At 41.5% G+C, this 288,358-nt stretch overlaps 4 protein-coding genes, 1 long non-coding RNA gene and 1 other non-coding gene across 21 annotated transcripts in view; 3 read left to right on the top strand and 3 right to left on the bottom strand.

The window, feature by feature from the left end:
• Positions 1–18,788, bottom strand: part of TPMT (thiopurine S-methyltransferase) — a 24,167-nt gene extending 5,379 nt beyond the window's left edge. The window contains exons 1-6 of one of the 4 annotated variants that reach the window (XM_070778344.1): positions 18,578–18,788; positions 11,290–11,473; positions 10,054–10,146; positions 6,935–7,067; positions 3,170–3,222; positions 2,450–2,524 (exon numbers count right to left, since the gene is read on the bottom strand). In XM_070778344.1, the coding sequence (XP_070634445.1) occupies positions 2,450–2,524; positions 3,170–3,222; positions 6,935–7,067; positions 10,054–10,146; positions 11,290–11,429 (494 nt within the window). In that variant the 5' untranslated portion in view covers positions 11,430–11,473; positions 18,578–18,788. Of the gene's footprint in view, positions 1–2,449; positions 2,525–3,169; positions 3,223–6,934; positions 7,068–10,053; positions 10,147–11,289; positions 11,491–17,593; positions 17,746–18,577 lie in introns of those variants that run through there. The other 3 variants (XM_019985642.2, XM_019985644.2, XM_019985643.2) reach the window with 3 other exon arrangements.
• On the top strand, positions 17,856–61,520 carry KDM1B (lysine demethylase 1B). 7 transcript variants are annotated; one of them, XM_019985636.2, is made up of 22 exons: positions 17,890–17,967; positions 18,368–18,411; positions 22,275–22,374; positions 23,273–23,400; positions 24,417–24,506; positions 25,057–25,168; positions 26,481–26,597; positions 32,542–32,580; positions 35,117–35,321; positions 37,979–38,163; positions 41,406–41,582; positions 41,936–42,010; positions 44,178–44,315; positions 45,210–45,381; positions 48,172–48,299; positions 49,426–49,557; positions 50,150–50,224; positions 52,267–52,383; positions 53,370–53,495; positions 54,431–54,553; positions 56,500–56,652; positions 59,604–61,520. In XM_019985636.2, the coding sequence occupies exons 3-22, from the start codon at positions 22,288–22,290 to the stop codon at positions 59,685–59,687; spliced, it is 2,463 nt and encodes an 820-aa protein (XP_019841195.2). In that variant the 5' UTR covers positions 17,890–17,967; positions 18,368–18,411; positions 22,275–22,287; the 3' UTR covers positions 59,688–61,520. The 7 variants fall into 7 exon arrangements, with proteins under 7 accessions (XP_019841196.2, XP_019841195.2, XP_070634437.1 ...); XM_019985634.2 differs by having other exon boundaries at positions 17,902–18,032; XM_019985637.2 differs by lacking the exon at positions 18,368–18,411 and having other exon boundaries at positions 17,856–17,967.
• Positions 46,563–93,824, bottom strand: DEK (DEK proto-oncogene). 6 transcript variants are annotated; one of them, XM_070778341.1, is made up of 11 exons: positions 93,702–93,824; positions 92,918–93,071; positions 87,878–87,979; positions 87,544–87,653; positions 86,003–86,097; positions 84,993–85,113; positions 78,072–78,260; positions 67,103–67,238; positions 66,620–66,768; positions 63,865–63,933; positions 46,563–52,523 (listed from the first exon to the last, which is right to left on the bottom strand). In XM_070778341.1, the coding sequence occupies exons 2-11, from the start codon at positions 93,060–93,062 to the stop codon at positions 52,485–52,487; spliced, it is 1,155 nt and encodes a 384-aa protein (XP_070634442.1). In that variant the 5' UTR covers positions 93,063–93,071; positions 93,702–93,824; the 3' UTR covers positions 46,563–52,484. The 6 variants fall into 6 exon arrangements, 5 of the variants coding, with proteins under 5 accessions (XP_070634442.1, XP_070634440.1, XP_070634441.1 ...); XM_070778339.1 differs by lacking the exon at positions 93,702–93,824 and adding an exon at positions 93,451–93,630; XM_070778340.1 differs by lacking the exon at positions 93,702–93,824 and adding an exon at positions 93,183–93,321.
• Positions 93,825–111,175: 17,351 nt separating this feature from the next.
• On the top strand, positions 111,176–270,705 carry RNF144B (ring finger protein 144B). Of its 2 annotated transcripts, none has more exons than XM_070778335.1 (8): positions 111,176–111,311; positions 195,037–195,240; positions 222,077–222,181; positions 236,417–236,477; positions 259,244–259,448; positions 261,747–261,891; positions 265,926–266,015; positions 267,171–270,705. In XM_070778335.1, exons 2-8 carry the CDS (start codon positions 195,073–195,075, stop codon positions 267,309–267,311), a joined length of 915 nt encoding a protein of 304 aa, XP_070634436.1. In that variant the 5' UTR covers positions 111,176–111,311; positions 195,037–195,072; the 3' UTR covers positions 267,312–270,705. The 2 variants fall into 2 exon arrangements, with proteins under 2 accessions (XP_070634436.1, XP_019841324.2); XM_019985765.2 differs by lacking the exon at positions 111,176–111,311 and adding an exon at positions 182,416–183,093.
• Positions 155,811–168,702, bottom strand: LOC139179067 (uncharacterized). Its single transcript, XR_011563471.1, has 3 exons — positions 168,532–168,702; positions 166,358–166,494; positions 155,811–156,178 (listed from the first exon to the last, which is right to left on the bottom strand). It is a non-coding gene; the product is annotated as an uncharacterized lncRNA (long non-coding RNA).
• On the top strand, positions 171,302–171,373 carry TRNAA-UGC (transfer RNA alanine (anticodon UGC)). Its single transcript has one exon. It is a non-coding gene; the product is annotated as a tRNA-Ala (tRNA).
• Positions 270,706–288,358: the final 17,653 nt, after the last annotated feature.

Below are 288,358 nucleotides of genomic sequence, written 5' to 3'. Positions count from 1 at the left end.
CCCCAAGCAAACTTCTGAGCAGAAACCTTCGAGTCTTAACTTTCCGATTATCATTTTTAACAAGAAAGAACTCGCTGTCCCCAGGAAGTGATGAGTCAGATGGGTTCGGCAGGGTGTCCTGGGGCTCACCAGCATCCTTCTTCTTGGAATGCAGACTTTCTCAACTTGTTTCCAAAAATTCAGAAAAACAAGAGATCTGATTGATGTCAGACAAAAGGCCTAAGTGTCACAGCAGAAAACACAGCAGTTCTCGCCCAGATGTAATCTCAGCAGGAAGACACCCAGTACTGAGGGCAGGACTGGGATAAAGCACTAAGTACCTTAAATGTAAGATAAAGTCATGGAGCTGTCCAATGGCTCAAAATAAACAGTTATTCCGGAAACAAAGGCCAGTGTTCTCAGGAGTTCTTGGGGCTGTGACCACAGACACACTCACACACACACACAGATGGCTGAAAGGGGAGAAAAGAGAAGAAGGGCACCAGGAATACAGAGTCCAGAGGAGCCTCATGACTCTTTCTTACCATGAATTAAACAGTTCAGGGGCCATTTGGAAGGCCTTCATTTCTAGGACGGAAGAGGCAATAGTAGCTGCTGGGAAACTGTATTTCCCTGGCTTTCAGTCTAATTTGTTCTCAATTATTGACTCAACACATACTTATTAAGCTTTTACTATGCGTTAGGAGAAGGAAATGGCTGCCCACTCCAGTATTCTTGAAGCCTGGAAAATCCCACGGACGAAGGAGCCTGGTAGGCTACAGTCCATGGGATCGCAAAGAGTCGGACACGACTGAGTGACTTCACTTTCACTTACTATGCGTTAACATTTTATATCTATTTGGGGTTGGCCAAAAAGTTTGTTTGGGTTTTTTCCACAAGCAGCTTTCGGAAAAGAACAGAACTGGAAATACAGAAACGACGAGGGCCAATACCAACGTGCACTTGTTCAGTTATTTCTCCAGCATCGTGTGTTTTTAGACACAGTAGGAACTTAATGTGTATTTGTTGAACACTGGAACGAAAGTTTCCGGTAACAGGAGAACTGAAGTGATCGTTGAAGGAGGGCGTACAGGGGAGAGGCAGGAACAGTCCCGCTAAGGATGGTCCTTCAGGGAACGATGACTTTCAAGCATGTGAGGTAGGGAAGGGTCCCAGAGAGGGAAGAAGAGAGGCACAGTGTCAGAAAGAAAAGGGAAAAACACATATTAAGAGGATGTGGCACGGTCTAATTAAAAAAAGATGAGGTGTGGCAACAAGCCTAATTGGTCAAACAATTCACTTTTAAAATCTGAGACTTCATTTCACCGATGTGTAGTCCCAACCCTTTTGGCCACGTGCTACGAGTCTGCCTCCATAAAACTAAATAATTCAATATTTATGTGCTACACCCACATGAGTCTGTGAATGACATCTGGGTTGGAAAGTACACAGGAAGGATCACATTTCACTCAGTAGCCTTCTCATAGTTTAATTTTCTAATTAGACCAGGTACAGACGAATGGCCACTCAAAATACCCAGATCAAAAGCCCTAATACAGTAACGGCTAATATTTAAACTGTCATTTAGGGTCGACACTTTCTGCACGTGTCATTTCTTTCCATTCCCACAACAGCCATATGAGGGGGCCGAGGCATGGGCGTGGCTTTAACTATTTTTATTTGTTTTATTTTATCTTCTGGCTGCGCTACGAAGCATGTGGGATCTGGTTCCTACACCAGGAATCTCCTGTAGTGCAAGTGTGGAATCTTAATCCCTGGACCAGCGGGGACGTCCCTGAATCTCAATTTTGTCATGCACTTGCTTGCCACCCTGTGGACATATAACTTTTAACCTCTCTGACCTTACTTCCTCATCTGTAAAATGGGAATAATGATGGCCTAATACCTCACAGGGCGACTTTGTGGAGGAACTTGTTGATCGACATAAAGCATTTCAACAAAGTCTGGCACATGGCAATAATCCAACAAATATTATTAGCTGGTAGGGTCAGTGGCAACCCACTCCAGTGTTCTTGCCTGGAGAATCCCAGGGACAGGGGAGCCTGGTGGGCTGCCATCTATGGGGTCACACAGAGTCGGACACGACTGAAGTGACTTAGCAGCAGCAGCAGGGTCACTGGAAGTGAGGAGGGTGGTATGAGTAGGAACATTACAGTTTTACAGAGGAGTAAACTGAGGCTTAGAGGAACTGAATGTTCTGACTAGAGTAACATGGCTTAGAAGTGACAGAGCCACAAGTCTTGCGCCTGTGTCCCCACGGCCAAATCCTATACTTTTTAGACCAAGATACTGTTGGATACAGGTCTTCTAATTCCAAATACAACAAGCTATTCCAAACTAGTAAAAGTCTAGGAATCTTCTGGAAACCAGAAAAAGTATGAGATACTGAATTAAGGCTAAAAAGGGGAGAGGGGGGAAACAACATAATTAAAGAAACCAAATCACTAACCGTTTGCGATCACTTGGATTAACAGCGACTAAGGCTCCTCTGTCCCAAATCCTATCAAATTTGCCAATATTTGCTCTACCAGAAAGAAAAAGAGAAAAAAAAATTCTATAAGAAAAACCGAATCTTTAACAAGACAGGGTTCCCCATGGTATGTGCTAGAACCTCACCAGCGGTTAAGGAATTGGGATCTCACAGATGCTTTCCCTCAGAATCTCTAGGGATGTGCTGACACATGTGTACACGTGTGTGTGTGTGTGTGTGTGTGTGTGTGTAGCTGTCCATTTCCGCCTGGTTCTAGGCACTGGTGGCAGCAGCTTGGACTTGGGAGCGCAAAGGAAGCATGAGGGACAGTTTGCAACAACTCTGCTCTCAGCCCCTGGAACAGGTACAGGAACTCTCAGAAGAGATCTCCCCTCTGTCCGTCTAAGACTGAAATGCATTTCCGTTACAGACACAGGTGTGAAGTGGAAGACATTTTCTTCCCCTCCTTTTCCCTACCTTCCTAGGATCAAAATAAGAAGTTACCCAAGGACAAAGATATCACGTGTGCAGACATGTAGGCTCCAGTAAAACCAGCTGCAGAACACAGACTCAAATGAATGTTTTTCATGGATGCTACTGCAAATTGGACGGAAGTGATAAAAAGATTCTCAACCTACCTCATCACTGTCTAGCAAACACTCAGATTTTTAAAAGTGGAGAGGAAGACATCAGTCCTACCTGGGAAGATCAAAAAGGTTGCAGCAATACAATGAAATGTTCCCTGAAGAACTCTGCAATGAAAAAGTAAAAAAAAAAACAAACCATTTTATTAAGAGGTACCTGAATGGTTAGAGGAAAAAAAAAGAGAAAGAGGGGACAAAACAGAGCATAGGTAGTAAAGAATATGTAATTAAAAACATAAAGGACATAATTTCACGGCAAATCATCTTCACACATCATTTGTTAAATGTTTATTTTTTAAATTGTAAAATAAATATGGACCACATTATAAAGAATTTCGGAGAAGGCAATGGCACCCCACTCCAGTACTCTTGCCTGGAAAATCCCATGGATGGAGGAGCCTGGTAGGCTGCAGTCCATGGGGTCGCTCAGAGTCAAACTTGACTGGGCGACTTCACTTTCACTTTTCACTTTCATGCATTGGAGAAGGAAATGGCAACCCACTCCAGTGTTCCTGCCTGGAGAATCCCAGGGACGGGGGAGCCTGGTGGGCTGCTGTCTATGGGGTTGCATAGAGTTGGACACGACTGAAGTGACTTAGCAGCAGCAGCATAAAGAATTTACATAATAAAGAAAAAACCTGCCTGTCACCATCTGAACAGTGATTTTCAATCATTTCGGTGAGTTCCTCTCGATTTTTTCCCTCTCACTTCCTGCACCTTGCAACTTTCACAAATATTTTTTAACTGAAAATAATGGCACTTTAAAAAATTAAAAACCAAAAAAAAAAACCAAAACATTAAAAACCAGTATGGGATTCTTTGGGATCAACTCAAAAAAAAAAAAAAAAAGAAAAGGAAAATCAGAGATTGGTTAACCCTGAAAATCAATTAGCACTTACTCTGGAACTTGTTAAATTTTAGCAAGGTTCCCTTTAGCAGAATCTTGACATTTTAACTCCCTTAAAGACGAGCACACAGATTGCTCAGTTACCAGGCAGACATTTTAAAAGTGCAGTTCTGTTGACTCCCCAGTTTCTCTCTTTCTTTCACTGGCCGATGAGCATTTATTTCCCAAGCGTCTAGTGGACAGGATTAGCCTGGGTTCTAGAGACTGCAGTAAATGTGATATAGGCCCTGACCCGGGTAAGGACAGCCTGGTGGGGGCAGTGAGGCGTGGGAACAGAGAGCCACCACGATACAGGATGGGCTGTGCTGTTCTGGTTGTGTGCCCAGAACTGTGGGAACAGAGCAGACAGAGCGGGGACTTCACTTCACTGCCCTCGCTCGGGGAAAGGAGGAACAAAAGGTGGCCACGGATGAACCGGCTAGACGCATCTGCTGATATCACGGCGGTGGGCGGTGAGGAGCCTGGGCTTAGGAGAGGGGCAGGGTAGGAGAGGTACTAAAGGGTCTGAAAATATTGGATTTTATTCTGAAATGAGGTGCCAACAGAGGCTACGATGAGAGAAGCGCAGGTCTTTGCAGAAACACAGGGAGGTCTCTGGAAACACAGGGGGGAGGGGTCTAGAGGCCAGGAGAACAGCCCATGAATATCAATTCAGGCTGCAGATGGGACTCACTGGGGAGGTTTACTCAGACCTGGTGCCAGGCCCCACCTCTAGAGGTTATGACTTAATTAGCCTGAGCGCTGGGAATCTTAAAAGATCCACAGACAATTTCAAAGGTGCCACTGGGGCTGAGACAGAGAAGGCAATGGCACCCCACTCCAGTATTCTTGCCTGGAAAATCCCATGGTCGGAGAAGCCTGGTAGGCTGCAGTCCATGGGGTCGCTAAGAGTCAGACACGACTGAGCGACTTCACTTTCACTTTTCACTTTCACGCACTGGAGAAGAAAATGGCAACCCACTCCAGTATTCTTGCCTGGAGAATCCCAGGGACGGGGGAGCCTGGTAGGCTGCCGTCTATGGGGTCGCACAGAGTCAGCCATATGGCTTCAGCCACGACTGAAGCGACTTAGCAGCAGCAGCAGCAACTGGGGCTGAGAACCATGGCCCCCAGGAGGACTAGCCTCTGTGGACCGAGGCAACCAGGATTCTTAGATGATCTAAAAACGAACTGGGAGGAAGCTGCAAAATAAAGTACTCTCAAGCTTCCTACTGACCTGAGCGATTAATTTCAATCTTTAGAAGAGAGTACTTTGTGAGAGACTGAATACACAAACTCAGTGGCCAGACTGCACGTACCAACAACTCATGTCTGATAAGAGAACTTGGATCCATAGCCTCTGGAGCAAGCAGCCTGAGAAGTCAAACCGCAACCCTGCAGGGTGGTGGTCAGTTGACCGCCATCCTCCCTGATTTATAACACCACCCCTCCTCCCCGTCTCTTCCAACTCAAACATGCTTCCCAAAGCAATCACTGGGGTGCTGCTCCGAGTTAGCCGATAGCACCTGAAGCCTTCACATCTTTCACCAGGAAGCTTTCCCACCCCACTGCCAGGCTTTGAGCCTCTGCCAAATGCAATTGGCTGACTCCCTCTGAACAAACAGTCTCTACTTGTTCTCATTTGGGTAGATTCTGCTTATTTCCCCATTATTATTCCAAGCTAGTGCAGCAGTTTCACTGGATCATTCTGGTCACAGGCAGAAGACAACTCTCAAATCTATCATTTCCAGCCCAGACACTGCCCCATGCTTTGGAGACAGTTGCCAGTACCCCCTTATCATACCACACATCTTTGCAACTAATCATCTCCAGAACAACGCTCATTTTCTCTGCTCTTCAACTTGTTTCTCCTGTTTCGCCATCCAACCAGTCATCTGAGCTGGAAATGTAACCTCATCACCCTCTGGATTCCCATTCAGTTAATCACCAAGGCCTTCCCAGTGTGACACCCTAAACATGGCTTTAAGCCATCTGTTCCTCTAAGCACCCCATCGCTCTCCCAGTGCAGCCCTTCAAGTTCTTTCCCGGACCACTGCTCACAACCTCCTATCTGGTGTCTCTGCCAGGGGGCTACCGCCCTTCAAACTCACTTCCCTTGAGGCTACAAGGGTGAAAGTGAAAGTGAAGTCGCTCAGTCGAGTCCGACTCTTTGCAACCCCAGGGACTGTAGCCTACCAGGCTCCTCTGTCCATGGGGTTTTCCTGGCAGATACTAGAGTGGGTTGCCATTTCCTTCTCCAGGGGATCTTCCCCACCCAGGGATTGAACCCGGGTCTCCAGCATTGCAGGCAGATGCTTTACCATCTGAGCCACCGTGGCTGGTTGCAAAAGAAAGCCTGGCTGTCACGTTCCCACTTAAAACCCTGTGGTGCAGAATGAGGTACCAGCCTCACAGGGCACCTGAGCTGGCTGACCTGATGCCCTGCCTGTCCCAGCCCTAACTGTCACCACACTTCAGGAAGCTCCCCTTAGGCTGGGTTAGGAAACTTCCCTCTCGGTTTGCTTAATACCCCAAGTCGTTTGACTGAGCTCCCTGTATGACAAATAGTCTCCTATGCTTCTCTTTTCTCCTAAGCTAAGCGGTTCTTTAGGGCAGGGACAGTGTTTTCATCTCTTCCGTGTCTTACGCAGGGTGTGGCACTTGACAGATTCTCAGAAACATTTGTTGATAAATTAAAAAGCCAACAAACCCAAACCAAAAATATGACAAATAAGCTTTGATCTTGGCTTTTCATGTCTATTTGTTCACATCTAGCTATGGTCTATCTTTTTATGTTCCTTATGCTATATAAAGTCCTGGTGAATCTGAAGATTAAGAGGGGTCATCTGATGTGTATAGTGTCTTCACTTACTCATGCTGAGAAAAACCTTTTTTGTGGGGTATGGAAATAATATTTGCCAAAACCAAACACACCTTGAATATTTTGGCTCCAGGAATTTCCATAATTGGTTCTTCTGAGTAAGAAAGATTCTGCTCCGTAAAAAAGTCCCGTATCCCAAGTTCGCTGATTTCCACGCCTACTACACTGTGTCCTCGGTCTGCAAACCTGCATCAAATCATATAATTACAAAGTTTTCTTTCGAGTACAACACTAAATAAAAGCATATATTTTCCTTAATTTTAAGAGATTTGTATGAATTCAGACTCACAGGGTTTCACAGAACATGCAGATCCACAGTAAGCAGATTTATATATTCTCTATATATTCTATATAACATAATCTATATATTCTCAAACTCTATGCTATGTGGAGTTCTGAGAAAAGGGTTTATAGGACCTTGGGGAAATTTTAAAAGCTTGGAAAATTATACCTTAAAATGTTGATTTACTAAAAATGGACCGGATTGGAAGAGTTTTTGATTTAACAGCATCCTATGAATTTGATATGCTTTTCAATCTCTAGAAATCAGCTCTGTCCATTAAAACTTTCAGTGATGAGAGAAGAATCTCTACCTGTGTTGTTCAATCCAGCAGCCACTAACCACATAGCCTAGGGCCCTTGAGACGTGGCTTGTGTGATTGAGTTTAAATAGCCACATGGGGCTGATAAGATATAGTACTGGAGTACACAGGGCTAGAACATTAGCATCCGTTTCTATAACAATGTTAAAATTTCCACTTATCTGCACTAAACCCTATCCAGAAATTTGTTTCATGACCATATGCAAATAGCTAGGATTTTCCTGATTAGCTTTATGGTTACAGAATTCAGTCTTGGGATCTTAGACTTCAGGGAGAACAGCACTCGTGACACAAATACCCAGGTACAGTATTGATTTTTATGCCACATTAAATAAACACATAAGTCATTTATGCTATAATGCAACACATGCCTTCTTAAAAACCACTGCACCATGCAAAATCATGCAATAAAATCATGAAGTTTATGGGGATGGGAGTTGGGATACACATTAAAAAAACTTTACTGTTCCAATGGAATATTATTCAGTCATAAATAATTGAACTCTTGCCATTTATGACAACATGGATGGGCTCTGAGGGTATTACGCTAAGTGAAATGAATCAGTGAAAAACAGCATATAATCTCGCTTACATGTGGAATCTAACAAAAACAAAAACAAGCTTATAGATACAGAGGCCAGACTGGTAGGTGCCAGAGCCTGGGGGTGAGCGATGGGTGAAATGGGTGAAGGAAGTCAAAAAGTACAAATTTTTACATGTGGAAAAAATGAAGCATAGCCTACAGTGGACTCACACAGACTGCATTATACTGTAATCCATTGCCCTAAGAAAACCCAAAATCTAAGAAAATGTCCTAAACACTATGTTAATGTCTTTGAGTTTCAGCTAATAGTTTATCTATTCACACTGGATATCTGTATAGACCTTTAATACACAAATTTATTATATAAGTGAAGAATCCTCTAACATAACAACTTTTATACAATAATAGTCATGTCCAACTCTCTGCAGCCCCATGGACTGTAGCCCATCAGGCTCCTCTGTCCATGGAACATTCCAGGTAACCTGGAGCAGGTTGCCATTTCTTACTCCAGGGTTTCTTCCCCATCCAGGGATTGAACCCTCCTCTTTTATGTCTCTTGCATTGGCAGGCAGATTCTTTACCACTGAGCCACCTAGAAAGCCACCTACAATTACAGTAGCTTAGTTCTGGCATTCTTATTATAAATGACTTTAGACCCTAAAGTCTAAAGGAACCTTCAGCAATCACATTTAATCGGCTGTTTCCTTATACCGTTTTCTAATCTTGCGTCAAAGCTTCTGCTAGAACCAGGTTGTTAACACTTATGACAATAAAACAATCTGTTCATAGAGTTAACGTTTTTCTTGCAGGTAGTTTCCAAAGAAATTCTCTTGTCTGATTCAGTGAGTCAGTTAGGATGTAATGTTCTCAATTTTGTGGCCACCTAGACGGAGGAGCCTGGTAGGCTGTGGTCCATGGGGTTGATAAGAGTCGGACATGACTGAGCGTCTTCACTTTCACTTTCATGCACTGGAGAAGGAAATGGCAACCCACTCCAGTGTTCTTGCCTGGAGAATCCCAGGGACGGGGGAGCCTGGTGGGCTGCCGTCTCTGGGGTTGCGCAGAGTTGGACACGACTGAAGTGACTTAGCAGCAGCAGCAGCAGACTCTTTAAGGTACAGCAGCCACTTGCAAAAGCTCTCAGCTACAAGTTGCGGGAGCGGTGGCAGGCTGCAAAAATGTCACTGTCCCCACTCAAAAATCCACTCCCAATGCATACACATTCTGTGGTTTGGCCACCTATATTTACATAGGGAACAGAGCATTTTTAAGTTACTGTATTTTTCCACTTACTAATCATTTTCATATATTTTATTTTTCTTTCCTGCTTGATGATCAAAGTTCTCAGTGTTCATGCTTATAAATAAATAGTACATCTTGGCACATAGATAGGATCTGTACATCAATCATTACAACAAATTCTGTATAGGAAACAATTGTCAGGGTAACCCATACTGAGGGTGGCTTGTTAGTTAAAGTGAATTCTTTTCACAGAGAATTACTCACAAGAAACACTTTCTTTATCACTGGTTTTATTAGCAATGATTCATGAAAACAAAAACTCCTACGTGCTGGTTGAGGGAGGGGAGGGTTGAGCTGAACTGTGGACTATATACATTCTTGCCAAAAAGCTGTAATTCATTTTTCTGTCCACCTCTATTTAAAATACATAAAATTAACTTAGCCACATTCCTAAAACACCTACAAAAACTAAACCGTGCACAAAGGTGAAGGAGAATTAAGATGGAAAACTGGTTCCATCTTCCCCTCTCCCATCTCAATGGTTCTAAACTAATTCTTTTTCTTAACTCAACAAGGAAAAAGACAAGTTCACCCCTCTGTTTAGGCAGTGTCCTAACTGTTTGAGAATATTGCCTCTATGAACCCATCAATAATAGTCTACTAAATATAGAATCCCTGTACATTTCCTGAGAAAGGAACTTTTAAAACTTATATCCTATTAAATATTCACCCACAGTATTTATCATCAAGACAAGAGAGTATGTTCATGCTTATTTGCTCATACCATTTCATCTCAACTGCTTTTCCACAAAGGGGAAAAAATACCCGCAGTGCTTTCTCGCCTTTAAGAAAGGTATCCAAATACTTCTTTAATAGCCTGGGAAGAAAAAAAAAAATTGTTTTAATTAGCCCAAGGCACAGAGGAAAGGACTACAATCATATAATGCTAAGTACCTTTCATGCATTATCTCACATAATATTTCCCAACAACTTTTACTCAGTAGAGAACCTTGGTTATTAAAATCGCCAGTTTACATATGAAGAAACAGGAAGATTAAGCAGCTTGCTCAGTCATGTAGCTAGTGAGGGGTTAACCTGACCCAAACCTGGGATTTTCCTGGTTAGTAATTAAAATCAAAATTTTATTTTTCGTTAGTTGATATGTTTTAAAAATGTATACCTATGTGATAGAGAAGGAATGGCAACCTACTCCAGGATTCTCACCTGGAGAATCCCATGGACAGAGGAGCCTGGCTACATGGGCTACATAATCCATGGGGTCGGAAGAGTCAGACCACCCACCACCACCTGTGTGTATGTTCTAAGGCCAGCCACACAACAGAGAGAACTCATACAACGGCTCTGGAATGATATCCCAACTAGTACTCAGTGTGCAAATGTAATAATAACAACAATGTTCCCTGGGCAGTCAGGGTGGCTGCCTGGACGAAGGAACATCTGTCATGACCACTTTACTTGGCAATGGGCCATCATTTATTGCTGCTGCTTCAAAGCTGACTTCTACTACCATTACATTGCTCAGCATGTAGCTCACATTAATTTCTCTCAACTTCTCTTCTTCCACCATGTAGACAGTACTTTAACATTTGAACATATGCTATTGGAAAGCAAAGTCATAACACCACTACTCTTCAGTATAAAGAGATAGTAGCATTAACATAGCTTGAGCATCTGGGTATGTATAAACACACGTGACCAATGAATAGGTGTTACAGGGGATTAAAGTAAGACATATTCCAAAAATTGAAGATGCCATCAACTGTAGGTTGCACCAGGATTTATACTCCACGGGAAGAAATATCACTGCCAATTAAACCATGACATGCCACAGATGCATTCTGACTTCAAAGATGCTCAAATGTGAAAAACTAAACCTGTGTATCTTAAAAATCAGTCAAATAATGTGTACCTATATTATTATTTCTATTTCCAAAGTCAGTTTTTGATGGGGCATTTCTGTTATAGACCAACATTTAATATAAACATAAACACTTCTTACTGATGTCCTTGTTCTTGATGAAATCCAGTTTTGTGGTTCACCCACTTTTCTTGCCATTCTTCCAGAGTCAGCACTCGGTCTTTCTGAGCCTCAGTGTTTGGGTACTCTTCACTGTCAAGTAAGGCTCTTGAATCACCCATGGTTTTGTAGATGGCTCTGGCTCACAAACAAATGTCCCCAGTGCCTAAAAATGAAAAATGTCTGTAATGCTGTCATATAAGGGCATTTCAATTCTATGATAAATGAAATAAAACCCTAATACTTCCAGCAGTGTACTTTTAAAAAGTATTTCAATATTCAAGGAAAAGCCACACAAAAGTTACTTTTCAGTGAGTCTGATGTTAACTGCATACCTCATAATCCATATTAGGAAGGATCTTTAAATAAACTGAATTACATCTTAGAGTAAAAGAGTTTAACTTTTTAAAAGAGAGAGGATAAAAAAATAAACAGGCAGTATAACTTTTGTTAGCTGAGAATTTTTTCTAACATCTCATTCTTTTGCATTGGCAGGCGGATTCTTTACCACTGAGCCACTAGGGAAGTCCCTTTAACATCTCGTTCTTTAATTTTGAAAACTTCTTTTAATGTTCACTTACTGTTTTTAACCAATGTTATGTTGTACACAATTCAGAGTTCAACAGAGTTATGGAAGCAGGTCCCCATTTCTAACGAGAGGCAACCATCTTTAATTCTTTTAGCTGAATCTTGACATATAACTCAAAATATGGCTCAAATACCATGCGTATTTTGTATCTTAATTTTTCACTTCTAGGAAGCATCTAGAAAATATCAGCATTTAGCCCTCTTTCAACTTGTCAACACACACAGACACACATACCACCTTCTCATTTTTCCTATTGCATCCGTGCACTTATAGCATATTTGTGATTAAATATTTCAAGTACACATTACAATGACTAGGTGAATACTATTCTCAGCTAAGCCATGTAGAATTCTATGATTACTTTTCCTTTTCTGTACAACTTTTTTATTCTATAGTTAATAACTGTCTGGCTTTTTCATTTATAAAATTTCTATGTATTTATTACTAATTCAGCACTAAGTTCTCCCAATCTCTTATTAGTACACTCCCAGTCTCTTCAGTTATCAGATATCCTATCAACGTCATCTTAGAGAAGAGCCTTCTAACGTGGATGCTCTCTTCTCGTGGTACACAGCCGGCCTTCTGGGGTCCTTCCCGACCATCATCCTGAAGCTTTCTTTTTTATCTTGTGCTGGATCCCCTGTTTCCTTAATTGGCTATCCCCCTCTTTTTTTTTTGTTATCACCCTTATATTGGTAAAGTATAACCTTCAGCAGCTTTCTGAGAAAGGGTGTATGGGAGAAAAGGGTTTCTTCTGCAACTTTACATGTATAAAGTATCTTCATACTATTCCCTACCCACTGGCAACCCACTCCAATATTCTTGCCTAGAAAATCCCATGGACAGAGGGGCGTGGAGGACTATAATCCATGGGGTTGCCAAGAGTCGGACGTGACTGAGCCACTGAGCATTCCCCATCCTTGATGTATAGTTTTGCTGGGTAAGAATTCTCAGGTGGAAAACATTTTCACTCACAATTCTGAAGAAATCATTCCCTTATCATCTAGCTTGCAGAGTTAATGCTTAAATTCAAAGACATTCGGATTCCGATGGTTTTTCTACGTGGCCAATATTTTTCTCTCTCTCAAAGCTTTGCTTTGTCCCTTAGTTTGTGCAATTTCATAATTCTATGCTTTACTCTGGGTCCACTTTCATCTGTTTGGTGTAGTTCTTTTAATCTGGAAGCTCATATTCTTCAATTCTGGAAGAAGTCTTGAATTATTCAGATGATTTTGATCCCCTCCCCTCTTTTTTTCTATTTCTCTTTCTCAGACCCCTTTTATGTGGTTGTAGAACTTCCCAAATGGCTTAAGTGGTAAAGAATCTGCCTACAGTACAGCAAACACAGGTTCAATCCCTGAATTGGGAAGATTCCCTGGAGAAGGAAATAATGACAGTACATTCTAGTATTCTTGCCTGGGAAATTCCATGGACAGAGGAGCCTGGCGGGCTACAATCCATGAGTTCCCAAGAGAGTAAGACACCACTGAGCGACTAAACAACAATAACAATAGAATCTCCTGACCCAATACTGTAAATCGCTCATATTTTTTTTATTTTCTAGCTCTTCACTGTTTTGCCCTATTTTTTGAGAAATCACCTTATTTTTATCTATTTAGTTCTTCTTTCCTGCTTTCAAGTCTTTACTTCTTAAGAGCTCCTTTTTGTTTCTGATGCTCTCTTTTCATTTTATTTTTATGTACAGAATGGTTATAATATTTTCTTTTATTTACCTGCATGGTTTGTTACTGAGTCACTTTTTCTGTTGGTTTTGTCTTCTGTCTTCCAAACTAGTGACTGTCCTTAAATGCCTAGCAATTGTTTAGTCACTCAGTCATGTCTGATTTTGTGACCCTATGGACTGTAGCCTACCAGGCTTCTCTGTCCATTTAATTTTCCAGACAAGAATACTGGAGTGGGTTGCCATTTCCTTCTCCAGGGGATCTTCTTGACCCAGGGATTGAGCTTGCATCTCCAGCTTGGCAGGTGGATTCTTTACCACTGAGCCGCCAGGAAAGCCCCCTTACCTACTCACATTTAAGAGTAAATACCAAAAAGCTGATTATAAGGTTAAGTTTGTGGATGGAGCTTACTGACTCTAAGCTTTAGTGTAGAATGATATGAGCAGATACCATTTGGAAACTTAGATGTCATGATCTTTATTTATTTATTTGGATTCAAGACTTTCCAAAAATGGACCTTCTAATTCCTGTTGAAAGCTTGAGTCCTTGGGACCATGATTCTATACTCACATGCAGCTGCTGCTAAGTCACTTCAGTTGTGTTCGACTCTGTGCGACCCCATAGACGGCAGCCCACCAGGCTCCCCCGTCCCTGGGATTCTCCAGGCAGGAACAGGGGAGTGGGTTGCCATTTCCTTCTCCAACGCATGAAAGTGAAAAGTTCAAGTCAAGTCCCTCAGCCGTGTCCGACTCTTCGCAACCCCATGGACTGCAGCCTACCAGGCTCCTCTGCCCATGAGAAAAGGATAAAAGCAGAAGGAGGTGCCAGCATTCATTCACTTGTGTTGAGTTAATTTCTGTATGGATGGGAGTATGGCACTCCCATCCCCAGCTGTGAACTGTATCTTCCCAGTCCAAAGACTGTACCCTCTCCAGGGAATAAACCTGCAAACGTCTGGTGATGCCGTGAGGAGCAGGAGGTTGAGGAAGGGATCAGGAACTTAGCTTTTCAGGAATCAGAATTTCAAACAATTGCCTTAATTTAGACTAGACCCTTCCATTTCCCAGAGATACCTGGTGCCGATAGCTTGTGAGCACGGGGGAATTCTATACTCCAAGTAGGATTGCTCACTGGCTTCCCCATTGCTGGTTTAGAATTTAGCTTTCTTCAGTCTGCGAAATCCTTCACTACTTGTCCATCTGCTTTCTTGATTTAGAAATTTTATTCTCTTCTGTCCTTCCTTTATGCCTTTAAAAATCCTGTTGTTTTGGTGGAGTTTCAGGAAGGAATAAAAGCAGACGCATGGATTCAGTATCCCACTTCTATCCCACAAGTCTGCATTTTCAAATAATTTTCTCAAACCTTTTTTTTTTTTTGAATGGAAAATGCATACAAAAGTGTTGACCTAAAGAAAAACACACAACCTAAGAGTTATGAATGTCAATTTTATTTGGGGACCTCACTGAGGACAATAGCCTGGGAGAGAACCTTTCAGGGGCACAGCCTTTCAGAGCACAGCTCCGGGAAAATGCTCCAAATATGTATGTTCTGCATACATAAGATGTTTTTTGTTTTTTTTTTTTAACTAGGAAAAATATGTAGCCTAGTGTGCGTATGCATGCTAAGTCACTTCAGTCGTGCCTGACTCTTTTCGACCCTATGGACAGTAACCCGCCAGGCTCCTCTATCCATGGGGATTCTCCAGAATACTGGAGAGGGTTGCCATGCCCTCCTTCAGGGGATCTTCCCCACCGAGATTGAACCTGCGTCTCCTGTGGCTCCTGCATTGCAGGCAGATTCTTTACCGCTGAGTTACTGAGGAAGCCCATAGTCTAGCATACATCTTGGTAAAAGATTACTGCTAATCACAAAGAACAGATACTTTAAGTTGATTTTAGTGATTTCTGTGTACAAAAAGTTGCAGAAATCTGGGACCGCTGTAATTCTCTCTGAAGCATGCTATTTAGGGGCCATTGATCCAAAACACATAATGCCTCACTCTTATTTTCCTTCCTGAAGTTCTGAAACACTTGGGGAATATCACTCTCTGCAGGGGGTTGCAATTTAACCCTTAGTATAACTGGATGATGAGCAATACTCTTTGTTCCTTTTTTTTTTTCCTCTACAAAGAGAACTAAGGAAAAAAGACATGTGACCATAACTGCAAATCTACCTGAAGGTATGTGGAAAATGTCTGTCTTTTCAATATGAAATTTGTTACATAAGGACAATATAACACAATAGTTCTAACATATCCTTTGAATCATTAGTGAAACTAATTTGGTTTGGATTACACTAGCAGGCTAATCTTAGTGGAGTTAATGATTCATCTATGAGAACAGCAAACATCACGGAAAAGAAGTTCTTCAAGAAAAAGTTCCCTTTATGACAAATTGGGCTTCAGTGTGCTTAGGATTTAATGGAGAAGGCACCTCCCTTGGAATTAAGAACACAAATCACTTTCCAGCAAACAGTTGTTAACAAATGGCTTTTGAAAGGCCCTGACATGTCAGGAGGTGATTCTTGAATCTTCTGAGAGGTGGGAGGAGTATCTGACTATATTGTGTACAGAAAAGCGAATTGTAGTTTTCCCATTTCCATTTTCAGCCACAAATTTTGACACCTGAACTTGAGCCTGATTAAAACAGTTCTCTACTTAAAAGGGAAGCATTATTTTATCATGGAACAAGGGCAGCCTATTGGGCTTCCCATCTAGCTCAGTCGGTAAAGAATCGGACTGACATAAGCAATATTCTCTTTGAATGTGCCTGCAATGCAGGAGACCAGGGTTCGATCCCTGGGTCGGGAAGATTCCCCAGAGAAGGAAATGGCAACCCACTTTCCTCTTCTTGCCTGGAGAATCCCATGGACAGAGGAGCCTGGCAGGCTCCAGTCTACGGGGTCGCAGGAGTCACGACTGAACAAAGCACAAGCGCAGCCTGGAATAGTTCAGCTCCAAAACGACTGAGTGGCTAACAGCAACAACCTCTCCTCCCAGCAGGCACCAATGGTAAAGAGCCTGCCTGCCAGTGCAGGAGACATAAGAGACCTGGGTTCAATCCCTGGGTCAGGAGGATCCCCTGGAGAAGGAAATGGTGATCCACTCCAGTATTCTTGCCTGGAGAATCCCATGGACAGAGCAGCCTGATGAGCTACAGTCCATGGGGTTGCAAAGAGTTAGATATGACTGAAGCAACTTAACACAAATACCCCTCTCACACAGACTCGGTATCATGAATATAATTTAGTAATTTCTTAGCTGCTCTCATAGCTTCTCAACATGTACTTAACTTGTCCACGTCCCTTTCTGGAGAAAGAAAAAATTTCCTTCTATAACAAGATAAAACTACAAAATTATAAGAATCAGGACAGGCTAATTTCACAATCATATCTTACCCATACACAGAAATAGCAGATGTGCACAAATCTCCATGGGTGTTCTCCCAAATCTGGTTTCCTCCTCACCTTTTCAATAAAACCACGTTTCTGCTTTAAATTTATTTTAAAATTTTAGCAAATTGAAAATTTAGTAAATTGAAGTTAAATTTTCCTAAATTAACATTAGTAAAATTCAGTAAATTTACTTTAAAATTTTGGCAAATTGTAGAATTTAGAAAACTGAAGTAAATTTAAAATTGAAGATTTTAAACTCAAGTGCACAAATTTTAAGAGTGTGGCTCAGTGATTTCGTTTTACATATGCACACACCTATGCATTTACCATGGAGCAAGACACAGGATGTTTACAACACCCCATTTCTCCCACTTCCCCGCCCCCACGCACCATTCATTATTCTGGCAAGTATTTCTCTTTTCTTAAAATCAACCATACCCGACAGTGATTTGGCGGTCACTTTAATCAGGGACTCAGAAAGGTCATTTATTACCCATTCCCACTAGGCTCCCTGAGTCCATTTCAGGGCGTGGATTGCCGGGCTGTGCGCGCACGGTGGGGTGCCCCGTTCCCGATTCCGATCACACACTCACACTCGCAAACGGCCCGTTGGTCACCGTACCTTCCTCCGCGCCCGGCGGCCCCTACCTCGTGCGCTGTCCGCCCGCCGACCGCTGACTCTGACGCTGCCCAGGGGCCGTAAGGGCTGAAGACTCGCACCCCCGGCTCAGCCCCGCCCCGGGCCCTCCCCTCCCGCGGCGCACAGACCCCGCCCCCCTCCCCAGGCGCCCTGGCTTTGCGCAGCGGCGGAAATGGCCAGGGCGGGGCGAGCCGCGCGGCAGAGGCGAAGGCGGGGACCCGACTCCTCCCCGGTCCTGCCGGCTCCTCCCACCACGGGTCACGTCGTGACAGGGGCGGAAGCGGCGGCGGCGGCGGCGGCGGCGGCCGAGTTGAGGCTGCGGCTCGCGGCGCGGATCCTGCCGTCCTGTGCGCGAGGTGCGCGGCTCCGGAGAGGCGCCCGCAGCCCGGGGCGGCGCGCTCGGTCTCGCCTGCGCTCCGAGGTTGGGGGGCGGGGGGGACGCGCGGCTCCGGGGGCGGGCGTGGGGGCGGCGGCGGATTTCTGGTGACAGCTCTGCACAAAGCAGCCTGGCCGGGGTGCAAGCTCTCCTGCCCCTGAGCCGCGCTCCTCGCCCGGGTGCGAGGTGGACTGGTCCCTTGGGGCTCTACCTCCGTCCCGGGGTTGGAAAGGGGCGAGGGGTGCGGGGGAGGGTCCCAGCCCGAGGAATGGGCGGGAGGGGTGGATTCCTGGCCTGGGGTGTTGGAGCGACCGGCTTCCCGGATTCCTCGCGGTGTTGCTGGTTAATCCACCTCCCCACAATGTTTGCTTTCTGTACAGGGGTGCCGTCTCCCCGCGCCTCCTTGCACGCCTCCAGCGCAAAGGTGAGCCTGGGGAGGCTGCGGCTTCTCCGACTTCGGAGGAGTCGAGAGAGCTTTTCGGAAAGCGAGGCGGCTGCCGCTGGCACAGGGAGCCTTTGGGGGCTCCCTCCTGGGGGCTGACAGAGCCCTGTCACCGGGGAAATGCTGCTGCGAGGAAGGGGGCACCCACCGTCCGGGGGCTGGAACTCTGTCGCTTGCCTCCCAGCTTTGAGAGCGTGGCGGCGAGAAGCCGGTACGGCCTCGCAGGTGCTGTTAGCTGGACTGCAGAGCAGGGACCACGCGTTAAGACGCGATCGGCATTGCCAGGTTGCTGGGGTGATTCCTCCGGGACCCGGGACCCCGAGGGGGCGGCCCGATTTCGGTAGCTGTTAGTCAACAGCCCAGCAGCTGGCAGGTGAAAGAGGAAGGAAGAGACAGGCCCAGCTGTAGCGAAATGGGGGTTCTGTGACCTGGAACCTAGCCAGATGGAGGCCAGGCCTTCCCTCCGGAGAGCGTGCAAGCGTTTGGAGGATCGGTCACTCCACTTGTGCACACACAGCTCAAGGCTTTTACACTTTGATTGGTTGGTGGTTTTTGTTTTTTTTTTTTAAACCGACTTTAGTGGAAGAAAGGTGAGTGGGAGGGAAGGTTTTCTTCAGGACGTATGGGAGAAAATGACCATCAATAATTAATTATCCTCCGTGCAGAGAAAGCCGTCAACAAAGCATTCGGGCAATTGCACTGGATCCATATGTCTGAAAGTTGATTCTTGTGGATGCAGTTTTAAGTGGCCCGAAGGGGAATTTTTGCCCCTGTTGTCTCTGGAGAAGTTTCTAGTAGTTTGTCCAGTTTGGAGAAATTATGTTAATGCCGCTATACATTTTTATTTCAACCTGGAGTTCTTTAATTCATATTTTTATGGATTCTGTGTGGGTTTTTTTTTTTCTTCAGTTTTTTGAATAAGTTACTTCTGAAAAAATCTTGGAACTTACTAAACGAGAAATCTAGACATTGATATATTCACACATATTTAGGTACCCCCCACAACCATTTTTTCCTTTCTTTTGTCATATTAAGAAAAAACCAAAGCTACGAATTTAAAATTAGGAAGAACTATGCTTATAAGGTCATACTGAACCTGAAACAAATTGATTATATTTAAAGTTAGGTGTGTTTATTAATTTGAAGAACCAGGTGGGAAAGCACTTCCAGTATACTAATTTGTTTTACGAACACTTGGTCAGTATTTCTAAGATTATATTTAAAAGCATAAGTAACTGTAGTCCTTCCAATTTAAAATTTTTTCCTCCATTTGAGGCCCCAAGAACCCAGCAACAGTGAAAACAAAGAAATTACAGTGTCAAAAAAGAATGAAGGTACATAACTGTTAATTGTATAATTAAAGGTGAAAATGAACTACTCTGAAAATCTTCAATCATACTTATCCCAGACCACACAGATTTCTTAACGGCTTTCATAGCTAATGTTTTCATTTCCTCTTAACCATTTCTTGGATTACATCATTCTTTTGCAATCAAAAATATGTTTTTCAGTATACAGTTGAGTTAAAATGTTTGATGAAATTTCCAGAAATTATGCTTTCTTTTGAGAGTGCTTGCATTCCCAGGTAACATGGCCAAATGTTGCTTAAACTGCTTTTATTTGCATTTCTAAACTGCACATTAGGCTCAAATATTTTTGCTGCAATACTTAACATATACAGTGTACATGTTTACATATGCTTTATTCGTGGTTCATTTTATGAATAATGTAGGTTATAAGTTTTATGTAAAGAGATTGTAAATTATTTTGAAAATGTGAGCCAAAAGCCCTTCTTAGGGTATAAGAATTAAGGTAGACAGTAGTACTTTTTAAAACCACCTAGTGCTTTATCCCTGAGAAGGCAATGGCACCCACTCCAGTACTCTTGCCTGGAAAATCCAATGGGCAGAGGAGCCTGGTAGGCTGCAGTCCTTGGAGTCGCTAAGAGTCGGACACAACTGAGCGACTTCACTTTCACTTTTCACTTTTCACTTTCACGCATTAGAGAAGGAAATGGCAACCCACTCCAGTGTTCTTGCCTGGAGAATCCCAGGGACGGGGGAGCCTGGTGCTCTGCCGTCTATGGGGTCGCACAGAGTCGGACACGACTGAAGCGACTTAGTAGCAGCAGCAGCAGCAGTGCTTTATCCAGCTACATAATGAGTCCTGTAGGACTAATGGCAATTTTTTAAATGGCTAAGAGCTGTAATGCATTTCAGAATATGTATACAGTATATTTGTTCCTATATTAACATGATTTTGAGAAAGTGAAGACTGAGTCAAAGAAAAACCATCCATAACGTTGGTGTCAAGATTTCTCAAAGTTGATGTAGATGGCAGATTGAAAGTTTTTACATGTGATGTTCATAAATCCATAACTTACAAATGTTAATGTAAATAGTGAAAGTGAAGTCGCTCAGTCGTGTCCAACTCTTTGCGACCCGGTGGACTGTAGCCTACCAGGCTCCTCCGTCCATGGGATTCTCCAGGCAAGAGTACTGGAGTAGGTTGCCATTTCCTTCTCCAGGGGATCTTTGCGATCCAGGGATTGAACCCGGGTCTCCCTCATTGCAGGCAGACACTTTAACCTCTCAGCCACCAGGGAAGCCCAGGTGTAAATAGTAAGATCACAGTTTATAGTGAAGCAATAGGATTACAAGCCCTTCAAAGCTTTTCCCTAAGGTTAAGATCATATATGTGGGATTTGTATCTTAACAACACTTCTCCACTTTCAATTCCTTATCTGTAGTATGTCCTATTTATTTCTCATGCTGTTGTGAGTATGTGTGTGAAGTAAATATGGATCAGGGAAGGAGATGTCTGATAACTGTAGGATCCATATACTAGCGAGTACTTAGTTATGCTAAGCATTTTTCATTTCTTATTTAAGTTAATTGAAAAAAATGGTAGTATGACAAGTCAGTCATTCATGGATTTATGCATCATTTTTTTTGCATAGACTTTTGATTCTTAATGTTTTAACTGTGCTGTGATTAAACTAGTTTGAGAACTCAGTTTGTCCAGTGACTGTCTAATCCAGATTCCTATATTCAGTAGTGACCAGATAGTGTGCCTGAGATTTATTTGTTGGGTTTTACTGAGAAGGAATGAATGCTTTTTCTTTTTAAAGTATGGTGGTGGGTGGTGGTATCGTCGCTAAGTCGTGTCCAGCTCTTGCCACCCCATGGACTGTAGCCTGTCTATAGGGTCCTCTTTCCATGGGACTTTCCAGGCAAGAATACTGGAGTGGGTTGCCATTTCCTTTTCCAGGGGATCTTCCCAACCCAGGAATCAAACCAAGGTCTCATGCATTGCAGGCAGATTCTTTACCAACTGAGCTACGAGGGAAGCCTGTATACTTTTTAAAGTAAAATAGATCAAAATTTGGGAACTAAGACATAGTGAGAAAGAGAGGAACATAAACAAAAATATTTTTACTCATTGAATTTTATAAACAGTAGTGTCTTGTTTATAGATCATTCATTTCTATATATGTAAAATGTATATACTACTAATGGGTAACATTTATTGAGTACTTATACTAGGCCTGGTGCTTTCAATTAATTATTTTACTTAATCCTCACACCATTACTAGGGTACACACTGCTCCTGCTGCTGCGTCGCTTCAGTCGTGTCCGACTCTGTGTGAGAACACTGAGGCTTAGTCTTAGCTTAAATAACTTGAAAGCAGTGGTTTTACATTCAGGCCATCTAACTGTAGGGCATGTACTCTTACCACCAAAACTACTTAATAACTTGACTCCGGAGTGTTGAAAGTATTAGCAGATGCTCTTATTTAATGTTTTCTGGTTTGTTTTCTGTTTTGTTTTGTGTTTTTTTGACAGATTTTCTGATACAATGGCGACCTCACGGGGGAGAACGAAGAAAAAAGCATCTTTTGATCATTCTCCAGATAGCCTTCCTTTGAGGAGTTCCGGTAGGCAGGTATCGCTTATTTGTTCATTCATTGACCCTGTTTTGAGCCAACAGACTTATTGTGATTGGTTCTGAAGAATTAGAGATGAAAAGAGTAGAATTCCAGCCCTCAAGGAACTTGTAGTCTAGTGGAAAAATTCATCTTGGGACTTCCAGTGTGATAAAGTGGTAGAATGTAGGGGAAAAAGCTTATCTGGCAGAGATAAAGGCATTGCTGTGAAACAGCACAGGGTGGTTCAGCTGTGTGGTTGCCTCCAGGATGTGAGCTGGGGCTAGATCATGCTTGGTTTGATGTCATTCATAGGAATTTGGACCTCAGCTTGTAATAGTTAATTGGGTGCTGTTGATAGCTTACTTGCTGCCATCTTTCTTGTAGGGCCATTTTTTTTTTTTTTTTTAAGGAAAATATTGAATGATGTTATTCTTTCTCTAGAATTTGTCTACAGATTTTTATTGTAGTTTTAAAATCTACAATACTGAGAGGATAGAACTTCTCTAAGCAAAGAGAACAATCTTAATTTGAAAGTGGCTTTCATTTTCTATGATACAGCCTAAAAAAATTTCTTTTTAATTTTTTATTGGTTAGACTATCTGGGTTAGATAATCAATATTGAAGTAGAGTTGAAACAGCTTTTTCCTAAAAGAAGCTAGTATGCATTTTCCGTCTCTACTCAGAGACCTGTTTTCGAAGTGCTGGTTCCAGATTTCTAGCAGATTAGTGAATTGTTTGCACAATGCAGTCTCAAGGAAATTGCTGTTACCGTCAGCCCCTACCCCACTGCCAGGATGCTGTTGATCTTCACACTTAGAACTTCTAACCTGGAAGTGATTTCAGGAGTAAACCTCCCACCACCTCCACCCTGGGCCACGCCAGTGTTGATCTTAACCTCAGCTGGTTCTTTCTCAGGCAAAGAAAAAGGCCACGGAGACGACGGATGAGGATGAAGATGGTGGGTCGGAGAAGAAGTACCGGAAATGTGAAAAAGCAGGCTGTACAGCCACATGTCCTGTGTGCTTTGCAAGTACTTCTGAAAGGTCTGTTTAGACGGCGTGTCTTGGCCTCACCTTCCTGCCAATGAGCACATTCATCCTCAAAGATAGTCTTCCTAAAGATACATAGAGATACTGCTATCCTGCAGTAGAGACATTGCTGGTACATTTTGTACACATCATACCCCACTGCTCACTCCCCCGTTAGACTAGCCTGTATCAGCTCTGCACAGTGACCAACCCCCTGTGCTCACATTGCATCCCCCATAGTTGTACCTCTGGAGGTTGGGAATGGGGGGATAGTTTGAGGATGAGATGGGGTAAGAGGTAAGGGGGGAGTAGCGAGAACCTTGAGCTTCCTACAGAGATCAGTGTTTGCTTATTTCTCTGGGCTGCTTTTCTCCCTCTTACAGCACACCTCCGCCTCCAAAGATACACACAGGGCTCATTCAAACTACATAGCTAACTGTACTCTTGCCATTTTTGTTGGGATGATCCGAGCATGACCTTTTACTTCCAGCGGAAAAAAATCTTCAGTTAAGATTCAATGAAACGTGGAAAACAAATTCTTTCTTTTTTTTAAATCACAAAGAAGTGGTGGTGTTAGTGTTCATAGTGGCTTCATAGTTCATTCTTTTGCTACATTATTGGCTGGGTGGCAGGTTTTATTTGCCAGATTGCCCACGGGATGGTCCGATCCCAACTGGCCAGATGTTGCTACTAGAGACCACACTTCCCTCCTCCACACACATGTGGCAAGCCTGCTGCCGTCCCTTCTTTCACGTCCTAAAACCGTATCATCGCTCCATGGAGTCCTGATAAAACTAAGTCCCAGGGCCTTTTGATGAGCAGGCAGCTGGGTACCGCTGATCCCTGTGTCCTCCCCATGCATTGTTCTCTGTCAGTCAACCGTTTCATTTCTTCTCTTGTAATATCCAGTCATTAGGATTCTAAGTGAAGGTAAGGCAAGATGGGCTCATAGGAGGTGTTTGATAAATGTTAACCAAAAAAGTGAGATGTGTTTATTGGTTACCAAAGCTATCTGTTTTTGCTATTTTCAGATGTGCCAAAAATGGCTACACATCCCGATGGTATCACCTCTCCTGTGGGGAGCATTTCTGTAATGAATGCTTCGACCATTACTACAGAAGGTTTGTTCTGATGACTGTTGGAAGTGTTTGGGGTGGAAGGGATGGTGGCTTGGGCAGTGGGCGGTGGTGGGGGTCAGATAGTTAAGTCTGAGCACCCCTCTCCCTGGGTTACTGAATTATTTCACTGTTTCATCCATACCTGAGCTGACTACAGGTGTGCCAGAACTTTGATGCTGTAGTTTGCATGTGTGTATGCTTGCGTGTGCACACTCAGAGCTCAGAAAGTATCTGCCATGAGACAGTTATTCTCTGTAGTTCACAAATTCTGAAAAATTTAGGAGCTGCTTTGCTCTTCTATGCCAGTGCAAAGGGGCAGGAATGAAAAGATTTTGTGGGGGATGCTGACAGCTAGAGGGTGCTGGACAGACCATCCCTTCTTGATAGTTTTAGATACTAAAAATGCAACCTGTTTTATGCGTGCTATGATAACTTACTCCTTCCCCCTTATAATATGGCTAGTTAAGTCCTTCACATAAGATTTCTATCTGCCTCCTGTTTTGAAAACCTGAATAGCTTATTGTTTGATATATTTATTTTTATTGTTTTTCAGCCATAAGGATGGATATGACAAATATACTACATGGAAAAAAATATGGACAAGCAATGGAAAAACTGAGCCTAGTCCCAAAGCTTTCATGGCAGACCAGCAGCTCCCCTACTGGGTAAAAAAGATAAAACTGTATGATTTTGTGAAGCATTTATAGCGCTTCCCTGGTAGCTCCAGGGTAAAGAATCCACCTGCCAAGCAGGAAATGGGAATTTGATCCGTGGGTCAGGAAGATCCCCTGGAGAAGGAGATGACAACCCACTCCAGTCGTTCTTGCCTGGGTGATCTCATGGACAGAGGAGCCTGGCAGGCTACAGTCCACGGGGTAGCAAAGAGTTGGACACAACTGAGCAACTAAACAGCAAACGCATTTATAGCACCAAATGCAAGAGGAATGGATGAAAATTCCAATGGGAAGTTTTCTTTAATTACATTTATTCTTTCTGTAACTATGAAAGCAAATCACTTTTTTTATTTTTGTGGAAAAATCACCTCACTTGACCTGCAGCATAAAGAAGAAACTAAAGACTCATTACCAGCTGGTGATAGCCAGTGCTAAGTCTGGTCCATATCTCACTTCTTTGTTCATGTTTTTCTGTGTTTATTTAAACACAATTTCACACTTAGTATGCAAATCCTAATTAGGTTTAGAATCATACTTTGCATGTAAGTTTTTAGTAGCTTTTAGGTTTTTTTTTTTATTAATTTAACTTTATTTTTTTCTATTTAGCCATTCTTTGAAAACACACTTTAGTGATTGTATATATAATATAAATATACCATCATTCAATAAATTATTTGCTAATTTATTTAATGTTACAGGTAATTTGAGCTTTTCTCTGCATACCTTAAAATTTTTCTTAATTGAAGTGAGATTTACATAACTTTAAATTCACAAAATATTCACAAGGGAAACTCAAGAGGAAAGAACACACACACACACTTATGACTGATTCGCATTGTTGTGCTGCAGAAACCAATACATTGTAAAGCAATTACCCTCCAATTAAAGAATACATTTTAAAAAGTTTTTTTTAATTAACCCTTTTAAAATGTACAACTCAGCATTCAGTACATTCACAGTGTGGTCCAATCACCACCAATATCCAGTTCCAGAACATTTCATCATCCACAAAGGAGACCTGTGCCCACTCAGCCGTTACCTCCCATTCCTCCCTACCTCTACCCCCTGGCAACCGCTGATCTGCTTTCTTCCTTTCTGAATTTACCATTTTGGATGCTTTATATAAAGGAGTCAGGCAGTGTGTGACCTTTTACATTTGGCTTCTTTCACTTAACCTCATGCATTTGATGCTGAATGCTTGTTAATCCAGATCATGTGGAGGAGATGGCAAAGGAAGAGATGGAAGAAATGCCCACTCAAGAGGTGCTAACTCACTGACCTTGACTTCTTACTCTCCATCTAGGTTCAATGTACAAAACCTGAGTGTAGGAAATGGAGGCAGCTTACCAAGGAGATCCAGCTGACTCCCCAGATAGCAAAGACCTACCGATGTGGGATGAAACCAAATACTGCTGTTAAGGTATGCTGTCTTTGGTTTTCTGTTTAAATTAATTGATGGGTTAGTTTTCTGTTTAAATTAATTGATGGGTCAGTCGGTAGTAATGGCGTATATTTTTCCTTTATCGTATAGATCATTGTATCAGGATGGTACTGTCCCATGTATAAAGAGAACCTCCATTACAATAGCTTAACCGATTAAGCCTTTTATTTTTCTCTCATTTATAAACAGTTTAGAAGCAGGCAGTCCAGAGTTGGTATAGTGGCCCAGGGAATTCTTCTAGCTTCCAACTCTCTCACAAGATCATTACTGCACCGTCAGCCATCATTCCAAGGTCAAAGCAGAAAAGATGGGAAAGGCTGGAGTAAGCCAAGTCTCTCCTCCTTTTACTGGGAAACCAGGAGCTTTCCTGGAAGTTCCAACACTAGATTTCTATTTATAGCTCTTTGGCCAGGACGGGATCTCACAGCTACTCTGAACAACAGTGGGGACAAAGGAAGAAGATATTCCATAACTGTTGCATGTTTTATATTTTATAACTGGAGGGAAATCTTTCATAACAGCATGGAAATTAGGATCCTGTTAGGAAAGAGAAAAGGATGAATATGTTTGGGCTCAATAGACAGGAGTTTGAGCAAATGCAGAGATAGTGAAGGACAGAGAAGCCTGGCATGCTGCAGTTGATGGGGTTGCAAAGAGTTGGACGTGACTGAATGACAACAATAATATGTTTGGGCTTTTAGCAGTTTTTCTTAATTGGTATATTGTGCCTCTTTGGAGATTTGACAATTGCTTAGCGTTTAAAAATGTGCTAATTGCTTCAAAGTGTTAAAGCATTCATCTATAGAATGTGTCTTGTTTTATCAGTACATTAAAGAATATTTGGAATTGTAATCTCAGATGCAAGATGCTTTTCCTTTCTGAAAATTTTGACTTAATTCACAGAATTCACCCTCTTAAAGTATATAATTCAGTGGCTTGTAGTATTAATATATTCATAGATATGCAGTTATCACCAGCAAAATATTTTCTTAGTTCAAATTCTTCTTTAAAGATGAATGAGAAAACATTTGAAAAGCTTTATAAAGTTTATGATCAAGTTTTTCAAAGTCTGGGATTTAAATTCCAAATATTATTGAAGTAACTCATAATTATTAATATATTTGAATGATTTTGCAAAGTAAACTGGTGAGAAAAATGGTATGAATATTTAGGAGTTCTGTTTTCTATAGTTTTAAATTTTACATAAGCATTACATGAATATAATCTCAAGTTTAAAAAAGTAAATTGAACATATGTGTGCATATGTAAGTACATGCACACGTGTAATATGTAAATGAAAAATGAAAGTCCCCTTTAAACCATCTCTTTATTCCCACTCTAATAGATAACAACTCTTAATGACTCATGTATCCTACTAGAACTTTCTTTATGCTCTCGTTATGTATTTATGGTAGGCACATTTTTTTTAAAGCCCTGGAAACAAGTATCTAAACTACTTTTTAAAGGTTAAAGAAGTATAGCTCAGAGTGATCATAGCCTCTAAGCATGATATATCTTTTAAATCCCCTCTGCCCAGGAAATCCTCCCTTGAGACCCTCTAGCTCCATTCTGATTGATTACCATCTATTAGCCTCAACTTTTGAAATATTTATTTAAATGGTGTTTATTGACTCAGAGGCCCTTTGGTTTTCAGCTTGGTCTTCTGTCAAGGACAAAGTCTGGAAAGGTTTATTTGTAAAACAACATTAAAAAGAATGGTAGCAAACAACACACACTGTTTGGCGCTCACTGTTTGTTATTTAATATATCTTGAAGATGCTTCTGTCTCAGTGCATAGAGATCTCTTTCCCTGGAAAGACTGTGTAATACATAGTCCACTGAATGGATAGATCATGATGAATTCGGCGTGATCGAAGGGCATTTAGGTGACATCTAAATGTTTATTGTCAGTGACTGCGCTGTAGTGAATAGCTTGGTGCCTGTGCAAGTTTTATTTATGTATTTTTGTTTTTGGCTGGCCTGGGTCTTCCTTGCTGTGCACAGGCTTTCTGTAGTTGCGGCGAGTGGGTGCTACTCTTCATTGCAGTGCGAGGGCCTCGCGCTGCCGTGGCTTCTCTTGTTGCAGACACAGGCTTAGGCTAACGGGCTCCAGCCTGCGGGCTTAGTGGTTGTGGCTCGTGAGCTCTAGAATTCTGACTCAGTAGCCGTGGCGTCCGGGCTTAGCTGCTCTGAGACGTATGGGATCATCCCAGCTCAGGGATGGAACCTGTGTCCCCTGCATTGGCAGGCAGATTCTTATATTCTGTGCCACCAGGGAAGTCCTATCAAGCTGTTTTAATTTGAAATAATTCTTAGACCCACAAGAGGATTTATAATTTGTGTGTAAGGGATAAAGAATGAAGTTGAACACTCACCGTGTCCCCACCCCCAATTTTAGAAACAGAGCGTGACCAATGCCTCTGTAACTCCCTGGGTGCCCCTCAGTGGTTATCTTCCTCTGCCTCTCCTGCAAGAGCAAGCAGTATTTCCAATTTCGTATTTATTATTCCTCTGCTTTTTGTTTTTGAGTTGATACATATGTATGAAACCCTAAATAACATGTGAAGTTTTGCATATTTTATGTCGGTTGGAAGTTGTACCCTGTTGTTTGCGTTCTTCTGCAGCTTTCTTCTTTTCCTTAACACTGAGGTTTTTTGGTTGCCTCCATGTTGATGCCTACAGCTCTGAGTCATTAATTGTCCCTGCTGTGTAATTTTGCATTGTGTGAATCTACCATAGCGTGTCTGTTCTCTTGTTCATAGGCGTGTGAGGGTTGTTTCTAGTGTGGGGCTGTCATGTTCTTTCATGTCTCTCCTAGTGCTGTGCTGGGCTGTGCTCAGTCACTCAGTCTTATCCAACTCTTTGTGACCCCATGGACGGTAGCCCACCAGGCTCCTCTGTCCATGGAATTTTCCATCAAGAATATTGGAGTGGGTTGCCATTTCCTGTTCCAGTTTTCCTAGTGCACACGTGCAGAGTTTCTCTGGAATATATTCCAAGGGCTAGATTTCCCAGACCATATGGTATGCCAGTCTTCAGTTTATTTAGGTAACTTTTTAAATTGAAATATACAAACAGAAAGTGCACAAGTCAAAATGCCATAGCTCAGTGAATTTTCAGAGTCCACATTTAGCCAGGTCCCAGTAAAGAAAGCTGAGTGCCAAAGGATTGATACTTTTGAACTGTGGTGTTGGAGAAGACTCTTGAGAGTTCCTTGGACAGCAAGGAAATCAAACCAGTCAATCTGAGAAGAATCAACCCTGAATATTCATTGCAAGGACTGATGCTTCCAATACTTTGGCCACCTGATGTGAAGAACTGACTCACTGGAAAAGACCCTGATGCTGGGAAAGATTGAAGGCAGGAGGAGAAGGGGATGACAGAGGATGAGATGGTTGGATGGCATCACCAACTCGATGGACATGAGTTTGAGCAAGCTCCAGGAGTTGGTGATGGACAGGGAAGCCTGGCGTGCTGCAGTCCATGGGGTCACAAAGAGTCGGATACAACTGAGCAACTGAACTGAATTGAACAGTTAAGAAATTGACCAGCCTCGAAGAAGCACCCTTGCACCACCTTTCACTCAGAGAGTCCATCCCTTTCCCCTGCCCAGAGTAACTACTTACTTCCTCTTCTCCCCCATCCAAATACTAACCAGGCCGACCCTGCTTAGCTTCTGAGATCAGAGAGGACAGGCGCTTTCAGGGTGGTATGGCTATAGGTCCCTACTTACCCTTCCAACTTACAGCACTGTGGATGTTGCTTCCTTTCGAACTTTATGTAAATGGCATAATACAGTATGCATGCTTTTGGGTGTGGCTTCTTTCAACTCACCGTTATGTTTGGAAGGTGCATCATACTGTAATTAATGTGCGTTGCAGTTTCCTCTCGTTGCTGTGCCATTGTTTGACTGTAGTACAGTTTGTTTCTGCCTTCTACTCTTGATGGACTTCTGGCTTGTGCTTAGCTTTTCTCTCTTACAAACTATGCTTCTTCAGGAATTTTCTAATCCTTTTCTTGGTGCACGTGGACGAGCGTCTCTCTAGAAAATACAGGCATGCCTTGTTCTATTGCACTTCGCTTTTTTGCCCTTTACAGATATGCATTTTTACAAATTGAAGCTTTGTGACAACTCTGCATTGTCAGATGATGGTTAGCATTTTTAGCAATAAAGTATTTTTATTTTATGTATTTATTTATTTTTGGCGGTGCTGAATCCTCATTTTGGCACAAGGACTCTGGGGCACTTGGACTCTGTAGTTTTAGCACACTGGCTTAGTTGCCCCAAGGCATGTGGGATCTTCCCTGACCAGTGATCAAACCCCCGTCCCCTGCACTGGCAGGCGGATTCTTAACCACTGGACCATCATGGCAGTCCCTGAGGTATTTTTTAATTAAAGTATGTGCAGGTTTCTTTTTTTAAGCTATTGCACACTTAATAGACTATCAGTTCAGTTCAGTCGCTCAGTCGTGTCCGACTCTTTGCGACCCCATGAATCGCAGCACGCCAGGCCTCCCTGTCCATCACCAACTCCCGGAGTTCACTCAGACTCACGTCCATCCAGTCAGTGATGCCATCCAGCCATCTCATCCTCTGTCGTCCCCTTCTCCTCCTGCCCCCAATCCCTCCCAGCATCAGAGTCTTTTCCAATGAGTCAACTCTTTGCATGAGGTGGCCAAAGTACTGGAGTTTCAGCTTCAGCATCATTCCCTCCAAAGAAATCCCAGGGCTGATCTCCTTCAGAATGGACTGGTTGGATCTCCTTGCAGTCCAAGGGACTCTCAAGAGTCTTCTCCAACACCACAGTTCAAAAACATCAATTCTTCGGTGCTCAGCCGTCTTCACAGTCCAACTCTCACATCCATACATGACCACAGGAAAAACCATAGCCTTGACTAGACGGACCTTTGTTGGCAAAGTAATGTCTCTGCTTTTGAATATGCTATCTAGGTTGGTCATAACTTTCCTTCCAAGGAGTAAGCGTCTTTTCAGTGTAAACATAACTTTTATATGCACTGGGAAACCAAAAAATTCTTTTGAGTCACTTTTATTGTGACGCTTGCTTTATTGCAATGGTTGGTCTCAAACTGAGCCCACAATGTCTCTGAGATGTCTATATAGCAAGACTAGAACTGTTGGGCATAATGCAGTCATATCTGCAGGGCTTGATTCCAGGACCCTGCAGGTATCAAAATCTGAAGATGCTGAAGTCCTTTGTATAACATGGCATCGTATTGCATATAACCTACACACATCCTCTCATATACTTTAGTTCATCTTTAGGTTACTTTTAATACTTCATATAATGTAAATTCTATATAAATAGTTGCTGGTGCATGGAAAATTCAGATTTTACTTTTTGGAACTTTCTGCAATTTTTTTGAGTATTTTTTAATCCAAGACTGACTGAATTTGTGGATGTGGAACCGATCGCAGTATGTACATCTTCAGTTATACAAGATAATGCCAAATTATCACACATTTAAAGGTTTCATATTTTGTCAGATTCTTCTCCAGAATTATTACACATTGTTGTAGGTTGCCACCGAGGACATTGTTGCAAGAGGAGCTGTCTTCCTTGCACCCTCACTCATGTGGGTGTTTTATCACACTTTCTCTTTTCCAGTCTAATTGATGAAAAGAGATATCTTATTAAAGGTAAACTGACACTTAGGACTGTATTTTAGGGACTTCCCAGGAGGTCCAGTGGTTAAGACTTCACCTTCAGTGCAGGGGGTATACATTCGAGCGCTGGTCAGGGATCTAACGTCCCACATGCCTTGGGGCCAAAAAACCCAGAAGCAATAGGATAACACATTCAATAAAGACTTTAAAAATGGTCCACATCAAGGCTCTTTAAAAAAAAAAAAAGACTGTATTTTATAATTAAACCTGATTAATATTTTTTGTCTTGTTTTGCAGCCTGAGACCTCAGACCATTGTTCCCTCCCAGAGGATCTAGTGAGTATTTCTGCATGTTTCAGATTAGCCAGCGTTACACTTTCAGCGATAAGTACGATAAGTGAAACACAGTAACAGTGTTATGAGTGTCTTTATTTGGTTGCTGATCAAAGGCTTTTTAATCTCCCGTGATAACTATGTGATGAAAATGCTAGCAGGAATGGTGTTGTGAGTGATCCTCACCCAACTTGAAAAAAAAAAACACACTCAAATTTTATCGCTTTATGTTTAAAGGAAATAAAAAGGCAGAAACTGACACTGTGCCTTCCTACAAGGATCAGACTTGTTATACTTGTTTTCCAAGGGGGACTTTATGACCTTCTCGCCACTTGAATCGTTCCAGGAAACGAACAAGAGGCCCATGATTTGATGGTCTTGGCCTAGATTCAGCTGTGAGAGGGTTCTCGTGTTATTCTGACCTCATTGTAACTGCTTTGTCCCGTCTCTGCCCAGATGTGGAAGGGGCAGCAGCTGGCAAAGCCTGGCCACGTGTCGCTTGTCTTAGGAAACTTTGCTCCCTGAGCTGACTGATTTTGCCACATAAGCCAGATCCTATGGCTATTTCAGAAGATGATTTTTTTTTAAATTATGGGTTTCTGAGTTATTCTGCATGACAGTGATTCAGGATTGTTAGTTTGTAGTTTTTCTAGATGTGAAACTCAGGGAATGTGATTGATGTTAAGGCAGAGGGCGAAATGACACGTGGCAGGTCTGTTCTGTTACATAAAGGGCTGCATGAGACACACATATTAAAAAGAATAAATAAATAGCTTACACACACATATACCCGCATTAAAAAAAAAATAGCTGTACCCTCAAGCATTTCTACAGTAAAGCAGTGGCCCAAATAATTTCTGGATTCAGGGTAAACGAGATGACATTATAGAAAGAAAGGAAAAAATGACTTTAAATACAGTTTAAAAAATTACTTTATGAATATCTCCCCTACTATTCAGACCATTGTGCTCTCAAGGAATCTGAACTTTAGGACAGGGGCCATGTTCTTGGGATATAAGAACCTTAAAAAGTTCCGAAGAGTTGTCCCTGGATGTTCATATGCCAGTTACTTATTTTTGTCTTCAGTTGAGAAAGAGTCTGGGGCAGGTTTATGAAATGGAACTTTCCTTCTTTTTGGTCCAGCCCAGGCTGGTCAAGGGTAGCCAAAACTAAAACAAGCCTTGAGGACAAAGATTGCAAACTGAAAAGCCATCAGGGGCCAGGCAAGTAAAATGAACGTGTGAGGGACTTGCCTGGTGGTCCAGTGGTTAAGACTTTGCCTTCCAGTGCAGGAGGTGGGGTTTCGATTCCTGGTCGGGGAGCTGAGATCTCACATGCCTCATGGCAGAAAAAAACAAAAGGTGTATAACAGAAGCAATATTGTAGCAGATTTAATAAGTTAAAAAAAAAGGTCTGCATCAAAAAAAGAAAAAAAACTGGGTGAAGCAGCTGGGAATAATTTATGAGGGATGTTGGGGCTTGTAGTAAGCTGAGAAAATGCTTGCCTGAGATTTGGACTCTGAAGGGCAAATAATGCATTTTTAATTGACAAACCACAGCTTGATGGCAGGTGGCATTTGCTTGGAGACTGGAGAACTAACATCAGAGGGTTCCTGAGCCCAGGATTCTCCTCTATTAGATTCCTAGAATTCCTGGAGCATACATTCAAGATCATGTTTAGCGAAGTCTGCCTAGTATAGGATTTCGGCAGTGTTGCTTAAGAAGCAGGTAAATTTTATTTTTATCACAGCCGTCATCACCAGGCTGCTTTGATCGAACGACTCCATATGTTAACTCAAAATCTTGAATATGATCACATATTTTAAGACCAAAAATAGTTTCTTCAGTCTACATGGAGCATCTGATTTTGCTGATTGTCATGTACTTTTCCCTCTGAAAAAAATTTCTAGTAACCTCTGGCAAAAAGCAGTAATATTTGACTGCTACTTCAGAGAATTTTTTTTTTGCTGAATTTTGCAGTTTCCATTATCTTTGAATCCTAAAAGGGGGAAGGACCAGGTGATAAATGATTCCTGAACAGAAGGAAGTTCCTCGTGTCAGACTTAAACAAACCTAGGCTTCCAGGAGAGTCAGTGGAGGCACCATTAAGACTTATCTGGTGCTGGGACATCCCCGGTGGTCCAGTGGCTGAGGCTCTGTACTCCCAACGCAGGGGGCACGCTTTTGATTCCTGGTCAAGGCACTAGGGTCCCTCATGCCACAGGACGCAGCCAGAAAAAAAAAAAAAAAAAAGACTTAACTGGTGTTGGCGTTTTTTGCTGGGGGAAAGAGAGACCTTTTGCTGAGATCTGAAGGAACTTGGCCTAAGAAACCTTCTCTCCAGGTCTCCTCAGGGGTCTTGGTTTCTGAATCTGCCCGTGTAGGACTCTGGCCTATGCCTGAGGAGTGAAGGCAAAGGAGAAGGGTTGGGGATGAATGGGGATGAGTGACATGGCAAGAACCCTCTGTCCTTGGTGGGCTCTGCAAGTCCATTTCTTGTCCGCCATCGTCCCTCTCTGTCTTGCTCTCCCCCTTGCAGAGAGTGTCAGAAGTGCCCAACCACTGGTGGTACTCCATGCTCATCTTACCTCCTTTGCTGAAAGACAGCGTGGCCGCACCCCTGCTCTCGGCCTACTACCCAGACTGTGTGGGCATGAGTCCGTCCTGCACCAGCACACACCGCGTGACCAGCGACACCAGCCCCGGGAAGCTGGAGCACCCCAAGGCGGTCCCCTCTGTGCTGGGTGAGAGCTGGGCCTGGCCCTCCCTGCCTTCCCTCCCCTACCTTGCCCTGGAAATGTGTGGGTGAGCAGAATGGAAAAGATGGTTTCTTTGTTTGGTTGTTTTAAATGTGTTCACTTAGTACAAAGCACCTCATTATTTCATGAATCTGGTTTTACTGTGGATCACTTGTATTATTTATATACATTTGTTCATTTTTCCCTTAATCATTGGGAAGGCCTGTAACACTTGTCTAGGAATCGTACCTACGGAGTTTAATGAGCATTTCTTCGAAAGTTGGATAGCTGCGTAATTTGATGATCGTGCCTACTCTGACACGCCGGAAGAAAGTTTTGACTCAAGCCACTCTTCTTTTTTCTCTTTGAGTCATTCTGCTTCTAATTATGCCATTGGTAATTGTAGTCAAATGACCCACTCTTGAAAAAACTTCAGGTCAAGGCAAGCAGACTGATGACTGTTTACTTTCAGGGGATTTACAAAATTCTCCATCAGAATTCTCTGTGTACAAGCGAGAATTCTAGATCGCCTCCTGCACACTGCTGCTGCTGCTGCTGCTAAGTCACTTCAGTCGTGTCCGACTCTGTGTGACCCCATAGACGGCAGCCCGCCAGACTCCCCCGTCCCTGGGATTCTCCAGGCAAGAACACTGGAGTGGGTTGCCATTTCCTTCTCCAATGCAGGAAAGGGAAAAGTGAAAGTGAAGTCGCTCAGTCGTGTCCGACCCTCAGCGACCCCATGGACCGCAGCCTTCCAGGCTCCTCCGTCCATGGGATTTTCCGGGCAGGAGTACTGGAGGGGGTGCCATTCCACACTAACAGACTTCATCTTTGGTGCAAGTAGATTTTGACATTGTGGGCTTTTACTTTAACTAGTAGCACTGGACCCTCTAAAAATGTGGATGTGGTCAAAATCACAACTGAAGTGATAAATCCCAGTGTTACCGCAGGTGTAATGAAACAGGCCCTAAGACGCTAATTAGTCGGTATGTACACATATGAAGGGCAGTTTGGCAGTGTGAATCAAAAACCTTATAATAGATCCTCTTTGGATGTAGGAATTTATCCTAAATTATCAAAGATTATCAAAAGTAAGTCCGAAGATGTGTGGCGTTGTTTATAGTAGTAAAATAATTGGATAAAATCAAATGCCCAGAAATAGGGGAGTAGATAATAAATAAGATAGCATTGTATGCCCATGGAAGTCATATTTAATGACATGGGACAGTGTTCTTGAAAAGCAGGTAAGAAAAACAGCCTTTTCAGTGCATTTTTTGGGCTTTTTTTCTTTCTTTCCTAGAAACAGAACGTAGGTTAGACTGAGTTTAACACCACTCAAGGATTATCAGGGGTTAGTCTTCTAATTCGGAGAAGGCAATGGCACCCCATTCCAGCACTCTTGCCTGAAAAATCCCATGGACAGAGGAGCCTGGTGGGCTGCAGTCCATTGGGTCGCAAAGAGTCGGACACGACTGAGCGACTTCCCTTTCACTTTTCACTTTTCACTTTCCTGCACTGGAGAAGGAAATGGCAACCCACTCCAGTGTTCTTGCCTGGAGAATTCCAGGATGGGGGAGCCTGGTGGGCTGCTGTCTATGGTCACAGAGTCGGTGTGATTGAAGCTACTTAGCAGCAGCAGCAGCAGCAGCAGTCTTCTAATTAAAAAAACTCCAGTAATAGTTTCTTTTAAGATATATTTCCATGGGGATTTGGCATTCGGTTGGGTTTGGAATTTCAGGTTTGCAAAATGAAGTTGTTGTTCAGTTGCTAAGTCATGTCCAACTCTTTGCAACCCTGTGGCCTGTAGCACACCAGGCTTCCCTGTCGTTCACTATCTCCTAGACCTTGCTAAATCTCATGTCCATTGAGTCAATAATGCCTTCTGACCATCTTATCCTCTGTTGCCCCCTTCTCCTGCCTTCAATCTTTCCCAGCATCAGGGTCTTTTCCAGTGAGTCGGCTCTTCATATCAGGTGGCCAATGTATTGGCGCTTCAGTTTCAGCATCAGTCCTTCCAATGAATATTCAGGGTTGATTTCCTTTAGGATTGATTGGTTGGATCTCCTTGCAGTCCAAGGGAACTCTCAAGAGTCTTCTCTAACATCACAGATTGCAAGATGAAGACATTCTGGAAATCTGTTGAGAAACAATGTGAATATGTAACACTCAAACATGATTAAGATGGCAGATTTTATAGCACATGTTTTTAACAAAAATTTAAAAAAAAATTTCTGTGCCACAGAAATTGAATTTGTGAAGAAAGAATGGGGAAATATTTTTTAATTTCCCCCTAGCAGGTCTAATTGGACAGAGGAAGTGGAGGCATTTACGTAGGACAGACCAGGAAGCTTGTCTAGGCCCTTCTTTCTGGTTTGGTTTTGTTTCTGCTCTTCAGCTTACCCTGGGTTTCCCTGGTGGCCCAGACAGTAAAGAATCTGCCTGCAATGAGGAGACCCAGGTTCGATCCCTGGGTCGGGAAGATCCCTTGGAGAACGAAATGGCAACCCACTTCAGTATTCATGCCTGGAGAATCCGATGGACCGAGGAACCTGGCGGGCGATAGTCCATGGGGTCGCAAAGAGTCGTACACCACTGAGTGACTAACGCTTACCCAGATTTGGAATTTACAGCCTGGGAGATTTACTCCTTTGCTTCTCCCTCAGTTCCAGGCATGAACCGGTACTTCCAGCCTTTCTACCAACCCAACGAGTGCGGCAAAGCCTTGTGTGTGAGGCCAGATGTGATGGAGCTGGATGAGCTGTACGAGTTCCCGGAGTATTCGAGGGACCCCACCATGTACCTGGCTCTGAGGAATCTCGTCCTCGCCCTGTGGTTCACTAACTGCAAGGTGAGTGGGGGGCAGGTTGGCCAGCAGCACGTGGACACAGACTTCTCTTAGAGGGGTGGCTTGATCTTTAGATCTGTGTGTCTCCACCACACGTTTGGGTGGGGGCTGTCCTGTGCACTGTAGGGAGTTTAGGCAGCATCCCTGGCCTGTACCCACTAGATGCCATAGCAACCACCATCCCCCCCAACCCGGTGTGATAGCCAAAAATGTCTCCAGATATTGCCAAACGGGGCAAAGTCTCACCACCTGAAAACCACTGCGTTAGACCACGTGTCACCAGAATTCTCGACTCTAGTGAGTGAGTGTACAGTGCAAAGTTGGGTCAAGGAGTTCCGATGACAATGCCGGGAGAAAAAAGAATAAAACATTAAAGATTGAATCATAAATCCCCCGGAGGACAGGAATTCTTCCTCAGTTTGTTATGCTCAAGCATCTGAAACCAGTGATTGGTGCTTTCCTGGGACTGAATGAATGTTAGGGGCTTCAAACAGCACTTACCTTGAAAGGGATGAAGGTAAATTGGGGGATGGACCGGGTGGGGGGACTATAATTTTTTTTAAGCAAAGTCTTCCCTGACCCTCATATTTTTCCAATTTATTAATTTCTTCTGCAATTATTTGAGTGACTGCTGAATGTAGAACATTTTGCCAGACTGCCAGTCTTGGTTAAAGAAAGATACTCTGGGTCTGCCCTGGTATTTCATTGAATTAGACCCCAGCCCTAGATGATTTGATTAAGTTACAGCTGTAAATGCAGTTGATATGAATTACACCCAGGTAAGTGGGCTGCGCATTTCCTCTCCAGCAGCCTTAAAGTAGGTATTAAACTAAGTAGCAAACATTTGCTGAACTAAACAAAACTGTGGTCAGAATTTTCCTGTAAATAAGCTGTGAAGGAAGATGCACTTTTCAGAAACAGCCTTGGGTTCATTTTTCTTGACATTCCTTTTTAGTTGACTTTGAAATTGGACTTACACTGTGAAAGACTCTGATTTAAAAAGTCCTCCACTTACCATTGTGGATCTATTTTAATTTGTAATAAGATCATAACATGTATCTATTTAATACTCTAGTGGGAAAACTCAAATATGGTTGCTTTTAAGGAGTCAGAAAAACAAAGAGTCAGACTAAATATTTATTTTTTAAGTCATGAATACAAACACATTTTTTAATCTTCTGCAGCAATCCAAGCCAATGTTGTACATGTTATTTCTTTCGTATTTTGAGCCTGTAGTCATCTTCCTGTGTTTGATCAGGTTCTCTTGGAGCTGGGGGTTGGGGACAAGTAGAAGAAAGGCCAGAGTGGGCACCTCCCTGCTGCGCCCCATGGCCCAAACCTGTTCTGACTTCACGACCCTGCGAGGAGGCCACCTTATTCTTGAATCTTTGAGATGAACCAACCCTTACCAAAGCTTCTGGAGTAAACAAAGTCAGGGTCTTTTTTTTTGTTTTTTTTTTTTTTCCTGAAAAGTTCCTAAGTCCGTTCCTCCTACATCTTATCAGTGATGCTGCTAAGTCACTTCAGTCGTGTCCGACTCTGTGCGACCGCATAGACAGCAGCCCACCAGGCTCCCCTGTCCCTGGGATTCTCCAGGCAAGAACACTGGAGTGGGTTGCCATTTCCTTCTCCAATGTATGAAAGTGAAAAGTGAAAGTGAAGTCACTCAGTCGGGTCTGACTCTTTGCAACCCCACGGATTGCAGCCCACCAGGCTCCTCCGCCCATGGGATTTTCCAGGCAAGAGTACTGGAGTGGGGTGCCATTGCCTTCTCCTATCAGTGATGAGAACACAGCCTTTTCAGATCCCAGGGCCAGCAGCAGCCTGGGTTTCTATAACGGCCTTTGTTGTGTGATTTTTTGAGTCAGGAATATATCTGTGGTGTGCTCTGCACCCACACTCCCCATATCGGTCATTCTCTGCAAGGGGAAACATAGGTGATAAAACAGAGATTGCCATGTGCCTCTTGTTCCTTTCTTTCTTCCTTCACCAGGCAGACCTCCCTTTGGTCTTACTATGACTTAGTGATAAATGGTAGATTCCAGTTACCCTGGGAGGTTTTTTTTTTTTTGGTAGCTCAGATGGTAAAGAATCTGCCTGCAGTTTAGGAGACCAGGGTTCGATCCCTGGGTTGGGAAGATCCCCTGGAGAAGAGAGTGGCAATCCACTCCAGTATTCTTGCCTGGAGAATTCCATGGACAGAGGAGCCTGGTGGGCTACAGTTCATGGGGTCACAAAGAGTCGGACACAACTGAGCACTAACACACCATACAAAACGTGCACGTTGACATTTATCATTTTTACCATTTTAATCATTGTAAAATGTACAATTCAGTGGCATTAAGTACATACACAGTGTTGTATAACCATCAGTTCTGTGCAGTTCCAGAACTTTTTCATTAAGAGGAAACCCCACACCCATTAAACAGTGACTCCCCACTCCTTTCTTCCCCCAGCTTCTGGCAACCCTAGCCTACTTTCTGGGCCTCCCTGGTAGCTCAGCTGGTAAAGAATCTGCCTGTGATGCAGGAGACCCTGGTTCAATTTCTAAGTCAGGAAGTTCCCCTGGAGAAGGGATAAGCTACCCACTCCAGTGTTCTTGGGCTTCCCTGATAGCTCAGATGGTTGAGTGCGTGTGCAATGTGGGAGACCTGGGTTCGATCCCTGGGTTGGGAAGATCCCCTGGAGGAGGGCATGGAAACCTACTCTAGTACTCTTGCCTGGAGAATCCCATGGACACAGGAGCCTGGCAGGCTACAGTCCATGGGGTCGCACAGAGTTGGACATGACTGAGTGACTAAGCACAGCACTGCCTACTTCCTGTCTCTATAAAATCTGCCTATTCTGGGTGCTTCACATAAATGGAATCCTATAACATGTGGCTTTTGTAACCAGCTTCTTTACTCAGCATGACATTTTCAAGGTTCTTCCCTGTTGTAGCGTACGTCAGTACTCTGTCTCTTTTTATGACCAAATCATATTCCGTGTATGGGTAGACCACCTTTTGCTTTATACCGTCACCCACTGATGGACGCTTGGATCGTTCCCACCTTTTGGCACTTCGAATACTGCTGCCGTGCATTGAGCTCTTTCATACATAGGAATAGAATTCATGCATTGAGCTCTTTCATACATAGGAATAGAATTGTTGTGTCATATGGTCATCCTGTGTTTTCCCTTTTTGAGGAACCAAGACTTGTTTTCGGTTAGTTAGTTTAACAATCTGGTTTTATTTCCAAACACAGGAAGCTCTTACTCCTCAGAAATGTATTCCTCACATCATCGTCCGGGGTCTCGTGCGCATTCGATGCGTTCAGGAGGTGGAGAGGATACTTTATTTTATGACAAGGAAAGGTCTCATCAACACAGGAGTTCTCAGCGTTGGCCCTGACCAGCATCTTCTGCCTAAAGATTACCACAATGTAGGTGACCGTAACCCTAGCAGTGCTGCTACCGACGGTCATGATACGTGATCGTACGTTAATAATACAAGTAAAACTCACATTATCGTTGTAAAAGCTTTAGCGAGACTTTTGTAGATTATGCGTTTCTTCAGGGAAAAGAATATAAACCGCTGTTCCCCTCGACGGTAGAAAAGAGGAAGGGGTGGATGGCTTAGGACAAGTACTGATGTGTTCTTTAGGGAAATAACTTTCTACAAACGGGACAGCAAAGAAATGCAGATGAACTAACGTTGCTTGGCAGTTGGCTCCTTCTAGTACATTTTTTTCATTGCTCTAATTGGATTTTTGTTTCTTTTTTTCTTTTCGTAAAGAAATCAGTCATCATTATTGGGGCTGGTCCAGCCGGATTAGCAGCTGCTAGGCAACTGCATAACTTTGGAATTAAGGTAAGACTTGGGGGACATGGAGGCGAAAACAGATGGTTAACTGCTCCTTTGGTCCAAATTTTCTAAGACTTGGAAACTAGTTCCTGATTTTAGCAAAGAATGCTGCATATATTATATGGTCCACGGGGTCGCAAGAATCGGACATGACTTAGCAACTAAACTACCATATTTGGAGTAGCCTTCTACCCCAAGGAAAGATACTCTTTTTTTAATTTTCATATCAAAATGCATTTTATTAATTTTAGAAATCCTTTATTTTGTGTGTGTGTTGGTTTCTGCCATACAATGATGAGTATCAGCCATAATTATGCATATATATTCCCTCCCTCTTGACCTCTGTTCCCCCCCATCCCTAGGTCATCACAACAAACCTAACTGGGCTCCTTGTGTTAAATAGCAGCTTCCCACTAGCTAGCTATATTATTTCTTTTTATCTAGTGTGTTGCCTTATTCTACTTGTTAAAAATTAGCCGAAATAGAGTCGATTACAAAAAAATTGTGCAATTCAGTGTCTAATTTCCATTAGATTCATTCAAGTCTCCCAGATTTCTGGGACTTCCTAGGTCTGACTCATTTCTCCATTTTTTAAAAACTTGTTTTGCAAGGACTTTGGTTTTCCATTAAACCAAACGTGAAAATCAATTTGGTAGAATTGAATTAGTCTTTCGCTGTGCTCTGTGTGGCTAAAAGAATCAACATTTTTCACAGCATCTTCTGTGCTGGCGGAGTTTCAGAAATGAGAAAGTTTTCAGTGGTTATGCCTCAGAGGTTTTCCTTTTGGTGGAATGCAAGATCTACATCTTGGATTCTATATATACTACTGACAAAAACGGGAGAATCTGAGTTGAGTTTATAGGAAGTGTGTTTGCATTTCAAAATATTGTCTAAGAGGTATTAAGCAGTGAGGTATTTTAATTGGCCATATGTATATTTCAGCAATAGATATTAGGACCAAGGTTTCTTGTTTTTTGCTTGGGAAATTCACATTATGTTACAGGGAAAGTTATTCCTGAAAAAAACTGTATGTATACATATATATTTATATATATAACTGAATCACTTTATGGTACACCAGAAGCATTGTAAGTCAACTATATCTCGATTAAAAAAAAAGTTATTTCTAGCCAAAGTCAGGGGGGGATTTTAGCATTCAGCCTTCCTCTTATAAATGAAAAAAGAAACTAGATGGATGGTTCTGGGTTCATCTGAAGTCAGAAAGAAGGTGGAGAGTCACGAGTTGTAGCCTTTCTAGTTGGAGGAAATGAGTTTAGGTCCGAGGAAGAAGAATATTCAAGAGACCTCTATTGTTCTCCCCTTTCTCTGGGGAAACACCCCTCCTGGTTAGGAAATAGATTCCTCTGAGTAACCTCAGAGATGCTTAGCTCGGGGAGCCTCCTGGAGCCATCAGAAGGAGTGCTCCTAGGGCTCCAGAAGCGAAAGGACTGAAGAGGCTTCCCATTTTCAGCTTCTGCAACCAAGGGCAGGGTCACTGTCTGAGGCACAGGGCTATCCACCTGAGAGCAGCTCCCCTGCCTCCAGCATCAGAAGTTTGGAAGAGATAAAGTAGTCTGGCTGTGGGACCAGTCTGTGCTGGCCAAGCCCACGGGGTCGTGCTTAGAATCACATGTGATTTTTTTTCGTCTGTTTTGCAAATACATTCATTTGTGTCATAGATTCCACATATAAGTGATGTCATATGGTATTTGTCTTTCTCTTTCTGACTTACTTCACTTAGTATGATCATCTCTAGGTCCATCCATGCTGGTGCGAATGGCATTATTTTGTTCTTTTTTTGCGGCTGAATAGTATTCCAGTGTGTGTGTGTGTGTGTGTGTGTGTGTACATATACACACACCGCATCTTCTTTTTCCATTCATCTGTCGATGGCCACTTGGGCTGTTTCCACATCTTGGCTATTGTGAATGGTGCTGCTGTGGACATGGGGATGCGTGTATCTTTTTGAATTATAATTTTGTCCAGAGAGACGCCCAGGAATGGAATTGCTGGATCCTTGACACACTGCCCTCTTTCTAAAGTCGTTGTTCTAATAATATGGTAATATATTACCTAGATGCAAAACTCGACTTACTGTGTCACTTTACCTTTGTACTGCATTTGGGATGACTGTTCCATCTTCTTCAGCTTCTCCGATCATCTGTCTTTTTAGGTGACTGTCCTGGAGGCCAAAGACAGAATCGGAGGCCGAGTATGGGATGATAAGTCTTTCACAGGCGTCACGGTGGGACGAGGAGCCCAGATTGTCAACGGCTGTGTTAACAACCCAGTAGCACTCATGTGTGAACAAGTGAGTTTCTTTAAGATTTGTACTGTAGATGAACAAAAGATGGTCTCAGTTTGCTTGTGTGCAGTATTAATATGCCTCTAGATAACATGTAATAAATGCAGAATGATTTGTTGCCCCTCATTCCCTCTGAAAAGTAAATAAGAACAAGTACAATCTTCCTTTCTCTGAAGGTGGAACTGGAAAACTTAATCCCCCCTCCCTCCCCCGCCCCAGTCTGTAATTATATTTGTGTGTTAATTTGCAGGCCACTTAATTAGCTTATTGCTGTAGGGTTGCCAGATTAAGCAAACAAAAATACAGAATGCCAATTTAAATTTGACTTTCAGATAAACACCAATAATTTTTTTGATATAAGTATGTCCCAGTATCACATGGAATGTTTTGCATGCACTATTTGGGACCTATTTATACTTAAAAAAAAAAAAAGTATTCATTGTTTATCTGAGAATTAACTGGGCTTCCTGTCTCTTGTTGGGCAACCCTACCTGATTTCTTTGAAGACCAAGGCTTTTTGTGAACTATTGACTGACGGTCAGTTCAGCCTCAACTTCTATGAGTGTCTGTGCGTTTGTGTGCTCTTTCCCGTGAGATCCCACAGAGGAGAGAGGGTGTCAGAGCAGGGAGGGGCAGTGCGCAGCACTAGCGTCTGAAGCATGGATAAATCTTGGTGGAGGGCATGGCCCGGAAGCAGTTGTTGGCGCCCCCCCCCCATTCTCCAGTGCCATGCTGGTTTTTCACTGCCTTCCTTTGTGGTCATGACCTGATCAACCTGTATTTTTGAGAGATCCTGACTGACCCTTTGCTCCCCGAGAGCTCTGTCTGATTGCAGCTTAGAACCTGTACCTATTTTTTCCAGGGAAAACTTTTCACCTTCTTATTCTTATTATTTTGAAGCTTGGCATCAGCATGCATAAGTTTGGAGAAAGATGTGACTTAATTCAGGAAGGTGGAAGAATAACTGACCCCACTATTGACAAGCGCATGGATTTTCATTTTAATGCTCTCTTGGATGTGGTCTCTGAGTGGAGGAAGGATAAGACTCAGCTCCAAGATGTCCCTTTAGGAGGTATGGGGAGAATGGTGTTCTGATTGTTCCATCTGAGTCTCATTCTAACCTAAGCTTGATCAGCGGTAGCATCATTCATCCACAAGCCTGGGTGGACCCAATGAGAATAGTCCTTTGGAGCATCCCTTTTGGACTGGCCATTCCACAAAGGGGAGCTAAACTGCTTCAGGGACCTTTAGATGTGTGTGTGTGCATGCGTGCACACATACAGCTTACTTCACACAATAGCCAATGTTTAAAAAAAAATCACATAAATGTTTAATTTTCAATTTCCCAGAAGAGCTTGCTTTTAAGAAAGCATGTGATAAGCTCTATGTGAATAACTAGCCACCATATAACGACTTTTCTAGATAAGAGTTTCAATGTGCCAGGATTTCTTTTCCTTTTTCAGACAGGTTAAGATTTTTTTTATATATATATTTTGTTTAAGAATGCAAGACTCTGTATTATAATTTAAGAATTTTAATCCAGAACTTTCAGGCTTTGGTACCAAATGGACCATATTCACCACAACCCCCTAGAAAACCTAACAGTAACAGCTCATTTCCCTGAGGGGGCCAGCTGAGATCTTACTATATTGCTGCTTAAATTGATATTTATTTAACCTATGATTTCATGACCTGAATGTATTCATTTGTAATTCTCGGGAGCATACTGGACTCTTACATTGTGAGCATTTTAACTCAACTGTCAGGGTGTTAACTGGCTTCAGCTTTGTGTTTCTGTGTGAGGGTTCTGGCATACGCTCCATCTCTGTTCCGGGTAAATTTCTCAGCAGGGATTGTCTGTCTCTTCTTTTAATCCTCTTGTCCCACCCCACCCGCCATGACCTCAATACTTCACCTCTGAGACCCACCCACTTTCTAACCGCCCTTAGTAAAAGTGTTGACAGACAAACCATAACAGAACATTTTTAGAAACGTCCTGGGGTTGACTGGGATCATTTAGCCAAATGTGGTAGTGTCCAGACCAAGTGGCAAGTTGTTGAATTTTCTGGAAGACAGCGACTAGGCAGACTCGCAGGATGTTCTCAGAATTTGGTTAGTGTTTGTGTGATAGTTGCTGGGTGGCGTTCTCTTTACGATTCTTTCAGGGTCATCATCTACAGAAATTAACAATGTTATTTTGGCTTTACTTAAAACAAGTTATTACGGAAGGGCCAACAATATTTACTCTATAAGTAGTTGTTTTATCATAGTGATATATTTTTTTGAAAAGCTTTAGTAATAATGCCCCCATCTCTACATGAGGTTACATTAGAGCCTGCCTAGTGGTATCTCAGCTGTCTGAGCTCTCACCTTATTAGACTTAGCTCAAAAGACAAAAGTATAAGTAGTTAGAAGCTAGAGTGAATTTCACAAAGCAGATGGACTAACGCTTTAAAATGTTATTTACGTAGAAATCACATTAAGGCTTCTCTCAGCCTGCTTCTACTTTATGTACTATTTTAGCAATCTTGGTGCTTCCCACACCTTTACAAAACCTAAAGGAAAACAAAAACTGCATGGCGGGAGACAAGGATGGGATTGGTATGAGAAGGTACTGAAACTGGAAAAAACCCAGAGGTCTAGGAACAAGATCGTAGCACAAAGATGCCGTGGACGTCTCCATACAGCAGTCTAGCGTGAGAATGGAACATATTCTGGAGAAGGGAATGGCAACCCACTCCAGTATTCTTGCTGCCACCCCCTGCCAAAAAAAAAAAGTGGTTCAAAGAATGGAACATGTTAATGAGAACTTTCAGTTGTCGAAAAAAAAGTTAACTGGTACGAAGTTCTGTTTCTAGTCAAGCATGTGCAGAATACCTTATAGAAGCTTTGAGTCTGCCGTGTCTCCGCTGGATGGTTGTCATCACTGGGAACATTATAAAGAAGTCATTTTTGCTGAGATATTTGTCAGGCACAAGCCTTTTCCCCCTCCACCTCCCCTCAAAAGGAATCTAAGACAATCATCGGAATGATAACACAAGGATGTGTATATGTAGTTGAAAGTTCTAGTTGAATGGGATAGATAAGTGCTGGGGGTTGATAAGCAAGGGAGCGATTCCTGAGGCTGGTAGTGACCAGGTGATGCTGGTCTATAAAGGATGGATGGGACCGGGGTGCGGGGGGAGGGCATTCCAGAGGAGAAGCATGGTAGTAGCAGATGTTGCAGGGTTGGCATTTACCAGGAAAAGATTGAGTGAGTGGGCAGGTGGGGTTTGCTGTCTTTGGAAAGGCTAAAAATGTGCTCACTCTGTCTGGCTGTGGGTTTTGGAATTTATTACATAGGCAATGGAGAACCGGTAATTAAAGGTGTTGAGCTAGAGAGTTGCCTTTGTGAAAGTCCATGGTGGAATATTTGGAATGTTTGCAAGAGATGATAGCCAGTCATCAGTCTGTGATAGATCTTTTGGTCGAGGTGAGCTGTTATAAGAACTTGACTTTAAGGTGGTGCAGTAGGAGCGGAAAGGGAATGGGAGTTCTCTCTCTGTATTTATATATACGGAGGTTACTTTTCCTTTATCTCAAGCAAAAGAAAAAATTGGTTCTCCACTAAGCAGAAGTGAAACAGGGTTGAAGACATAGGGCCCTCATAGCTTCGTGCCCCATTAAGATATGCTTTTCCCTCCTGAGAGAAACCAACCTTGTCAAGACATTTACCCTTTCCCCCGGGACTACCTGGGAAAGATCTTCCAAAGTTTGGGGCCTTGCGGGTTGAAGGAGGTGGAGTGCAAAGGATAAGGAATTGGACCATAATGTCCAAACTGTTTTTTTTTTTTTTTTCTGCTTTGCTCCATTCCCATTGCAGAAAAGATAGAGGAGATCTACAAAGCTTTTATCAAAGAGTCTGGAATCCAGTTCAGTGAGCTGGAGGAGCAGGTGCTTCAGTTCCATCTCAGCAACCTGGAATATGCCTGTGGCAGCAACCTCCATCAGGTGGGCTTGGAACATGCTTGTTTCTCTGTGTGCATGTTTACATATCGAAATGTTGAGCCCGCGATGGTCTGGATAACGGGGATCAATGGGTCTGCCGCTTAAAAGTCCCAGAACCACAGCTTTAGAGTATACAAATCCCATGGTGGTTTTGAAACAAATTCTTTAAAGCAGGAGAACCTTTAAAGAAGCATTATTTCTGCAAATAATGACTGTGAAGATGCTCACGCTATAAACCTGAACACAGGCAGGCTGTTGTGCTGAGGGGCAGGGGTCACAGGCTTGTGTCTGTCCACTGTCCTCTTCAGGGGGCCCTCAAGGCGTGCCTGTGCAACCGGGAGCTGAAAACACTGCTCTTAAGAAGCCAGAATAGAGCATCTTTGCACTTAGGATCTGTTTGTCTAGCTAAAATAAATTTAAAATTGCCTAGGTCAGGAAGATCCCCTAGAGAAGGAAATGGCTACCCACTCCAGTGTTCTTGTGTGGAGAATTACATAGAGCCTGGCGTTGCAAAGAGTTGGACACAACTGAACAACTAACTTTCACTTTTCCATTCATGTCACCAACTCTGATCATATGACTTGGATATGCTGCACGTTGAATCAGGGTTCTGTTGCTGATCCCCAACTTAATTATCCTCTTTGGTAGGGGTGGGCGAGGGACAACAACTGATGTTTGCATTCAGTGATTCTTTGCAATTGGAATAACACTTTTCCAAAATCATGCTGCATTTCAGCTTCTATGGAATTTCCATGTCGAAGACATCTAGGTGGCATATTTCTATATGGAGTTGACCAGATGTGGGTTTCCTCTCATGGAATTCTCCCTTTCCAGTGTTGTTGATGTATAATACATCTTTTTGTCAGGGAGTGGGACCCATGGCCAAATCATATGTACCTTTTGTTCTAAAATAAGCTTTCCTGTGCATTACTGAGAAATTTCCTTCCCCTGGCAGCAGTATCCACCTGGCTCCGGCTGCTCGTCCATCACCCCCGCTCCCTTCCTGTTTCACCCTCTGTCCTCCTGCCTGGGATGGCTTTCCCCACCCTGGGTTCCTCTTCTCGTGCCTTAGGTGCAGGCCACAGGTTTTCCACCATCTTGTTTTCCAACCTCTCCTGGTGTTTCCCAGGTGTCTGCTCGCTCCTGGGACCACAATGAATTCTTCGCCCAGTTCGCCGGTGACCACACCCTCCTCACTCCCGGATACTCCGTCATCTTAGAAAAACTGGCTGAGGGACTGGACATCCGGCTCAGGTCTCCCGTGAGTGTCCACAGCGGTGGGTGGCTCAGGTTTGGTGGCGTTTGGCGCATGTGGAGTTTGGGATTTGTAGATTACATGGCAGACAGGCGCCTGCTTTGATGTCCAGCCAGTCTCTGCAGGTACTTTTGATACTGTGATCAGTTGCATTATCCTTGTCGGTTAGGTCACTGCTGTTGTTGGAAACAATAGTGACTGAGATGCACTGTTATTAATAATCAAGCGTTCGGGTTGCTCACCACCTCCCTGATCCAGCATGGTTCTTTTCACACTTAAATTTTCCCTTCAGATATACATTTCTATGAAATCATATTGTACATGGTTATAACTATAGAGGCAATTACATATATATGTCTGTATTTCACCTTACACGATGTTATAAAGATTTTTCCATATTCTGACATAATGTTTATAAATTTTAATGACTGAGTGAGAGTTCCCTGAAGGAAGTGATAACTGTTTAGTTCTTCGAATGCCAGGAAGTGGTTCCCCATAGCCTTGGAAATGTAAACTCCCATCATCAAAGAATTGGAGAGGACCCCGGATCGTGTGGTTCCATCCCTCATTGTTTTCCATGATTGCTTTTCTTGAGCAGGTACAGAGTATTGACTATTCTGGAGATGAAGTGCAAGTTACCACTACCAGTGGAGCAGTGTGTACAGCACAGAAGGTAAGCGCTGTGCGAGCACTGCGTGCTGCCAGGGGCCTGGGAGTGAGGGAGACCAGGCTTTTCCACCCAGCAGTTTGCCTCTAGCCATCTCCCTGGAACCTTATTTGACCTCTGCAGAATTCTGTATCTCCTCTAGTTGTGTGTGGATGTACACATCAGATTTAATTCTTTGACCAGCATATAGATTCATGGCAGATGGAATTCTGGGTACTGCTGCATTAGTTCTGAGAGTTGAACAAGGAAAGAAATTCTTTGGCCAAATAAGTTTGTAAAGTATGATATATGAGTCTATGTTTCAGGTTAAATAAGAGCATTTTAAAGGCTCTGAGAAGTCCTGCATTTTAGCAACCTCTTTTCCTTTGTGTAATTCAGTGGTTTCTAAGTGGGTGGTGTCTTTGTTTTTGTACCACAGAACCTTTTTTCAGGTCGAGAACACTCTGTGTTTTTGTCTTGAAACTGGCAGAAGTACTTTTATGTCATTTGAATTTTTTGTAAACAGCTTTAGTAGATGGTCTGTGAAAGGTGCTGTAATGTAATAAATGAAATCACATTGAGATTTCTGTAGTGTTGGAAAACAAAGTATTGGGGGTGGAGGGGGCTTAATAAACCCCATCGATTTATTTAATTATGTCTGAAGTGTTTACCAAAAAGTGTAACTGATGAACTACCACTAGTTCCTAGATTAGCTGTGTTTTATGCTTTTTCAGTTAACTAAAAATATTTCATTTGCATGTCAAATGGGAAAGACATAGTGTATAATTCTAGGGGGGATGGATAATTCTTCATATTGTTCCTGCCATTAACTAGCTAGGTAGTGAGTATTGGTCATATAGACTTTGGACTAGCAGTAGTTCTCAGCCCTGGCTGCACTTCTGAATCACCTATGGTGCTGGTTTAGTCACTAAGTCATGTCTGACTCTTTGCGACCCCATGGACTGTAACCCACAAGGCTCCTCTGTCCATGGGATTTTCCAGGCAAGAATACTGGAATGGGTTGTCATTTCCTTCTCTGGGTAGAATCTCCTGGGAGGTGCTTAACAGAAAGGTTACAGAGCCCCACCCCACGTAGGTTCTTGCTGAACTCGTCTGGTCATGTTTTTAAAGCTTCCCAGGTGATTCCAACATGTGACCAGAGTTGAAAACCACTTGTCAGTAGCATCCATATTTGTGATTCCCCAGGTGAGAATCAGGCCAATATCTAATATTCCTCCTAATGGTAAAAAAATTTTTTAAATACTACCTTATAAAATTGTAGGCTTCTCTTGTGGCTGAAGCTGAAACTCCAGTACTTTGGCCAGCTCATGCGAAGAGCTGACTCATTGGAAAAGACTGATGCTGGGAGGGATTGGGGGCAGGAGAAGGGGACGACAGAGGATGAGATGGCTGGATGACATCACTGACTCAATGGACATGAGTTTGAGTGAACTCTGGGAGTTGGTGATGGACAGGGAGGCCTGGCGTGCTGCGATTCATGGGGTCGCAAAGAGTCAGACATGACTGAGCGACTGAACTGAACTGAAGTTGTGGCTCAGATGGTAGAGAGTCTGTCTGCAAAGCAGGAGACCTGGGTTTAATCCCTGGGTCGGGAAGATCCCCTGGAGAAGGGCATGACAACCCGCCACAGTATTCTTATCTGGAGAATCCCATGGACAGAGAAGCCTGGTGGGCTACAGTTCATGGGGTCGCATAGACTCAGACCTGACTGAGTGACTGACACTCACAGGCCTTATAAAACTGCAAGTCAGCTCGCGGCTCAGGACAACACGCTAGGTGTACTAACCCCGCTGTGTCACCCTCCGCCTGACCCTTTCCCGGCCCATTTACTCTTTTTCTTTGTATTCTGGCTTTTAGAGAAATTAGAGTTTCAGGCTGTGATTCAAAAAGCCTGCTCTGACATGACGAAAGCAGATACTTTTAGTAGTCAGCACGCATCACACAGTTTCAATTGGACGTTACCCAGCGTATAAGTGAAAGATTTCCAGCCCAACAGGGTACATTGATAAACACTTGACAGACTGTAAATGGTTCATTATCTCCCACAGGTGTTAGTCACTGTACCACTGGCTTTACTGCAGAAAGGTGCCATTCAGTTTAACCCACCGTTGTCAGACAAGAAGATGAAGGCCATCAACAGCTTAGGAGCAGGCATCATTGAAAAGGTGACTGAATTACGTAAGCCTGGAAACTGGAGAGATGAGTATCAGATGACAGGGATCCCCAAACTTCTGGTATTGGGAAATAGGTGATTTTTGAATCCACATCACATTCGAAGACTTCCTTTTCCTTTGAGTAATTGTTCCTGAAGAGTACAGAAGGATATCATCAAAACAAAAAGAGTAGAGCGGACAGAGCTCTGCAAGTTTTGATTCAGGAGAAAGACTTTTCATTATTCAGGGTTTGAACTGGGTATATAAATAGGCAATTCTTTTTTTTTTTTGTCCTGCTTTCCATATCTACCCTTCACTAGTAGTAGTAGTAATAGTAGTTTAGTCGCTAAGTCATGTCTGACTCTTGCCACCCCCATGGACTATAGCCTATCAGACTCCTCTGTCCATGGGATTCTCCAGGCAAGAATACTGGAGTGGGTTGCCATTTCCTTCTTCAGGGGTTCTTCCTGACCCAGGGATGAAATCTGGGTCTTTTGCACTGCAGGCAGATTCTTTACCAACTGAGCTACCAGGGAACCCCTCATACCCTTCACTGATTAGCCCCAATGAGGAGAGTGTTTCTACTTTCTTTGCCTTGAAAAACTGTATTAGCAGAATCTGCCAGTGCTGCAGTAGGTACCAGCAGACTTATGAGTAGTAAGACTTTTATCTCCTGAACATAAGCTTCAAGACTAAGTCTCAGCAGTGCTCTGCATCTTCGGATTAGCCTAGAGGTTGTCAGTGGGTCCCACCATTATCCGTGGGAGGACAGGACTGAATGGCATTAAAAAACATGTTCACAGAGAGAACAAAGGATAGAAGAATGGAAAGGGAGTATGTTTGATAGAAGAATGGAAAGGGAGTACGTTTGAGTTTTTTGGAACATCTTTTTTTTTTTAACATAAGTATTTAAGAGCTATGGGTGGCTTCTTAGCGATTGCCACACTTTTGATTTCATTGAACTCTTAATAACCACCTTTCTCTTGCTTGCTTTCCAGATTGCTTTGCAATTTCCTTATAGGTTTTGGGACAGTAAAGTTCAAGGGGCTGACTTTTTTGGTCACGTTCCTCCTAGTGCCAGCAAGCGAGGGCTTTTTGCCGTGTTCTATGACATGGATCCCCAGGTAAAGTCATGGGTGTTAGAACGTGGCTTGAATTCCCTTGTTAACAGTTTAGAATTTGATTTGGTAATTACCCCCATGTCAAGCCCAGGAGCTAATGGACATTGTGGACACTCTGGATGTCTGTTTGTATGCTGGGGGGACACTTGCAGGGCATGTTTTCCTATAGGAAAGGAGCCCCTGTATCTCTCATATTTTCTTAAAGGACTAATGTTGGTCCCTGGTAAATGAATTCATTGCCATGGAAGTGGAAGAATTCTTCCGAATTCCTCTCAGGGAGAGTTGGTGATAGCACAGTAATGAATGGTACTTGAAATATACTCCCCAAGGGTCCTCCGGAGGGGAGAGGGGCAGGTATGATTGGCCCACATGAGGGCAGATCTGGGATTCACTGGACGTGATTGGTTGGGGGAGGACCCAGGACCACCTGGGCTTGAACGTGATGGTTGTGCTGATGTCCTGCCAAAGCTTCACAGTTGTTTTTCCTCGGGCCCGTTTGTCCCAAGACACTATCTTCAAAAGTTCCACATGGGAGCCAAGAGCAGAATGTCCTTACTATTCAAGAAGGGGTTTTTTCCCCCCATTATTTTATGTGCAGAGTTCCCTTCTCAGTCACATTCCATTTCTTCTAAAAGTTCTTAGAAGGGAAAAGCCAAGAGAATCTGGGGGTTTGATATGTAGGTGACTTCTGGAGTTTTTCCAGCAGGGAACAATAAAATGCATAAATGAAGGTGGGTGGCCCGGGCCACAGGACAGTAGGAAATGATGATCTGTGACTTGTGAGGATGAGGGCCAAAAGGTCATTTGGGTTTTTGCACGAGACCGGATGGTAACACCCGAATGAACTTTTTGGCCAACCCAGTGCTTAGACCCGAGCATCTGGAGACTTGGGTCCTCAAAGCCCGGCCTGTAAAGTGCTTTTCCCGTCACGTGTCCAGAAGCAGCACAGCGTGCTGATGTCGGTGATTGCGGGAGAGGCGGTGGCGGCCGTCAGGAGCCTGGAGGACAAGCAGGTGCTGCAGCAGTGCATGGCCACCCTGCGCGAGCTCTTCAAGGAGCAGGTCAGACACACGCCCTTTGAAAAGAGAAAAACACGCTTGCCGCTGACTTCCCGTGCTCTTCAGAGTGGCACGGACCCAAAGCAAGTCTGTTCCTACCGAGCACGAAGGGGCTCAGGGCCATGGGCCACAGTCTTCCTCTCTCTCTTTTAATATCCAAGTGTTAATTGCTTGGCTGTGTCCAACCCTTTGCGACCCCATGGACTGTAGCCTGCTAGGCTCCTCTGTCCATGGAATGGGTTGCTGTGCCCTCCTCCAGGGGATCTTCCTGACCCAGGGATTGAACCTGAGTCTCCCACATTGCAGGCAGGTTCTTTACCATCTATCTGAGTCACCAGGGAGGCCCCAACTTTCCTCTTAGGCATTAGTTTACTCGGGCCACCATGACAGACTGCCCCAGACTGGGTAGTCCAAGCAGCAAAAATTCATTGTCTCACAATTAAGGAGGCTAGACACCAGATTGAGGGGTTGGGGAGGGGAAGTTGGTTTCTCCTGAGGCCTCCCGCCTTGGCTCACAGAAGGCTGCTTCCCCCGTGTCCTTGCGTGGTCTCGCCTCTTGTCTATGTTGTCTGTGTTCAAATCCTCTCTTCTTAGAAGGGCACTTGGCATCCTGGATTAAGGCCCACCTGAATGACCTCATCAAAGTCCTATCTCCAATAGAGTTGCTTTCTGAGGTCCTGCGGGTTAGGGTTTCATCATCTGAATTTGAGTAGGGGGACACAGTGAGGCTCACAATAGTACCCCATTCCTCCTTTTACATTCTCTTCCTTTTTTTCCTCATATCATGCACACCCCCCCTTTCTCTCCTCAAGAGGGAAGACTCAGCATTTTCCACAGATCCTCTATTTGGGTATCCTGTTCCCAAACCTCGCAAGCTTTGACAGTTTTCCATTCAAAGGGACCTTGGCCAGAATTTTCTTGCACCCCCCCCCACTGCTAGTCTCTTTCCCTTTTCTCCAAGAAGCTCAAGGTACTTTCTACTCTCCAGTTTACTAAATCTCACCGTCTCTGGAGATTTATAAATGGCACGATGTATATCCTTTCCCGATAAAGGAGCAGAAGTAGAAAGAAGAGAAATGACGCAGAACATAACGTACATTAGAAAGAGGGGGGCCCTCGGGGTACTGCTTATTTTACATGGTGCAAGTCTCTCTCACAATAGTCCCTCGCCTGGGACTTTTGTCTCAAAATTCGTTTTCAAATCAGTTATTTGGAACTTAGCACACAGTTTGCACAGAAATCTGTTTCATGGTGGCGCTTGGCAGGGGTCAGCCTACAGAATTATCTGAAACATGACTGGTGTAGCTGTTCTGTGGAGAAGCCTGTTGAGAATTCCATTCAGAGGTCCTCAGACCCTGCCCGTCCCTCTCCTCCTCTGGTCCAGCGTGTTCCAGGTGATGAGAAGGGGAATGTGTGTCTGTTAGTCGCTCAGTCATGTCCGACTCTTGGCGACCCCATGGACTGTAGCCCGCCAGGCTCCTCTGTCCATGGATTTCTCCAGGCAAGAATACTGGAGGGGGCTGCCATGCCCTCCTTCAGGGGATCTTCCCAACCCAGGGACCGAACCTGGGTCTCCTGCATTGGTAGGCAGATTCTTTACTGTCTGAGCCTCCAGGGAAGCCCCAGGGAAGAGGAATGCCTGGACTCTTAGCCTGTGGTGATGACCCCTGGTAGGTGGGGAAATTGTCTCTGGCAGAAGGACAAGGTGTTGAAGTAAGGAGACATGTGGGTGTTGGGCAAAGTCAGAAAGACGGGGCAGTGACAAAGGAAGAGACACAGATACGGAGGCTTGGGCAGAGCAACAGGCGGGCAGGAGGGTCATATGGGAACTGCTGTCCCAGAATGCCACAGGGATTAACTCACTTTCCGGATGGAGGGAGGGCTGTAATTTTAGAACGGTTGGGTTGCAACCAGTCCAAGTCCCTTCCGATCCCTTCTGCTTGACACAGGAGGTCCCAGATCCCACCAAGTACTTTGTCACCCGCTGGAGCACGGACCCCTGGATCCAGATGGCCTACAGCTTCGTGAAGACGGGGGGCAGCGGGGAGGCCTACGACATCCTTGCTGAGGAAATACAAGGAACCGTCTTTTTTGCTGGCGAGGTGGGTTTCGTCACTCTGACCCTGACTGCTTTCATTTGGATCACTTGCTTTTAGCTGAACTGGTCTGCATTCAGAGTTTAAAAGCAACGTCAAATACCTTCAAGTCTTGTGGCAACGAACGGCAGGTACCCTGACAATATCCTCCTCAAATTCCCCGAGCAGCCATTTTTAACTCTTTTTGCTGTTTTCTTCTGGAGTTTACTTCATGTCTTAAGATTTTTACATTGTTGTCTTTGGATTTAAGAAGTTAAGACATTACCTCCAGACTTCCTGTCAGGTTAAAGACTTAGCCTGTTTCATCTCTTCCCTGTTTACTTCACAATTTAATTTTAAATTAGTGTCAGTGCTTATATGATGTGGTTGCTTACTGCTGAGCCAGGAAGGCGACCGCCGATTCTTTTCTTACACAGCTGTTTCCTCTTCAGTCACAGTAGCCTCTTCTTCCGTTAGCTTAACTCTTTTTATGCTGCTGCTGCTAAGTCGCTTCAGTTGTGTCTGACTCTCTGCAACCCCAGAGACAGCCGCCCACCAAGCTCCCCCGTCCCTGGGATTCTCCAGGCAAGAACACTGGAGTGGGTTGCCATTTCCTTCTCCAGTGCATGCATGCATGTTAAGTTGCTTCAGTCATGTCTGACTCTGTGCAACCCCATGGACAGCAGCCCATCAGGCTCCTCTTGTCTATGGAATTCTCCAGGCAAGAATACCGGAGTGGGTTGCCATTTCCTTCTTCATAACTCTTTTTATACCACTTCTTAAGCCTCCCCACTTTTTTCTGTTGTTGTTGAGCCATGCCTGGGAATCTTAATTCCCCAACCAGGGAGCCAACTCATGCCCCCTGCAGTGGAAACACAGAGTTGCAAAATCCTAACCACTGGACCACCAGGGAAGTTGCAAGCCTCCCCACTTTGTGGACAGCCTGTAGGTTCCCTTCCTTGGAACCCCCTTTCCTGACATCTTCTCTTTGCTGTAGTTTATCTTGGGGACTCCTGCAGATCTGTCCTCCCAGGATTCCTCCTTACCACTTTGCAGGGTTGGGGTTCATACTTCCTAGAACCCTCTTTTCAGTATTTTTTAAAATTATGATAAACAACAACAAAAACAGATTTCTGGGGTTGAATTAGTTTGCTTTTGCTGTTCCCCACCCCCCACCTCTCTGTAGTTCATCAAAATAGAGTAAATTCTCAGCACTCTTTTCATCTGTCTTCATACCCTAATACCGTTTAGGATTATACTGGTCTCCTCGATTAATCTAAAATAGTGTTTTTTAATATTTTCAGGGTTTTTGAATTATTACAAAAGAATATCATTTTAAAACCAGCTGACTTTGATTTCCTCTTTGGGCTATAAAGCACCAACTTTGTAGGAACAGAACATAATGGTTGCATTCCAGGCCACAAGTGTCAACTGCTTCCAAAAGATGGCCCTAATAGGGCCAAAGGGCCATGAACAGGCTTTAGAAGTTTTGGCTTTTCTTTGCTGCTTTGATACAATTGCTACCTCAGTTGAGTTGCTCAGTTGTGTCCAACTCTTTGCAACCCCATGGCCTGCAGCACACCAAGCTTCCTTGTCCATCACCAACTCCCGGAGTTTACTTAAACACAAGTCCACTAAGTCAGTCCATCCAAGCATCTCATCCTCTGTCGTCCCCTTTCCTGCCTGCAATCTTTCCCAACATCAGGGTCTTTTCCAGTGAGTCAGTTCTTCACATCAGGTGGCCAAAGTATTGGAGTTTCATGTTCGGCATCAGTCCTTTCAATGAATATTCAGGACTGATTTCCTTCAGGATGGACTGGTTGGATCTCCTTACAGTCCAAGGGACTCTCAAGAGTCTTCTCTGGTTACTACCTCATCTTCTTATAAAAGGGCTTCCCCAGTGGTTCAGTGGTAAAGAATTTGCCTGCAATGCAGGACACCTGAGTTCAATTCCTTGTCAGAAAGATACCCTGGAGGAGGGCATGGCACCCACTCCATTATTCTTGCCTAGAGAATCCCATGGACAGAGGAGCTTGAACAGTCAGACATGACTGAAGCGACTAAGTACTTCTTAACCCATTTCTTTTGAGGTTTCTATTACTCTGCTACTCTTTTCCCAAGTAATGGTGTTCCCCCCGACCTCCTGATCATCCTCCCACTTTAAAAGTCTGTGGCACCGGGATGTTTTTCCATTTCATGCCAGCTACCAGTTTGGGTGACATGTAACCTAAATTCACATGGAACTTCATCTTTCTTATATTCCCTTTTCTATGACCTACTTGACTACGTTTTAGCTACTCTTCTCCCATAATCACATCCCAGATTTTGTCTTGGTTGCATGCGGGCTCAGTCACTTCAGTCACGTCCGACTCTTCGTGACCTCATGGACTATGTATGACAGGCTTCTCTGTCCATGGACTTTTCCAGGCAAGAATACCTAACAATGACAGAAAATACCTAATGGTTGTAAATCCAAGCCTAACTTTCCTGTCCTGGTTTGCTTATTCTCTTCCCACTATAACCTCCTTGCAGGTGAGGTTTTCTCTGTTGATAGTCACCTTTTGTCTTTCCCTTCTGTTTGTTAAACTTCTTGTTAATACTCATCCAGCAAAACTCCAGACAAGGATGAACTGATTCACTTCTTGTGCTTGTTTGACTTACCACTGATTGTCTGATGGGAGGGGGCTGTGTCTTACTCATTATTCTTAACTCCAGTACCTGGCATATATAATACCTTCATGAATGTCACACAGTACTACTACACACGAGTGCTGACTGTGTAGAATGAATTTGGTGAAACACAGTGAAATAAGCCAGAAATGTTCAGGTGCTGTGATGGGTGAGTCGAGTGTTCTGTGAGCACACAGGAGGGGCAACATTTTAGGAGGATGGGAGAAAAGTGTAAATTCATACTATATTTTGATAGTCATCTAAATTTCTTATACATGATCTCAAATTATAATTTCTTTTTTTAACAGGCAACAAACAGGCATTTCCCACAGACTGTTACAGGGGCATATTTGAGTGGTGTTCGAGAAGCAAGCAAGATTGCAGCATTTTAAATAGAATTTGTCTGGACGCAGCTTTCTTCTGTATCCCAAAGGGAAAGGTTTGAAAAACATGTTAGACCTCACTTTGATAAAATCAAACAATCCTCTCTAGGTAGCAAAACTTGAATGTTCTAAGGTGGTATGATAATATAAACCAGTTTTTACCATTCTGAAAGCATGGGTTACAAGAATCCTTTTATAAGCACTTATATTTAATAGCATTTTCCATTGGTCTGACTAGTGCTAAATGTTCCAATTTCAGAGTAAGGCAGAATATAACCTTCAGTTAAGACCTTGGATATAATTCTTCCATGGTTAAGAGATTCCCTTGAAATCTGACTTTTTTTTTGGCTGACCAATTTTCACACATTGAAAAACCAAGTCAAGCAGGAATCATTAAAAAAAAAAACAAAGCCATGTACGTCTGTGACAATTTATCAGTATCTTTGCCAATGAGCCTTAAGATTTTTATATAGTTCTAATATTGAGCTTTTACTTAAATTTAGATAGAAATCTCCCCTTTTTGGATACAGTACAAACTCTTCCAAGATAAATAAAACTTCTATTTTATATTGTACGTATTTCCTCCCATTAGGTGTTCAAAAGAAATTTAAATTCAGGTATCTTTTATAATAAAACATATTAGATCTGTGCACTCATTGGCAAAATTTTCGATTCAGCAGTACAGGTGTGGTATCATTGAGAATGGAGAAGAGATTGTGTGGTCTTCGTACTTTAGATGCAGAATATGGCTGTTTTTCTTAAGAGCCATGTTTGTGCAGATGGCACATTTTAAATAGCCTTAACTTTGGCAACCACTAGCAAAGGGTCTTGTCAGAATAATTTAATAAAAGTCTCTCCCTACTGCCTCTTTTTAAAATAACTGATTAAGTCTCTAGGAATATTTTTTATAGAATTATGTTTTCAGTATTCCATAGGCAGGTCCACTGGAAAACTGCAGAAAAATGTGAAATATCCTGGGATAAATATTACACATTTTATAAGCCATATCTTAAAAGCCTGAGAACATAGTAAATATTTACTTTTTCCTTCTTTCACTCATGACAAATAAATACACACTGATTTCAGGGTCTACAGGATGCCCATCTTGCCAAGAAAGTTCAGTTTACAGGTTAGAAATATGGGTAACTTAAGTGCTTTTGTTTTAAAAAGTCTTTGAAGAATTCTTTCAGTATGTTGGTCAGCTTAAAAAAGGACTCAAAATGACTTTGAAACCACTTTTCAAAATATTAGGTATTTTTAAAATTTAAAGTCAGGTTGTAAGTAGAAATTGTATTTTATGCAAAGATTATATGGTGAACTTTAGCAAGAGCTTAGACCCACCTCCCTCCCCAGAAGTATGATACAACTGAAAGAAAGAAAAAAGCAGTAAATTGGTTTCAAAGTTAACAGGAAAAGGTTGATATTTAGGGTTATCTAATGAAAGTCATTGGTACTGATTGGGAAGTATTCTGCTTCACGTGTTTCCTGTATTAAAATGTTTAAATAGCATGTGTCAAGTGATAAATGCAAAACACTTTTAAGTTGAAATGGTTCACAGTCCATCATTACTTTGGTTTCTGGGCACTTAAACTTGTATAGTGCTATAAGCAAACAAGAGGGGAGACCTACCTAAATAAAGTACGGTAAACCCTCATTTCCTGTCTCAAGTGACATCACCTAACATTTTGTTCTTTAAGGAGCCACGGTACTTTTTTTTTTCTTATTTGAGTATGTTTTTCACTGCTGCCTGAAGATTTAATAGCAGTGAATATATATGTGTTTCAACTGCAGACTGTGAACAGCTGATTGTGTAAAACTGCTTAATAAAACGTGTTTTTCAAATACACTGTGCACTGTAGTGATGAAAACACACTCCTCAGCAGATACATCTTCACCACAGTGTTTCACACACACCAACTCAATCCCTTCAACCTCCAAACCTCTTTAGACTGTGCAGGTCATAGGCATTACTGTGTATCCTTTTCAAGTGAATGATCACAGATAACTCTGATCAACTTAGTTTTGTGAGAGCACAAGCTCCCCCCACCCCGATTTCTTTGTAATGTATTTTTTCAAAGTAAAAGCGATCAATTACCAGCAATGAGCCCTCCAAATTATATGGGCTACAAGGCTAATGAATCCATTAAAAAAAAATCTCTACTCTGAAATACATGTTAAGATATCAAATGCAAAGAGACAGAGGTGTTGATTTATTGTTTTTATTGACAAGGTTTATAGGAACAAATCAAGTATTTAAAACCAAAGGCCAGTTCTCAAGTCTCATTTAGTTGTTTATTTCAACCTTTCTTTAATGTCTTAATAACTTTATCAAGAAACAAGTCAAACCTGTGAAAATACCTGTTAGCAGTCAACATATTTTTATAAATCTCTACTATGATGCAAAGATATTTTAAACACTCAATGGTTCATCAAGGGCCTAATTCTCACATAAGCAGCAGTTTTAAAATTCAGATTATTTAATAAGTTCATTAAGACAATCAAAAGACAAAATTAGTCTTATTCAGGAGTGGTCTATGTGTTGATCACCTAGAATCCTGATTGGCCAAAATTTAACACCCCTGATTCTGTGAATATGTTATGTTTCTTTAACATTTTAAGTCCATCACTTTTGAAAAATACTTTGTCAGATACCCACTACTGTCTACACATTATCATCTTGTGGCATTATAATCGATACTTTCAACCATAATTATAAAGGTAGCCAGGTTTCCTGTAAATACCAGCTTTTTATGTGGGCAAAAGCAGTTAAAAATCAGTATATTTATTTGAAGCCAAATGTGCTTCTACTTGATCCAGATCCCCCCAATTTTTGAAGTTTTGATGTGTTGATTTTGGTCTACCCTTAATATAAAATGTATCTACAGACACTTGCAGAGTTAACACTAAAACTATAAATTGATGACACTTCGAGGCAAAGCAGAGAACTATCTATTGCTTCAGTGTTTTCTTCACTGAATTCTGACTTTCACTGCTCTGTCATACCTTCTGGTTGAACACTGTCATTTCATAGTTTGTAACTGTAAAGATACCTACTTATATGAGTTTAAAAACTGATCTGCACAAAAGAAATAAAAAAACTTTATATACAACAAATTCGTTTTTAAAAATACAAAAATAACATCTGTCACTCCTGTCATGCTGACAATTTGACATATATATACATGCAGGAGAAAAGTTCCAATTTAGTCATCTGGGCAGCTGAAGCTCATACATTTTTAACATGATGAACACACTGCCACTGGTTTTAACACTGACAGACGTGTATTCAAAATATTTTATCTACTAAATACTGCAACAATCTCTGCATGTATAAATGCCAATTACCATAGTTTCTGTTCTACTTGATTAGAAGTATGACTTAAGCTAATATTGCGCGCATACACTAAAAACTACAACAGTTCAAGAATCTATAGTCTTATATAAAGAAATCCAAAATGTACAAAATACAACTATAAAAGCAAGGGACAATTACTGTAGCCATGCAAAAATTTAAACTAAAAACTGCATAAAAATGCAATTTAAAACAGCAAACGCAATTCACCTAACACTCAAGATAAAAAGGTCAGCAGGAAGTTCTACCAACAACGCTTGCAAAGATTTAGAAAAGGAAATACATTCTCTTTGCTGGTATAATGGTATATAAATCAGATCTTTAGCTCCATGGGCACAGGTCATCTGTCTCTGTCCTCTTTCTCAAGAAATCAGCTGTAACAAAAGAGAAAACACTTCCTCATACCCAAAATGCAGTATGTGGTACACATAAATCAAAACCTCACTTTACTTTTTAACTTCTACCTTACTACTGTGACCCTGGGAAATCAGCTGGGATCAATAAAAGCCTACAGCTACTGTTGATTTTCTCCTGCCTTTGGTGGACAGAAGGACCTTGTGCTCAAGTGGTCACGTGAGCTCCTTGGAGCTGCCTGCCTGCCCATGTACACTGAGCCCGTATCTCCATCTGAGGCCAAGTTTTGTCACTAATGTTCTATTTTTAAGCTCTAAAATGGGGATGAAAATTACTATCTTCTCCTATCTATTTTGAGGAAATTTTGAGCAACAAATATTTAGTGACATAAATATTTTGAAAAATATGTAGTATTTACACGTAATTTCTTTTGTCTTATTACGTCCAAAATGATCAAAACTGGAAAAGTTGGATAGTTACCTCTTTAACAGTTGTTTTTATGAACTCTTTTCTTTCAGTTAAGTCATAAGCAGGATAATTTTCATATACCTATAGTGAAAAGGGAAAACAAAAGTAGATTTAAAAATCCAATAACATACTCTCTTTGGATAATGAAATCTGTGCTATGGACAAAGAGGTACATGTAGCTTTGAACAGTACATGCTAACCACCACTGGTTCATTCACCATGTAGAATTCTACAGCAAATGAGTAGTTTTAATAATACTGTATATAAAGCAGAAAATAAACTAGCGTGCAAATATTTTCAGTGTTTTATATAGTAGGAGTACAGCTGAATTAACAATATACATGCATGAGGAAACCATCTAGAAAGATCTTAGCTAAGTGGATTAAATTCTTTATATTGGTAGGTTACCTGTCAGTCATCTTTTAAAGGTATCCTTTTATTTCTTCTGTTACAGCATCTAATGCATTTATGATTCCTCAACTTCAACTCTGATGAATTTCAGCCTCCACATCACTGCTCCATCCCTTCCCCAAAGCTATCACTGAGATCCAGTTATATCTTTGAGTCCACTCCTAAATTTTTAGCCTTTAGATTTCTCAACCTGATACTTGCTGCTTGGTTTCACAGTGACTCCTGGTCCTGACCTGCCCATATACACCTAGCTGGCTTCACTCCTACTGTACAATTCAAGGTCAGCAAACCTTTTCCGCAGAAAATGTTTCCAGCTTTCCAATGACAGTTTTGGTCACAACTACTCAGCCATGCCACTGCAGCGTAAATGCTTCCATAGGCAATACTCAAAGGAGTGGCTATGGCTGTGGTACAATGGCCCACAGGCTGTATTTTGCCAACCTCTGGGAACATGGTCAATCATTTACATTACTCTAATGGTTTGCCCTTTGTTCTTTCTCTGCAAAACTCCAACCCTTAATTTGTCTAACTACCAATTTTTCTACCGTTAAGTTCTGCAGGAAAATGTAACAAATTTGAAAAGAATGGTCTTTTGTCAACTCTACTTGAATAAAGTTAAAAAAAGAATGGTCCTGTTTTAAGTTCGTGGTATTCAACGTCACAGCCTCCCTAGAAATCCCAAGGAGTTCTAATTAGGTCCCCCTTGCATTCTTACCAGCGGCAACTTTATCCCCTTATTTGTGTCCCACACACTTGCTCTCAGTTGAGAAGGCATTACTCTGAATTTCCTCAACTTTCTGACTTGCCTCTTCTCCTCCAATTCATGTGTACAGGATCCATCAACAGTTCTGTCTCTACCTTTGCAGGGACCCATCTCTCAAGGCTCGGGACCTTCAGCTTCTCCTTTCTCACAACTGTCCCTTAGCCGAACACAAGCTTCTACTCTCCCTCCCTGACCTTAAAAAATATTTTATCAGCTTGTATCATTCTCCAATTACTAACACATAAACTTTAACTAATTCACTTTCCTATTAATTCTCAGTCAAAGGGATAACCCTGGCATCTACCATCCTGCAGAACTGCTATCAGGCAAACAATTCTCTCTGCATTTGCGGAGTCCAAAAAACCCTCATGACCTTCTCACCCGACCTCTCCATGTTATTAATAATCCCCTTAGAATTACATAAATGTGTTCACAAAGTCATTAAAATGAACAGTACTTGTCTTCCTTCAACTTTCCTTTCAGTCTCTTCTCTCAGAGGAGACCAGTTATCAGTTTGCTATTATTCTTCCAGATCTTTAGAACTGAGTTTATATACAAACATATAAACGTGTCAATGGCAATACAGTCTTTCTGTATTTACATAACAGGGAAATACCTGTTTTAAAAACTTGCAAATACCTGGAAGGTTTTTCGATGTTCTTTTGAACTGCTACACAGTATTCCAAAAGTATAGATGTACAGTTTAAACATTTCCCTATTGAAGGCCATTTAGGTTGTTTCTGATTTTTCAGTATTACAGACAGGCTGAACATTATTGAAATCATTTTGTGTAGATGTGACTATGTCTTTAAGATAGAGACCTAGAAATGGAATTGCTAGGTTAAAGGGTACTTGCCATTTAAATTTTAACGTATTACCTAACTCCCCAAAGTTGTTACAATTCATAGAAGATGAAAGTACATTTCCTTATACCACTTCTAACACCTATCCCAGTGCCTGATGTGTAGCAGAGGCTCAGCTAATGTTGAATGAATAAGAAAAACAATAATCAATATCTTTAAAAAGTTAAGAATATTCCACTTTTAGTACATTTAAAATTTTAGTTTCATTTTACCATAAGAAACCAGATTCTAAAATCTAATCTCAACCTAGAGTATGGAATCATATTCAAGACTAGATCATTTCCTGAGAAGTATCAGAAGAATTTCACAAAAGTTTGAGCTAAGAATCTAACCTGGAATCTAACCTTCTCATTTATCATAGTAGTACTCAAAGTAAGGTAGCCCAAGAGATTCTGCTTGGTTAAACTAACATAATCTAAGGATGCATCAATAAAAATTGTTTCCAGGTTAGGAAAAAAGATTATTCCTATGCAGTTTGGAATGTATCACTTCAACTTCAGTCACTGTATACATTTTACTGTTTGTTTATAAAATGACTCCAATAGGGCAGAGGTTTTGACTACTTTACTGAAAGTGGTACCCCAGCACCTACAAGAACAGCTGGCATGTAGTAGTTCTATAAATACTTGTTCAATGAATGAAAGCATGTAAGAATCTAGCTTTGACCTGAGGGATGGGTGAAAGATTTTTTTCAAATAAAAGGAAAATAATCTCGGTATCTGTCCATTACCTCTTTGCAAATCTGCTTCATTGTGACTTCCTCCAAGTTAGCACTGGCCAATAATTTCTTTACTGTTTCCTTTAACTCTTCATCTGTAGGAGGTTTCTTCAATTTTTTAATTAAAGGTTCATCATCTGAACTATCCTCAGATTCACTTTCTAAAAGTAAGATATTTTATGACATGAAAATAAGTTTTTTCTTACATAGAAAAGTAAATTAATATTCAAGACAGATTAGGAAAGATTCTATAAGCATTCATCAGATTCTTGAAAAGGTACTAAATTTAAAAAATTATAGATCACCACTCTACAGTACCTATAAAACACACACTGAAATTTTTGTCAATTTTGAAAAATTATAAATACACAAAACTGGTATACTCCCCTCAATGTTCTTCACAGTTTACCTAGTTTTCATATATGTTTAAAAACCATACTATAGCATATAAGTTGTATCTTTAGGGTTGCTGAAAATGTGTCATTTCTAACGTACCTTTTTTGGAACTATTTTGATTCTTCTTGGTGGTACTGCTATCTGCCTTCTTAACATTAGCACTTTTTACAGATTTTTTACTTTTAGGAGTGGCTTTCTGTTTGGGCTTTTCTCTTTTGGATGTCTTTTTTGGTGGCTGTTGGAAATAAAAACAAAGTACATACATTGATGAGTGACTAACTGTCATTCCTCTACTTGTCCACACCCCTCAACAATACTAGAGGAACTTAATTAGTCAATATCACCAGTGAAAAATTATTACTAACTGTCCACTTCTGAGATGAGTAACATTCAAGGAACTTAATTTTATCCCAACACAGGACTAGTCAGGTGAGGTAAAGAATCAAACTTTAAAAATAATAGGTGCTCACATTTCTTACACACTATGGAGAGAAAACTTTATATGCAGAAGACTTTACTCTTGGGGGAAAAAAACTGTAAAATGTAAGTACTATTAATATTCTATTATTTATTGTCAGTCTCTCCCAACTAAAAGGTTAAATTCCAAGAGAACAAGGATTTTTTTGAACTTTTTGGGTTCACTGATGTATCCCTAACTCCTAGAATAGTGCAAAGTAGTTTCTCAATAACTTTTTATAAACATATGAGGAAATGAAGGCTCAGAGAGGTTTTGTCCAGTCACATGATAAAATAAAGAGCTTCAAACAGATCTTACTCCAGATCCTGTTTCTTAAACACTAACTCAGAGCTAATCAAATAAAAGCAAAATACACACATATGGAGATTAAAATGACAAAATTACAGTTTTAAAAAAAATCCTTAGTATGTCAGTCACTCAACTATGTCCGACTCTTTGCAACCCCACTGACTGCAGCCCGCTGGGCTCCTCTGTCCATGGGATTCTCCAGGCAAGAACCCTGGAGGGGGCGGCCATTAATCTATGTGACAAACTCATGGTAGGAATTCAGTAAAGTATCTTTTTCATAATGTAAGTGCTGGCACAGGGAAACAGTGAAAGCTGAATAGTAACATAAACTCTGTAGAAACTCATGTGTTTCATCTTGAGCAGAGAGGCAATCAAATAATTCACATCACGTGCTTTAGCCTTACAGGTGCTAAAAACCACTTCAGCTGCCCTGAAAATAAGATACTGGGTACAGGAAAGAGATGTTAGGTACTCTGGAAAACAGGGAATCTCAAAAAGACAGACCTTGACATTGCAACAGTAGACAATTTTTGGAAGTTAAGGCAAACAAGATCATCCAGTACTTTGGAGGTAATGAAAAGAGGCCCTGGGAAAACTGAGAAGGAAAGTAAAAAACCACACCCACTTAAATTCTACACAACCTTTAAGTTTTCATTACTTTCATTCCCTCTCCTCTACTTAGGAAAATTTCCCTCAGGAGTCTAAACCTCTCTCAGCAATCACATTCTCCAAATCTTTTGGCCAATCTGATTAATCGGCAGCCCCCACAGTACTTGACCTACAATTTATTTGCTCTGTCTTTATGGAAGGTTTTGTGAAGCAGTCAATTAGAATACAGGTTTTTAGAGCCAAACTTCCTGATTCAAGTCCTGACTTCACCAGTGAGCAATTTTGAATTCTCAGACAAATCACTTATCGTTCCTGTGTCTGATTCCGCATCTGCAAAGTAGAGGTAATAATACTAGACCTGGCTAAATTTAACATTCAACCCCCAAACTCATCTTAGACACTGGGATACATTTTACAATCTACATTTAAATGATGCCTTCCAGGCACTGCAGATTCGACCAACTATGGCCATATCTGTAGAACTTCTGTGAAGATCAGGTGAGTGAATACATAAAAGGCACCAAAGAAAACATTTAATGTATTTATGTGTTTCAAAGTCTAGGTATTTACATGTCTGTTCTCCCACTACACTGCAAGTTTCTTAGGGGCCTATCTGACAATCTCCATGAGAAGAGACACCTATCTAATTTAGCTCTGTCCTTATAAAGTACAAGAGCACCTGCCATAAAGTAGCCACTTCAATATTTCTGGCTATGTTCATCTGTATCATTTGCAGGATCTGGTTTATCTGTACTCTGAACCCAGAATGTGGTTAAAAATTAAAAGGAAAATGAAAAAGGCATTCGTACAGCACCGCTTTCATATACACACGCTCATATGACCTAAAAAACAAAGCAAAAAAAAAAAAAACACCCCACAATGACAAACAGCTGACATTACTATAAATGAGGAAAATACATCTGTGCAGTTAAGTGGAACAATACCTTACAGCCAGTAAGAAGCAAGACCCTGGTTAGGTCCAGCGTGCCTCCTACTGCACTAGCTGCTCATAGAGATGACCAAAGTAGCTACAGGTCAAACTACTGAACTGAACCAGTGCAGCAAGTCAATACCATGATCTAACTCACTGTCACATACAAATGTTACTGATAATAACAAAGAATTAAAAGTGCTGGGAGAAAATACAGCAAGGCAACAAAATGTAACCAAACTCAGTATTAGGACTATCTCTGGCCCTTTCCTCCAAACTCTGTATGGGCTCCAGGATCATTTCTCTAGAATCTTTTTTTGGTGATGCTAAGATGGGCCTTTCATGTAATTCAATTTTGTACCATTTTCTCCAAACCCCTTTCTTTCCTTATGCCAACCTCTCCTGTTTATCCTTTAAGGCTCAGATCAAACTGTCACCTCCCGTGAGGCTTCCCTCTCTGGATCTTTGCTCCCTACCTGCTCATAGAAAGAAAGACAGACTCGAGCTTGAGCAAACCACTTTCTGAACTCTTTATTTTCCCGTACTTTTCCCCTCCTAAGCTTTGACCTCTCCCCTCCTGCCAACTAGATTGAACGGCTTAACACCGAGACTCTATCTTGTTTCTTGATCTCCACTGCCAAGTTTAGAACTACCACTTAGCCGTTGCTATGTAATTATTTGGAAAACTGAGATGGGAAAAGATCCTTGGAGACTATAGATAACTTTTCAAGATCTATTCTAATTCCAAGGTTCTATTTCATTAGAATCAATCTGCTAGCTAAGACGTTTTTTCTATCAATAGCAGTTAGCCAAACTTTTTGATTTTTAGTTATCTGTCTTTTGGCACAACTTATCTAAATAGGTTGTAAACTTTAAGAGAAAGAGAACAAAAAATTAAGGGTGGGGGCTGGGGCCTATGTATTTCTTAAAAGCCCCACAGCTTACTCACCTAGCTGTAAACGACGTAAAACGAGAGAAATGTATGGTCTAGGTCTGTCACCAAGCCTTTTCTATGAAGTGCAAATAATAAATATTTTAGCTTTTGCTGGCCCCTTATGGTCATTGTTGTACAATCTTCCTCTTTTGTCTTTTACAAATACTAAAAAAATGGAAAAACCACCCTTGGCTTCTAGGCTGTATGAAACTGGATCTGCATACAGGCCATAGTTTGCCAACTCCTGGTCTAGGTCATGAATTACTGGAGACACACAGAGAACAGGCAGAATCAGAGAGATCAACAGGTTGAACTTTACACCAGCAGACGTGGATATATGCCCGTGTTAAACTTCCCTAAAGCTACTGCTTAAAATCAGATTTGGATATAGAGCTGAAGACAGAAGTATATGAACTAGCAGCTCTGGAAAGCTGGATAATTAATATCCAAAGCAAAAAATAAGAATGTACCACCTTCTCTCATGGAGTCAAGACTACACAAGATTCAAGATGTAAAGTACATGGCACATGGCAGATTCTCAATAGTATCCTCCTTGCTGTCGTCAGTTGCTCGGTCGTGTCTGACTTTTCTACGACCCCATGGACTGTAGCCCACCAGGCTCCCCTATCAGTGAGATTTCTCAGGCAAGAATACTGGAGTGGGTTGCCATTTTCTTCTCCAGGGGATGTTCCTGACCCAGGGGTCAAACCAGGTCTCCAGCATTACAGGAGGATTCTTTACCACTGAGCCACTGTGGAAGCCCGTCCTCATCATGCACCAGTAGAGGCTTACTGAAAGACTGGTAGCTCTCCCCACCTAAACAGTCAGTTCTTGGAAGACAGAAGACATGTCTCTTTTTCTCCACTTAGCTAAATGCTCAGGTAGAATAAGCAATCATTTTGAAGAAACGAGAATGCTAAATCTGTCCCCAGAGGTTATATTACTCACACAAGGCCCAACCACGTGGGTTCTCTGTAGTCTGGCTTCAGTGTATACTGCTCTAGCTTCATCTCTAGCTGCTTTACTTCTGGACAAACCACCTAACCACAGACAAGTGTGGAGTACCTTTCTACACCCCATCTTTGGTCACATGGCCAACTTTCCTTTCTAGTCCCAAAGTCAATTACAATTGGTTTTCTTCCAACCTCTTCCCAAAGCTTTCCCTCATCAACACAGAGATGCTCTTTCTTTTAAAATCCTGTACCAAGTATCACGCAAGTGATATTTGGGTAGAAAATATCTTCTGTAACCCCAACAGCACATAGCACACTCTCAATTTATTGAACTGAACAATCGAAAAGTGATTATATTAAAAATTAAGATCTGGCCTCCTATTTTAAGTCTTTTAAAAAGTATTTTGAATATTTTAGTAATTACAATAAACACATTATGTAGCATTATACAGGAAAAATGCTGGAAGTACTCATGACAGTTGCATTTAACAGGAAGTAAGATTTTGAGTCTTTCAGCAAAATGTATGGAAAAAAATTAGGTGAAAAATGAAAGAAAAAAAAAAAAGAATAAAGAAAAAGCTAGTTTCCAAGTTGGGATTTATTTCTAGATTCTGGCTTGCCTCTTCTGAAGATGCTGTGAGTGGTTCAATCAGAACCATCAGTATTGTAGGTATTTTTGATGCACTAAAGGGAAACAGATAAAAGGGAAACCAACTAACTGCTGCTGGTAATTTCAGACAGTACAATGTACTGTAATCTAAACTTTTTACAATGTACAGTAATAATAGAAATTTTTAAAAATTTGAAGATTTTCCACGTGTCTGATAACCATGAAGGCACAGAAGCAGGGGAATGACACAAGCACTTTTTGAAGGGAGGCAAAAAAAAACCCTTGGGAGAAGGCTTACCTATCTTTTATTGGGAGCAGGGCTATTGAAGGAGGGTCTCCAAAAAAGACGCCTGTCACACAGAGCCAGAATCCTGTCCTCACAGCAGAAAGGTTGTACTGGGTGAACAGATGAACAAAATAAGTATTAGCTTCTAATACACTATCCTTTGAACAACTTGGCTGAGAAAACTTGAGAACGCCAAGAGTAAAGAATGTGCAAGCCTTGCTCTAACCCACAAGAGACCAGGAAAGCAAGTTTAACTCTAAATAGATTTTATTACGGTAATTATTCACTTTTGCCTTCCAACAAAAGGTTCCAATAGTTTATATATTCTGTAATTCCTTTGATCATATGGAGGTGGGGTAGGGAGATTATTTTTTAAGACGTAATTAAGGCCTAACAAAGCTTTCACGTTCACCCTCCCACTACTACCAAATAATTCCTCAAATGGTCCAAATGTTCCAGAACTGCAAAATTCTCTGACTGGGTAAACACTGCATGATGGCTCACTCAATATCCCACTTTTTATCTGTCTTCCTCCAACAGAAGCAGGAGAGCTAACACCTGGGTCTTTCCAGCTTCCCCTACAGCCAGTGGTGGCCAGGTAATAATGCTCTGGCCCATGCAATGCACATGGATCTCTCTGATGAAAAGTATCCTTGCCAGGGGAGAAAACACCAAAAGAAAACTTTTTACCCTTCTCTATCTGGCACCGGGACACAATGCCTAAAGGTAAAAGGCATTATTTTAAAGGTAAAATAATCTTCCTGATATCATGAGGTTAAATGGCACACATCAAGATGGGGGCTCAGGAAGAGACAGTCCCTAAATTCTTAATACTTTTCTTGAGCCGCTGTCCTGGCCCAGAATTGCCTGTTTGTGGATTCCTTGTCTTGAAAGAAAAAGTAACTCCCGTTTCGGACATTAGTAGCAGGGGTTTTAAGTACAGAGCTGAAGATATTCCTGATGTATTTGAGAATCTTCAGATAAATTCAATACTCACAAAGTAAATATTCACAATTAGTTTTATACTTTCCTAGACATAAAGAGTGTTTATAAAACACTAGGAAACAAAAACTGAAGAAGCACTAAGCCAGCTCTTAAGGGTCTAAAACATTATTAGAGTTGTCTTCACTAATGTGGAAAGCACTGCTTCTCCTTTCTCTGTACTCTTCAGTGAGTCTTCTGTGCTTAAGGTGACACGTAGTGAAAGGCACGCCTGAGTGTGGTTTAATCTCAGCAATCTCCTAAAAATCTATTCCAATATGGGAATCAATTGATTTTCATAATAAGTAATTAAACCTCTATTCTCTCTTTGTAAAGAAAACCTCACATACCAGTTTCTGCCTGGTTCCAAACTGCTCTCCTTCTACCACCCTGAGTAATAACCAAATGTCCAAGAGCCAAGATGATAGGTAATTTGTAACAGCTCTTTTATAAAGAAATAAAGATAGAGCTGATTTACAACAGCTCTTTTACAAAGAAATTATTACCCAGTCACTCTCAGAAAGAGCATCTTCTTGTTTGAATTAATTCTAAAGTAAAAGAGAATGAAAAATGGTTGTGAACCCCTCACTATGTATCACAGAAACAGAGGTACAGGTACAGAGAACCTCAAACAAAGTATCTCAGCAATTGCTGGCTAACACGCTAAATGTGACATACTTCATATAAAAGACTAAAAGAACAAAAAACCCTGCCAATTCTTTAAGTACAGTTTTCATTGAGTTTAATCCTGTATTTTAAAAATAATAAACTTACTTATAAATTAAGCATCCTGCTCTTTCACACAGCTAAATATGAAAAGGACGGTGAATAATACTCAGCCTCACTTAATTGGCTAGTGAACACTATAACTGGATGTCTGCTTAAGACTTCTGACTTCAGCAATATGATATAAATTATATGATCCAAAGCTCTCAATTTACAGAGGAAAGAAGAAACAAGTTCATTTATTTATTCCAAGAATCTAAAATAGAACAAGAAGTTAATCTTAACAGGGAAAAGTTTTATCTATGAAGGAAAAATTCATTTCAGGAAATAAAAATAAAAAACAAAGTAATACTCCACAGAAAAATAATCTGCAAAGAAATTTCTATCTATATGCAATCCTCAAATTTTCCCATCAATCAGCAACTCTTCTGTATGGCCTCTTAGAAATAAGAGGTCTTTTCATAGTAGTGAACAAAAATATCTCCATTTATGAAGTCCCTAATGAGGCTGCCACTTAACTGAGTCTTCAAAAAATAGAAGAAAAAGGGAAAACAAAGTTACCATAGAAATACTATCCCTCCTGCCAGCACTTACCTTTCAAAGGCAACTGGAGCCTTTCACAGTAACGGAATCAGCAATAAAGTTTGTGAGAATGGCCCTAAATGTGAAAGTCTTTAAATGAAAAATAACTGTTTGCGAGAGGGTGATTTAACAGGAAAAACAAAGATTTCTCAGTCCAGATTTTACTAGTATATTTTATGAAGTCTGTCAATACCAACCCAAGCAGAAAAACCATACAGCATGATGATACAGCTTTTATATTGTGTGATGTGTATTAGGTTGGTTGAAAAGTAACTGCGGTTTCAGACCATGAATTTTAAATCAATATAACTAGGCTCAAACACATCTTTATTAATCAAAATAGGAACCATTACAATCAACACATTTTCGCCAATGAGAAATAAGTTTCTTTATTCTCGTAGCGTGAAAAAACCCATGCTGTGGGATTCGACAAGTTCCTGGAAAGCATTTTCTGTCTCCTGCTGCTTGTGGAAGAGTCTTCCCTGCAAAAAGTTGTCGAGATGCTTGAAGAAGTTGTAGTCAGTCGGCAAGAGGTCAGGTGAATATGGTGGATGAGGCAAAACTTTGTAGCCCAATTCTTTCAACTTGGGAAGTGTCAGTCACGTGTTGTTGTGGAAGAGAATTGGGCCCTTTCTATTGACCACTGCTGGCTGCAGGTGTTGCAGTTTTTGGTGCATCTCATTGATTTGCTGAGCACACTTCTCGGATACGATTTTGCCAGGATTCAGAAAGCTGTAGTGGCTTAAATGGGACCACCAAACAATGACCATGACCTTTTTTTTGGTGCAAATGTGGCTTTGGGAAGTGCTATGGACCTTCTTTTCGGTCCAGCCACTGAGCTGGTCTTCACCAGTTGTTGTATAAAATCAACTGTTTGTTGCACATCACAATCCAATCGAGAAACGGTTCATTATTGTTATGTAGAGTAAGACAGGACAACACTTCAAAAGAAAAACGTTCTTATTTTCGGTCAGATCACAAGGCACCCACTTATCAATTTTTCCACCTTTCCAATTTGCTTCAAATGCCTAATGACCACAGCATGGTCAACGAGCTCTGCAGCAACTTCTCGTGTAGTTTTAAGAGCATCAGTTTTGATGATGGCTTTCAGCTGGTCACTGTCAACTTCTGATGATTGGCCATGATGCTCCTCATCTTCAAGGCTCTGCTCTCCTTTGCAAAACTTCTTGAACCACCACTGCACTGTACTTTCATAGGCAGTTCCTGGCCCAAACATGTTGCTGATGTTGTGAGTTGTCTCCGCTGCCTTACAACCCATTCTGAACTTGAATAAAAAAATTGCTCAAATTTGCTTTATGTCTAACAATCATTTCTATAGTCTAAAATAAATATAAACAGCAAGTAATAAGTCATTAGCAAAAAAAGGTGAGAAATGCATATTAAAATGAATACTATAACCACATTTAAGAATGTATTCCCCCAAAAAAGTACTCCAATATCAACTGGCAAAGTTCAACAATGAAAACCGCAATTACTTTTGCACCAACCCAATTATGAATGTCTGAAAAGCTTTTTTTTCCTTCACGGATTTTCATCATTTGACCTGGATTTCTAACAAGATCCTAATTTATGGCACTGTAGAAAGAAAAGCTCTGATTTGTAGTGGGACAGTTCCACGTGTGATCCTTATACAACAACCAAGATAGTCATGAATCAGGAGTTATCTGCATTCACTGACAGCAACTAACTCTACTCAGAACAAAGGGACAATAATCTGGAAAGCAAGGAAAAAACGAGTGTAAAATATCCTCACTTTTAAAGTTACACCTTAGTAATGACAGAAGATTGGATTTAGAAATCTTACATATGATAAAATGTCATCTTAATAACAACAGTAATAGCAGCTAATATTTACTTAATACTGTGCTATGTACTGCTCTAAGTGCTTAATACAACCCTTGGAAGATACTACTACTATTATCCCCATTATACAGAAGGAAATTGAAATACAGTTTTAAGTAATTTGCCCAAAGCCAAACAGTGATGATCAGAACACAGCTGGGATTTGAACTCAGTTTCCAAAGGCCATGCTCCTAACCATAGTACCTCTAAGAAAAAATTAAATGTTTATATTCTAAGACAACTTTTCATGCTTTAAATCTGCCTTTGAAAAGGTTTTGCAAAGTTTAATGAATACACACAGTAGATAACCAAAAATGTGTTGAATGAGGAAATCTATTGCAGAATTGCTACTATTACATATTCACATGTAAACAAACATGTTTTCCTCCCACTTCCTTAAAATCTATTCCATAAAAACCTCAGTGCTCAGATTACTCATCTTCCTTCACACCAAAAATATATATTAAGATACTATTTATGAAACACCTGCTGGATCTGTAGTATTCTTTTTAAAACTAGGAAGTGCTTCATAGTTAGCTTTACAGAAGTCTTTATAGAATCTGACATTAAAACACGCACGGATTTTTAAATACCCAAAGACAAACACAAAGCGCAAACCTTTAAAAACATAGTTTACCACGTCTTTATTCTAATAGAAGTAGTCGTCAACTGAAGGTGATTTTGTCCCCAGGGGACACTTTGCAATGTCTAAAAACACTTTTGGTTTTAACTAAAGGTTGGGGGCAGGGGTGTGCTTACTAGCCTCTAGTAGGCAAACTCTATAATGCACAAGGCAGCCCCCCCTCCACACGGAAAAATCATCTTCACCCAGGTCAAGCCACGTTAACCAAGTCCCTAAGTGAAACAAGGGAGATTACCCAGGCAAGTTCTGATCATAAAAGGGAGCACCAAAACAGGAAAACAGAGTCAGCAAACCACTACTAACAACAGGAAATCATTCCTTGTACCCACTCGTCCTCATCTACTTGGCTAAAGGTACATATCAAGAAGAGGGTAAGCTAACTCCTTAAATGGTTCAGCAACTCTCCTTCCGAACTCTCTGGAAACTAAATATTCTCAACATTTCATTGTTGTTAAGTTGCTAAGTCGTATAACTATTTTGTAACCCCAAGTACTGTTTTAGCCTGCCAGGCTCCTCTGTCCATGGTATTTCCCAGGCAAGAATCCTGGAGCGGGTTGCTATTTCCTTCTCCAAGGGATTTTCCCGACCCAGGGATTGAACCCGTATCTCCTGCATTGGCAGGAGTATTCTTTACCACTGAGTCACCATGGACGTCCCAACATTTAAAAAATACTCCCAAGTAAAAGAAAATGGCAGGCATTCCGAAGTGATACAAAACTTGCCCACCAACAAAATAAACTTCAAATGCTGCCAGTCTCATTAAGTAATCCCAAAGTGAGATAAAATGGTGGTCCTTAAATCCCTTGCTTTTTTGCATAAAACAGAATAAAATAGCACAAGTCAATCAAAAAATACTGATATACTATGAAAAAATTCTAAGATCTCCTTTATGGTCCTGTCACACATACCCCCGCCCCGCCTTCATTTATGTACTCTAGTCTCCAAGGTCCAGCTCAAATCCAGTCCACACCAACCTCACTCTTCCAACCAACTCTTGCACTCCGGCACAGTAATAAAACTAAAAGCTCCTTAAGAAAAAGAAAGGGCTTACACTTCATCATTTCTGTGTCTTTGGAATTAAAAACCACCAACATGGTATATATGTTTTCTGACCAATCTATTATACAGATGAATATTTAACTCTCCGCATGAAAAGAAATGAGGAAAAAGTGCCAACATTTTACCTCCTCTTCACTCTCTTTATCTTCATCCTCTGAGGACTCTTCTTTGTTTTTCTTTTCCTCTTCATCACTGCTAGATTCATCTGACAGGATTTCAGGACATTTGGTTCGCTTAGCTTTCCTGGCCATCCCAGAACTGTTCCGTTCCTTTTTGTTGCCTTTGCTAGAACTTTTTTTAGATTTTGGCAATGGCTGCGTAAAATAAAGAATACCAATGAGGTCTTATAAAGAATACCAACGAGATACTACAGTTCCAAGTCAATCACCTGTTTCTGATAACTACTTCTCAACTCAACGGCTTCTTAAATCACGCTTCTTTCCTGACACAAGTTTAGCAGCTTTACAGAGTAATACACCTCTAACTTTACGTGTCACGTTAACCTTTTTGCCTGCATTACCAATAGCTTTTCATTCCTCTGAACACCCAGGCAAGAGACTCTTCACATACTGATATAGGACTAGAAGTCTGAGTGCACACTGTGTGACATTTAAGACTTCTATTTACACTTCACCAGGACAATATTTTCAGTCAGACTCATAATTTATTTCATCCCTATCAACATTAAAACTGTCACTGTCTTCCTGCTTTAGGGGACCCTTCAATCAACAGACTGAGACACATCATCCATAAAGGAAATAAAACCTCACTTTACACGTCCTGATTTTATGAACCATATAGTTTATATTCATATTACCTAGGGGTTCTACTTTCAGGAATGCCAGGATTATATTCTCACTTATGATTTTAAACACGCAGTTAAGTGTTGAGTATGTTAATTATGAAACTAATTAGGAACTACAAAATAAGTGCCACTGCCATTACCTTGATATTCAATTAAACCTTGCATATTTAAAAAGCAGAGATCACATGAGGAAAATGATTTGATTATATTAACCAACAAATTTAATTTTTAAATGCTTTCTTAGGGGAGTAATTGGTAACTTCAGAAACTGAAAACCATAAAGTAACTTTGCATAAAGATTCTGAAAAGATATACACTGCTGCTGCTAAGTTGCTTCAGTCGTGTCTGACTCTGTGTGACCCCATAGACGGCAGCCCACCAGGCTCCCCCGTCCCTGGGATTCTCCAGGCAAGAACACTGGAGTGGGTTGCCATTTCCTTCTCCAATGCGTGAAAGTGGAAAGTGAAAGTGAAGTCGCTCAGTCGTGTCCAACTCTTTGCGACCCCACAGACTGCAGCCCACCAGGCTCCTCCGTCCATGGGACTCTCCAGGCAAGAGTACTGGAGTGGGGTGCCGTTGCCCTCTCCAGATATACACTGAGGAATTAAAATTATGGGTATCTTTTGTCTTTGTTTTTGCCTATGTTATTTTCTACAATAAGTAGAAACATTAAGAAGAATTCCATAACATTACCTTAAGATACGCAATTGTGTACACGTTCTCGGTAACTTTAAGTGGTATCTCTCACGAATACAGCAGAACCACAGCTCCCTTCCCTTCTGGAACCTCCCAGGCTTCAGAGTCACTGTTACCCACACCAAAATTAAGAAGTGGCTGTTTTGTGTAATGTGGCACTTTCAGGCTATCTACAACCCACGGGACAGCCTCCAGCTTGCCCAACCTACCCTTCTAAAGGCAGACTGGGAAACAGTCAATCTAGGTGCCTCCAGAAACTAAGGTAGTGGACAAAGATATTTCTCAGAGAGGTTCTCCATAAATCTCCTAGAATAAACATATATAGATAATCCCATTATGTGAACTATTGCCATTACCATCTATTACCAGGAACCAATCCATTTTGATGAATTCTTTGATAAGTGTTTGGAGAAAAGCTAACTCTGTCTAAACTCACTATTCATTAAATGAAATCCAAGATATGAATATATTTGAAAAAAGTAATCTACCTATGTCAGCTCAGGAACCAGATGCAGGTGTTAAGAAAATAATCTGTATGTGAAATCAGTTAAGATGAGGACTGGAATGGGGAGGGGGGGTGCTGGATAAATCTACATGAGAAAATCAAAGGATGTTTCATCATTCAAGAACCCAATCAAGAAAATTCAACTTCTAAAAATAAATGAAGAGATCTTCATTTTTAAAAAGTAATAATATATAAGTGCCTTAGAACTTTCCTATATTGGTTCTAAAAATAGTTGAATATATTCATCGGAAACCAGTGTCAAGAGCATTATCCCCTTTGAGGAACAAAATCTAACAAACAAGGTAGAAGTACAAAAGCAGAGTAAAACAACGTTAAACCAACACTTTTAAGCACCTTTAAGACTATTCTAGAAGATGAATACTAATGACTTTATAGTGTTTTCCTTAAATGATGGAAGCATATGGTAGCATAGAAAATAGCCTGAGATTGATACCATTAGATTAAGGAGTAATCACCACAAAATCAGATATGAAAAATGGATATAATAAGATGTCATTAAAAAAAAGATAAAACAATGGTTCTCAAAGTATGGTTCACAGACCCTGAGAGTTTCCTAAGACCTTCCCCAAAGCCCTAAAGGTCAGAACTATTTTGACAGTAATACCAAGAAGAGTATTTATTTGCTCTTTTCACTGCCCTGACATTTGTAGTGACTGCTCAAGAAACAAAGGTAGGCAAACCTACTGATACCTTATCGAGACTGAGGCAGAAACTTGGGTTTGTAGTCATTTTACTCCTCACCACCTCATAACCAACCACACACTAGTCCTTGATGTTGACTCTCAACCTCTGAGCACATCTGCACAACATCTGTACAGCAAAATGGGAGGCTCACATGCAGTACTCCCACTGCGTAAGGAAGTTCACGGATTTTCTTGACGAAAAGCATTTGTGCAACTGAGCAGTGAAAGTGCCTGGGAAATACCATGGACAGAGGAGCCTGGTGGACTCCTACAGTCCACGGCCTTGCAAAGTTAGCTACTTTTTTCTTTGGAACATCATTTTTAAAAGGATAATTGAAAAACAATGCCTATTCAGACTTAGTATTTGATAGACATATTGTCAAAAATGATTGTGAGTCTGTCACCTCAAAAAACAAAAACACCAAACTGACAGCACTTGTTTCCAATGATGAATTTCAAAGTTTCAAGTGAAAATTAAATTTTGGAAAGTTTACCTCCACTATCATGGGCCTGACAGCCTCCCAAGTACTTGAAGATTTTTTCCCCCCGATAATAGTTATGTTAATGAATATGGTTTTTTGACAGTGAAATGTGCTAGCATTTGGAAGATATGCGTAATTCAGGGAATCAGTATTTTCCAAATGGAGGGTACCTATTACAAAATCACACACAGGTAAAAGGTCCAAGTTTATTAACATGGTTTTAAATACTACATTCCAACTAACCTTTAAGACTCTGCCCCACTCCCACAACTGTGGAGGTTTAGTACTGTATCAAAGGCGACTATCCAAAATTACCTGAAATGCTTTTTTAAAATATCCCCCCTTTTTCTAACTACATAGCTGTGTGAAGTTGGATTTTTTTTTCTTATACTTCAAGCAAAACAATACATTATTGCAACAGAAGGAAATGCAGAAGCAAATGAGAATAGATCTGTCTTAAGTCAAGACACAAACAGATCTGCAAAACACAGAATGTCATTCTTCTCATTAAAATTTTGGAAAGTATAGCTATTTTTCAGACAAAATATTACTTTTGTTAACATGCAGTGGGTCTGTTGCTATTTTAGAACTTTTCAGTTTTAATTTAGAATGCAGTATATATCAAAATACTGTACTGTAGCGTATTCTAAATTTAAAAAAAACTGAAAAATTTATTTGACAGTACATATCAAAATCACAGAACTGTACAAAAAAGATCTTCACGACCAAGATAATCACAATGGTGTGATCACTGACCTACAGCCAGACATCCTGGAATGTGAAGTCAAGTGGGCCTTAGAAAGCATCACTATGAACAAAGCTAGTAGAGGTGATGGAATTCCAGTTGAGCTATTCTATCTCAAATCCTGTAATATAATGCTGTGAAAGTGCTGCACTCAATATGCCAGCAAATTTGGAAAACTCAGCAGTGGCCACAGGACTGGAAAAGGTCTGTTTTCATTCCAATCCCAAAGAAAGGCAATGCCAAAGAATGCCCAAACTACTGCACAATTGCACTCATCTCACACGCTATTAAGTAATGCTCAAAATTCTCCAAGCCAGGCTTCAGCAATATGTGAACCATGAACTTCCAGATGTTCAAGTTGGTTTTAGAAAAGGCAGAGGAACCAGAGATCAAATTGCCAATATCCGCTGGATCATCGAAAAAGCAAGAGAGTTCTAGAAAAACATCTATTTCTGCTTTATTGACTATGCCAAAGCCTTTGACTGAGTGGATCACAATAAACTGTGGACAATTCTGAAAGAGATGGGAATACCAGACCACCTGATCTGCCTCTTGAGAAACCTATATGCAGGTCAGGAAGCAACAGTTAGAACTGGACACGGAACAACAGACTGGTTCCAAATAGGAAAAGGAGTCCGTCAAGGCTGTATATTGTCACCCTGCTTATTTAACTTCTATGCAGAGTACATCATGAGAAACGCTGGGCTGGAAGAAGCACAAGCTGGAATCAAGATTGCCAGGAGAAATATCAATAACCTCAGATATGCAGATGACACCACCCTTATGGCAGAAAGTAAACAGGAACTGAAGAGCCTCTTGATCAAAGTGAAAGAGGAGAGTGAAAAAGTTGGCTTAAAGCTCAACATTCAGAAAACGAAGATCATGGCATCTGGTCCCATCACTTCATGGGAAATAGATGGGGAAAGTGTCAGACTTTATTTTTTTGGGCTCCAAAATCACTGCAGATGGTGACTGCAGCCATGAAATTAAAAGACACTTACTCCTTGGAAGGAAAGTTATGACCAACCTAGATAGCATATTCAAAAGCAAAGACATCACTTTGCCAACAAAAGTCCGTCCAGTCAAGGCTATGGTTTTTCCAGTAGTCATGTATGGATTGAGAGTTGGACTGTGAAGAAAGCTGAGTGCCGAAGAATTGATGCTTTCGAACTGTGGTGTTGGAGAAGACTCTTGAGAGTCCCTTGGACTGCAAGAAGATCCAACCAGTCCATTCTGAAGGAGATCGGTCTTGGGTGTTCTTTGGAAGGAATGATGCTAAAACTGAAACTCCAGTACTTTGGCCAGCTCATGCGAAGAGTTGACTCATTGGAAAAGACTGATCTGGGAGGGATTGGGGGCAGGAGGAGAAGGGGACAACAGAGGATGAGATGGCTGGATGGCATCACTGACTCAATGGACGTGAGTTTGAGTGAACTCTGGGAGATGGTGATGGACAGGGAGGCCTGGTGTGCTGCAATTCATGGGGTCGCAAAGAGTCGGACACGACTGAACTGAACTGATATATCAAAATGGGCTTCCCTGGTGGCTCAGTCTGTAAGAATAATCTGTCTCCAATTCAGCAGACCTGAGTTCAGTCCCTTGGGTAGGAAGATCCCCTGGAGAAGGAAATGGCAACCCATTCTAGTATTCTTGCCTGGGAAATCCCATGGACAGATGAGCCTGGTGGGCTATCATCCATGGGGTCACAAAGAGATACGATTTAGGGACTAAGTCACCACTACCAAATATCAAAATAACTCACATAAACAAAAGCTCTAGAGGTCCTCATTAAGTTTAAGAAAATGATAGGGTCTTGAAGCTAAACACATTTGAAAACCACTAAGGAAAAGTTGAATTAAAAGCATCCCTCATAATTCAGACAACTTAGTAACTGCTTCTGGGGAAACAGTGTTCAAACTCATCTTATAGATAAACCAATGGGAATTCTATCCCCATCATCTCTTCAATTTGTAGCTACATGACAAAAATATCCTTAGGCATCACTGTCCAGCTAATAGTCAACAGGACCAAGAGCAGGCAAAAATAAAAGTCCCAGAGCTATTTCCCAGTTTTCTAATCTTAATGCCCTTCTCTCCTCACTAATGGACTCTGAGCTCCTAGGTCTTCTAGATCTCTCCTCAATTCTTTCCTATTAAGATGAGAAAATATGAAAATAACTGCTAAAAGACTTAAGCTGAAAAGGCAAGTTCAGATAATTACCACTTCAATTCAGTGATGTCCTTTGCTACTGTTAAACAATTTGGGCAAATCTAATCCGGATTTGAAGCTGAAACTCCAATACTTTGGCCACCTGATGTGAAGAGCTGACTCATTTGAAAAGACCCTGATCTTGGGAAAGATTGAAGGCGGGAGGAGAAGGGGATGACAGAGGATGAGATGGTTGGGTAGCATCACCGACTCAATGGACACGAGTTTGGGTCAACTCTGGGAGTTGGTGATGGACAGGGAGGCCTGGCGGGGAGCGGTTCATGGGGTCACAAAGAGTTGGACACAACTGAGTGACTGAACTGAATCCAGATTTTAGAAGAATGGCAAAAACCACAAGACCATTTCACTCCCCTGTCCAGCTCCTGGGCTCTCTTGATGTTTCTAGAAATCCAACCCAAGAAACTTCAAAAAGCCAGCTTTTTTCCACCCCTTTTTCATAACCTTACTCCAGTATATAGTAAATCTCTGGCTCTAGCACACCACCTTGTCTTTCTGGATCTGATTACAGGCTGTACACCCTCCCTCACCAGCCCAATACTTCCTCCTCAGCCCTACTTCTGTTCAAGTATCTTCTAGATGCATAACTCTGGATTCTTTTATTTCTGTCCCATTTGACATTTAGATAACAATTATCTATCTTTCTTAATCTTAAATCCTTTATGCTTGATAAGGGAGAACACATCTGTATGCCTTCTCTGTTTTCTCTATCAAAATTGTTGTGGGTATGTTAACCAAAGGCAAATTCTTTGAATGCAGACGATATTACTGAATATTGATAGCAATGCTGCTAACTATTAAAATGTTCATTAAAAAAAAGAGAGAGAAAGGAGAGGCTAAAAAGAATTGATTTGTTACTGAAATAGTAAAAATTGATCCTCACTTTGCCAGAAGGCTTTGGATGCATTAAAAAATTCAAGATCCTTTTCACCAGTTCACTATTTACACCCGATCTCTCCAAGTCAAGAACCTCGCAGATGCTCTTTAACATGGCATTTCTAAATCTGAAAAAGAAAATGGAAAAAGCCAATGTGATTACATAGGAAAATTTATAAACATTCTCCACAATGTAAGGATAAGAGCTAACCCAACTGGCTCAGCCACAAACATTAAAAGCAGTCAGTGTTTCTCTGAATCTTAGAAGTACTCCCAATAATCTTGACTGGTGCATGCACAAAATATAGCCAGGTACTATTATAAACAGAAAACATCATTTACCATTTAAGTTTTAATGGTGGTATAAGAAAAAACTTACTTCATTCACTAGAAAATAATGTAAAATATTTCATTACTTAAAATTCACAAACTTGTTAATTCTTCTGGCTGGTGATTAAATACTACATTTTCCCCTGAGTATTCCTACTGACAATGTCTCAAAGAAAGTAATAGGTAATCATATTTAATACTCAAGTTTTAAACTACAGGGGACTTAATAAAGAACTTTTAAGAATGTATCATCTCATTAAAAAAATTATTTAAAGAATATATCATCTTGTCTGCATTAGGGTGGAAATTATTTCTATTAACTTGATTATCTTCAAAACAGTTTAAATGGCACTTATAAGTGAGGGAATGGAGTGGCTGACACAGAATAGGAGTCAAGAGTTTTTACTACATTTACATTCCCTTTGGACCTTCTAGATTTGGGGCTGGGTGAATGATTTACCTCTGTGTATCGTTCTTCTAAGGAACAGAAATGTCTTTGAGCTTTCAATAATCTTGATAGCCACTATTTTTCAGAAAGCAAGTCAATAGTTTATGATGACATGGTCTTGGAATTTAAAGCAAAGAATCAGCAGTCTACTGAAAATGTAAGGGCAGTTATACTTAAATGTTAAAAAAAAAAGCTGAAGCACATTAATCTAAACGTGATTATTTATAAAGATAACTTACTTTTTCAACATTTCTTCCTTCTTTTTATATTGGATACTTCCTTTTTCAAATGGAAAGCCACTGAACTGACCCACATTCTTCTTTAATGAGGACACCTGAAAATATTTCTCCTATTATTAATGCTACTTATTACCCAGTAATGTAAACAAGAAAAATTTCAAAGCCAACATTTTTCTTTTCACATCAGTCTCCATATTACAATACTGGTTTATTCCACATTTTAAAATTCACAATGGAAAAGTGCATTTGTTACTAAAATATTAACATTATAAAATGTTTACAAACAAAATGTTATCTGATAGCACCCAGGGATGTGGAAAGTTACTACTTAGAAGACACTCTCATTCCCTGGCAGTTCAGTGGTTCCAGCTCCCCGCTCTCACTGTCAAGGCCCAGGTTCATTCTCTGGTTGGGGAATAAATATTCCACAAGCCAGGCAGTGCAGCCAAAATAAATAAATAACGGGGAAAAAAAAATTTCCCTAAGTAATACAAGTTACCAGTAATATTAATTTTTCATTCAAGAAAGTCAGGGATTTATTCTTTAAAAAGTAAAGAACAGAGTCCCTCCAAAAGTCAATACCATTTAGCAGTAATGGGACTTGTGTAGATCAGACTATTGTCAGGGTTGAATGAGGTAACACACATGAAAACAAAGCTTACCACACTTCAGACGGTCTAACAATGTCAAGCTTTACTTTGCCCATGCACAGCCCAAAGCGAAGTGTCCTCAGGTGTATGGAATACTGAAGTTGTGTGTACAGTATTATGATCAGTAAATGAAACACTGATTTATTTTAACAAACTGTCAGCAAAAATTATCCCGATTTATCAGATATTTCCTCAAAAAATGAAACAATATTCTGTATTGTTTATTCTGAATGGCTAGAATCATTCAAAAAATAAATTTCTTCTAACACAGTTAAAGATAACTAAATCAAAACTTTGATTTCACAATCTGAAATTTTAGTTTGGCTTAAAAACAACTATGGGGTTCCCTTATAGCTCAGTTGGTAAAGAATCCACCTGCAGTGCTGGAGACCCCAGTTCGATTTCTGGGTTGGGAAGATCTGCTGGAGAAGGGAGGGATAGGCTACCCACTCCAGTATTCCTGGGCTTCCCCTGTTTCTCAGCTGGTAAAGAATCTGCCCACAAGGCAGGAGACCTGGGTTCGATCTCTGGGCTGGGAAGATCCCCTGGAGAAGGGAAAGGCTACCCATTCCAGTTTCTGGCCTGGGGAATTCCATGGACTATATAGTCCATGGGGTCGAAAGGAGTCGGACACGACTGAGCAACTTTCACTTAAAAACAACAATATAAAGAGCTCTGGATGTTACAATACTAATGGCTATATCTAGCTACATGTCCTAGGATATGTCATTAAACTGTCTGTCAGTTGGCTCACTTTTATGGAATGGAGATTGATCTAATTGATTTAGTTCTGCAACTAAAGTCCTTTCCAGAACTAAAATTATGTTCCTGTTGTAAAGTATTTTAACACATAAGTACACTACTAGGTAAAAAGTATAAAAAAGGTCTTACTGTTCCTGGTCTGTTGTAAAGCAGTTTATGGAGATTTCTAAGTTCATCTGTTTTCTTCTTACTCAAGAAGAAATGTATCCTTTCAATTTCACAAAGTTTCTGCCCTTTTCCTAGAGGAAAAAAAATACCATGTTAAACACCCATTATGTGTTAGAACATTTAATGAGAATTATTTTTAGAGCTTAGTTTACATATAACTTCTGCTCTCATAGAACAAATTAAATTACACCTGTAATATATTAGTACTTAGTAAACACTAAAAACTAAACACTGCTAACCATCATTTTGTATACTGAGGCATTTTTACTACAGAATGAAAGGAATATAAACTTACCTTGTGCGATTGTAAATGGCTCTCTTTGTAAGGAAGAGACTTGCATCGTCAACCTCTCTACTTTCTTCTTTTCCCTCTTGCCTTCCACAATGAGGCTCTTTTCTAGAAGTTAATTTAACACTTCTTAAGTAACAAAAAGCTTAAAGGATGTATTATATAAACATGTAGGGGAAAAAAACTGTAGAAACCTAGTATCTTATTCTCCTAAGTATGATTTAGAGAAGCAAATGACACAACAGAGGTGAAAATACTTGGTAAGTTAGTATTATCACTGAAATTTTTAAAATTTTATCTACCTGGCCAACCTGACAGAGGAACTGGTGTTTAAAAAAAAAAAAAAAAAATCAGAAGGCAAACAAACTTTTATCCAGCTACAATTATTGCTACAGAAGTCAATTTGTGAAAAATCACCAAGATGCTCATTAATCTACAATTTGATTAGACATATTCTATTTATTGGGATTCTGTTTACTGTACATCAGAAAACAGCAAGTTAAAATTTAGATAAAAGAATTTCAAGAGATAACCAAAGAAAATAGTAATTTAGTAAGCTGACAGAAGAAAGAAAAAGAAGAACAAGCCAGAGCACCCAGGTTAGTTACTACAGCTAGGGTAAAATTAGGCAAGTTAACATTTAAGGCAATCAACTGGGATGCCATTACTTTGTAGTTCAATAAATGATATTCATAATAATGGTCATAAAACCGTGGGAAAAAAAAGTTTTGCAATGTTTCGTCTGGACTGCAGTTTTTTACTTTAACACTTAAAACATTAAGCTGGATTTTCTAAAACCCATTTACTTTCTGACTGAGATAAACTCAGACAAATATGAGGACACTAATTACATATTGGTGGCAGGCCTTCCATTCTTTCACCTGAATGCCTTTTTTGTGCAAAGCTGCACTAGATACTAAGGGCGCATCAACAGATGGTTAAGAAATTGAGGGATTCCCCTGGTGAGTTCTCAATGCTGGGGCCCTGGGTTTGATCCCTGGTTGGGGAACAAGGTTCCACATGCTACAACTAAGATCATGTACAGCCAAATAAATAAAAATAATATTAAAAAAAAAAAAAAGGAAATTGAATATTTCCTGAAAAGAGACCATGTCTAGTAGAGTCTTCTGCTGCTGCTGCTGCTGCTGCTGCTAAGTCGCTTCAGTCGTTTCCGACTCTGTGCGACCCCATAGACAGCAGCCCACCAGGCTCCGCAGTCCCTGGGATTTTTCAGCCAAGAGTACTGGAGTGGGGTGCCATTGCCTTCTCCGAGTAGAGAATTTCATGCAAAGATGGGCTCGACAAAGGACAGAAATGGTATGGACCTAACAGAAGCAGAAGATATTAAGAAGAGATGGCAAGAATACACAGAAGAACTGTACAAAAAAGATCTTCACGACCCAGATAATCACGATGGTGTGATCACTGACCTAGAGCCAGACATCCTGGAATGTGAAGTCAAGTGGGCCTCAGAAAGCATCACTACGAACAAAGCTAGTGGAGGTGATGGAATTCCAGTTGAGCTATTCCAAATCCTGAAAAATGATGCTGTGAAAGTGCTCCACTCAATATGCCAGCAAATTTGGAAAACTCAGCAGTGGCCACAGGACTGGAAAAGGTCTGTTTTCATTCCAATCCCAAAGAAAGGCAATGCCAAAGAATGCTCAAACTACCGCACTCATCTCACACGCTAGTAAAGTAATGCTCAAAATTCTCGAAGCCAGGCTTCAGCAATACGTGAACGGTGAACTTCCAGATGTTCAAGCTGGTTTTAGAAAAGGCAGAGGAACCAGAGATCAAATTGCCAATATCCGCTGGATCATCGAAAAAGCAAGAGAGTTCTAGAAAAACATCTATTTCTGCTTTATTGACTATGCCAAAGCCTTTGACTGAGTGGATCACAATAAACTGTGGAAAATTGTGAAAGAGATGGGAATACCAGACCACCTGATCTGCCTCTTGAGAAACCTATATGCAGGTCAGGAAGCAACAGTTAGAACTGGACATGGAACAACAGACTGGTTCCAAATAGGAAAAGGAGTACGTCAAGGCTGTATATTGTCACCCTGCTTATTTAACTTCTATGCAGAGTACATCATGAGAAACGCTGAACTGGAAGAAATACAAGCTGGAATCAAGATTGCCAGGAGAAATCTCAATAACCTCAGATATGCAGATGACACCACCCTTATGGCAGAAAGTGAAGAGGAACTAAAAAGCCTCTTGATGAAGGTGAAAGTGGAGAGTGAAAAAGCTGGCTTAAAGCTCAACATTCAGAAAACAAAGATCATGGCATCCGGTCCCATCACTTCATGGGAAATAGATGGGGAAACAGCGGAAACGGTGTCAGACTTTATTTTTCTGGGCTCCAAAATCACTGCAGATGGTGACTGCAGCCATGGAATTAAAAGATGCTTACTCCTTGGAAGGAAAGTTAAGATCAACCTAGATAGCATATTCAAAAGCAGAGACATTACTTTGCCAACAAAGGTTCGTCTAGTCAAGGCTATGGTTTTTCCAGTGGTCATGTATGGATGTGAGAGTTGGACTGTGAAGAAGGCTGAGCGCTGAAGAATTGATGCTTTCGAACTGTGGTGTTGGAGAAGACTCTTGAGAGTCCCTTGGACTGCAAGGAGATCCAACCTCTCCATTTTAGCGGAGATCAGCCCTGGGTTTTCTTTGGAAGGAATGATGCTAAAGCTGAAACTCCAGTACTTTGGCCACCTCATGCGAAGAGTTGACTCATTGGAAAAGACTCTGATCTGGGAGGGATTGGGGGCAAGAGGAGAAGGGGACGACAGAGGATGAGATGGCTGGATGGCATCACTGACTCGATGGACTTGAGTCTGAGTGAACTCCAGGAGTTGGTGATGGACAGGGAGGCCTGGTGTGCTGCGATTCATGTGGTCGCAGAGTTGGACACGACTGAGCGACTGATCTGATCTGATCTGAGTAGAGTCTAGGAGACTAAAATATACTCCAAAGAAAATTAATACACTTCAAGAAAGATAAAATTGAAGTTCTGTGAGTTGATGAAAGAGTAATTCTTTTATGATTATGGATAAAGGATCAAAACATTGGAGCTGGCTTTGAAGGACAGGCAAGATCTGCAGATGTAATGCTCAGCCCAGACAGAATAAAAAAAAAAAAAGGGGACTCCAGCAGGTGTGTCCTGGCCATGGCGTGTATTAGCTGAACGAAGAATGAACAGACAGCACTCTAAAGCAACTCTGAAGATCACCGGCTTCCCTTCCCTGAATGATTTATGCCCTTAACTGGCTGTTGATTACCATCTATAAGCTAGTGACTTCCCTGGTCTACCTCCAGTCCAGAGCATTCTCTTGAGCTTCACACTGGACAGCTCCACTTCATGTCCTACAGGCGCCAAACTCAATGCACCCAAAACAGGAGTCATAATCATCTCCAAACTCACTCACCTTCGTGAATTCTACTTTTCAGAAAATGGTAGTATAACCTACCCAGCTGCCAATGACAGAAACCTAGAAGTCATCTTTTACGAGGCATCTCCTGCCACCTTTCCCCTCACTCCCCAAACTGCTGCCAAGTCAAGTCAATTCCACACCATATTTGGCACAAATTTCAGTGCCGTGTTTCTAGATGCCTCACTAGAAGAGTTATATTTTCAGGGCTGAGTAGGATAAAAACATCCTCCATTTAAATTGTCACACAAACACCTCAGAGGAGGAAAAGAGAACAGTAACAAATTTAAGACAACTACAAAACTGCCTGGGCGTTTTAAAAAAAGTTTTCATGTTAAAAAAAAAAAATCACAATTTGAACTATCAATCTCCCAAGCATTACTGTACTGGTCATTTATAGTGCCTTTATTGAACACATGACTTCTGTAATTTTTTCCTGACGTGAAGAAATTCATCATCTCAGTGGTATCCAAAAGCAAAAACTGGAGGAAAAAGTGCTGAGAAAGTCTTGGACTAGCAGTGAGATACTGCAGCCAATTTTCAGTTATTACATTATGAATAATTTAAAATTAATCCGTATTTTTCTCCTAAGCGTTTCCGTACTTAAATGCGGGCATGCTTGCCCTCTTAGAGCACCTACCACTTTAGACAAACAAAAAAGCACACCGAGTAATCTCAACCCAGATTGTATTCATAAAATGCTGATTATGGACTGGTTTAGGCTTGGAAAAAAACAAAACCAGTGAAACCTGGTTTGGCTGAGTTGTAATCAAGTATTAAATAAATCCATATTGGGCTAATATCATCAGAGAATGCTAAGATGTCTGACACGGAGATTTAAGTGGCTGGAATCATTTCATGAAGCTGGCATACCTCAACACGCACTGCCCCCTGGATAAACTGACCGCGGGACCACTCAATTCTGTAAGGTTCTCCCCATTTCAAGCGTCCAGTCACATAGATCACTACTGTTCTCCCTCTACACCAAAACTGAGACAACTCTGAGCTCTTTTAAGTTTCTTTTCACAGTTCACTGCTTTCGTACTCTAAGTAGCAACCGCTTTCACCGGTGTTTCCCCGTGAAAGTTAACTCCCTTAAGCCTCTGAAACGAACGTCTGCTGAAGCTCAGCAAATATACTCGAACGATTAAAATATTTCCAGGTCTAGCATTAACAACTTCTTCAATTCTTACTGTCAGAGCCTTACAATTTCGAAACGTAAAGGATGTGTACTGAAGAGCAAAAATAAAAGATTACCATAGTACCCTAAGGCCAGCAGTTTAAAAAAAAACAGATCTGAAACTTACAAACTTCCTGTCAAACAGTGAAATGTTATGAACGTCTGTCTGTTGCTGGCGAGAAGCAAACTGCACTCCGAAATAACAACAACGGAACGAGGATTTTGTTCTTTTTAAATTGGAATTCACAAAGTTATTTTCTCCACTGCTGCTCGGAGCGCGCACACACACACAAACCCCAGATAATTCCACATTCTTACTGAAGAAAAAAAAAATCACTCCTACTGAGCGTCTCTAAGTGCACAAAGAGCCAGAAAAAGCGTTTTCGGTACAATCCATCACTAGGAAAGACGACGTCCTCTCCCCACCTTTCTCTTCCTCCTCCTCTTCCTCGTCGTCGTCCTCGTCCTCCTCTTCACTTTCCTCTCTCGGGCCGGGCATGTCGGGCTCTTTTTCGGACGCGGGCTGGGCGGGGGCTGCCTCTCCCTCCGCAGCTGTGCCCGAGGAGGACATGCTGTGGACCTGCGGGCGCAGAGCACACCAAACCCCTCGGCTCGGTCTCCCCTAGCTCCCGGCCGCCCCGACCGGCCGGCCCACCCTGCGCAGCCCCAGGGAGCCGCGAGGAGCCCCGACCTCAAAGTTTGCCTCCCCGCGTATCCGAGACGACGGCGCTCACTCCCCCGGGGGGCAGCTTTTCCCTCTGGCCCCGCGAGCCGTCGCGCCGGCCGAGGCGGGAAAGCGCGGGCGCCGCGCCGCCCCTCCCACCGCCCGGCCTCGCGCCGCCGGCCGCCCCGCGTCCCCTCCCCTCCCCCCGCCCCAGGCCGCCGTCCAAATGGCCGCGGAGGTGCGGGCGGGGCCCCGCGCGCCCTCTCGGCCTCCCACAGGCCGACGCGGCCCTCACCGCGGGTCCCGGCGGCCACGGGCCTGGCGTGTGAGGGCACGAAGAGGCTCCCGGAGGCGGCGACAGGCGCCAAGGAGGACACGCACGGGCCGCTCGCTGGCCTGACGCTCGCGCCGCGCTCTCGGCTGCCCAGAATCAACACGATTTTCAAAATGGCGGTTCGGGAAGGAAAGCGGGAATGCGGCGGCCAATCAGGGCCGCGAGCTGGGAGTTGGCGCGCGCGGGGTTGGGGGGGCGGGGCGGGCGCTCGCCTCTGAGGAAAGCCCTCCGAGCCGGGGTGGAGCCTCGAGAGGTCGTCCTGGCGGCGGGCGCAGGGGGCTCGCGCGCTCCCGGGCCGCCCCGGTGGCGTCCCGCCGCCGATACGGCGCTCCGCTGGGAAAGCGGACAGGCGGCGTCGCTGGCGGCGGGCGGGAGCGGGCGCGGGGCCGGCGTGGCGGCGCTGAGCGGAAGAACGCTAGGGGGCCTGCCTGTGTATTGTCTCCGCGGCTCGTTCCCGGAAAGGAGGAGGAGCGGCCGTGGGTCCGGGAGGCGGCGGGAAGGAGGGAGGGTGAAGAAGTTTACATCCAGTTAAGTCCCTGTTACAGTTATTTCCCAGAGGTTGAGGGGAATTACTAAGTGAGTGATCTCTTAGGTCCCAGAGATCACGCTGGTGATGACTCCTGAATCTGCTGTTAGGAGGACCCCATCGCTTGCAAAGTGCATCGCGAGGAAAAAGATCCTACTGCATAGAAAGTTCGCGTCACCGGAGACAAAAAGATTTCCAGACCTGTAAATGTTAGGGGGAAATCGTGTGTGTTCGTTATAATAGAAGAAAAAACGGTATCGCCCAGTCCAGACTTCTCCTGGAGACGTGGGCCATCTCCGCAGAATCCTTTAAAACTTAAAAACAACAACAGCAACAACACACTGCTCCCACAGCCTTGAGTTTCCGGGCCTGTAGGTCAAAACTCTCGCAATAAACTCGCGTTTGGCTTTGTTAAAACGGAACACTGCTCCTCCTCCAACACTTGGCTCAAATGCTGCGCTTTTATGTCTGTGATTCACGTTGTTTCACATCCCCCCCACCCCACCCCCCCGCCCCACCACTGACCAAAGGATCCTTTTATTGGACGTATTTATACTAGAAACAGGGTCAGTCAGATTTGCCCAAATGGATTCCGCTTTGTGTGCAAAAATTAGACATGGTCTTTGAATCATCTCTTTTCCTTTTGTGCCCCTACGAAAACATAAGCAAGTTCTGTCTGAAAACAAGCAAATTCTGTCTTTTCGTCCCTCAAATTTTAAACCATCTCCCACTCTATTGGTGCCACTCAATCCTGTCCACTCTCTTGCTTGGATTTTGACATAGTCCTTCACTGATTAGGTGGCTTCCACGTTGCTACCTCCACCTCCCACTAGTCACACAGCAGCCAAGGTAATCTATTTGGGAGTTGTTTTCATTTACTCTTGCTTAAAACTCTCCAATAGCTCTAGGCTCAAGAGCTTCTCCTACCCCAATACCATCACTATTCCCTTTCCATTCTTTTTCAGTAATTCACTTATTCATTCAAAAATATTTGTCGCAAACCTCCTCTCTTCCAGTCACTAACAGCTGCCATCTTCAAGCTTACGTTCTAGTTGAGACAGTGAACAAGTGGATACACTACACGATGAATAGCTATAAAAGTAAAGCAGATTAAAGCAGATGGGAAGTACCAGTAGGATGGATGGTGTTTTATTTTACATATTGATACTTAAGGAAGATCTTGTTAATAAGGTAACATTTGAAACGAGATCCTAAGTATTATTAAATGAGAGCAGAGGAGAAAGTGGATATATTCTAAGAATTCTGTGGAGTTTTGAATGTGAGTTATGATGATTTGGGGGTTTTCATTCAATGTGTTAGTTGCTTAGTCATGTCCGACTCCTTGCAACCCCATGGGGTGGAGCCCTCCAGGCTCTTCTGTCTGTGGAATTCTCCCGGGAAGAATACTGGAGTGGGTTGCCATTCCTTTCTCCAGGGGGTCTTCCCAACCCAGGGATTGAACGGGGTCTCCTGCTTAGATCTGAGCCACCAGGGAAGCCCCAATAAACAGCCATTTACTGAGATGAGGAAAAGCCCTTGGGCGTTGAGGAGGAGTATTTGTTTTGGGGAGGGACAAGGAGTGGTGGGTAAGAAGATCAGTCATTTCTTGAGGCCTGTTAGGTTTATGTGTGTGTGCTCAGTCAGTCATGTCCAACTTTCGATCTGCATTGCAGGCAGATTCTCTACCACCTGAGCCACTAGGGAAGCCCAGTGAGATTCCTATTAACTCCAAATGGAGATTCAGACTAGGCAATTGGATGTGAAAGTCACATTCAGGAGAAGCTCTAGCTCACGATATAGATGTGGGAATTGTCAATGTATAAGAAGGCTTCTCTGATGGCTCAGATGGTAAAGAATCTGCCCGCAATGCAGGAGATCCATGTTCAATCCCTGGGTCAGGAACACCCCCTGGAGAAGGGAATGGCAATCCAGTAGATGGTGTTGAAAGCCCTTCGCCTGAAGGATGTCATTCAGTTCAGTTCAGTCGCTCAGTCATGTCCGACTCTTTGCCACCCCATGGACTGAAGTACACCAGGCCTCCCTGTCCATCGCCAACTCCTGGAGTTAACTCAAACACATATCCATTGCATTGGTGATGCCATCCAACTATCTCATCCTCTCTCGTCCCCTTCTCCTCCCACCTTCAATCTTTCCCAGCATCGGTCTTTTCCAGTGAGTCAGCTCTTTGCATCAGGTGGCCAAAGTATTGGAGTTTCAGCTTCTCAATCAGTCCTTCCAATGAACACCCAGGACTGATCTCTTTTAGGATGGACTGGTTGGATCTCCTTGCAGTCCAAGGGACTCTCAAGATTCTTCTCCAACACCACAGTTCAAAAGCATCAGTTCTTTGGTGCTCAGCTTTCCTATAGTCTAGTTCTCACATCCATACATGACTACTGGAAAAACCATAGCTTTGACTACACAGACCTTTGTCAGCAAAGTAATGTCTCTGCTTTTTAAAATGCTGTCTAGGTTGAAGGGCCTCACCAGCAGAGTGAATATAAATAGAGGTGAGGAGAGAGTCAAGACTGTACACTGGATCTCACCAGCGGTTAGAGGTTCAGGAGAGGAAGCGGAAGCAGCAAAGGAGATGAGCCAGTGGGTTTGGCAGATATGTGGGACCTTTAGAAGTTCTTACTCCTTTGAGATATCAGTGAAATCAGGAGTAGAATCCTTGACAGTGAGTGTGGAAGAGGACAGTTGTCAGTTTCAGAGAGCAGAATGGGAGCTATTCATATGGGAAAATGGGGGATGAATGTGGTAGGGTTGCCAGGCAGAGGCGAGGAGGACCCATTGACGTTAGTGGCCATGAAGTCAGAGTGAGACCAGCCAGGATTATATTTTTCCTGTAGCCATATTCAGCTACTAGAAGTAGGTGTAGAGGTGGTGAAGATTTGGATTTAACCAGGTTGGCCTTTTGTCAGACAAGTATAAACAGAGTAGAGAAAGGTGAGTTGAAGATGTGGGTGGGACAATGAACATAATGATGGAGCAGAGAATCAGAGCTGAGCAGGGAGAAAAGAAACAACAGAGGGGTGAGACGTACTGAAAATGGGCAGGATGAAGAAGGAAGGTCTTTATTTCCTTTGCTGCATTTATCACTGCCTGAAAATTTTAGTTCTTACTGTCTGTCTTCCCCACTAAAATGTAAGCTCCTTGTGGCTGCAGGGACTTTGTCTTGTTCATCACAGTATTCTTGGCACCTGAAGTAGGCCCTGACACCTAAGTAATCAATAGGGATTTTCAAAAAAAAAAAAAAAATAGGGATTTGCCAAATGCATAGACATGGAAACAACCTTTTATTGTGAAGATTCGGAGCTTTTTTTTTGTTTATTGTGATGAGATGACATTAGGATAAGATAGGTTCTTTTGGTAAAAGTTTACTCAACAGCAGTTAAACAATTTAAAGTTTAACAATGGAAAGTTTGTTTCTCGCTCTATAAAGCTCTTGGTCAGTTCAGGCAATTCCGTGGGGCTTTCTTTCCTGTGGTTTAGTGACTGCTCTAAGCTCCTTTAGGTCTTGAAGTCTCATCATCTCCATATGAGTCCTTAGTGTTCACAGTGTTAGGGGAACAGAACAGGACAAGAACTTGTACCTGTTCTTCCAGGGTTCTGCTCATTGGCTATTGGCCAGATGGGTCATACCACCCCACCTAACTGCAAAGAATCTAGGCAACCTGGGGCCACGTATGAAGTAACTGGTGACATTGCTGTATCCGCAGAAAGAGACTCATAATTACAACCAAATAAGGTCATCCTGGAATTTGAAGTCAAGTGGGCCTTAGAAAGCTTCACTACGAACAAAGCTAGTGGAGGTGATGGAATTCCAGTTGAGCTATTCCAAATCCTGAAAGATGATGCTGTGAAAGTGTTCCACTCAATATGCCAGCAAATTGGGAAAATTCAGCAGTGGCCACAGGACTGGAAAAGGTCAGTTTTCATTCCAATCCCAAAGAAAGGCAATGCCAAAGAATGCCCAAACTACCTCAAAATTGCACTCATCTCACACGCTAGTAAAGTAATGCTCAAAATTCTCCAAGCCAGGCTTCAGCAATACGTGAACGGTGAACTTCCAGATGTTCAAGCTGGTTTTAAAAAAGGCAGAGGAACCAGAGATCAAATTGCCAATATCCGCTGGATCATCAAAAAAGCAAGAGAGTTCCAGAAAAACATCTATTTCTGCTTTATTGACTATGCCAAAGCCTTTGACTGAGTGGATCACAATAAACTGTGGACAATTCTGAAAGAGATGGGCATACCAGACCACCTGACCTGCCTCTTGAGAAATCTGTATGCAGGTCAGGAAGCAACAGTTAGAACTGGACATGGAACAACAGACTGGTTCCAAATAGGAAAAGGAGTACGTCAAGGCTGTATATTGTCACCCTGCTTATTTAACTTCTATGCAGAGTACATCATGAGAAACGCTGGGCTGGAAGAAGTACAAGCTGGAATCAAGATTGCCAGGAGAAATATCAATAACCTCAGATATGCAGATGATACCACCCTTATGGCAGAAAGTGAAGAGGAACTAAAAAGCCTCTTGATGAAAGTGAAAGTGAAGAGTGAAAAAGTTGGCTTAAAGCTCAACATTCAGAAAACGAAGATCATGGCATCTGGTCCCATCACTTCATGGGAAATAGATGGGGAAACAGTGGAAACAGTGTCAGACTTTATTTTTTTGGGCTCCAAAATCACTGCAGATGGTGACTGCAGCCATGAAATTAAAAGAGGCTTACTCCTTGGAAGGAAAGCTATGACCAACCTAGATAGCATATTCAAAAGCAGAGACATTACTTTGCCAACAAAGGTTCGTCTAGTCAAGGCTATGGTTTTTCCAGTGGTCATGTATGGATGTGAGAGTTGGACTGTGAAGAAGGCTGAGCGCCGAAGAATTGATGCTTTTGAACTGTGGTGTTGGAGAAGACTCTTGAGAGTCCCCTGGACTGCAAGGAGATCCAACCACTCCATTCTGAAGGACATCAGCCCTGGGATTTCTTTAGAAGGAATGATGCTAAAGCTGAAACTCCAGTACTTTGGCCACCTCATGCGAAGAGTTGACTCATTGGAAAAGACTCTGATGCTGGGAGGGATTGGGGGCAGGAGGAGAAGGGGACGACAGAGGATGAGATGGCTGGATGGCATCACTGACTCGATGGACTTGAGTCTGAGTGAACTCCGGGAGTTGGTGATGGACAGGGAGGCCTGGTGTGCTGCGATTCATGGGGTCGCAAAGAGTTGGACACGACTGAGCGACTGAACTGAACTGAACTAAAGGTACCATTGAGATCAGTGGGGGAATGTGCTTGAAGATATTTGTCGGTTTTATTTTAGAAACATTAAAAATCCTGATTCTTAAGTTTTTTGTTTCATTTGTGCGTTGAGGAGTTTTTACATCTACTGCACACAGATATCTTATCTTTCTTCTGCACACATCTAGTTCTTACACACACATATCTCTCTTTCTCAGACTACAGGTTTCAGGGGCAGAGCCCACGTCCATGCTACTTATTATTCTCTTCCAGTATTTGGCACAATGCCTGACACAAAATACTTTTAAAATATGTGTTTAATTGAAATGCATCCCCTTTGGGTTCTAAGACAGTGGCATGAGGCTGTTGTCTGGATGCTATTTAAAGACCTTCCAGCAATATCAGCTCCGTAAATGACCGTGGCTTATTCATGACCGATGACCAGATTCTCATATTAACCCGGTCATAAACATAAATATAGTGACACATTTGGCTCTTCTAAAAACAAGATATCATACTCTATCTTGGTAGAGTTAGCCAAAGTCCACAGGTTAGTAATTTGAGATTAGAAAAGTATGTGAATGCAATGATATCCAGTTGGTTGATAGACTGAATATTCTAGCTCTGACAATAGCCAGAGAAGACTATTCATAGTAAATGGTAGGAAATGGGAGAGAAATGGTGAGACAAGAAAAGTTAGAGAACAAAGAATAAGTGGTTACCAAGTTTTGGCCCTAGAATCTAATTTTGCTCTATATTTAGCAAATATCATTTGTAACACATTTATTAATATATCATTATCAATTGTTTCACGGTACGAGACCAAGGAAATAGGGATGATAGAGCTTTGATATTACTTCCTTTGTTTGCTGTAAAATAAAGAGATCATCTCTGTTGAGAGGGGTTTTTCTGCTTATGAACTATCATTCAATGTTTAGATTATATTTAATGACATTGCTGTTGGCAGAATCATAGAGGCAGAAAAATGTTTTCCACTGCAAGTTGGCTAGAAATCCTCAGTATTGTCACAAGATTGTCAAAATGGAGTGTCCTCTTAGAAAATAAATGTGTAACTCTAAAATATTTCTATCTAGTACTCCCTGGCGGTCCAGTGGTTAGGCTCCATGCTCTCAGTGCTGAGGGCTTAGATTCAATCCCAGGTTAGGGAACTAAAATCCTGCAAGCTGCAGGCCCTTCCTTCCCCCCTCCCCTCCCCACAAATTCTATTTTGAATCTATAGACTTTTATAAATAAAACATTTCCTTTTTCAAATTACTCATTTAAAGGAATTAGAGAAGGTTTGAGTGGGTATCTTCCCCATAGGCAGCTTGGGTTTAAAAAATGAAATTTAGAATAAACAGATGTTTGCATATTAGTAAAAGAAAAAGTTTTTGTTTTTTTTTTTTAAGATGTTCCTGCTGCTGCTGTTGCTAAGTTGCTTCAGTCGTGTCCGACTCTGTGAGACCCCATAGACAGCAGCCCACCAGGCTCCCCCGTCCCTGGGATTCTCCAGGCAAGAACACTGGAGTGGGTTGCCATTTCCTTCTCCAATGCACGAAAGTAAACTGAAAGTGAAGTCACTCAGTCGTGTCCGACTCTTCTCGACCCCATGGGCTGCAGCCCACCAGGCTCCTCCATCCATGTTACCTCCTAATAATATTTTTTTTGGAAAAAATAAACTTGTTTTGTCTCTTTCCCCTTCCCATCTCAATCTAATACAGTGAATCTTAAGTGGGGGACAGGGTATCATACCCTGAGGGGACATTTGGCAATATGGAGACATTTTTTGGTCACACGTAGAGGGGGGATGCTACTGGCATCTAGTGGGTAGAGGCTCCAGTGCTGTTTAAACATCCTTTAATGCACAAGACAGGCCACATAACAAAGGATTATTTGGTTCGAAACATCAGTAGTGCTGAGAGGACTTCCCCGGTGGTCCATTGGCTAACATTCTGGGGCTTCCGGTGCAGGGGGTCCAGGTTCAATCCCTGGTCAGGGAACTAGATCCTACATGCTGTAACTCAAAAAAGAAAAAAAAATCCCACATTCTGAAACTAAGACCTGATGCAGTCAAAAAACAAAAAAAGTGGTGCTGACATTAAGAAATCCTAACCTAATGCAACGTATAATATTTTGTTATCCTAGCACTCCAGTTAAATTGCTCTCATAAAGACCAATAATGATCTCAGAATAGATAACTGAAAGACTCCTTTAGAAACTCTTATATTTTTATTATACCTTTTTCTTGGAGAAGGAAATGGCAAGCCACTCCTGTATTCTTGGCCTGGGGAATTCCATGCACAGAGGAGCCTGGTGGGCTACAGTCCATGGGGTTGCAGAGTCAGACACGACTGAGTGACTAACACACACACATACTTTTTATTGTTGTTTAATCACTAAGTTGTGTCCGACTCTTTTATGACCCCAGGGACTATAGCCTACCAGGCTCCTCTGTCTATGGGATTTCCCAGGCAAGAATACTGGAGTGGATTGCCATTTCCTTTTCCAGGGGTGTTTCCTGACCCAGGGATCAAAGCCATGTCCCTGCATTGGCAGGCGGTTTGTTGTTGTTGTTTTTTACCAGTGAGTCACCAGGGAGGCCCTACTCCTGTATTTTTACTTTGTTTCTATGCAGCATTTGGTACTGTTTAGCATTCCTTCTTTCAAAAGCTTTTTCTCTTGACTTGCATGACCTTGCTTTCTCTTGAGTCTCCTCCTTTGCTGGCTATCTTGCATCTGTTATCCTCTTGAAAGTTGCTGTTCTTCAGGGATCCCCATAGGCCCCTTGGTTCGTTCCTTACACATGATTTTCCTGGGTAATTTCATCCACACCCATGGTATCAAAGATGTCTAGATTAATAAAGTCCAAATCAACATATTTAATAATTTACTTGCTCTTTGAGCATCATACTCTTATAATCACCTATTAGATTTCTTCACATAATATCTCATTAATATCTGAAATTCAACATAGTAAAGCTAAACCCATTCTCTAGCATACCTCTCCTCTTTTTATTTTTATTTATTTATTTTTGGCCATGCTTTGAAGCTTTTGGGATCGTAGTTCCTGACCAGGGATTGAACCTGGGCCATGGCAGTGAAAGTGCTGAGTCCTAATCACTGGACCACCAGGGAATTTCCTCCCCTCTTTTTATTAGATTTATTTACTTACTTATTTATGAAGTAGAAAAGAACAGCTTTATTACTTTGCCAGGCAAAGAGGACCACAGCAGGCTACGCCCTCAAAACTGTGTCCTGACCTGGAAGGGGCAGAGAGGAGTTTTATCGTCATGGGTTCAAAGGGGAAGATGTGATCAGTTTGTGGGCATTCTTCTGATTGCTTGGTGATGTGGCAGTTGTGAGTCAGCCTCATCAAGCTGGTTCCAGCCAGTCTGGGGTCTGTCTCCCTGCTTGTGGGCAGCAGACAGTTCACTTCTCCCACCTGGGGTAGTTTCAGCATCTGTCAAACCTCAGGGAGAGACAGGAAGACCTTGCAGAAGGGTTTTAGGCCCAGCACTGTAGAGCCTTCCTGTGACATGGTCACATGGGATTTTAGAAATTGCCCCTCCGGGAGATCCAAGGTGTGTGCAGGCAGCCAAGGTCAGGTCTCAGACTTGAAGAAAAAAAAAGAAGGGAAGGAAAGAGATTCCTGATTGTATTCAATTCCCATTTCAGATGGTTGAGGAAGCCTGTCTGTATCTATATGTTTGGCTTCCAGGTGATAGCCCAGTTACCTCTCAAACAATGTCCTCCCCTCTCCCCTACCGAAGTTATGTTGAGTGCATTTCTATTACCTGCAACCATAGACTCCTGAGTCATACAATCCACTGACTATGAATTCAAGGATAAGGCTCTTGCCTTGGACTTCTTTGTAGATTCAGCTCTTACCCCAGTATCAAAGTAGATTGTACCATGTAGATACAAAATAGACACTGGATACAAAAATATCTGTGAGTCAATTAATGAAGCAAAAATGAAAGGGAGAAAGGAAAAAAGAGAAGTGAAGAGGTAGTTAAAATTAAGAGGAGAGGAGAAATAGAAAAGAAAAAATATGAAGGAAAATTGAGGATGTGCTCAGTCATGCCCGACTCTCAGTGGGCCAGGTTTCTCTGTCTGTGGAATTTTCCAGGCAAGAATACTAGAGTGGGTTACCATTTCCTCCTTCATGGGATCTTCCTGACCCTAACCCAGGGATCAAACCTGCATCTCTTGCGTCTCCTGCATTGGAGGCAGATTCTTTACCATCTGAGCCACCAAGGAAGCCTGTATGAGCTAGAGTTGTGTATAAATAAAGTGTTTTGTTAAAAAAAAAAGCCAAAAACCCAAACATACCATTTTCTCTCTCTCATTTCTATTTACCTCTATTGTGTCTCAGTTGTTGACAATCACCGACTCTCCCGCCTCTGACCCTCCCATCGTCTCTCTATGAGCTTGTTGTGGGGTGGATTTCCGAAAGGCGTGAGGATCCACACTCTGGTTTCTGCCTGGAAAATCCCATGGACAGAGGAGCCTGGCGGGCTGCAGGCCACGGGGTCACAAAGAGTCCCACAGGACTGGGAGACTAACTCAACCACACATTTATTGACCAGGTGCCCTTTCTAAAGCTCTTCTCCCTGTTTTCTCTCATTCCTATCTTTCTTGTCCTCTTTATTTTTTTTCCTGCCTGCAGGAAGTAGTCTTTCTTAAGCAAAAATCTAATCTTGTCATTATCTTTTCAATGCCTCGCTATTGTTTGTGGAATAAAGTTCGACTTTCAAGCATGGCCTAGAAGATTCTGCATGATCTGCTAACCTTTCTAGCTGTCTATCCATTCTTCCTCCTAAAGACTCCCACTCCTGCCCCTAGGAAACAATCTTCCAGCCAAAATCAATGAGCTTCTTTAAATTCTCTGAATTACTAAATTTTTCTTATTTTGGTTTTCTCTCCACGCTTACCACCATCCCCCTTAACCCCACAAACTCTTTCTCCTCTGCCTCCCCTGGGCTCTCTGAGTGCCATCTCTGAGTGCCTCTCTGAGTGCCATCCTCCATCAGAGGATGGTCTATTTGTTTATTTCTTTATTTGACTGCACCGAATCTTAGTTGTGGCAAGCAAACTCTTTGTTGCGGCATGTGGGAATCTAGTTCCCTGACCGGAGTCCACCCCACCCAGCCCCCGAGTTGGGAGCAGGGAGTCTTAGCCCCTGGGGCACCAGGGAAGTCCCAGAGCATCTACTTTCAAACATGTCTGCTAGGCTATCCCTCTATGCAGCTTGCTGAGATAAAGGATGTTGTCTTTTTTGTTACCTCTTCTATAAACCTCCTCTCCCCCTCTTCCTCTGTTACCTAAGGGGATCCTTTCATTTGCAGCAACCTGTTTAAAGAGTTTATTTTCTGACACTGGCCTCCTGTACCATAGATAACTGACAATGCTAGTAAGTATCCTTTTTTTTTCTTCAGCCCTTAGATTAGAAAGCTATCTGATAAATTTAGAAAAGACAGGATTCGCTTAGAGTCTATTTAGTAGGTATTTGCATTTTCCAGAGCTCTGCTATGAACTGGTTGCTTCTCAAATTATTGGGTTGGCCCAAAAGTTCATTTGGGTTTTTCTACAAATGTTGCAGAAAATCTTCCTGCAAATGATCTTCCTGACTCAGGGATCGAACCTGGGTTTCCTGCATTGCAGGCAGATTCTTTACCATCTGAGCCACCAGGGTCCTTATAAATGAATCCTACTACCCTTAAATTATGGGCCTCCCTAGTGGCTGACCGGTAAAGAACTCTACATTGCAGGAAACGCAGGTTCTATCCCTGGGTCAGGAAGATCCCCTGGAGAAGGATATGATAACCCACTCCAGTATTCATGCCTGGAAAATCCCATAGACAGAGGAGCCTGTAGGGTTACAGACCATGGGGGCACAAGAATCAGACATAACTTAGGGACTAAACCACCCAGATAACCACGATGGTGTGATCACTCACCTAGAGCCAGACATCCTGGAATGTGAAGTCAAGTGAGCCTTAGAAAGCATCACTATGAACAAAGCTAGTGGAGGTGATGGAATTCCAGTTGAGCTACTTCAAATCCTGAAAGATGATGTTGTGAAAGTGCTCCACTCAATATGCCAGCAAATTTGGAAAACTCAGCAGTGGCCACAGGACTGGAAAAGGTCAGTTTTCATTCCAATCCCAAAGAAAGGCAATGCCAAAGAATGCCCAAACTACCACACAATTGCACTCATCTCACATGCGAGTAAAGTAATGCTCAAAATTCTCCAAGCCAGGCTTCAGCAATACGTGAATGGTGAACTTCCAGATGTTCAAGCTGGTTTTAGAAAAGGCAGAGGAACCAGAGATCAAATTGCCAATATCCGCTGGATCATGGAAAAAGCAAGAGAGTTCCAGAAAAAATCTATTTCTGCTTTATTGACTATGCCAAAGCCTTTGACTGTGTGGATCACAATCAACTGTGGAAAATTCTGAAAGAGATGAGCATACCAGACCACCTGACCTGCCTGTTGAGAAACCTATATGCAGGTCAGGAAGCAACAGTTAGAACTGGACATGGAACAACAGACTGGTTCCAAATAGGAAAAAGAGTACGCAAAGGCTGTATATTGACACCCTGCTTATTTAACTTCTATGCAGAGTACATCATGAGAAATGCTGGGCTGGAGGAAGCACAAGCTGGAATCAAGATTGCCGGGAGAAATATCAATAACCTCAGATATGCAGATGACACCACCCTTATGCCAGAAAGTGAAGAAGAACTAACCTCTTGATGAAAGTGAAAGAAGAGAGTGAAAAAGTTGGCTTAAAGCTCAACATTCAGAAAACGAAAATTATGGCATCTGGTCCCATCACTTCATGGCAGATAGATGGGGAAACAGTGAAAACAGTGGCTAACTTTATTTTGGGGGGCTCCAAAATCACTGCAGATGGTGATTGCAGCCATGAAATTAAAAGATGCTTACTCCATGGAAGGAAAGTTATGACCAACCTAGATAGCATATTCAAAAGCAGAGACATTACTATGCCAAGAAAGGTCTGTCTAGTCAAGGCTATGGTTTTTCCAGTAGTCATGTATGGATGTGAGAGTTGGACTATAAAGAAAGCTGAGCGCCGAAGAATTGATGCTTTGAACTGTAGTGTTGGAGAAGACTCTTGCAAGTTCATTGGACTGCAAGGAAATCCAACCAGTCCATCCTAAAGGAGATTAGTCCTGGATGTTCACTGGAAGGACTGATGTTGAGGCTGAAACTCCAATATTTTGGCCACCTCATGCAAAGAGCTGACTCATTGGAAAAGACCCTGATGCTGGGAAAGACTGAGGGCAGGAGGAGAAGGGGACGACAGAGGATGAGATGGTTGGATGGCATCATCGACTCAATGGACATGGGTTTGGGTGGACTCCAGGAGTTGGTGATGGACAGGGAAGCCTGGCATGCTGCAGTTCATGGGGTCACAAAGAGTCGGACATGACTGAGTGACTGAATTGACTGAAACCACCAATCACCATCACTATTAAATTACAATCTAACTATGAATAATGCTACACTCTAACCTACTCCATATACATATATTGACACGTAAATGAACAAATAAATGCCATTTAACAACTCACCACTGAGAGGATGAGATAGCTGGTTGGCATCACGGATGCACTTGACATGAACTTGGGCAAACTTGGGGAGATGATGAGAGACAGAGAGGCCTGGCTGCTGCAGTCCATGGGTTCACAGAAAGTCCGACTCAAATGGGCCACTAAACAACAACTCACCTTCTATATTCTCTGTAGGGATATGTCACTCGGAGAGCTTTCCTGTTAGTGATACAGCGATATTTCACAACCCCTTTCCATCACTCTCATCTTTCATAGTATTGCTCAGTATGCTCTGCTTTTTGCTAGTTCATTTGCCAACTAGATTTCTCTTTGAATACATACAGCTGCTCCTCCCCAGAACTTCAGGACTGCATCACTCATGAGAACGGAGACCCCAGGCACACTCAGTACCCAAAGCCAAGTGAAATTAATTGCCCTTGCCCTGACTTGGGGTCCTGATAGGTGGTTCAGTTCAGTTCAGTTCAGTTCAGTCACTCAGTTGTGTCTGACTCTTTGTGACCCCATGAATTGCAGCACGCCAGGCCTCCCTGTCCATCACCAACTCCCAGAGTTCACTCAAACTCACGTCCATCAAGTCAGTGATGCCATCCAGCCATCTCATCCTCTGGCGTCCCCTTCTCCTCCTGCCCCCAATCCCTCCCAGCATCAGAGTCTTTTCCAATGAGTCAACTCTTCGCATGAGGTGGCCAAAGTACTGGGTTTCAGTTTTAGCATCATTCCTTCCAAAGAACACCCAGGACTGATCTCCACTAAAATGGAGTGGTTGGATCTCCTTGCAGTCCAAGGGACTCTCAAGAGTCTTCTCCTACACCACGGTTCAAAGGCATCAATTCTTCAGCACACAGCTTTCTTCACAGTCCAACTCTCACATCCATACATGACTACTAGAAAAACCATAGCCTTGACTAGACAGACCTTTGTTGGCAAAGTAATGTCTCTGCTTTTGAATATGCTATCTAGGTTGGTCATAACTTTCCTTCCAAGGAGTAAGCATCTTTTAATTTCATGGCTGCAATCACCATCTGCAGTGATTTTGGAGCCCCCCAAAATAAAGTTAGCCACTGTTTTCACGCTTTCCCCATCTATCTGCCATGAAGTGATGGGACCAGATGCCATGATCTTTGTTTTCTGAATGTTGAGCTTTAAGCCAACTTTTTCACTCTCTTCTTTCACTTTCATCAAGAGGCCTTTTAGTTCCTCTTCACTTTCTGGCATAAGGGTGGTGTCATCTGCATATCTGAGGTTATTGATATTTCTCCCAGCAATCTTGATTCCAGCTTGTGCTTCTTCCAGTCCAGCGTTTCTCATGATGTACTCTGCATATCAGTTTAATAAGCAGGGTGACAATATACAGCCTTGACGTACTCCTTTTCCTATTTGGAACCAGTCTGTTGTTCCATGTCCAGTTCTAACTGTTGCTCCCTGACCTGCATACAAGTTTCTCAACAGGCAGGTCAGGTGGTCTGGTATGCTCATCTCTTTCAGAATTTTCCACAGTTTATTGTGATCCACACAGTCAAAGGCTTTGGCATAGTCAGTAAAGCAGAAATAGATGTTTTTCTGGAACTCTCTTGCTTTTTCGATGATCCAGTGGATATTGGCAATTTGATCTCTGGTTCCTCTGCCTTTTCTAAAACCAGCTTGAACATCTGGAAGTTCACGGTTCACGTATTGCTGAAGTCTGGCTTGGAGAATTTTGAGCATTACTAGCATGTGAGATGAGTGCAATTGTGTGGTAGTTTGGGCATTCTTTGGTATTGCCTTTCTTTGGGATTGGAATGAAAACTGACCTTTTCCAGTCCTGTGGCCACTGCTGAGTTTTCCAAATTTGCTGGCATATTGAGTGGAGCACTTTCACAACATCATCTTTCAGGATTTGAAGTAGCTCAACTGGAATTCCATCACCTCCACTAGCTTTGTTCGTAGTGATACTTTCTAAGGCCCACTTGACTTCACATTCCAGGATGTCTGGCTCTAGGTCAGTGACCACACCATCATGGTTATCTTGGTCATGAAGATCTTTTTTGTACAGTTCTTCTGTGTATTCTTGCCACCTCTTCTTAATATCTTCTGCTTCTGTTAGGTCCATACCATTTCTGTCCTTTATCGAGCCAATCTTTGCATGAAATGTTCCCTTGGTGTCTCTAATTTTCTTGAAGAGATCTCTAGTCTTTCCCATTTTGTTGTTTTCCTCTATTTCTTTGCATTGATCGCTGAGGAAGGCTTTCTTATCTCTTCTTGCTATTCTTTGGAACACTGCATTCAGATGTTTTTATCTTTCCTTTTCTCGTTTGCTTTTCGCTTCTCTTCTTTTCACAGCTATTTGTAAGGCCTCCTCAGACAGCCATTTTGCTTTTTTGCATTTCTTTTCCAGGGGGATGGTCTTGATCCGTGTGTCCTGTACAATGTCACAAACCTCCGTCCATAGTTCATCAAGCACTCTATCTATCAGATTTAGTCCCTTAAATCTATTTCTCACTTCCACTGTATAATCATAAGGGATTTGATTTAGGTCATACCTGAATGATCTAGTGGTTTTCCCTACTTTCTTCAATTTAAGTCTGAATTTGGCAATAAGGAGTTAATGACCTGAGCCACAGTCAGCTCCCGGTCTTGTTTTTTCTGGCTGTATAGGGCTTCTCCATCTTTGGGTGCAAAGAATATAATCAATCTGATTTTGGTGTTGACCATCTGGTGATGTCCATGTGTAGAGTCTTCTCTTGTGTTGTTGGAAGAGGGTGTTTGCTGTGACCAGTGTGTTCTCTTGGCAAAACTCTATTAGCCTTTGCCCTGCTTCATTCCATATTCCAAGGCCAAATTTGCCTGTTACTCCAGGTGTTTCTTGACTTCCTACTTTTTCATTCCAGTCCCCTATAATGAAAAGGACATCTCTTTTGGGTGTTCTAAAAGGTCTTGTAGGTCTTCATAGAACCGTTCGACTTCAGCTTCTTCAGCGTTACTGGTTGGGGCACAGACTTGGATTACTGTGATACTGAATGGTTTGCCTTGGAAATGAACGGAGATCATTCTGTTGTTTTTGAGACTGCATCCAAGTACTGCATTTCGGACTCTTTTGTTGACCATTTTGGCTACTCCATTTCTTCTAAGGGATTCCTGCCCGCAGTAGTAGATATAACGCTCATCTGAGTTAAATTCACCCACTCCAGTCCATTTTAGTTCACTGATTCCTAGAATGTAGATGTTCACTCTTGCCATTTCCTGTTTGACCACTTTCAATTTGCCTTGATTCATGGATCTGACACTCCAGGTTCCTATGCAATATTGCTCTTTACAGCATTGGACCTTGCTTCTATCACCAGTCACATCCACAGCTGGGTATTGTTTTTGCTTTGGCTCCATCCCTTCATTCTTTCTGGAGTTATTTCTCCACTGATCTCCAGTAGCGTATTGGGCACCTACGGACCTGGGGAGTTTCTCTTTCAGTATCCTATCATTTTGCCTTTTCATACTGTTCATGGGGTTCTCAAGGCAAGAATACTGAAGTGGTTTGCCATTCCCTTCTCCAGTGGACCACATTCTGTCAGACCTCTCCACCAAGACCACCGGTCTTGGGTGGCCCCACAGGGCATGGCTTAGTTTCATTGAGTTAGACAAGGCTGTGGTCCTAGTGTGATTAGATTGTCTAGTTTTCTGTGAGTATGGTTTCAGTGTGTCTGCCCTCTGATGCCCTCTCGCAACACCTACCGCCTTACTTGGGTTTCTCTTACCTTGGACAATAGGTGGTAGGTATTGACAATACTAGGAAAAGACCTCTGTCCCGATTTGCACAGCTGAACGTATCCTTCTCAGGGCCAATCGAAAGTCCTGGCAACCTAAGTGTAACTAGTGGGGACGTCTACATTTTTAAAACAATGAAATGGAAAGAGCTATTGTGGAAAAATTTGACTGGCAGGAGATTCTCAGAGCACAATCAACATCAACTGTCGAGAGATGCCGTGATTAGAACAAATGACGACGGAGGCAGGGGATGAATGGAAGTGATTCCTGCTTTGAACCTCAGAGGGTAGCTCAAAGATTTTAAAAGGTTTTTTTTTTTTTTTTCTGAAATCGCCCAGCCTCAGAATTTCAAGGATCGCGTTCGCTGCCTGCTTCCTAAAGAGAGCTCGTTTCTCGGGGAGGTGTGTGCGTGCACGCGCGGGGGAGGCAAGGCTCGGGAGAGGGGTCCCAGCTCTCCGGATTAAACAGCAGGGGGAGAAGGGGAGCGCGCCGAGGCGGGCGGGAGGGGTTGGGGAGGCAGCTTCGGGGGCAAGGGCCGGGGGAGGGGCCTCGAGCCGCGCGCAGGGGCTGGTAGCCTGGACATCGGAGCGCCTCCGGTACCTGGAGCTACTGCCTGGGGAAGCTGACAGCGGACCTCCGCGGGCCTGCGCCCGCGTCCTGCCCCTCCTAGTCTCCCCGCCCGTGGCGCCGACCTCACGCGCACGGTAAGGAGGGGCGCGGGGTGCTGCCCTCGCCCCGGGCCAGGTGCCTCCTCGGCCTCCCCAGGCTGTCACCCGCTACTGCCTCCCTCGCCCCCTCCTCGGCCCCGTAGGCGCTGGGCTGAGCCTCGGGCGGTCGGCCCGCTGGGACTCGGACCCTCGCGGACCCCCGCCTCCTCTCCGCCCTCACCCCTCTCTTTTCCGCCCTTTCTCCCCAGGCAGCTCAGAAACACCGCGCCCCCGGCCCCGGGAGAGAGGGGCGGCGGGGGAGGGGGGTGTCGTCCACCCTGCCCAGGTGTGCGTCGCAAGCAGCGGCGCACCGATTTTCCCCGGAGTCTAGTCATTGCCAGGCTGAGATCACAACTCTTCTCCTTCCAACACATACCCTCCCCCACTTTTGTTACTGTCCTAACTTTGGGAGGATATAACCCCTGGTCAAGGTAGCTGTCTTATCTTTTGTATCTGCACCAGACAGGGATAGAGATGCCTTGGTTTTATTTTTGTTTTTCCTGAAAATGAAACACTGTGATAAGTTTACAGGGTGTTCTTGGTGATTGCGGCGCTAGAACTTCATCATAGTTTAAAGTAATAGCTCCTACTTGGATGCTGAGAGCCTGATTAAGAAATGGCAAGGTGTGTGCGTGTGCGAGCAGTCTTCCGTGTATTGAAAAAAAAGAACTCCAGGTGATTGCGATGCGCGGTCTCTCGTAATTACCTGAAAATATCTATCAGGTCCTTATGAGAAGGAGAGTGGGCACCCAGCTGTTGGTAGACATCAGCTGAAAATCGTAGAGTGAACAGGGAGTTTAAACGGAGTGAAAGCTGGTTCCCTTCAAACTGATGAGTTTGGTGCGTGTCATTGGTTTTAAGACGGCAATTTTGGGAAGAGAGCGTAAACAGTTCTTCTGAAATCCAGATATAGGTTGGAGGGAAATACTGCACTTCTAAGAGCCCTTGTTAAAGAGTTAGCTTTTACACATCAACTTTTAAAATGTAAGAACTGCTTCACAAGTACTCTGGCTGTTAAAGAGGACTGAGGCCTATTCTCCTGGCAATCAGAAACGCTTCCTTCATTGTGCTTGCCCTGGCTGACTTTTAGTTACCACTGGCATTTTTCCTTGTTGGTTGTTTTAAGGCTAAAGACCCAAATGAACTGTTATCTCTAGGAACTAAAAGAGGAATTATCATATAAATTGCTTTAGGTCTTGTTTACATTCCTCAGTATTTGAACCAAGCTCTTCTACCCTGACTTGGTTAAGAGTGTAAATTGTATTTGAGTTTGCATAAGTACTGTTTATCCATCTCAAACTGTGTCATTGATGTTCACCTGCTGCTTTTCATGTATATGTATACCTGAACCATTCCAAGTACCTAACAAGTACCTCTGAGTGTAACTGCTAGGGAAAATAAAGATTTGCATTTGTCTTTTGGAAATTTGAGGTGAAGGACTAATTTTTTTCAAACACCACGAAGTAGGTATAATGGTAAATCATACAACATTTTATGAAATAAGATGCTTGTTATGAAACAGGAATAGTATCTGATACTTGCTTTCAAGGATATTAAGGACAAGTAGGCGACTGTCTGTAAAGCATTTTGAACTTTCAGTCACTGTCTAGGTATTGAGCCAATGGGATTGCTTTCCTGGCAAACTTTTTCTCCTTTCTAAAATTAACTTTCCCCTAGGAAAAATAGTGCAGATACACACAATTTAGCCAACCGAGTCCAGAAAATACTGTGTTTGAGTTTTAATAGTGACTTTAATTCCTTCCTGCATATCTCGTGTTTGCAGCTTATGACACAAAATATGCAGAAATATTCATTACCCACTGACATTCTCAAAGCATTGGCTTCATGAGGGGAGTTGTGGACAGAGTACAACATTGTGTTATAAAATCTGTTGGCTTGGGGAAAGCTATTATTATTTTCCTAAGGTTTTTGTGTATTTGTGTGTACACTGGGTCTGGGACTTACATAATTATGTATATATATGTAACACATGTTTTTAATAGGAATGAAAACCCACAATATTTTTCTTTGTGGCAGAGCACTGTAAGCATTAGGTTTTGATTACTTTTTCATGCCAATTTTAATATGACAGAACTAAAAACTTCAAGGAAATAATTCCAGAAAGAGCTATTTGGAACTGAAGGCTTTTTAATGAAAGATGTTTGAAGCCCTTAGTCTATGCGCTTAGCATCCGCTGAGCAATTCTTTGTGAGCAAGTAAGGGTGGTAGATCCAATTCTGGCAACCTCAGACACCGGATGATTAGACCCTGTCACTCTTCTCCAGGCCTTTAATTTAGTCTGTAACTTGATGCTTCACTGACCCCACACTCTCCCTGCCACGCTAGCTCATAGAGGCATTGTTGGCACTCTGGGTTGAATTTTTTCCCCTCCCATCAATTACAACGTTTGCATTGGTTGCAGAATGCAGTTACATTTTTAGCTCAGTATTCTAAGAAATACCTTTAGCCACAGAGAGAGTAGGCTTAGGGCAGCCTTGCTCACAAATTGCCTTATTTAATCATGCTATGTTAATTTAATTTCTATGATTCACCTACATAGAAATAATTGAGTCATACAGCATTAAAATTGGAAGACACTTTCGAAGCCATCTAGATTCTAATAATGTCTTCCTACAAATGAATATTGATGCCGTTGTAGCCATAATCCAAACTTGGAGGATAGACTTTACGTTTCATATTCTTTTCATAGGCATTCAATTTTATATTCTTTCCAGTTCTTGTAGTACTGAGGACTTTGCTCATTTGAAATGAATTTCTTTACAAGTTCAATGATACAGGAATAGCAGTAAAATAAGTTGCAAATCTCTGATTTTCAACGAAACTCAAAATGTGACCTTAAGGGCAATGTAGGTTGTTTACAAAGCCAATGAATTATTGTAAACTAGCATCCTGTGTTTTGCATTGCTTTGGATGTGATCTATTTCAACTGACTGACAGAAGAAAAGGAGTATCCTAAGCAAGATGAGGGTAAAGAAAGAAAAGTAAAGTGGTGAGGTATGTGAAGAACATAAATTACTAAGTCAGCAAATCATTCAGAAATGATTGGCCTTCAGACCCCTCCTCAAGATTTTATTCTGAAATAGTAGAGACAATCACTGGAGTTTCCAGTCCTCAAAATCCTACTTAAGTAAGACTTGGTTTTTGGAAGTTCTACTTCTTGATGTTTCTGCCTTTCAGGATCTTCTGTCTTAAAAGATCTATCTTCCCAAGTTCCTATGGTTGAAGATTTCCAAAAGAATTTATCCTGATACATAGGCACTGAAAGGACTGGATCCAATGTTAAGAAACCGTATAGATTCTAGGGGAGTACTCTTGCTAGTGTTACAACTCTCTACCATTTATTTATTGAGGTATTTTATATACATTAAAAAGTATCTTTATAGCCCTAATGGATAGACGTTATCATCCGTTTTATATAGATCTGTGACTCAGAAGTTAAGCCTCTTGGGCATACTCACATACCCCTTCCAACACCCCACACTGCTTCTCTATGAGTACAAGCTGTTGATTGAATCTGTAGATGATAGCATGCTAATTTGGGGATATCTGGCAAATTTCCTAATTCTGCAAAGACCTTATAAAGGCTTCTCTTGTCCTTATATTTCAGGGTAAGTGTGTTCAATGTGTGGAACTAAACATTCTTACATAGATTTAATGACTAAAGACCATTACTACATTGAAAATATGTGTTCCAAAGTAGCATTAATCCTTAACAATCAGGATGCTTTTAAAAATATACTTTATAATTTCATGACATTTGGTGATTTACATCTATAGTGTGACTATTTGCTACATTCTCCATTGCTCCCTATAAGTGATTCTCTGTTACATTGAATCATTCATTTCCTTCAAAGTTTTTATAAATTCTGTCTCCTTGTGTTGTCCTGCCAGAGCAATTATAAATTAAAATGTGTATTCCTTTATTAAACTGTCTTTTAAGTCTCCTTTATACTATAGTTGTTGTTGTTCAGTCGCCAAGTCATGTCCATCTCTGTGACCCCATGAGCATGCCAGGCTTTTCTGTCCTTCTCTGTCTCCCAGAGTTTGCTCAAACTCACGTCCATTGAGTTGGTGATGCCTTATTTAGCAGTAAGTTTTAACGTTCAGTTCAGTTCAGTCGCTCAGTCGTGTCCGACTCTTTGCGACCCTATGAACTGCAGCATGCCAGGCCTCCCTGTCTATCACCAACTCCCGGAGTCCATCCAAACCCATGTCCATTGTGTCAGTGATGCCATCCAACCATCTCATCCTCCGTCGTCCCCTTCTCCTGCCCTCAATCTTTCCCAGCATCAGGGTCTTTTCAAATCAGTCAGCTCTCCCCATCAGGTGGCCAAAGTATTGGAGTTTCAGCTTCAACATCAGTCCCTCCAATGAACACCCAGGACTGATTTCCTTTAGGATGAACTGGTTGGATTACCTTGTAGTCCAAGGGACTCTCAAGTTTTAACGTTGGTCTCACAAGTTTGTTTTAGTCAACTTCTTTTGACTTTGTTGCTTATTCTGTCTGATCAACAGTAAACCGTACGTAAAGAGGGGACGAGTTATCTCAAAGTTTAATCTTTAAGGGTAAAAGCTGCTAGTCCAGGAGAGACTCTTTGTACCTGTGGAATTCATCCTTTTCTTCAGTGTCCCCAGAGGCAGACATTATTCTCTGCATTTAGCTGGTTCTTAAAAACATCTTTGTACACAGAGCTTTGTAAACAGAGGCTCCACTGATACGCCTGGTACGTATTCAGTTCAGTTCAGTTGCTCTGTCGTGTCCAACTCTTTGTAACCCCATGGACTGCAGCATGCCAGGCTTCCCTGTCCTTCACCAACTCATTGAGCTTGCTCTGACTCATGTCCATCAGTCAGTGATGCCATCCAACCATCTTGTCCTGTCATCCCCTTCTTTTCCTGCTTTCAATCTTTCCCAACATCAGGGTCTTTTCCAATGAATCAGTTCTTCACATCAGGTGGCCAAAGTATTAGAGTTTCAGCTTCAGCATCAGTCTTTCCAATGAATATTCAGGACTGATTTCCTTTAAGGGGCTTTGATTGACTGGTTTGATCTCATTGCTGTCAAAGGGACTCTTAAGAGTCTTCTCCAACACCACAGTTCAAAAGCATCAATTCTTTGGCGCTCAGCTTTCTCTATGGTCCAACTCTCACATCCATACGTGACTACTGGAAAAACCATAGTTTTGACTAGACGGATCTTTGTCAGTATGGTAATGTCTCTACTTTTTAATCTCCTGTCTAGCTTTGTCATAGTTTTTCTTCCAGGGAGCAAGTGTCTTTTAATTTCATGGCCACAGTCACCATCTGCAGTGATTTTGGAGCCCAAGAAAATAAAGTCTCTCACTGTTTCCATTGTTACCCCATCTATTGGCCTTGAAGTGATGGGACCAGATGCCATGATCTTAGTTTTTTGAATGTTGAGTTTTAAGCCAGCTTTTCCTAGTATATACAACTGTCTTGTTGATACAGCTCAGGTTCTAGATCTGCAAATTGGGACTGTTGCTGCCAGAAACTCATGTAGCCCTGGTTCTCATTTCTGCCCCCTCTTGGAAAGTGCAGAAGTACCTCAGGAAATTTTGCTTTAAATCTTTCAGCGAGGTCCTGTAACTTCATGCTTCTTTCCCATAGTATTTAGTGAGTCCAGACTTTTTCCCTTTTTAAAATAGTACTCTCCATTAGCATACTTGAGCAACTTATCACTATTGAAATGTTTCTTGGGAAACCATGTGAGCAGAAAAAGGTGAGTATTTGGAATAGCGTATGTGAATTTGTATATAAATATATTTCAGTTTATAAGTAGGCTTATAAAAGAGGTAATCCTTAGTTTCCTTAGTGTTGTCCAAGACCAAGATGTAAAATTAGTCAACAGTCTGATGTGTTCCTGAAACCTGTCTATTTTCAGTTGTATACCTTATTTTATCCTTTGGAATCAGAGGACGATGGCCTTTGGATTCGGAAGGTTGTGGCTTATTAGTATTCCTTAATACGAATCATGCAGCTTTTGCAAATTAGTTTTCTTAGCCTCATCTCCCTCATCTGGAAAAGGTGATAGTCACACCCAAGAGTGGTACGGATCACACAAGGTGATTATAGGGGAGTTGTCAGAACACATGTCATGGTAGAAGGTGTGGGTGAGGTAAACCAAGAGAGTGGAGCAAAGAGAACCTTCAGCAGCGAAACTCAGAGAACATAGGAAGCCAGTCAACAAGAGGAGCCTGAGGAAAGGTGGACAGAACAGAGGACAAAGATCAGGAGAGCGTGAAATCAGAGAATCAAAGGGAACGGTGAAATTCAAGATGGACTCTCATTAGCATCACGAAGACAAAGAAGGTACCATTGGGTTTGGCAGTTGGGTCAGCGTGACCTCAGCCGTGGGCAGCTTCCGTTGAGAGATACAGACAAAAGGAAGTGGAATGATGAATGAGCATCAGGAAGACAGGAAAGTACAAACAGCCAATAGAAAAATGTTTCTCCCTTAGGTGGAAGGAGAGAGAGAGAGGTCAGTCGTCAAGCAGATACTCAAGATTTGGGTACTGGGTTTGGACTTGAGGGAGTAGCAAAAATCCTACCCCAGAATTTTAGGGACTGAATGTTTGCCAATTTTAAATCTTTTTCTAGTAAGGACATTAAAAACACTACCATCTCATCTTATTTCAGAAAAGAAAATATCAACATTAGGGAGTTAAGTAAATTTAGCTTTATGAACAAGTCAGCTTCTTAAATAGTAGTTTTTCTTCTCTTGTTCAAGATTTATCAGTACTTTCAAGTTTCCATCTCTTCTTTAGAGATCTGGCCTCACTAATTGCCTTTTCTCTCAAATATTTTCAATCTCTTCTTCTCGACTGATTCTTTTTCGTTAACATATACACATATTCCACTCTCTTATCTTAAAAAAAAAAAGGTCCCTATTAACTCTTATGAAAATTAAACAGTGTCAGGAAAGAAGGGATGCTTTATATGTGGCAGTAATAAAACTTGATTACTGATTGGACTTGGCAGATGAGAGAAAGGGAAGAATCTAAGATAGCTCCCCGATGACTATGCCACTTGGTATCATGGATGAGGAGCCAGGCTGGGAGAATAGAAGATCCTGGGTTCAGTCCGGCTACATAGATTGCGAACTCTGACTGTATCTTTGATTCTTTCTCCAGTGTGCTTCTAACTAGGTCCCCACCTCACTTGTCTCAGTCATTGTCATTTCATCCTTTATGGTTGGTGCTTAAACCTCGGTTTCTAGAATTATTTAATTCTTGAAAGTTCAAACCCTGCTTGTAGGTGTTGGTGAGCCAACAGCATACATGTTTTCTACTTGCGGAAAAAAAATAGAAACGGAGCACTTGAGAGAAATATGAGTACACGTGGAACCTGTTGATAGTTCTCAGTTTTAGCTGTGTGTGGCTCAAGACAAGAGAGGCCTCATTCCAAAGTTAGATGTAAGACCACAGTGCCCATGTGGGAAAGGAAGTACAGGAGAACCAGTTCAAATTGTTCATGATTAGCTTGTTGGTCACTTCCAGGTGATAAAACATGATTCGAGAGGCCAAGGAAATAATTATTAGAAGGTTTTTAGAGAGTTGGTGGTGTAGTTGAGTCCCCCATCCTGGCCACCAACAGAACGGTGTGAGGTACCTACCCCTCAGCTCACATCTAGTGAAAGGGTTTTCTACAGATCATTTGGAGTGTTTAATGTGTATCCCTTCAGAAGGAGAGGTGTAGAGATTCAGGCCTGAGAAATCTGAAGGATGAGGGACTGGCTAGCTAGCTCCTCTGATGATGGAGTGAAAGAGATGTCACTTCATCACTCCTTAGTTTGATCAGGCACAGAGCGCATGGGTTGTTACCTAAAGAACAGAGGTAGGTCATCACTCTAGAGCGTGAGCTAGCTGGGGTCCTCAGGTCATGTGGAAGAGGGCCCTTGGACCCCAGCTGGGTAAACTGAGGAGGGGGTTGTAAGTAACCATCTGCAAAAACGGATCCGTAGGTGAGAGATCCCTGGTGATGAGGAGATTCAAGGTTTTCAGTCGCTCTAACTTCTATTATTTTCATCAGCATCCCACTCCTGGCTCAACAGAAAAAGTAAGCTTTTTAAGTGTCCATCAGGAGATGAATGGATAAAGAAATTGTGAAATATATAATGGAATATTCCCCAGCCATAAAAAAGAATGAAATAATGCCATTTGCACCAACATAGATGGACCTAGAGATGACTATTACCGAGTGAAGTAAGTCAGGCAGAGAGAAAGCCAAATATCATGTGATATCACTTATACATGGAATATAAAAAATAGTATAAATGAACTTATTTACAAAACAGAAACAGACTCTAGACATAGAAAAACTTATGGTTATCAAAGGAAAAGTGAGGTGGGAGATAAATGAGCAGTATAAGGATGAACAGATACATACTACTAAATAAAGAGATAACAAGGATTTACTGTATAACATAGGGAACTATATTCAATATCATGTAATAGCCTACAATGGAAAACAATTGAAAAAAATATATATATATATATTTGAATCACTTTGCTATACACCTGGACCTAAAGCAATATTGAAAATCAGCTGTACTTCAATTGAAAAAAAAGTAAGCTTTAAACACCCACTACGCTCACAGATCACCAGCATCAGATCTAATGATTTAATTAGTCTGTATTAGTCAAGGAAGAATTTTCTGTCTCATTTTCCCCCTACCTCATCCCACTTTTGTATCAGAAAGTGGGGCAACCTCAATTAGCAATCTGGCCAGAGAGAGAAAGAGTCTTTGTCTTCCTTTCCCAGTACACCTGGGAAGTGTTCAGTGGGTCATACCTAGTTGCAGGAGGGAGCCTTGTCACTTCACGTGAAGCTGGAAGAGTTTGAAGTGCTGTATTCCATTAGAAACATTACAGAACTGTGATTTTCTTGGATCTAGAGTGAATTGAAAAGACTTCATTATTTGAGTGATTAGAAGTCATGACAACTGGCTTCAAATTTCATCCAAGGACAAAAGAAAAACCCCACATAATAAAATTAAAGAGGCAGTGGAGGAAACAGTCATTTTCTGATTCTATCCCACGAGTCTTGCTGGTTCATTTTAGGAGTCACACATACAAAACTATTTATAGTTTTTCAATGATACATAATTGGCAAAACGATAGGAGGGAAAGCAGATACGGTTATCATAGGAATCAAATTTATCCAGGGAAATGTCACAATAACTGTTTTCATTTCTTAAAATGATGCTACGAGAATTTGAATTAATCAATTAAGGTACACATTTGGTAATTTTAAGATGAGGTTTGCAATCTGTTCCACAGCTGGGGAAATGATCTGAGATAGGGCTTTTGTGTAATAAGCAACATGAGACATTTCCCACCTTCTGTTTCTAGAGAATCATAGAAGCAATAAACAGCTAAGATGAATTGTTCACCATTTGTATTCTGCCACTGATCAATTTTTTAAAAGTGTATGTGTTCCTATAAAACGATAAAGAGGATATTCATAAGCCAATAAACTCTAAAATAAACAAGAATGCTAATGGATGCCTCTTTTCAGCTTTTGGGAATTTTAAACTGTTAGCTTCCATATAATCTTTGCAGCATTTGCAGTGTTATTCAAAGACTTTTATGGTCAAGGAGTGACAAGGGGACAATCTAAACAATATTTTTATTAATGCGTTCCTAGAGTTGAGAAGTGAAAGTGAAGTCACTCAGTCATGTCCGACTCTTTGCGAGTTGAAAAGACAACTTGAAAAATACATTTGAGTCACACAGAGTATTTACATTGACAGCAAGTGTGGTTTATACCCTAGAAATGGTATCCAGCGGTAGTATATTAGATGGACTAATATATTAGGAAGAGAGGTGATTACTTCGTATGGGGGCGTGAGTCAGTCTTCAGTAGAGGAAGTCCTGTACACTTAAGACCCTGAGGACAATGCCGTGCTGTTCTAGTACAGTTCCCTTAGCGCAGTGGTTAAGAGCAAAAGTGCTAAAAGGGATGTGCCCTGGGGCGTATCGTGAAATATTGCTTTTTTCCTGTAGAAGGCAAAGTTCCAAGATGTCTCCGAAGATTCTCCTCCCTGGTGTTCAGTTCTGTTCAGTCGCTCAGTCGTGTCCAACTCTTTGCGACCCCGTGAATCGCAGCACGCCAGGCCTCCCTGACCATCACCAACTCCCGGAGTTCACTCAGACTCAAGTCCATCGAGTCAGTGATGCCATCCAGCCATCTCATCCTCTGTCGTCCCCTTCTCCTCTTGCCCCCAGTCCCTCCCAGCATAAGGGTCTTTTCCAATGAGTCAACTCTTCGCATGAGGTGGCCAAAGTACTGGAGTTTCAGCTTTAGCATCATTCCTTCCAAAGAAATCCCAGGGCTGATCTCCTTCAGAATGGACGGGTTGGATCTCCTTGCAGTCCAAGGGACTCTCAAGAGTCTTCTCCAACACCACAGTTTAAAAGCATCGATTCTTCGGCGCTCAGCCTTCTTCACAGTCCAACTCTCACATCCATACATGACCACAGGAAAAACCATAGCCTTGACTAGATGGACCTTTGTTGGCAAAGTAATGTCTCTGCTTTTGAATATGCTATCTAGGTTGGTCATAACTTTTCTTCCAAGGAGTAAGCGTCTTTTAATTTAATGGCTGCAGTCACCATCTGCTGTGATTTTGGAGCCCCCAAAAATAAAGTCTGACACTGTTTCCACTGTTTCCCCATCTATTTCCCATGAACTGATGGGACCAGGTGCCATAATCTTCATTTTCTGAATGTTGAGCTTTAAGCCAACTTTTTCATTCTCCACTTTCACCTTCATCAAGAGGCTTTTTAGTTCCTCTTCACTTTCTGCCATGAGGGTGGTGTCATCTGCATATCTGAGGTTATTAATATATCTCCCAGCAATCTTGATTCCAGCTTGTGCTTCTTCCAGCCCAGCTAAGTGTGGCTCTGTTAAAATGGTCTACTTTTTTTCTTTTTCCATTCAAGATATTTTCAATTCTAGATCTCTGTGTGGTTCTTCTTGAAATTTTGTTTTGTACTACTGTCCTTTTGAGCATGCTAAGCCATTTTCAGTCATGCCTGACTCTTTGTGACCCCATGGACTGTAGCCTGTCCGGCTCCTCTGTCCATGGGATTCTCCAGGCAAGAATACTGAACTGGGTTGCCATGCCCTCCTCTAGGGGATCTTCCTGACCCAGGGAGAGGATGGAATTTTTCTTGTCCTTCTACCCTCCTGACTTTATATAAGCCTCACCTGGTAGGTAAATTCTACACTCAAAGGTAAATATCCTATTCTCATATTCCTACTAGGTCTTTGATTTCTAATCACTGTTGTGGGTTTTGAGTTTCTTTTTTGTTTCTGGGAGACTTCCTCTTCTTGCTTTCTGCCCAGCTATGCACTTAAAATAGTTCATTATATTTATCCAGAGCTTCTGTGTGTTAGCAGAGAAGGGGATGGGATAGGGTGACAGGGGTGTGAGAGAGTGGACTTTCCAAGTCGGCTCAGCATGCCTTATTGACTAGAAGTCTTTCACTTCATTTTGTGATCTATCCCCCTCCACATTCCATTTTACTTTTTATTGGAATTATATTGAATTATATAAAAATTAATGTGGAGAGAATTTATATATTTACAACATTGAGTCCTTCCACCTGTGAATCTGGTATATATCCCACCCTTCATTTGAAATTTCTCCTTAATGTCCTACTGAAACTGCAATTAAAAATCAGTACTGGGGACTCCCCTGGTGGGATCCAGACTCCAAGCACCCAATGCTGGGGGCCCGTGTTTGATCCCTGGTCAGCTAACTAGATCCCACATGTGGCAGCTAAGACCCAGTGCGGCCAAAACTAAAACTAAATACTAAAAAAACTTAAAAAAAAATCGGTACCGTATTCTTCTTGCGAAATTTAGCTCTAGGTTTTATGCTTTATTCTTAGGTATTATTCCTGGCTTGTTGAATAACCATGAGCAAATTATCTAATCATAATAGTGTTAATTTGGTGGAACTAATTACTATTATTTAACTCAATTGCTTAGTGAATATAAAGTGACAAACTTACTGGAATAATTCAGGTTAACATTTTCATTTATGAGTTTACTCTTACTATAGTTCAGAAGTCTAAAATACGCATTTATCAAAATGACTCAAATGCATAAAGTATGCAAAAGCATAGAGCTTTTTGAAACATGGGTAAAAATAGAAACTACTAACAGTAGTAAATAAATTGATATGTATATTTTTTTTTCTTGTTTAATATTATCTTTTTTTTTTTTACTTGATGCATGTCAGAATCAGGATTTGAAATGATAACTTGAAAGAGGGGAATTGTGGAATCTGTGGCTAGACTGGGGAGCTCAGATTTAGGCAACAGTCGTTGAGTGAGCTCCGTTTTCATTGCTAGGATATGGCAGAAGTCAGCTCAGACACAACAGAAATGTTACGTTCCTAAAGGGGCCTTCAGTGGAAACTCTGAAACCACACCCTCTCTTGGCAGTGAAAAAAACTGTCTACCCTGGTTTCATGTACCCACAGTTTTGAAGGATTTTGCAAAATTTATCATTTCTTTTAATTAAAAAAATAGATGTCTGCCACCATACGTCAGGGGATACAGGAATCTAGTGGAACATCCCCAAGTCAACCAAGTGTAAATGGGCAAATCTTATAATATGTTAGGAATTTCTGGGCTGCAATATTCTCCATGCTGCAATATTCTCTTTAGTTATTCTGTTATGCTTAGATAGCACCCTATATTAAAATTTGCTCATTTTAGAAAAATTGTACCTTTGCTGTTCATTTTCATTATTTTTTCATGTTATTGGAAAAATAAAAATATAAAGCCTAATCCATGCTTTTTAAACTATGATTCCACCCAGAACTGTTCTGAGAACACATTAGGGAGGTTATGGGAAATAAAAAGCCTCATTATATGATTTACTAAAGTGAAATCCATATATGAAAACAAATGGGATATGCATTATTAACATTGGAATCCGTATATGGTGTTATGGTTACAAATCAATTTATTTGTCAAGTATGTATACCTTCTTCACATGCAGCTGGTTGGTTTTGTTTTTACCATCTCCCTTAAAATATGGAGATGAAAGAAAATGAGAGTGAAAACAAGTCAAATTTGTTGTATCTGAGAAGTCTAGTGAAAGGCTGATCAGAGTTGCTATATAACAACCTCCCTTGTGGCTCAGCTGGTAAAGAATCCGCCCACAATGCGGGAAACCTGGGTTCAATCCCTGGGTTGGAAAGATCCCCTGGAGAAGAAAATGGCCACCCACTCCAGTATTCTTGCCTGGAAAACCCATGGACAGAGGAGCCTGGAGGGCTACGAACCATAGGGTCACAGGAGTCAGACAGAACTTAGTGATTAAACCACCAGTACTTTATCTTTAAGTAAAAATGTCTGATTTGTTTTATAATGAAAGTGAAAGTGAGGTCGCTCAGTCATGTCCGACTCTTTGTGACCCCATAGACTGTAGCCTACCAGGCTCCTCCATCCATGGGATTTTCCAGGCAAGAATACTGGAGTGGGTTGCCATTTCCTTCTCCAGGAGATCTTCCCAACCCATGGATTGAACCTGGGTCTCCCACATTGTAGGCAGATGCTTTACCGTCTGAGCCACCAGGCAGATCTCTGTTTTATAATGAGAGAAGCCTTAATAGAGATAAGGAAAAGGCTTATCTTGATAAACAAGGAGGCAGAAGCAGAAGGGAATATGATCTGTTTGGAAGTAATATTTACCCAGCACCTATGCCCTGTGGGCTTCTCTGGTGGCTCAGATGATTAAAGAATCCGCCTGCAATGCAGGAGACCTGGGTTCAGTCCCTGAGTTGGGAGGATCCCCTGGAGAAGGGAGCAGCTACCCACTCCAGTATTCTGGCCTGGAGAATTCCATGGACAGAGGAGCTTGGCAGGCTATATAGTCCATGGAGTCGCAAAGAGTTGTACATGACTGATCTACTTTCACACACACACACACACACACACACACACACACACACACACAGCTCTGTATGAGGCACTGTGCAGTGACAAAGTGAAGTCGCTCAGTCGTGTCCAACTCTTTGCGACCCTGTGGACTGTAGCCCTCCAGGCTCCTCTGTCCATGGGATTCTCCAGGCAAGAATACTGGAGTGGGTTGCCATTTCCTTCTCCAGGGGATCTTTCCAGCCCAGGGATCGAACCCAGGTCTCCCGCATTGCAGGCAGACGCTTTAACCTCTGAGCCACAAAACTGAGACTCAAAAAAGGCTTAAGAGCAGTAACTAGTGCACGTTTACTTACTTGGCTACTAACGAAGGAGTGAAAATTTGAACTTGGGCCAAAGCCCACGCCCTTTCTCTATCCAAGACTATGTGTGAATTGAAAATCTAACAGTGAAAACTTTTCAACAACTGAACCACGAGTGGAAGCCAGGTGCCTCCCTTCTTTCACTACAATCTCACTGTGTAATCAACAAATCATTATTGCCTGCAGAGCCTTATTGATTCAACTCTGTAGAACTCCTTTCTCATTGGCTCCATTGATTGATGTAGCACCTAGGGCTGGAAAGAACTTCAGGGATTTAGAATTTACAGACTTAAGATGTAGATCAGAATCCTTTTCTGCAAGGTTTTCAAAACAGACACGTCACCTTCTGATTAAGTAGGTCTGAGGTGTGGATGGATGTGTGCGTGTTTGGAACTGTTTCAGAGGTAATCTCATGCACTTCTCTGGTGAAGAATCATTTCTCTTGTCTAACCCCTTAATTGTGTGGATGAAAGAGTTTCCTTGGAAGGATGAAAAATGCTTCTAATTTAAGATTGCCTTGGTTAACATTGGCAGTTTGAAAGTTAAGCCTTAATGAGTCTGTTTCTCCAGTTTTGGGCTCACATTTCACTACCATCAACTTGCAATTTAGTTTCTGACTTAATGACTTGGGGCTTTAGGTAGATCTTTATTTTCAAAACAAATCTCTGTTTTTCTGTAATGTAGTTGAATGAACAATGCTCTGTACTGTTATTTTGGGTTCAGAAATTGGGAGAAGCTTTTTAATGATAATAATTCAAGTTAGTTGCAAACAGCTGCAGCAGAGGGGGAGCGGACAGAGCTGCCGGGTCCAGTGTGCTGGCAGCCACACTGAAGTTTGAACAGTGCAAATGGGACCAAGATTTAATTCTAGGCAGGAAAATAGTTTTTTAAACTTCTAAGTTGATTTTACATGTGTTGCGTATATATCTGAAGCGATGAACAACAGCGTGTATAGTTTATGACTTAACTTCACCTCCCAATATGATTGTCTTTAATGACTTTAAAGCATGAGTTCACAAATTCTGAGGTTTATGCAAATATAAGTTACCTTTTTTCAGATGAGTAAAGCAGGCTCCTGGAGACAACTGGAAAGCAAGAGGGTCTTTTTCTTCCCATGGAGGATTGTATTATCTGTGGAAGAGAATAGTGCACTGCTTTCGAATTGCGGTGCTGAAGAAGACTCTTGAGAGTCCCTTGGACTGCCAGGAGTTCAAACCAGTCAATCCTAAAAGAAATCAATCCTGAATATTCATTGGAAGGACTGATGCTGAAGCTCCGGTACTTTGGCCATCTGACGTGAAGAGCCAACTCATTGGAAAAGCCCCTGATGCTGGGAAAGATTGAGGGCAAAAGGAGAAGGGGGTGGCAGATAATGAGATGGTTAGATAGCATCACCAACTCAATGGACATGAATTTAAGCAAACCCTGGGAGATACTGGAGGACAGGGAGAGTTGAACACGACTTAGCTACTGAACAATAACAACAAATAGTGAACAGTTAATTTTAAGCTTAGTTGAGATCATCCACTGTAGTTGATGAAAAGCTAACTAAGCTTCTTTTTTTCATTCACTAGGCCCCAAACTTAACTTCTGTAACAACACTGATCGAGATATTTAATAACAAAGTATTTTGGGTTTAAGTGACTTGCTTTATAACCTACCTTTTATTAAAACAGATGCACTTTTTTTCATTTAAAAAATTTTATTGAAGTATAGTTGATTTACACTGTATTTAATTTCCGCTGTACAGCAAAGTGACTCAGTTATATATGCATTCTTTTTTCATATTCTTTCCATTATGATTTATCATAGGATATTGAATATAATTCCCTGTTATACAGTAGAACCTTGCTGTTTATCCACCCTATATGTAATAGTTTGCAAAAACAGATTCAGTTTTTAAAGGGAGTTCTATGTCTAAATTCACATTTTCCTTTCTCTAAGAGGAACCTCTACTGTTCTTTCCATAATATGTAAGGTAAATTTTTTTCCTGTTAAGAGTATTCTTAATGATCAGAAGTAAATATGAGTGTCCATATTTCTTCAGCTGCTTGAAGAGAATGACCTTGATTCAAGTGAAATGTCATGAACTGACCCCTGTAAGAAAAAGTATAATGCTACATAATACCTTGTAGAACTTAGAATTCTTTCAACACTGTAAGAAAAGGGACACATAGCAGCAGAGAGAAATACAGAACAAAAAGATTGTATACCTAAATGTAGCAGTAAGGTGTAGTCATGTACAGAATGAACAGAAAACTTTTGCTTTGGTTAGAGCAAATTTTCCTAGCTGTGGCATAGGATTCTTTGGAGCAAGCCCTTTGCAAGCTGCATGTTGTAATTCCTAGGGCAAACAGAATTTCCTCTTACGTGGCTACTTGGAAAAAGCAAAACAAAGCAAACAACAACAACAACAAAAGAACCCCCAAACCAATAGTCAAGTATTCACCATTTGTGTATGAAGTAACAGAGAAGGCAATGGCACCCCACTCCAGCACTCTTGCCTGGAGAATCCATGGACAGAGGAGCCTGGTGGGCTGCAGTCCATGGGGTCTCGAAGAGTCGGACACAACTGAGTGACTTCACTTTCACTTTTCACTTTCATGCATTGGAGAAGGAAATGGCAACCCACTGCAGTGTTCTTGCCTGGAGAATCCCAAGGATGGCGGAGCCTGGTGGGCTGCCGTCTATGGGGTCGCACAGAGTCGGACACGACTGAAGCGACTTAGCATTAACATATGAAGTAAAGGCTTCTATATTTGAATATTACATTTTCAAAAGAATATATCTTGATTTTAGCATGGCCAATGCAACTCGTGACCATTAGTTATCTAGTGATTGAATAAAGGTTTTTGCTGAAGGTGCTTGATTCTTGGTGGCATTCTTTTTAGCTAGTTTCTTCTTGTGATGAAAAAACCAACAACTAGGTACTTAATAAACGTGAGTATTCAATCAGAGAAGGTCAATATCCAGTTATTCATGTTTCAGAAGTAACGGTGTGTTGTGGTAATGCTGTTCTTCAAATATTTCTGGTTTTCTGCCTTCAGTATTGCATTTTCTGACTCCTGTGTGGTTGGATGGGATCATGTGACCAGTTTGATGATGTGTTAGTGGAATTGTGTGTCACTTTTGAGGGGTGATGCTTAACCCACAGTAAGAGACCCCTTGGAATCTAGCTACTCCACTGGCCTGAAAGAGAATGATGGACAGCGCCCCCTGCTGAGCCAGAATGGCCATTTAGCCTGAGTGAGAAAACCCTGTTTAGGTCACTAAGGAAGAAAATGCTTCCAATTTAGTCTGTGGGTTTAAAGGGAAATAATGTAGGCAACACATTTGACAATTTAGAGCAAAAAGAATAATAAGATTTTCTTTTCTTTTTTTTTTTGCTTTTTAAGGGTATCTTGCCTTTTTTTTTGGATGGGAGGAAGTGGACATGTTTCTGTATCATTATCTTTCTCTTATTTATTTCTGGCTGTACTGGGTCTTCGTGGCTGCATGAGCTTTTCTCTAGTTGGGCTGTGCGGGCTTCTCGGTGTGGTGATTTCTCTTGTTGCGGAGCACACGCTCCAGGGCGGGTGGGCTTGCAGTGGTTGTGGCTCCCCAGCTCTAGAGCGCAGGCCGAGTAGTTATGGTGCACAGGCTCAGTTGTTCTGCACAGGCTTAGTTGTTCTGCAGCATGTGGGATCTTTCCAGATCAGGGTTCCAACTCGGCTCTCCAGCCTTGGCAGGTGGGCTCTTTACCACTGAGCCACAGGGAAGCCCCCCTGTATCATTATTTTGATCTTCCCCTTTGGTTATTTTTTATCACCTATGGTAGCAAACTAGGTCCCCTGGTGGCTCAGACGGTAAAGTGTCTGTCTATCAATGTGGGAGACCTGGGTTCGATTCCTGGGTCAGGAAGATTCCCTGGAGAAGGAAATGGCAACCCGTTCCAGTATTCTTGCCCTAGAAAATCCTATGGACGGAGGAGCCTGGTGCAGGCTACTACTGTCCATGGGGTCGCAAGGAGTCAGACACTACTGAGCGATTTCACTTCAGGTTCACTTCAGCAAACTATATCTGGAGTGACTGCTGCAACCAATCTCAAAATTTTTTGAACTACTATTTTAAATCACTAGTAAGACCCAGTCAACTAAGAGTCGAGGGCTCTGGGTCCTACTTTTCATGTTGCCACTGCATGACTTCCATCCTATCTGGGTCTTACAACCATATCTATAAATAGGTGTTGAAACAAATTATCTTGAATATCTTTCTAGCACTGTTGATCTGTAATTCCAGGAAATCAGAGTAACATGCCGCTAGCTATTTCGGGTTAGGGATCTTAGACACAACTTTAAAATATAAGAACCAAGTTTAAGTATATCTTGGTCTAACAGTTCAAGGAATAAATGATCCTTAAATCATCCTAGACTTTTTTCCAGAACATGATATACTATGCTTTCAGAGTTCTTTTGTAAGTGCTATCCATGATTTTAAAAGTATTTATTTGACCAGGTTTTTATGATGAGTAAATATATCTTGCATTTACTTAAGAACTTTTTTCTTTGGCATTCACAAAATTTCCCAAGGATGTGGTGGAGTTATGTCTGTTTTGTTCAACTTGTTTCCTTTTTACTCTTTGGCTCAGCTGGTAAACAATCTGCCTGCAATGCGGGAGACTTGGGTTCGATCCCTGGGTTGGGAAGATCCCCTGGAGAAGGGAAAGGCTACCCACTCCAGTATTCTGGCCTGGAGAATTCCATGGACTGTATAGGCCATGGGATCACAAAGAGTTGGACACGACTGAGCGACTTTCCCTTCACTTTCTATTTTTAAAAAGAGATGTGGATGCCAAAATCTTTCACTTTTACTCAAGATTGTGTGCTTAGTTGCTCAGTCGTGTACAACTCTTTGTGACTCCATGAACTGTAGCCCACCAGGCTCCTCTGTCTATGGGGATTCTTCAGGCAAGAATACTAGAGTTTGTTGCCATGCCCTCCTCCACGGGTCTTCCCAATCCAGGGAAGAATCCACCCACATTGCAGGTGGATTCTTTACTATCTGAGCTACCAGGGAAGGCCAAGATTCAGTTCAGTTCAGTTCAGTTGCTCAGTCGTGTCCAACTTTTTTGCAACCCCATGAATCGCAGCATGCCAGGCCTCCCTGTCCATCACCAACTCCAGGAGTTCACCCAGACTCACGTCCATCGAGTCAGTGATGCCATGCAGCCATCTCATCCTCTGTCGTCCCCTTCTCCTCCTGCCCCCAATCCCTCCCAGCATCAGAGTCTTTTCCAAGGAGTCAACTCTTCGCATGAGCTGGCCAAAGTACTGGAGTTTCAGCTTTAGCATCATTCCTTCTAAAGAAATCCCAGGGCTTATCTCCTTCAGAATGGACGGGTTGGATCTCCTTGCAGTCCAAGGGACTCTCAAGAGTCTTCTCCAACACCACAGTTCAAAAGCATCAATTCTTCAGCACTCAGCCTTCTTCACAGTCCAACTCTCACATCCATACATGACCACAGGAAAAACCATAGCCTTGACTAGACAGACCTTTGTTGGCAAAGTAATGTCTCTGCTTTTGAATATGCTATCTAGGTTGGTCATAACTTTTCTTCCAAGGAGTAAGCGTCTTTTAATTTCATGGCTGCAGTCACCATCTGCCGTGATTTTGGAGCCCCCAAAAATAAAGTCTGACACAGTTTCCACTGTTTCCCCATCTATTTCCCATGAAGTGATGGGACCGGATGCCATGATCTTTGTTTTCTGAATGTTGAGCTTTAAGCCAACTTTTTCACTCTCCTCTTTCACTTTCATCAAGAGGCTTTTGAGTTCCACTTCACTTTCGGCCATAAGGGTGGTGTCATCTGCATATCTGAGGTTATTGGTATTTTTTCCGGCAATCTTGATTCCAGCTTGTGTTTCTTCCAGTCCAGTGTTTCTCATGATGTACTCTGCATATCAGTTAAATAAGCAGGGTGACAATATACAGCCTTGACGTACTCCTTTTCCTATTTGGAACCAGTCTGTTGTTCCATGTCCAGTTCTAACTGTTGCTTCCTGACCTGCATACAGATTTCTCAAGAGGCAGGTCAGGTGCTCTGGTATGCCTATCTCTTGAAGAATTGTCCACAGTTTATTGTGATCCACACAGTCAAAGGCTTTGGCGTAGTCAATAAAGCAGAAATAGATATTTTTCTGGAACTCTCTTGCTTTTTCCATGATTAGGCCAAGATTAGTCAACTTTAAATTTACTTTATTCCTCTTAGTCACTCAGTCGTGTCTGGCTCTTTGTGACCCCATGGACTGTAGCCCACCAGGCTCCTCTATCCATAGAATTCTCCAGGCAAGAATACTGGAGTGAGTAGCCATTCCCTTCTCCAGGAGATCTTCCTGGGATTGTACCTGGTCTCCCACTTTGCAGGCAGATTCTTTACTGACTGAGTCATGACCCTGGGAATTGGCAGGCTCCCTTTTGATGAAGGTATCAATACAACAGTAGCAACATTTAAAGTTCAGCTATCAGATCTTCAAAATACTTTGTTTGCCATCAGTTTGGCTGAAAGGATCAAGTGACAAAGCTTTTAGGATCAATTGTCATGTGCCTTAATGGTCAAGTCAATGTCACAGGTTTCTTGCTCTGGCTATTGACTGACTTTTCTCAGAGCCCAGAGTAAGCACACTACAGAACCATGAAGCCACAGACCCTGGCCGAAGGCACACCTAAGTTATATTAATATCATTGGCATCCTCGTTGGTAAGGGGACTAAGTGATCTATGAAATCGTAATTCAGTTGTGTGCTTTTATGTAAACAATCCAGTTTTCTTGCTTGGGAAACCCATGGACAGAGGAGCCTGGTGGGCTTCGGCACATAGGGGTACAAAGAGTCAGACACGACAGCAACTAAGCCACAGAGAACAGACGGTGTTCTGGATCGTTCAGTTTGTACTCTTCTTTCTTTTTTTTTAATATTGAGGTTTCATATAATTGGTATTACAGCATAATAGTTTTTATTAGGGAGCTATTAATGGTGGAGAAAGTTACTCATAATGATTGTCACTCTTGTTGTTTGTAAAATACACTTCTGAGAATCAAAAACTGCCTGAAAATATAAGCCTACTGAATTGCACAGATTCAAAGGCAAATAAAATGCTCTTTATGTAATAACACTAAATTTTTGGGAAAGCAGAGTGTGACATTTGGACAACTGTTACTTATTTTGTATTCCTAAAACATTATTTTCATTCTCTGCTTTCAACCGAATCTTAAATATAAAGACAGTTTGGGTGCATTTACCCAAAGAAAGAAAAATAACTAAACATGATACAGACATTACTCAGTCACAGGAATTCTTATTGAGCTTAAAGTCCCTTGTACAAAAGCACCATTCAGTGCTTTAAAGAGCTTGAAAAGAGTGATCTTAGTGGTACAGTCTTATCACCTCCAACTCTTCGTCTTACCTGGTCTTAAACATTGGCTGCGTACAATGGAGAGCAGTGTTAGAAAAAGGGATTCAGTGCCTACAGATTCACTTAACCCTGAGGAATGCTGAAGCCCCCAAGGCCGAGGTAATGCACTGGAAGCTTTCTGTGTATGTGTGAGCCACAGTCATGGGGTCTCTCCATAGGTATGAGAGGTATGTGGAGTGAGGTATTTACTGACTCCTTTCTGCCCCCAGCACTTAACTGAGCTAAGCCAGAATCCACATGTCACAACTTGGGTGGCTTAATTGGTGAGGACTGCAAACGGGATGGAATGCAGTTGACACTGAGGCCATCCTGAATGTGTTCAGATTTGATGGTGTGAGAGAGATGTGCATTTTGGCATTTCGTGTGATTATTTTCAGTGGAACACTTGTTATTTTAGACATTCTCTCTTAGCCTTCTACAAACAAGTAGTGTTGTTTGCTTGATTATAGCCGTTTCTCCAAGTTCAATGGGTGTTATTAAGCAAACCCTAATAAATATATGACTCTGGACCTTCAGTTAATAGACCCATAAGATTTCTGGGCTTCCCAGCTAGTGCAGTGGTAAAGAATCTGCCTGCCAATGCAGGAGATGCAAGAGACGCAGGTTCGATCCCTGATTGGGAAGATTCCCTGGAGGAGGAAATGGCAATCCACTCCAGTCTTCTTGCCTGGAAAATTCCATTGGCAGAGGAGCCTGGCAGGCTACAGTCCATGGTGCTGCAAAGAGTCATACTCAACTGAGCGACTGAGCACGCACAAGATTTCTCTTATCTTAGCAACTGTTCACAGAGGGGATGAGCTGTATTGTTAGGGTACTTAGTATCTGAGGTAAGTATAGATTTTTTTGCATTCACACTTGAGAGCTTTTGCAACATACTTAAATAACTGTACCTACATGCCCTAAGGGATTATTGACAATAGTGGGTTTGATATTTGGGGGAAAAAAAAAGTTGGAACTCATCAAAGTAAAAGCAAATTGAAGAGCAGGCAAGCCATAATTCTTGCATAAATGTTCTGTTTACCGATCTCTGTTGGACTCTGAGAGCAAGAGTGAGCCATGTCTCCTGGGTGAGCATTGGGTCCACAGTTTGCATCAGCTGCTGTTGCTAAGTGTCAGCTATGCGGGGCCCCTGACCCCTTTCCACTTTCAGAACAAGAATAGAACTAATTGAAGCATGAGGATGCAGTACATTCCAAAATATATTTACTCCAGAGCAGTAATCTCTTCCACATTCAGCAAAGCAACCAAGGATTTTTTTTTTTTTTTAATCACTTAGAAGCTTTCTGATATTGGGTTTGAAACTCTAAGCCTTAAATGTGCCCCCCCAAATATAATACAGATAATGCAGTTTGTATATAGCTCAGATCTTTTCATAATGAACTCATGAAACCATGCATGTGCTTTCACTCTGTTGGAATTGTGCTGTGTTCATTTTTACCCCAAACAACCAGCTTTAGAGAAGGTCTTCTGACAGTGGTTATTTGTGTTGATTGAATCTGCGTCCATATCCAGCTTTAGGTCAAATCATAAGCTTGGTAAAGTTTGCATATTTATCTTCGTTTTCTTTAAGTTTTCTCTCCTGCTCAGAAGCCCTCACCCTCATTCCAGTAAAATCCCAGTATTGGACAAAGTCCCTCTCTAAGTACAGTTTAAAAAAAAAAATCTGATCTTCAGAAGGAATGTAAAACCAAAACACAAAGGTACAATTAATCAAAAATAATGACCAGAAATAGGAAACCTCTAACTTTAATGCCTCCGAACTAGCTTCATCTAAAACAATAGGGACATTTTTATAGTTCATGCTGTACAGGGAGCCAGAAGTCCTGGGTCCAAGCCTGGCTTAGTCCTGCTCTTAGCAATTCATCATTCTCAGCTTCAGTTTATATCTTGTACCTGGGGGCTGCAGTGATTCTGCAAGGTGGTCTGTGCAGAAGTGTTTGTAAAACGTGAAGCACTTTGCAAGTGTTCTTTTTTTAAAAAAAATTGCTTTAAAGTCCTGCAAGGAACTATCAAAGTAGGAAGTCAGAAGTCTTAATCTTTGGGACTTGGAAAAGTCTTCTAATTAGGCTGGGCCTGTTTCCTCACTACGAAACCCTAGAGGTTGAACCAGAATATCTGTAAAGTGCTTTTCAACCCCAGGGCATTTTAGAATTCCGTGAAATAAGATGCTGCCAGCTAGTACCGGGATCACAGAGATGGCATGAGTTTGAACAAAACTCATGGAGTTGGAGGAATAAAGGAGATGACGCTTATGGGGGAATTGGCCTTCATCCTCCCTGAGGTGTGCAGAGGCTACAGATGGGGGCTGTATGGCAGGAGCCGTAGGAAGTGGGGGCATTAATTTGGATGGGCTCACAGGTTTGGGGTGAAGATTACAGGGAGCAGACACTTAGGGAGCTGAGCGATTAGAATGATTAGACTTTTGCGGGTAGTGTTGCCAGGTGGGTAGGGTCTAAGGCTGCAGGAATTTTGGTATCGGCAAGGGCCAGGGTGGAAGTGGCAGGATGCGTCACTACACCCACTGTCTTCCTAACAACCTGTCTCCCCTGTACCATCCCCTGGGTAGTGGGAAAGATCAACTCAGAGGACCTCTCTTTCCTGCTTAAGATCCTTTAATGGCTTTCATTATGTTGAGATTAAAATGTGAATTCCTTAAGTGGCCTTTCAGATGCCTGAATGAATCCACCTCCAGTCCACTCTGCCTCTTTTTGAATTCCAGCCACGCTGGCTAGTTTGCAGTCATCAGGGTTTTCCTGCATCAGAGTATTATCATGTGCTGTCTCCCCACCATTCTTCTTGGGTTAGCTTTGATTTTTTGGGAGCTTAGCTAAAGTATTTCTTCAGACAGACTTCCTCTGACCACTCTACGCATATAGCAATCTCTGCCCCTGTCTGAGCCCTGTACTGGTTTCCTTATCCACCACAGCCTGTAGTTATTATACCCTTGCAAGATGTCCAACTAAAGAATTCTTTGTCGAATGAATGAATGAATGAGAAGCTCAGATTCTTTTCTTCCCTTTTCTCTCTTCTCTTCCTGTATCTTTATTTATTTTGTCTTTCCCTCATTTTTTTTCAAGGGCTTCCCAGGTAGCGCTAGTGGTAAAGAACCCACCTGCTAATGCAGGAGATCTAAGAGACGTGGGTTCGATCCCTGGGTTGGGAAGATCTCTTGGAGAAGGAAATGGCAACCCACTCCAGTATTCTTGCCTGGCAAATTCCATGGACAGAGGGGTCTGGCAGGCTGCAGTCCTGCCAGGGGTCGCAAAAAGTCAGACATGACTGAAGTGACTGAGCACAGCACAAAATCTACTTTTCAGTTTTAAATAGCAGTTGAGATCAATATTTTTCTTTTCACAATTTAAAAACCAAGTTCCTTTCCTCTTCAAAGGCCTTCAGTTAATTGGGTCTATGCATCCTTCCCAGGAGCCTTTGCCTCCCATTGACCTTGGTGCTGTTCTTTCCTGTTTCAAGGACTCAGGCTGACCCTGCCTTTTTCAGGCGTAATCCGGTGGCATTTATCTTTGGTTGAAAAAAAAAGAAACTGTTATTCTTGTCTTTAGCTGCCAGCATTGCAGACTGGGCATTTCAGTGCCTTGGATGGTGTATTTGGAGAAGCTAACAGCTGCCTGTGCTATTTCCAATACTTTTAAAGCTCCACCCAGGATGTGACAAAGGGAATGTTTGTCATTTTTCAGAGTTGGGGTATAGTTGTAAAATTGGTGAGTGATAAGCAGAGGTGAAAACTAGGTGCGAAATTCTTCAACAGATTGTAGGCTTGCCATCTGATATCTGGAGAAAACTGCATTCCTTTGAGCAGCTCTCAGAACCTCATCTGCTAGAACTTGGGGGCAGCCATAGATGTGGAGGGCTTTGGAGACTCAAGGAGCATCAGTCTGTTTCCAAAACAGAGCAAATTCCCCTCTCTCCTGCCATGTACATGTGGCGAAACCAGTGCCACGTGTTCTGTGTAGCACTCCTGATCTCTTAATATCCAGTGTTCATGTATACATAGGGCTTCCCTGGTGGTTCAGTGATAAAGAATCCACCTCTAATCAAGAGATGGGGGTTCTCTTAATATCCAGTGTTCATGTATACATAGGGCTTCCCTGGTGGTTCAGTGATAAAGAATCCACCTGCAATCAAGAGATGGGGGTTCGATCCATGGCTCAGGAAGATCCTCTGGAGAAGGAAATGGCAACCCACTCCAGTATTCTTGCTGGGAAATTGCCTGGACAGAGGAGCGTGGTGAGCTACAGTCCACAGAGTCAGGAAGAGTCAGTTAGGACTTAGTGACTAAACAAGAACAGTGTGTATACAAAGTACTGTTGGAACATAACATGTTGGAGAACAGCACTGTTGCATAGTCTGTAAATTACCAGCCCGCTAACAAGCAAAAACACAAATGAAAACCTTCATTTTCCTCTTTAAAAAGGAGAATATTTGTATCGATTAGGGGGCCTTGGAATTCACAGTTGAGTCGTGTTTCTGTTCACCTCCAGCTCAATCCATGAATGATTCACTGACACTGTTTTGGGATCTGATTGGACTCAGAAATCCTCGTTATATTTTGGTAGGGCCAATTTCATGGATTTTCTCAAAATATTTTGCAACCCAAAGCCCAATCGAAGTATAAATCCTTGTTTCTGTTCTTTCTGTACAACATTAAATCATCTGATACTCTAAACATTTTTTGTTTGTTGTTTAAATTTAGAACTATTTTCCTTGGCTATAATTACTTAAGAAAACTATCACCACTAGGTTTTGACTGTTTGTTTTGGGAGCGGGCAGGCCGTTAGCATTTTAGTATTTGCATAATTACTTGATGTAAGAATGTATATTACCCCTGGAAGTGTGTAGCAGGTACTGTGGGTGGCCTGCCCATATCCTTTATCATCTCATTGGCTTCAGAGTTCCAACCGTGAATTAACACCAACCCCTAGAAGGCTCTTAATCTGTGGTTGATGGGAGTTAGGGTGTAATTACTCCATCTCGTTTACCAAGGCTTGTTTGTCTCAAAGTTTCCTGGTGGATTTAAGTCCTAGTGATGGCTTAACAACACAGCCTTCATTAGTTATCCTTCCTTTCCTGCTATTCCCCCCTTAATAAACTGTTTGCAATCAAATCTTTGTCTCAAATCAAATCAAATCCTAGATTTGGAGGATAAGTAAGTGTTAGTCGCTCACTCATGCCCGACTCTTTGCGACCCCATGGACTGCAGCCCACCAGGGTCCTCTGTCCATGAGATTTTTCCAGGCAAGGATACTGGAGTGGATTGCCACTTCCTTCTCCAGGGCATCTTCCCAACCCAGGGATCGAACCCGGGTCTCCTGCAATGCAGGCAGATTCTATACAGACTGAGCTACAATACCTAATCTAAAACCTCTTACCTTCAGGCAACATTTTCATCTGTTATCCCAGGGATATAAAAACACTCCTGGCTTAATCCATTTTAACAGGTACTTGATATATTTTCATTAGCATGTATTGTTAATCGTCTACTCAGTACTGTCTTTTTTATTTTTCTTTTTTTAAAAAAAGGGAAAGCTTTTCAGCATCTAAAACATGATTGAAACAAGGAAAATATAATACAATAAGAGCATCGGAAAACTAAGTACCTAGGTTAAGCACCATCATATGTTAAAGAGTTCACAGTCTCAATAGTGACTTTTTTTTTTTTAGTTCTTCCCTCCAATCTTAAGACCTTTTGAATTTTTAATTATTATTATTTTTTTGGCTGTGCCGTGCAGCATGTGGGATTCCAGTTCCCTGATCAAGGATGGAACTTTTGCCCTGTGCATTGAGTGTACAGTCTTAACCTCTGGACCCCCAGGGAAGTCCTGAATGGTGATACTTTAAGACAGAACAGAATATGCATCAAGTGTTAAATTTAGTGACTAAACTTATCAGTATACTTTTATTGTTGCTTTTCATAGCATTCTATCTTGTAGAATAGCCAGAGACTTATAAAGAATTTGTAATTTTTTGTAAAGGTAAGGTTAGAGGTCAAAAGCATGTAATTCACATCAGGGTAAGAGCTCTTCATTATGGGCTGCCCCTTAAGTGGTGTGAACTCTTCATGATGGTCTGCCCCTTAAGCTTCTAGGATGCCACTGAATGCAAAAATAAAAGATTTTGCAGAACTGGCAATGATACATGCAAAAGGCACCTGCTCCTTGAAAGACAGGAGGTAAGTGTAACTAGAGGCAGGCAGTCGCTTAGCTTCACAGCTATAGTTTAGCTTCCTAATTGTGCCGGCTGTCCTGAAAGTGTGTATAGCCTTGGCCACGTGGGTAATGGAGTCAGAGGTCATGATGGAACCAGATTCAAGATTACTAACTGCAGGGTTCAGTCTGTGTTGCGTTGATGTGTATCCTGAGATGTAAGGAGAGGGGCAGCAGAATGTGGTGATCAGGGAGTCCAGGCCAAGATGGGGGAAATCTTGGGTGCAGAGTCTCACTGCTACTTCCTGTCCCCAGTAAAACAAAGATAATTTTGACCCTTCACGGTGTTTGTAGAGATTAAATTGATAAAGTGATTCAAGCACAATGCCTGATAAGTAGTAAGATCTTGATAAATGTTGTTGTTTCGTTGCTAAGTCATGTCCAACTCTTTGTGATCCCCATGGACTGCAGCGTACCAGGCTTCTCTGTCCTTCACCACCTCCCAGAGTTTGCTCAAACTCATGTCCATTGAATTGGTGATGCTTTCTAACCATCTCATCTTCTGTTGCCTTCTTCTCCTCTTGCCCTCAATCTTTCCCATCCTCAGGGTCTTTTCCAATGAGTGCGCTCTTCGCATCAGGTGGCCAAAGTGTTGGAGCTTCAGCTTCAGTATCAGTCCTTCCAATGAGTATTCAGGGTTGACTGGTAGCTTCTACTAGGGTGGTTTATTGTCCAAACCAGCACACTTTCAAAAAGGAAAAAGGGTACTAAGATGAGATATATTATATATATATTTTACATAATTGTATATTGACTGAAAAACTGGTTTTATTTTAAGGATAGGCCCACAGAATAGTTCTATTTAAACATGTTAGAAGATGAAATTCTTTCCAAAAAATAAAAATTTGTGTACATTAATGCAAAAAACCCCACAAAGCTTATAATATCTTATTTGAACAGTATGTATCTTTTTGAAATATTTTTTTCATTTTCTTCAGATATATGCTCAGGAGTGGGATAGCTGGAACATATAGTAGTTCTATTTTTAGTTTTTTGAGTAACTTCTGTGCTGTTTTCCATAGTGGCTGCATCAATTTTACACTCCCATCAACTCCCACCAATGTGCAAGGGTTGCCCTTTCTCCACGTCTTTGGCAGCATTTGTTATTTGTGCTCTTTTGATGATGGCCGTTTTGAAGTGATACTCTGTAAAGTGATACTGCACTGCGGTTTTTATTTGCGCTTATCTGATGATTTGTGATGTTGAGCATCTTTTCACGTACTTATTAGCCATCTATGTCGTCTTTGGAAAAACGTCTGTTCAGGTCTTCTGCTCATTTTCACATCAAGGGTTTTTTTTTTTTTTTTGGATATTGAGTTGTATGAGCTTTTTATATATTTTGGATGTTAACGCCTTATGGGTCATTTGCAAATATTTTCTCCCATTTAGTAGACTGTATTTTCGTTTTGTTGATGATTTCCTTGGCTGTGCCAAAGCTTTTAAGTTTAATTAGGTGCCATTTGTTTCCCTTTTGCAAGTTTTGTTTTCAAAAATTGTAATTCTCCAAAAGCTTAAAAAGCTGAAGGTTTTTGGTGTTCCCTGAATTCTTGATTAAAACTTTAATCGATATTGAACAAAATGCTCCCCAAATTGAGAGGACTCATTTACAGAAAAGTTCAATATCACACATAGGACACAGATTGACTTCTAAGTAGTTTCAGTTGATGACGGGAAGCAAAGAGAAAAGTCTGGTACTGCCGTGCTGAAGTGTTTCTTTTTTTTTAATTCAACATCAGCTTTATTACAAAAGTTTTGTAATTTAATTACTTGACATATTCAAATTTTGTAAATTTGACATGTTAGTTTCCATTTCAATTGGTAAAATAATGCAACTTCTTTGGATGAAATTATTACTTTTTTAAAAAAATTATTACTTTTATACATACAGTCTAGCTAATTCCAGTTATTTTTCTGCTCCATATCTTTATTTTATTTTAATTTTTTTTGATTTCCAAATCTTTTTTAAATTTTTATTTATTTATTATTATTATTTTTTTTTTTACTTTATAATATTGTATTGGTTTTGCCATACATCAACATGCATCCGCCATGGGTATACACGTGTTCCCCATCCTGAACCCCCTTCCCACTTCCCTCCCCATACCATCCCTCTGGGTCATCCCAGTGCACCAGCCCCAAGCTTCCTGTATCCTGCATCGAACCTGGACTGGTGATTCGTTTCTTATATGATATTATACAATATCTTAATTTTAAATTAGATATCTTAATTTAGTGAAATGTTTTTGCCATGGACACCATAGTCCACCAAAATTATATTATCAAAGTATAATATGTTTTGATTAAAAAACAAGTACTTTTAATGTTGAATTTTTTTATATTTTAATTTTTATTTATCTATTTATTTATAGACCTGAAAGCATGACCAGCTATATTTAGCCAATGAAGTTTAGTGTAAAATAAGAGTATATTTTTGCTGACATGTATTATTTACAAATCTCTAATGTTCTTCTAGGTTTTGTTTACAAACCTGAGTTGTTGAGTTTTTAAACTAAATTTACAGGAAGATTCTCAGTAATGTCAGATGTTTCATCTTAAACAGGCTAAGTTTCCAAAAGCTTTGATTCCATGAATTAGATTAAAAAAAAAATTAAATCCTTGTTGGAATTAACCCATCTTTCTAAATGAAGCCTTGATGATACCGAGATAAAATTAGCAAAATCGAACTGTTTATAAAATTCTTCTGCTTTCACTTATCAACACATTATGGCTTTTGCTTTCCTTTTTGTGCATGAATACAAAAATTTGAAATAAAAAATTGGCAAAGTCAATTCGAAAAGCAATCACTGGATCTAAAAGTTATGTAAGCACCTTCTACAGCTGCATGTGATAAGTCAAACTACAAGTACAGGGTTCTCAAAACAGCTACTAATTTTTGATGTCTGTTATAATGCTTCTTCAGCAGGTTTGTGTTTTGGGGTTTTCACTCTATTATTGTTATCGCTTTCTCCTTCATGGCTCTGGGATGTGGCAAATGATGACATTTTGTGCAATTTCACACTCATTGTTCACTTACTTGAGAGTTGAACATTCAGCACTTTTACTGTTTTACTAAATATAAACTTCTATTTTTTGAGCTCATGGCTGTTAAAGGGCTTTTTCACAAAATAAAAAGGCAATGCCAAACAGAAACATAAGTAATAGTTGTAGAGATATATCATACAAGAAACGAGTACAGGGAACTCTATCTAATCTCCTGGGATAAACCATAATGGAAAAGAATATGAAAAGAGAATGTATCTGTGTGTATAACTGAGTCACTTTGTGTAGCAGCAATTAACACAACATTGCAAACCGCTATACTTCAATAAAAAAACTTAAAAAAAAAAGACCAATTCCATGTTGGTTACATGCTCTAACGCAGCTTGTTCAGTCTCTTTTCCGCTGCAAATATTTCACATACCCCTTCCCCATAATTTCCCACCTTCCCATTGACCCCACCAGCTGTGCTTTGGCAGTTTTGTGGGTCCCAGCATGGGCCTGGCACACCTAACTTGTACACCCACAGGGCACAGCATGGCAGTTATCAGAGTTCTCCCACCACCACCAGAGGCTGGAGGGTCTAGCTGACCGTGGCAGCTCCTGTTTGAGTACATTTTCTTTTGTGAGCAAATAAATACCCTGGTGCCCTGAAAGGGAGATGTTAGTTCCATAGTGTTTGGCAAGGGTTCGGGAGGTTTGGGTCATCTCTGAGCACCTTGGAGATTTAAGCAGCTCTGTTCGCTGCTTGTCTTAGCTCGAGTTGCTACTAAGTAGCATAAATTGGGTGGCTTAAACAACAGAAATGTATTTCTCACAATTGTGGAGGCTGGGAAGTCCATCAAGCTGCCAGCAGAGAGTGTCTGGTGGGTGCCTGCTTCTTGGTTTGCTGATGGTCATCTTGTTAGTTCCTCAATGTTTGCAATGAGAGACACACAGAGACAGATAGACTGGCGCTTTTCTCATGAAGGCACGGTTTCCATTATGAGGGCCCCACCCCTGTGACCCCATCTAAACCTAATTACCTCCCACTGGGAACTGGGGCTTCAGCCTGTGGACGTTTGGAGGTACGCACCGTTCAGTTCACGGCGTGCCTGGCGTGCCTTGTGCTCTGCTCCTGGACAGGCCCATGGAAGGAGCAAAGAAACACAAAGTGGAGGGCTACTAAATCAATTACGTCTGATTTTAATGCGATTATTAATATAATTCTATTACTAGTAGTAATTCATTAAAGTGAAATTGACCAGGCAAATGTTAAGCCTAATAAGATGGCAGGGTAGTAAGACTAAAGCAAGACTGTCCAGGGCAAAAAGTCCTAGCCATTTATCACTAGGAAGGATGGAGCCTTATCTTAAAAGAAGTTTTTACATAGGAACACTAGAGGGCGCCCTAGACTGTAATTAAGAATCATGCTTATCTACACAAGGAAATACTGTACCAGCTTGATGATACAAAGTTTAATAGTGAATGTTTATAAAAATGTGGGTAAATCCGTATCAGTTGATTTTCAGTGTTCTAAGGGCATGATCAAATTCAACACAAATGTTTTGGAGTGTGTGTGTGTATGTCCATGCTGGAGGATATAATAATCCTATTTTATTTCATTATTTTTTTTATTGAAGTATAATTATTTTATAAGGATAATCCTATTTTTATTTTACTTCAGAATGTCTTTTTTTTTTTTTTTCTAAATCTTCAGGAGTGCCTGCCTTAAGGTGAGATAAAGATTGGGGTGTAATCTGTCCTCAGTACCTGGGGTTTTGTTTTTTCTTGGTGGAGGGATAAGGTGAGGGAGGGCTGTAGAGCCCATTAAAACAACTATAGCGTTGTCCTTCTTTAGCGATAAACCTAATGATATTGTTATTTATTTATTTTTGGCTGCGCCCCGCGGCATGTGGGATCTTAGTTCCCCGGCTAGGGAATCAAACCAGTGCCCTGCAGTGGAAGTCCTAACCACCAGACCTCCAGGAAAGTCCTCGATAATATTGTTTTAAATACATGTGGCACCACTGTTCTTATATGTGTTAAGACTTCCCTGATGACTCAGATGGTAAAGCATCTGCCCGCAATGCAGGAGACCTGGGTTTGATCCATGGGTCAGGAAGATCCTCTGGAGAAGGAAATGGCAATCCACTCCAGTACTCTTGCCTGGAAAATTCCATGAATGGAGGAGCCTGGTGGGCTACTGTCCATGGGGTCACAAAGAGTCAGACATGACTGAGCAACTTCACTTTTATGGGTGGATTATTAGGCAAGGACTCCAGTCTTCAGGGCAGCGGTATCAACAGTGGGGAAAACATCGATTCTTCATCTAGTCTGGAGGCCCTGCTCTGTCTCTGGCTCTGTGACTGTGGAAGATCTTATCTTTCTGAGCCTCTCTCTCAGTAAAGGGGTGGCTTGAACTAAATGACTCAGTTGTCTTTTTCAAGTCTAAAATTCTCTCACTCTGACTTTCACGCCCAACATTGGCTAGTCTTAAATTTACGTTCACAAATCCGTGCCCTGTTTAGAAATTAGTTTCAGCTCACATCATAAAATTCCATGACACTGGGAAAACTTGATCAGGAGAAAGTGGAGAGGTGGTGGTTCCCTGTTTTGGGGCCCTGATCAAGTTCTTTACAATGGCTTATTTTACCCTAGAAACAGATAGGTCTTTGTCACCTGCTAGAAAATACTCACATAAGCACTGCTCCCCAACCTCAGACTTCCCTGGAAGCAATAATGATGGTCAGATGTTTATATTCATTGAGTTTGCTGCTAGGATTCAGTCTAGATAAACAGTAAGAGGCCAAAAAACTCACTGGAGATTTTCATTTAAGTCCAATTAGTTTATTTCTGAGGTTATGAAAACACCTGGGATGAGTGTTTGCCAGACAGATACAAGCCCTCTCTGCCTTCAGATATTTGAGACAAGACAATTTAGGGATCTGGCGTTTGACTAAATATTGTTGCTGCACAGTTTTGATCTCCAAGAATTCTCTGACATTCCTAACTGAGTTCTGCTTCTAAAATAAACACGTTGAATGGGGTACCCTTGACATGGAAAAATGAAATGTTTGCAACATTCATCTCTGTTGGAAGGAGAATGATTTGGTTGGTGGAGTTATATGACTCCTGTCCTATAGAGACATAAAAAGTGACGCTTCGCACATTTCTCATTGGTAACATTTTCAGTAATCGTGTGTGTGTGTGTGTGCATGTCTGTGTGTGTGTGTGTTTGCCTGCCTTGTGTCAGCAGTGTCTCTGTGAGATCATGCTTCATGTTGACAGTCACATACATGCAGTAACTCCTGCCTGCTAACTCTTTTCAGATCTTGGAAGTTTTTGACACTTTGTAGTTCTCCATCTGTGATGGTGAAATCAAAATGAAGGTGATCCCAAGGGCAACTTTGATCTCTTGGCAGTTTCTTCGTGACTCCTAACGTCTGAGCTGCGCCTTGGGAGCAGCAGGCAGAGTAGGAGAGGGGGGGCCCTGAGGCTGAACTGGAGAGGAGGGGACCCTGAGGCTGAACTGGAGAGGGGGGGCCCTGAGGCTGAACTGGAGAGAGGGGACCCTGAGGCTGAACTGGAGAGGAGGGAAGGCAGGGGTTGGGATGCGTCTCACGCCAGGGCACCTGGACACGTGGGCCAGGGCATCACACTGGAAGGTTGTGGAGGGCAGGAAGACGCTGCCCATCCATTCTTCAGACCTGTACTGACTGCCTGGTTTGGGCCAGGTGCTATGATTGGTGACACGAATGTACAAGTGTTTCCTTCAAGCTTTTCCCCTCCAAACTTTAAACTTTTTATTTTGTATTGGAAGAGAGCCGATTCACATTGTTGAGGCAGTTTCAGGCACACAGTGAAGGGACTTAGCCATATATATACACGTATCCCTTCTCCCCCAAACTCCCTGCCTATCCAGGCTGGCATATAGCATTGAGTAGAGTTCCATGTGCTATACAGTAGATCCTTGTTGGTTATCCATTTTGAATACAGCAGTGTGTATTCGACCTTCCCAAATTCCCTAATTATTTCTTCCTTGCAGCACCCATACGTTTGTTTTGTAAATCTATGAGTATCTTTCTGTTTTTTAAGTAAGTTCTTTTGTATCATTTCTTTTTAGATTCCACATATAAAGGATGTCATACAATATTTCTGCTTTTCTGACTTACTTCACTCAGTATCACACTCTTTAGGTCCACCTGCAGGGCTCCAAATGACATTATTTCATTCTTTTTAATGGCTGAATAATACTCCATTGTATATATGTACCATATCTTCTTTATCCAATCCTCTGTTCCTTTGAGCTTTTTAAGGACCAGTTGCTGAAACAAACATAGAAATAAACCACGATAAAATCATCGTGACAGTTGACAGTCTCACCAATGCTGAGAGAGCCATGGGAGCCCCAGGGGTTCAGGTTATGAGGAGATGACCTTACTAATATGCTGATGTCTTGCAAGGGAAGACGTGGGTTCCAGGTGGACAGCAGGCTTTCCGAGGTGTGGATGGAGGGAACATGGACCCTGGTCCTGTATGCCCTGTGGTCCAGGGGCAGATATACCTTGGGGAAGACAGAAGTGCCTTCAAGAGATGGAGCTCTTAGTTCTTTCAACACATCCTAAAGTCTTTGATGGACACATTGGCTTGAGTTCAAGATAGTGTTTGCTAAACCCATTTTTGCTGTTCCTTAGAGAACCTTTGTGTGCTTAAGGAGTACAAACATTTCCTCAGTCATTTATCCAAAAATTTATTTTACTGCTTGTCCTTAAAAATAACACTGGGGGGGAGAGACGAATCCAATGGATATCAATATTTCCACTGTCCTTTTTAACAAGATCATTTTTGAGCTTATCAGTCAAGTCTCTCTTAGTTGCAGGTGACTGAGATTCCATTCAAATTAGCAGATGCAAAAAAGGGAATTTGTGGGCTCACATAATTGGGAAGTCTTAGGGGGTAGGAATAAGTGGATCAGAGATTTGAACATGGCCATGAACTCTCTCCATGTCCTCAGCTGTACCCACTTCTGCTTAGTTTTGGATCCTCAGTTCAGTTCAGTCGCTCAGTCGTGTCTGACTCTTTGTGACCCCATGGACTGCAGCACGCCAGGCCTCCCTGTCCATCACCAACTCCCGGAGCTTGCTCAAACTCATGTCCATCGAGTTGGTGATGCCATCCAATCATCTCATCCTCTGTCATCCCCTTCTCCTCCTGCCTTCAGTCTTTCCCAGCATCAGGGTCTTTTCCAATGAGTCAGTTAAAAATTATATCTTGCTTGAGAATTGTAGTGAGGTGCAGAACTTTGTTTGGATTAGCATGTGCCAGATGGCTGGCTGGTGTTTTGGCCACTATAGAACAAGTGATGAAAAACGGTCGAGAAAATTAGAAAATGTAAATTCATCCTCTCGTACCCCATTCCTCTACTTTTGTGGGGCAAAAGTGTCGAACACTGGGAATAAAAAATGTCCCAGGTCAGCAATGAGCAAGGAATTGATGATGATGAACTGACTCAGATAAAATGAGAACAGCAACTTACCTTTATGCTTGGCTATTTCCTTGCCATTTCCAGCGGCCTGGGAGGGGTGTGATTTATCACTGTTCTCCCCATCTGTCCCTCAATTCCTTGTCTCCAAAACACAGGGACTAAGAGAATAACTTGATTTCACAGTGAAAGAGTTGGGGGTGAGTGTTGAGGTAGGGAGACACGTGTTACTTATTCGCACTTGAATGTAAATTCATGTCACCCTCTGGTTCTCCAGCACCCTCAACAGAATTAAGCAAATAGGACTTACGGAGTTGGAGTCAAGGGTGGGGTAAGTTCTGGAGTACAGGTACGGCAGCCTTATTCAGACACCCACAAGGCCCCAGGCATGTGCGGCGAAGGGAGGAGAGAAGAGGGAGCTGGGGTTATGAGGAGGTGGTGGGATGAGCCAGCCCTGCTCTCGGTGGTCTTCACCAGCACCAGTCAGGACACCTCCTTGCTCACTGTCATTTAAAGCATCTCAGGTGGCTAGCCCACCTGGAGTCTTGCAATGGTGTGGGGAGAACTGCATTAAAAAAAATAATAATTTGTACTTATTTCTGGCTGTGTTGAGTCTTCGTTGCTGCATGAACTTTTATCTAGTTGCAGTGAGTAGGGGACACTCTTGTGTTGCATGGGCTTCTCATTGCGGTGGCTTCTCTTGTTGCAGAGCACAGGCTCTAGAATGTTCGGGCTTCAGAAGTTGTGGCGAGTGTGCTCAGGAGTTGTGGCTCCCGGGCTCTAGAGCCACAGGATCAATAGTTGTGGCACACGGGCTCAATTGCTCTGCGGCCTGTGGGAGCTTCCCGGACCAGGGATCGAACCCATGTCTCCTGCGTTGGCAGGCAGGTTCTTAACCACGGAACCACCAGGGAAGCCCTAGGAGAGCTGGATTTTGCAGCCTCCTTCCTTCCTTCTTTGCAGATTCTCTGGGGATAGAGACGTGGAAGAAGTTTCCAAGGCTGCCTCTGGGTCAAGCCGTGCAAAACAGAAGCTCTTTGTGGACATGGTTTCTGTTCTGCTCAGCCGTCCTCACACGTTCACTTCGAGCTCTGAGCTTCTCTGGCCGTGATTCTGAAGAACCTTCCACGTAGGTTTCCATACTCACAGCCCCTGTCAAAGCAGGGGGGGAGCTCTTTCCACCTCACTGCTCTGCTCTCTTGGCTTTTTCACACTGGACTGGTGGTGAAAAGGCAGTCAGCCTTGGCTGTAGTTTGCGTGGGGTGGGGACAGGAAGGAGGTTTCTGGGTCTGTGTTGCTGACCTAATTCCACATTATGTTTTCATTGAATGAGTTGATTATTTTTATATCACTTACTGGTAAGTGAATGACCTGCACTCCTTTCAATTTTTCCATGTCCCAACTTCCAGTTCCTGACCACATTTTATACACACTTGAAAATCCCCTTCTTAGGCTCTTTTCTTGTAAGCCCGTAGGCACGATGTTGCCTGCTTATTGTTGGAACAGCACCTTTGCTGCCAGTATTATAAAACCCTCGTCTTACACGTAATTTGTACGAGGAATAAGTTAATATTTATTGTCAAGGCTTTAAAGCAGCTGTGTTCATTATGCTGCATTTTAATATTTAATGGACCAATGGAATCTTTTCACTTTAATCACCTTCCTTGAAGTGATTAATATGCATCACTTAATCCGGCTTTCTTTCACGGACTCTGAAAACTGGTTCCTTGTTAAACAAGTTAGTTATTTCTTCCCTAAAGTTATATTCACTGTGTACTTTTTGTGTTTGACATAGCTTTTTATGTTTTAAGTTCAATGAAAAACATGAAAAAAAAAGTCATTTTAAGAGTATATGTTCTCTTTGTATTTTGAAACTGGGATGCTTCTGTTAATTTGATGTTAGGCTGAGCATCAGAGAGACTTTCCAAGTTCAAGTTCAAACTCACAAGCATCTTGGCTTTCTTTTTTTAAAACTTGCTCACTTATACCCCATTTCTGCTGGTATGACATAATAAAAAGGCTCATTTTTTGAGTGTAAATTTGATTTTTGTATCCCTTCCCTGCTTTTCAGTAAACTTTGAGATTCTTTTCAGTCCTAAACTTTAAGTGAGAATAATAATTCCATGAAGTGTGGCTTTTAAAAATGTTTAATAGACAAGACATTATTGTTTAAAAGTTAATTGTAAAAATTAAAAACATTAAAAAATGATTATTATGGCAGCATTAATTTCCTCCTGTTACATGTATTGTTAGTGTGATTGATTTACCTGTGTGAGACCTAGGTTAAAAATAAATAAGTGCATTTAGTAAAACTTTGAAAACAATTCCCCATCACCCACAGAAACAATCCATTTGTTTTACAAGAAGTGATAAAATGTATATTTTGTAAGAAATAGAATTTTAAGTTTAATTTAATATCAGGTATTTTTTTTGTGTACTAAATATGCAATATAGTATTTGTGTTTCCTGTTGCACAAAGTAAAAAAAAGTAGTGGAGAAAGCAGAAAAAAAGCTTCTGGGTCTCTGCCCTTTGTTCTAAATGTATATTCCTTTATTGTAGATGTATTAACTGAGTAGATTACTCTAATTACATAGTTCATGTTTGTGGCAGCCTCGACTAATTCAGTTTAAAATCAGATTAAAACAAAACTTTCTTCTTCTTGTGTGTCCAAACCCATAATTTAGACTGTTCTGAACTTTTAAAAGAATGCTTAGCCAGTTTTTTCCTCCAACCACAATTTGAGATAATTTCCTTAAAAAGCAAGAAAATTGTGCCACATTCAAAGATCCTAGATTTAGCTGTTTAGGGATTGTTTCTGTTGATGGGGAGAGATTAAGTAGACCACCAAAGCGCCATAAGTAATAGCAAGCCCAGGACTGGGAAGCCGGGGGTGAGTCTTGATTAACTCAGAGGAAGTACTGGCAAAGTCAAATTCTCCATCTTTGACCTTAGCAATTCAGTGGGTCTTTGTTTTTTATGGACTTTGTCCCCTCCCCCATTTCTTTCTCATTTTTAATTCATACAAGCATTTAACAGTTTTGATAGTATTTGGATGCCCTCTGAGCTTAGAAAGACATTTTCTTTGGGTTCAGTCCATTGAGTCCATTTAGGTCTGTTGTGTTTTCGTACTGTGTTCATCAGAAAAACCTTAAGTGGAAGGAAGCACACAGAGATGTTAAATTATCTCAAGTTCCTTCTTGAGTCATGTCAGCTGCAGGGGTTTCTCTTCCTTTTGCTACTTAGAGAATTGGGACTTTGGAAGTAGGGATCCCCCTGGCCACAAAACCTCCACTGTTCCTCCAGTCCTGCAAAATATCTTCTCACTTCCCCATGTAACTTCGCCACTTGCTTTGTGATTTGGTCAATGCTGAAAGGAGGGCTTTGCCTTACGCAGTTGTTTCCTGGGTTAAAGGTACTCATGGATAAGGTAATTTGACAAAACATTCACTGGTACTGATGTTATATATCGGAGGGACTCTCCCTGCCTCCTGCCTGATAAAGCACTGTCTGTCTTTTCAGTTCAGCTCTGTAACCATGTTGTATTTTAGCCTACACATGATGTGTTTTCTTGAATTTGAGTAACATTTTTAAAATTAACATTTATTTTAAAAGTTGTTTTAAAATTAAAGAAGGAAAAAAAAGAATCAATATCACATCAATGATTTAGTAGTTTCCCCAAACTCTAACTTCTTTAGACATTTCATTTTTGTTAAAATTTCTTATTCAATTATGGTAATATTATTCATCATGTATATAGATAATTCACATCCATTGATCATATATATAGAGAGACCGATGTGTAGATCTGTTTTTCCCCTTTTATTCTAAAAAATATATTAAAGTAATGAAGGGGGTATTTGATTCATTACTTTTCCTCTTTTTTTGAATGAAAATTTCTTTTTTCTATTCTTTATTTTTTATTGACATAGTTATATGTATGTATTGAGTTCAATAAAATAAAAGTCCCTGCCAAAGCCCCTTTTCTGGCCACTGTTTTCTAATTATGACTAAAAAGATAACTTGATTGTATAGAGAAGGGTGATGTTAGATTTATTTCAGGTCATATTTGTTAGGCATGACATTATTTCTTGGATAATTACCACATTATTATTATTTTTTAACCTTTTCTGATAACTTTCCTTGTATTTCACGTTTAGTAAAACAAACAAACGTATCTTGCTCACTTTTATATCATGACGTGTCCCTGAAAAACCTATATATAATCAGAATCTTTGGAAAACAGATAATTAAAAGATATTCTTTGGAACATAAAAGTTGTCCACTTTCTTTTCAGAATGCTTAAATCCCATTTATCTTTTTATTCTATTAAAAGAAAATGTAGAAAGCACCCCTAAAGAAATATTCTGTGTCCTGAGCAGAGATGATAGATGCTCTTACAACTCACTCTACTCCTTGCTCTGATTAAGGGGGGCATAGCTTCTTTCAGCCCTGTAATGATTTTGTTCCATCCTCACAGATCCTCCTTGGACCTTAAAACTCTTATTTCTTACAACTCTGAAGTTGCAGGTCAACTTCTTTACCAGCTAGAACCAAAACAGCAAAAGGCTCCTTGCCAAAGACAGTTCCTGAACTCCTCAGGCCAAAGATGAAGACATTTCTGGTTTTCCTGCTGTAGCCTTAGGACACAGTAGATGGAAATCATGCCTGGGAAGAGGCACGTAGTATGTGCTTGATTATATTGGCTGCATGGATGGACTCTGCAGCCTCAGTACTAATCCTGAATGTTCCTGAATGTTCTTTAACTCATCCTGTGGAACAGCATCGTCAAGTTCTTGAGTTTCTTCCTGTCCACAGGCTTCTGTATATTCACTTGTGAATTTTCCCAAATGTGTTTTCCAAAAGAGCTCTATTAACAGAGTAGCTGGGACAGAACTTCTTTGTAACTTAATCTGTTAGTTCAAAATACGAAAAATGTAGACGGTGGGGTCGGGGTGGCTCGCTGCCTGGATAGCACTGTCATGCTATCAGAGGTCAGTGAGCCCCCCGCCCCATCTTTTTATTTTTTCTGCTTTGTTGGGCACAGATGAATGCTCCCTATTCTTTGGTCTCTCCCTGCAGAGTCAACTTTATTTTGTTTTGTAAAAAAATTATTTCTGGCTGTGCTGGGTCTTCGCTGCTGCACTCAGGCTTTCTCTCGTTGCGGCGAGAGGGGTACTCTGCAGTGGTGGTGCGTGGGCTTCTCACTGTGGTGGTCTCTCTTGTTGCGGAGCACAGGCACTGGGGTGTGCAGGCTTCATAGCTGTGGCCCGTGGGCTCAGTAGTTTTAGATCCTGGGCTCTGGAGAGCCTGGAACTTAGTTGCCTCGTGGTACGTGGGATCTTCTCGGACCAGGAGTTTAACCTGTGTCCCCTGCATCGGCAGGCAGATTGTTAACCACTGGACCACCAGGGAAGCCCTCTGCGTTCTTTTAGATGACAGTAACTGTTAATCTGGGATGCTCATCTGAGTGAATATGTTAGCTAAAGAATGTGTCATTCTCTCGGATAAGCAAGACATTTCTTGAAGATGTTTAAGGAGACCAAACACTGGTCCAAATTTAAGGCTAGCAGGGGGAGAAGTCACATGGAGAAGGAATTCTGGCCTCAGCATTAGACAGACCAGGGTATAAATCTTGGTTCCTTGACCTCTTAGCTTGGTGCATGTGTGCTAACTTGCTTCAGTTGTGTCCGACTCTTTGTGACCTTACGGACCATAGCCCGCCAGGCTCCTTTGTCCATTGGATTCTCTAGGCAAGAATACTGAAACGGGTTGCCATCCCCTACTTCAGGGGATCTTCCCAACCCAGGGATTGAACCTGAGCCATAATCTTATATCTCCTGCATTGACAGGCAGGTTCTTTACCACTCGCACCATCTACTACTACTACTACTAAGTCGCTTCAGTCGTGTCCGACTCTGTGTGACCCCATAGACGACAGCCCACCAGGTTCGCCCATCCCTGGGATTCTCCAGGCAAGAGTACTGGAGTGGGTTGCCATTTCCTTCTCCAATGCATGAAAGTAAAAAGTGAAAGGAAGTCGTTCAGTTGTGTCTGACTCTTAGCGACCCCATGGACTGCAGCCCACCAGGCTCCTCCGTCCATGGGATTTTCCAGGCAAGGGTACTGGAGTGGGGTGCCGTTGCCTTCTCCAAGCACCATCTGGGAAGCCTTCTATGAGGCTCAAACTCAGGACCTTCAGATTATAAGAAGCACTGCCCACTGTGCTAAGAAGGTTTAGTGATCTGGAGCAAATGACTGACCTCTCTGAATCTTAGTTTTCTCATCTCCAAAATGAGGATGATATTTCCAATTGGCAGGGTTGTTGTTTGAATTAGGTAGGATAACAGATGGTAGAATACTTAGCACCTATTAAGCTGTATTAATTAGCAGGTGTAACTGTGATATTTAGGGCCATCTTAAGGCTTCTCTGACGCCTTCTCCTATGTCTGAGCTTCTGCCTGGGTAGCTGATATAAAGCTCTGGTTTCCCTTGGCATTACTAGGTAAACTCTTTTTAATAGTAAATGGTACCCAAACACTTGAAAACTATGAGTCTGGATGTTAGCTTATTATTTGCTTCGTGTAGGTTGTTTTATTATTCTTAAATCATCTCCCTTTGAATTTATTGGCGTCTCTTCCAGCATACATGATGCTGATGACTGAATAATTTGAAGGTTATAAGAATGATGCTGTCGGGTGGAGGCAAAAACATCTCTCCAAAAAAAGGTCAACGTTTGCCTATTAAAGTTGAGGGTGGTTTTACGTATAGTTGCAATAAAGTTAAGAAAATATTTCTCAGGTAAATATCTTATATTTATTTATACGGGGTCTTAGGACTACCTCAAGAGAGGCGCACAGTAGCGACCTGAATCTGTGCTACAATGATCAGCCTCAGGATTTTCAATGTGAAAGGGAGAAAAAGGCTGTAACTCTCTCTTATATGAAAAACCCCTATTGAACTAATAAGGAGCTTTAGAAGGCTCTGATAAAAGATCCTGAGAAGGTGATCAAGCTGTTTATTTAACCCATTCATCCAGTGTGTTGAAATCCTTTGGGCTAGGGAGGAAAATTTTTTTTTTTTCCCCTAAAAAAAGTAATTTCCACATTACATGAAACACTTACACCCTGGTGTCTATTTTTAACGCATGACTATGAGAACTGGGAAAGCCATTTAATTTGCCAATGTGTCAGTTTCTTTCTCTATAAAATGAGAGTTGGACTGGCTGCTCAGACCTCTTCTGTTCTCACAGGCTCTGATTTGTAATGCAAATTATAAGGATTGAAGGACTGTTGAACATCTGTCAGACATTCCCAACCCTTTCATTGAAAGTTGACTGGCCTCCAGAATATTGTATACTTTCAATATTCCAAGGAAAGAAGTCATTGTAACTTTTATAAAAGACAAAAAGAGGCAGCAAGAGAATTTTGACTTTGCAGTGTTTTTTTTCCCGTCTCTTATCAACCAGCTAGTCACTGCTGCTTCTTTGATGTTAAATAGATGCTTGTTTCCATTGAATTTTCTGGGTGACTTGTCAGGTTGGTTGTGCTTTACTCTGATGGAACATGTGATGTTAAAAACTTTTCTCCCCCTCTCTGGAAATTCTTAAACTGGCAGCCATACCACAGTTTTTTCTGTAGATTTTGTTACAGATTTGCTTCATAAAGCTTAAAAATGCAAAGTTTAAGAAACATGGTATTAATTTAAGTGATATTTTAAGTTCATACTTTCTATTAAATTTGATTTTCTATTCTGTTCTTTAAATTTCACTTAATTTTCACTAGCTATTTTGGTGAGAACTTTGAGAGAAACATCTGTTACGTTGCTCCTTCTTAGAGTTTACATTTTGTTAGAATATACTCTGCATTTACTGAGTGCTTTGCTTGTAAACTCATTTGATCTTCTTCAACCAATGTAAGTCTTATGAGACGTTTATAAAGTTAACCAACCAATTATAATTATCAACTTTTTTTGTGTGTGTAAATTAGGAAATTTAGGGAGATTAAATATCTTGCTGGCCATGCTGGCATGGAAATCTGTAGTCTGAACTCAATCTCCATGGCTTTTCCACTTCACCAGCTCAGTTGAAATGAGCAAGCTTGATGTAACACACGTTTGAAAGGTTTTCAGAAGACCCCTGAAGAATGAATTTGCAAAGGCAGTCTTTTACTTGCTGTGACACTTTGGACTAAAGAATTTTCTCTCTCTTAAAATATGCTATGTTGGTCACTCCTCATCCTTTCCTGAAGCTGGCCCTGTAAAATAGATGCGTTTTTCAATTTAAGAGTTTCAGAGTGTTCACCTTAGGAGGATTCCATAGGCCAGAGTCCATTCGTTCATTCAATAATTCAACGAGGGTCTGCTCTTCCAGGGCCTGAGGAAGCAGCAGTGATTTGCAGAGTCAGAAATTCCATGACACTGTCATTCTAGGAGCCTGCAGTGGGGAGACAGACAGTAAAACAAATAAGTAAAAACATCGTGTGTCATTGCGTGGGGGTATGTGCTATGGAGAAAAAAAAGGAATTGTCGTTGTTAGAAGAGGATGATTGAGAAGATGATGTTTAAGTGTGGACGGGAAGGAGGCAGGCGAGGGTGGAGCCTCTGGATAAATGGGAGACGAAGCCTCCTGGTGGGGAAGCAGCAAGTGCAGAAGCCCTAAGGTGAACACGCTCCTGCATGGTCAACGAAACCTTGCAAGTGGAGAAAAAGAACCAATACAATGATTATTTTAGGAACTTCACCATGTAGTAAACAGGTACATGAATGGCCCTTTGTGTGATTATAAGATTTTATCAGGCTTTTAGTGTTAAATAAGGAAAATGACATGCTTCCCAGGTGGCTCAATGGTTAAGAATCCACCTGCCAATGCAGGAGATGTGGGTTCCATCCATTGGTCGGGAAGATCCCTTGGAGAAGGAAATGGCAGCCCACTCCAGTATTCTTTCCTGGAAAACTCCATGGAGAGAAGAGCCTGGTGGGCTGCAGTCCGTGCGGTCTTGAAGAGTTGGACACGGCTTAGCAACTAAACAACAATGAAAATGACAGCCACCCCTCACCTCTTTACATAAAGGGTGGCATCATTGCTGAGTTTCTCGATTCTTATAGCAATTTCAGCTTTCACAAAACCTTTTGGGAGTATATTATTTTTCTGAATAGGATGTATGTATATTCCTAAAGCATAAAGTCCCAGAGATACATAAGGGTGTGTAAGCTAAAATGATCCCTTCTGTATCACAGATACCCAGTTCTTCTCCTGGGAGGCGGGACCCTCACGTTTTTCTGGGCCTAGAGACAATCTAGGCCCATAGTTGCAAGCATAGCCGAGGTTGGGGGCACCAGCTCTGGAGCCAGACTGCATCGATTTTAGCCCTGGTATTGGTCCTCACTGGCCAGTGTGACTTGGGCCCGTAGCTAAGTGTCCAGCTGCCTCCACTCCCTCATCTGTAGAGTGGAGAGAATAGTCATAGGGTTGTTGTGAGAATTAAATGAGATTCTGTGTTTACATAACAAATATAGAAAATATTATGTACCTATAAAGAATTAAGCACAGTTTCTAGCAAAGAGTAAATACTCAATAAATGTTAGCTATCATCAGATAATCTTATAGCAATCCTGTCCTATTATGCAGATGAGGAAAATATGAATCTTAGAAAGGTCAAGAAGTTTCCTGGGAAGCCTGGCCAGTAGGTGAAGGCACAGTGATACTCAGTCAGAATTCTAATACTATGGTCCAGGGTTTCCCAGATGAGAGTCATTGAGATGGCTCTCTTACGGGTCTTCTTTTCCACCAAATAATGTGTTAAATGCCAGACAAACGTCAGTGTAGAAAGACTTGTAGGTGTTGGCTGAGAGCCTAATCAAATCCATTTCTTTAATTTTTAAAAATAGTTTGCACCGAGGATATTTCACAAATGCATAATGTTTTGTTTTTTTATGTTGAGCGACTTCTTCCAACCAGTGTTTCCTGAGTGTGTATTATGTTCTGTGCAGTGTATTAGGCCCAGTGAGTGAAAAAACTAGACGAAGGCTCTGCCTTGTAATGGTTACAACTGAATGGGCAACAGACAGGGGGCTCTGTAAAATACAGGCTCATTTGCTCTCAAGGGGATTTGTCCAGTTTGGGGAAAGGTTGATTTCCTTAAGCCAACAGGTGTTTCCAAAACTTTTTTTTTTTTTTTGAGAATTCATCAGGTTTGCTGTTTATGGATGTACGTCAAATACTTCTTACTTGTTTTTTATTTGTCATGCCTAGGACGTAATAAATATTCAGTAAGGCTGCTTGCTTTGAAGGTTCAGTGAGCTGCAGGAGGTATTGTATTGTTTGCCAATGGAGAAATCATTAACAATGTAGCACATAAAGGAAATGATGACTTTATAATGTACAAAGGAAAGACAAGAGGTATGGATTTGAACAGAATGTGTTAAAGGTGGGACATGGGAGTGCTGGCTGCCTTGAAACAATGGTCAATTCTAAACGCTGTCAGCTATTATTTCTTGGATGGAAGAAGTGAAAGAAGCTTCAAGCATGAATTCTAGTTTGCCTGATTTATATGGTCCACTCAGTCCTACATGCCCAGGAGGAATAAAACACATAGAGGAAGGTTTGAAAATAATAAACTCTTAAATCAGCCTTTTTTTTTTTTTCCTTTTGCCCTCCTCCCTTCTCCCCTTTGTGGGGTAATGTTTGTTTTGCAAATTTGCTAATAAATTGTGGTAGGAGCTCAATAAAGAAAGGAATGAAATATAGAATGATTTGAAATATTTGCTTAATATTTATTGCTTTCAGTGAAAAATGATTGCATCTGTTTCCTCTTGATGACTGGCCCTTCTTTTAGACTTTATTGTACTTTGCTTCCTTATATATTTGCCTCACTCCTCAGATTCTGTCCCTCTCTTGCAACTGACTTACCTGCTCTTGGTCTTGGATGGGACCACAACTCTCAAGGAAATCTTAGCATTTCCGCCCTTGCTTCAGGTCAGGATGAGGTTCACCTGCAAACTGCCTACCTTTCAGTTCCAGCTAATGCCTCTGGGTGCAGAGTGGGCCACAGCCCATGTGAAAAGACCATAGTCTAGGATCAGAGCTGTTACTTTTTTAAAAATTAATGAATTAACAAATGTTTGGCTGTTCTGGTCTTTGTTGCTGTGCGTGGGCTTCCTTTAGTTGTGGTGAGAGAGGGTTAGAGAGTTGTTACATTTTTTTGAGTCTATTTGTTTTTAAGGATAATTACAATATTGTGTTGGTTTCTGCCACACATCAACATGGCTGAGCCATAGGTATCCGAATGTCCCCCCCTTCTTGAGCCTCCCTCCCCCCGCCCACCCCATCCCAACCCCTCTAGGTTGTCACAGAGCCTGGCTTGGGTTCCCTGATTCATGACAGCTGTTACTCTTGAGTGATTATCCTGAAATAAGAAATTTTTCTTTCCTTTAGCCAGCTAGCCTAGACCTTCCCTTTCCAAACTGTCCAGAACTCATCTGTGTATCTAGTCCCTGCTTTCTTTTCAACCTTTAGTGGTTAGCTGTTCAGTGGACAGCCCCAGTTCTGCTAGGGCCTCCTTGTGTGCGCCTGCTGCTGCTACTGCTGCTAAGTCGCTTCAGTCGTGTCCGACTCTGTGCGACCCCATAGACGGCAGCCCACCAGGCTCCCCCGTCCCTGGGATTCTCCAGGCAATAACACTGGAGTGGGTTGCCATTTCCTTCTCCAATGCATGAAAGTGAAAAGTGAAAGTGAAGTCGCTCAGTCATGTCCGACTCCTAGCGACCCCATGGACTGCAGCCCACCAGGCTCCTCCATCCATGGGATTTTCCAGGCAAGAGTACTGGAGTGGGGTGCCATTGCCTTCTCCATTGTGTGCGCCAGGACCTAGCAAATAGCACTGACCTCCGGAACCCTGGGGCCCCACAGATTTCCATGTGGCTCTTCTTAAACAGGTGTGTTCCTTGGGATTGGCAGGGTGGGGTGTCCCTAAACAGAGGTAGGAAAAAGGTGGCTTTTAGCAGTCACTCATCACTGTTTCCATAAAGACACAGGCAGTCTCTCGGCCTCTTGCTGAAAGTTGAGATGCCTTGGCATTGGGTTTGCAGCTCCTTTCTCCCTCCCACTACTCAGGGAGAAACAGGAAGCAGGACAAAAGGAATTCCTCTTGTGTTGCCCTGCAGGAAGTGGAGACATCAGTTTATCTTTCAAGGTAGCTTGTGTCATGTCATCCCTCCAAGGGGATGTGTGCGTGGGCACTCAGTCGTGTCTGACTCTGTGTGAGCCCACAGGCTGTAGCCTGCCAGGCTCCTTGTCCATGGGATTTCCCAGCCAAGAACACTGGAGCAGGTTACCATTTCCTTCTCCAGGGGATCTCCCCAAACCAGGGGTTGAACCCGTAAACTGTTGCGTCTCCTGCATTGGCGGGGGGGTTCTACATGGTGGACCTCTGCCATTTATCCTGACTTGTTAAGATTCATTATGAGAAGCATTGCGTCTGCATGAAACTCCTGTCCCTTCCCGAGATCTCAGGAAGCCCCGTCCTCTCTCAGAGTCAGAGATCTCCACGGCTCCACCTTGTTGAAGAATCTGTCCACAGCCAACCCCAGTGCCTCTCCATGCAGCCTCCTCTTGCCCCAACACGCTAAACCCACAACTGGCTAATTCTTCAGTATCCCGCCTGCCAAGTCTACTTGGAAGGTTTCTTTGACTGCTTTGTTTTATTATTATTATTATTTTTGCATAATGCTCTACAACTGTTAACCCTTCCCATCACTGATTAAGGCAGGAGAGTGTGTCCGTGACAATAGGGACTCTATCTGACTCTTGGATTAGATGAAATAATATACATAAACTTCTAGCCCAGTACTTGGGACACATAAACATTAGCTTCGTTGAGCCTTTCTGTGTTCTCTTTCTGGCAGCAAGCGGTTACGCAGGCAGGCTCTTCAGCTTTTGTTTGGTGAGCCCTGTTACAGGCTGATGTTGGTCCGTCCCCCCAGGTTTGGGTTCAGAGTCGTCCTCTACCTGTGACTGTGGGTAACAGGCAATTTGTTCAGCCTCTCTGCCTCAGTTTCCTTATTGGTAGAGGTAGCACTAAGAAGGTTCCTATTGGTAACGTAGTTGTGAAGATTAAACTAGTGAATATACTAACTAATTACTAATATACTAAGGTTAATATACTAAGGTGCAGATAAGACCTTGCGCACAGTGCTCAGTGAGTGGGAGAGATGATTTGTTCTATCAGAAACAGAAGTGAGTCTTCAGCAGTCACGGTCACACAAAGCAGTGATTCTCGTTGCTAGGTAGCATAAAGTAAGGTGCGTTCCCTCTCTCTCTTTGGGAAAACACAGGCTAGATTGGAGTTGATTGTATGGAATGGGGTTCCAAAACTGAAGTCAAAAGTCCTATTGGACCAGCCTTGCTGGGAAGGGGAGTTTGTGATTCACCTAAGCAAGATAGGCACATTTCTCAAATCCCATTGTAAGAATCCCCTGGGGCACCTGTGTGACTGGTAGATTCTAGGGCTGTGCCCCAGACAGACCTAGTGAATCAGAATCTTCAGGGAGGGCCTTGGAATCTGATGTCTAACAACCCAGACAAATAGTACCACCTGGAAACACCAAACATTCAATTCCCTGGGAGCCTTGAAAGAACACTGATGCCTGGGTCTCATGCACTGGGCATTCCGATTTGATTGCTTTGGGGTCTTGGTGGACTGTGTGCAGGCATTGAGAACTTTCTTTTTTTTTTTAAAGCTGATTACAGAAATCAAATGTGTGCCAGAGTTGAAAACCACTAAAATAGAGAGTGAAAATTCAGACTTAAGTCAGTATTTCTCGGAATCAACTGGGGAGGGGGGAGTGGTATTTAAAATATAGATTTCTAAGCTCCAGCCTGCTGTATCTGACTTTCTGGTAGCAGGGGATGGGCTGGGCTGAGGGTGGATTAGAGAGAGTGAGACCCTAGGAACAGACGTTCCAGATGATTCTTCTGCATGCTGGATTTTGAGAACTACCCACCACGTGGTGTTTTCCCTTAGTAGGCATGAGTGGAAACAGCTGAATGACTGAAATGGAATCATTATTTCCTCTTCTGCTAAACCAGTCTGTTAGAAAAATATACTTCTTCATGTCCTGTTCGTAAATTCATTATTTGCTCTCTCTTGATTGGTACTGAGTTTCCAGAGAGTTGTCTCCTTTTTAATATGCTTTGATTTGACCTGGCAGAACTTTGTGGAGTTATTCTTGGGTTTTTGCAGGTCCACATGTACAGAAATGGGCAGACGATAAGACTGGGGGAAAGTGCTGTAGGATGCATTCAATCCAGCTGAGCAGGTTGTGGTTCAGCGTGGGTTTCTGTGTCCCCAGGGCTGTTAAACCCAAGGTCTGAGAAAGCTGGAGCTGACAAGGAGAAAGTAGAAGCTCACAAGATGAGAAGTTTTGCGGAGCTGTTCTGAAGACTACTGCTCTCAGATGGCGACCTTGCCCTCAGGGCTGGAGTCTTGTGTGCTTTTTGCTCAGCTCTACATTCCCTCCGCTGACGTGTGTCACATTCAACGGGGGCTCCATAAATAGTTTAGAAATGAGAATCTTTTCTACTGTGGCAACAGTGTAAGAGCAGTGTTTCATCTTCTCCATTAAGACATAGGGAGGGACTTCCCTGGCGGTCAGGTGGTTAAGAGTCCACCTTCTAATGCAGGGGATGTGAGTTCGATCCCTGATTGGGGGACTAAGATCCCACACGCCTCAGAGCAACTTAAGAGCCCGCACACTGCAATGAAGAGTGCAGCCAAAAAAAAAAGAAAAAACTAAGGGAAACAACAATTTCTTTAGAGAGCCCATCTAGGAAATTTATATGCACTAGGTCAGTGCAGAGATTTACCAGGTCCCCTTGGAGTGAATGAGTCCTCAGTCTGCAAAACCAGGTCATAAACTAACTGAAGGTGTTTTATTTGCACATGAAGAATCTGTTCCTCCCACTGGAGGTGGGAGGAGATTAAGTGTGGAAGCATAGGTAGGAAGAATCTCTGCACGTTGGCAATCCCATATGAGCCTCATCCAGAGGAAAGGATACCACAACCGCTGAGAGCTCATAGTAGTGGGTTTCTGTCTCTGCTCTGGAGATGGCTACATCAGGAAACCAAAGCCTGCTGGCATTAACAGTTAAGTGGTCAACCTCTCTCATGATCTACTTGATATTCAGCTCATCAATAAACTTGACACTTTGGTTTCTCTTGTAGCTTGCTCAGACCCTTGCTGTTCAAAGTGTGGTCCATGGACCAGCTGCATGGGCATCACCTGGGAGCTTGTTAGAAATGCAGACTCTCATGCCCCACCCTGCCCAGCCCTGTGCGTTGGGTTTGCCTGACAGTGTGGCATTCTCTTTCTCTGTATCATTCTCACGGATATTTAGTTAGTATGAGTCATTATCCATGGATTTGATTAACCTCAAGATACCAGCGAGTAGTTTGCTGAGCCCGTCAGGCTGAGGGCTGACCCTGGGCAGAGATGAATTCACCAAGGGAATGTCACTGAATGGGTGGCCAGTTGGCTTTCTTCAGGTGACTCCCTTTGTGTTATGGGCTGCCTTTGAATTTCAGCACTGACACCTGTTACCCGTTGCCTTAGATAACTGTATGGTGTGTATACTACAATGAGCTTGCCTCCTTTCCCGCTCATAAGCATATTTCTCCCATCCACTTGGACTGCAGCAGTTTCTGAGATTCTTTGCAGGAGTGAAGAAGGGAGCCTTACCTGTAGGGCACATTTGTCAGTAGATTATCATCATCATTTTAAAATGAATCAAAGTTCATACTTTATTCTGACTTCCTTAGTTTCTATCCTATGCCCTCTTTGTCTGCTCCAAGGTCTCATGGACGATCAGATCAGATCAGTTGCTCAGTCGTGTCCGACTCTTTGCGACCCCATGAATCGCAGCACGCCAGGCCTCCCTGTCCATCACCAACTCCCGGAGTTCACTCAAACTCACATCCATCAAGTCAGTGATGCCATCCAGCCATCTCATCCTTTGTCGTCCCCTTCTCCTCCTGCCCCCAATCCCTCCCAGCATCAGAGTCTTTTCCAATGAGTCAACTCTTCGCATGAGCTGGCCAAAGTACTGGAGTTTCAGCTTTAGCATCATTCCTTCCAAAGAAATCCCAGGACGGATCTCCTTCAGAATGGACTGGTTGGATCTCCTTGCAGTCCAAGGAACTCTCAAGAGTCTTCTCCAACACCACAGTTCAAAAGCATCAATTCTTTGGCACTCAGCCTTCTTCACAGTCCAACTCTCACATCCATACATGACCACAGGAAAAACCATAGCCTTGACTAGATGGACCTTTGTTGGCAAGTAATGTCTCTGCTTTTCAATATGCTATCTAGGTTGGTCATAACCTTCCTTCCAAGGAGTAAGTGTCTTTTAATTTCATGGCTGCAGTCACCATCTGTAGTGATTTTGGAGCCCAGAAAAATAAAGTCTGATACTGTTTCCACTGTTTCCCCATCTATTTCCCATGAAGTGATGGGACCGGATGCCATGATCTTCGTTTTCTGAATGTTGAGCTTTAAGCCAACTTTTTCACTCTCCACTTTCACTTTCATCAAGAGGCCTTTTAGTTCCTCTTCACTTTCTGGCATAAGGGTGGTGTCATCTGCATATCTGAGGTTATTGATATTTCTCCCGGCAATCTTGATTCCAGTTTGTGTTTCTTCCAGTCCAGCATTTCTCATGATGTACTCTGCATATAAGTTAAATAAACAGGGTGACAATATACAGCCTTGACAAACTCCTTTTCCTATTTGAAACCAGTCTGTTGTTCCATGTCCAGTTCTAACTGTTGCTTCCTGACCTGCATACAAATTTCTCAAGAGGCAGATCAGGTGGTCTGGTATTCCCATCTCTTTCAGAATTTTCCACAGTTTATTGTGATCCACTCAGTCAAAGGCTTTGGCATAGTCAATAAAGCAGAAATAGATGTTTTTCTGGAACTCTCTTGCTTTTTCCATGATCCAGCGGATGTTGGCAATTTGATCTCTGGTTCCTCTGCCTTTTCTAAAACCAGCTTGAACATTAGGAAGTTCACGGTTCACATATTGCTGAAGCCTGGCTTGGAGAATTTTGAGCATTACTTAATAGCGTGTGAGATGAGCACAATTGTGCGGTAGTTTGAGCATTCTTTGGCATTGCCTTTCTCTGGGATTGGAATGAAAACTGACCTTTTCCAGTCCTGTGGCCACTGCTGAGTTTTCCAAATTTGCTGGCATATTGAGTGGAGCACTTTCACAGCATCATTTTTCAGGATTTGGAATACCTCAACTGGAATTCCATCACCTCCACTAGCTTTGTTCGTAGTGATGCTTTCTAAGGCTCACTTGACTTCACATTCCAGAATGTCTGGCTCTAGGTCAGTGATCCCACATACAATTTAGTCGTCATCTCTTCTCAGGCTCCTCTTGGCTATGTTTCTGAGACTTTCCTTGTTTTTGAGGAGTATTGCCAGACATAGGCTAAACATATCTGGTCATACACACTTAATCCTTCAACTGGGATTTAGGATTTCTCTGATGCTCTTCTTAGCGATTAGGCTGGGGTTATCTGTCTAGTCAAGGCTATGGTTTTTCCAGTGGTCATGTATGGATGTGAGAGTTAGACTGTGAAGAAAGCTGAGCGCCAAAGAATTGATGCTTTTGAACTGTGGTGTTGGAGAAGACTCTTGAGAGTTCCTTGGATTGCAAGGAGATCCAACCAGTCCATGCTGAAGGAGATCTGTCCTGGGATTTCTTTGGAAGGAATGATGCTAAAGCTGAAACTCCAGTACTTTGGCTACCTCATGCGAAGAGTTGACTCATTGGAAAAGACTGATGCTGGGAGGGATTGGGGCCAGGAGGAGAAGGGGACGACAGAGGATGAGATAGCTGGATGGCATCACTGACTCGATGGACGTGAGTCTGAGTGAATTCCAGGAGTTGGTGATGGACAGGGAGGCCTGGCGTGCTGCGATTCACGGGGTCGCAAAGAGTCGGACACAACTGAGCTACTGAACTGAACTGAACTGAACTGATGGGTTTTCAGGAGGATGACCACAGAAATAAAGTGTCCTTGTGTCAAGGGTATATACTGTCAATACGACTTGCCACCACTGTTGATGTTGGCTTTGATCACCTGACTGAGTTGGTGTTTGTCAGGATTATTCACTTCATTTTGGCCAGCGCACCGTAAGGCATGTTGAATCGAAGTTCTCTCACCAGGGATTGGACCTGTGCCCCCTGCACTGGAAGCTTAGAGTCAACCTCTGGATCACCAGGGAAGTCCCAACAGTGATTTCTTGACATCCTACATGTCTAACGTCCTACTAATCCTCCAGTCCTGCCAATTCTGTGTCTTACATAATGTAAGAAATGCTTACTTTTCTCCAGGCCCCTTGCTATCACCAGCATCATTTCTCACCTGGACTACTGAAACATATTCTTACCGAGAGGCACCTGCATTAAATTTTGCTTCTGTTCAGTCTATTTCTATGCCGCAGCCAGGGTGATACCAAAAATAAATAAATAAATAAATAAATTTCTGCTAATGTCAAGTTGCTTTAAAAAGCTTCCCATGGTCTTTTAGTTAAACTTTTAAACTTACAGATTTCTTCTCCATTGTCTGGTCTACCTCTTCAACCTAATCTCAGAGCAATCTTCTTCACCTTCTTTATAATCCAGCCGTATTGAATTCTGTAAGTCCTTCAAATACACCATGCTTTCCCTTCACCATGAAGGAACCTGTGGTAGATGATAGATTAAAAATAATTTTAAATTTAAACCATTTTTAGATTCTCTTCATATGCGCTCAGTAGCTTCAGCCTTGTCTGACTTTTTATGACCCCATGGAGCATAGCCTGTCAGGCTCCTCTGTCCATGGGATTTTTCAGGCAAGAATACTGGAGTGGGTTGCCATGTCCTCCTGCAGGGGAATCTTTCCTACCCAGGGATCGAACTCACATCTCCTGCATTGAAGGTGGATTCTTTACCTGCTGAGCAATCAGGGAAGCTCTACTTTTTGGGCTTCCTAGATGATGCGGTGGTAAAGAATCCACCTGCCAATGCAGGAGATGCAAGAGATGTGGGTTCAATCCCTGGGTTAGGAAGATCTCCTGGAGAAGGAAATGGCAACCCACTCCAGTATTTTTGCCTGGAAATTCCCATGGACAGAGGAGCCTGGTGGACTACAGTCCATGAGGTCACAAAGAGTTGGATATGACCGAGCAACTGAGCACACAGACCGTACTCGGCGTATACTAGAGAAGCTCAGTAAAGAAACTTGAGTTGACAGGAATTCCTGGTGGTCCAGTGTTTAGGACAGGACAGAGGTCTAGGGTTTGCTCCCTGGTTGGGGAACTAAGATCCGCAAGCTGCTTGGTGGGCCAAAAAAAGAAAAGAAACTTGGGTTGGATTGAGTTGTTTTGTCAAGTAAAGAATTTAAGAAAAGTATCTTTCTGTGTCTGTAATTCTGGTTTTTTATATAACCCTCCTATCTCCATATCCATGGCCATACCACTACTGCCATCATGACTGCTGCTCCAGTGCATTCTCCTGGAAGTTATCATTTAGTCTGTGCTGTCCACAGGCTCTGTGTATGATTTTCTGATTTTCACAGAAACTGTGCATGACAGTTATCTGAGACCAAGCCTCAGAGAGGTTAGGAAACTTCCTCTAGATGAGATACCTAATATTCAGTGGAGCTAAGATTTGGATTCAGCATTGACAGATTCAAAAGTCTATGTTTTTTTTTTATGGTATGTTGATTTACTTTATGATAATGTGGTTTAACCTAGGTGTTTCTGATTTCAAATAACTGAAATAAATTTGGGCTAGCTTTAACAGGAAAGAATTATTATAAGGACAAGGCATGTCTTAAGAAACAAAGATAGGAATGCAGCCGGCTTCTGGAAGCAACTGGAACTGAGAACTGGAGAATCACCATTTTCTTTCCCTGGCTCTTTTCTTACCTCCTCTCTTGCACCCTGCTTTATTGCTTCCTCTCTAGTTTGTTCTGTTGTTTGTATACATGATGGAATATGGCTACCATACAGTTTCAGCCAAACAGAGAGATGTTTGTCCCTAAATCCAAATTCCACATTCCTGATAGAGAAAATCTGGTTGGCTCTGCTTCAGACATCCATCCATCTGGGCCCAATCAGCTTTTAGCTAAAGGAGGCAGAATTACATCAACCACACCTGGCTGCCATGGGGTTTGGAGACACCATCCTTTGCTGGTAGGAATGTCTGACTCTGGTCTTTTTCTCACTCACATTGTTTGACTACAACTGATTCTGGGTACTCTAATTGTTACATGGGAAAGTCTAAAGGTTCCCCTTCAGCTTCGACCCATGATTATAGCTCTTTGAAGAGAAATTAGGACTAGAGTAGGCTTGGCCAGTATGTTGTCATATCAGTGATCATCATGTTTTGAGGTACATCATCATTGTCCCCTAATCTTGTTCTTTCCAGCTCAATTGGCTCTACACAGACAGACGCACATGCGCACAGACACACACACGCACACACACTCTTACATTGGAGTATGTTTACAGTTTCTGCTCAGAAGAAACGACATGCCTCCTTGGAACTCAACTTCTGCCTTAAGCTGCAATGGCAACAATTCCACTGACTCTTTGCCAGTGTAAAACGAGTAAAACTATCTTCCAACCTATTGTCTTTACTGTCTCTTTATGATAATGCTGAGTGTCCTTTCCCCTGTAGTCACTAATTATCAGGAAGTGAGTTCCACTTCTCTCACTGAGCACAGTGTAAATTCACCTGGGATTCTTAGGGCACCAGTGGTCACCGACTCTTTTCTCACTTGGAGCAGCTCCCGAGGAAAGAGGTCAAATCTCAGCACCCAGTTATGCATGTGTATACCTTCTATATATTCTTCTGTAGCTGTAAAGAACAACTCAGGGGGAAACATTGATTGTTACATTTTTTTGGTAGGTGGCCCAAACTTAATGAATATTAAGTGTTCCAAAAATTTCTTTGCAGATCAGTGGTTTAGAATTTGGAACTCACTTTACTATGGAAACAATAATACACTTGCTAGTTTCGCTCTCTAGCCAAAATATAAATGATCATTTGGTCTACAACACAGCTGAAATGGTTTCCTTGCCCTTCAAGTGAGAGTCTGGACTCTTCTGTGTCTAAAGCTCTGAAATCACTAGCTTCCTGAATACCAATTCCCCTGCATTTCTCTAGTTTGATTCTCTGTGGACCTCCCTTTTTTTTCTCAGTCTAAAGAAGAAGGGAGAAACTGAGGAGGGGTACAGGTGAATGATAGGTGTGGGCTCTAGGTATTGAAGGATGCCAGGGGTACTAGATGGCACAAAAGGAAGGGGAGGGTGGAAATGAGTGACTTTGATGTCCTTTGTGACTCTCATAAGAAAGATCGGAAAGTAGGGGGTGGGGTGGTGGAGGAGTAGAAGGAGAAGGATAACTGCACCATTTGATAAATAGGTGTTGTCATTAGTCAATGCCTGTGTGTAAAATATTTATTAGCTATTTCTTGCCATATGCAGTTGTTCTTTGCCTTCAATTAGCCTGCAGTAAATTAAGAATGAATTTTACAGTATCCCCCACTGGTTTAGCTGAATTCCTGAACCCTCCTCCAGCCAGGTAGTGAAAGGTATGCACTGGCCTCTAATGGCACGGCCATGTTAGGTCAGCACTGTGTCTTCATGGTGCTCCTGCATAGGTGGCTTTAACAGATGATTTCATTCTCTTTTTTGGCTTGGACCTAGACAGCTTTACATTCTCAGCAAAACAGATGGACAACAAGGGTGAAACAGGATCTCGTACTAAAATAGTCTTTTGAGTCATCCTCTTTTGACTGTTCACTCTTCCAGGAAACTTGCCCCTTCCTTCTTGCAGAAGGCTACTGCTGAGAAGTAATGCACTCCGTTTCTGAACTTTCTTTTCAGTGTAACGTTTTCTATTTTTTTTCTTGGTCGAGATGGAGCTTTTGCTAAGCTAGAAGTATTGTCTAATTTGTTTTGGCATAACACCTGGATTTTTGCCCGAGGTAAAGATTTAAAAATAGAATTAAACATTTTATGTCAACCTTCCATTTTTGTCCTCTTTCCAAAAAAGATTCCAATTTGAGAACAAGGGGAGCTTGATTTCACATACAAGTTTATTTTGGGAAGCAAGGGTTAGATCACTTGACGAGGTTATTAGGTTCTAGTTCTTGTTGTGACAGTAACTGCCTCTTGGACCCCAGGAGAGTCTGCTCATTTTTCAGTGCTCAGTTTTTTTCATCTGTAAAAGGGGAATGATACTATTTCACCTGAAAGGTGGTTGTGTGTATTCAATGAGAGGATATTTGTGAAGGCACTCAGATGAAGTCACATTGCTGTAGTAACCTAGGTTTTGATTAGTTCTTAGAGGTTAGAACTATCTTCCTCTATAATGAAATAGTTTATAATATATTGTAGCAAGGATTCATTTGTTTAAAGATTTATTTGTTCTTAAACTAGGATATTGTGCTCAATGCCTTTCATTCAGTCCTTGCAGAAAAGAGGAAGTAATGTACACGCCATTGTCATTTCATCTTTTGTTTGGTTTTCTGTTCATTCATTCATTCATTTATCCTGAGGTATAATTGACATATCACATTATATTGGTTCCAGGCATACAACATAATAATTAAATTTTTTTTTTTATTGTTGACCATTTGATCTTTCTTGAATGCAGTGTGAAATCAAGGATAGCATGATTCAGGGCATGATGTGGCTCACATTGACTCTGCTTCTTTGGGGCATTTATTGCTACCATGTTTTCTTATAATAAGCAGGCATAAGCTGATGTCAGAGGAACATCTGGAGCCATCTAAATTGTTAAACTGAAACAGTCAGCATGAACAGGCAGGCGGCCACCCAAGTCTACCATGTTCTTTTGAGGATGATGGTATCTGATTTCTGTTTCCTCATTTCCATTTTGGTAGCTAGAGGTAAGTACTGCAGATGCTATATTGTCCAAGATCCTCTAGGAGTATGTATAAAAACTGCAGGTTAAAGAGTTTGGAAGTTTTTTTTAGAACTTAAGTAACAATGTCATTATACTGGTCACTCTGAAAAGTTTTGCCTCTGTTGATCAAAGAGCATACAGTTTTTTAGATTGATGATTCTCCAAACCGAGGAGTGTGTGTGTGCATTAGGTCATGGAAAGGAAACCAATTCTTGACCAGGGCCCCCTAATCCCAATAGAATGGTCTAGGAGCCTTGCACCCACGCTTGCACCATTTGTCTTGTTTCATTCTCATCCTGACAAGGAAAGGTGAGTGAGTCTCCCCTGCTTACCCCATTTCTCAGTTTGCTGTGTTAACGTCTCACATGATGGGACGGTTTCTTTATTCACTAATGCCTATCAGAGCAGTTATATACACCCTTTTATTGACATATAAACACTACTATGTCTAAAACAGGAAACTAATGAGAACTACTGTATAGCACAGGGAACGCTACTCAATGATCTGTGATCTGTGATGACCTGAATGAGAAGGAAATCTAAGAAAGAGTGGATATATGTTTATATACTAGGGGATGTAGCTCAGTGCTAGAGCGCATGCTTTGCATGCATGAGGTCCCAGCTTCGATCCTTGGCATCTCCACATGGTTCCGTTTTGGCTTCCCTGGTGCCTCAGAGAGTAAAAAATCTGCCTGCAGTGCAAGAGACCTGGGTTTGATCCCTGGGTTGGAAAGATCCCCTGGAGAAGAGAATGGCTACCCACTCCAGTATTCTTGCCTGGAGAAGCCCATGGACAGAGGAGACTGGTGGGCTACAGTTCATGGAGTCGCAAAGAGTTGGGTACAACTGAAGTGACTTAGCACACACACATGTAACTGATTCACTTTGCTGTACAATTGAAACTCACACAGCATCGTAAAGCAACTGTACTCTAAATACTTTTATTTTTAGATAAAATTTGAAAGTTTTAACATATCACTAAAAAGCCTTTTTGAGTTTAAGAAAGCCCTGGACATTAACAACAATTAGGAGTAAAATTAGGGTTGACTTTCTGTGATTATCTTTTGCTTTTATAATAGCTTGAACAAGTTTTGTAAGTGAGTCATTTTCGGTTTATTAATCAAATGCCTCTGCTGGAGCAATTTTCTGCCATCAACAAAGCTTATCTGTTGTCCATCTTTCTACACGTACTCACGCAATTTCTTTTCCCCAACCTCCTCCCTGTTGGATTCTCACACTTCTATCCACTCGGTTCCTCCTCTGCTACAGGGCGGGGCTCACACAGCTGCCTTCCTGGATCCGGCTGGCACTGCTCTCACCTGCATAGATGTCTGTCTTTTCTTACACCACCTGAAGGCTTATTTACCTTTGTAGTCCCAGCACTTAATAAATAACCTGGTCAATAATAGCAGCTTAATAAATATTTACTGAATAAAAGAATGAGTGTTATAATAGAGCAATATCCTCGTACTAAGGGAGGAAGACCAGAGGAGGCCATCTATCAAGATGCGGGAGAAGGTAGATAGAGGGAGGGGGTCCCAGAAAAGGGACACCTTGGGTGACATTTTGGTAAATGAGGAGTTCTTCATCAGGTGAAAGAGGCGGGGAAGAATTGCCTGGGCTTGAGAAATTCCGTGTGCCTGAAAATAGCTTAGCATGGCTGGAATTTAGATGCAAAGTGAAGTGGGCAGAAGATGAGTCTAAAAGGGTAGATAGGTTGCATGTTACTTTGAACTTTGTGCCAATTTCAATTGTTTAGGTTATTAACCAGAATTACCTCTGTGATCCGCTGGGTCAATCGGTTAATACCAGCTGGGATTAGATCTCATGAGGTCATTTGATTAGATGACTTATTATTTAATTAATTTTTGCACAACAATTCTCTGAAGGTAAATGGATGGGCATATCTGTCCGTGTTTAAGACAAAAGTTTGCTGAAATCACAAACTGAAATCTTAGAAGTTTTAGGGGACTCTTCTCAACTTAGAGGTAAAAATATTGGAGTCTTTAACTCTAAATGGACTATGTCATGAGAGAACTTTGTAGCTGAATTTATATTTTAATGAGTCTTTCCTGTATATCCATTACCAATCATTTAAAAATGCAGGTACATAAGATTATTTTCTGAAATAAGATTATTTTCTATAGTGATGACTTTTGTGAAGGTTCAAAGAGATAAAGTATACAAAATGCTTAGTACCAAGTACCTTGCCTGGTACACAGTAGATGCTCAATACTATAATCTATTCCTTCCTCAAACACACCAGGCCTGAGGGAGTTTTCACTTTACCTTTATGAACTTTCAGGAGAAACTTTTAATACAACAGCCTGCCTGCAAGTGTATCTTTGCTGAAATATCAGCTGGTTCTTTTGTAAAAGTTTGGAATTTCTTTGGTGTTTTTAAACAAGATTTCCTCTCTTAAATGTGCTCATTGTTTGTGTCTTAGATTGCCAAGATTTGATTTGAGTACAGAGTCTTCAAAGCGTTGGTGGGACTAAATATTTTAGCAGATGCTTGCATTTGAAATACTTCTAACCCCTTTCATGTCCAGGTTTCAGTGAATCACGCCGAGGCACTCTTGACGTGCAAGACAAATGTGTTTCTCTTGGATTTGAAGCACAGAGGGTTTGCCTGATGCTTATGAATGTTTACTAATGCAGAGGAGAAATTGAGATGCCAGGTTGGAAAAATAAAAACTTGAATGAGGTGCTTGCTGGGCACCATTCAGGAGTATTGTATGTCTTTGGGTTTTTTTTTTTTTTTTTTTTTTTGATTAAATTCCAAGCTGGCACAATCCATCTGTCTGTTAAAAATAATTAGTTGCCTTGTTTTCTACTTAGAGATGTAACAGTTCCAGATTTGCAAGTGAGAATTCTTTTGCAACATGAGCCATTGTCTGGGGGTTAGATTTTAGGTGAGCAGTGCAGGTTACCCAGTCACATCACCAAGTAAGTCCTCTTTCAGGGAGCATTTCTTTGGAGACGTGCAATTTTCCAAACGCCAATGACTAGAAATAGAATTATTAAATTGGCCTAAAGCAAAGTAAAACTAGAAAAATATCAAAAGTAGAGTTTTTTTAGATCACATTCCTTAATCATAAGCCAATTAAATTAGAAATTAATAATAAAAATATGATACCCTCCCACCCCCAAACCGCTGGGAAACTAAGAAACTCTTCCAAATAAACCTTTGATAAAAGAATAAAGAGAAAGCAATAAAAAATTGCACTTATCCAAATTTTTAGGGCATAGCATATACCCAAAACTTTACTCAAAGGAGAACTTATTAAAGAACTGATAAAGTTTTAAAAGTTGGAATTAATGTAATGAAGAAAAAACAGAGAAAAAGGCTAAATAAGATTTTAAAAGCTGGAAAAAATATACACAGTTAGGAATGAGGAAACAGACACAACCACATAAAGCAGGGACTTTGGAGAAATTATAAGAATTATACATGAAGACTATGCACAAAACTATAGAAACAAATCAAAAATATTGAAGAAATGGACACTTTTATAAGTAAAACATGAAAGATCAATATTGACTCATGTAGAAATTTTAAACAGATAATTAGTATAGAATTTCCAGTTTGTGCTGGTGGTTGTTTTCCATTTGGCATTGGTTCTGGACTTTAAGGAAATATTATTTTTAAATACACTAAAATAAGATGAGAGGATGAGATGGTTCGATAGCATCACTGACTCAGATGAGAGGATGAGATGGTTCGATAGCATCACCGACTCAATGGACATGAATTTGAACAAACTCCAGGAGATAGAGGAGGACAGAGAAGTCTGATGTTTTTCAGTCCGTGGAGTTTCAAAGAGTTGGACATGACTTAGTGACTGAACAACAACAACATAAAACGAGGTAGAAGTCTTCCTCCTTATAACTTGAGGATTTACTGTGGTCTCCTCGCATAGTATGTGAGAGGTATGTGTTGAAAAGAGTGTTTGCACTTTAACACATGTTTAAATGTGAAAGATGGTGCATGTAACCCTGTCTTCCCCACCAATTCTCTCCAAATCCAAGTTAACTTATGCCTCTCTCTGGAGAACAGTGTTCAGAGCTCTCACTGAGAAAATGAAATACATTCCAGCATTGGTGGCTGAGGACAACGAACTCAGTCCAGTCTTCAGGGAGTGGGAGAACTTGGTGCTGCTCACCCTGTCAGCTCCTTAGTGGACTACTTGTGCCAAGACCCCCACTGTGGCCTATGAAAAGCATGAAGCTGCCAGGCTGACTGCTGGTGAGGCGGGTGGCAAGTGTAGCAAGCTTGACTGCTCCTGATACGGTAGTTTTGTCACTTGCAGGGTGCAAATCTATAGCTATTTATTTTATTGTTGACAACTTTAACATTTATTGTGGGACAATCCCCTTTGGCAGAAAATGAGCTAAAGGAATGCAAAGTGTAATGAAAACTTAAGTAGCAAATTTGTTTCTTTTATTTTTTTCAATTTATTATTACTTATAAACTTTAAATTTTATATTGGAGTATGCTGCTGCTGCTGCTAAGTCGCTTCAGTCGTGTCTGACTCTGTGCGACCCCATAGACGGCAGCCCACCAGGCTCCCCCGTCCCTGGGATTTTCCAGGCAAGAACACTGGAGTGGGTTGCCATTTCCTTCTCCAATGCATGAAAGTGAAAAGTGAAAGTGAAGTCGCTCAGTCGTGTCCGACCCTCAGTGACCCCATGGACTGCAGCCCACCAGGCTTCTCCGTCCATGGGATTTTCTAGGCAAGAGTACTGGAGTAGGGTGCCATTGCCTTCTCCGATATTGGAGTATAGCCGATTAATAATGTTATGATAGTTTAAGTGCACAGCATAGCAACTCAGCCATACATATACATGTATCCACTCTGCCCCAAACTCCCCTCTCATCCAGGCTGCCATATAACTTAGAGCAGCGTTCCCTGTGCTATACAGTAGGTTCTTGTTGGTTTCCATTTAAAATATAGCAGTGTGTACATATCTGTCCCAAAGTCCCTAATGTCCTTTCCCCGTTCCTTTGCCCCAGTAACCGTAAGTTTGTTCTCTAAATCTGTGAGTCTGTTTCTCCTTTGTAAATAGGAGATTTATATCATATAAAATTCATTTGTATGACATTTTTAGATTCCACCACATATAAATGGTCATCATATGATATTTGTCTTTCTCGGTCTGACTGACTTTAGTGTGATCATCTCTAGATCCATCCATGCTGCTGCCAATGGCATGCTTTCATTCTTTTTTATGGTTGAGTACTATTCCACTGTATATGCATACCACATCCTCTTTATCCATTCATCTGTCCATGAACATTTAGGCTGCTTCTGTGTCCTCACTATTGTAAATAGTGTTGCAGTGAACACTGGGGTATATCTATCTTTTTGAATTGTGATTATCTCTGGATATATGCCTAGGAGTGGCATTGCTGGATGATTTGGTAGTTCTGTTTTTAGTTTTTAAGCTACTTCCATATTATTCTCCATAGTGGTTGTACCAGTTTACATTCCTACAAACACTGTAGGAGGGTTCCCTTTTCTCCACACCCTCTCTACCATTTACTATTTGTATACTTTTTGATGATGGTCTAGTCAGGTTTTTCTTATTGCAGCCCAGCTGATTTTGAGACGCTCTTGTATGTATGAAACAGAACCAAGATGACATGTCTCCAACTTTTTGAAAACTTTTGTTATCAAGGCAGACATAACTGGGTAATCATTTCTGGGTCATATTTTGACTTTCCATTTATCAATAGTTTGACCACCATGTCACCCTGAACGAATCTCTGGCATAGTTTTTTTTTTTTTTTTTTAATATTTTGTAATGTTCTTAGCCTTATTTCATATTGTGTCTTATTCTTAGTTCTTATATTCAGTACTGTCAATAAATGTTGAAAGATGAGCCCTGTTAGATCCAGCAGAAAAATGTGAATGAAATGGTAGGTCTTTGGAAATGACAAGTAACCAAATTCTCAGTGGCAGAATACCATGACCTTTGCATTAAATTTTTCTCATGGAGAGAGAATGACACCTCTTGCAGAAGTTGGTTTCCCAATACTTGTGTTCTTTCATCTGATTTATTAAAACTGAACAAATCATTAACAAAATTTTTTTAAAAGTTTTAATCTAGGCATATACCCTGAGGAAACCAAAATTGAAAAAGACATGTATCCATTGTTCATTGCAGAACTGTTTACAACAGCTAGAACATGGAAGCAACCTAGATGTCTATCACAGAGAATGAATAAAGAAGTAGTGATACATATCCACAATGGAATATTACTCAGCCATAAAAGGAACACCTTTGAGTCAGTTCTGATGAGGTGGATGAACCTAGAACCTATCATACAGAGTGAAGTGAGTCAGAGAAAGATAAATATAGTATTTTAATGCATATATACAGAATCTAGAAAAATGGTACTGAAGAATCTATTTACAGCAGCAGTGGAGAAACAGACATAGAGGATAGACTTATGGACATGGGGAGAGGGGAGCAGAGGGTGAGATGGATGGAGAGAGTAATGTGAAAACTTGTATTAACCGTACGTAAAATAGGTAGCCGACGGGAATTTGCTGCATGGTTCAGGAAACTCCAACGGGGCACTTTATCGATCTAGAGGGTGGGATGGGGTGGGAGATGGGAGGGAGGTTCAAAAGGGAGGGGATATATGAATACCTATAGCTGATTCATGTTGAGGTTTGACAGGAAACAACAAAATTCTGTAAAACAATTATCCTTCAATAAAAAAACAGAAAAAAGTTTTAATGCAGCATGTAATCAGGATGTCAAGACTAATGGCTGTTACTAACAGAGTAAAGCAGGTGAAAAGAGTAATTTCAGTAGCATCAGAATGAATCTAATTTTTCTTTAATTAATTTTCTAAAAAGAAAATCCATTTGTTGATTTCCTTATTATATAGGACTAGAGTGTATGTTTTATGTGTGTATATATATATATAGTGTTACATATTACATATTATATAATATGTTTTATATAAGTATCTTATATATATCTAGTAATCTAATATGTATATTTCTATATATATATATATTCTTTTGGCTAAGTATGCTTTAGATTTATTTTGGTCTTGCTTTTACATGACTTTAGGTATGTTACAAGTTAATACAATGCCTACAGTTTGGATTACTTACCATTAATGTCGAGATTTTGTTTGCCTGGGGTCACAAAGAGTCAGACATGACCTAGCAACTGGAGAACAATAACAAAGGAAAGTCTGTAATTCAGATTAGGAAATTCTCTCTTGTGGCGAAGGTCAACATGACTGCAAACTCTGGTGAACAATTTATAGTATTATGTTTATCATTGTTCAGAAAGATAAAAAGTGTTTTTGTAGATTGCAGTGACTGGATTTTACTTCTCAGTCCGAGATCTCACATGTTACATCTACTTTTTGTAGTCTAAAAGAAGCAGTTCCTTCTTAGGTTTATATGAGGACTCTTCTTTTACCTACCTTATAAATACTGGTGTTTCTATGGGTTCTCTTATTTGAATTTTTTCTTTTTTTCTCTCCTTTCTCCTTGCTTCTAAGATTAATAACACTTAACAACACTGAGTGCGTTCCTGTTGTGTATCAGGGCAGGGCCATGCTGTACAGCTGAGCAGGTTGTGTAATGTCCAGGAAGTGACATTCACTGCCCCACCTTCAAGACTCATATAATGCCATCAGACACTGTGCTAGCTACTTTACAAACCTCTCACTGAGCCTCACCACAACCTGTGAGATGAGTATCATCATTCCTCTCTTATGCATGAATGAACTGAGTTTTGAATATGTTAAATAACTTGTTTGAGGGCTTCCCTGATAGCTCAGTGGGTAAAGAATCCACCTGTAATGCGGGAGACCCCAGTTCGATTCCTGGGTCGGGAAGATCTGCTGGAGAAGGGATAGGCTACGCATTCCAGTATTCTTGGGCTTCCCTTGTGTGGCTCAGCTGGTAAAGAATCTGCCTGCAATGTGAAAACCTGGGTTGGGAAGATCCCCTGGAGAAGAGAAAGGCTATTCACTCCAGCATTCTGGCCTGGAGAATTCCATGGACTGTATAGTCCATGGGGTTGCAAAGAGTCGGACATGACAGAGTTTTGAATATGTTTAAATAGTTTGTTTAAGGTTACGTAATAATGAGCGGGTGATAGTTTGTGTATGTGTGGAAAGTCCCTTTGTCGCTCTACAGCATGCTACCTTTTGTGGGTGATCTTAGCTCTTGTTAATCTCATTCGTGGTCACCACCTAAATGATGGTAATTCCTAAAAGACACTCCACTCTGGATCTCTGTTGATGGCTTACTGGACAAGTCTTCCATATGTCCTAGAGACACCTCAGATTCTACAGGTTTTAAATCATTTTCCTTAATGATGGCTTAAGGAAAGCCATCCTTTATGGCTGCTTTACTCTTACTCTCAGTTAGTGGTACTGGCAACCTGGGCTCTTCTTTCTCCCTCATCCCCTACATCCAATCAGGGATCAGGTCCCATTCAGTTCTGTTTCTGAGATCTCCCTCCATTTGTTCCTTTCTTTACCCTGCCATTTGCCGCTACATTAGTTCAAACCCTCACTCTAATTCTGCCCTCATCTGCTCTGTCTGAATTATGAAAAGCATCACCCGAAGTCTGACAACTGTAAGCGTTTATACTGGCTTGTGCCTCTGACTGGTTCATCTTTTCCCACCTTCTCCACTTGGCTACTTGAAGTGTCAGCTTTAATTCATGTTCTCAGGGAAATCTCCCTCGATTCTTTTCACCAGCCCCTTTCCTTTAGTTCATGTCTTCACTGTGCTTCCAAAGCACATCATGTTTAAGTCTCTCATATCATGTACACACACACCATAGTACCCTGATAATTGATTTGCTTGTCTGACTCCTTCCCTGGATTGAAAGCTCTTTGAGGACAGGGCCCATGTCCAACTTGTGTCTGTCCTCCTAGCATCTAGCAGCTTGTCTGGGAGGAGATCAATACATGCTTGAGAGGCTGGGGCACACTGTGGATTCATGAGGCGTTCTGAAAGAGTTTTGATTACTGTAACTTTGTCATATGGTTTGGAATCAGGAGATGTGATTTCCCCAGCTTTGTTCTTTCACAAAATTGCTTTGGCTATCTGGGATCTTTTGTAGTCCCATGCAAATTTTGGGATTGTTTGTCCTATTTCTATGAAAAAATGCCATTGAAATTTTGATAGGATTGCATTGAATTTGTAGACTGCTTTGGGTAGGATGGACATCCTAACAATATTAATTCTTCTAGTCCATGAGCATGGAATGTCTTTCTACTTATTTTTGTCTTCTTCAATTTCTTTTATCAGTGTCTTGTGGTTTCAGTATATAGATCTTTCACCTCCTTGGTTACATTTGTTCTTAGATATTTTATTCCAGATCTGAAAGAGTTGTTCACATAATACTATAGTGTTCTACATGTTCATTTAGTCCTATTAAAAGTTGAATGCAGATTTTATAAACTTGAAAATAATCAATGCTGATATTATTTAATTACACAATGTATTTTTTCTTTCCATCTGCCACTTGCAGCAGCAGATAGCATGATTATTGCTTAACCCATATTTTCATTCATGTTAGCAGCAGCTTCATCCCTTATTCTGTTGACAAGAGATTATAGCTTAATTGCCTGGTAACTGAAAAAGTAGACTCTGTATTGAACTTTGGTTTAAGGCACCAAAGTTTTGTACTGGCATTGATGAATAAAGTAACCTCTTAAAAGGTGCTTTGTTTATCTTTCCTGATTCCTGTCCATCAGTAATGTTCACTACACCAAGAAAATACCTTGAGATTGATTATCTCAGAACCTATGATAGGCAGATCTGAGTTTTGATTACTATAACTTTGTAATATAGTTTGAAATCAGGAGATGTGATTTCCTCCAGCTTAGCTCTTTCACAAAATTGCTTTGGCTATCTGGGGTCTGCTAAAGCATTTACACTGGTAAATGCAAAATTTGAAGTTAGACACCTGTGGGGCAGTTTTCATTAACAAATACCTTTTTCATCTAATACAGATTTAGGTCTCATTCCAGCTTTGCCCATACCTGGTTGAAGTTGACCCCTTAAATCTCCCTGGACATTAGTTTCCTCATCTTTAAAGCTAAATGCCTGGGCTAAACTAGCTAGAAGGACTTTTCAAGCTCAAATATCCTTCAGTTCTATTTTTTGGGACTCTGTTGTATGTTCTCTTACTGTAATCTTATCTCCCTTGTCCTCCTTCCCTTCCTCCCCCACTAGAAGATTGGTCCTCCTCCCAACTGAGCGACTGAGCACACACACACACACCCCTACAAGTACTTGAAAATCATTTCCAAAAATACTGGTCATAACCTGTCATTTAGAACTCTGATAATGGTTTAAGTGGAAGTCCATGAAAAGAGATGTTTATCAACCTTGAAAACCTGTTTTTATTAAAAAAAAATCTGCTTTTGTGAAACTAGCTTTTTCAAATGAATTATCCTTTAAATCAAGAGTTTTCTATTACATACAGTACTGTACTGGGTTGAATAGTATCCTCTAAAATTCTTTTCATTACCTAAGAATGTGACTTTGTTTAAAAATAGGGTCGTCATTTGTAATCAAATGAAGATGAGGTCATACTGGATTATGACAGGCCCTAGATCCCATGACTAGTGTCTTTATAAGAAAAAATATAAGAGAGATGTGGACAAAGAGACATGCAAGGGAAAAAGCCATGTGATGATGGAGGCATCAGTGAACCGATGCAGCCACAAGCTTAAGACCAAAGACCGCTAGCAACTGTCAGAGGCTAGGAGAAAGACACAGAGGTTTTTCCTCACAGCCACCAGAAGCAACCAACCCTGCTGACACCCTGATTTTGGACTTCTGGGCTCAAGAACTGTAGGAGAATGATTTTCCGTCGTTTTCAGTCACTCAAACAAAAACAAAACTAGTCCTCCTGTCTGTCCTGCCATCATACACAGAGATACACTGTGTTCTTCCGCACTTGGCTTTGACCTCAAGGTTTTCTTCAACATGGAGAGCCCAGAGGCAGTTTGCTTGTGTCCTTTGGCACCGTGCTGACTGCTGATCCTTCACTGGCAGGCTCAGTATTCCTTCCACAAAGGGCTGCGAGTCCCTTCCTTTTAGGAAGCACATTCCTGACTGTGGTTGCAAAAGTCGAGTGAGGGTGCCGCACAGAAAGGTTCCCCTGTCTGGGCAGGGACATTTCTAAACTGCGACGTTCGACAAAGTTGGGACTGTGACGGTGACCCGTGGGGGTGTGGGGAGTGAGTCGGTAGGTAACCTGTTAAAGACGTCGCACAAACTAAGTGTCTGAGGTTTTGGAGTGAAGAAGACCTCATAAGACCTCCCCCTGCCTCCCCCCGGCCCGCAACACACACCACCCCCGCAGCTTCTGGATTACTCTGTTACACTGTCTTTAGCTGGAGTACTACCTGTTAGGTTACTAAGCAGTCCCTATGTAATTTGTTGGCAAAGCACTTCCGGCAAAATCAGTTTTTTTCCTAAAAGTGTGCCTGTGTTACAGGAGGTCCATGAAGACTGTCCTGATTTGATTTGCCTACGTTCTAATTTTATCATTAGATGCTAAAGGACAAATCAGGTACACGATGTTTTTAGATGAGACGTGCGTGGGGACTGGCTCTACAGAAGCAAGTGTTCTGGCAGGGTGGGAAGGCAGGTCTGGGTCGTTAGAAACAAGAGACTGAAAGGGCTGGGAGGGAAGGGAAAGACAGGTGTCCCGGGAGGACGCGTGCAGAGGAGAAGCAGCAAGTTCTGAAAGCCAGTTAGGTGAAGAAGTGTCCTGGTCTGGGAGGAAGGAAGGATACCAGGGGCTGATGATGCTGATCGTCCTGCCCTGGCTGTCTGCAGCAGGCGTCCCAGGAGGACAAGAGAGAGGTCTTGCTAAGCGGAGCGAGCACAGGAGGGCCGGACTGCTGGGGCGCGCCGGCCGCCGGGTTCGGACAGGGTTAAGACCATCACCTGCAGCTGAAGTGCGACCCAGATGGGAAGTAGGAAGTGCGCGCCTGAGCTTCCTGTATAAATAAACGCACGGCTCTCGTCCCTGCTGCTGCTGCTGCTGCTGCTGCTGCTGGCGGTGCTGCGCCCCGCGCTCTGAGAGGTTCCCCGGGCAGCGCAGCTGCACCCCGAGGCAGGAGGCGGTTCGAGGGACTCCTCCTCCCTCTCCGGCCGGATCTGTCTGGAAGCCCGAGCCCTGTTGCAATCCTGCAGAGCGCAAAGCTGTCAGCCGCAGAGCAGGGCGGAAGACCGAGGGCATGGAACAGCCGTTCCTCCCCGGGGTGCGAGCGGCCCCGGCTGGCGGTGCGCGCGAGGGAGGCTGCTGAGAAGCCCGGCGTCGGCCGGGAGGAACGGAGCTCTCCGGCCAGGTAGGTTTAGGCAGCTTTTAAAGTGCTGCGGGCATTGCAAGACAGCGGTGGGTTGGACTAAGAAAAGAAAAAGGGACGGGAGACTCACTCTGATATCTGGGTTGTTTAGCTTTATTTTCTGCCTCTCGTACTGAAACCATGCAGAATCGGATTCATTCTGAATGCCTGAAACACCTGTGAACTTTACAATAATAGCTCTCCGTTTACAGGCAAAAAGGAACGAGCTTAATTTATTGTAAAACTAGTCTCTGCAGAATGTATTGTAAAATTCAAGATCAGAGCAGACCTCCCAGTATCTACAGCTGGAGACCAGAGTAGGCAGAATCTCAGATACTTACCTTCTGCTGTTTGGGAATGCATGCCAGTAGGTTGATATACCTACATATGGATAAGATGTTATCCGTGGGATCTTGGTCCTACATTCTGCTGATTATTTTGTTGTGTAATTGCTGATAAAACAGGGTGAAACTTTGATCTTCCACTGCTGTTCTCAAGTTGAAGTTAAAATGAAACTGATCCCTCTATCAGTGCAGAAAAGATATCTTTAGCTGACCCCTTCCAGGGTACCTTTTGTTTTTCTTACAAGGAGTTTCAGAGATTCTGTTGTCAGTCCACTCTTGAATGTACTTCTCACATTTAGATTTCTCAGAAATGATTTCCCCTCTGGCAATATGTTCTCTCTTCATGCTTGCACAACAGTCTCACTTTTTTCTTACTTTCTGTTGCATGTATCATATCAAAATATTAGCTAAGGCTGGCGGTAAGGCTGGCAGTGTTCTTCTGATTTGGCATTTCTGGAGGTTTATTTGAATGTTGCCAGATGTGAATTAAAGAACAATGTATCTAACATTTCTGAAGCAGCCAATTGAGGGTGTCTAGGCCCGAAGCAAAATAAATGAACCTTGCCATGACTCAGTTTTTAGGGCGCGGATAAAGAGGCAAAAGGAACCCAAGCCAGTCTTCAGTGAGTTGCTGGCTAAAGTATCGGAGTACTGCAGCTTTCACTGAGATGAGCCTCTTGGCCCCCAGTCCCTTTTACATCTAAGCCCTCTGTTGGTCCCTCCTTCTCCTTCCTCTGTCCTCCCTTTTCAGCCCTAGTCCTTTTCATGGGTAGCAGTCCCTTAGGTATTTCTAAAGGTATCTTGAGGAGGAGAGAGAAGGAGAAGGAAAAATATCTATAACCATCCACAAGGCCACGTGGAGAGAATTGTATTAGGAACTCCAAGGCCACATTTTCATAAAACTCCTGCCTTCCTTTTTGCATGCCTGTGACTGGATTTTATTCTTTGTGATGGGCATAAAGTTAGAAAAGTGGGAAAGAAAATAAATTGTTCCAAAAGGAGCCTCTAATTGGAACTGTCTTGATGAGTAAACAAATTCAAGGTATAGAAAATGTAAAAAGATGTCCTGTAGCAAAATTGAATTGCTTGGCTTTTTAAAATTATAAACAAATAGACAAAAAAAGTCCCTCAACCAACCCCCTCCCCACCCCCCAAACCAATCACCCCAGATAACTTGCTTCTACAGTACTGTGCTGGACATGAGGTTTGAGTGTGGTCAAACACTATCCATTTACCCAGAGTTTTACAAATATTTACAGTCATCTATGCCAAATATCTTTGTGCTGAGCCCCAAAGAACATTCTCAGCATTCAAAAGCCCCATTCTCATGAATGGTTTCAGTTCATTGGCAATTTAAAGGCATCCAGGCTTCCAAACTAGGTCAGCTTAAGAGATGTCTTTTTTTAAACATAATAATTAGTTTTTGGGTCTCCCAGATTATGATCCAGGTTTTCAGAGCCAAACCCTGCAGCAGAGAGGAAAGTATGCTCTATCAGGAAGAAAAGAAGCTTATTTTAGCTGTATAGTAAGACCACCGAGGTTTCTGGAAGCTGTCTTTTGTCTTCCATAATACAAATACTTTTAATCTGATAAATTTATATTTATATTTAAATTTTCCCTTTTGAAAAGTTGTTTCAGAGTGGCTCAGATGGTAAAGAATCTACCTGCAATGCAGGAGACCCACGTTCGATCCCTGGGTCAGGAAGATCCCCTGGAGAAGGGAATGGCAACTCATTCCAGTATACTTGCCTGGAGAATCCCATGGACAGAGAAGCCTGGTGGGCTACAGTCTATGGGGTTGCAAAGAGTCAGACCCGACTGAGCCACTAACACACTTCCAGGAACATTGTTAAGGACACCAGACTCATTCCTCTGTACTGTCTGCACTAGTCTTGGCTTCTGCGTTTCTCCTGGATTGACTTATGATTCTACTTTCTTGTTGAGTGAAGTTCTTAGTGTTTGAAATCTCTAGTTTGAGGTAGAGGTCAGGAGTCATGCGGAACCCAGATGTTGCTGGAGGAACAAAGTCCATACGGTTTGGGGACTAAACCTATTTTGTGCAGCTGATTGCTTTGGAGATGGGAACTAGGCCAAGCTGAGCTTGGGGAGTAGGTATCGGTAGCCACTGCTCCTGAGTACTGAGACTCTTTTTCAGGGATGCCTGTCTTGACTTACTGAAGCACCTTTGATACAACAGATTATCAGTATTTTTTAGCTTTTGAATCGCTGGAAGTGACTACATAGGAGAATCAGGCCCTGAATATGTTCTCTCCTCCATGTACAGTAGAGAAGTTATCTTCTGTGGTATTGAGGAACTGGAGGCTGAGGCCAATAAAGATGCATATGACGTAGCCTCTGTCCTGAAGGAATTTGCGTAGGCTTGGGAGTGACTTTGGACCAGAATGGTAATTTTTAATTCATGTTGTTTTACCTGAGAGTGAAAAATACTTTGAAGTTTGTCATCTCAATGATGTCTTGTCTTTTTGATGTTTCCCTGATGTCACCTGAGTGTTAAGTAATTGGAAGAGGCATAGGCCCACCTAAGTTAATTTATTTAATTATTTCAAGTTTTAATTTGTTTTGTCACCTTTAGGTCTATGTGGGAGGTCTTGTACTAATGTTTTGTTTCTGTTATCATTGGGATTTATTATTTACTTGGTCTATGAGTACTTCTAAGCCTAATGCATTGTGCTAGAGTAGTTATTAAAACATGGGAAGCTGTAAAAGGGTGTGAAAATGGTCAATACTTTTGCAGCATGGAGTGAGAAAGTTCTCATCTGTGACTGAATCCCTTCCTGAGATGGAAAGCACAACGATCTAAGTAAAATATACTTCTCTTATTCACAGCCGGGCATATTTCTGGTTGTATGGCTTGTGGTATCAAAGAACATGCTTTGAAAGCTGTGTCTCATTGGTTTCTCATTCCTCTGCAGTCACGAGTTTGAGTCTCAGACCTTCAGTCAACTGGTTCTTTGTTTTTCTTGGGAAGGTAGAACAAGACCATCTCCTTTCTTTTTTCCTGGACTTGTGGCTGAAGCTGTAAACCCTGAGTATGATTATATGAACCTCTCTGATGACAACCTTCTCAACTAGTTTACTGGTAATAAGTGGGGACTATGTTTAATCACCTTTACATCCACATTCCGTGCGTGGAATTTGATTCTTTGTGGGTTGACCTTATTTCCTGCATTTTGTATTTTCCTGCATTTTATTCCTTGAGAAATTGATTTGGCAGAGACATACAAAAATACATACCCCTGCACCTCACATAGTGTGAGATGGAGGAGTTATTTCCCCTAACTAGTTTTAAATTTGTATCTATAAAATGTCTCTATAAAACTTTTAATTTTCACAGGAGAGGGTAATATTTATACAACCTTTTATGCATTTGAAGAAAACATTTTGGTTTAGATATTCATTCTTTAGTAACTGTAGTTTCCTGGTAATGTCATGACCCAGGAAATCAGCCCGTCTCTTGCTCCATGGGGCTTCTGAAATAACACTTCTCCTTGATCTGTTAATTACATCACTGTCTGACCTGTCTGTAAGTGGCATTCCTTCCTGCTTCTGAGCTTTGTTGTTATACCAAGCAGGGGGAAGAAAATTATTCAGCAGGGCTAGGTGAATAATTGTGGGAGGCCAGGGAACCACTGATTAAAAAAGAGGTGGGCAGGGCACAGTGGTGGGGTCGAGGAGGGACCTATGATGATGAATGTAAAATTACAATGTCAAGAATATCATTGAGCTCTTATTCTCATTTTCATTTCTACCTTCTTTGAAAGTTTTGTTAGGAAATCTGGAAATGGATTTCCACCTCTTGGGCCTTACCTTATAGTGGTGATGAGAACAGAGAAAGAAGGCAAGAAAAAAATAAATTTGCTTTTCAGAAGGGTAGGCATTTTGCAAATGTTAAAACTTGACCTCCCAGAAGTCCCGTACTCCAGAAGGTTTAGAGTAAGCTTATCACAGTATCATGTACTTTGTTGGTCATGACCTCATATTTCTTTCCATAAAGTTCTCCTATATATCATGCCTGTAGCAAAATGTAAAAATTAGATCTGATTACTGTCACCTTAAAAAAATGGTAACCGAGGTGATGGAAGTGTTAACCAGCCTTACTGTGGTAATCATTTTGCAAAACATATCTATAGCAAATCGTTGGGTTTTATACCTTAAAGTTACACATTTTTTTTCTTAATGATATCTCAATACAGTTAGGAAAATAGATCTTATTAAAATAATGTACTTCATGTGTTACATAATTTCAGATAGCAAAGAGACTACATAGAAAACAGTTTTTGATAATATTTACCGTTTCCTTCCTAAGGATGTATCTGTCCTTTTCAGCCACAAAAAAAAATTAATAGAGATATATTTGTATATTAGTTCCATTTTTAGAGAAAAACCAGGTCTCCCAGTTAGAGTTATCATCTTATTACCATCCTGGAACCTGTTGAGATGAAGATGTTAAAACTGAAGAATTTTAAACCGAATATTTTTTCGTTTCTTGATTTCCCCTGAAGGATGCTATGAAACGGTAGGGGAAAAAAGCAGAAGTCCCTTTCCTATCACAGTGATAAACTGTTTTGCAGCAATGCCACCATCTCACAAAGCCTGAGTAGGTTACGTGTGGTCTCTAAGAATTAAGCATATCTTGGGTTTGTTTACACAGTCAGTCCTTCATACTGGTGGGTCCTGCACTGTGGTTGGTGGAACCTGCAGATGTGGAGACACGGGCGTGGAGGGCCAGTGGTACCAGGCCTTTTCATATAAGGAAATTTGGTATCCCCTGGCAGATGCCAAAATTCTTGGATTCCAGGGATCCTGGAACCAATCCCCATAGCTACCTAGGGATCTCATACCACAGAATAGTTTCTAATCTGTGCTGTTGTTTTCAACTAATGATTAAAGTATCTTATGTGTGATGTGTGTGGTGCTCAGTGACGAAGCTGTGTCCAGCTCTTTGTTATCCCATGCACTGAAGGCCGCCAGGCTCCTCTGTCCATGGGATTTTCCTGGCAAGAATACTAGAATGGGTTGCCATTTCCTTCTCCAGGGGATCTTCCTGACTCAGGGATTGAATCCATGTCTCCTGCCTTGGCAGGCGGATTCTTTACCACTGAGCCACCTGGGAAGCCCTGTTAAAGTATCTGATATGTGATGTATCTACTTAATGGTCTTGAGCATTATCCTTTTGAAAAACAGATATAAAATATACTTGAGGAATTGCATTTTTGTGATTACTAGTGAGGCTGACTGTCTTCCCATTTATTCTTGCCCTCTCAAGGCATGTATTAGAACTATTTTTCTGATATTACTGGTTGTACACTGATTCATCTAGTCCCTGAATGGCCAGAGAGTGGGTCAAAGATGCGAGAAAGGAGGAGAGTCACAAGACTTGTCAGTATGGAGATCCACATAAATCCTTGCCCCACTTACTGCCAGTATTGATAGCCCTTGCTACTCTACCAGCCTGCTGGTCTACCTTCCATTCCAGACTGTATTTAGGGTAGAACTTCAGCAATTGGCCAGTGGTTGACGATAGTCAGCACTTTATTAGATTCAGTTAGTACCATTTGAGTCACTAACAGCTTTTGTTGAGAACATGAACCAGCAGTGAAATTAATCATTGCATTGGATAGAAATGCCAAGGTCAACACAATACTAATTTTCAGATTGTGTTGAGCTGGTTGCCTGACATGTCAGTCTTGGTTGATATCGGGAGGGCTTTCCTAACAAGGTAGAAATGGGACCATTGGATTATTGTTTCTTCCTGCTGTGCTAGAGTATTGGCTTCCTCAGAATCTCTCTCCATTATACAGGCAACACTTCAGCCCTACCTTCCCCAGCACCTCCCCTTTCTGAAAATGCTTCCTTTTGTTAGCTCCCTCTCACTGTCAAGCATTCATATCTTTTATGAAAGCTTTTTCAGGGACGACTCAGTATCTTTGACTGGCACATAAACATTTTGACAGCTCTCATGTGTCTCGTCTTCTGTTTAGTCTTAGACTTCTTACCATGGCCTGGAATTAAGACCCTTCACTATAGATCAACTGGATTTTTACATAAGCTAACATTTCTATTACATCAGTAATATCCAGCCCTTTGGTTGTGTTAGCTTTCTTTTTCTCTTTGTCCCTTTAATCTTGTGCTTTACCAGTTTATCCCAGTCTTACAGTCTTTGCAGATGGTGGAAGAATTCCTAAATAGCCAGATGAGTCTCCTAGTAAAACAGTATCCTCTCCAATCACATTATCTTTTTGTGTAGAGGAATAACAGCTATGATTTTGGGTAGTGAAACAGACATAAACTACATTAGTTAAAAATACTTCGAAAGTTGGCTGTCTCACCCACTGCATTTTTTGGAGCAGATTGCTTTTTCAGGCGGCCAGCAGAATATGAAAATTCCTTATACATCCTGAGCTTTCCAGCACAGTTTCTGAAGTATTCCTTTCTTTGGCAATTCTAATGAAAACACAGGAGGGAAAAAGTGACTTTCCTGTTCTTTCCTATCAAAAGGTAGTTACTTCTCATATAATGAACACTTTGTAGTGCAGGAGACACTCAGAGAGTAGCTAGAACTGCTGATCCCCTTTTCCTGGCTTTTTAGTGCAAAATCAGATGTTTTAGAGCACAGGTGGCTCAGATGGTAAAGACTCTCCCCTCAATGCAGGACCCAGGTTCGATCCCTGGGTCAGGAAGATCCCTTGGAGGAGGAAATGACAACGTGCTCCAGTATTCTTGCCTGGAGAGAGCCTGGGCGATTCACAGTCCATGGGTTCACCAAGAGTCGGCCATGACCGAGCGACTAACACTTTCCTTCCTTGCACTAATCTGTTGCGCTGTGTGGTTACTTACAGTTAAGCAGGTAGACATCTACAGTCTGGGTGAAGCCTGCCCTCCCGGTGCACCCGCAGCCTTGCCGCCAACTTCAGAACATTCGAACGTGAAGTCAGCTTGTCAGGTTTTTCTTTTTTCCGTCATGACTCTTACGTTCTCTACCAAAATTCTTTTCTCACTGGGTTCTTAGCATCCAAGAAGAAGCTTAGTCACACTTGTATGTAATAACTGTAAAAGTAATTATAATTGTTACTGTTTTAAATCAAGCTGGAGGATGGAATGTTCAAGTCACTTGCTTGGGTAAAATGTGAAGTATGAGGCAAAACAAGTCGAGCAAGACAGTGAGAGTGAGTCATGGGCGCTCTGGAAGGAAGACTCCTGGAAACCTGGAGGGGAGCGTGTGTGTTGTCAGTGTGCCTATGAGGATGCTCCCTGAGAGGGTCCGTCAGCCTCTGGCCGTCCCCTCTGTGCCTCATGCCGTTCCTTGTTCGGTTGCTAAGGCACGTCTGATTCTTTGCGACCCCATGGACTGTAGCACGCCAGGCTTCTGGGAGTGAGTTCTGCCGCTGGTGGTTTTAGGTTATGGAGACCAGTGAATCTTTTTTTGTTGTTACCTTTTTATTTTGTCTTGGGGTATAGCCGATTAACAACCAATGTGTGATAGTTTCAGATGAACAGCAAAGTGACTCAGCTGTACATAGACATGTATCCTTTCTCCCCCCAAATCCCCTCCCATCCAGGCTGCCACATAACATGGAGCAGAGTTCCCTGTGCTATACAGGAGGTCCTTGTTGGTTATCCATTTTAAATGCAGCAGTGTGTACATGTCCGTCCCAAACTCCCTGATTATCCCTTCCTCCATCCTTCCCCCTGGCAACCATAAGTTTGTTCTCTATGTGGAGACCAGTGACTCTTATTAAGACGTAGGTGAAGAAACAATAGAACATCTTGGAGTTATTCACAGACATCTCAAGTGTAGGGGAGATTCATTTAGAGGACTTTGGGATTCTCCTGATTATTGCTTAAGAGCTGAATTTCTAATGAGTCAATGGTGAAAAGATTTCTTGCTGGATATTCATTTTCTATGGAGTGCAACTATGAGTCATTCATTTCTCAAACATTCATTACCAGTTTTGCCCAGAGTGAAAACCAAGAGGCAGGCTTTTGAACCATGCCTGGTGAAGCCTTCAGCTTCAGCGATGGTGCCTGGAAGACTGCTGAGGAAAAGGTCAAGGGCACCTGGCTGGGATCTTCCTGGTACTGCTTCCATGGGCACTAGTCTATAATTTCTCTTTTATCCAGTGGCGGAGTACTTAAGATTTTGTTTTTATAAAATTCCATTGCTTTAAAACTATTTGAAAACCATCACTTTGGGGAACTGGGGTTATTGTACACAGAAAAATAAATCACTTCTTCTTTGATGAATTGCTTTGAATTGTTCACATCTCAAAGAGATGAAATATGTGCCTTCTTTCCTGTCTCAGTCACAAGTTCTGCCTTGGTTGGAATGCTTGGAATTTTTTGTTTTTTATAACAAAATAAGTCTCTGCTTTGTAAGAAGTTTTTATGTTATACAAAACTTCATATATATATACACACACATATAATACATATACTTTAAATTTATATATATTAAATTTTAAGGCACTTTATTGAGGTAAGATTGACAGACCAAAAACTACATAGTTAATGTACATAGTGGAGAACTAAATAACTAAATATACACCTATGGAACTGCATGATGCCTATGGTTAACAATTGAATTGCATATTGAAAAATTTGCCAAGGATAGATATTATGTTAACTCCTCTTAATCACAGACACGGAGCAGACACACAAACACAACAATAATAAATAAAGGGTACGGGAGGAAACTTTTGGAGATGTTAGATTTTTTCTATTTTTACAACTTTGATTCGATAGCCCATAGACATGTTACTCACAAACTATGGAGTAAAACCTTATGTATATGGCAAGAGACAAGATTAAATTTCAGATGGCTTTGATTTCACACACCTTCCCACCCTGCCTTAAAAGAAGACTGTTTTGAAGACATAACCTTCTAAGAGGTATCCCATTATGTCTTCGTTTTTCGAGTACATTGGCCTGTTCAATGTCTCCTTCTAAAAAATAGTATAGTGTGAGACTGTGAGAAATGAATGACTTTCTTGAAGAACACCTAGCTCTCTTGTTAGGTTTGGAGCAACAGGATTTATCTATTCTCAACAGCTTCCTCTGAACGGGCTGTTGGTGTAGTTGACATTTGTGGTGTGGGATGTTTCTGGCCTGTGTCACTTCCCATCTTCCGTACTCAGGAAGCATTTGCTGGCTGCATTTCTTCTTGCTGTGTGACTTGGGATTTCTCTTTTTGAGGGGAAAAATAATTCAGAATATGTTGTATGAGCAGTGTTGGGAAAAGATGGATGAGAATACGTTGTTGGTAAGATGATGTGTGTTATCAATGAGGAAGTCTTGAGAAGAAAGCAGATAGTAGCTGTGTAAGCATAAACTGGGGACAGGAAAGAAGTAAATCATTCACCTTTACCTGTAACTGACCCTAAAGAGGTTTTTTTGGTTTTTTTTAACTCAAAAATCCTGAATTTGATGTGCAGGTTGTTTTGAATTTAATTTGCTCTTGAATAATAGGTCACCAATAGTTGATTGAATAAGAGCATGGTGTCTTGAACCATATTGGTCTTTTCCCAAGAAATACCTATCATATTGGAAGCCAATCATTGATTAGCTTCTTTTTTAATTTCTTTTTAATCAGATCTTTTACTGCTTCTCAAGGAACGGGTGATAAACCTTAAACACTTCAGGTCACTAGAGTTAGAAACTGCTGACTCTGATATGACACTAAGAAAGTTAATGCAATTAGATCTCATAGATTTTCTATCTAATCCAGTCTGTTTTTCATTCTCTTATTTTAGCACTTTCGTACTAATATAATGAAACTTAAGCCACTGTGAGGCTGTGTAACAAGTGCTGAATATGTAAAATAATTTTTTTTTGCCTGAAAATTGGGAGGAAGAGAGTCTGGATCTTCTGGAAGGAGAGGATATAATTATTTTTGTGGCCAAATTTATCAGAATTGCCCATACTCGTTTAAGGAGGAGGGTTTGGCAACCCACCCAATCTTCCTGCCTGGAGAATCCCCGTGGACAGAGGAGCCTGGCGAGCTACAGTCCATTGGGTCGCAAACAGTCAGATGTGACTGATTGACTAAGCACAGATACTCTTTTAAAATAGTAAGAACTTAAAGATTTTGCTTTTATTTAATCAGAAGATATTATGAATAAAAATAAAGATATTATGAATATCTTTATATGATATTTTAATGATTTTATCTTTATATGATATTTTAATGATTTTCTCTTTATATGATTTTTATATGAATAAAAATAAAGATATTGTGAATAAAAATCTAATGGAAGGGCTTCCATTATAATTTTTGTTTTTTGGTGTAGAAATATCCTTTCCTATAGTCATGCTACTTGTACAGACAGATTTTATTCTTGTACAATTTCAGTGATCTTATGATAGCTATAGTCATGGAATTCAGGTCTCCTTCCATCTTTTTTCCCCTCTCTCTCTCCCCTTCTTATAGCCCTCTCTCCTTGCTCCATCTCTGCACATAATATCCGTCTGTGAGGCAGTTCTGGTGTAATGGGAGAGCACTGGACTTGGCCTCAAAAGATAGAAGTTTGAGTTTTGCTGTGTTGTGAATAAACTCTGAGAACTTTGGCAGATTGTGCAGCTTCTCAGGACCTCAGTTCATCTGTAAAGTGAAGGAAATGATCATTGCGGTTGTAAAAGATTAAGTAAAGCGATGCATGTGAAGGAACACAACACTGATACCATGTTGAAAAAAATTTTTATTGGGATAGAATATGCAAAACAAAATTTACCATTTCAACCATTTAACGTATAATTCAGTGACATTATAATCACAACATTCAAAAGGTTGTGCAACCATCATACTTTCTATTCCCAGAACTTTTTCATCATTCCAGAAACTCTGCGCTCATTAAGTCATGACTCTCCATTTGCCCTTCCTCCAGCTCTTGGTAATCACCTTTCTACTTTCTGTCTCTCTGAAGTTGGCTGTTCTAGGTACCTCATATAAATGGAATCATATTTGCCCTTTTGTGTCTGACCTATTTCCCTTAGCATAATGTATATAAAGTTCATCCCCGCTATAGCATGTGTCAGATTATCATTCCTTCTTCAGGCTAAATAGTATCCCATTGTATGCTTATAACACATTTTGTTCATTCATTGATTGATTCATTGATGGACATTTGGATTGTTTCTTTCTACCTTTTGACTATTGTGAATAATGCTACTATGAATATGGGTGTGCAAGCATCTGTTTGAGTCCCTGCTTTCAATTCTTTTGGGTGTTCACCCAGAAGTGAAATTGCTGGATCGTATGGCAATTACGTGTTTAACTTTTTGAGTGATGTTCTAAGTGTTTTTTGAGTCTGTTCAATTGATCATAGCAATGCCATTCCAAAATGGTGTGTCTGTTCATAGTATTTTAATTTCCATAGGTCACTTGAGTGAGTCAGGACAGTGAGGTCACCTTACATTTCGGAACTCCAGGGATAGCTTGCCAAGGTGGCTAGCTCTCTAGCCCATGGTTCTCAGAAATGCACTCGCTGTAGCCTTAGATCACTGAGGGGGAGGATTTGCTGCGTCCTGATGTTGATTAAACAATAGCTATATCAATGGATGTTTTCTGCCTTGGGCCTTTCCGTAGGGATTGAGGAGACTGAAGGAGGCTGAGGACAAGCTGATGGGCTCAGTGGGTAGGCTCCACTGTCTGACCATGACGGCCGCTGAAAATCCCACACCTGGAGACCTGGCCCTGGCGCCCCTTGTTACTTGCAAACTCTGCCTGTGTGAGCAGTCTCTGGACAAGATGACCACGCTCCAGGAATGCCGATGCATCTTTTGCACAGCTGTAAGTTTTCCTTGATGCTTTCATCATGAACAAATATGAAGGGAAAAATTGTAAAAGTATAGGAGATATTTCTGTGGCTCAGGAGAAGCCAAACTACCCTATGATCCTGCTTGGGAGAGCGATTCCATGTTTGGATAAGATTCCAAATACTGTTTTGAATGCTAAATCTGATAGTTGCTGGGGTTTAGGCAAAGTGTAACATGTGTATGAAATTTAATTATTGGTTGCATAAGCTGTGCCTTTCTATTCTTAACGCTTTAGCTAAGGAACAAAATAGAGACATTTTTAACTTGCCTTAGTTAACTACCATCTGTAAGAAGCTCATCAGGTGTTTTGAATGATGGAGAAATCAGGTAGCAATTTGCTGAATTTTCTTTCATCTCCGTGCTCATCTCCTACAAAGCGCATGGTATGCAACTGTTTTACTTTGTCAAATCTCCTTTTTAATTTTTTTTTTCTATTTTCATAATATTCTGAATGCTGCTTATTCCTCATAATAGATATCACCCTATAGATCTTTAGGGGTGGGCTTGTCTCTTTTAGTTTGACACTTTGGTATCCGTGCCGGTGACCTTGATGGCATGTACGCCTGAAGGTTGATTGGTTAAAGAATGTGCTAAGTTGCTTCAGTTGTGTGTCTGACTCTTTGCGACCCTATGGACACAGTGGTTAAAGAATAAAGATAGGAAACAGACTGATGGGTTCCATGGGATTACTAGAAGTATGAACCAGGTGATCTTGTTCAGATTTTCATTTATTCAAGCATTTTTTGAGCTCTTACTGTGTGCTAGTGAGAGCTCCCCACAGAAAAGACGTGCACGTGGAAGGAACTGCCAGGAGTTTGGTGGAATCTGGGTGGCTCGACGCCGCGTACCGCAGGAGAGCCTCACCTGCTTTAGGAGTGGGAGCGGGCTTCCTGACGGCCATGCTGTCTGCCCTGAAGCTGTAAACAAGAGACTGTAAGCTGATGCCCTTGGGCCGCACCTGGCCTCAACACATTTCTGTTTGTGTCTCCCATTGGGAAATTTCAAATAACGATAAATTTTTCATAAAAAAATGAAAACTTAGTAAGATAAAGCTTCTCTGGGCCTGTATTCATAGACCCAGAACTGAATGATCTTTCCTCTCTTTATGGCACTCACCTCCCTCCTGTGTGTTTGGATCAGCTACCCTTTTCCCCCGCCTTGGAAAACATGATATCACATTTTATTATTGCTACAGCTGAATCAGCTACCCTTTTAAACTAAGGATGGATTAAGAGTCAACTAGGAAGAGTGCTGGGCAACTCAGCATGGTGGAGCGAGGGCCTGATGCCTAAATTACAATAATCACCGTTTAGCTTTGCTTTGGGAAGGGACCTTGTATGGTCCAATGGCTAATTTATTATACAGTAAATGTAATAATCACCAGACAAATGTGGGTTTAATAGCCCTGACTTGTGAGGGAAATCGACCAGTTTAGTTACAGTAGTCACTGCTCAAATCAAGGGGAGTGAGAAGAAAGGAATTATTTAGGAAGTTCTAGAATCATTTATAAAAAGGCATTTTACTAAGCATACTTTAAAAAATAGTTAAGGTGAAATAAATTTTACTCCATATCTTTTTTTTCTTAATTTATTCAACTAACGTGACACATTTTCCAGCTAGTTTATATCAGTTTTCTTAAATTCTTTTGGACTGAAGATTAGAGTAGAGAGAAAGCTTGGAATAATTCTTAGGTAAAAAAAGGAAAGTGAGTAAAATCCTTTCCTTTTGTTTTGAACTGTAGCATCCAAAGATGGCAAAGAATAGTATCATTTATCCCTTCGTTCAACAGATATCTAGGTATCTAGTAAGCAGCATCTTTGTTCTGGGAATTGTTCTAGGCAGTAGGATGTAGCAGAAAACAAAACCCAGCTGAGTTCTTTGCACTTAGGATCTTATCTTCTATCAAAAGAGTTACATGATAAATAGTAACTTTATAGAGTGGTGGGAAATAGGGGCTTAGAAAAAAAGAGCAGGAGGTTAGGGGTGTGGGGCCAGGCTGTTCAGTGATAATTGGGTAGACGGAGGAGGTGGTGGGAAATAGGGGCTTAGAAAAAAAAGAGCAGGAGGTTAGGGGTGTGGGGCCAGGGTGTTCAGTGATAATTGGGTAGACGGGAGGAGGTGGTGGGAAATAGGGGGCTTAGAAAAAAAAGAGCAGGAGGTTAGGGGTGTGGGGCCAGGGTGTTCAGTGATAATTGGGTAGACGGAGGAGGTGGTGGGAAATAGGGGCTTAGAAAAAAAAGAGCAGGAGGTTAGGGGTGTGGGGCCAGGCTGTTCAGTGATAATTGGGTAGACGGGAGGAGGCTTCAGTATGGGTGTATGTGTGTGTATTCTTTACTCAACATTGATGCACAAATTAGAAAAAAATTTCCCTCACAAGTCAAGGGTATTAAACCCACAGTTGTCTGGTGATTGGGCTTCCCTTGTGGCTCAGCTGGTAAAGAATCTGCCTGCAATGTGGGAGACCTGAGTTCCATCCCTGGGTTGGGGAGATCCCCTGGCAAAGGGAAAGGCTACCCACTCTAGTATTCTGGCCTGGAGAATTCCATGGACTGTATAGTCCATGGGGTTGCAAAGAGTCAGACACAACTGAGCGAATTTCATTTGTAAAACTTGTTGTTTGGTGATTATTACATTTATTGTATAATAAATATTAACCATTAATATTAAATATTAATCGGACCATACAAGGCCTCCCAAAGCAAAAATGTGATTATTGTAATTTAGGCATCAGGCTCTCCTTCTACCATGCCGAGATGCCCAACTTAGTTTAAGTAGATGCTCAACTCTTCCTGGAGAAGGCAATGGCAACCCACTCCAGTACTCTTGCCTGGAAAATCCCCTGGACAGAGGAGCCTGGTAGGCTGCAGTCCATGGGGTCACTGCGAGTCAACTGAGCGGCTTTGCTTTCACTTTTCACTTTCATGTATTGGAGAAGGAAATGGCACCCCACTCCAATGTTCTTGCCTGGAGCATCCCAGGGACGGGAGAGCCTGGTGGGCTGCCGTCTGTGGGGTTGCATAGAGTCAGACACGACTGAAGCGGCTTAGCAGCAGCAGCAGCAACTCTTCTAGTTGACTCTTAATCCATCCTTAGTTTAAACGGGTGTTTGTCCTGGTGCTTCCTCATCTTGTCAGCGTGAGTTGCTTTACAGGAAGTGAGGAAATGGCCTTGTCATCACAGGGCAGCTTCAGTTTCCTTTGGTCTTGCTTTGTTTCAGAGTATTGTGCTTCAAAACTATTTTCTTTGACTTTCTCACATTGGTTTCAGACCCTTGCTAATCCTTGAAACAAATGAGTCAGAAGCAATGTTTGGTTAAAGCCAGAATGGAAATTTTTGTCTGAAGGTTACTGATGTTTAAAAGCAGGGTATGAGATTCACTTTTTCAGAGATCTCATAGAGCAGAAGTCAAATGTGTGCATCAGTGTTGGGCAAAGAGTACACACACACAAGCAAAGGCCGTATTTCATATTCACGAGGAACTGATGCCTCTGTATTATTGTTTCTGTAGATCTAAGTTCCCAGTTAAAGACCGCACAAATAGTTTTTATTTCTCCTTTAGCAGTTTGGGAGTAGGGGTTAATACAATTAGATTATTCTGTCATCTCGATCCATATGTCCCCATTGTTGGGGAGTATGCAAAAGTAGAAGGTCAGATGGCTTGGTATTTTTGTATTGTTCTGACTTGGGAACTCTATATAGCTATAATTATGAACCTTCCCTGGCTTCCCAATGTGATTGATCAAAATAGTAAGCTCTATTGGGCTTCTCTGGTGGATCAGGGGTAAAGAATCCACCTATAATGTAGGAGATGTGACTTTGATCCCTGGGTCAAGAAGATCCCGTGGAGAAGGAAATGGCAACCCACTCTGGTAGTCTTGCCTGAGAGATCCCACGGACAGAGGAGCCTGCTGGGTTGCAGTTCATGGGGTCGCAAAAGAGTCAGGCGTGACTGAGTGCCCACAGCCATCACCGTGTGTCTGATGACATTAGTGTCTATAAATTTGCAGTTCATACCTGAAGTACTTCACCTGAAATACCATTGTAACTTTTTTGTTGGAGCTCTTATCTCTTTCTTCATTTTAAAAACTGGTTAAAACATGTGTCTAAGGGTTACTGATGTGAAAAACCAGTTAAAAATACTAGTTTAAAATGTGTCTGATCCTGCCGGATTTTGATTTGCATTCAAATTAAAGATATTAAATGTGTTTTGTGTTTTCAAGGCTGAAAAGAAACCTGTGACATCTTAAAATAAGCCATATACTCCTAATTCCCAATTTTAGTGTGATCGGATGCCGTTTTCCCAGTTATTGGCTGGGAAAGCCCTCTTGTGCATACCGTGTATTTAAAATGGTCTTGCTAAGAGAGTTCCCTCTTCCCCCTCTCTAGAGAGGAATGTCTACATGTAATGGTTCTCCTGCTAGATATAGTGCTGTATTTTCATCATTTCAGTGAACTTTTCTCCATTCTATCCTTGTCTTGTTTCCCCTAAGAAACAGTATGATCCGTGTGCTTGGGGAGAGCAGAGTGGACAGAGATGAGGTGTCTGACTTGCCCATTGGCTGTTAGCCAGCTCAGATCTGGCCTGTAAGTAGCTGCTCCCCAACCTACGTGTGTTCTGTGAACCTCCAGCTCTGTGAAAGGGATGATCCTTGCATAAAGTGTTTCAGAGTCAAGTTAGCTTGGAATCAGATATATTTTACATTCCTCTCTTGGAGGCTTGCAATGCATGTTTGCATTTTAGAGACTCTATGAAACCTTGTGGTTAGAAAGAAAGCAAAGGGACATAGTTGAACTTCTCCTGATGAAGTATTTCTGTTCTGTTAATGCTACCCCCCCCTTTTTTTTTTTTAAGTGGAATACTATTAATTTCCCTACAACCAGTGCATGGAAGAATATTGCTTTAACTTATTCCATGGAGGTAGTTCTTGATTTAATGACATCCAGAGAAAGGAATGTGATAGATGTTGCTTCAAATAATCCTTTGATATATCTAGTTTCTTGTTAAAAGGAAGCTTTACCATGTTCTGTTTGGGAAGATAGTTTCTGTTAGACTTTTTGCTCAGATTTAGCATAGAGAAGAAAATATTGTATAAAGGAAGGAAAGCTAAATAATCAGGACAAAAATGGGTGGGGCTCTCACTGGCCTGATTGAGGTCATGAATCATTAGGTGTATCATGGAGCCAAAGAGGTTGATGCTGTGGGGTTACAGAGAGAGGTGTTGCAAGATTACTTGTTCTTTTTTTTCCCTTAAAATTTTGTTTTTAATTTACTTATTTTTAATTGAAGGATAATTGCTTTACAGTATTGTGTTGGTTTCTACCAAGCATCAACAAGGATTGCTTGTTTTTGAACTTAAAGGACAAAATCTCAGGGATGTTAGTCTACTAACTGATAATATGGAACAAGTCTCTCTCTCTCTCTCTCCCCCCCTCCCCCGTGGATTTTAATAATGCAACTTTCCTAGCTTTTGCAACACACTCTTTCAGATAATACCACACAGTTATAATTCAAGTGAAAGGAAAAAAATTTCATAAAAATCGGTTATCAAAGGAGGGAAAATTTGTGGGTTGCTCCCTTGTGAGCAATATTTGCCTCTCTGATTTATTTTGCAAGCTATTTCTGTCAGCCATGAATTAAAGAATAATGAAAACACAGTTGTTGCTTGTTTTTATAACCTAGATAATTTCACCTGAAAAGAGTTGGTATGTTGGCATGGCCTATTTACCATTCAGATTAAAGACAGGATGTGCCGAGCAAAAAGAAAATAAAGTCCAGCCGTATTCTTGCCTTTTTTCCATTACATTTTGTTGGCCCTAAGTAGTTAGAGTTCCTTTTACTATTCATTTCTCAGAGCCAAATGGATTTTCCAGTGTTTAAAAAAGTGAGAGGAAATATAAAGCTTTTTAGACCAAGCCCTTCTTTTCCTTGGGGCCTGCTGGGTGACCTTTAAGCAAAGCCCACATATGGCCTGGGAGACACCGACAGTTTGGAAGATTTGCTGTGTGTGTGCATGCATGTGTGTGTATGTTTCTGAGTACATACATACACACACATGTGCACCCACATCGACTGTGTACTGTGTGTAGGGCTTCCCAGTGGTGCTAGTGCTAAAGAACCTGCCTGCTAGTGCAGGAGATGCAAGAGACATGGGTTCAATCCCTGGGTCGGGAAGATCCCCTGGAGGAGGGCGTGGCAATCCACTCCAGTATTCTTGCCTGGAGAATCCCCATGGACAGAGGAGTCTGGTGGGTTATACTCCATAGGGTTGCAAAGAGTCAGACATGACTGAAGCTACTTAGCACCTTCAAATGAAGCAAAAAACGAATAATGGTTCTTTCCTGGATTCAAACCGATACCTGCATAAAGAGAAGGGAAGGTCATTTTTCTATTCCCACCTCCATTCCTCCCTTCCAGTGTCACATGCATGGTGATTAAAGTGCAGATACAGAGCCAGGAAGACCCAGGCTCGTTTGTTCAGGCTTTGCTGTTTACTGGTATATGACTTTAGGCAAATTTTTGGCTTCTATAAAACTTAGTTTTTCACCTATAGCATGGAAGGAGGGATAGTGGATGGTAGTACCTATCTTAGAGTGTTATAGGCAGCATCCAAGGAGAATCCCTGGGGACTTCCCTGGTGGTCCAGTGGTTAAGACTTCACCTTCCGATGCAGGAAATGTGGGTTCAATCCCTGGCTGGGGAGCTAAGATCCAACATGCCTCGTGGCCAAAAAAAACCAAAACATAAAACAAAAGCAATATTGTAACAAATTCGATAAAGACTTTTAAAGAGCAATTAGCACAGTCCCAAGCCCCTGGTAAATTAACATTATTATTCCTCTGTTTCCTAAATTCTGTCAGGATGCTGAGCTGTTCTGTTTTTCACAAATGTTTTAGAGGAAGGAATCCTGTAAAGACTTGACTTGCTTCCTCATTAGCCTTTTATCAAGAGGTGGGTATATAGGTGATTTCAACTCACGGCTATTCTGCAACACCCACAAACTAGAGGCTAGGATTGAGAAAGAGAAGTTTCTCTTTTGGGTTTGTCCAAAGAGTGGCTCCTGGCTGGATGTTTCAACTGAAGACCTCCAAGTAGGACTTAGACAAGAAACAAAGACCCCGTACAACTTGGAAAGTGAAAACAGGAATGCATTTCTGGTGGATGCAGATGATTGACATGGAAGAGTGTCTCAAACTATGAATACTGTTAAGAGCTGCTAACTCCCAATAAGAATATCATAATTGCGTTACTTATTGTCTTGATATATTTACTATCATTTTAAGCATCTTTTATTGTGAATCTGTGAAACTGCTGGAAATAACGAGGCGTCGTACTCCAGCAGTGTTTTAGAACAATTTTCCTTCCCCTCTTCTGGCTTTCCCAGGTGGTGCTAGTGGTAAAGAACCCACCTGCCAAGGCAGGAGAAGGTAAGAGATGTGAGTTTGATCCCTGGGTTGGGAAGATCCCTTGGAGGAGGGCATGGCAACCCACTCCAGTATTCCTGCCTGGAGAATCCCATGGACAGGCAGGAGATTTAAGAGACACCCCATGGCAGGAGATATAAGAGACACAGTTTCAATCCCTGGGTCAGGAAGATCCTCTGGAGGAGGGTATGGCAACTCACTCCAGTATTCTTGCCTGGAGAATCCCATGGACAGAGGAGCCTGGCAGGCTACAGTCCATAGGGTTGCACAGAGTCAGACACGACTGAAGTGACTTAGTATGACTCTTCTGGTCATACGACCTGCCAGCCTTTCCTGATGCTTTAAAAATCTCCAGCTCTCTGGATTCCCTTGTCTTCTTCTAGAATTAAGTAGGCAGAAGTAAATTCTGCCAGGTCAGCACCCTCTCTTGCTCTGGCTCTGTTGGTTTCTGGTATTAAAATATATGGACTTGGCAACTTGGTTTTATGTTCTCCCTTAATTTTATTAGCTTGGATGATTGACAGTGAGTTGGTGAATTTGTCTTTGTTTGTTTGCAAATGACTTCAATATACTTGCTGCTTATGTTTGTTTAGAGTTTTAATGATAGAACTATGATGACTTTTGTGTCTGTCGGGTAAGCTGCTGGTTTAAAAGCACAAATTTTGGTACTCTGCTTTTCTACTGACAACTGAGCAACTGCAGGTCAGATAGCATCTGAGAATTAAGAGCAAAGTGTAGCAGCCTGAGAAATGGATTAGAGATGACGCAAGGGGGAGGTGGCTTTCTGGACCTATGATCTCATCCATTGCCTAATGGTTACCACATCCTTATTCAAGGAGACTGGTAAAATGTGGTCGGAGGAAAGAGCAGCAAATAGAACCTTATTCGTAAGTCCCTAATGATGGTGTCTTGGCATCACAGTCCTGGAATTGGAAGTCACCTTAGACCCAGTCCCCTACCCTTCTGATGAAAGAAGTTCTTTTCCTGAATGCCAGAAAATGGCTTGACATTTAGGAGACTAGATGTCAAATCTGGTTGTCTGGGCTTCATTTATTCAACACAGGTTTATTGTGCCATGCATCATTCTGATGGTGAAGATTCCGTAGTAATAATCAGATTAGGGTCTGGTTTTTCAGAGAGGTCACATGTCAGAGAAAGACACAGACAAAAACAAGTTAGTCAGAAGTCAGATGATAATATGGGCTCCCAAGACAGAGCAGGGGGAGGAGGATAGGAAAGTGAAAGGGGAGGGCATTTCTATCTTATCTTAGGTGGTCAGGAAAGTCTCACTGATAATGTGTTACAGTCAGTGTTCTGTATTCTGCAGATGCAAAATGCAGAACACTGACTATAACAGTGGGTATAATATACCCACTGTACACTATAAGGTATGTACACTATACCCACAGTGGGTACAGTGGGTCAATGGTACTATGCTGTATTATATAAGGGACTCAAGCGTCTACGAATTTTGTCATCTGCCGGGGGTCCTGAAACTAACCCACCCCATGGCGGCAGAGGGATGACTGTACGTAAGCAAAGACCTGGAGAACGTGGAAACTACTGAGTCTACCAATTCAGATGCTAATCTCATCTGGAAACACCCTCACAGACACACCTAGAAACAATGTTTAACCAAAACCCAGGTATCCTGTGGCTGAGTCAAGTTACACATAAAATTAACTGTCACAGTTACCCTGCCAGCTGCACAGAAGATGAAGTGGGTTGCCATTTCCTTTTTCAGGGGATTTTCCTGAACCAGGGGTGGAACCCAAGTCTCTTGCCTCTCCTGCATTGGCAGGCGGATTCTTTACCACCGCACCACCTAGGAAGCCCACAGGGCCAGGGTGAAAGCATGTGAACTGGTTAGACGGCTTCCCTGGTGGTTCAGAAGGTAGAGAATCTGCCTACAACGCAGGAGACCTGGGCTCAATCCCTGGGTCAGGAAGATCCCCTGGAGGAGGAAATGGCAACTCACTACAGTATTTTTGCCTGGAGAATCCCATGGACAGAGGGGCCTGGCGGGCTACAGTCCACAGGGTCGCTAAGTTGGACACGACTGAGCGACTAACACTTTCATGATAATCCAGGTCAGAAATGATAGTGGATTGGACCAGCAGGTGCTAGCCATTTACGTCTTCGGGTAGTCTGAGTCTGCACTTTCTTTTATATACTTTAGGGAAAACAATAAATCTATAACCTTTAAGGTTGGAGAGAAGAGTGCAGTAGATAATCTGGATAAAGCACATAGTACAGTACCTGGAATACAGCAGGCGTGTGAAGTTCTACTGCCTTTGGTATAATCATGTAGATTTTGCTTGAAAACATCAGGATTGAGACAAACAATAACACTGGCTATTCAGTGATTCGAAATTCTAATTCTAAACTATATTTTTCTTCTGCATTGAGTTGAAGCCTGTTTCTATATAAATTATTGGAGAAGGAAATGGCAACCCACTCCAGTATTCTTGCCTGGGAAATCCCATGGACAGAGGAGCCTGGTTTGGCCTACAGTCCATGGGGTTGCAAAGAGTTGGACATGATTGAGCATGCACAACTGGCTCTTTACAAATTCTATTAGTATGAGTTCTGTTCTTTAGAATAAAATTGGTTGAAATCTCATTTTTTTCCTACTCACTGGCCCTATGTTATTTGAATGAAGGTTATCTTTCCGTTAGAGGACAAGAACAAGGTTACTCATTAAAAACTCACCCACAGTGCTCTGCCCAATGTGGGAATATTAATCAATTTGTTCCCCCCTCCTCTGCTTCGGTTGACACAATTCTTTTGGAGCAAGTTTTATTTGCACAACATTCTTGACTTTGATCATTGGTTGAACAAGTACTTCAGGCTTTTCTGCTTTCTCTTAGAAAAAACCATGTGGTGTCAGGGTAGAGTATAGAACGAGATTTAATTTCTTTTTCACAGAGAAGGTTATGAAAAGATGGCATATTTTCATTTGCCCCACCTGGACTTGAAGTTCACCGAGGGCTGAAATGCAGGAAAGCAACCCAGTATCATTAATCATCATTGTTATTGTCATAATAGCAGCAGCAGCAAGCGTTTATCCAACTTAGGGCGAGGCGTCATTCCAAGTACTTTCACTTTTCCTCTTTATAATTAATGACCCAAATCGGTCATGAAAAATATCCCCATTTTAAAGCACGTGAAGTATATAACACCATAGTTGCCTGTTTGTGAGTGTAACTGTTTTGGGGGGGGGGAGGGATTTGTGTGTTCATGTTTTGAGCCCCACTCAGCCATGCCAAGCAAATCATTCACCTAACTGCCCATCTCTAAAAGTACTAGGATGAGGAGGGGCATCTGTGCCAGCTCCAGGTGGTATTCCAGTTAACTTCAAGTACTTCCTCAACATTTGCAGTAATTGCAGGATGACATGTGGAAGATTTTTGTTCCTTGTTTATTTCTATAGAAATAGGAAGCCAACAGGCAAATGAAGGCCCCCAGCAGAAGCGTGAGAAGAAGAAGTTGTTTGGCTGACTTCTCTCTTCTCTTCACTTGTCAATTCAGAATGGCTTTCAGTCTTAGACTGAGACCTCAGCCCAATGCAGAGATTGTGGTGATCAGCTTTCTATATGCTGATGGGGGTAGAGAATTTAATTACTAGAAATACGGTGACATTGTCTTCTCTCCTATTCCATATTCGTTTTCTCCTTTTTAAATTAAAGACTCATTTCCAATCTTAAATGTTAACATGTACTGGCTTTAAAACAGAAAATCTTTCGAAGTATTGATGATATGAACGATCCACCTGTGCCCTCTTCTAGACTCCTTCTCTGTGCTAATATATAGAAATACATAAGTGTTAGTCATCAGTCTTGTCCAACGCTTTGTGACCCCATGAACTGTAGCCCTCCACGCTTCTCTGTCTATGGGATTCTCCAAGCAAGAATACTGGAGTGGATTGCCATTCCCTTCTCCAGAGGATCTTCCCAACCCAGGGATAGAATCTGGGTCTCCTGCATTGCTGGCAGACTCTTTACTGTTTGAGCTACAGGGAAGTCCTTATAGAAATACATGGATGGATATATATTCATAGACATCACTTAATAGAGAAATGGTATCTGTAACTTTTTAAAAAATAAATTTAACCTAGTGTTTTATGGACATGTTTCAATGTAAGAATATAAACATCTCCCTTCATTTTTAAGTATTGCATTATGTTCTATGGTGTGCTATATCAAAATTTTATCTAACTAGGCCCCTACTAATGATGGGCCAGTTTTTGCTCTTAATAAATGAACTTTTTTGTACTTACATAAATATGAAAATATAGCTAAGATGAATTTCTAGAAGTAGAATTGCCGAATCAAAAGGAATGTGCATTTTAAAGCGTCATGTGTTGCCACATTGCCTTTCCAGAGTGTTATGCCCGTTTACAGTCCCACCAATGGTGTAGAAAAAACCCTTTCTTTGATATTCTGGGTATTTTTTTGGAAATTTTCATCTTCTCTAATCTGATGTGAAAAAAACATGTTTCATTGTTTAATCTTGGCTTCCCTTTTTAAAGGAGGAAGTTAATTACAGCCAAACAAACTCATTTCATAAATCTATCTCTCAAAAAATATACGACTTGTCCAATTCCAGGACAGTTTCAGCTGATTTTACACATTGGTGTTCATGGTACTATCAGGTTAGAAAAATGGGCCTTGTCTGGAAAAGTATACACATAGGAGGCATGAATGAATGAAAATGTAACACAGTAGTGGTCCTAAGGTGATGAAAGATGTGATATCTCACATACACACGCACACAAACTCTATGTTCAGTGACAAGACGTTACTAAGTAGGAAAAGGAACAAAACAGTTCAGACAAGTGACAGCTGAAACTGTTGTGACCTCTAAAACACCATTTTCTGAAAATTTAGGTTAATAAGAGATTGGTTAGGATGTGGATTTCAGATATGCATCAGGCCTCTTGGAATCAGGCTAGTCAGTGCCCTGTTTTGTGGAAATAGATAGCTCTATGTTAACTGAAAGCCTCGATGGTTTTGAGTCATTTCCCATCCCCAGTAAGGAGATCCTTTTGGTTCACCTCTTCTGGAAAGCACATGTGTTGTTAGCCACATAAATGTAGGATTTTAACTCAATCTTTTTGGCCCTCTATTTCCCTTTAAAAAAGAAATGAAGGAAGGACAAGCAGGAACATGTGGATACCTACTAGGTAATGTGTGTGTGTGTGTGTGTGCTCGGTCATATCTGACTCTTTGTGACCCCATGGACTCGCCAGACTCCTCTGTCCTGGAATTTTCCCGGCAAGAGTACTAAAGTGGGTTGCCATGCCCTCCTCCAGGGGATCTTCCCCACCCAGGAAGACACATCTACATCTCTTGCGTCTCCTGCATTGTCAGGCGGATTCTTTACCACTACGCCACCTGGAAAGCCCAGGTAATATGTGTATTGCAAGAGAACTATTTCCCCCCATTTCCTCTTACCCTGCAGTTTACAGATCAAGAAACCAGTGCAGAATTAAGCTGCTTGCCCCAGATCCATGCTCTTCGTTCCTGATTTATAGGTTATCTTGGATGAGACAAGAAACAATCTGTGAAAATATATAACATACTGCTAGCACATTGTATGTACTCTCTAAATTTTATTTGTTAGCATGAATGATGGATGAGGCCCGTATTAGGTTTTTATGATCCTAAAAGTTTGTAAAACTGGACAATATCTTTATAATGCAAAATGTTTAAAAAAAAACAAACAGCTTTTTTACATAAACCTTTTTTACATAAAAGGTTTTTTTTTTAATTTTTTTAAAACTTTTTTTACATAAAAGGTTATTTTAAAGAAGATGTAAGTAGCAAATGACTTAAAAAAATCCAAGGGGTTCCAGAGACCAGAGAGGACATGCATAATCTGAATACACTGGTGGCCATAGCCCCAGGTTGAAGGGATTGAGGGATGCTATAAACTTTCAACTCTGTAACCTCAGGCAAGTTATTTGAGGAAACTACGGGCTTAGAGTTTAAGAGCTCTGGTTTACAAACACCTGGAAGCTTCAAGTGCACTTAGTATATATTCAGATGCTGAAACTGAGTTCAAGCCCAGACTACTTAGTTCAAAAATGGGTGTTCTTTCACCTTCCTCCTGCATCTTGCTTGTGGAGTTACTAGTGTTCCCTAGAGGATGTTGCAACCCACTCTAGTTCTCTTGCCTGAAAAATCCCATGGGCGGAGGAGCCTGGTAGGCTGCAGTCCATGGGGTCACTAAGAGTCAGACATGACTGAGCGACTTCACTTTCACTTTTCACTTTCCTGCATTGCAGAAGGAAGTGGCAACCCACTCCAGTGTTCTTGCCTGGAAAATCCCAGGAATGGGGGAGCCTGGTGGGCTGCCGTCTACGGGGTCGCACGGAGTCGGACATGACTGGAGCGACTTAGCAGCAGCAGCAGCAACAGAGGATTTAGTCTTCTAGTTGTTTCCAAGTGATTCCTGGGTGCTGAGGGTGATTAATGAATGAGGGACTAAAGCAAAGACATCTTTCCTGCAACTGGGAAAAAATTTTATAGCTGTAATATTTGCTTTCCTGGGTACTGTGTGAAATACAGATCATTTTTAATATGGAATGGTGTCTAGTCTTTAAAAAATTTTATGGTTTATGGGATTGATAATCTTCAGAGGAAACAATAGGAGTATTTTTAGTTTGTTAAAGGTTCTAGTATTTTCTCATGCTTTCATTCTAATAACATGGAAATCATGGTGAGATTGGGGGGAATGCAAGCAAGGACAGTGTCTCCATCAGGCTTTGGTTTAAATCTCAATTCCTATATTTACCAGTCATGGGAACATGGGAGGGTAAGTTACCAAACTGCTTTGTGTGAAGTGGGAATAATACCGTCTCAGAATTGCTGTGAAGATTAAATAAGATAATTTTTAGACGCACACCACAGCTATCACAGGAACTTGACAAATACTCTCACTCCCATCATCATCTCCTCCTTTCTCCTGCCTCTTGTGTAATGAATATTTCAGTTCTAGGCCACTGGTCCTCAGACTAGCAGCAGCAGCAGCAGCAGCAGCAGCTGTGAACTTGTTAGAATGATAAATTCTTGAGCCCCCACCTTAGACTTAACTGAATCAGAAACTCTGAGGGTGGGGCCCAGCGAGCTGTTTCATTTCCTTCTCCAGCAGGTTCTGATGCCCTGGTCCAGGGTATTTTGCAGAGCACTCTGGGTGAAGCACATGTGAGTCGCTCCCTATCTCATGCTATGAAATAATATGCTCCCTCTGGCTCTTTTGTGACCACTGACAGACATTTCTGAAATAACTAGTTATGTGGCTTTGATTTGTGATCTTTGCTTTGATAGTCTGATTTGCTAGAATATGGTGCTAACTAAGATCATTTGGAAAGAGGCAGTTTAAGGATAGTAACTAGGTTAGAATTTAACAAGAGAGTCAAAGCAGTCTTAGCTATGTAGGCCTATGGATTTACTAAGAGAAAGAAAAGGAAGACTGGTTCAAATTATAGCAATTAAAAAAAAAAGCACATGAAACCCTACTGGTTCTAGATACTTGCTGTTTAGGAAATATTCAAAGAGATTCACATTTTTGCAGAATAAAGTCTTGGAAAATTATGAGGTGAGAAGAGTTGCAATTTTGTTACCATCTAATTTATATGTAGCTGGGCATTCTGATTTTGCTATGGATAATTGGCTAAGATCATTTCAAGTTAATTTTGAATAAAACAAGATTGCTTATCTTCAGTCTAGCCACTGTGGGTCTTTGTCCAACTTTTACAGAGTTCAAGTTTCGTAAATCTGATAAATTCTCCTTCTAGCCAAGGAGGAAGTTTGCCTAAGGCAACTAAGTAGGTCTATTACTAAACCGAGGATTGTTGTTCAGTCAGTCGGTTGTGACCGACTCTTTGTGACCCCATGAACTGCAGCACGCCAGGCTTCTCTGTCCTTCACCATCTCTCAGAGCTTGCTCAAACTCATGTCCATTGAGTCGGTGATGCCATCCAATCATCTCATCCTCTGGCGTCCCCTTCTCCTTCTGCCTTCAATCTTTCCCAGAATCTGGGTCTTTTCCAATGAGTCAGCTCTTTGTAACAGGTGGCCAAAGTATTGGAGCTTCAGCTTCAGCATCAGCCTTTCCAATGAATATTCAGGACTGATTTCCTTTAGGACAGACTGATTTGATCACCTTGCTGCCCAAGGAACTCTCAAGAGTCTTCTCCAGCATCATAGTTCAAAAGTGAGGATACTTAGTTCCTAACCATCACTCCGTGTAGAGAAAGAGTATCCTCTCGAGGAAGTTAACAGCATCACTGCTGTTCAACTTCTGGGTCATTGATGTGAGTTATTCATGCTGGCTTTATAGATTATATCCTGTAGGAAAAAAACATAGTTGACAATAAATTAGCTTCATTTTCTCATTTATCCAGTGTAAATATTCTTTTTAAAAATTTCAAAATTTAGATAATTGTTCATTGATGTTATACCATTAATCTTAATTAATAAGACTTAATTTTGCTGTAGACTATTCAAACACTGATTTAAATACTAATACAGATATTGGAGTCTTATATAAAATATAACACACATAATTCCTGCTTTAAGGAACATTAAAATCTGAGATTTAGTGAATGGCAATTTTCTTTTTAGTTTAAAAAATTGTACATGTTTGTTATGAAATTTTTCAAACATGCAACAAAGATGAAAGAATTTTAACAGTGAGTATCTATATTCCCACCACCTCTCAGATTCTAACATTAGCTTTTTACTCTCCTTGCTCTGTCACATGTCTGGATGTCCATTGATCCTTTTATGCTTTGTATGGTGTAGTGTTAATATACTGAATTCTCTAGTAGAATGTAAGCACTGCATTCTCCAGTTGTTTACTTGGGTTGGTTGAATGGTTGTGTTTATGCAGATAATTTGCACAGCCTTACATCGTGGCTAAAGGAGCTTCTCGACCCTTTAATAATTGGGGATTTTTTTCCTTTCTGTGTTCCTGAGACCGAGTGTGCATTCTGAGAGAGTCAGAGCTGCTTGAGAGTTCAAACTGGGACTCTACAGGGGCACAGGCCGAGGAGGAAGAAAGTGATAAATGAGTTCAGTGGAGTCTACCCATGTTTCATCTGGGATGTGCTTATATTCTCACTGCCTGTCCTGGCCCTGTTGTCTGGGGCCTTGGGGCCAGCTGAGGGCTGGCAGTTCTGAGGGCTAATGGTTCTTTGGAGGAAATGGAAGGATGCAAACTCGGCAAGCTTTCTTGTTTTTTTTTTTTCCTCCTGGAACCGTTGGTTGCTTTTCTGAGTGAACTGTGTCATAAGGTAGCTGGCACAAATAGATCTCCTTGGAACGAGTATCAGAACTGGGGCCTCCCTCTGTTCAATAAGGCAGCGCACGTGAGACGAAAGGGAAGACTTCAGAAAGGTCAACTGAAGAGCTACTGAATCACTCCTGTTGAAGCAGGTCTTTACGCTCCTGGTGCCTGCTCCCTGCTCTGACTGAAACGTTCTTCCAGTTTAGCAGATTTACGTGGCTTCGCCGTGAGGACTAGACAGGACTGCGGCATTTCCAATGGATTTCTCTTCAGAGCTATTACTGTCACTAATTTCTTAATTTAGATGTTTCATGATCACTTGAGATAAAGATAGAAGCGTTTGATCACTCTTGCCTGGTGGGAACTGGAGGTACTTTTGACTGGGGCCCAGATTTAATCTCCCATATTGAATGACTGTTCTCAGACATACAGGGTGGATCTTAGTACCCTTTTCCAGAAAAAGGAACAGCACTATTTTAGGGTAAAATATTTCAAGATACTTTAAATTTTCATAGGTATTTAAAATTTGCATATGCAATTTCCCCTTTAAACTTCCTTTATTGTTTCTTCTGGGACTAGCTGATGCATGCTTGGGTGCTAAGTTGCTTCAGTCTTGTCCAGCTCTTTGTGACCCTGTGGTCTGAATAGCCTGCCAGGCTCCTCTGTCCATAGGATTCTCCAGGCAGGAGTCCTGGAATGGGTTGCTATGCTCTTCTTCAGGGGATCTTCCCAACCCGGGGATCGAGCCTGGGTCTTTTATGTCCCTTGCACTGGCAGTCAGGTTCTTTACCACTGGCACCACCTGGGAAGCCCCTTTCTTTATAAAGATGTTGATTAGAAAGGAACCTTCCTTCTTGTAGAGATCATGCCTCTGAATTTTCCAAATGGTGTAAAAGCAATAACGAGAGGTATGTTTTCCTTCATTAGACTCGAGGGCATAGATGGTATTGAACATAGCGGTTCTGACTTGGTTGCACACTGGAATCATTCTGAGAGTTTAAAATAACTGATGCAACACATGTATACCTGTGGCGGATTCATTTTGATATTTGGCAAAACTAATACAAGTATGTAAAGTTTAAAAATAAAATAAAATTAGAAAAAAAAAATAACTGATGCTAGTTCAGCAAGGTTTCAGAATGGAAAATACAAAAATCCACTGTATTTCTATACACTGGCAAAGAATAATATGATAATGGCATGAAGACAACATTTCTACTTAAAATGAAAAGGAATAACATATTAATCCTTGGAAATAAATTTAACAAAAGAAGTACAAAGCTTATACTCTGAAACTACAAAATGTTGTTGAAAGAAATTAAAAAAGACTAAATAGATACCCCATGTTCATAGATTAGAAGATTTACTATTGTTAAAAATGGCAGTATCCCCAAATGGATCTACAGAGTCAACACAGTTCCTATCGAAGTTTCAACTCTCTTCTTGGCAGAAATTGATGCAGTGATCTTAAAATGCATATGGAAATTTGATGGACCTAAAATGGTCAAAATAATTTTGAAAAAGATGCATAAAGTTGGGAGAACTCACTTCCTGCTTTCAAACTTACTGTAGTGTTATAGTAATCAAAACTGTGTGATACCATCAAAAGGACAGACAGACAGATCAATAGAATAGAGCTGAAAGTCCAGAAGTAAATTCATGTATTGTCAGTTGCTTTTAATCAAGGGTGCCAAGGCAATTCAAAGGGGACAGAATAGTTTTTCAACAAATGGTAGACAACTGGATATCCATTTGCAAAAGAGTGAAGATGGACTGCTTCTTCACAGTTGAAAACAGTAACTCAAAATGGATTATAGACCTAATTTAAGAGCTAAAACCAAAAAACTTAGAAGCAAATATAGAAAATAGAAAAATTTAATGACTTTGACTTAGGCAAAGGATGAACAAAAGAAAAAAAAAGTAGACTATCAAAATTAAATACCTTTATACTTCAGTGGACACCATCCACTTTTCACAGCAAGTGAAAAGATAACCTTCAGAATGCAAGAAAGCATTTGCAAGTCATATCTGATAAGGGGTATATGTAGAATAAAGAACTCTTAAAACTCAATAAAAACACAAAAATGGGCACGGGATCTAAATAGACAGTTCTCCAGAGAAGATGTCCAAATTACCAATAAGCGCATGAAGAAGTCCTCAAAATCATTTGCCATCCGGGAAATGCAAATCAAAACCACAGTGAGATACCTCTTTACACAGGTTAGAATAGCTAGGATAAAAAAGACAAAAACAAATTCTGGTGAGGATTTGAAGAAAATTGGACCCTCCTACTGCTGGTAGGAATGTAAAATGATGCAACTGCTTTGGAAAATAATCTAGCAGTTCTTCAAAAGACAAGCATAGAGTTATTCAATAGCATATCCCACATCTACTCCTAAGTGTATACTTAAAAGAAATGAAAACGTGTATCTGCTATTGAAAGAAGCCAGTCACAAAGGACCACATATTGTGTGATTCCACTTGTGTGAAATATCCAGAACAGGCAGATCCACAGAGAGAGCAGATAGACTGGTAGTTGCCTAAAGCCGGGATGGGAAGTTTTGGGGGGAGAATGGAGAGTGACTACTAATTGGCTTGGGGTTTCTTTTGGGATTATGAAATGTTCTAAAATCGATATGTTAGTTGTACAACTCTGTGATTATAGTAAAAGTCCAACTGACTAAAAGCCATTAAATGGGCAAATTATATGGCATGTGAGTTATAGCTCAATAAAAACATATGCACATATAAAACTTATATATACATATGTATATGTATAATACATGAACTTGGGCAAACTCCAAAAGATGGTGAGGGACAGAGAGGCCTGGCCTGCTGCAGTCCATGGGGTTGCAAAGAGTCAGACACGACTGGGCAACAAAAAACACCAACAATATATGTATAATACACACACAAACATATTTTTGTTGAGGTTGCTTTAGTCGCTAAGTCGTATCTGACTCTTTGTGACCCAATGGACTGTAGCCTGCCAGACTCCTCTGTCCATGGGATTCTCTAGGCAAGAATACTGGAGAGGGTTGCCATTTCCTTCTCCAGGGGATCTTCCCGACCCAAGGTTTGAGCCCACACCTCTTGCATTGAAAGGCGGGTTTTTCACCACTGAACCACCAGGGAAGCCCATGTACGTATTTATATACATGTATATGCATATAAGGAATGACAGGAATGAACATGGCAGTATAAAGCCAGCAAGAGGAGTAAGGGAAAGCTATTTTCTTTACTGTTTCATTATTATTATTTTTGTAATTAAAATGTTTTTAGACATGTTTAACTGCTGAAGGAGAACTCAGGGAACAATTCAAGATGCAAGAAAGAAAATAGATGATGGAGAGGGTAAATTTCCTGAAAGGCAGCAGGGAATGGAAACTAGAAAATAGTAGAGTTGGCCCTGGAAGGTGGAAGTGGCTCATATGTGTCAAAGGAGAAAACCCAAAGATTGCAGGTGGATGGGCTTACATTTCAGTGATGGGAGCTGACTTCTGCTGCAAAGCGGCTAGATTCTGGCTTCCAGCTCCTACAGAGGTCTAACTGTCTACCATGTCCCAGATGCTTTTGATGGGTATTTCCAGAGGATATGAAGACATAAGATACGATCCAGACCTTGACGCAGACGTTGCCTTGGGAGACGCAAGTTCACAGTCTCCTGCAATGCAGGGTGATGCAGCTTTTCATGTACAACATGCTTCAGTTGTTAGCATCTGGTATTACCTAAGGTGTTGATGGGATTATTGGCCAGTAGGGAGGAAAATCCAAGTCTTTCAGAGAATTGAGGGAGAGGAGGCAGTCGTATAGTCTATAAAATTCTCTTTGTAGGGCCTGTTGTTCTGATATGTCCTCAAGGGAAAATGCCATGCCCCCAGCCCTACTGTTTGCTACCTTCTGATGAATTTATGTGGATTCCTTTGAAGGGAAAAATAATTTGAACCCCAATACTGAGATATTTTAAAATTTAAATAAAATAAAAAATTTTATTTTAGTCTCCCTTATACTGATACAAACATATCAGTTTAAGCACATTTAGACTTGTATCTCTTAAGAACATCAGAGTAAATGCATAAGCTGAATATTAATTAAAATTGTTTTTGTTCAGTCACTAAGTCATATCTGACTTATTGTGACCCCATGGACTGCAAGACATCAGGTTTCCCTGTCTTTTCCTATCTTCACTTTATAGACCAGTGAAATTTAAGTTAACATTAACTTAACATTAATGTGAAGGATGGTGTTTAGTTTCCACTAAATCACTTTTAACATTTAGGCTCTGAGTTTGGTGTGTTCCAGTTAACAAGTAGCAATTCAGTAATCTTGCCACCTTTCTGTGCTGGAATCTTGATTTGTACAGCTTACACTTGGCCCAGACACCTCCTCCATAGTTTTATTTTATCTGCCTCTGACAGCGAAAGTATGCCTACTTGGAAAAACAGAACCGCAGTGCAAACACAAGTGTGAGCATTGAGATTGAGGAAAAATGGGTGTTCTCTTTTATTCATATCATTAAATAAACATAAAACGGGGGGGGGGGGGGGACTCTTGGCATGGAGAACTAAGCTCCCAGGAATGCACCTTTGCACCCGGTTTGAAACGTACTGTGTTAGCTAGGCACCAAGGTCTGTGAGAGCGGACAAGCTGGGCGTTGTATCAAGTTGGGGTCCAAGACAAGGCTTTCTCGTATCAGAGATGCTTAAGGATGAGAAATGTAAAACTCAGGTCTCTTTTTAACATTAGTTACGGCTTATTGTTTGACTGGGTTTTCTTATCAGTCCTCTGATGTTGTGGTTGGCAAAGAGGTATGAAGGGGATCCCTGTCACTAGGAATATAATATCTGCGAAAAGCCAAGGTTTCTGAAAGGGTTTTTATAAGAAAAAAATTTTAGGATCACGCTATACCAGGAAACGACTTACTGCTTAGCTATGACTTGTTGATTTATTTGAATGTTTTTGGACCATTATATGTGTCCAAGCCAGGATGTCCTGGGTGTGTTAAGAGACTTCTGAATTCGGAAAGATACCATCTTGAGTTTACTAACAATTTAAGTCAATAGCATCTAACAAAGAAAGCTTTATTCTCAGATCCTGTGCAGACATCGTAGTCTGAACCGAAGTAAGCAGAATCCTGGCTTCAGTAAGAGCTGTTATTTAGAACACATTTGAGACATTGTGATGTAATTGTGTCCTGAGGCTGAGAAGCGTTAGTCTCCATTTTATTAAATATCCATTTTAGTGTACAGCCTTGTACCAGCAAAGATAAAAAGCAAAACAGATACTTACTCAAGGCCAGTCTAGATTTTGGCCTTTAAGACTTTCCCCTTATCACCACCTTTCCCAGCCATCGCTGAGCAAGGGATGGGAAACCCTAGGTCAATACGTCACCAGCTCAGCTTCAAGCCATGTGGGCTGCCAGCTCTCCTTTGCCTTCAGAACCCCAGCCCCTGCATCTAGAGGTGTCCAGGGTCCTGGTGGTCAGTTTAAACTTTCAATTAATGGCTCGTCTTACCCCTTTTCTCGCACCCAAACCTATTATCCTCTTACCTCCCCTGCCCATCCTCTTGGAGTCGCATCTCTCTTTTTTAAAAAAAAATCAATTTATCTATTTATTTTTGACTGTGCTGGGTCTTCGTTGATAGCCTTCACTAGTTACGGCTAGCAGGGGCTGCTCTCCAGTTGCAGAGCTCAGGCTTCTCACTGCGGTGGCTTCTCTTTTTGCACAGCATGGGCTCTAGAACACAGGCTGGGTAGTTGTGGCCCACAAGCTTCGTTGCCCTGCAGCACGTGAGATCTTCCCAGACCAGAGATCGAACCTGTGTCCCCAGCTTTGGCAGGCAAATTCTTAACTGCTGGACCACCAGGGAAGTCTGGGGGTTGCATGCCTTCTGAGACTTTGATTTCTGCGTGCCTGCCTAGAGTTTAGAGACATCTATTCCATTCTCTTCTTTACATTTGCTGCCTCTCTCAGTTTTCATGCATTTTTTTCTCATGGAGGACTCTCCACTTCCCTGAGAGTAGGTTAGGCAGGTGGTACTGTCCCATTTTATAATTGTGAGTGCTGCAGTGAGAGAGGTTAATGACTTGCCCAAAATGCAGAGGAGACTTTAGAGCTGGTACTTCAGTCTTAAAAATTCAAATTCAATTCCATCAACCAAATTCATGGTCGTGCTTTTTTTCTTAGAAGAAAAATCTTTAAGGTACAACCTAGTGACACAGAACAATTGTACAGTGTATGTAATTGTACGTGCATATTGTAATTCTGGTGGTGGATACATAGCTTTGTCTGAATGTTGTAGCTCTTGTGCCATGTCTGCCTGATAGATGAGAATACCTCATGAAGAATGCCCTTTGATAAATTGGAAAATAGCATCCTTGAAAGGGACCTAGAAGAAACCCCTTTATGGAAAGACTACATAATTCGTAGACTTTCAGGGTTGAAACAGACAGGTCGTCTGGCTCAACAGATATTTGATGGTTAAATCCTTGATTAAATCTCATCTGAGTCCTTGAGTGCTGTGGAATGATTTTGAGGAACAATCCTTATTGTTACACATGCTCTTAAAGGCCTGAAAATGCTTCTATGTTCTATCAAACTAAGTGAAACATTGATGCTTTCAAAGGAGAAATCGTTTCTTTCTTGTGTCATCAAGATTTTTGAAAAGTTCAATTTTTGAAACATTTTCCCTTAGAATATATTAGCTCTTATGAAAATTGCCTATTTAGACTTCTGTTTAATGCCAATGTTTAATGGCATGTGATTTTTTTAAATGTGACTAAATAATAATATTTTCTTTTTTCCGTGTTTCTGTTTTTATTTACAAACTCGATTCCATTTCTCCCAGAATTGTTAACCATTTTACGTAGGTATGGTTTGTGTAACATGCACAGGGGTTCATGTGATTGCTTTTGGTTCTTTTGTGCTTTAGCCAGAGGTAGTAAAGAAGAGAGGGAGGGTTTGAGATTAAATTTTAGTGAAAGCTAATGTAAGACATATCATGAACCTAAGGTCCTTGAAAATTCAGTAGAGCTGGTTGTTTCCCTCTCTGCCTTCAGTAGAAACGCCCTTAGTGATGGAGTGTTGGGTGCCTGTGCTGTAGCATCACTTTGCAATTTGCACTTACAAAGTTCTATCTTGAACCACTATTTCTCATAATTTTTTTTAAAGGGATCATATGCTTACAGCCTGTAGTCAGTGTACACAGCTCTAACTTCTCTCCTCGAAGCATGGGTCAGAGAATATCATGGCCAGGAGAGACTTCATGGGAAGCTTCAAAATTCATTGGTTTGTATATTGTGGTTGCAGCCTTCCTACCTTAGCAAATAGAGCATCCATTATAAAGTCTTGGGATAGCTTAGATTTCAGTTTTACAAATTTACAATAAAAGTTGAAATGAGTTTTTTTTTTGCTTTTAAAGATACACATAGTCTCTTCAGTTCCTATTTTCAGTCTTGTCTATAGATGCAAATAGTTCAACAGAGAGAATTGAATAGAGGTGTGTGTTCTGTTGTAAATGTCTGCTCTGTTTATGGAACTTCTCTACCACAAGTGGTTTAACTGTTTCCTGAAGGGAGCAGAGAAATAATAATCTCACAAGACTAAAAGATTAACATTTCTCCACAAAGTTACTGGAAGTCTGAGACTAGGTGACTGAGTGAGTGAAAGTTGCTCAGTCATGTCCGGCTCTTTGCGACTCCATGGACTACATAGTCCATGGAATTCTCCAGGCCCGAATACTGGAGTGAGTAGCCGTTCCCTTCTCCAGGGAATCTTCCCAACCCAGGGATCGAACCCAGGTCTCCCACATTGCAAGTGGATTCTTTACCAGCTGAGCCACCAGGGAAGCCCAAGAGTACTGGAGTGGGTAGCCTATCTCATCTCCATTGGATCTTCCCAACCCAGAAATCGAACTGGGATCTCCTTCATTGCAGGTGGATTCTTTACAGCCGAGACCAAGACCACGTGAAATGCGGTAAAAATATGACTAAATAGTCTGCAGTTTGCGTATTTCCAAAGGGCTTCCATGTACAAAATTCTGGGTTTGTGTGTATGAGTGTTTTAAACCCTGGGAAGTAGCCATAATAGGTATTATTATCCCCGTTTTAAAAATGAAGGGAGTGTCAGAATTTGAGAGAGTAGCATAAAAACATATACATTACCATATGTAAAATATGTAACACGTAACAGATGTGAAATAGCAGTGGGAAGTTGCTGTATGTCGCAGAGGGCTCGAAGGGGTGCTCTGTGACAACCTCGAGGGGTGAGATGAGATGGGGGGTGGGAGGGGAGGTTCATGATAGAAGTGACATGTACATACCTATGTCTGATTTTTGCTGATGTATGGCAGAAACACTATTGTAAAGCAATTATCTTCCAATTAAACATTTTTTTGTACATGAAGGGAGGCCAGTCTGGGTCATGGTTTAGGTAATGTTCCCATTGTCAGCTGATAGCGTGGCACGGAGGCTAGAGCCCAGGAATTAGGATTTGACGCTCATTGTACCATTCACTTTGTTTTTCTCAGATGTCTTCCCCTTAAGCCTAGAGACCATACATTTTCACTTTCTAGTTCAATTTCAAGTGGCGGCTGGGATCTAGTGGCAGCTGGAAGGTCGAGAGGCCCTCAGAAGCAGAGCTGGGTGGACAAGGCTTTGCATCATTTACTCACGTGTCCCTTAGTGTGACGTTATTTCTCTTGAGCCACTGGTATACTCCCTCTTGAGTTTTGCCTGTGCATTGAAATTCTTCCTCATGTTTTCTTGCTACTGCTTTCTTGATCTATTCTTCCTCATACTGGAGCCCATATTTGGCTCAGTAACCCCAAGACCAAGTGAATGTTCACTCTTCTCTTGAGCAAAAAAATGAAAATTAAAATATTATATTGATTATGGTCGATTGTAGGGGAAGAGTGACTTAAGAGGACTCTGCTCTCAGATATTGTCTATTTTCCAATTCATACTAAATCATCTTTTATTCCCCAGTTCATACTAAATCATATGCATTTCCCCATTGTCTTTAAACATCATTTGAAAGTACTTTTCTTGATTCCTCAGCATTCAGTTGCTTGAATTTAGCATAATTTACTGATGAGTTTTTCTATTTTGGATAATGAGGCTATTTTCTAGTTTCCTCTGTGATAAAAATGATTGACTCCTTGAAGAAGGGAATTTTTAAATATTTAGAGAGTAAAAAATTTGGTTTAAATGGTTTGCCTTAGTCATTAATTCATTAGTACATTGTAGCAGTAATTTCAACAGATAAATATTAATACATGATTATTTTTCTGAAATAGTAAAGTTGTGATAGTTTTAGATTCAGATGGGGAAAACGCATAAAGATGGGCAATGAAAGGAAAAGACTTCACAATTATGTCATTAGGATTTATTTACTAGTTACGCTTTTACTAGTGACACGTTTGTCCTTCATGTTGTATTACTTCTCTCTGAGTTTCTTATTTCCTATGTAATTTTTTTTTCTCAGATTCTACTCAAACCCCCTCCATTTTAGCATCTGCCAAGGCCCACAGTTCCTGGAGGGTCTCATTTGAGGGTCTCAATTTGAGGGTCTCAAATTGTCTTTAACATTTCCTTTTCCAGGTGTATTTGCTTCTGAGAGTATTTGTAGATAAGCCAGTGCCTTAATCTTATTTTAATTCTATTTGGTGAGCTTGACATGAATTCTACTTCTGGGCAAATTTTGAGAGAGAGGACCACTGGGTAAAAATGGAGATAGGAAATTATATGAGTTTTTTTTCTTTTTGAAGTACAGAGAAGGCCTTTGCCATTAGTGCAAGAGAGTGTTTCTCCTTTTCCCAGTCTATGGTGAATAAAATGTGTGAGCATACAGGAATTTGACTTGTTACCTTGGATAAACTCAATATTCTTAGGATGAAGTCATACATAATTAATTACCTGTCTCTGCGTTCTTTCCAGAGTGATGGCACTTAGTATTCACACTCATGATAACTTTGGTTTCCTGAGTGCAGGAGCCCCAGGACTGCCAATTAAGGAAGAAGAGGCAGTGGCAGTTATATAACCTTGGGGCTTCTGTAATGTGGTGGGTAATTGTCTTTTTTCTTCTTAACTTCTAGTGTCTGAAACAGTACATGCAGCTGGCAATCCGAGAAGGATGTGGGTCTCCCATCACTTGCCCAGACATGGTGTGCCTAAACCATGGGACCTTGCAGGAAGCTGAGGTATGGATGGGTGCTCTGATCTTCCCCTTTTCCCTGTTGACATGATTTCCTGGGATCTTGGCTCTTTATGTATGTCTCTACCAGGGAGTCTAGAAACAAAATACAGGGGTTAACTTTTTAAAGGAGTACTTTATTGTTACATACCTTGGATTCTTTATGGAGGCTATTAAAGCTGTTGTTTACTTTGGTTCTATTTATAAATGCCCCCTGAGTGTTGAAGAAGTTCTAGAATAGGCCAAGGGGCTAGGTGAGCTTTGGAGGCTGAATAGTCAGTGGCCTGGGGATTTTTTAATACTTCAAAGATAAACAGATGACTGATTAGCCGTAGTTAAAGATAACGTAAATTATTATGATTCTGCAGAGGTAGCCTGGGTTGGACCATTTCTAAAGAGCAGAGAAAGGCCTTTCTTTCAGTGTTTATCAGGCATAGAAATGTATTTTTTGAGTGAGTTCTTCTCACTGTGACATGTCTCTTTGTTTTTTCAATCCCCATTTAATAGCTTGCCCTTAAATCAGCTTTTAACTTTCAGGTTCTGCTCATTTCAAATCTTGTATGCCTTCATGTAGTTGCTTTCTTAGCCAGTATACTATCTAATACTTTCAATAGATTTATAAAACTGAAGCTCAGAGTGTCTAAATAACTTGCTTATTTAGTTATGCAAGGGTTTCTTTTGCATATCTAAAAGGCAAAAGAGTTAGAATTCCAATCCAGTCCTTTCTGACAGATTGCATGGCTTTAAAAGTAGAACTTGGTGGATGAACAGAGTGCAGAGTAAAGGTCTTGATAATTGAAAGTCCAGTAGAGTGCATATGTGTGTGTAGGTATATATGTGTAGGTATATATGTACATGTCTGTATGCCTGTGTCTGTACGAAGGTGTGTGTATCCATGTATATACACATGTGCTTTATATATATACAGATGTTCTTTTACACATTTATATCTTTTGTAAGTAAAGCAGTCAGAAAGATGGTATAGACCATTTTTAACCAGTCTGCATCTGGGTGCCCTGTGTTTAGCTTATGAAATACCAAGTAAGTGATACAAGTGAGTGTGAAGTCATTTGAGGGGAAGAATAAAAGGAATGCATATTGGTTTAGAAGTTGTTCATTTTAGGAAAGTCATGAAATAAATGGAATTTTTAAAACAAAGAGGTAGTATTGATTGGGTGAATCCTGTGGTGAGAAATACTAACTTTTGTGTGAAAAATGGGTAGAAGAAAATTAAAAAGGGGAAAGATTCAGTTATCTACCATGAATACTATTGATCTGTGCAACTTGGAAATGGTTTTTAAAAATGAGACCCAGGTTTGCAGGAGCGTCTTTCTAGACATGACCCTTCCAGGGAACATGCTTCCTTTTTGACTTGCTTCTGTGAGGTCTGATCAGTCAACAGATGTTTATTGAGTGTACAAAGTGCCAGGCTCTTTCCCGGTCAAGATAGAGAGGTGAATAAGATAGTCCCAGTACTGTTCTCCTGGAGCTTCTGACTTCGAAGAGAGACATTCAACAGATAATGAGCCAGATAATTAATTAAAAGAGCAAAAAGTGTGAGATGGAGCAGGCAGCAGGAGTTATGTCTGCCACGGGATCTTATTTAATGCTTGTGTGTGAAAGCTATTAAAACATAAATGAAGTGACCTTTCTAAACAAGCCTTTGAAATTAATTACAATCTCTTTTCTAGATAAGCCTACATGTGGCTATTTGCCACTAATTAAAATTAAAATTAGAAATTCATTCCTGTGATTGCACTGATCACAATTTAAGTACTCAGTCGCCACATGTGGCTAGTGGCTACCAGGTTGGACAGCATAGAATGGACCATTTCCCTCTTTGCAGAAAGCTCATGACATAGCGGCATTCTAGACTTTATTTATTTATTTTTCTCTAGACTTTAAATGAATGGTAACCATTAGCCATTGGGCCTTTGGATATCAAATGTTAGGGCTAATGTGTATAGACAAGTGACAGGCCATGGTTTGTCCTAAAAATCTCCAGAACAGAGTCTCACTTTTCTGATTTTCTTAGTACAGACATGCTCTGGTCATCTTCCCCCGTAGTTCTTTTCTCCTTCTTAATCTTGACTTTTCCCGCTGTTCATATTCTCATTCACACTTCCCTAGTTCTGATTCCATTTACCCAGCTCTACTTTAAAAACAGTTTTAGGCTGCATTAAAAGCAAATAAACCCATAATGGTTCTTAAAAATGACAAAAGGATATCTGAAAAACAGAACAAAAACATACTCCAACCTAAACTATGGTATTTCTCATATTCTCCAAAGTCTGTTTCCCATTAGATGAGTAAGAGACACTCTGGGGCATTGAAGGACCATTTCTGTACTCATAGGTCATGCTAAGAGCCTGCCTGAAGATGGGCATGAATTGCAGTAGTCAACTGTTCTTAACCAACTTGCCACTATTTTTTTCCCCCAGAATAAAAAACAAATGCAGTGGTGGTGATTGTCTCTCATTTTTGAGTTGAGAAATGATGCGATTATAACGGAGTTATTGGTGGCTTCATCAGTTTATATGGGGTGACTCTTTTCAAAGCAAATACCTCACACACATGAACTTGGGCTACACCGTCTCCCTTTCTGACTTGCTTGACATCATACTTTGCTCATATACAGTTGTTATTATAATACATAGTTCTTAATCTATATATTATTGAGTCTATCACAGTGGTACATCCAGATTGTGCTTCTCTGGATTCTGTCTCTGTTACTACTTTTCCTATCATTAAAAAACACACACACACACACTTATTTTTATAGGTAACACATAAATATACTTTGCTTGTTAAGAATAATTCTGGTTAAGGCTGAGGTTCCCTTTGTGATGCTCTGTTTGTATTACAATACATGATCCTTCACTGTTCATTTTCTTATAAAATGCATGGAAGTATAAAATTTTTCCTCCTTAAAGGACACCAGGAATTTAAGTTCTTTCCTCTGAACGCTTTCCTATGTAGGTCTAGCTCACAGAGTTGACTCTGCTTCATATTTGTGTCTCCTGCAAGCTTTAGTGCTTCCAAATTGGCTCAGCTGTGGCTCTTTGCCTTCACTTCAATTTATCAGGAGTAGCTTCATCAGCAAAGGATTCAATGCCCAATCCAAAACCTGTTTGCTTATGTAAGACACAGTGGAAAAGGCAGCTCCCTTTCAATGTCATGGAAGCTGGTGGGAGTAGTGACTGGAGAACTTGTGTCCTAGAGGGGCACCCACTGGGAGCCAGGGAAAAGGAAAACTTTCCTCTCTTGTGTCATCTGGTCCTTCCAGCTGTTGCTCAGCAGTGTTTGATCCAGGAATCTTGTCCAACATGGAATTATGAAAGGCAGGACACAGATGGTTGGTTCTGATAGCATTACTTTAGGCACAGCCTTTGCTTGAAGTTAGTAGCCCTGTTAGAAAGGCGGTGACTCACTGAAGCAGTTTCCTTACTGTGTTAGGGCAGTAACATAACCATCACTTACAGGGAAACATGAACCATGTGTCTGGACCATGTCAGATTTGAGCAGCAAGCACATAAATGCCTACCATCACAGGACCTGAGAAGTGGGACTTTCTCCTGTGGCCAGCTGGTGGTGGATGGCTGGGAACAGCTTCTCACCTACCCATCCTCCTTCCAAGTCTGAGGCCACTGGAACAACCCGCCTTTGCTGCTGGTGCTACAGCATGCACCAGAAGGTGAATGGATGCGACTGTTCTTCTCAAGAACAGGGGCTCCAGAATCGCTATAGGAAGGGATTTAGGGTGGGATGCTGGAAAGACTGGGATGGGGGGTGTGGGGGGTGCCAAGAAATTTAAAGCTGCATTTGCAAAATAAACACAGTTTTTACTCATGAAAGTGAAAGTGTTAGTCGCTCAGTCATGTCTGACTCTTTGTGACCCCATGAACTATAGTCCGTCAGGCTCCTCTGTCCATGGAATTCTCCAGGCAAGAATAGTGTAGTGGGTTGCCATTCCCTTTTCCAAAGTATCTTCTTGACCCAGGGTTTGAACTTGGGTCTCCTGCTTTATAGGTGGATTCTTTACCATCTGAGCCACCAGGGAAGCCCCTTAGTTTTTCCTCATATCACATGTTTATTTAGGGTAGTTTTGGTAAGTGAAGTGAAAGTCGCTGAGTTGTGTCCAAGTCTTTGTGACCCCGTGGGTTATACAGTTCATGGAATTCTCCAGGCCGGAATAGCTACCCAGGAGTGGGTAGCTGTTCCCTTCTCCAGGGGATTTTGCCAACCCAGGGATCGAACCTAGGTCTCCCACATTGCAGGTGGATGCTTTACCAGCTGAGCCACCAGGGAAGCCCAAGAATACTGGAGTGGGTAGCCTATCCCTTCTCCAGCGGATCTTCCTGACCCAGGAATCTAACCGGGTTCTCCTGCATTGCAGTCGGATTCTTTACCAGCTAAGCTAGGCTGCTGGAATTATAAGAGATCCCGTAGTTCCCCCAGTCACCCTTTAGCACTGTCTCCACTTGCCCTCTAAGTAATTAATTAATTAGTTAGACTGCACCAGGTCTTGGTGTGGCATCTAGAATCTTTTAATTGTAGCATGTGGGCTCTATTTCCCTGACTCAAGATCGAGCCCAGCCCCCCTTCACTGGGAGCACAGAGTCTTAGCTGCTAGACCACCAGGGAAGTCTCACTATCTTTTTATTTAACTCTATTTTTCCTCCTGTTATCAAGAGTATGACGCTGGGGCAAATGGCCATATTGCTGCTCCTGCGGTTTTAGGGTCTGAATGGGAAGGGACTGAATGTGTCTGTAACAGTCTTTGGCTGTAATATGTGTCGGCTGAAAAAGAGTAAAACTTTGGGGCAGCACGGGATAAAGAAATCTGCCATGCTGGAGTCAGTAGACACTTTTGAGATTCCAAGCTGACTTTTGTTTTAGAACATATTTAAGGCTTTGTGTTAAAACTGCATGTGAGTGGAGAGTGAGGTTTCTAAGCTTCTTCTTTAACTGAAGGCAAATAAAAGAAGACTCAGCAGTGGTGGAGGGAATGTATCACATGGATGGTTGTGCATGTGGGAACATCCCTTTTACCCATCAGTGGGCTGAGGGCAGGAGGCAGGGCATGACATGGGAAGATGTCCTGAGGCCTTGTTGTTGTTTAGTCTCTAACTTGTGTCCGACTCCTTGCAACACCATGGGCTGTGGCCCACCAGGCTCCCCCTGTCCATGGAATTTCCCAGGCAAGGATACTGACCTAGGCATTGGACCTGTGTCTCCTGCACTGGCAGATGGATTCTTTACCACTGAGCCACCAGGGAAGCCCAAGGTATCTGTAGAACAGGTGAAAAAAGAAGACCAAAAGCAGCCCTTTTCTGAGAGATTCCTGGTCCTGGAATGCCAGGTCTCCTCCACCTTTCAGTTCCCCAGTGAGCCCTGCCTTCTGGCTCTAAGACAATGATGCCCTCTTGTTTTCTCAGCTATGATTTGATAGCTGGTTTGAGCTTGGTTTCCCTGGTGGCTCAGTGTAAAGAACCCACCTGCCAATGCAGGAGATGCAGATTTGATCCCCGAGTCGGAAGATCCCCTGGAGAAAGAAATGGCCACCCACTCTGGTATTCTTGCCTGGAAAATCCCATGGACAGAGGAGCCTGGTGCGACACAGTCGATGGGGTCGCAAAGGAATTGAACATGACTTAGTGACGAAACAGCAACAGCAATGAGCTTAGTTTACTACAGTCAGATGAATGGGCAAATGTACCAGTTCTTATTTTCTGGGTTGTGATAGGAAACATTCTCAGTTTCTGTGTTAGTGTGATAGGGCATTTATCACAAGGCCAGTACTATTTCTCTTGTATTTTTTTGCAAGTCACGTGTATGTGTGTGTTAGTTGCTCAGTCGTGTCCAACTCTTGGCAACCCCATGGATTGTAGCTCACAAGGCTCCCCTGTCCCTGGAATTCTCCAGGCAAGAATACTGGAGTGGTTTGCCATTCCTTTCTCCAGGGAAGCTTCCCAACCCTGGGATCGAACCCAGGTCTCCCACACTGTGGGCAGATTCTTTACCCTCTGAGCATAGCTCTTCAAAAATTGCCAAAACCTTAACATGCTGTCATGATCAATTCCATGGTCAGTTCCGTCTCTAGATATACTGATCTTTTGTATTCTGTGTTCAGCCTGTTCCTTTAATTTTTAAAAGCAACATATAAAACTCCTAGAGGAGAACATTGGCAAAACACTCTCTGACATACATCACAGCAGGATCCTCTATGACCCACCTCCCAGAATATTGGAAATAAAAGCAAAAATAAACAAATGGGACCTAATTAACCTTAAAAGCTTCTGCACATCGAAGGAAACTATCAGCAAGGTGAAAAGACAGCCTTCAGAATGGGAGAAAATAATCGCAAATGAAGCAACTGACAAACAACTAATCTCAAAAATATACAAGCAACTCCTACAGCTCAACTCCAGAAAAATAAATGATCCAATCAAAAAATGGGCCAAAGATCTAAATAGACATTTCTCCAAAAAAGACATACAGATAGCTAACAAACACATGAAAAGATGCTCAACATCACTCATTATCAGAGAAATGCAAATCAAGACCACTATGAGGTACCATTTCACACCAGTCAGAATGGCTGTGATCCAAAAGTCTACAAATAATAAATGCTGGAGAGGATGTGGAGAAAAGGGAACCCTCTTACACTGTTGGTGGGAATGCAACCTAATACAGCCACTATGGAGAACAGTGTGGAGATTCCTTAAAAAACTGGAACTAGAACTGCCTTATGATCCAGCAATCCCACTGCTGGGCATACACACTGAGGAAACCAGAAGGGAAAGAGACACGTGTACCCCAATGTTCACTGCAGCACTGTTTATAATAGCCAGGACATGGAAGCAACCTAGATGTCCATCAGCAGATGAATGGATAAGAAAGCAGTGGTACATATACACAATGGAGTATTACTCAGCCATTAAAAAGAATTCATTTGAATCAGTTCTAATGAGGTGGATGAAACTGGAGCCTATTATACAGAGTGAAGTAAGCCAGAAGGAAAAACACCAATATAGTATACTAACGCATATATATGGAATTTAGAAAGATGATAACAATAACCCTGTGTACGAGACAGCAAAAGAGACACTGATGTATAGAACAGTCTTATGGACTCTGTGGGAGAGGGAGAGGGTGGGAAGATTTGGGAGAATGGCATTGAAACATGTATACTATCATGTATGAAACAAGATGCCAGTCCAGGTTCGATGCACGATCCTGGATGCTTGGGGCTGGTGCACTGGGACGACCCAGAGGGATGGTATGGGGAGGGAGGAGGGAGGGGGAACACATGTATACCTGTGATGGATTCATTTTGATATTTGGCAAAACTAATACAATTATGTAAAGTTTAAAAATAAAATAAAATTAAAAAATAAAAATAAAAAAATAAAGCAACAGTACCAGAAGTGTGCTTTAAAGGGTCAAATCTAAGTAAGGTCTGGCCTTTTTTTTCCCCCCCTTCTGTCTTGCCTTTCCAGACCTTGATGGTAGTACATATGTGAAAGCCAGTCCCCAGCTTTTGTGTTTGAACCATTTCACTTTTCCAACTAAAAGACAGTATATATTGTAGGTATCATTATAATGAGAACACATTGCACTCTTAGCAGAAACACTTCTCTGGCTAGCAATCCTGTCTGCCCTCTCTTTTTCTTTAGTCTTTGTAAGGTTCGTGTCAATGTAGGTGGTGATGCTTGCTCAAATATTATGGGATGGGCATAGTTCATAATGGTACACAAGGATATGTCTTTTATTTCTTCCATTTGTGGATGTTAGATCTATCCAGTTAACTTGTATGTATAATAGTTATAGCACCCCACATATACATATATTCTGAATTCCCTGCTTATGCTCTGCTGTAGGTGGAGGGGATTGGAAAAGTGAAGACTTTCAGCAGAGTAGGAACTGAGGATTTAATAAGTATCCCCAGGCTTATTTTTAACAATAACAACAAAGACAGTGATTCAGGGCTACAGGTAATCAGTAGGTTTTTGCTGTTAATATTCTGGTATTATTGTTTTTGTTCTATTAAAATGAAACTGAATTTGCCTTTTCTTTGAATTAAAATTTTTTTTCTTTTTGGAAGGAATTTCTATAGTGATGAGGAGAAAACGTGGTCTTTCATTCTTGGATAGGAGGAGAGATAAATTTTTGTTTAACAGGTGAAAGTGAGTGAGGGAAGTCGCTCAGTCGTGTCCAACTCTTTGCGACCCCATGGACTGTAGCCAACCAGGCTCCTCCATCCATGGGATTTTCCAGGCAAGAATACTGGAGTGGCTTGTCATTTATTAGTACAAATTCCAAAGGAGAAATAATTAAAAATCACTTTCAGTCAAGTGCAGAATTTTTTTAGTAGTTGGTTTGAGGGGAATGCTCTCTCAGTATTTGAGAGGATACTTAGAAATTTTTGTTTCTGTTGCTTGAATATGAGTCCAGTTAGTAGATTAGAACTCATTGAATAAAATAATTACCATTAGTTCATACTGATCTAAATAAATAAATGAACAAACAAATACATGAGGGATAAGGGACAACCTTTCCTTATAATAGAATTATAATTTATAAATACAGAATGAATGATAAAAATCAAAAATCATTATTAAACGCCACAATAATAATTATAGGCAAGAATTATTTATTTTAAAGTCTTACAGAATTTGTTACAATATTGCTTCTGTTTTATGTTCTGGGTTTTTGGCTGTGAGGCGTGTGGAATCTTAGCTTCCTGACCAGGGATTGAAGCTGCACCCGCCACATTGGAAGCCAAGTCTAAACCCCTGGACCACAAGGGAAGTCCCTAGGCAAGAATTATTGATAAATACAAAAATTAGTAGGAAAACCTATAATGAGAAATGGGATATTTGTAGACTCAAAATATCTCCCTACAAAATACTTGGTGGTTACAAAAAATACAGAAATCCGACAAATCACCTTGCTGTGCTATGCTCAGTCATGTTCAATTCTCTGTGACACTATGGACTGTAGCCCGCCAGGCTCCTTTGTCCATGGAATTCTTCAGGCAAGAATGCTGGAGTGGGTTACCATTTCCTACTCCAGGGTATCCTGACCCAGGGATCGAACCTGGGTCTCCTGCATTACAGGCAGTTTCTTTGCAGTCTAAGCCACCTTGCTGCTGCTGCTGCTAAGTCGCTTCAGTTGTGTCCGACTCTGTGCGAGCCCATAGACAGCAGCCCACCAGGCTCCCCCATCCCGGGGATTCTCCAGGCAAGAATACTGTAGTGGGTTGCCATTTCCTTCTCCAATGCATGAAAGTGAAAAGTGAAAGTGAAGTCGCTCAGTCTTGTCCAACTCCTAGCGACCCCATGGACTGCAGCCTACCAGGCTCCTCCATCCATGGGATTTTCCAGGCAAGAGTACTGGAGTGGGGTGCCATTGCCTTCTCCACTGAGCCACCTTAACCAAATTAAAAAGTTAATATTGACAGTAATGAGACAGGTTGTCCTCATGTATCTCCTGATGGCCCGACATCACTTCTGTGATATTCTTGCTAAAAATGCACAACCTCAGCGTAATCATGAGAAAGAATCAGACAAATCCATGCTGGAGAATATTGTACACAATAAGTGGCCTGAACCCTTCAAACATGTCAAGGTCATGGAAGCCAAAAACATATGGAGAAACCACCATAGATTGGAGAAGGTTAAGGAGGCATGGCAACTAAATGATAGGTGGTATCCTGAATTGGATCTTGGACTGAGAAAAAAGAGATTACTGGGACAATTTGTAAAGTTTGAATATGGCCCTCAGATTATTTTATATCAATGTAAATTTCATTATTTTAATAATTAACTGTGGTTATGTAACTAAGGTGTTCCTGTTAGGAGAAATTGAGGGGAATGACATTTAGGAACCCTATACAAGTTTTTGCAACTTTTTGTAAGTCTAAAGTTATTTTGAAATAAAAAGGTTAAAAAGGAATGTCCTGGTATGTCTTTGAATGATTTGGAATTGCTTTGTTCACAGGAAGAGGATAATTGAATACATAACATACCTCATTATAATCTGTTCCATTATTCTCTAGGATTTCTGTTTTGCAATCAATTTTAGTGTCCTTGTGATTTATTTCTTTTTTTAAGCAGTAGTTCCTTAACCTTTAGCCTGATTGAACCTTCAGTAATCATCCTAAACATTTATTTCAATTTTATAATTGTAAAAGACCTTGAGCAGTAGTGACTTTGCTTCAGATTGCAGTGGAACCAGAAATTTAATACTCTGAATCATCTTTTTTTTTTTTTTTTAACTAAAGTTTATACATACAAAGTTAAGTAAGTCAGAAAGAGAAAAGCAAATACTGTATATTAATGCATGTATGTGGAGTCTAGAAAAATGAGATAGGTGGTCTTCTTTGCAAGGCAGAAATAGAGACAGATGTAGAGAACAAACGTATGGGTACCATGGGGGAAGAGGAGGTGAGATGAATTGGGAGAGTGACATATATACTCTGTTGATATTATGCATAAAATAGATAACTAATGAGAACCTGCTGGGTAGCACAGTGAACTCTGCTCAGTGCTCTGTGTTGCTCTAAATGAGATGGAGATCCAAAAAGGCGGGGGGGGGGGGTGGTGGTGGTATATGTAAATGTACAGCTGACTCACTTTGCTGTACAGCAGAAACTAACACAACATTGTAAAGCAAGTATACTCTGATAAAAATTAATTTAAAAAGAAAACCAGAAAATGTCAAAGTATATAAAAACATTTCAGAAAATTAGCTCTAATCTGTGAAATCTAACAGACGATAAGATCAAGGAATAGATCTTTTTTTTAACTTATGTGTACATTACTACCTCCTGAGTAATTTAAGTTCCTTGAAGGCAGCTTCTGTATCTCCTTCTTTTGTATCCCAAGCTTCCAGCCAACACTTTACCCATAATAGACTCTAAATGAGGATATAGAGAAGATGTAAGTCCAGGAGGGAGGCTCTGGAGAAGAGAGTGGTGTGTTTTGTGTTAACTTGATTCCAAAAGGATCAAACAGAGTGAGAAATGATGGAACTAACTCTTTGTGATCACAGATTTCAACAGAAAAATTGATTTACTGTGTTAAGGCCTAATTCCATACAAAATTTTGATCTAGAAAACAATAAAATAGGAGCTACAAAGTAGAGGAAGGGACAAAAAAAGCTAGAGACCTCTGACTTCCCTGTTGGCAGTAATGTGTGCTCAGATGAAATTTATCTTTCTAATATAAAATTAAACTTTCATCGCTACCATTGTTGACTTTTTTTACTGAATTAATTTCTGTCATTTTTCTCATTAGAATTTCATCTCTGTCTGAAACATTATCTCATCTCTTGTTTGCTTTGTCTTCCATCAACTCTGTTGGACTTAGCTGTTGTATAAATTGCTTGTTATTGATCAGAATTTTTAGGGGTTGACTTCAGGGGTTTGAAGGTCTTCATCAGTTCAGAATCTGTTTTAGGCGGTAGTGGGGCTTCCCTGGTGGTTCGGTTGGTAAAGAATTGCCTGCAGTGTGGGATACCTGAGTTTAATCCCTGGACTGGGAAGATCCCTTGGAGAAGGGAAGCCTACCCACTCCAGTATTCTGGCCTGGAGGATTCCAAGGACTGTATAATCCATGGGGTCGCAAAGAGTCAGACACGATTGAGCAACTTTCACTTTCACAGGCGGAGTACAAGACTGTCATATAGAATCAAAGACCTTAAGTGGGTTTTGGTGGGGGGTTGTTAAAAATAGGTTTCTAAAATATCACTGAGGTCTCTTGGGTCCAGATGACGTCATTCCCCAAGTACCCTTGGCCCTCAAATTAATGTACAATTAGATTATTTGTCCTCCACCTGCAGTGAATCAGTGACTAAGTCAAGAATTTTACTGATTTCTTAATGTCTCTCTTCACAAGCCTGTACATTCTGTTTCCAACTCTGCATTTTATTTGAGACCCCTTTGTCTTTCAGGAAAGAGGTCCAGATAGTATTATAACAGATGAGACAATACTGACTTTCAGTATGATAAAAGCCTAACTGAATTTAAAAAAAAATTAGGGTAAAACCAATATCACATAAAATTAACCATAATCAAGCTGCTGCTGCTGCTAAGTCACTTCAGTCGTGTCCGACTCTGTGCGACCCCGTAGACGGCAGCCCAACAGGCTCCCCCGTCCCTGGGATTCTCCAGCCAAGAACGCTGGAGTGGGTTGCCATTTCCTTCTCCAGTGCATGAAAGTCAGAAGTGAAAGTGAAGTCGCTCAGTTGTGTCCGACTCTTAGCGACCCCATGGACTGTAGCCCACCAGGCTCCTCCATCCATGGGATTTTCCAGGCAAGAGTACTGGAGTGGGGTGCCATTGCCTTCTACATAATCAAGCTAATGAGCTTTTATTTAAGGTGCCAGATTGAAAATGCAACGTTTTCCCCCTCCCCATTGGAAAAAATGTTATAATTAAGTTTATGTTTTACCCGATTTTAGTTGGTACATAGAAGGCTGACGGAGAAGGCAATGGCACCCCACTCCAGTACTCTTGCCTGGAAAATCCCATGGATGGAGGAGCCTGGTAGGCTGCAGTCCATGGGGTCGCTAGGAGTTGGACAAGACTGAGCGACTTCACTTTCACTTTTCACTTTCATGCATTGGAGAAGGAAATGGCAACCCACTCCAGTGTTCTTGCCTGGAGAATCCCAGGGACAGGGGAGCCTGGTGGGCTGCCATCTTATGGGGTCGCACAGAGTCAGACACGACTGAAGTGACTTAGTAGTAGAAGGCTGAACTTGCCTATTTTGTTGTTCTTCATACATTTTAGCTAACTTAGCTTGATTCATTTACAGAATAAACAAATCGATTTTTTTTGTAAGGAGGAGAATTAGATTTTCATTATCTTTTAAAATGTATCATGGTTGTTAAATACCATGTTAGATACCTTATTTTTATTTTATTTTATTTTTTTATTTTATTTTATTTTTAAACTTTACGTAATTGTATTAGTTTTGCCAAACATCAAAATGAATCCATCACAGGTATACATGTGCTCCCCCTCCTGAATATACCTTATTTTTAAACTCAGGTTTTCTCAAAGCAGACTGCCATTAGTTGCAAGAGCTTTTATCTAGATAGATTTTATAGCAAAAGTATGTCATGTTTTACAGTTGCAATTTCCAAGGCTAAGGCTATGTGCTTTATCAACTTGATGAATGTCTGAAAACCTAAAGTCCTTTGATTTTTCTCAGTTGTAAGTCTTTTAAGCAATGTCAATATATTTATATGTTGACGTCAGTGGAATTATTATTTTTAGAATGCCAGTTTAAGAGCAGTTTGCTTTTCCTGCATCTGCCTTTGAAATGCAATTTAAAATGATTAATCTGAAATGTCATTTAGTTAGATATGAATCACTGTTATTTATTAGTGCCATCTGAAATGGAAATAGGCGCTTAGCCACAAGAAATATCTTTAGGCACGTCTTCTCTGCCAGGGCATGGATGACAATGAATGATCACCAGAGGCCCGTGAAGTGATGTTCGTCAAAAGAAATGGTGTTTCTATTGCTTAGAAAGTACTATTCCCTAGCTGATGAATGAAGTTATGTTATTCCTGAGGCAGTATCTGCCTGATCTTAAAGTTTTAAAGCTAGAATTATAATCTTTTTTTCTTTTTTCATAGAAACCCCAGCTACTTCCTGCATTTGAATCATCAGGCTTTATTTAAAGAATGGTGCTCAGTAGGTTAAGATGAAAATCTTTTAAAAATGTATTAAGTGAAGAGAGAAAAGGAGCATTGTTTCTATATGTGCACAGATAATTTGCAAAGTCCAAACGTTTGGTTGTCTAGTCTTGTTTGTTGTTGTTTAGCCCCTAAGTTGTGTCTGACTCTTTTGCCACCCCATGGACTGTAGCCCACCAGGCTCCTTGGTCCCTGGGGATTTCTCAGGCAAGACTACTGGAGTGGGTTGCCAATTCCCACTAGTCTCGATTCTGATAAAAGAATGGAAGATGATCACTGAGTTCTGTCACTGATGCCTTGAGCAGGGAATCCTAACCATGGCTGAGGATTGGGGATGATTTGGGAACTGCTGCTTCTGTTTAACTGCATGAACAGTATAAGGAAAATGAAATTTGCAGATAGCTGGTATAGAGAAGATACAGTAAACCAGATAAGAAAAAGGGATCGTAAAAAGACGGGTAACTTGGGGCTCCCTGATGAAAGTAAGCAAAGAAGTGGCATCTCATCTTTTGAATATCTCTGGTTTCAGATTGCCTGTTTGGTACCGGTGGATCAGTTTCAGCTTTATCAGCGGTTAAAATTTGAACGAGGTATGTACATGCTCTTCTTTTCATCCTGATGGTGGATGTGGTTTTACGTGTGTCCTCTTTACACTAACCTGTGTGTAAGATTAAGGCAGCTGTGAGCTGTCAGCAAAGCCACAGGGTACTCAGAAAAAGGCAAACTGTAATTGCAACATAAAATTTTAACTTTCTCAACCACAGCCAGAAAAAAATGCAGACTAGCAGGAAATGGAACTTTGCTTATGTTGCTTGTTGTATAGTTTTAATTGGGCTTATGTGAGAGAAATTCTGCAAAAGTTAAATACTTTCACAATAATAGTATGACAAATAGAAGTGAAGTGAAAGTCACTCAGTCGTGTCCGACTCTTTGCAACCCCATGGTCGATACAGTCCCTGGAATTCTCCAGGCCAGAATACTAGAGTGAGTAGCCTTTCCCTTCTCCAGGGGATCTTCCCAACCCAGGGATCAAACCCAGGTCTCCTGCATTGCAGGCGGATTCTTTACCAACTGAGCCACAAGGGAAGCCCATGACAAATAGAAAGTGACCCTCAAAATGAGTTTTACCACCACTTTCCCTAATCCACCCAAACATTTTCACTGCTCATTGTGATATCCACTGCCCTTCTGATTATACTTGTAATCATAGCCAGTGACTGAGTATATCATTCTAATGCTATTTGCAATTGCGTGCTAAGTCAGTTCAGTCGGGTCCGACTCTTTTGCGGCCCTATGGACTAGAGCCGCCAGGCTCCTCTGTCTATGGGGATTCTCCAGGCAAGGATACTGGAGTGGGTTGCCTTGCCCTCCTCCAGGGGATCTTCTTAACCCAGGGATTGAACCCATGTTTCTTATTGTCCCCTGCACTGGCAGGCAGGTTCTTTACCACTAGTACTGCCTGAGGAGCCCTGCTATTTACAATGTATTGGACTAATTTTCTTTCTGATCTTAGACTTGGGGTAATTTATATAGCTTTTCTATTTGTATTACCTTTTTATCTGTAGGAATCATTTTTTTTTGCGGGGTGGGGGGTGGGGGTGGTGGTGGTGTGTTTTTCCATATCTGAGAAGTAGGAGAAGATTGTTTTCCCTGGGACTCACAGACCTGTGTAATCTCATCAATTATGTAAAATAAACTCTAACATGAACATCCAGTTTTCCTGATTGCTAGCTTTTGAATCTGGATTAATAAAGTCCAGAGGTAAGACAGTAAGGAAAGAAGTGAACTATTTTTTTTTAATGTGCCAGTAAATTTGGTGAACACAATTTATCTCATTTAATTTTTGCAATTACCCTGATGGAAAATTGTTACATGAAAACAGAAAGAGCATAAAGGGGGTAAGGATAGGAACATTTGCAGGAGAATCACAGGATGGCATTCACTGCCTTTGACCAATGTTTGGTTCAATCTCATAGGCTTATTTTTCTCAGCAAGCCAAAAGCACATTCATCTTTCATGGGTACGTCATTTAACGAAATGTGTAAGACTGGTATATTAAGGTGGAATTTAATTATTAAACAATTCTTGGGCTGCATAATTTATGAAGCAACAGAGTGGGGAGTGTTTTCAGTTCAAGTGAGACTATTCCATCATAAAAATTTACATGCTAAAGCAAAATGCTGTCCTTATTCCCAGAGGCAATAACAAGGGATGTTTTATAGGATATTTGCTAATTTAATTGTTATAAAATTCTGAAAGAGATGGGAATACCAGACCACCTGACCTGCCTCTTGAGAAACCTATATGCAGGTCAGGAAGCAACAGTTAGAATTGGACATGGAATGACAGACTGGTTCCAAATCAGGAAAGGAGTACGTCAAGGCTGTATATTGTCACCCTGATTATTTAACCTATATGCAGAGTACATCATGAGAAACGCTGGGCTGGAAGAAGCACAAGCTGGAATCAAGATTGCCGGGATAAATATCAATAACCTCAGATATGCAGATGACACCACCCTTAGGGCAGAAAGTGAAGAGGAACTAAAAAGCCTCTTGATGCAAGTGAAAGAGGAGAGTGAAAAAGTTGTCTTAAAGCTCAACATTCAGAAAACGAAGATCATGGCATCTGGTCCCATCACTTCATGGAAAATAGATGGGGAAACAATGGAAACAGCGTCAGACTATTTTTTTGGGCTCCAAAATCACTGCAGATGGTGACTGCAGCCATGAAATTAAAAGATGCTTACTCCTTGAAAGGAAAGTTATGACCAACCTAGATAGCATATTGAAAAGCAGAGACATTACTTTGCCAACAAAGGTCTGTCTAGTCAAGGCTATGGTTTTTCCTGTGGTCATGTATGGATGTGAGAGTTGGACTATAAAGAAAGCTTAGCGCCGAAGAATTGACACTTTTGAACTGTGGTGTTGGAGAAGACTCTTGAGAGTCCCTTGGACTGCAAGGAGATCCAACCAGTCCATTCTAAAGGAGATCAGTCCTGGGTGTTCATTGGAAGGACTGATGCTAAAGCTGAAACTCCATTACTTTGGCCACCTCATGCAAAGAGTTGACTCATTGGAAAAGACCCTGATGCTGGGAGGGATTAGGGGCAGGAGGAGAAGGGGACGACAGAGGATGAGATGGGTGGATGGCATCACCGACTAGATGGACATGAGTTTGAGTGAACTCCAGGAGTTGGTGATGGACAGGGAGGCCTGGTGAGCTGCGATTCATGGGGTCGCAAAGAGTCGGTCACGACTTAGCGACTGAACTGAATTGATATAAAAACTTTGCAGTCTCAAAGCAACTTATAGGAAGATGCAAATAGGATATTGTGGAACATGCTGTCAGAACCAGCAGAATCAGATGAACTTTAGGTTTAATGGATAAAGACATAGAATGATACACTGTCTATACTGTCCTGTGTGGATTCCGAGCTAACCAGAGGAATTGATGATGGGATAGTTTATATATCAGCCCTCCCTAATCCATCCACATGGGCTGGTTAGATTGAGCATTGCAGCATCACATGCTGATTAATGGTGTCAAACATCTGCTCTGACATTCTCTCACTTTATCCCAATATCCTCCACTACATAAATACATTACTGCTGGAATAAAGGCATTCACCTCGTGGATGGATGTGGCTGGTAGCCAGTGCCATGATTGGAGGGCTCTTACCTAGAGAAAGTCTAAGGAGGTAGGTTGCATTTTCAGACTTCTTAAATGGTGAGACCCGTCAGTCTCACCAGTCCCATTCAGTGATCAGGGCTCAGCCTGTCTGTAGGATTCCCTTGTTCCCGATGTACCTCTCCTCCTCCATGACCGTCACCTCTCCCCCTACCCACTTCCCCATCAGTCAGTAGCAGGCCTTATTCCTCATTGTTTACAAACATTGTTTTAGATAAAATGTCTTTTTTTGTGATTTATTAGACAAATTCTAATAGTACCAGGCATTAAAGCTTTCTGTAAGTCGGTTCTTACGGATGAATATAAATTTTTAGTGCATTCTAAAAATAGTGTGAATGCTGGCTCCACCCCTTACTAGACTGTGTAACCTTGATTTCTGTACCTCAGTTTTTTCATCTATAAAATGGGGATAATAATGGTCCCCATACCACGGGTTTGAGATGAGGATTAAATGAATTAAGAAAATTGGAGGGATTGAGACTTGCCTGGGACCATACAGGTGTGTCTCAGCTTCCTCATCTATAAAATTTTTTGAATTGGGTAATTAAAAAAACTTTTTTATTTTATTTTTTGGCTGTGTGGCATGTGGGCTCTTAGATCCTGGACCAGGGATCAAACCCATGTCCCCTGCTTTGGAAGCATGGAGCCTAAACCACTGGACTACTAGAGAAGTCCCTATACTTTTTATTGGAGTTAAAAACATCATTAAATTTACCATTTCACCCATTTTAGGTGTGTAATTCAATGGCATTAAGAATATTTACAATGTTGTACAGCCATCACCACCATCCACTTGCAAAACTTTGATCATCCCAGGCAGAAGAAACCCTGTAATATCTAAACAGTAACTTCCTTCCCCACTTCTCCCAGCCCCTGATAACCTCTAATCTACTTTCCGTTCTGTGAATTTGCCCAGTCTAGATACTTTGTGTAAGTGGGATCACACAATATTTTCCTTTTGTGTCTGGCTTATCTCCATCCACGTTGTAGCATGTATCAGAACTTCATGTCTTTTTATGGTTGAATAATGTCCCATTGTGTATACCTACCACTTTTTGTGTATCTCTTCATCTGTTGATGGACACTTGGGTTGTTTCTACTTTTTGGCTGTTGTGAATCATGCTGCGTGAACATTGGAGCACAAATACCTGTTCAAGCCCCTGCTTTCCATTCTTATGGGTATATGGCTAGCAGTGGAATTGCCAGGTCATAGGGCAAGTTAGGAACTGCCAAACTGTAAAACTCTGTAGTTTAATTAGACATTTATTAACATTAAATTAACTGGTGGAAAGTAAAACTCATTGGCTGGACTCTTGAGACAGAATTGGAGAGATTGTTTTTACTCTGAAAAAAATGTAGAATCAGATTAGAGACATCTCTATCTTAGTAAGAAAAATTATCATCTGTTTTGTCCAATTTTTATTGACTGCCAATTTAAAGAACTGACTCATTGGAAAAGACCCTGATGCTGGGGAAGATTGAAGGCAGGAGAAGGGGACAACAGAGGATAAGATGGTTGGATGGCATCACTGACTCGATGGACATGAGTTTGAACAAATTCTGGGAGTTGGTGATGGACAGGGAAGCCTGTTGTGCTGCATTCCTTGGGGTCTCAAAAAGTCGGACATGACTGAACAACTGAACTAACTGACCAAGTTCTTTTTTTAGTTTTAACTTGTCATCCAGTATTTTAATTTTCTTTTACCTTATGTTACATATATGATTAGCTTGTCTTTTGTGTCTTTGTTGTCACGTGCGTCTTTGTGGGGGAAATCTTTTGAATAGGAATGGTCCCTAGTCGTCACTTTTTCCACAAAGCAGAGAAACGTCACTTGGCATTGATGGATTATTCTGTGGATCCGCTTTCCATCCATCTGTGATTTTTCCATTGGCTACTTCCGTGTTTCTGGGTTTTCTTTTCTGTGTCTGTCTTCCAATATTAACAAAGAAAAGGGAATACTAAGTTTGGCATGTGTTAGTGATTATTGCTTTACTTTCTACTGGTTCTCAAAGCATATGTCTGATTAAACTAGAATTTTGTTTGTCTCTTGTTTCCATAACTTACTTTTTCAAGTTAGTTTTTTTTTGAAAGCTGGGTTAAGATTATCCATCTCTAGTCCTTAAGCATTTTTTTCCCCTAATTTTTGTGACCCTTTTTACTTACTGTAATTGCTAGTTGCTTCAATTTCTTGGTAGGTGAATGTGTCTATTCTTGATATTTGCATTATCATAGACTGGTTACAGGGGGTTTCCCTGTTGACTCAATGGTAAAGAATCTGCCTGCCAATACAGGAGACATGGGTTCCATCCCTGGGTCAGGTAGATCCCCTGGAGAAGTAAATGGCAACCCACTCCAGCATTCTTGCCTGGGAAATCCCATGGACGGAGGAGCCTGGCAGGATACACAGTCCATGGGGTGCCAAAGAGTTGGACATGAATTAACTTAGCCACTGAACAACAACAAAGAGTGGTTACAAACTCTTACAAATGGTTTAAGTGCCATTGTTCTCCGTCTTTTTTTTTTTTTTGAAAAAATATGGTACCTACAGTTTTTGGGTTTTTTTTGAGACTATTTTAAATTTTGTTTTAAAACTTTACAAATTTGTATTAGTTTTGCCAAATATCGAAATGAATCCACCACAGGTATACATGTGTTCCCCATCCTGAACCCTCCTCCCTCCTCCCTCCCCATACCATCCCTCTGGGTCGTCCCAGTGCACCAGCCCCAAGCATCCAGTATTGTGCATCGAACCTGGACTGGCAACTCGTTTAATACATGATATTATACATGTTTCAATGCCATTCTCCCAAAACTTCCCACCCTCTCCCTCTCCAACAGAGTCCATAAGACTGTTCTATACATCAGTGTCTCTTTTGCTGTCTCATACATAGGGTTATTGTTACCATCTTTCTAAATTCCATATATATGCGTTAGTATACTGTATTGGTGTTTTTCTTTCTGGCTTACTTCACTCTGTATAATAGGCTCCAGTTTCATCCACCTCATTAGAACTGATTCAAATGTATTCTTTTTAATGGCTGAGTAATACTCCATTGTGTATATGTACCACTGCTTTCTTATCCATTCATCTGCTGATGGACATCTAGGTTGCTTCCATGTCCTGGCTATTATAAACAGTGCTGCAGTGAACATTGGGGTACACGTGTCTCTTTCCCTTCTGGTTTCCTCAGTGTGTATGCCCAGCAGTGGGATTGCTGGATCATAAGGCAGTTCTAGTTCCAGTTTTTTAAGGAATCTCCACATTGTTCTCCATAGTGGCTGTACTAGTTTGCATTCCCACCAACAGTGTAAGAGGGTTCCCTTTTCTCCACACCCTCTCCAGCATTTATTGCTTGTAGACTTTTGGATCACAGCCATTCTGACTGGTGTGAAATGGTACCTCATAGAGGTTTTGATTTGCATTTCTCTGATAATGAGTGATGTTGAGCATCTTTTCATGTGTCTGTTAGCCATCTGTATGTCTTCTTTGGAGAAATGTCTATTTAGTTCTTTGGCCCACTTTTTGGTTGGGTCATTTATTTTTCTGGAGTTGAGCTGTAGTTGCTTGTATATTTTTGAGATTAGTTGTTTGTCAGTTGCTTCATTTGCTATTATTTTCTCCCATTCTGAAGGCTGTCTTTTCACCTTGCTAATAGTTTCCTTTGTTGTGCAGAAGCTTTTAAGTTTAATTAGGTCCCATTTGTTTATTTTTGCTTTTATTTCCAATATTCTGGGAGGTGGGTCATAGAGGATCCTGCTGTGATGTATGTCAGAGAGTGTTTTGCCTATGTTCTCCTCTAGGAGTTTTATAGTTTCTGGTCTTATGTTTAGATCTTTAATCCATTTTGAGTTTATTTTTGTGTATGGTGTTAGAAAGTGTTCTAGTTTCATTCTTTTACAAGTGGTGGACCAGATTTCCCAGCACCACTTGTTAAAGAGATTGTCTTTAATCCATTGTATATTCTTGCCTCCTTTGTCAAAGATAAGGTGTCCATATGTGCGTGGATTTATCTCTGGGCTTTCTATTTTGTTCCATTGATCTATATTTCTGTCTTTGTGCCAGTACCATACTGTCTTGATAACTATGGCTTTGTAGTAGAGCCTGAAGTCAGGTAGGTTGATTCCTCCAGTTCCATTCTTTCTCAAGATAGCTTTGGCTATTCGAGGTTTTTTGTATTTCCATACAAATTGTGAAATTATTTGTTCTAGCTCTGTGAAGAATACAGTTGGTAGGTTGATAGGGATTGCATTGAATCTATAAATTGCTTTGGGTAGTATACTCATTTTCACTATATTGATTCTTCCAATCCATGAACATGGTATATTTCTCCATCTATTAGTGTCCTCTTTGATTTCTTTCACCAGTGTTTTATAGTTTTCTATATATAGGTCTTTAGTTTCTTTAGGTAGATCTATTCCTAAGTACTTTATTCTTTTCGTTGCAATGGTGAATGGAATTGTTTCCTTAATTTCTCTTTCTGTTTTCTCATTATTAGTGTATAGGAATGCAAGGGATTTCTGTGTGTTGATTTTATATCCTGCAACTTTACTATAGTCATTGATTAGTTCTAGTAATTTTCTGGTGGAGTCTTTAGGGTTTTCTATGTAGAGGATCATGTCATCTGCAAATAGTAAGAGTTTTACTTCTTCTTTTCCAATTTGGATTCCTTTTATTTCTTTTTCTGCTCTGATTGCTGTGGCCAAAACTTCCAAAACTATGTTGAATAGTAATGGTGAAAGTGGGCACCCTTGTCTTGTTCCTGACTTTAGAGGAAATGCTTTCAATTTTTCACCATTGAGGATAATGTTTGCTGTGGGTTTGTCATATATAGCTTTTATTATGTTGAGGTATGTTGCTTCTATTCCTGCTTTCTGGAGAGTTTTTATCATAAATGGATGTTGAATTTTGTCAAAGGCTTTCTCTGCATCTATTGAGATAATCATATGGTTTTTATTTTTCAATTTGTTAATGTGGTGTATTACATTGATTGATTTGCGGATATTGAAGAATCCTTGCATCCCTGGGATAAAGCCCACTTAGTCATGGTGTATGATCTTTTTAATGTGTTGTTGGATTCTGATTGCTAGAATTTTGTTAAGGATTTTTGCATCTATGTTCATCAATGATATTGGCCTGTGGTTTTCTTTTTTTGTGGGATCTTTGTCAGGGTTTGGTATTAGGGTGATGGTGGCCTCATAGAATGAGTTTGGAAGTTTAGCTTCCTCTGCAATTTTCTGGAAGAGTTTGAGCAGGATAGGTGTTAGCTCTTCTCTAAATTTTTGGTAGAATTCAGCTGTGAAGCCGTCTGGACCTGGGCTTTTGTTTGCTGGAAGATTTTTGATTACAGTTTCAATTTCCATGCTTGTGATGGGTCTGTTAAGACTTTCTATTTCTTCCTGGTCCAGTTTTGGAAAGTTGTACTTTTCTAAGAATTTGTCCATTTCTTCCACGTTGTCCATTTTATTGGCATATAATTGTTGATAGTAGTCTCTTATGATCCTTTGTATTTCTGTGTTGTCTGTTGTGATCTCTCCATTTTCATTTCTAATTTTATTGATTTGATTTTTCTCCCTTTGTTTCTTGATGAGTCTGGCTAATGGTTTGTCAATTTTATGTATCCTTTCAAAGAACCAGCTTTTGGCTTTGTTGATTTTTGCTATGGTCTCTTTTGTTTCTTTTGCATTTATTTCTGCTCTAATTTTTAAGATTTCTTTCCTTCTACTAACCCTGGGGTTCTTCATTTCTTCCTTTTTTAGTTGCTTTAGGTGTAGAGTTAGGTTATTTATTTGACTTTTTTCTTGTTTCTTGAGGTATGCCTGTATTGCTATGAACTTTCCCCTTAGGACTGCTTTTACAGTGTCCCACAGGTTTTGGGTTGTTGTGTTTTCATTTTCATTCGTTTCTATGCAAATTTTGATTTCTTTTATGATTTCTTCTGTGATTTGTTGGTTATTCAGCAGCGTGTTGTTCAGCCTCCATATGTTGGAATTTTTAATAGTTTTTCTCCTGTAATTGAGATATAATCTTATTGCATTGTGGTCAGAAAAGATGCTTGGAATGATTTCTATTTTTTTGAATTTACCAAGGCTAGATTTATGGCCCAGGATGTGATCTATCCTGGAGAAGGTTCCATGTGTGCCTGAGAAAAAGGTGAAATTCATTGTTTTGGGATGAAATGTCCTATAGATATCAATTAGGTCTAACTGGTCTATTGTATCATTTAAAGTTTGTGTTTCCTTGTTAATTTTCTGTTTAGTTGGTCTATCCATAGGTGTGAGTGGGGTATTAAAGTCTCCCACTATTATTGTGTTATTGTTAATTTCTCCTTTCATACTTGTTAGCATTTGTCTTACACATTGTGGTGCTCCCGTGTTGGGTGCATATATATTTATAATTGTTATATCTTCTTCTTGGATTGATCCTTTGATCATTATGTAGTGACCATCTTTGTCTCTTTTCACAGCCTTTGTTTTAAAGTCTATTTTATCTGATATGAGTATTGCTACTCCTGCTTTCTTTTGGTCCCTATTTGCATGGAAAATCTTTTTCCAGCCCTTCACTTTCAGTCTGTATGTGTCCCCTGTTTTGAGGTGGGTCTCTTGTAGACAACATATGTAGGGGTCTTGTTTTTGTATCCATTCAGCCCGTCTTTGTCTTTTGGTTGGGGCATTCAACCCATTTACGTTTAAGGTAATTACTGCTAAGTATGATCCCGTTGCTATTTACTTTATTGTTTTGGGTTTGAATTTATACACCATTTTTGTGTTTCCTGTCTAGAGAATATATCCTTTAGTATTTGTTGGAGAGCTGGTTTGGTGGTGCAGAATTCTCTCAGCTTTTGCTTGTCTGAAAAGCTTTTGATTTCTCCTTCATACTTGAATGAGATCCTTGCTGGGTACAATAATCTGGGCTGTAGGTTATTTTCTTTCATCACTTTAAGTATGTCTTGCCATTCCCTCCTGGCTTGAAGAGTTTCTATTGAAAGATCAGCTGTTATCCTTATGGGAATTGCCTTGTGTGTTATTTGTTGTTTTTCCCTTGCTGCTTTTAATATTTGTTCTTTGTGTTTGATCTTTGTTAATTTGATTAATATGTGTCTTGGGGTGTTTCTCCTTGGGTTTATCCTGTTTGGGACTCTCTGGGTTTCTTGGACTTGGGTGATTAATTCCTTCCCCATTTTAGGGAAGTTTTCAACAATTATCTCCTCAAGTATTTTCTCATGGTCTTTCTTTTTGTCTTCTTCTTCTGGGACCCCTGTGACTCGAATGTTGTAGCATTTAATATTGTCCTGGAGGTCTCTGAGATTGTCCTCATTTCTTTTAATTCGTTTTTCTTTTATCCTCTCTGATTCATTTATTTCTACCATTCTATCTTCTAATTCACTAATCCTATCTTCTCCCTCTGTTATTCTACTATTTATTGCCTCCAGAGTGTTTTTAATTTCACTTATTGCATTATTCATTATATATTGACTCTCTTTTATTTCTTCTAGGTCCTTGTTAAACCTTTCTTGCATCTTCTCAATACTTGTCTCCAGGCTATTTATCTGTGATTCCATTTTGATTTCAAGATTTTGGATCAATTTCACTATCATTATTCGGAATTCTTTATCAGGTAGATTCCCTATCTCTTCCTCTTTTGTTTGGTTTGGTGGGCATTTATCCTGTTCCTTTATCTGCTGGGTGTTCCTCTGTCTCTTCATCTTGTTTAAATTGCTGATTTTGGTGTGTCCTTTCTGTATTCTGGCAGTTTGTGGAGTTCTCTATTGTGGCGTTTCCTCGCTGTGTGTGGGTTTGTACAGGTGGCTTGTCAAGGTTTCCTGGTTAGGGAAGCTTGTGTCGGTGTTCTGGTGGGTGGAGCTGTATTTCTTCTTTCTGGAGTGCAATGAAGTGTCCAGTAGTGAGTTATGAGATGTCTGTGGTTTTGGGGTGACTTTGGGCAGCCTGTATCTTGAAGCTCAGGGCTGTGTTCCTTTGTTGCTGGAGAATTCGCTTGGTATGTCTTGCCCTGGAACTTGTTGGCCCTTGTGTGGTGCTTGGTTTCAGTGTAGGTATGGAGGCATTTGATGAGCTCCTGTCAATTAATGTTCCTTGGTGTCAGGAGTTCCCTGGAGTCAGGGTTTGGACTTAAGCCTCCTACTTCCAGTTATTGGTCTTATTTTTACAGTAGTTTCAAAACTTCTTCTATACAGCACCATTGATAAAACATCTACGTTAAAGATGAAAAGTTTCATCTACGTTAAAGATGAAAAGTTTCTCTCTGGGTGAGGATCACCCAGAGAGCTTCACAGTGTTACATGGAGAAGAGAAGAGGGAGGAGGGAGTTAGAGGTGACCCGAATGAGATGAGGTGGAATCAATAGAGGAGAGAGTGGGCTAGCCAGTAATCACTTCCTTATGTGCACTCCACAACTGGACCACTCAGAGATGTTCACGGAGTTATATAGAGAAGAGAAGAAGGAGGAAGGAGACAGAGGTGGCCAGAAGGATAAAAGGGAGGAATGAAAAGGAGGGAGACAGATCCAGCCAGTAATCAGTTCCCTAAGTGTTCTCCACCGTCTGGAACACACAGAAATTCACAGAGTTGGGTAGAGTAGAGAGGGGTTAGGGAGGAGACACAGGCGACCTGGTGGAGAAAAAGGAGAGTCCAAAGGGAGAGAGAGCAGTCAAGCCAGTAATCTCACTCCCTAGTGAAAAATGGGTACTGAAGATTGGGTTCTTAAAGGTACAAAATTGGTAACAAATACATAAAAGCAAGAATTAAAAATCTAGAGTAGAGTTTGGAATTTCAAAAATACGATGTTAAAGAAAAGAAGAAGGAAAAGAGAGAAAACGAACAAACAAAAACAAACAAACAAGGTCGCAAAAATTATAAAGAAAATATAGGTACAAAATTGATAACTAATACCAAAAAGCAAAAGTTAAAAATCTAGAGTAGAGTTTGGAATTTCAGAAATACAATGTTAAAAAAAAGAAGAAGAAAAAGAGAGAAAAACAAACAAACAAACAAAAACAAAGTCGCAAAAATTATAAAGAAAATACAGGTACAAAATTGATATCAAATACCAAAAAGCTAAATTTAAAAATCTAGAGTAGAGTTTGGAATTTCAAGAATACAATGTTAAAGAAAAGAAGAAGAAACAACAAAAAAAAACAAGGTCAAAAAATTATAAAAGATATATATATGAAGTTTGCTGAAGAAAAAAAAAATAGGGTCTTTTTTTTTTGCAAAGTAATAGGTTATAAAAGTGAAAATTAAAGGAATAATAGAGGACTTAAAATTTTTTTAAAAGATTAAAAAAAAAAAAGAAAGAATGATCGTAAAAATAGTAAAAATATATCTAGGACTTTCTCTGGTTTTGTTGTGAGTATTGTGGGTTCAGTTCATTTTTGGCTAGTTCCTTGGTCCAACTTACATTTCTCAAGATCTATAGGCCCCTTCCTATGTAGTCGGTAGTAACCACAGGGTTTAACCTATTGCCTGTAGCTTACAAGGCAGTTCCCTCTGTTATAGCTTCTTCTGTTTGCTGGTCTCTTCAGTGTCTGGTTTCCGCCCTGACACAAAGGGGACGGTGGAGGACACTTTTTTTTTTTTAAGGCTCACTTGTTCAGTCTCGCTGTGGGGAGGGAGGGAGGGATGCTGCAAACAAATAACACTGGTGTGCGCTCGCAGTGCCTCAGCCACACTGGGTCTGCCCCCGCTCACGGCGCGTGTAGCCTCCCTGCCCACACTGCTCGGGCTCTAGGTTGCTCCACTGGGAACCATCTGTGGCCGGCCCTGGGCTGCTTGCACCTCCCAGGTCCAAGCCGCTTAGGTTCAGGCACTCGGGTAGTCCTCAGAGGCGCAGACTCGGTTGGGCCTGCGTTTTGTGCCCTTCCCAGGTCCGAGCAGCTCAGGTGATGAGGTGTTTGGCGAGCGCGATTGCTGCGACTTATCGCCTCCCCGCCGCTCAGTTATCTAGGTGTACAACCTGCGCACCTTCTCAGGCAGATGTTGACCGTCCAGACCCCCAAGAAGTTTTAGTTAGCAAAGAAGCCTGCTTACAGTTTTATAGATAATGTCTCTCTGGGGCTGTGATTGCCCCCTTCCGGTTCTGGCTGCCTGTCACCGGAGAGGGAAGGTCTGCAGCTGGCTATCTCTGTTCAGTCCTTTGTTCCGTGCGCAGGCCTGGCGGTGTCTTAGGTTAGGGCTGGCTTTTCGCGTGGTAGATATCCCACATTCTGGTTTGCTAGCCCAAATTATTTCGCTCAGATAGCGCTCAGGTTATTCAGGCCAGCTCCTTACTCTAAGCAATGCAGCCCGCGCCACACCTCCCTGCCCAGCCCCTGCTTGCTAATGGCGTGTGTAGGCGTCTGCGCTGCTTCTCTGCTGGGGGAGTTACCCTAGGGCTCGCAATCTGTGGGTTTTAATTGTTTGTTTATTTTTTCTCCCTGTTATGTTGCCCTCTGTGCTTCCAAAGCTCGGCGCAGATTCGGCAGTGAGAAGGTTTCATGGTGTTTGGAAACTTCTCTCTTTTTAAGACTCCCTTCCCAGGATGGAACTCCGTCCCTCCCTCTTTTGTCTCTTTTTTTTGTCTTTTATATTTTTTCCTACCTCCTTTCGAAGACTTGGGTTGCTTTTCTGGGTGCCTGATGTCCTCTGCTGGCATTCAGAAGTTGTTTTGTGGAATTTACTCGGTGTTTAAATGCTCTTTTGATGAATTTGTGGGGGAGAAAGTGTTCTCCCTGTCCTACTCCTCTGCCATCTTGGCTCCTCCCCTTCTGTTTTCCGTCTTAAAAAAGTGAATACAGTAGGAATTTATTTTCCTGTTATCTGTTAATCCTCCTGCATTCACTCGTGTATTCAGTGTGTTCTTATGTATGTACTGAGCATCTGTGTGTGCCAGGTACAACTCTAGATGTGGTTTCAAGCTATGGTTCCATCTTTCTTTGAAAGTTCTTTTGTTATCAGCTTTTCCCCCAAGCCTCCTTTCATTTTTGAGCCCTAACCTTTATGAGATGGCTCTTCGAATTTCATCTCACTCTTGTGTTTGTCCTTGGTAAAATGTTTCTATGCCATCTTTTCTAATTATTAAAGTCTCTTCTCACCAGAGCGCCCTGCGTCACTATTTGGTTTCTTTTAGCGTTTTTGGTTGAAGACTGGGTGATACTGAATGACTTAATCATCAGTTCAGTTTTATGTTTTTAACACCTCCTATCTCTCATTAGTCACCTTCCTTTTCATAGTTTCTGATCACAAGCACATCCTTATCATCTCTCTCTTTGTGTGTTTTCTTTCTAAGTCTGATTTTCTGGTATTTCATGGTAAATGTATGACTAAGTCTTGGGTTTCCTTCCCAAGCTATCTTATGCTTTTACATGGTAACCCTTTCTCCTCAGCTTACCCTCCTGTTCTTTTTTGTTGATCAGTTTTAAACCTAAAACAGTCTCTAGATGTTTTCAGCTCTCCTCTGAAGAGCTAAAGTGTCTGTAAGAAAAGATATTTATGAGTAGGTTGGGTGAAATTTCTAAAGGAACCTGAATAAGAGGCACAGTGTTCATTGGTATTTGCCTTCTCCTATCTGTCCATCCATTTCCACACCTATAAGATGAGGATAGTAATGGAATGATTGTCCCAGAGCTGCTGCAGAGAATGCATGAGTTAACACTGTGTATGTCACAGGGTGCTTTCGATATATTATCACTGCCTTTATTGTTATTCTTCATTACTGTTACTGCCACCTCCAAATCTTGGCCCCAGTTTTTTCTGAACTAAACTAAGAAAGCATCTTCCGGAATCCAGATCATACCTTGGATTGGGTACACAATTATATCACTTTGTTTTCATCTTAATTCAAATCTTTTCCCGTGTGTTTCCATCCTTATTTGTCCCAGTTTCTATAGCATTGTATAGAAGCTTGACAATCAAGGCAAATTCCTTACCCCACCTATCATAGCGGTTTCCTTCACACAGTATATTCTTACTGAAAGCATGAATTCACCTCCAAGGAGATCGTGACTTGCTGAGATGGAGCATTTGAAGTTGTTGCTTCAAAGATAAAAGTGATGGAGGGATTGAAATCTGTTTAATAGCATGAGTTTGTTTTTACATAAATAATTACATTCTTGGAGTAAAAAAGCCCTGATCCTATCATATACTCACTAACCACGTGTTATGCAAACTTCTAATTTCTGTTGGTCTCAGTTTAACAGCTTTAGACTCAGTTAAGTCACTCAGTCATGTCCGACTCTTTGGGACCCCATGAATCACAGCCCACCAGGCCTCCCTGTCCATCACCAACTCCCGGAGTTCACCCAGACTCACATCCATCAAGTCAGTGATGCCATCCAGCCATCTCATCCTCTGTCGTCCCCTTCTCCTCCTGCCCCCAATCCCTCCCAGCCTCAGAGTCTTTTCCAATGAGTCAACTCTTCGCATGAGCTGGCCAAAGTACTGGAGTTTCAGCTTTAGCATCATTCCTTCCAAAGAAATCCCAGGGCTTATCTCCTTCAGAATGGAGTGGTTGGATCTCCTTGCAGTCCAAGGGACTCTCAAGAGTCTTCTCCAACACCACAGTTCAAAAGCGTCAATTCTTCGGTGCTCAGCCTTCTTCACAGTCCAACTCTCACATCCATACATGACCACAGGAAAAACCATAGCCTTGACTAGACGGACCTTTGTTGGCAAAGTGATGTGGCAAAGTGATGTCTCTGCTTTTGAATATGCTATCTAGGTTGGTCATAACTTTCCTTCCAAGGAGTAAGCGTCTTTTAATTTCATGGCTGCAGTCACCATCTGCAGTGATTTTGGAGCCCAGAAAAATAAAGTCTGACACTATTTCCCCATCTATTTCCCATGAAGTGATGGGACCGGATGCCATGATCTTCGTTTTCTGAATGTTGAGCTTTAAGACAACTTTTTCACTCTCCACTTTCACTTTCATCAAGAGGCTTTTGAGTTCCTTTTCACTTTCTGCCATAAGGGTGGTGTCATCTGCATATCTGAGGTTATTGATATTTCTCCCAGCAATCTTAATTCCAGCTTGTGTTTCTTCCAGTCCAGCATTTCTCATGATGTACTCTGCACATAAGTTAAATAAGCAGGGTGACAATATACAGCCTTAACATACTCCTTTTCCTATTTGGAACCAGTCTGTTGTTCCATGTCCAATTCTAACTGTTGCTTCCTGACCTGCATACAAATTTCTCAAGAGGCAGATCAGGTGGTCTGATATTCCCATCTCTTTCAGAATTTTCCACAGTTTATTGTGATCCACACAAAGGCTTTGGCATAGTCAATAAAGCAGAAATAGATGTTTTTCTGGAACTCACTTGGTTTTTCCATGATCCAGCGGATGTTGGCAATTTGATCTCTGGTTCCTCTGCCTTTTCTAAAACCAGCTTGAACATCAGGAAGTTCATGGTTCACATATTGCTGAAGCCTGGCTTGGAGAATTTTGAGCATTACTTAATAGCGTGTGAGATGAGCACAATTGTGCAGTAGTTTGAGCATTCTTTGGCATTGCCTTTCTCTGGGATTGGAATGAAAACTGACCTTTTCCAGTCCTGTGGCCACTGCTGAGTTTTCCAAATTTGCTGGCATATTGAGTGGAGCACTTTCACAGCATCATCTTTCAGGATTTGGAATAGTTCAACTGGAATTCCATCACCTCCACTAGCTTTGTTCGTAGTGATGCTTTCTAAGGCCCACTTGACTTCACATTCCAGGATGTCTGGCTCTAGGTCAGTGATCACACCATTGTGATTATCTGGGTCGTGAAGATCTTTTTTGTACAGTTCTTCTGTGTATTCTTGCCATCTCTTCTTAATATCTTCTGCTTCTGTTAGGTCCATATCATTTCTGTCCTTTATCGAGCCCATCTTTGCATGAAATGTTCCCTTGGTATCTCTAATTTTTTTGAAGAGATCTCTAGTCTTTCCCATTCTGTTGTTTTCCTCTATTTCTTTGCATTGATCGCTGAAGAAGGCTTTCTTATCTCTTCTTGCTATTCTTTGGAACTCTGCATTCACATGCTTATATCTTTCCTTTTCTCCTTTGCTTTTCGCTTCTCTTCTTTTCACAGCTATTTGTAAGGCCTCCCCAGACAGCTATTTTGCTTTTTTGCATTTCTTTTCCAGGGGGATGGCCTTGATCCCTGTCTCCTGTACAATGTCATGAACCTCAGTCCGTGGTTCATCAGGCACTCTATCTAACAGATCTAGTCCCTTAAATCTATTTCTCACTTCCACTGTATAATCATAAGGGATTTGATTTAGGTCATACCTGAATGGTCTAGTGGTTTTCCCTGCTTTCTTCAATTTAAGTCTGAATTTGGCAATAAGGAGTTCATGATCTGAGCCACAGTCAGCTCCTCGTCTTGTTTTTGCTGACTGTATAGAGCTTCTCCATCTTGGGCTGCAAAGAATATAATCAATCTGATTTCGGTGTTGACCATCTGGTGATGTCCATGTGTCGAGTCTTCTCTTGTGTTGTTGGAAGAGGGTGTTTGCTCTGACCAGTGAAAAGTTGTTTCCAAGTTTGAAATTCTGTTTTTCTCATCAGCTATCTTGAAAACAACTCTTCTGCTGTTGGCCACCTCTGTTTGGGTATATTTACTGTGGCAGATGTTAATTCCAATCAGTTTAATTTAATTGCATTTTAACTATCTGCAGAAGACCTTTGTTCTTTGCGATAGCAGAAAGCAAATTAATTTTGGCATAATTAAAAATGCAGTGGGTCATAAAAGTTAAAACAGTTTGATTTATCTCAGCTGATAATTAAATTAGCTTGAGTGCATAGTGTTTCCCACAATAATAAAATTTCATACCATCTCTTTTTCGGCACAGCCTCACGGTAGAAGACGGCAGAAAAACCACTCGTGTCATCTGAGAAAATATATAACCAAATGAAAAGCAAGCTTCACATATCTAGTTCTAGGTGGGAAACCCAAGGGTCCAAAATTTAGTTTTTGAAAACTAAAAACAATTCCTGGGGTCAGACGTGGTCTTTAGGTTTCATGGCAGTTTTATTTTCTTGGAATGCTTTTATGTCCTAATAATTGTCAGAGTACAGAAGTACAAAATAGTTTTAAATAGCATCTCCTGCCTTGTGTAATTTACATGAACAAGCAGAATCTGAAGATCAAATAGTCCTGAGGCTTTACTTCAGTAATCAATTCTAATTTTCATAAGTAAATTCCAGTTCGTCTATGACTTCATCTGTCTCTGCTGTGAGTCTGCTACTATCAATCACTTTTAAATCATGTTCGTATTAACGTGTTGCAGGCACTATTCTCTTTTTCTAGATTTCTGAGCTTTGGCTCATCTCAAAGCTACAGAAAGCTTTCATTACTGTTGATACAGAAGAAATTAGTTGAATATGCATAAGTTCCTTTTTTTTTTTTTTTCTATCTTTGGAATAGAAATTGGAAGGAGGAAGAAACTGAACCTTAAATGTTTTGGATAATGTGCATTTTGTTTATCTGCATAATAACTGTGTTTCCTGAGCCAAAAGCCAGGAGGTAGAACTGCATTCATAGTAGTAGTAATAAAAAGTGTTTTAGAAAGTCCTGCATTAGGCCTGGGGGCTCTCCTTCCCTTCGGACTCCCCTCAGATAATTGGTGTGGAGGAGAAAGGAGAAGATGGTGTTTGCTCACGTGGCAGTGCTCTGGCTACCACCTGCTGTCCATTAATCTGTTCCTTTTTGGCTTGGGTTCTGGGAAGTCCTGTTAGCTGCCAGGGCTGCCAATGTCTGATGCTTCTTCAGCGTTTTTCTCTTTTCTACCAGCCTGGCTTCTCAGGCCTATTTGAACCACAAGGTATATGAAGCAAAATGAAGCTCGTATTGGAATTATAATAATTTAGAAAAAAAGCAAAACAGCCCTTTTAGTTTCTACTGACTTTTCTCTATCGGAGCTGCTCTTCTGGGAGCCAGGCTGAAGGACCATCTGAAGGACAGGTGCCGTGTTGCAGTCAGGTACCCTTTCAGTGTAACCTGGCCAGACTGGCACATGCAGATCCCCGTCCCATTGTGGGATGCTCTTCTCCAAGAGACTCAGAGGTGCCCTAGACAAATGTCTCTCTCTGGAGAGTTGTGTCTTTCCTCTGGAAATAGCTCAATGCAGGGCTGAACAATATAGAGCCTTAACACTGGCAGTTGTGTACTGCCATAGTGATCGATGTTTCTTGTGGCTCCGACTCTCCCCTTCCTTCTTTCTTTAGAGACGTTTTTCCTTTTTTTTTGATGTGGACATTTTTAAAGTCTTTTTTATTGAATTTGTTACAATACTGTTTCTTTTTTATGTTTGGGTTTTTTTTTGGCCACAAGGCATGTAGGATCTTAGCTCCCCCATTAGGGATCGAACCCACACCCCCTGCATTGGAAGGCGAAGTCTTAACCACTGGACCACCATGGAAGTACCTTCTCTTGCTTTTTTGTGTTGGACTGTGTGTTGTAGCTGCACTGTATACTGAGGCCCTTTTGTTAATAGGAGTTCGTTAAATCTTTAATTGCTCCTCTATTTATTGTTTCTGCTTCTGTCATGTCACCCAGATACCTGACATAGTAAGTTGGTAGAAACAAGTCAGAACATCTGCCAAATAATTTTAATTGATTAGAGTTTTGAAGACAAGTTGCCCAGTTGAACCTTTTAAGGTGATCAATCAGTTCAGTTCAGTTGCTCATTTGTGTCTGACTCTTTGCGACCCCATGACCTGCAGCACACCAGGCCTCCCTGTCCATCACCAACTCCCAGAGTTCACTCAAACTCACGTCCATCGAGTTGGTGATGCCATCCAACCATCTCATCCTCTGTTGTCCCCTTCTCCTCCTGCCCTCAATCTTTCCTAGCATCAGAGTCTTTTCAAATGAGTCAGCTCTTCACATGAGGTGGCCAAAGTATTGGAGTTTCAGCTTCAACATCAGTCCTTCCAATGAACACCCAGGACTGATCTCCTTTAGGATGGACTGGCTGGATCTCCTTGGAGTCCAAGGGACTCTCAAGAGTCTTCTCCAACACCACAGTTCAAAAGCATCAATTCTTCGGTGCTCAGCTTTCTTTATAGTCCAACTCTCACATCCATTCATGACCACTGGAAAAACCATAGCCTTGACTAAATGGACCTTTGTTGACAAAGTAATGTCTCTGCTTTTTAATATTCTGTCTAGGTTGGTCATAACTTTCCTTCCAAGGAGAAAGCGTCTTTTAATTTCATGGCTGCAATCACCATCTGCAGTGATTTTGGAGCCCCCAAAAATAGTCTGATGCTGTTTCCATTGTTTCCCCATCTATTTCCCATGAAGTGATGGGACCAGATGCCATGATCTTAGTTTTCTGAATGTTGAGCTTTAAGCCAATTTTTTCACTCTCCTCTTTCACTTTCATCAAGAGGCTCTTTAGTTCTTCTTCACTTTCTGCCATAAGGGTGGTGTCATCTGCATATCTGAGGTTGTTGATATTTCTCCCGGCAATCTTGATTCCAGCTTGTGCTTCCTCCAGCCCAGCGTTTCTCATGATGTACTCTGCATATAAGTTAAATAAGCAGGGTGACAATATACAGCCTTGACATACTCTTTTTCCTCTTTGGAACCAATTTGTTGTTCCATGTCGAGTTCTAACTAGGGATGCTCTAAACTTTATGAAAGTGAAAGTATTAGTCACTCAGTTGTGTTCGACTCTTGGTGATCTCATGGACTGTAGCCCACCACGCTCCTCTGTCCATGGAATTCTCCAGGCAAGAATACTGGAGTGGGTAGCCATTTCTCCTCCAGGGGATCTTTGCAACCCAGGGATCTAACCTGGGTCTCCTGCATCGCAGGCAGTCTTTACTGTCTGAGTCACCAGGGAAGCCTCGTAAACTTTTAATATGTCTTAATTTTCCTTTCCTTTCCCTCCTTTGTTATCAAACTTTTGAAAGACCTGTGATTTAGAATGGTAAGTAGATATTTAATGTGGGAATCCTTAGTGCTAAGTTACATATCAGACTTCATTTCTTTGGGCTTTGTGTTTGTGAAGCAGTGAAGAGTTTGGAGAAAAAAAATACAAATGATGTGGAAATCAAAGTTCAAGATCTTGGAGCCATATATGTATCAGTATCCCCTTGACTTTCTGATCAGCCTGTCCCCAAATTTTAGGGATCTTAGAGGGGTTCATCCCTCTTAGAGTCTGAAGATGTGTTAATCTTAGGGTTCTTCTTTTTTCTGATTTCACCTGACTCATCATTCTCTAACTCCTGCCCTCCAGAATTATTGGATAAGAAGATATGTTTAAGGATGTTCTTTTTGAATGAAAACCTGTAATAAGCATAGGTCCAATTGTTGCATTTTCTGGAGGAAATATTATTGGAGACAGTGTTTCCTAGAGGATTTCAGTCTTTTTCCCTCCATACTGAATTTGTAAGACTATTACCTTAAACATTAAGCTCCTACTTAATACCTTCATTTCATTTTTGCACTACTCTTTGGATTTGTTTGCGTTCCACATGGAAATTCCAAGAATCACAAGCCTTAAGTGATTTGAAACTAGAATCCCACCAGTTCAAAATTTGCAAAATGCGTTAGTTCAGAGAAAAACGGGCTCCTCTGCTTCTTACATCATTTTCCACATGATATTTTCCACCAAAAGTTTATGTTATGTAACAAGAATATGGACTGTTATTGACTGGAAAATGGAAGGTGGAAGAAGATTTGTAAACACTCACACAGGAAGACAGTTGTCCACCCACAAACCTTACTTTCTTTTCAGCATGCCACATGGGTCTAGCCAGTGTAGTGTGTGATGGTCATTTTATGGCCTGTGAAGTCCCTACCCTCTGTTTCTAGAATGTGTGGATCTTTTACAACCTGTACAACCTCAGTAGCACATTCCTAGGGTAGCAGAATATCCACATTGACAGCTCATCTGCCTTCTTGGCTGAGCCACACTAGATACTGTTTCATCACTACACTGTTTGTTTCTTCTTTAATTTCTCTCTGAACAACAGAAGAAGCCTCACTATCTCTCAGTGCCTGAAAGGACAAAATCTTTTATGAACTTTTTTTCTTTTGCTTTCGTTGGTTCCTCATGTCCTTATTTTTCTCCAAGACAGTACCCAAAATAATTGAAGAAGAGACTTGAGATATTTGCCTGTTTAGAGTGCTGAACTGTTAGAAATATTCCAAAAAAGTTGTGTATTTTGATTACTGAGAAGGCTCCTTCTCTTGCTCAAAAGGGCAATGATGACCTATTCCATGAGCACCTACTTTGAGAAGTAGGGCAGGGCTGGCTGACCTAGCTCCACTGTGCAGGTCTGGATCCACTCTAAACTTTAAATATGGTGCTTAGTCACTCAGTCGTGTCTGACTCTTCGAGACCCCATGGACTGAGGCCTACCAGGCTCCTCTGTCCATGGGATTTTTTCAGGCAAGAATACTAGAGTGGATTGCCATTTCCTCCTCCAAACTTTAAATGTAATATGTCCTAATTTTCCCTTTCTTTCCCTCCTTTATCATCACACTTTTAAATGACCTGTGATGTAGAATGGTACTGGATCCACTGTGAAGACCTCTGATAGAAATCATTGCCCTTGTTGGTACTGAGCATCTATGAATGTTGACCCATAAAAAAGAATAAACAGAAGGCAGAAAGGAAAGCTCAGGCTTGGATGGAAGATAGACAGACCATTGTGTTTTCTTTCTTTCCTCTTTAGAAGTCCACCTGGACCCCTGCAGAACGTGGTGTCCCGTAGCAGACTGTCAGACAGTGTGCCCCGTCGCAACAAGTGACCCAGGACAGCCCGTGCTGGTGGAGTGCCCTTCCTGCCACCTGAAGTTCTGCTCGTGCTGCAAGGATGCTTGGCATGCAGAAGTCTCCTGCAGGGACAGTCAGCCCGGCATCCTGCCAACAGAGCATGGGTAAGGAAGGAAACTTGATCTTTGGGATCATTCACCCGTGTTCTTAGAAATCTGTTGCTTGGAGAAAGAGCCATATTGTGATGAAATGTCTAGGTGAGTTCTTTACCTGCAAGGCTTTCCTGAGAAGTATCTCAGAATGGGTATGTTATTAACTAAGAATCACCAAATCAGCAGGTCTAAATGGATTTTAGTTAATTACCCGAGAATAACTTTCCAGGTACGCTAGAGGTAGTCTTAGGAGAAGGCAATGGCACCCCACTCCAGTACTCTTGCCTGGAAAATCCCAGGAGCGGAGGAGCCTGGTAGGTCACAGTCCATGGGGTCACTAAGAGTCGGACACAACTGAGCGACTTCACTTTCACCTTTCACTTTCATGCATTGGAGAAGGAAATGGCAACCCACTCCAGTGTTCTTGACTGGAGAATCCCAGGGACGGGGGAGCCTGGTGGGCTGCCGTCTATGGGGTCGCACAGAGTTGGACACGACTGAAGCGACTTAGCAGCAGCAGCAGAGGTAGTCTCTCTGAGTTTTGATTTCTCTTTAGGTAGGAGGCTGTGGTCCTCTGGTTCTCTGTATGTAGGAAGTCATAGCTTTTGTCCACAGCCATTTGCTTAGGTACCATGACTGCCTACAATTGACACACATCATTCTTGCTTGTGAAGAGGTGCGGAAATGATTTTCTTAGCTGACTCAATTGCCGGTGCGTGGGGTGTGCCAGTCATATTAAAAGAAACAGCAATAGAAACAACAGCCCTTCAGGGTAGTATGCTGCTAAAATTCATGCTTACTAGAGGAAAAGAGCTTATCTTTTGATATTTTATGCTCTGAAAAAAAACAATAATGAGGTTGAGAATTTGCTATGATGAGAAGCAATTCACTCTGTACCATGCAGGACAGAGGGTATTTATGGCAGCGGCAGGGCCCAGAGTGAGCGAACTTTGTGTTTGATCCCTTGATTTGCTTGAGGCTACGGCTGTTTTGCATCAGCAAGAACAGAAATAACAGTGTTGGCTAGTTGGCTTAATCACTCTGCATCCTTGAAGTATGGAGGGCCATTCTCCAGGAACAGAAATGCTACTTGGTGTGATGCTGTGCTTAAGTTGCCGACCAAATACATCAAGAGGAGAAAAAGAGCTAGCACATGTGGCAGGCATGTGCCCACTTAACCAGTACCAGGCACATTTTCACTGCCACCCAGCAAGGTCTCCAGGAATCACAGGACAATGTGAAGATCCCAGAGGAGAGACAGAGTTCTGACATTGCCACTGGTATCTTTGTGACTTTATGCAAGTCACTCAGCCTCTATGAGTCTGAAAGTAAAAAAGTGAAAGCCACTCAGTCGTGTCCGACTCTTTGAGACCCCATGGACTATACAGTCCATGGAATTCTCCAGGCCAGAATACTGGAGTGGGTAGCTGTTCCCTTCTCCAGGGGATCTTCTCAACCCAGGGATTGAAGTCTAGTGCTCTATTAAAAAAAAAAAAAGAAATGGGAGGAATGAAAATGGCGGCTGTCCCACTGCGTTATAGGGTTATTATGAGCATGGAATCCAATCATAAGTTTGACCACACTTTGTGAACCTGATGTCTTCATGTGCTGAGTCGTGGTTTTGATGAATAGTAGCTAAAATGCAATCCAGGCCTGGCTCACACAGGCCGCCCTCCACCTCAGTTCCACTTATTTTCTCTGCCCCTTGAGCCTGTAAGCTTTGCTGGCCTGTTCATCTGTCTGAAGCAGGTCTTTTCAGTGATATTGGGCATTTATTTGAAAGTATTGACGATTGACTCCCTCCCATCCCCATCCGTTTGTTTATTTGCACAGATCGTTGTATAGATGATCTCTGCCCCTGTTGGATCCTGAGCTGGTTTTTCCACCACGTGGCAGACTTCTTGTACTTTTTAGTCAGACAGCGTGTGCTCAGAGAATGAAAGACTAATTTGGCAAAACAATGGATTAATCAGCTATGGAAAATACAATTATGTAATTCACTCAAAGCTAAAGATAAATAAATTAAGCTTCTTTGTTTTGCGTTATCTGAACAAGGAGTAATCTGCACTGCGCCTGTTTTTACCCCCACCCTGTTCCTGGGACATGAAGTTAAGTACAGCCAGCAACGAGTTCCCTCCCTACCTATCAGGAGCCCTGAGAATTCAGTGGATGACCACAGAGTTCAGCTGTTTAATTATATTCAGCCCACTTTACCCGTAGCTCTGGTTGGTGTACATCTTGTCCTAGATTTTTAAAATCACTCAGCATTCTTGATCCTTACACTATAATTTCTCCTTCATTTCTTTCTAGAACCCTCTTTGGGACGGAGGCAGAAGCCCCTATTAAGCAGTGCCCAGTGTGCCGGGTTTATATCGAGCGCAATGAAGGCTGTGCTCAGATGATGTGTAAAAACTGCAAACACACGTTTTGCTGGTACTGCCTTCAGAACCTGGACGTAAGTGCAGCCCAGAAGAGTCTCCCCGTGTATCCTCCTCCATCCTGTGTCTATGCGACAGCCCATATCTGATGGACTTTCCTTTTAAAACATTGAACCTGTTTTGTTTTGTTTTTCCTGCCAAAGAAAGTTATTTTTCCTTAATGAAACATCCTGAGCCTGCTTCTTCACATACCTCTCTCTGATTACTTTGAGTGTGTCGTCCTACCTTTAAAGGCAAGCTTTTGTTTTAGGGACATTTCCAGCTTTGGGGGCATTGTCTCATTCTGTTGTTTAAAGAACTATGAGCATGGTCGTTTGATTTTGCTCTTGTAATGAGTTACCACAGACTTGTGGCCTAAAGCAACACAGATGTGTTATCATTGGTTCTGTCCATCGGTCGTCTGCCATGGGTCTCCCTGGATTAAAGTCAAGTTGTCTTGGGACTGTGTTCTTTCTGGTGACTCTTGGAGAGGACCTATTTCTTTGCCTATTTTAGCTTCTAGAGGCTGCCTACATTCCTTGGCTATGGCCCCTTTTTCCATCTTTAGAGGCGACAGCATCACATCTTTCTGAGCCTTCTTCCATAGTCTTAGCTTCCAGAGCCATTCCCTCTGACTGAGGGAGAAAACGTCTGAGAAAACGTCTCTGCCTTTAAGGACCCATGTAATTAGATCGTGCCCTTCTGGATAATAAGGGCTAATCCCCCCACCCCACCCCAGCCCGTCTCAAGGTCTTTAATCACACTTGCAAAATCCCTTCGGCCATGTAAGGTAACACATTCACATGTTTTGGGGAATAGATCATTGGCATCTTTAGGGGAGATCCTCTGAGTAGGAAATGGTAACCCACTCCAATGTTCTTGCCTGGAAAATTCCATGGACAGAAGAACCTGGCGGGCTACAGCTCATGGGGTTGCAAAGAACATGACTAAGCACAGCACAGCACATCTTTAGGGGATCAGTTATTCTGCCTGTCACAATTAGATTGCTTTTTTCTTCTTTAATTTAAGGAGAAAAGCCATTTAAATGAGTGGCGTCTCTTAATTACTATTTCGTTCATGAGCGTGACAGCAAGATTGTTACTGCTCTCCCAGGGTTCCCTTCCCACATAAGGGATCTGGTCTAATTGTTCTTTCCCCCCGCTATTTGTGAGGTATGTCTTTTCAAGTTCGGGTGCAGTTCCATTCAGTCCAGTGCTGAGGCTAATGGTAACCTCATTTAAAAGGTAATATGAAGAATTGATGAGAATTCTATTGTTTTCAATTCTAGTGTTTTACGGTTTGCAGCGACATATTCCCTTTAGATATTCCCTATTTTTGCAGTTTGTTTATAGTTATTCCCTGTTTTGGCAATTCGGACCTTTAAAATATGTTTGTATCAGTGTAAGCCCTCAGTCACAGTTGGATGGGTGGCTATTCTTTTTGCAATTTTTTGTTTTAATTGCTTGAAAGTGAAAGTTTCTCAGTTGTGTCTGACTGTTTGTGCCCCATGGACTATACAGTCCATGGAATTTTCCAGGCCAGAATATTGGAGTGGGTAGCCTTTCCCCTCTCCAGGGGATCTTTCCAACCCAGGGATCGAACCCAGGTCTCTTGCATTGCAGGCGGATTCTTTACCAGCTGAGCCACAAGGGAAGCCCTTTAATTGCTTTGTTTGCTTCAGTTTGTATCGGTCTTTAGCATTATACACACTCAGTGAATGCAGTTAACATGGCTGTGTGCTGGCCACCACATGCCTGGTTTTTAACTAAAAATTAGACAAGTTATTTAGGCTGACATCTATGAGTAAGAATCTTAATCAGCTTGATGTCAGGGTTTCAGGAAGGCATATGCATTGGGGAGGAGAAATTTGACCTTTTAGACTCTAGAATCTCCATGACTCAGGTTGACAGACAGGTGTTCATTCTGTTAAAAAATGTGATTTGTTATAACCCCTTGAATTACAATTAAGTTTGAATTATAATAATGTTTGATATTTGAGATGTCTCCTAATTCCAAATGAATGATACTCTGGATGAGGGTATGACTCATGATTATGTACCCCTCATGCTTTACAAATGAAACAAATCCAGTTTTTTCCCCTTCAGGTTTAACCAGCTTGTTAATAGGATTCACATCCACAGAGGTTGAGCCCATGAGGTTCTCTTTAGGAGGCAAGAGCCTAGGGGAATAAATATGTGTGCCAGATCGCTGCATCCTTCGGCTGAAATGTGTTCTGGGTGTGGTGTTGCAAAGAACACAGTGTTGTCGCTTGAACTGTTCTGGTTCTCGAGGTGAAATGGTACAGACATGAGATTGCTAGGTGCGCGGCATCTTCTGGTCATTGTGTTTTGAGGCCTCATTTTCCTGGATTTTGGCCAGGGACCGTTGGCTTGTGGGTCACGATGTGTTTCTGTAGCCAAGTGTTCCGTGTCAGATGATGGTGTTGGTCTTTATTTACAGGGAAGTTTTAGTGTCGGTCTAGAGGAAGGGGGATTGTCCACAAGCCAAGCCTGAGACCAACACCAAAAAGAGTGATTTTGAGTTTTGCTCTGGGGAGTTGGGTTTGTTCCCGCCTTGATTCTCATCTCCACTGTTTCAGAGGATGAGATAGTCTTCATCCTCTGCTTTGGGATCCTCAGAGACTTGTCCCCTTGGGTTCTATCTTCTCTCTCCTATGACTTTAGCTTCCATTCCCTGCTCTCTAACCTATGGATTCAGTTATGTCCCATTTAACAACAAGTAACACTTTTCTCAAGGCTGCAGCTTTGCCTTGCTGCCATTCTGTTTCTCTCCTTCCTTTAGAAGCCAAGCCTCTAGCTCTTGACACTCCAGTCATTGCAGTGACTCAGATAGCCAGACCCTGACTGTGTTCTCTCAAGGCTTTGAGTGATTCCTTCTGAGTAAAATCCAATGGATACTTTAGTCCTCCCCTTTCCTAGATTCTCTGCTGCCTTTGACATCTTGATCACCTCCATTCCAGTGAGACCATCTCCTCTGATTTCCTTTCTGGCTGCTGCTCAATTTCCTTTCCAGGTTCTTCTTTGGTCTACTCTTTTGTTTTCTCCCAAATTTGTGTAGAATAGTCACTTTATTAGTCAAAGTTATCCAGAGAGACAGACCCAATAGAATAGATAGGTGGGTAGATAGATTGATTCTTGGGGATTTAGCATAAGGTATTTTTTCACATGGTATTGGAGGCTGAGAAGTCCCATGAGCAGCTGTCTGTGAGCTGGTTGGCCCAGGAAAACCAGCAGTGTCCTTCAAAGCTCAGGGAGCCAGAGAACAATGTTGTATATTCCAGTTCAAGTCTGAATGCCTGAGAAACAGAAGTGCCAAGGGCAAGAGAAGATTCCAGCTGAAGTGGTCAGGGAGACAGGTATTCCCCTTGGCCTGCTCTTAAATATGTGTGTTCTATACCCTCTCCCTGGGTGTAATCTCATCTACTTCTCTGGATTCTTTGGCCCAAGGACACTGTTTCCCAAGTCTTCTTCCCAGAATCCAGATATGTATAATCAGCTGCCTTTTGAACAGCACTGCTTGTACGTCTCAAGTTCAACACGTCCAAACTGTGGCCATCATCTTCCCAACAGAATCCTTCTCTATGTTGTCCCTTCCCTCAACAAAGTCCCTGCCTCCTACCCAGTGCTTCTCCCTCATCTGGGGCTTCTTCTCCCTGGTTCCCCATCCCGTTAGTTACCTACATAATTCTGCATGACTGTATTTACCTCTTGTCTGTCTCAGCCACTGGCGTGTGATCTCAGCTGGTTTACAACAGAGCCTTTTAGCTATCTCCTTCAAGGTTCTTTCATTCCATACTGCACTTCTACTAGAGTTACCTTTCAAAGATAATCAGTCAGGTCGTTAATCTTCTTTAGAATCAATAAAGAGTCTCAGGGACTATAATCTGTTTTCACACAATGATTTATAAAACTACTATCATCTAAGAATTGTCACTCGGGAGTTCTTAGAGCCCATCGTTAATTTTATCCACTGAGGTGATCTGATGGGGTTAGTACCCGTCTCTTGATTCAAAAACTGTGTGTTTACCAAAACCTCTCTCTTTGTTTTTCAGAATGACATTTTCCTCAGACACTATGACAGAGGGCCGTGTAGGAATAAGCTTGGCCACTCAAGAGCCTCAGTGATGTGGAACCGAACACAGGTACCCCGACCTTAGGAGGAGCATAAGAGAAGCCAGGCTTTAAATGGGTTGAAAAGCCCACCTACTCAGTTTCCCCGCCTCTATTCCCTTCTTACTCATCCCAGCCTGAGAGGTTCTGGGGAACTTCTGGGCGTGAAGTTAATCCAGGAGCCCAGTCTCCTAGAGAAGTGGAGAGTCAGGGTGACAGAGCAGACAAGAATCAGACTGGCCAAAGAGTTCGTTCAGGTTTTTCTGTAATACCTTATGGAAAACACTCCAGCAGAATAAAGGCAAAGCCGAATGCTCGTTCCTCCTGAAAAAAACTGGTAGAGTGAATTCCCTAGAGCCCTTTGGGGCATGTTTGCTATGGAAGGCAGAAGTCTTAAAATCCCATGAGCTGTGTTGGGGCGTGGAAGCCTCTGTACATACCGTTGTGTGCTTACGTGGCAGGCTCAAAGGGAGTCCTGAGATTTATTTTTAAGAGTTTTTCATGTTCCTTTTGAGGAAGTTGGTGTTCATAGCCTAGTAGCCATTATTAACATCCCTCTGAGGATGTTACCGTTTCCTCTGAGACTGCTGAGAAACAAGTAGAGAGGCAGCCAACACGGACAGTTCATGATCCCACTGAGCTTGCGCCAGAGCCTGAGTGAGCATTTGGTTTGTCCTTGGTGTCTCCCTGCTTTATCTCCAGTTTAGACCATTGCCGGGCACTGGATGGAAGCTCTCATATTTGTAACTGCGTCATGTGCCTGAGACGGTGTCTTAGTTCGAGCCGCTGTAACAAATGACCATAGAATGGAAGACTCAGACCACATATTTATTTCTCATGGTTCTGAAGACTGAAAGTCTGAGACTCAGGTGCCAGTGTTGTTGAGTTCTGATGAGGACACCCTTTGTGGCTTATAGATGGCATTCTTCTCACTGTGTCCTCACATGGCAGAGAGTAGAGAAGAAACCAGCTCTCTTGTGTGGCTTCTTATATCCCATCATGAGGACTCCACCCTCATGGCCTAATTACTTACCAAGGTTCCCATTTCCACACATCGTCCTCCACTTAGGGATTAGAGTTTCAATCTATGAAATTTTAGCAGGGGGCAAGAGCAGTCCACAGCTGATGGTGGTGTATATACATAGAAAGACTGACGTGCTGAATAGGCTTTTCTTCTACATTTCCAGGTGGTTGGGATTCTCGTGGGGTTGGGCATCATCGCCTTGGTGACTTCACCCTTGCTGCTTCTGGCTTCCCCGTGCATCATCTGCTGTGTCTGCAAGTCCTGCCGGGGCAAGAAGAAAAAGCATGACCCATCTACAACCTAAAGAGCTCAGTTCGTGTCCGTGTGCCGCAGGTGTCTGGGTTATACAAGACTGCAGTGCTAAAACCCCACTTAATGAACTCACCTTCTCCTCCCTGCCAAACTTTGGAAGTGCCTCTGTGTCCAGACTTTGAACTTGCCTGCCCACCTTTGGCATCCATAAAGGCCAAGCGCTTCTGTGTGTGTTCCTGTGTAAAGAGAGCCCAGGTTCAACAGTCCAGACTGTGTCTGTGGAGTGTGTTGATAAGCTCTGGGTTGATGAAGAGAAACTAACACATCATCGTGTTATCATTCAAAGGCTTCCCCAGTGGACTGTTCAACTTCCCACCAAATCCATGAAGCCTGAATGAACACTCGGTATAATAAATGCACTGCCAACCATCATGACACACACTCTCACTGAGAAGCCAGAGTCTGTCCTGGGTTGATTTGACCATCACAAGAAGCATAAGGAAAACCTCCTGTAGGAGGGGAAGAATAAGACTGTTTAAGGGGAAATTCTTGTAAGAATTGTTATTCTCATGGGAATTATAAGAGGGCTGCTTATCTTGGGAGTTGATATGGTGGTTCTGCCGGTTACTGGGCGTGCTGCTTTTGCCAGTAAGTTGGCAGAAACACAATAGGTTTCTCCTGTGTGATCTCAGCTTCAAGCCAGAGACTGCTATGCCAAGGGAGTTGGCCCTTCCCAGAAAAAGGGCTGCATGCAGCAGGTGAAACCGTCTGGTCTAATTTAGCATCTGTCCCTTGGGTGATCAACTTTGCCTCCAGCCAGTAGTGGTGGTCTGCAGGATTGTTTAATATGAAGTTTGGGTAAAGTGGCAGGGATTCAGAATCGTCATCGTAGGTATCAGGGACCTTTCTTGAGCTCTCTGTTCATGTGCCCAACAGATTTAGAATTGGACCTACAAGTACCCACCAAGAGTGAATATTAAAGTCATAGATATATCCAGAATCTATGTAACTTGCCGCTTAACTAAAGTTTGAATCCATTGGGCATGAATGGATATCTCCAATAGTACACACAAAATACGTGTTTACTTGAAACCCATTCTGTCTTCTGGGGCTAATATGGTTTATTATAAATCAACCTAATTTTTTTTGCATATTATATATGTCAGTTTTGGTTACAAGTGCATTAAGTTACCCAAAGGTTTCGACTCGTAACTCTTAAAGCAGTACTCAGTATGATGCCCTGTCAGTTTGTAAAACACAGATCGATAATCAAATTATTTATGTATTTTCGAACACAGTTCAGAGCAGGCCTCTTCCCAGCAAAGTTTTGCTCTTTCAGCATCTGTTCGGGTGATCTTGAGTACCTTTTGTATGTACAGGGCAGTGATGTAACAACAAAAAATACCTGAGAAACAAAATGTCCATGCTTTCTGTATCTTTAACACTTTGTGTTTGTATCACCTCATGGTGGCTTATTTTTCCTGTTGTACCATCCAGTCAGATTTTGAATAAACGAGTTTTGAAAAGACAGTACCTTTTACTATAATTGCCATTAGCAAAGTAGCCTGGTACTTCATGAGAACGGTATTAAATATTAGTGGACGGCTCTTTCTGAAGCTCGGAGTACCACATCAGGACCTAGGATATTTTCTGAGGTCACTGGACAACTAGACTATTGTATTGCTGCTATCCCTGACCTGTTATTACAGAATGATGCTTTGCCTATGTAATGGATTATATTCTAAGTGGGGATGTGTATATTAAGGAACTTTAATTCACAAGTACATATTGATATCCAATGTATGTAAAATACATCTGTTGGTTGTGTACATTTTTATTTACAGTTTGTATAGAACATAGATGAGAACTCTGGGAAAAATTTTGAATGGCAGCCCACCCCAAACTATTTTTAATCATTCATTAGAGATTTCTCAATAGTGTCTTTATTTTCCTTTGAAACTATAAATACGTCAGAAAAAAAAATCAGTATCTTCTTCTATCACTGTTTTGTACTAGTATAAATATAAATGGACATAGATTTGAATACTTTTCTTTGTCTTACACTGCCTCATTATAGAACAGGGCATTTACAGCTGCTCAGGGGATCACAGGGACTCAACTGAAATTGAAATTTTGTATCAAGAATGTCCGTCATGGCAATGTACTCCCCCACATTAATATACTCTCCAAGCTTGGATCCACGAAGAATCTTTAAACAGGGGCTGATTTCACGTAACCTAAAGTGCTACATTATCAGAAGCAGAGCTCTGGAATTTGAAGAAAAGGAGGAAGAAAGCATTAATGCTCTTTCCTTGGCAAATTGAAGGAATATGTCTTCTCACAGAAATACTATGAAAGAATTAGCTTACTTTTTTGTGGGGAGTGGGGAGTGTTTGTCCAATAGATTTGAAATAACTGGATTTAAGTTTTTAAATGTTGAAAAGTGCCTGAAAATTGGTTGATTTCTTAAATCGCTCAACAGTTTGGGTTGTGTGAGACTGTTGGAATCAACAGGAACGGGTTGGTTGGTTAACCCAAATATATCTCTGGTGCATCAGAGGGCAAGCTGCAAGCCAGTCTAGAGATTGTGTTTATAGTGGGGAAAGCTGACAACTTTGATAACAGACTGATGCTTTCGTTTTGTATAACTGGCCAGAGAAAGGGTTGAACCTTGTCTCCTTCCTGTTTGTCAGCTCTGTTCTTTGCTAGTGATCTCTGTCTGTCCTAGGAAGAACTATGGGTCTATTTAATGATATTTGGATGTCGTGGCAAAAATCTTGTGTTTGGGGTATTGTAGTCCACTTGAAACAGAAATTCAAAAAATCCTTCACCGCATTGTCATCTGGAAGGAATAACTCAGCATCCAGGTGAGGTGGGGAGGTGAAGAAGAAAACCATATGGAAGCAAATTTTGGAAACTTAGGCATCCTGTGTTCATGCCGTGAATGTTTACTCCTGACTTGAAACCTCTAGTTTGAAAGAGGCCTTTGAAAAAACAAACAACTCACAGTATAAATTTTCTTGTAGCTGGCATCACAAAAATCCTTACCTATTCAGGTTTGAAAATCGATGTTGGTTTGAATGTTAATCACTGTTTCTTAGAACCCCAAAATGTCTCTTAAAAACTATGTAGAATCTAAATGTGTATTACTTTAGCCTTCCCTACAAAGTGCTTCTAAAAAACTGTCTGTTCATGAATGGATACCTTCATGTATATAGAATATGTGTATATGTGTGGTTTGAAAGAGTTTCAGAATGCCTTAGATGAATGACATTTTATAAAACTGTTACAGTGGCTATCTATAGGCTATTACATCTCTGTTGATTCATGATCCAGAAAGTTTTGTTCTGTATTTAAGAAATTGCTGTTGTGTTATATTTTTCCAAGTATTTGAAAGGAAAACACCTGGCCTCTCTGGCCCCAATAAATGTGGAGCAGGAAATCAAGTGTGTTATTTTTTGTTATGGTGTGTAGTTCTAGACACATTCAGTTTTATCGTGAAGGCGCCAACCGGGTCACTATTAAATCTCAAGTTTGGAATTCAAAAAAAGTAACTTCTGTAATATCGTATGTGGAAGTAACTCTTGTTACCTTGTTTCTTAAAAGAAGTAAGAGCAAGTGTGATGCCTTCACTCATTGAAGACTTTTTTTTTTATTTTATTGGAGGAAAATTGCTTTACAATATTGTGTTGGCCTCTGCCATAGTGAAAGTGAAAGTCACTCAGTCATGTCCGACTCTTTGTGACCCCATGGACTGTGTCCATGGAATTCTCCAGGCCAGAATACTGGAGTGGGTAGCCTTTCCCTTCTCTAGGGGATCTTCCCAACCCAGGGATTGAACCTAGGTCTCCCACATTGCGGGTGGATTCTTTACCAGCTGAGCCACAAGGGAAGCCCGAGAATAATGGAGTGGGTAGCCTATCCCTTCTTCAGGGGATCTTCCCGACCCAGGAATCAACCCAGGGTCTCCTGCATTGGAGGCAGATTCTTTACTGACTGAGCTATGAGGGAAGCCTCTGCCGTACATCAGCATAAATCAGTATACATATGTCCCCTCCCTCCTTCCTGAACCCCCCGTCCCATCTCCTACCCCATCCCACTCCTCTAGGTTGTCACACAGCTCTGGATGGAGCTTCCTGTGTCACACAGCAAATTCCCACTAGCTAGCTGTTTTAAATATAGTAATGTATATGTTTCCATACTTGTCTCAGTTCATTCCACTCTCTCCTTCCCTCACTGTGTTCACGAGTCTGTTTTCTATGTCTGCGATTCCTGCTGCAGACTTTCTTGTTGTGTATGTGATATTCCACACTGCCAATACACAGGCACTGATTACTATCCAGAAAAAAAAAACAAAATAATTTAGATCTTTGATGATCCTGATAAAAAATGCTGCCAGGCAGCAGAGCTATTAGTTCTGTTAAATTTGTGCTGGGCTCTGTGCACTTTTTCTAACCTTCTAAAAGTCTGTTAGAATGTGTTTCCTTGTTATAATTTTTTAAAGAAAGGGTTTACACGTGGAGGGTTAACTTCAGGTCATTTCCATTTGATTAGTATTCAAGGCAGGACTAGCCTGAAGTTGAGTGCCAGAAGTTGGTTAACAACTAGAACTTGTGTCTCTGCAAAACTGGAAGCTCACATTCCTATACTGGTGTTGATGCCTTTTTTTAATTTAATTTTATTTTATTTTTAAAATTTACAATACTTTTTATTGAATGTTATTTGCTTCTTATACAATATCTAAGTTGGTAAAGGATCCATCTGCCAATGCAGGAGATGGCAAGAGACATGGGTTCAATTCCTGTCTTGGGAAGATCCCCTGAGTCGGAAAGAGGAGTCTGGTGGGCTATAGTCCATAGGGTCACAAAGAATCGGACATGACTGAGTGACTGAGCACATACACACACACACACACACATACACAATACCTGAGTACAGAGGTTTATAATTGATTTATAATTCAAATTTCATTTTCTAAACATTCAGCTTGGAGGAAATCAATAAGATCACTTAAAAACACTTTTGGGTTATGATTTCTTAATTTGCTTAATCGTCTCCTAAAATGTGAACATTATTTCATTTTCAAAGTGTGCTTATTATTTGCTGAACTTGAATTTGCATTCCCAAAGAATTATTGGATGAACCCTTTTTTTTACAGCAGTGATTTTAATTAATCCCCTAACCAGCAAATTCATTGCAATGTAAATTATGAATCGAGTGAATTAGGAGGAGAATTATAATTAGGTTTTCCTGTAATTCAATTATTTTCATTTGTTAGATAATCTAGTTTTTTAGACCCTAAAGATAGCATCCAGTTCTACATTATGAGAAAAAATTAATTTCTTTGAATAATTTAATAGCAATTAAGTACAGTTTACTTATATATTTTTTCATATGCTTTCTAAAGAATTTTTGAGAACAGTGTTATGAAATAAATGGAGCAGATATTGGATCTACTTCATAGAGAAAGCAATGGTTTTGTGTACATGTCCTGCCAGGGGTCATACTATTGATAAGTGGCAGTTAGAAAAAGAATGCCATGGAGCTCCCTGGTGGTCTAGTGGTTAGGATCCTGGGCTTTCAATGCTGTAGTCTGGGTTCGATCCCTGGTTGGGGAACTGAGATCCTGTAAGTAGTATGACCAAAAAAAAAAAAAAGAATGGCAGACTCCTTGGAAGTATGTTAATGTTCCTTCATCAGTTGGTAATTCTGAGCTTGCATTTACTCTGAAGTCTGTGAGTCCCAAGAGAATGTCCTCCTCTTCCAATTATCTGTATCAGTGGAATTTACTATTAAAGAGAATTTATTAGAGTTTGTGTTTTGGTGTGTCTGACAGCATACCTAGGGCAAAGGGCCACCCCTGAGATCAACCTGTCACTGCTTGGGGTTCAGTGAGAGGAGAAGAGCAGGAGACAGGAGGCGAATGGTGATTCCTTAGAGAAAGAGTGCAATGGCATGTATCTGACTTGCTAATACGGGAACCAGAACTATATAGCTGGGTCCATGTGCGTATTCCAAAAGCCGAAGTGTTTATCTCTTCCCCACAAATACGAGGTACATTGTCATCAGTTCCTTTTAATGTTTACAGTCAAGACTCAAAAGTGATTAAGGCAGATCCAGATCTTTCCCTCTTAACATTATTAACTTGTACTCTAAAGTGGATTTGTAGCCTAGCGTTAAATAAATCAATCGATGGGAAGTTTCAAAAGCAAGAAAAGGAGGGCTAAAGAAATTAATGAATTTCAGAGCTATATAAAGAAGTGCTTTGAATTTCACTTTCTGCATAAAGTTTGTCTCTCAGTTTTGTCAATTTTCCTTTTTTATGTGTATTAAAACTAGGATTCAGGCTTTTGATGAGAAGCATATTAAGTCTGTGGAGAAGGCAATGGCAACCCACTCCAGCACTCTTGCCTGGAGAATCGTAGGGACGGCAGAGCCTGGTGGGCTGCCGTCTGTGGTCGCACAGAGTCAGACACGACTGAAGCAACTTAGCAGCAGCAGCAGCAGATTAAGTCTGATGTTAGCCATTTTATCTTGTGGTTCCCTAGTGACCTGGCATGATGTAAGGGGATATATTTTCTTTTGAGGGGAGTGGATGGGTGGTTGACATTTACACTATTGAACGTATTTAAATAAAATGAACATGAAGATTTTCTCGAGGTGAGTTTTGAGACTTTTGATTATTCATCGGCCCTGGCTGAATTTTTTTGAAGTCAAGCCAGTTTGTTTAAATAAAAGCAAACAGGTCCAGAAATCCACACACTGCCCCACATGGTGTGTTCCAAATTCCAGCCTGGTCCTAGGACTTATGCACCACAAGGGCACTTGAACAAGGTTGGGAGAGTGTTGATCGATCTGTGTCACCCCGGGCATAGAACCCGGAGGCAACATCATCTGACCTCCCTGCCCTCTGCCAGTCCTGGCAGTGTGGGGCTGGGAGGGGGAGCGGGCAGACACCTGCCTTGTCATAAGTGGCTTCAGTTCCAATCTGGCTTTGCTCTTCACCGGTGGTGTGATGTGGGGCCAACCGCTTATCACATGGTGTCATTTCATCCGTCTTAGCTCAGGCTTTGGAGGATAGGTTGAGATCACGAATGTCAAAGTGCATCTAAGTGTTCTTTGATAGGAAGGGAAGGGGAGGGAGCCGGTGTACAGGGTGTTCTGTGGCTCTGAGTTTGAGTGACGAGTTTGCAGCCAGACACTTTCCAAATAAGAAAAGAACTGAGATGCTGCTGCTAAGTCGCTTCAGTCACATCGACTCTGCGGCCCCATAGACCGTAGCCTGCCAGGCTCCTCTGTCCATGGGATTCTCCAAGCAAGCATACCGAAGTGGGTTGCCTTGCCCTCCTCCAGGGGACTGTCCCAACCCAGAGATCGAAACTGCATCTCTTATGTCTCCTGCATTGGCAGGCAAGGTTCTTTACTACTAGTACCACCATGTTCCAAAGGAGAAAAGAAAACTGGGAGGGGGTTCCCCAAAATACATTTCAAGCTCGTGAATGTGTGTTAGGGAGGAATGACTTCCTCAGGAAATAAGTTATCTTTTTAGATTCAAAAAAATTCCTTCACATTGCTTATTCACGAATAGTTCACAAGCATTTGGCTGATTTTGTGCTCAATTAGAATGGGGGATTTAGAGAGAAAAATGCAGAGTGCACATCTGTACAATGAATCTTTTTCTCGGGTGTAGTTTATGGTAAAAAACTTGCATTTACAACATGCCTCATGGTGGGCAAAGTACTTTCAAACACATTTCCCTTGACTCTTCATGCTATTCTAGGAAGTAAATATTACTATGCCCCTCCTCCGATTTAGAGATGGGAGCAGAGACTCAGGGGCTAGGCAACATGGCATAAGCTCATGAAGTGTGTTGGCGGCAAAACTAGAATTTGAATCCACACCTTGCATGAGCCAGCCCAGGGCCTCTTAGCATTATTTTAATTTTTAAAGTCATGACTTAAAGCCACACATCCATTAATCTCAGTTTCTGTACATCAGAAATCTGGCATGATGTAGTTGGATCTCTGCTCCGGCTCTCGCTGGGCTTCAAGAACAAGGTGTTGGCCCGGGAGTGTTTTCATCTGGGGCTCAGGGTTCTCTTCCAAGCTCACTGGTTGTTGGCAGAATCCAGTTCCTTCTCACAGCTTCCATGTGGTGCCCTCTGTCTTCAAGCCGTGTCGAGTCCTTCCCATAATTCAGATCTCTTTGACATCTTCTTCAGCTGCATCTTTCTGACTTCCATACTTTTAATTAAGTGGTCAATAGGAACGCAAATTTGTCAGTTTCAGTAGGAAATTTAACTTTTTGCTGTTGTTTCCCTGTCCCGTGAAACTAAGCAGTTTGCGGATATGATAGCATCAGCTGGAAGAAACCACAAACTCAGGGAAAAGTTAAGAGCAATATCTATCTTCCTGAAGGGGAACTGTTGCTCTGAAGTTTCAGTTAAGCCTGGCCATGGTCAAGGCGTTAATTGTAACCTCGCTTCTGGCTGGTGTCCTGGGAACGTCTGCTTGGTTTTTACAGGAAGCAGATTTTTTCACATGGGCTTAGAAGAAAACCTGATCTCATCTTTCTAAACAAATCTTCAGAAGGTTCATTACTGGACTGGATCTCGTGTTGGATTCAGGAAGGACAACTCCTTTCAATAGTTGGCTTGAAGTACAGGAGGGTGATTCCACCCAAGTCAGACGTATAAAGACTGGATTTCAGTTAACCAGTTGCTGAAGTCAGGGTCACCACCTCTTCCCTTTTCCCACACCAATACAGGGATACAGATACTGACCAGATGCTTTAGATGTTTTAAAGTAGAAAAAAAATTTCAGATGTGATTTTCTGATATGCTATTCAAATGCCATCTGCAGATAAATGGAAGAGATTAAAGAGTTTTAAGTTATAAATGAGGGGTCACAAGAGTATGATGTAGGATCAAGTTTTGGGTCAGTACAATAGAGTCACTCAAAAAATATCTCCTCTGGGAATCAACCTACCTGACTTCAGGCTCTACTACAAAGCCACAGTCATCAAGACAGTATGGTACTGGCACAAAGACAGAAATATAGATCAATGGAACAAAATAGAAAGCCCAGAGATAAATCCACACACATATGGACACCTTATCTTTGACAAAGGAGGCAAGAATATACAATGGATTAAAGACAATCTCTTTAACAAGTGGTGCTGGGAAATCTGGTCAACCACTTGTAAAAGAATGAAACTAGAACACTTTCTAACACCATACACAAAAATAAACTCAAAATGGATTAAAGATCTAAATGTAAGACCAGAAACTATAAAACTCCTAGAGGAGAACATAGGTAAAACACTCTCCAACATACATCACAGCAGGATCCTCTATGACCCACCTCCCAGAATATTGGAAATAAAAGCAAAAATAAACAAATGGGACCTAATTAAACTTAAAAGCTTCTGCACAACAAAGGAAACTATTAGCAAGGTGAAAAGACAGCCTTCAGAATGGGAGAAAATAATAGCAAATGAAACAACTGACAAACAACTAATCTCAAAAATATACAAGCAACTCCTACAGCTCAACTCCAGAAAAATAAATGACCCAATCAAAAAATGGGCCAAAGAACTAAATAGACATTTCTCCAAAGAAGACATACAGATGGCTAACAAATACATGAAAAGATGCTCAACATCACTCATTATCAGAGAAATGCAAATCAAAACCTCTATGAGGTACCATTTCATGCCAGTCAGAATGGCTGCGATCCAAAAGTCTACAAGCAATAAATGCTGGAGAGGGTGTGGAGAAAAGGGAACCCTCTTACATTTGCATTTGGTGGGAATGCAAACTAGTACAGCCACTATGGAGAACAGTGTGGAGATTCCTTAAAAAACTGGAAATAGAACTGCCTTATGATCCAGCAATCCCACTGCTGGGCATACACACTGAGGAAACCAGAAGGGAAAGAGACACGTGTACCCCAATGTTCATCGCAGCACTGTTTATAATAGCCAGGACATGGAAGCAACCTAAATGTCCATCAGCAGATGAATGGATAAGAAAGCCGTGGTACATATACACAATGGAGTATTACTCAGCCATTAAAAAGAATACATTTGAATCAGTTCTAATGAGGTGGATGAAACTGGAGCCTATTATACAGAGTGAAGTAAGCCAGAAAGAAAAATACCAATACAGTATACTAACACATATATATGGAATTTAGAAAGATGGTAACAATAACCCTGTGTACGAGACAGCAAAAGAGACACTGATGTATAGAACAGTCTTATGGACTCTGTGGGAGAGGGAGAGGGTGGGAAGATTTGGGAGAATGGCACTGAAACATGTATACTATCATGTATGAAACGAGTCACCAGTCCAGGTTCGATGCACGATACTGGATGCTCGGGGCTGGTGCACTGGGATGACCCAGAGGGATGGTATGGGGAGGGAGGAGGGAGGAGGGTTCAGGATGGGGAACACATGTATACCTGTGGCGGATTCATTTCGATATTTGGCAAAACCAATACAATATTGTAAAGTTTCAAAAATAAAATTAAAAAAAAAATGTCTCCTCTGTAAAGAAAAAAATTCTCTGGGAATAAAACAAGAATGGTCATTTTTCCAACTGGAAATGGAAGACTAGAGGGAGGTATGAGAACTCTACCAGCCCTTCCAGCTTCAGACAATTTACAATTTTTCTTGGCCTCAGTTTCCTCATCTAGAAAACTGGAAGCCATTGCTTTCTAGGTCCAATTCAAATCTAATCTTCTGTGTTAAGATGGAAAAGGTCACCAGCGCTCACTGTGAGTCTCACACACATGAACTGTTGTTGTTCAGTCGCTAAGTCGTGCCGGACTCTCTGTGACCCCATGGACTTTAGCACCTCAGGCTTCCTTGTCCTTCACTGTCTTCCGGAGTTTGCTCAAACTCATGTCCATTGAATCGGTGATGCCCTCCAACCATCTCATCCTCTGTCACCCTCTTCTCCTTCAGTCTTTCCCAGCATCAGAGTCTTTTCCAATGAGTCAACTCCTTGCATCAGGTGGCCGAAGTATTGGAGGTTCAGCTTTAGCGTAAGTCCTTCCAATGAATATTCAGGACTGATTTCCCTTAGGATTGACTGGTTTGATCATGCTGTCACAGGGACTCTCAAGAGTCTTCTCCAGCTCCACAATTTGAAAGCATCAATTCTTCAGTGCTCAGGTTTCTTTAGGTCCAAAAGGGAAATTCTCCTTATTAGACAAGGAACTGGTAATTGCTGGAAGAACTTTCCAGGCACAAAATTATAGATGATTCCAGAAGCATGTGAAATACATTACAAGTTTATTTAAAATAAGCAGATTCAAAGAACAATGGTTGAGCTTCATAGGTTTGTTTACAGTTCTTGATGGCAACAAAAGTTGTTTGCAGAATTTTCAGGCATGTGTTTCCTCTAGTACTTATATTAAAACCATCAGAACCTTAATATTCTGATTTTAAGCCCACAATAGGCTATTTATTCTGAGTGTGTCAGTCAGTCTGAGAATTCTTTGCACCATGCAGTTGCTTGGTATTGATTAATTTTTCTCTATATTTCCTGTACACATGGCACATTCTGTAAACTGAATTAAATTTAAGGTACATATGTATACATGTTAATAGATGGTATAGAGAATAGTAGACTGTCTATCTACCTATCTATGTATCCGTTGTGTGTGTGTGTGTGTGTGTGTGTGAGTGAATGAGTAGTAGATAGACAAGTGGATGAATGGGTACACCCACTTAGGAACAAAGAAATTTTTATTCAGACTTAAATAATAAATTTTGTTTTCAAAAGTAGAACACAAAACCACTTCTGGTTTTCAAAAATAGTAAATTAAAAAGCAAAAGTTAGGGAGTTTCCTGGCCGTCCGGTGGTTAGGATTTAGTGCTTTCACAGTTGTGCTTCCGGGTTCAGTCCCTGGCTGGGGAATTAAGATCCTGCAAGCTGCACGGTGTGGTCAAAAAATAATAATATTAAAAAAAATAAACAGCAAAAGTTAAATCAGTGTTCAAAAAGTGCTTTAACATTTTAGTTTTTAAATAAAATGTGTTTATTTTTCCAAGTTTTACTTGAAACCACAGTAAGGTGTTCTTATAGACGATTACTCCCATTTGTCACAAAATGTTTCCATTTAGGGCTTTTAATATTTGAGATTTAATTTTGAGAATGGTCACACTATAACTCATTTCTAATACTTAAATCTGATGTCAAAATATATTATAACCAAGCAACTAAAATAAAGATTTGAAAAAATCTTCAGGCTTAGTTTCTATTATCCCATTTTAATGAAAACAAAAATGTGTGTTGATTGCATCTTAAAAATGATAGGGGAAAAAAGAGAAATGATTGTATTGTTTCCTTATTACTCATTCATAATCTACAGGGTATTTCTCAAATATCTCCATGTAAACATCCTCAACTGATATAAGAACATGAACTCACCCCTGGAAGGAAAAGAATGACCAGGAATCATTGTCCAAAGTGAACCACTGAGGACTAGAAACTTTTTGACATCTCCTGTGTCACTTTTTATTTTTATCATTCATATCAAAATCTACTCCATATTATTTGATTTCATTTTGAAGATGACATCATAAATTATCTAAGTGAAAGTCTCTTCACTTTATCTTGTTTCCTCCAGGACCTCTCAGGATACCCTTAGGGTACATCTAAGCCAGTTTGAGAAGGATGGCACATTGAAGAAAGCAAGTCTATTAGGTTACCATTCTCCTTACAAAACATGTGTCCTGTGTACAAACCAATGTGACCATCAGTTTCTTAAAGTGACTTAGATTAGGAGAAAGAACATGTATCAAAAGATGAACTACCATATCTGCTCATGCCTGATAGATGCCAGCTCAGAGGCGGAGATATGTGTGAGGAGTGTGTAGGGGAGGACAGGCATTGTTGAAACTTTTTGGTTAGGGCTTTATAACCACAGTCCTGGATCCAGGCTGTGAAAGGTTGTCAGGACTGTGATTGCAAAGGAGGAGACAAGGGCATTCACAGAGAGGGGACATGATGAGAGCAAGGCGGCTTGGAGAGTGATAACAAGCCTGATTAAATGGAAATAATGCACTTGTAGAGAGCCAGAATATGACGAGGAGAAAAGGACTTTGGGTGCCAGGCTCAGGAGTTGGTGGGTTCTTATTACAGCAGGGAGCTGAGTAACAGTTCTGAGCTTGAGGGATTGATATGTGCAAAGGTACACTTTAGCAGGTTCATCTGACAGCACTGTGTGGTATTACAAGGGAGAAAGCTAGAAATAGCATCACCAGTTAGGAGGATGGGCTTGCATGGTGGCTGTGCTGGTAAAGAATCTGCCTGCAATGCTCAGTCCCTGGGTTGGGAAGATGCCCTGGAGAAGGGAATGGCAATCCACTCCAGTATTCTTGCCTGGAGAATTCCATGGACAGGAATGGAATTCTCTCCAGAGGAGCCTGGTGGACTACAGTCCATGGGGTCGAAAAGAGTCAAACATGACTGATTTACTAAAGACCTGGTCCAGAGTAGTGTCTGCAGAGAAGGGAATAAAAAAAACAAAGAAAAAACAAATGAAGAAGATGTTATATATATAATTCAATGGCATTTTGTTATATATGAAAGAAAGTGAAAGTGAAGTCGCTCAGTCACGTTCGATTCTTTGCGACCCCGTGGACTGTAGCCCATCAGGCTCCTCTGTCCATGGGATTCTCCAGGCAAGAATACTGGAGTGGGTTGCCATTTCCTTCTCCTGGAGATCTTCCCGACCCAGGGACTGAACCTGGGTTACCCGCATTGTAGCCAGATGCTTTACCGTCTGAGCCACCGTCTGAGCCACACACACATGTGTGTGTGTTATATATGCATATATAATTCAGTAGCGTTTTGGTGGTTCTATCACCTACAGAATAAATGCTTTTAAAAAGTATTAAACTATTATTTTCTTACTTGAACAAGATTACTGTATTGAATCTTAAAGCCTCCGTACAAAATGGTATCAGTTTTACCTAGAGTCAGTTTAGAAAAGCTTATGTTAACGTGAGGCTTAATCATAGGACTTACCCTTAAGTCCTTTTTGGAACAAAGCAGAGAATAAATAAAATTACTCACAGCGCATGATCAAAGAACCAGGCTGAATGCAGAACAATTGTGTGGGAGACATATTTCTACTTCGTTTTGTAACTTTAGGTAATTCATGAGAAAGTAGAGGGCACAGGAGCATTTCTTACATTAATGAATTCGTTAGTGTTTAAGAAACGCTTTCAACCCGGTTGCCTTTTCCATTTTTTAGGGAAAGCTCCAAGTGCTGAAGTACACAACCAGCTTGACAAAGACCGGAAATGGGACTGAGTTCTGAAAGTCCTTTGAGGAAGTTAATTGACCATTCTGTTTTCATTTACTTGGAAAGGAATTCCCTGTGAAAGTGCGGTGAGGTGTGTCTTTCCCCTTTCTTAGCTGCCACTCAGTCTGCTAATAAGATAAACTGATGTAATCTTGTGTTATACACTTTAGTATTTATTGTATGCAAAGAACTAAAGCTTGTAGCAATACCACTTACCTCGGTGATTCTATTTTATGAAGGATGACTAACCCATTCTTTTCAGAATAGTTTTTTGCCCTTTGCCCAGGGAAATAATTTGCTGTCTGTACATTTGACAGGGTAGCTGTTGAAGCCCTGATAATTACAGCTGAACACAGACACTAGGAAGGAGAGAGGAGGAACACAGCATTCTGGCCAGCATGGCTTTTGTTAATCAATACCCAGTATTATGGAGAAGGTAATGGCACCCTACTCCAGTACTCTTGCCTGGAAAATCTCATGGATGGAAGAGCCTGGTAGGCTGCAGTTCATGGGGTCGCTAAGAGTCAGACACAACTGAGAGACTTCACTTTCACTTTTCACTTTCAAGTATTGGAGAAGGAAATGGCAACCCACTCCAGTGCTCTTGCCTGGAGAATCCCAGGGACAGGGGAGCCTGGTGGGCTGCCATCTATGGGGTTGCATAGAGTCGGACACGACTGAAGCAACTTAGCAGCAACTTAGCAGTAGCACCCAGTATTATAGAGGAAATAAAAAGGGATAGCTGCATATAATGATCAGAGACTAACTAGGTCTTCCCTGTAACAAATAGCTTGGTAAAGAATCTGCCTGCAATGCAGGAGACCTGGCTTCAATCCCTGGGTTGGGAAGATCCCCTTGAGGAGGAAATGGCCACCCATGCCAGTATTCTTGCCTGGGAAATTCCATGGACAGAGGAGCCTGGCCAGCTAAATAAAGTCCATGGTTCACAAAGAGTCAGAGATGACTGAACATGCAATCTTAGCTTGGGGAGCTAGAGGTCCTTGTAGGAATAGGCAATTTGCTATGATTGTCGTAAATTAGAAGTAATGACAGACTTATAGTGGTAAACTATCATTTAGTAATGGTTTTATTTTTCTGTTTAATAGATTTAATAGGTTAATATTTAATCTAGAAAGTATATAGCTCAAGAGGGTCCTGCGAAGTCCTCACGAAGTCTGTCAGTACTGAAATTGTAGGTAAAATTGTGTCGTGTATATATTTTTTTCTGGAAAGAGGTTTACATAATTTTTAGCAGGCTGTGACACTAAAAAGATTAACAGTGTTAAATGGGAACATTTAATAATATCGTTTACATTCTGGTGGATAGGTATTTCTGCATAATGCTGGAATTCTTTAGTTGCTAAGTTGTGACTGACTCTTTGCGATCCCATGGACAGAAGCCTGACAGGTTTCTCTGTCCATGGAATTTTCCAGGCAAGAATACTGAAGTGGGTTGCCATTTCCTTCTCGAGGGGATCTTTCTGACCCAGGAGTCAAACCTGCATCTCCTGCATTGACAGGCAGATTCTTTACCACTGAGTCACCAGGGAAGCCTGATGCTGGAATTCTTTTGCTGATTTTTAGTAAAAGGAGAAATTTTGTTTTCTCCTACAAATGATGGGTTTAAGAGTATTTTTAGGTGTAGTTGACATTTCTGAGCTTGACACTGAGGCATACTTCTTACTGAAAAGCCTAAGTCACTCATTATATGGAAGCCCAGAAGAGAATATTAATTAATTTCCAGCATACATGGTGGCGGACTGAACATAATAAGCTGGTCTCTCCTTCTGACCACCCAAGTGGCTGGCTCTTCTGAATGCTTTTTCTTGTACCTCCGTGTTTTGGGTCCAAATAAGCTAAACCAGGGTCTTCTGGAGGTTTTTCTCTAAATAAGTTAATGTGCATTTACCTGTCCCGAAACAAAACCCACAGACCTGCCTATCTAATTTTGGCAATCAAAGCCCCATGGCCAGTAACAAGTTTGTCTCTACTTTGATCTGTGATGTTGACACTGTGTTTTGGCTGCTCGAAAGCAGACTGCCAATTAGGTCCCAGTGTGTGCGACAGCCTTGGAGTGGGTGCTCGTGGCCAAGTTTCCATTAGTGGTTACTACTGATTGATGCCTCAGCATTCCTTTCATTTAGAAATAGAAACCTACTCTCATTTTTAATTTGGGGGTTGGGAGAGGAGGTAATAGTGGGGTTGTTGGGGTGAGGGGAATTCCCAGAACACAATTAAAGCTTCTATCACTTGGCTTTTAACCTTGGTTTTGCTTTTAGCACAGGAAAGACTCACTGTAATAGGAGACTGTGATCCTGTTGTTTAGATTAGGGTATGCTTTTTATTTTCTCAGGTATAGACAATTGAAAGGAAGAGGAAAGAAAGCCACCTTCATTGGAAAACAGCTCTGTGCCTACAACCGTTTATTTTCATGTGTGACCACACAAGTATTCTCTAACAACTCTAGAAACTAGGAGTTAGTCTCTGCATACTCCTGAGGCCATCACTGTTCAGAGAAGAAGAATTCATTTTTCTATACTGCGTACATTGTAAATGCCAAAACAAGTTCACACAAGTATCTGTTGGAGTCAGTAGTCTGTGCCATTTCCATTCCAGTGTATGACAATGTGAGCTGATTAAGGGGTTAATCCCTCTAGCATCTGAAAAGAACTTAGGAAAAGCCTCTAATGCATAATGAAAATGGAGATATTTAGGCTAGAAGCTTACCTATGGGTCATCATAGACCAATATAGAAAGAATGAAACTAGGAACCTAGTTTCTAGATTTCAGCTTTGGTATTCATTCTTAAGGAGTTTCCCAGGTGGCCGTAGTGGTAAAGAACCTGCCTATCGATGCAGGAGACATAAGAGATGTGGGTTCAATCCCTGGGTTGTGAAGATCCCTGGGAGGAGGGCATGGCAACCCACTCCAGTATTCTTGCCTGGAGAATCCCGTGGACTGAGGAGCCTGGCGGGCTATGGTCCATGGGGTTGCAAAAGAGTTGGACATGACTGAGCCACTTAGCATGCAGGCATTCATACTTAGAAATGGACTGGGAGTTACTTTTCTTTTCTAGTCCTGGGCTTTAGTTTCTTGAAATCGGATTATTGTTCTGAGAAGTAAACTACATCCAGGTGAAAGGATGGAGGAGGAAAAGTCATATTGTCTGCGCTTGGTTTTTCATTGACACCAGCTGGGATGGGTTTTGGCCCATCTCTCAAGGAGGCTCCGAATGATGATTCACAGGGTCTGTATCTCATTTGCGGTACCAGTTAATTCTGGAAACTCCAAATGCATTCAACTGAATGTATGTTTAAAACCTTTTATTTTCCTTTTTCCTCCATTTTTTGGGGGAGAAGTGTAATTTCATATTTAGGACTGTGTTATGCAGAAGTTGGTGTAGAATACTTCACTATGGCTCTTCAGAAAAGAGAGGTTTATTGTAACCAGAACTTTTAGCTGTGGTGAATAGCCTTAAGCAGAGATTGGCACACTTTTTCTGTCAAGTGCCAGATAGTAAATATTTAGGCTTTGCAGGCTATATGGTCTCCATGGCAACTTTTCAAGTCTGCTGTTGTATTGTGAAAGTAACCATAGACATTATGTAAATACATGCGTACAGCTGCGTTCCAATAAAACTTTATTTACAAAAACAGCAGGAGGGGCCGGATTTGACCTGTGAATTGTAGTTTGCCAAACCCTAGCCTAAAGGACATCCCAGGTTTTTCTATGTATATAATACCTACTTCCAAGCAAACAGTAAGTACTCAATAACATTTTTTTTGATGACTAAATGTATATATGAAGGAACAGAAGAACTCTTTCACTGCGGTCTGAATTCATGTGTTGAAATTCATATATTGGAAACAGTGCCCACTGTGATGGTATTTGGAAGGTGATTAGGTCACGAGGGTGGCGTCCTCATGAATGGGATTGTTGTTGTTCAGTTGCTCAGTTGTCTCTGATTCTTTGTGGCCCCATGGATTGCAGCACTCCAGGCTGCCCTGTCCTTCATTATCTCCTGGAGTTTGTGCAAACTCATGTCCATTGAGTCGATGATACCATCTAACCATCTCATCCTCTGTCGCCCCCTTCTCCTTTTGCCTTCAATCTTTCTCAGCAACAGGGTCTTTTCTAATGAGTCAGCTCTTTGCATCAGATGGCCAAAGTACTGGAGCTTCAGCTTCAGCATCAGTCTTTCCAGTGAATATTCAGGATTGATTTCCTTTACGATTGACTGGTTTGATCTCCTTGCTGTCCAAAGGACTCACAAGAATTTTCTCCAACACCACAGTTCAAAAGCATCAATTCTTCAACACAGCCTTCTTTATGGTCCAACTCTCACACCCATACATGACTATTGGAAAAAGCATAGCTTTGACCATATAGACCTGTGTCAGCAAAGTGATGTTTCTGCTTTTTAATATGCTGTCTAGGTTTGTCATAGCTTACCTTACAAGGAGCAAGTGTCTTTTAATTTCATGGCTGCGGTCACCATCTGCAGTGATTTTGGAGCTCAAGAAAATATTAATGCCCTTATAAAAGGGACCTCAGAGAGTTAGCTTGACCTTCCACCATGTGAGGACACAGCTAGAAGCCTGCAGTCTGCAACCTAGAAGACAGCTTTCATAAGAATTGTATTATGTTGGCACCCTGATATAGGACCTCCAGCCTCAGGAAAGATGAGAAATAAATTTCTGTTGTTTATAAGTCACCCAATATATGGTATTTTATTATAGCAGCCAGAACAGACTAAAACATCTTCTGAGGCTTTATTACTATCAATTGTGCTTTTAATTAAGGAAGGAGTTGGTAGGAATGGACTCAATTTATAGATAGAAGAATAAGGCAAGGAAAATTAGGGGGTCCTAGGCACACCCCCCCCCCCCCCACACACACACATTTTAAGCTATTGGGATTAAAGTTTATTTTGGCAGAGAGTGTTAAACCAGGGATAGAACCCAGGCCCATGACAGTGGAAGCACTGAGTCTTAACCACTAGGCCGTCAGGGAATTCCATGCAATTTTTAAATTTAGAATTCAAGCTTCTTGACTCTATTCAATGCTGCATTTACTGAACTCCCTTGGTTTCGTATTATTTTATCATTTATTCTAAGGAAAGCTGCTTATTTCAAAGAGAATACTATTCATTTCTACTGTATCAGATGAGATTCTCTGCATTGTAAGAGATGGAAGACCCAATTCAAACAGCCTTAAACAATACTGATTTGTTTTATTTGTGGGGAGTTTATAGGCTGATGAACTTCCAAAGTCCTGATATGAAGCAGGCTCCAAACAGGCTTGACTCAGTCACTCAAGCTACCAAGGACCCAGTTTCTCTTTGCCTCTGTTCTACCCGCCACCTGATTATGTTCACTCTTAGATTCTACCCTGTGGGGTATCCCTTAAGGTTTTCTTGTTTGGGGACAGTGGAGTGGGCAAAACGGACTTTTCACACTTCTGCTAATCTTGACCAGTTAAGGAAACAACAGAGATAAGAATGAACTGACATGTGTTCTAGTCTGGTCATGGGGAGCAGAATAGAATTAGAAGAGTTAATGGAATATTAGGTGATCTTGAGAACTGGGAACAAACCAGAGAGTAGATGCATTCCAGAGAAAAGAGCATCTCTGGAGATCTACAAGAGCCTGTCAGGAATGCTGAGCCCAAAGCCATCTAGAATCACTAGAGTCTAGGGAGGTGTTGGTATATAAGGTTGGATGAACAGGTAGGGAAGAATGAAATCCTGAAGCCACCTGAGTCAGCTTTTATCTCTGTGATGGACGGGTATTGCTGAAGAATTTTGAGCAAGGGAGTGATGGAATTGGACTTAAACATTAGAAAAATTATTCTGACACCTTTGTGGAAGGAGGTTCACGGAGAGGCAGGAAGGAAAACAACGAACCTAATACTATCAGCTGCATATTTGTACATAAGCTCAGTCACTCAGTCGTGTCCAACTCTTTTCGACCCTATGGACTGTAGTCTGCCAGGCTCCTCTCTCCAAGGGATTTTCCAGGCAAGAACACTGGAATGGATTGCCATATAGCTTACCAACAACAGGATGGAGAAGAGAGGAAGAGGAAAAGAGCCATTTAGATAGAGAAAATACTAAATATAAGGAAAAGTGAAGCAATCAGAATGACTTCTGGGCTTCTATTTCAATAGTTGGGCTCATGGTGGGGCCAAAAACTTTGACAGATGTGAATAAACACATCCCTGTGCCTTTGTTTTTGAGGACAAATATGTAGGGGTCTGGACTGTTTTGTGTATTTTTTCAGATATATTGGTTAAGAAGAGCCCTAACAGAGGTGACAACCCCCAGACAGTTGCGCAAGTCTGGGTGGGCTCTCTGTGAAGACCTGTAACTAGTTTAAAGCCTCGGTTTCCACCTCCTTCTAGAAGTGCAGAGCGCTGGCTAAACTGAATTCAGCTGAGCCACTTTTGCTGGGCTACTCAGCCTCTACAAATATGCATGGTGGAATCTTTGTGGAGGGAAACTGGCCTGTCCATCTAATCTCCTCGGGCTGCTCTTGCTAACGGAACAAATTCTAACCGTCAAAGCCACCTGGCTCTGAAAAGGGGGGAAAAAAGCCTTTCTTTGGCTTTTGTAAAGAGCCGGGCAAGAGGATTCACTATATGCAAATGCCTTAGGCATCCTGGTGGGGAGGGCTGGGAGGGGGGTGGTCCTAAGCCCTGTGTCCATCTGTGACTCAGCCTGGCCCCACAAAGCACTCTCCAAACCTGCAAGGGAAAAAAGCGAGCTGAAAGGAGCCT

This window comes from Bos indicus, chromosome 23 (assembly GCF_029378745.1).
Source record: "Bos indicus isolate NIAB-ARS_2022 breed Sahiwal x Tharparkar chromosome 23, NIAB-ARS_B.indTharparkar_mat_pri_1.0, whole genome shotgun sequence".
Lineage (NCBI taxonomy): Eukaryota > Metazoa > Chordata > Mammalia > Artiodactyla > Bovidae > Bos > Bos indicus.
Note: the sequence above shows the minus strand (reverse complement) of the source record. Positions and strands in the feature narration are given on the sequence as shown.

Bases quoted from the DNA above. Each gene is read 5' to 3' on its own strand.
- KDM1B (XM_019985637.2), top strand. From the start codon at position 22,288: ATGGCGACCTCACGGGGGAGAACGAAGAAAAAAGCATCTTTTGATCAT. The intron at 32,581-35,116 runs GTGAGTATTTCT...TCCCCCTTGCAG, and splicing joins GTTCCCTCCCAGAGGATCTA to AGAGTGTCAGAAGTGCCCAA. The intron at 48,300-49,425 runs GTGGGCTTGGAA...GGTGTTTCCCAG, and splicing joins GTGGCAGCAACCTCCATCAG to GTGTCTGCTCGCTCCTGGGA.
- DEK (XM_070778341.1), bottom strand. From the start codon at position 93,062: ATGTCCTCCTCGGGCACAGCTGCGGAGGGAGAGGCAGCCCCCGCCCAG. The intron at 87,654-87,877 runs GTAAGTTTATAT...TTTTTCCTCTAG, and splicing joins GCCATTTACAATCGCACAAG to GAAAAGGGCAGAAACTTTGT. The intron at 78,261-84,992 runs GTGAGGATCAAT...TATTTTACGCAG, and splicing joins ATCCAAAGCCTTCTGGCAAA to CCATTGCCAAAATCTAAAAA.
- RNF144B (XM_070778335.1), top strand. From the start codon at position 195,073: ATGGGCTCAGTGGGTAGGCTCCACTGTCTGACCATGACGGCCGCTGAA. The intron at 195,241-222,076 runs GTAAGTTTTCCT...CTTAACTTCTAG, and splicing joins GATGCATCTTTTGCACAGCT to TGTCTGAAACAGTACATGCA. The intron at 261,892-265,925 runs GTAAGTGCAGCC...TTTGTTTTTCAG, and splicing joins ACTGCCTTCAGAACCTGGAC to AATGACATTTTCCTCAGACA.